At 43.2% G+C, this 243,793-nt stretch overlaps 4 protein-coding genes across 6 annotated transcripts; 2 read left to right on the forward strand and 2 right to left on the reverse strand.

Moving 5' to 3' along the window:
• Positions 1–17,238: 17,238 nt before the first annotated feature.
• Positions 17,239–24,912, forward strand: SFRP2 (secreted frizzled related protein 2). Its single transcript, XM_054595811.1, has 3 exons — positions 17,239–17,995; positions 20,390–20,470; positions 24,379–24,912. The coding sequence occupies exons 1-3, from the start codon at positions 17,497–17,499 to the stop codon at positions 24,681–24,683; spliced, it is 885 nt and encodes a 294-aa protein (XP_054451786.1). The 5' UTR covers positions 17,239–17,496; the 3' UTR covers positions 24,684–24,912.
• A 17,075-nt stretch (positions 24,913–41,987) lies between these two features.
• RNF175 (ring finger protein 175) lies at positions 41,988–71,099 on the forward strand. Its single transcript, XM_054595675.1, is given in 12 exon segments — positions 41,988–41,995; positions 42,369–42,449; positions 45,244–45,385; positions 51,444–51,452; positions 55,980–56,125; positions 59,463–59,570; positions 63,828–63,960; positions 65,942–65,990; positions 65,993–66,061; positions 67,549–67,558; positions 68,938–69,039; positions 70,979–71,099. Coding segments are annotated over 12 exon segments (978 nt in total).
• Positions 71,100–75,377: 4,278 nt separating this feature from the next.
• TLR2 (toll like receptor 2) lies at positions 75,378–85,574 on the reverse strand. Its single transcript, XM_054562330.1, has 2 exons — positions 85,517–85,574; positions 75,378–77,778 (listed from the first exon to the last, which is right to left on the reverse strand). Exon 2 carries the CDS (start codon positions 77,760–77,762, stop codon positions 75,405–75,407), a length of 2,358 nt encoding a protein of 785 aa, XP_054418305.1. The 5' UTR covers positions 77,763–77,778; positions 85,517–85,574; the 3' UTR covers positions 75,378–75,404.
• Positions 85,575–102,678: 17,104 nt separating this feature from the next.
• TMEM131L (transmembrane 131 like) lies at positions 102,679–240,394 on the reverse strand. Of its 3 annotated transcripts, none has more exons than XM_054562356.1 (35): positions 240,233–240,394; positions 239,442–239,512; positions 232,329–232,372; positions 173,211–173,279; positions 169,120–169,243; positions 167,769–167,885; positions 166,756–166,785; positions 148,598–148,675; positions 148,246–148,399; positions 146,936–146,994; positions 146,504–146,612; positions 144,801–144,894; positions 144,172–144,325; positions 143,450–143,620; positions 142,102–142,171; positions 140,915–141,032; positions 139,394–139,535; positions 138,048–138,157; positions 136,986–137,058; positions 134,341–134,468; positions 132,332–132,474; positions 130,651–130,837; positions 130,248–130,433; positions 129,495–129,644; positions 128,539–129,164; positions 122,205–122,353; positions 113,766–113,890; positions 111,789–111,955; positions 110,383–110,568; positions 108,917–108,995; positions 107,943–108,025; positions 106,763–106,883; positions 105,488–105,579; positions 103,742–103,881; positions 102,679–103,060 (listed from the first exon to the last, which is right to left on the reverse strand). In XM_054562356.1, exons 1-35 carry the CDS (start codon positions 240,354–240,356, stop codon positions 102,785–102,787), a joined length of 4,749 nt encoding a protein of 1,582 aa, XP_054418331.1. In that variant the 5' UTR covers positions 240,357–240,394; the 3' UTR covers positions 102,679–102,784. The 3 variants fall into 3 exon arrangements, with proteins under 3 accessions (XP_054418331.1, XP_054418324.1, XP_054418318.1); XM_054562349.1 differs by having other exon boundaries at positions 105,488–105,576; positions 166,756–166,866; XM_054562343.1 differs by having other exon boundaries at positions 166,756–166,866.
• Positions 240,395–243,793: the final 3,399 nt, after the last annotated feature.

Here is a 243,793-nt window from a genome sequence, read left to right on the forward strand (position 1 = left end):
ATCTGTAGCTAAAAGAACAGTTGTAGAAACTGGAACTACCAAGATAATAACCAGAGACCATCAGTGCAGTAGTTTCTTCTCTCTTCATTTGTGAGTAATTTATCACTCTGTGTGGACTTTGACATGTAACATCAGCCAATCCACATTTTAAAGAAGGGCTGGGCTCCCATAATGCTGATCGGACAGAACCTCTCCCTTTGGGGGTGAGTTAGGACGTCAGGTTAGAGTTGCTGAGAAGGTTAAGTCCAGAATACCACTGCCTCAGGATTTAATCCATACCAAGCCCAGCTGAATCAGTACCAGGTTTTATGGCTGTCATGGGGCAAAGAATAACCAGAAAAAAACAAGTTTGTCATATTTCCATTACTTTATTCCCTTAGGGGTGTACAGTATAAGAAGGTAAAAACATTATTCAGTTAAAAAGGAAAACCAAGCAAAATAATGATGGTTGCATTGCCCAAAAATATTATGCTTCCTCTGAATATTCTATCAGCTGATACACTCTATTTTCATAAATATACATGTATATAGAACTTGATCTATCCGTTATAAGTATTATAGATATGTTTCTGGTTTTTTTGTTCATTTGTTTTTTGTATTGTTTTTGTTGTTAGTGTCATGTAAAATAAATAAGACTTTGTACTGAATCTGTAGCTATCATGAGTAAATTCATTTCACAAAGTTAGAACAAAAAAAATCAGCCCAAACCAGACTTTGGTTTATATTAAAAAGTTCCCCAGGGAACTGGATTTTACATTTGAGCCCTGATTTAGCTAAAAGATTTATAAGGGCATATGTAGAAATACAGGTCCCTTTTGGGTGATGAACCAGAGCTGAGACATAATTATGATTCTCTCTGCTCTCCATTCCATTGGAAACGGCTCCCAGGAGCCCAGAGGTGAGTTGGTCGTCAAAGGAGAACATAAATGTTCTATGTACTGTGACAACCTGAGTCACCTTCCCAGTCCCCACCGCCAATCTAACAGGCATTAGAAGATTAAACACAAATGTCCTCGGATATTACATTAATGGGAATATTTGCTTCCCTTGGAAAGCTAGTGTCAACGATATGGTCCGCAGGCCCTGAAGCTAAACTCGCTGGAATCTATTTGTGCATTCGGCTCTGGGCTGTTGCTCAGCTCAGCCTGTCAGAGGCGCAGCGGCAGCCCTCGGGGGCCTAAGTGAAAAATGATGTCGCCAAGTACCATGTGTAAAACGGTCCAGGAATGGAAAATTGAAATTTTCCTTGTAAAAAAAATAAAATTGCTTAATAACTTGCTGGAATTTCTCAGGAGTGAGGTCATGCACTGGAAGACCTGATCTGGGCAGCCTATTCCCTTTGAAAATGTCCCCAAATCATCACCTTATGAGACAGAGTGGAGGAATCTATCCTCAGTTCACTGTGGGGGAGGGGAGCAGGCAACACAAGTTTCTTACAAGCCTCGTGGGGTTGCACTGTTGTTGCAGGTGTTTTGGTGGCCATTGTTGCTCTGTTATTTAACTATCACAGCAACAACCTGGCCCACCCAGAAACTGTCTCCCGGGAGCCTGGCAATCAACAGCCGTTCTCGAGAGCACAGGGGTTGAATGTTTGTATTCAGGTGTATAACAAAAACTAGATTTAACAAGGAGATTACAGGAAGAAGCGTCCATTCTGTCGTCTGATGATACCCACCATCACCCCACCAACCACATGTCCGCACCTCTGCTAACAGCTAAATGCAACAGGGTCCCCATCTTGCAAACTTTGATAACCACCCTTCTCCTATGAAAACTATCATCTTATCAATTCTAACTAACAAAAGTACACACATCTGTACACATATTTTTTGTACACTCAGAGTGGAGAAACGTATAAAAAGTCAGAAATGTACAAATCTGAAAAAAATTAGCAAGGTATTATTAAGAGTACTTTCTGGAAATCTGACAGTCCAGTAAGTTTCATATAGAGAAACAGTCTTAAATTATTTTAACCCTATTCAGTTCTGTTGAATAAAACATTGGTCATTAGTTGTTCATTTCCTAAACTAAGAGGACTTACATACTTTTCTAATATTTCTGTAGAGGATTTCCTATCCCTAGATTTCACTGTTGTAGGTTTACCAGCTTGCCACTATTTTTTCATAACTATTTTATTTTCAAATCCAGTGTGAGGCTTGTCTCATTTTTTTTTTCATCTCCTAAACTGTTTATGGAAATTAATGTCATTTTCTGGATAATCCCCAACATCAAGCTTTCTTGACATTAGAGTAAGTTTCACCTGCTTATTTGTGTAAGGACCTGCTCATCAACATTTGGTCTATGGGCCTTTAGTTTAGGAATTAACTTAGGTTATTCCTATGACTATAAGCAATATTGAAGTGTGTCAATTTGTTCATGCCTTATTTTTCAGTCCTGAAGAATTACTTTCCTAGTGTTGGATATGTGACATTCGAAGACCAAGGAGAATGGCCTTTATCCCCCATATTCACCTAACTAGGTCCAAATGAAAAAATTCGTAGTGAGCATGAAAATAATATATGCATTGGAATGTTTATTTTATGGACATTGAATGCATTTTTAACAATTGACCTTTCAAAATTAATAGCAACATCGAAAAGTAGGAAGAAAGATCAGAACAAAAAAAGAAGCAAATGAAGGAAATAGAAGTGCCCACCACATAAGGGCATTTGTGACATAGAAAGAAGGGCCCTAAGGAGAAAGAGGGAAGCCAGATGTAAGCTCCACCAGCTGAGAAATCCGTGGCAGATGAAACCGAATGACACATCATTAGCCAAGCAGGATGAACTGCCTGCTGCTAAATAAGGACCTATTACATCCAAGAGTTTGGAAATATCATTAAATGAAAAGGGCAAAGAGGTAATAATAAAAAAAAGTCTCCTTGAATATGTCATCATGAATATCCTGCCCAGAAATCATAAATAAACGATGGTAATATTTGTTGACACAGAAGAGAAAGAGCAATTCATTGAACCATTTAAACTTCGCTTTATCAAATACCTACAATTATCTGCCCCCAGCGGTTTGGAAATGAGAAATCGTCCCATTACTGTTGCCACCTGTTTCCAATATGAATGCTGCTCAATTAAAAAGAAAACACGTTACTGGTAAGTATGAAATCTCAAAAGACAGTCACACACTTAAGACCTACCTGATGTGCCAGGCATTCTCATGAGGTCATTCTCTCTCATTTCTCCAATGATTTTCATCCAGTCCTGCTTTGGTTTCCAACATGACAGCCCAAAGAATGAAGAGATGCATTTCGGTTCATTTCACTGGGGTCATTGGAGTCCTGGGTGCTTGCTACATGCTAAGTACAATGCTAGACTTTGGCAGCCAAAGGTGGAGAAGACAGGATTTCTATCTGTTCTTCAAGAGCTTCTAGTCAAATGTGGTCTTTAAAGAGGTGATTATTTACATGAAGATGTTAGGGCGGAGCCTTAATCCAATAAAACTGGTGTTATAAGGAAGAGGAACCAGGAGTGCTGGTGCTCACAAGAACAACTAGGGTGTCCACCTGCAAGCCAAGGGGAGAGAACTCAAGAAACCAACGCTGCACCACCTTGATCTTGGACTTCCAGCCTCCAGAACTGTGAGGAAATACATTTCTGTGGTTTAAGCCTCCCAGTGTGCGGTATTTTGTGTACGGCAGCCCCAGCAGACTACTACAGCATCCTTCCCTCTATGCAGGTCGCTTGATGAGTGCAGCAGACAGTGAGGGTAGTTGGATGACCTTACAAAGAGCTCCTGCGGGAGTTCCCCACCCCTGTGTGGGTTCAAGTAGGAATTGGATGAATCCTTGTCAGGGACATCGCACTGGGCGCAAGAATAGACCAGCTGGTCTCAAACATCTTTTCCAACACTTAGATTCTATAACTCTTCTCTTCAAACTTTAGTTTCTCTATGGAAGAGAATTATGACTTCCGTTATCAAATATACATCGTGGTCTCCTATCTAGAAATTAAAACCAAAACAATATCACCTTTAAATCACCTTGACTGTCTCTGGCCCCTCCTTCGTTTGGCTCCTCCATTTCTCAAACACGTGGTGGCTTAATGCTGCTGTCATTTTTCTGCGCTTTTTGAAGATGAGTATTTGAAATGGAATTTGAAGCACCAATGAAATCTTAACAAATAGGAGAAAAAGGTCTGGAAGTTGTCTTACCAAGTGAGGATAAAGAAGATGACGTTCCCTTGTGTCTACTGTCACAGTCACAAAGAGGTGAGATGATCTATGAACAGCTTCAGTTTCTACAAGGAAGCAATATTCTAGAATTTTCCACCAAGCTCAAGAGTCAGCAGATCTGCATCTATTCCTCTTGGTTGTAAAGAGTCAACTCAACTTAAGGAACTGTGATCTGCATTAAGTTATTAGCCAGTCTAACCAATTCTGTGGAGAAAAATGAAGAGCAAGAATAATGGCTATTGCTAATAGTACAATGTTTTCATTGTGGTCAATAAAATCTATTTGCTATGCCACCAAATCATTTTACAAAGCTGTTGCTTAGAGAACCCACTAAATAATAAGGGTGTCCCGGTTTTTCTGTCCCCCTTCAGTAAAAATGCTAATGAAAGTGCACTCTCCAATATGTGAATAGTACTTAGATTAAAAAGTTAACACACGTACTTAATGCCATTGAACTGTATGCTTCAAAATGGTAAAAATAGTAAAATTGATGTGAGAGATATATATGTATATATGTATATAGGTATATATATGTATGTATATATGTATATATATGTATGTGTGTATACATATATAACCACAATTTATGGAAAGTAACACAAAGTTTTAATCACATAATAACATAACACCTCTCAGCATGTTATCCTTCTAAGAAAGTAGGAAGGAAACCGATTATAGAACCATGTTGGTCAGCATGGTGGGATGGGGCTAGGAATGAAGAGTTGAGAATTATCTCATGTACACAAAGGTTTAAATGTGTTTATGCTGCGGAGAGCATCCAGTATGAACTTCTCTGCAAAACACAAGTCACGCTGCCCTCGTAGACTTTACAACATTGTTCTCCTATGTTGTTTGAATCCTTTTCCGACGAGCACTATCTGCCTACTGTTTTTGATGGAGAAGGTCAAGGCCCAGGGTGGAGGGCCAGACTCCAGATGTTGTGGCTCACTCCATCAGCACCGAATTCACTCTTTACTCTTGGATCGTCTCTCAACAACGGCATGTGACTGGAAAAGAGAATGGCTCTGTTCCAGGAGATCCTTCTGTTCTGTGTTTGCCTGAAGTGTACGATTTTATATTCAGTTCTCACTGCAGAGTAATAACAAACTACATCGATTATACACTTGCTGTATGCAAAACATACCGCTTAGTCTCGTGGCTGAGGCAGTGCAAAAAAAAAACATATACTCCTGCCATCACCAGACTTAGAATCTGGATGGGTTGACAGAGCATGTTTCCAATTAGTAATGGTTACCCCGAGGAGATTACCAGTGAAGATTAATTACAAGGGCTTTTCTTGGAGTGCCAAGGCTGTTTCCCTCAGTTAATATTTCAACTACTTGTCATCTATTTTGTAATACAATTTTTGACTTGAAATTCAAATTCCAACAACAGTAACAACATTTTTAAAATAATTAGATCTCTTTCCAATTTAGTGAGCCTGATTTTCATTTTAATGTGCATAAAGTGTAAGTCAAATTTATTTTCTCTTTCCTGGGATGATGGTGTGGAGTCCGCGCCAGGCTCAGACCTTCACAGCTGAGTGGCATTCCAACTCTCGTAGGGATTTGGGGCTTTATTTTTGACCTGGGTGAGTCGCTTAACACTTCATTACACCCACGTGATAAGTTCCCAGAGGAAGCCTCTGTGAGTAGAGTTGGCTGACATGATGCACTAATGACTACTTGGTGGAAAAAAATAAATAGTTGTTACATAAACTATTCACTCCATGTTTCTAAGTGCCGTATTCCTTCAGTGCTCGCTAGGTGCATTAGTATCCCATTTGACTGGTGAGGAAACTGAGGCATGCACAGTTTAGGTAACTTGTCCAGGATCTCAGAGCTAGAAAGCAGAGAGGTCAGATTTGAACCCAGTCTGAATGCTTACTGTCAGTCTGCCCCAGATATAGGCCTAGGAGAAGCTCATGTTTCCCAGTAACAAATACATTGCTCAAGTTAAACCACCAGATTTGCTTTCTTCGGTTGTAACTATGCTGAAGAAGAGAGTCTAAGAAAATGAAAACATCTGTAATCCCCATTTCTCCCGTTGTGACAGGAAGATTCTGACTCCCTTCCCTGAGGAATCTAGGCATGTCCTTCCTCTTGTTGGCATTCCCTGTTCCACGAAAAACAAGAGAATCCAAATAGTGTGGAGGGTTCCTTTCACCTGCCCTCGATCTGCTGCCTTTATCTAATTTCCTGGCAATTGACATTTTGTTGAACATATTTTCATAGCTGGATCACCTCAAAATGCCAAAAAAAAAAGAGAGAGAGAGAGAGAGAAAGAAAGAAAATCTAATCCATGAACACAAGTAATGTATATTTTGTTATACAAAATATATGATAAATATGTATTCCCAGCTATAGTCCCAACACACTTGAGCTTGCTCAAGGATTTTGTCATAAAAAATTAACTCAGAAAGTCATTTTCTTTCTTAAGGAGTTCTGCTCTCCCAGGTTACATTCTTGTAAGTATTCGCTTTCTCTACATAATGCAAACACATTTTAAAAGCCTATTTCCTTTGGTATGTTCTTTTAGTGACACTCATTTCCAGTAGGTGTTCCTCTGGAAAACACCTATGGAAGTTCATTGAAACTGCCCATTAGAAATGTAGAACTTTCATAGGACCCATCAGCTGGCCTCTCAGTCCCAGGGAGCAGCTTTATGTTTCTCTAGCCCTCCTAACAGTGGTCTGTTTTTCTTTCTTCCTATTAGTTGACAATGCCAGTTACAAATGTAATGGAATCAGATCATAACTTAGCTCGCCGTCATATAGATCCTTCTCAGATACCAATCAAAGCATAACCACAGACAAAGGTTCAGGTAATATTTTCCAGTTGTCAATTTTTTCACTAACCTCAACTTTTTATATCAACCTATAAATCTTACCATTATTTACTCATCACTTAACAACTTTTGATCAGCAATAGTAGCTTAAGCTCAATACAAAGTATGGAATTAGATAGGAAGTATGCACATAGATGTGGTAGTTCTCCTCAGGGCGGGACTGCGCGTTCTAAAATGAGGGATGGGCTGCTTACTGACTTTGGCCAATGGAATGTGAGTGAAAGTGACATGCATCCCTTCCCAGTGGACGTACTTAACTTGCGGTGTTGGGCTCACCAGCCCTCTCTTCGCCTGTTAAGCAATTATGGGAGCATTTCTTGATATGGAGGTGCCAAAAAATAAAGCAGCTGAGACTGCTGAGCTGTGAAAACAGCTGCCCTGGAAGCCTCCTCCCGCCAACCCACAGCAAACTTTGCATTAGTGATAGACAAACTTCTATCCTTTGGTGATGATTGTAACAGCAGTATAACCTAACCCATCCTGACTGGTACAGCACCATATCCATGACTTGCATATGTGTAATTTCTGAGTAAACTAGTTGCTCTTCAATGGCCAAACATCATTTTAACCCCTACCATCTTGAAAATGAGTACTACTGTGCATGAGAACTGGGAAAGATAATGTGCATAAATCAGTATGCATGGTTTTTACTTCTTTAAAAGTAAGTGATGGCACAAGTCTAAATGATCAATACTCAATAAGATCATCCTCATACATAAAGGGCACCCCATTGTATCTTATAAACCTAAAATCTGTTTTAGCCAAACTAATCCTGAAAGTAGAATACAGGGGTGGGCAAAAGTAATTTTATAGTTGTTAGAACAAGAAACACAGAGTTTAGTCTTGTATTATTATTTGTTAATTATTATATTATTTTCCATACAAACAACTGTCAACCTACTTTTGCCCCACCCTGTATAGATAGGCACGTTAAACAGTTTCCAGTTATCTCATGCCAGTGTGAAGATTCTTATTAGACATCCTGTGAGCGCAGATGATATACAAAGGAACACCACTCACACGAGTGTGTCAGATGTATTCCGACACGGTCCCCTTCCAAAACCACACCCACCTGAGAGTGAACACAGTTCCCTCCCAAACAACATAAACTCATGGAGCAATAACCCTCAACCTTCCCCCACCTTCTCTGTCAGTCACCCTTGTGGTAGGCAGAATTGAGCCTTCCAAGTGTGTTCTCCAAGAACCAGAAAGTTCTGTTTCCCAAAGTACATTGTTCTCTGCACAGAGGGATAAATGCATGAATGGGAAAAATGGCTCAGAAAAATGGCTCAGCTAACCCTTCTCAAATGCTAACCAATCCATTTTGGAGGCTACCAGAAAAGCTCAATTGGCTTTTTTTTTCCATTGAAAATCTAAAATTCCTCTTTTCAACCAAACTGATATGGGAAATATCATATTGAGAAATACAAAAAAAGCCATTTCTGAGTTGTGGCCAATCTCTCCAAGGGACAAAGATATTACGATCAAGCTTCTATACTGGGGGAAATCTGGACAAGGAGGTCCTTACACACACCCATCTTAATCATGACATACGTAATCCAGCTGCTGGAAAAGCAGTGCCACTTATGAGCTTATAAGAAACTGGAGAGGAAACACCAATACAAGGGAATCCACTCATGAAATTGAATATGGTTTGAATACTATATTCAGAGGTTATTTATCATGACATAGATGTCCATTTGTTGACTTAGGAAAAGTTGTTACAAATGTAAATGCATCATTCAATTGCATTTTTATAAAGCTTTTTGAATAGTAATTTTCTCATAAATTAGAAGATTATAACTATTTTTCACTTTTTTTTTTTTTTTTTTTTGTAGATCTGGGCAGTAAAATTAAAGAGATTTTCACTTTCCTCTTTATAACTTGTGTTGCCAAAAATTTTTACATGTATTGCTTTTATAAACAACAAAGCATTTGTGGGGGAAAGCAATTCTTGAGTGAAAATGAAAGTTTCATTTTAGCTTGATTTAATTTTCAGTCCATTTCTTTTAGTCTTCTATCTAATTGTGTGCTGTTGATTTGGGAAATGCAACTGTGCGGGACAAATCATTTAGCTGGTGGTTAATGAGAATTTCCCATGTACCTATTACATTTTAGGGTTATAAAAACATTGAATATTCTTCTCTAAAAGTAAATTTATAAACTGGACACAGTGTAATCTCCCTTTGTTAGTTTAAGTTGATCTTCCATGAGAGCAAGGAACAGATCTCTCAAGATTTTTTACAGAAGGTTTTTTTGATTGTGTGGTTTCTAATAAGGCTTATAAATATAAAAGACTATATTCTATCACAATTCAAAAAATATCTAAAATTCTCAGACGCGAGCTTCACATGGATCATTCACCTTGGCCTTGTTATTCCTTTCTCCTTTTATCCAAGGGCAATCGGAAAACATCTTTATCACCAGAAATATGTGCAATCTTCACCTTTCAGCTAAATGCAGAGAAGCAGAAATTCTACTTTTACCTACAAATACTAAACCATAAACACCTTAAACACCGGGACCTTTGATTACCCCCACAGTATATATAGAGGCCCAATAATTTTTTTTTTTTTAGATTTTATTTATTTATTTAGAGAGAAGGGAAGGGAGAGAGAAAGAGAGAAACATCAGCATGAGAGAGAACCATCAATCGGCTGCCTCTCGCACACGCTGCGGCTGGGGCCAGGCCTGCAAGCGAGGCATGAGCCCTGACCAGAATCGACCCAGGGACCTATTGCTTTGCCAGATGACTCCAAACCCACTGAGCCACGCCAGCCAGGGCGAGGCCCAATAATCTTTTGATTGGATGGATGGAATTAAACCCCAAGGAATGTAAGGAATTCATTTTAAGGCATTAGGCTGCTAATTACATCATCTGTGGTTAAGAGCAGGACAGAATTTTTGTCTAGGGTGACATGGTAACATTCCATAGAAATCATCCCAGTGGTTACCTGCCCAAGTCTTCCAAGTACCATGAGACTACCCTAGGGAATAACACACTTTCTCACACACACACACACACACACACACACACACACACAACACACACAAATCCACAATGAAAGAAAGTTGGTGTTGAAGCCGGATACAAGCCAGGCTGACACTTCTTTCCTTCTGCCCCCACACCCCACTCCACCCCGCCCCACCAAACCTCACCGCTCTGAATGGAGCTAGAACTAGCGTAACAAGTGAAAGGTTTCAGCTCGATGACAGCAAACAGAAGGGAGTTAAAGACACGTTTTCAATATTTACTCCAGGGAAGAAATTGATAATAGAAAACCTCAGATAACCTAATCTTGCTCATTTTAAAGCTCGAATCCAGACAAACTTGGACTTGGGAAAGGGTTTCTGAACCAGTACAAATAATAATAAATTAACTGTACTCATAAAAGCATTCTTTTCTTCCTTTTTTCTTCCCGGGCAGAACTTCTTATAAATTTCTTTCATTAAGTAAGGTTTCAAGGAAACGAAGGAAAAACAGCAAAGCTCTGGACAACATGGCCAAGATGATCACTAGACATTTCCCAGACTGGACATTACCAGAAGTCCAATTAAACATGTGGAAATGTTATTTCTATGTAATAATTGACTCCCCCTTGTACCACTGGAGATGTACAAACTAGTAAGAAATATTAGGCTTACTAATGAAATTTTGCTAATATTTAGTGCTAATAAATTCAATCAGAGTGTTGAGTCTGAGTATGCTGGATACTATAGTTTGAAATTACAGGTTACCCTATTAGTCCTAAATCAACCAAAAACAAGTGCTTTTTTCCAATTTACAGATTTATTTGTTGCTCTGAATAAATAGCAAATTTATTTATTTATTGAAGCCACAAAAGGAACTTAAATGAACATGACAAATTTCTTAGTTTGGGCAGCCTAAAACTCCACCATTATGGAGAAAGACCCAAACAGACAGGCACAGAGTAAGGAAAAGTGTCCCTAAAAATCAGTTCAGTAAGAATGATAAAAGGTTTTTTATTCTTGGATTTGTCTCTGAATAGATCATACATGTGTGAAGAAACTCAGATTCCATCTGGAGCTTTAGAGCCAACAGGCTTTATTGCATTGACTTTGTGCTCTTATCTGGTGGCCATAAATTCCCACCAGAGTGAAACACCAGCTTAGCCACTGACCCCTGCTGTTCAGATCAGACAATGGAGCAGGTCTTTCTTCCCAGAAACACTGCGGCTTCTGGACCGCCCTCTATGAATGGCCTTGGGATTTTGCTGTTTCCATTCAGGATTTCCTAATGTGAGCAATTAGGAGATGCTTCATTTCAAGAGTCTCATCAGCAGTTGCAACACATCAGTGAGCAATAAACTACTGGAACCGAAGAGATAGGAAATTGGAAAGAAAGGCACAGGGGAGAGAGAGAAAAAGGTATCCTGCAGATCCCCTTGTGTGTAAAAGGTGCTCCATAAATATAACTTTAATTGAGTGCAGAATAGATGAGGTGTACACGGGTGCCATGAATTTCAAAATTTTGGAACCCCAAAGACCAAGGAATGACTACTGGTCCAGCACATTTGAGGCCTTAGGCCATAAACAAAAGGCGGTTGGGGAGGGTACAGAGCACTCAGCAGAAACAGAGTCTCCTTTCCTGAGGTCCACGCCACTGAACTGCCCCTTGCCCCCGCCCCTCCGGTGTTTTTGATTGGTTGGGGGTTTTTTGGTTTTGGTTTTGTTTTTGGTGTGGAAGCAGAAGGAACTAGAGATGCAAGTCGGGCAATGCCAAGCCCTAACCCCATTCTCTCTCCCAAAATGTCTAGGGTCAACAGACATCTCTTCGAGGGAACAATAAAAGAAACGGGCCTGGGTCTCCCCCAAAGCACAAACGGCAGACAGCTTCTACGAGGTGTTCCTGGGAGAAGCGCAGTACTATAAAACAGCCTTCTCAGTCCATCTCACGTCAGCTGTGGACTAAAACACTCGTGTAGATGGGGAAGAATAAAAATAATAATGATGATATATTGCAGCGGATTATCATTGTAAGTGTAATTTTTTGTCGTTCTACTGAGCTCCAAAAGTATCTATCCATTCATTGCCTTCAGGCCTTTCTCATAGAGCAAGTTCTGTACTTGGTACAAAGCAGTCTGGGGAACTTAAAGTCTTCACGCTGACTTTGGACCCACCAACTAGGGAACCCACAGAGCTCCTCGCAGTTGGTTCTCTGCCCGCCAGGTGCCCAGGAACCGCTCCCGCTTCGCCCGCAGGGAACCATCGTCCCGGCCCTGCGCCGAGCGTCCGGCAGAATGCCGACCGCAGCCTCGCTCTCCGCCGCCCCTCCCGCGGATTTCCTCGGCTCTCTCTCCTACTCCGAAAAAGAGGGGGTGCTGAGGCTCGCGTCGGCCTCAGCCGGGGCTGGGACAGAGAGCACAGGGCCAGGCCTCCCTCACGCCTGTTGCCCCCGCGCAGTCTGAGCTTCCTCGGACCTTTCGTTTGCTTTTCCAACTTCGATCCCGGACGCAATGCCCCCGGAAATCTTCAAGGAGATAACGCGCTACGGCTCGGGTTAGCAGTTGGTAAACTGCTCGCTCTTAGACATAAAACTTCTTAAAATGCGGCGCCCAGGCTCTCCCGTAGCAGGCCCGGACCCCGGTATCGGAAATCAGCGTCTGACCCTTGGGGTCCGAGGGCCCGAGGGATCCCAGAGCTCACGGCCGGGGAGGTGCTGGCCCCAACCCCGCGTGCGTTTGCCGGTAAGCTTCCCGTCCAGAAGGATCGGCGTCCTCGCCGCGGGGCGCAGGTTCAGGGAGCGCCAAAGCCGAAAGAATGAGGTCACCCACCCACCCCGGAAAGAAGGTCCGCATCACGCCCAACGCGTAAAATGGATTATCTCAGAGCTTCACCTAGTTAAGGAACCCGATTTGCAACCCTAGCGGGACCATCAGTTTGGGAAATGGCGCCACCAGATGGCTGCAGCGAATCCCACAGAAATATGCTCGGGCTGGCTGGGCCCTGCTGCCCCAGAGAAGCAGGAACCGTCCGGAGACCACCGTCTCAGGAGGTGAAGGTGACATCACGCACTCGGCCAGCCTGCCTGTGGATGAAAGCCAAGCAAAACACCCAAGAGGTCAAAATGCATACCTAAAGCCAGAATGTGTAACACCAGCAGCTGGACCACTCACGGTGTGACCCGGATCCGGTTACTTAACCCCTCCGTGCCTCAGTTTCCTTACGACTGCTTCGAATTTGCAAAATGATAACAGTCACACCCATGTGCGGTAGCAGGAGGATTTCTGGGGACAAGGGGCCCGCAGCCAATCTTTCAGTACGGTCTCTTGGCTTGGCCTGGAGGGTTGCTCTTCACTAAGCTCCCGAGGCCGTGCACGGCCCGTCCTGGCTAACTGCATCCTTTCCCAGTCAGGAGCTGCTTGAAGCCTCCGAGGGGGAACCTGCCTTTTAATAAGGAGCAGGTGTTAGCCCACTCAAGGGGCTTGCTGCTTGGGGTGTTCTATTCCAGGAGAAGCGGTTGTCCATAAGTAGTTTATTTACTTGCAGCAAGTAAAGGAGGCAAGGGATTCACATCTAAAGCTGTCTCCCAGAAGGGACACTTAGTCATCGCTTATATATACTATTTGGTTAGTTACATGTCGATTTCTTCCCTGCAACTGGCTAAACTTATCCACTTGAGTGCCGGTCAAGCTCATCTACAAAATACTGTGCTACGTTTTAGCATGCAGCAAGAATAGCATTTAGTAACGGGCCAGACATTGGAACCCTTGTCCTGGCTACCACAGTGAAACCCAAGCTTTCCAACCAAAAGGGAGGGCAGACCAGGGATGCAGTTATTTGGGGGCTAAAAAACTTGTTTGCAATTCGAGGCTGCCTGTCGGAAGCCAGGGCTAGATTTTGAGAAGAAACCTCCGTATTACACCTGTTCTCCCTTTGCTTGCTTGCATTACCTCTCAGGAAGAGTCCATGTGCCTTAACTTTGCTATTCGCGAGTCGGAGCGGGAGACAGCGTGTCCCGGGCTCTCCACGGGTGCAGAGCAGACGCAGGGATCGGGAGACCCCTCTCCCAGAGCAGAATCTCTGAGAATGAGAGCCACCATCCTGCCGTCCCAGAAACTCTCACACCTACCACAGTCGAATTGTTCTGTCGAGATGAGCGGGAACTAACTTTGTACCTCGAGATTCTTCTGTGCCTGGACATCCGGAAACACTAAAGCAAAGCAGCGGGGCCGGATCCGCCCTTGTCAAGGCTCTTCTTCAGACCTGCAGCATTCGGGTGGGAGGTTGTTGTGTGGTGAGGACAGGGTGGGAAGAAGAGTTCCAATCCCAAAGGGGGCAGGCAGCCCCCTTTAAGTACGGTGTTCGGAGGAGAGGGCACCCACCAACACCTGCCCTGGGTTTGGGTGAAAAATTTCCGTTCCTAAAACGGGCAGGTACTAAATGGACCAGGAGTAGAGGTGGTAAGCATTGACTCTGTTTGTAAAAGCGAAAGCTTTCATCAGTTTTCGGTAAGTGTCAAGGATCTGCGAAGACGGGTAGGCCCGAGGGCCAACCTGGAGCACAGAGGAGTCAGCATGAATGAAGGCACCCGGGTGTGGCTGCACCACGTGCACGCGTCTCTCTGCAGTTGCACAGCGACCCCGGCTGGGGAGGCGCGCCGCGACAGCCACCAAGCATCCGCTTTCATGCGTTTTTCACAAGGTCCGCGCTCGTGTCGCTGTTTCTGCAGGAGGTTATTCTCCTGTCCCGCTCAATCAGCTCGTCCCTTGGGAGCTCCTGTCAAGTGGGCATGCGCTTGCCTGGGCGCGAACGAGGGGGGGAGGAAAGCGAGTGGGAGGCGACACAGAGTGAGTAAGATGACACTGCCTATGCAAGGTGAAGTCGAGACCGGGTGGCGCGGGTGCGAGGAGGCCAGGGGCCCGGGAGCCAGGCAGGTCACAGCCGGACTGTTGGCGCGGCGGCGATGGAGACTCCAGTGCGGCTCCCGGCTCCCTCTGGCGGCCAGCGGGGCTGCGCGGGCTCCCCAAACAATGCCTCGGGCCGCGCGGGCCCGCGCCGCTCCCCAGTGTGCGGTTGTGCCCCGCCTCCAGCAAGGCCAACCAGCTCTGAGCTCCTAGAGCTCTGCGCTGCCGGCATGAGGGACCGAAACGACCCCAGGGGAAGGCGTTGGGGCTAGACAGTGGAGGTGGGACGGCTCTCACCGCACCCCCGGGCCCACGTCCCAGCATCTCTCCCACTTCAGGCTCTGAACTGTTTGATTCGGAATGTTTTCATTTTATTTCGGGTTTATTCTCAAAATAGTGTGTCCTGGGGAGCGGGTCCTTTCCGTCTCTTGAGGCTTTAGTTAGAAACCAGAAGGCTCACGACCAATTTGGCGGAAGAGCGGTCTTAGGCTGCTGGCCCGCCCCCCCCCCCGGGCCCCCCCCCCACCCATCCCCCGGCTTTTACCCCGCAGAGCACCCGTATCAAAAGAGGAAAACAAATGGAAGCTCGACTTTCAGGGACTTAGATTCTTGTAGTCCAGAAGATGGTCTCCCTCCAGATGGCGACTTTCTCGAATAGATAACAGAATGGGCTTTCGCCACCCATGTATTAATCTGCTCCTCCAAGCGGCTGGACCACAAAGAGAGCCGGGCGCCCTGGACATTGGGTGGGGGAGAGGGGGTGCTGCGAATGTCAATACATCTTTCCTGAAGGAGGGAAAAAGAGAAGCTGGGGATGTAGCCTGTTAATGGCTCTGAGTGGCTGGGAATTAACAATGCGCCCACCTTACATACGAAAAAATTTTGGCGGCTCGCTCTTCGCTAATTATCTCTTTGGATCTGCGCTGCCACCCTGCTCGGAAGGTTTCCCGACGACCTGGCCCTGGGGGCGACATGGGGTGACTAGGGGAAACGAGCCCCCCACCACACACCTTCCCTCTGCTGGCACCCCAGTCCCAGTTTACAGCTGTGAACTCACCGTCTGCCCTAGAGCCCGGGCTCCACGAAGGGAGAGGCCGACCGGTTCACCTCTGCACACGAGGCGCGGAGCACGGTGCCCGTTGGCAATGTGGGATGGCGGAACCAGCTCTACCAAGGCCACGATTAGCACTTATGGGTCTCTAGACAGAGCTCCTTGCTCTGCCCCGCTTTCCTTCCCAGCCTGCCCACCTGGCTCATTTTCTGCCAGTCCCTCGTGCCAAAGCACTAGCCCTTCCGTGCCGTGGGGCCCATCCTCCGGCTCCCCCGAGGGCCCCGCTGCCGTGTGTGTGTGTGTGTGTGTGTGTGTGTGTGTTAGGGCACATGATGCCTTCGTGTGTGTGCGCGTGTGTGTGTGTGTTAGGGCACATGATGCCTTCGTGTGTGTGTGTGTGTGTGTGTGTGTGTGTGTGTGTGTGTTAGGGCGCATGATGCCTTCCAACTTGAGTCACCCCATTCATTGAAGGAAAGAGGGCAGGTCGTCTCCAAAACCGGGATGGTGGGCAGCCGCGTGTGATTCAGAGGAAACTGCAGAGGCGTTTCCACAACAGCAAAACCTAGACTCACCCAAACAAAATAACAAACCCAACGTTTTCTGTTTCACATCAAAGTTTTGCTCCTACGACTTTATTGATAATTTTGATTTTTTTTTTTTTAAAGGGCAGGGGTGGGAAGCACACCGTGTGGGGTGAGCCAGGTTGGTAACTGTGGCTGAAAATTCGAGAGGAGACCAAGTTCGCCGAGGCGGCCTGGCGCAGGCAGGTCCCAGGTGCAAGCCGAAAGCACAAAGACCCCGACGACTCCCGGCTGGCGCCCGGCGACGCAGTTCCAAGGCGCAGCCCGGGGCCGGGCTGTCCATACAAACTGCAGGATGGGGTCAAACAAACCCTGGCCCGGGCCTCGCTGGGGATAGAGTGCGTTCCCGCCGGGACGTGTCGACGAGGCCGCCCCTCACGTCCCCGGCGTCCCCCTATCTCTCAGAGCCCGCGGGCCCCCCCGAACCTCCCGCTCACTGTTAGGGCGCAGCTGCCAAGCTGGCCTGTTTGTTTGTTGTTTAGAGCAATTCTGGAGCGCGCGCTCGGCAGCATCTGAAAGGGGCTTTGGGGGGGCAGCCAGAAATTTCCTCTCAGGGAGCGCGTGAGGGGCATTCTCAAAGGAAAACCAGACCAAGTGAGTAGTGACCAACCCTCCTCAGATTACTCTCCACTGGCTCCTCCCTTGCTCCCCCCCACCTCCAGATTTGCATTAAAAAGGCCAAGAAAACTCTGGCTGGGCCCCAGCAGCCTCTCACACTGCTCCCCCGGGTCGGAGCCCCCCGGAGCTGCGCGCGGGCTTGCAGCAAGAAGCCGAACAGAGAGCTCCTTGCCCCTGCAGTGCTGCCCGCGCCCGGCCTCTTGGCGCTCCCGTCGCCCCGCCGCCCACTTTTCAGGCCCCCGAGCCGCGCCGAGCGAGCGAGCGGGCCCGGGACGTGCTCCGGCCCCGGCAGCCTCGCGCTTCCCCGGCTCTGCTCCTTCCGCCCCCCGAGGGTCGCACGCCCACCATGCCGCAGGGTCCCGGCTCGCTGCTGCTGCTGGTCCTGGCCTCGCACTGCTGCTTGGGCTCTGCGCGCGGGCTGTTCTTCGGCCAGCCCGATTTCTCCTACAAGCGCAGCAATTGCAAGCCCATCCCCGCCAACCTGCAGCTGTGCCACGGCATAGAGTATCAGAACATGCGGCTGCCCAACCTGCTGGGCCACGAGACCATGAAGGAGGTGCTGGAGCAGGCGGGCGCCTGGATCCCGCTGGTCATGAAGCAGTGCCACCCGGACACCAAGAAGTTCCTGTGCTCGCTCTTCGCCCCGGTGTGCCTCGATGATCTGGACGAAATCATCCAGCCGTGCCACTCACTTTGCGTACAGGTGAAGGACCGCTGCGCCCCGGTCATGTCAGCCTTCGGCTTCCCCTGGCCCGACATGCTCGAGTGCGACCGTTTCCCCCAGGACAACGACCTCTGCATACCCCTCGCTAGCAGCGACCACCTCCTGCCAGCCACCGAAGAAGGTAAGCCTTCCCCTTTATTTCCCCCCCTCCGAACTCTGCTAAGACTTTGCAGGCGAGATGCCGAGGCTCCCGCCCCACATCCCTAAGCGTCCCCACCTGAGATGCCATTCCCGGCGGGGCGGGCGCTCTCCTTGCCCTGGTGAGTCATCGTGACAAGTTTGAGATACCTCCCACATGCACACATACCCAAGCCTCCCATTCCCTTTCCGAGTTATACCAGTTATACCTTTCTTAGGGACAGTTAAAAAGAAAGAAAACGAATAACCGTAAGGCATCTTTTCCTAAAAGATACACAAGTATTTTTGCTACCACGGGGGGGCCGACATGTTGAGAGCGCTGGAAGTGGCCCGGTGTGGAGGGGTTGGGGAGCCTCTGGCCAGAGGCTTCTTGCTCAGCTCACACAGCACGTTCTCACCGCGAGGCAGGATCCTAGGCACGGGAACACTCCGGTACAGGCAGGATAGCCAAAGTCCACACCGCAGATAGTCTGTTAACCCGCTTGCTGTTCTTTGCCGATTCAAGTTTGGAAAATAAAAGCAGGGCTGGCTCAGGGCACGTTGAAAATTGAGAATGGGTTGTAACTGCTCAGGTGTCTAAGGGAGAGGACATAAAGGGAATCTCCAGGAATCATTTTCTATCACAAGTCAGCTTTTATCTTAGGAGTGGTTTTAATTAACTGGAGAAAACCATGCAAAAAAAAAAAAAAGAAAGAAAGAAAGAAAGAAGAGAAAAGAAAAAGAGTTTCCCAAGTTTTTAGAAAACAGAGGGGGAGTTCCTGTGCAAAAACCATCAAAGCAATGAAAACCTCATGGGCTCTTGATATTCTTCCTGAAAGCAAAACATATACAATGTGTCTGAGCTGATTTAGGTCCCCCCTGGGATGGAAAGGGGGCTTCTAATCCCTTTCAGGGCTCCAGCAGCATCTCCCTTTCAATCTCTAATTGTTTTCCTACAGCCATCATTAGTTAAAGAAAATGCAGAGTTGCTTAGCAATCTTTCCTGGCAGGCACCATGAGTATGCAATCATCTTATTGGTTAGATTTCTAATTTATTGCAAATGTTTGGCATATTTTAAACATTTGTCCAACATACACCACAGACCAACCAATACAGGTTAGTAACATTTTATATACATTCCTAGAGCTCCTAATTGGAAATGTTTCATTTTGTTTGAGTGAGGGGAGTTAAAGGCAGTTTTATGTGTGTTGCTTTTGTTTTTATTTCTTTCCACTATCAGCACCAACATTATACACTACCTTTCCCCCAAAAGCCACTTTCTCCCTTCAGAATAAAAGTTTATGGTCTTCAAAATATGCTCTGCCATTTTTCTAATTTGATAAATATCTCTTCTATCATGAGTCTCATAAAGTTTTTTTCTGTGAAAATTAAATTTCATGTTAATGAAAATCATTCACCTAAATTTTAAAGCCAGAACATTTACAAATGGGAGAAAGGGAACATGCTTTCTTTCTTTCTTTTCTTTTTTTTTTTTTTTTTTCCTTTTCCCAAGAAATCAGACTGTTTTAGAAAGTTGGGTCAGACTCCAAAGACAGTTGGCTTCAACTTTGCTAAGCTTCGGGAAAAGCTTTTTTTTTTTTTTCTTTTTTTGTTTGGTTGGCTGGGTTTTGTTACATTTTTGTTTTGTTTGCTTTTGAGAATTTGAAGCAAACAAAAAGGAGCGTGAAGAATTTTCACCAGGGACAAAGATAAAAATGAAATAAATGCTGCTTAACTCAAGCACAGACTTGACGGAAAGCACAAGGGAACACGGGCAGTCAGGGAGGGCTGCTGCGCTTACTAAGGTGTTTTCAAGGTTGGAGAGGAGCCCCCGCGTGACCCTGAACACCACTAGCCGCCTTTCCCTGTGCAGACTGGACAATATCTTAAATGACTCTTCTGAGACACAGAGCTCTGCTAAGGAGCCCAGCAGAAACCCAGCTGCACTGGTGTCCTGCAGTAGAGAAAGACAACCTTTAGGCCTTCCCCTCCCCCCCCCCAAAATCCCCCAAGAGTCTTCTGGTGCTTTCTCCTCAGAGAAGCTCTGGGAACAACTTTTTCAGAGGCTGAGTTTGTCCCAGAGGTAGGAAGGAGGGGCTAAAAAGCCAAAACCTGTCCCAGTTAACTGTAGGTACACCTGCATACAATGCCCAAATGCCCTTTTTCTTTGGGATTCATCATTTATTAAACACTTCATATGGGCATTTTTACTCATCAGAAAATGGGAAGCATGGAAGACTTCCTTAGGAATGACGGATCCTTCTTTTATAAAGGAGGTAGAAGCTGGGGTCTTCTAGGACAATTGCTACTCTCGCCTGGGGAAGCCCCTGTGAGTTGTTTACAAACGCCACCTGCTGTTCTCTTTTAAGCAAACTTACTAATTTTTCGCCTTTCTAGCTCCTAAGGTCTGTGAAGCCTGCAAAAATAAAAACGAGGATGACAACGACATTATGGAAACTCTTTGTAAAAATGATTTTGGTAAGTAATACACCACCACAGACAAAAGATTTCGCATTCAAAAGTGTTATGTACCAGTAAAACTTAAAGGTACAAATCATGAAGCTGTTACTAGATAAAGCTTGGGTAAAATACCACCACTGTTCACCTTTTCTAAAATTCTCTCAGGTGCTCTATCCTAGTCTCCTCCCTATGTAACCATCTTATGTTGACTTGTATCTTTTTTAGGTGAGATTCATTTGTTCTGTTAAGCAATAATCAAATAATGAGAATTATTTAAATTATTAATTTTCAATGGCATTTTTTCATTTTACTTTGGCTTTTTCTTGCCAACAAGCCTAATCCTGGGCCATGTTCTCTTTCTGACACTTGACATGTGCACCAGGGATGGAAACGTGTAAATATTAGCCCCAGCAAACACATTGAAGGCATTAAGTTAGCCACAAATAGAAATATAGTCCAGTGCCAAACTGAAATATTCTTACTTTATTCATAACCATTACTGACTATATCCAAGATACTGGTTAATAATTGGAGGAGGGATTCCTTAAATTTCAAAAGAAGAAATAAAGCTTAGGAATTTACTTTGGCAAGCCACATGAAAGATCCATGATGACATGGTGCGTGGGGACAATAAATAATGTGTGATATGTTACCCAAGTTCCATAGAGTGTAAGTCACTACCCTTACGAGAATATTATAACGGGAAAGAGGGTTGGAGACTATCCATACAGGACTCTATCAGCACCTTATCTGCTGTCCTCAGGCCTCCAAGCTGAGGGAGGAGCCCAGCTAGACACAGGGTCAATGCCAAATTCAAAGTTGGGACTGGCCAAGAACTTCATCCAGACTCCTGAGCTTCCTGGCCTTCATCCCATTCCAAAAGCAGGGATGTTTTGATGTGTTTAAGTGGCTGGTACCTCTTACAAGCTTTCCTTCAGGCAAGAGGCTGAATGTACTGGTAAACAGATACAATTCCTGTTCTATCAAACAATAGCAGACTCTCACAGACCTATATTACTATTTCTCCATCCTCCACAAAGTCCTTGAGACAAAGGGAGATCGCTCCAGCTCCCACTGCTGAGGGATGCCCTCCCAGACATCTCAGGTCTGGTCGGGTCCCTGAAATGCAGAGAATAACCCTGACGCTGCTCCTTATAACCTCAGGTCTCTCCCAGGAAGTCTCCTGGGTTTACCTGTAGCTGGGCCCAGACCAACCAGAACCACAGCTTTAGGAACAGCTTCACACTGCCAAGGATGGGAGGGGAAAAAGGAGGCAGCTCTGTACCAACCAGTCCTGCCCCTCAGCAACAGCCTCCAATGGGATTAGAGCATTATCGTACTTCTGTATAAAATATAGACAACTCTCAAGGCCAGGCATGTCGGTGACAGTGACCCCAGGGTCTTACCCAAACACGGTTCCTAGCTTCCATGCTACCAGATAGGGTGAAGGCCAAGAGAGAAAATACATAATTTTAATAAAATTTATATTAAAATTTACATAAAATATCATCTTCTGACAGCTTATATCCAATGCATTAGATTTCATCCAGATCTGTCCCCTGGCTTCCATGAAAAAGTTGGTTATATTATGGGGCTCCCGACAGTTGATGTAAGAGACAGGAGTGTGAGCGTGCACACATGTGAACTGCTTGCTTTGTGGCTCACCTTACAGAAGACCTTCCTAAGGATGCTCTGCCAAGACTGGACCAAAAAATGGGGTGGGGGGAGGGTGTGAATGCTAGTGTTCTCTCTCCTTGGAGAAGAAAGCCTTTCAAAACAACACGGAAGTCATTACATTTAAAGTATCGCACATGTAGATGCCTCGCAAGCTTTGTTTCCTCTTTCCCCATGTTCATTTCTGTCCCCAAAGGGCTAATGAATCTGGATTGTAGGTTTACAAGCAGTATTCCATATTGCCTCTGTCCTTTGGGGATTGATGGAAGGGTAGAAGGAACAAGGGTGGAAATTGGATATATATAACATCATATACATATATATATAACATCATGCTCTTTCGCCATTGCACACCGGAAGCGCAGGGAAAATGTAGAACACTTCTTCATTTCAGTGGTGAAAACACTGAAGAAAGAAAGGCCCAAACCACTTGCATGCATATTCAGGACAACCTGTCACTGGATCAGGCGGTGTCATCACCTCTGACCACCATATCCTGCAGCCCCGCTCACATCTTCCAGGACAGGAAAAGGTATTCAGGGGCCTTCATGCCCTGTATTTGGTCCCAGCTGAAACTCCAGGGAAGAAGTGCCTGATGTTTTCCCATGGTAATCTTTTGCAAAGTTGGTAATTTTAAAGCTAGAGAAGCAATAAATCTTCCCCCTGGTTAAAATGTAATGTTTAGAGCGCAAGAATGTTTAATTGGACCAGGTGAAATCTCACACATGCTCTGTCTGCACTAGAGATGAGGCTCTGAGGCAATAAATATATAGTCACTTCTTTCACTATATATTATCCTCACCACCATGCCTTACACCTTAAATTCCATGACTGAAGTCTCATAAACCCTGAGAACCCAGCAGCATAACTCAGATGTGTATCAGACACAATAATGACTGGCTAAGTCACAGCATCCTTAGCTTACCTGGTTGAGCTTTGGTCATTTCCCAGTTGACTACAAAAGCCATTCTTAGTCAAATTCTCTTTCTGAGATAGAAAGAAACCACCAAAGTAGTTATACTCACATGTATACAAAACCTTCTATTACTAATTTAGGCAATGAATTAAAAACTCGATCAAAATCAGGAAGTTAGACTTATACATATCCATACAGAACAACTGTCTATAGCACCAAGGGTCTTGGGACTCCTTACAGTCAGGTAAGTTAATGCTCCAACGAGGACAAAAAGTTGGAATTGCCTATGAGATAACATTGGCACTACAGGAGGTTTAGGAGCCAGTGTTCTGAGAACTAGACTCAACCAGGACACTATCTAACTGGGTGATCTTGCATAAGTCACTACAGTTCTCTGGGTTTCAGATTCTTCCTGTGTGTGCCAACAAGAGATGTTTAACTGGATGATTTCTTCCCACTTTAAAATTCTATGCTTTCTCTGCCTTCATGGATTCTTGAAATGTAATTCCAGCATGTATGTTTGCAGGGTTTTCTTTCCCAAAGCATAATGTTTATGACTATAAAATGTGTCTTTTATGTAAACCACTTACTTTTGTGTCTTAGCATTCTAATGAGTCTAATATCCATTTTGGAAACAGCACATATATGATCTGTAAACGCCCTGGCCTTGGACGGGCAAATGATAGCATATGAGGATGAGGTCTTCAGAAAAACACTTTTACAACTAAACATGTGCTCTTAAAAAAGAGTCTTGGATATTTTTCTCCTAGTTACTTTACCAAATCAAATGCAGCTGTAAGATCAATTCTCCTTCCCTATAGCCTGTTCTTTAGAAAACAATGATTGTGTGATATAATTTCCTTGCAGGTTTGTCCAAAAACCTATCCGACGTAATTAATTGAGTTTAAAGTTTACAGCCACAGAAGGATCACGTTTCACCTAAGAATCAGGCATTTCTTTTCATGCTGACGTTTTCAATAGGGGAAGTCATTTGTTGAGGAGAGCAGAGCACAAACCACATGCGACCTACACACAAACACTAGGGCGGAGAACAAAGTTAATTGAGTCCCACAAAAGGAGTTCTGAAAGGATGGCTGATTTGAAACAAAGTGCCTGGCAAACCCTTTGAGGCTTTAGAAATGGAGCCACCTGCTGCCCCCTGGTCCCAGCCCCCTTCCTGCAGCCCCTCACAGTCCCTTAGCTCTAGGAAGCTCTTCTTCCATACCACCCCCCAAGCCAGGTCACACCACTGTGCAGTAGAATGGGGTGAGGGGAGCTCCCAGTCTCTCCTGCATTCCTTCATTATAACTGGAGTGATTCCATCCCCTCTCGGTAGCGCTGAAAATAAAAGTGAAGGAGATAACCTACATCAACAGAGACACGAAAATCATCTTGGAGACCAAGAGCAAGACCATTTACAAGCTGAACGGGGTGTCCGAAAGGGACCTGAAGAAGTCAGTGCTGTGGCTCAAAGACAGCTTGCAGTGCACCTGCGAGGAGATGAATGACATCAACGCGCCCTACCTGGTCATGGGACAGAAACTGGGTGGGGAGCTGGTGATCACCTCGGTGAAGCGGTGGCAGAAGGGGCAGAGAGAGTTCAAGCGCATCTCCCGCAGCATCCGCAAGCTGCAGTGCTAGTTCTGGCGCCCAGGCAGCTCCGACAGGCCAGCCCCAGGGCTCGGCTGACCACACCCGCCCAAGGCCCAGGCCTCAGCTCTCGTGTCCCAAGCACAGTCCCTGCCGCTCCGGCCCCAGCCTGGAGCAGCATCCCCTGCCTTTTGCACATTTGCACCCCCAGCGTTTCCTGAACTATAAGGCCCTAGGAGGCCTCAGGAATGGATACCTGTTTTCACATTAAGGAAAAACCCAGCCAAGTCTTGTAGAAATATTCAAACTAATAAAATCATGCATATTTTTATAAAATTTTAAAATAGCTCACTTTAAAGTTAGTTTTGAATAGGTACAACTGTGACTTGGGTCTGATTTTTTTTTTTCCCTCTTTGGTTTGATCACCTGATTTTCACTTCTGCTAAGGATGTTATAACGCCTAAATGGCTTCATTTTTGTATGTGGCTGAAACTGCTGTGGGCCACAAACCCAGTTGAGATAAAGCTGGCTGTTATCTCAACATCTCTCAGCTCCAGCTGGAGACTCAGCACCTAAGTGTTGTAACAGTTGTCATTTTACACCCTGTCGGGACTTCACAACTGTAGCATGTATTGCATTTCCAGGTAGAGTACTTCCATTTATTAAAAAAAAAAAAAAAAAAGCACATTAACCATCATAGCGTGAGTTCATTGAATAAAGGGCACAACAGACAAATTTTGTAATTGACCTGAGTCCTTTAAGCTTTGTTTAAAACTTTTTCTTATTTTTGCAAATTACACCATTGTAGCTTACCTGTAATATACATAGTAGTTGACCTTAAAAAGTTGTAAAAATATTGCTTTAACCAACATTGTAAATACTTCAGATAAACGTTATATTCTTGTATATAAACTTTACATCCTGTTTTACCTACTCGTCTTCTGTCTTTGTTGTAGAAGGAATTTGGAAGGGAACTATGTAAGAGTGGTCACCTCCTTTTTCCTGAGGTCCAGCCTCCCAACAGTTTGAAATATCCATTACTTAAGTGACTCATCCCCGCTCCGCCTTATGCATCACATCTCAGATTTTGACCCTGGGGACCCTGCAGGGAGGCAGAGGTTGGCAGGCTTTGTAAAGGACCTTCCTTTGTCCCTTCTCTGCAATTCAGTTGCAGCCATATGGCAAATGCTCTAACCCTAAGGTTCATGGCCTCTACCATTGTTCTTTTCATTTCTAGAGATTTTCATAATGAGGAGGAATAACCATTGCAAAAATGTTCATTCCCTCCTCGCTGAGACCCCAGCCCTCAGATAAAGAGCCACGATTTGAAGAATGCCCATTGGAAGGCAGGGGGAATGGAGGCGATGGTGAAAAACCAAAATTTAGAGACAGACATCCATAAAATGTCTATCCAAATGCTTCATTACTTGGGAGCCTCCAGAGAAATTCTATTAAACACATAAAGGAGACTGGCTCAGAGGGATTAGATGGCACGGACGGCTCGGAAGGGGCAGAGCCAGAGCTGAATCTGGCCTTTCAAAGCACAAATTCTATCTTCAACCTAGAAGTGGACTTTAGAAACATGGTGTCACTCACCTGCTCAACAGCTTTATTAGGCATCCGCTATGTGCCTGGCCCTGCTCTAAGTGCTGGGGAGACATACATGAGTCCTTGTTCTTGTGGAGCTTACATGAAAAGGGAGCAAAAAAAAATAAACAACCACAATTACAGCTATATATTTATAATCTGTAAGTTTATGAAGTATAAGTACAGATAATGCATGAGATTGAGTATCTCTGTCAAATCTAAAATTTTTGGTGGTGGTCATGTGAAGCGTTTATCTGATGACATTTTATCTATGTCCCTTAAAATTTTCCTGAACGTACAACACTTCAAGTTCTTCTGGCCCTCAAAATCAATGCTATAGCCCGTAGCCTGGGCTCCACGATTTCATCAGTACCTCTCATTTTTCTCTGGGCTGCCCCTTGACTCTTCACTCTGCTTCTCATCTGAATCCACAGACTCAAGATACAACCCTCTTCCTACAAGGTACATAAGGACCAAACTAGAAAGGGAGCATGCATGGATCAAAGCCAACTCTTATTTTAAACATTTGGAATGGGAAACCCGGTATCCTGGAAAAGGTAGGGAAAAAAAGGAGAGAGAGAGAATAAACTACAAAAGAAACAGTAAACCAAAGATTTCAAGATTAGAAGGGGGAAAGACATACAATGCATCAAAAACTAATGGAAAGAGACAACTTGGAAGAAATGACCTAGCTGAATGTTTGCTTTCCAGCCAAGCCAAAGTGACTTTCCCATATACTGGGATGTAAAACTTGCAGCTCTGGAGGGCAGGTTAATGCCAGACACAGCCTCCTTCCATCATGTTTGGAGGAGTTGGCAGCTGAGGCATCACTCCAATGTCTGCCTCCTGCCATACGTGCCTCTCTCTGCACTTTCCAATCCATCTCTGAAAAGGCGATGAGACACTGAGACAAGCTTGGACAAAGCAGCTAGGTTTTTGTTCAATTTTTCATTTCGTTTTTTTTTTGTTTTGCATGATAATCCAAATATATAAGGCTCATTTATTTTTGAATCAATCATGATTTTATTCTTAAATGTGTTTGCAACCATCAGATTTCTTTTGTAGGCAGATGAAAACCTGAATGGCACTCATTACTGGAGGAAGGAAGCAAATAGTCGGGGGACATTGGGTTTCTGAGTTTCCTAACATGACTCATGGCCTGTTAATAACTGTTAAAATGCCCCACATAGGGGTTCAGCCTAAACAGAAAAGTTAAAAGATATGAAAACCACAATTGCCCAAAGGAAATAAATACTTTGGTATAAATGTAACAAAGCATGTATAGGGTCTATGTGCTGAAAATTACAAAATGCTGATGAAAGACATCAGAGAACCTAAATAATTGGAGAGATATACCATGTTCATAGATTAGAAGACTCAACATGGTAAAGATACTAACTTTTCTCAAATTAATCTTTAGGTTTAATACAATTCCTATCAAAACCTCAGCAAGCTTTTTTGTAGACATGGATAACCCTACTCTAAAATCTGTATTGAAAACGAAAGGCCTTAGAATAACCACAATAGTTTTTCTTTTTTTTAAATGGGAGAAATGGTTCTTCCCAATGTTAAGGCTTACTACTTGCTTGCCGTAATCAAGGCAGGGTGCAGGCACATAGATCAATGTCTACTTTAAATGCCTTACTATTTTATTTGATAATTATACCTCAATAAACCTCAAAAACAAAGACCATGTTAGCAGAATGGAAGGATGAATTACAGAGTAAAGACAATACTTGCAAAGCACATACTTGACAAAGGATTTGTATCGAGAATATACAAAGAATTTTCAAAACTCAACAGTAAAAAATCAAGCAATGCACTTAGACGTGGGTAAAAGACATGAACAGACACTAGGGAGAAAAGGACACACACTCTGCCTCGGGGGTGCCTGCCGTGGGGGCGGGAGGGTAAGTGGCAGCCAGGCATCAAATGCTTGGGCCTCAGGGCCTGAGACAAAGGAGACTTTATGTGCTTAATTCTATGATGAGCAAAAACTCGTGTTTAGGTTGTCAATAAAGCAGGAGTTTCAAAAACCAGGGAAAAAAAGAGGGGGAAGCATTTGATTTTTTTTAAACATCAAAATAGTCACATTAGGGGAAAACCAGGTCATTGTATACTGATATATACCTAATCTAAATAAGTTAGTGTTTTCTTGGTTTTCAGAATGAAAACTGGGGGGTGATGTAGGGAGACCATAGTAATCTCTTCAGTGTTTTGAACTTCTACCAACCATGCTGAAATCGAAAAGAGAGAGGGTTCTAAGTGTAGCATGGTCCTTCTCACACCCTGGCCTAGCTCCTGGCCTGGGATGCAAACCTAGAAAAGAAAAACTAAAAGCCACCCCAAACCAGTAAGATCACTCCCTGCCCCACAGAGCCAACCACCAGCATGAACGCCAAACTACTTCTTACAATACGATAAGGAATGACCTAGGCAAGGAAAGCTGGGAGGAACGTGCAGGCGGGGGGCTCTGTGGAGAAATGGACAATTCAGCAATAAGACTTCAATACCCCACTTTCAATAATGGATTGAACAAGTAGGCAGAAGACCAACAAGGAAACAGAAGACTTGAACAACACTTGAAGCCAACCAGACCTAACAAACATCTATTTATAGAACATTCCACCAAATTTTTGAGAGTACACATTTTTCTCAAAATGTTGTATAAATGGGCCAAAATTGGCCCTGGTGTATGGGCCCTTATGCTCTTTACTTCTTTACGGCAGATTGGCAGCCTTAGCTCAAAGCCAAATTCAAATTATTACATATCCAACTGCTTCAAATATACCCAAAATAAGCATATACTTAGCCATTTAGAGCCTGTCTGCTTTCCATACCCTGCGAAACTGCTCCCAGTATCTGCCAGCCATAGATAAGATAAGCCCTGTGGTTGTAAAGGGCCCCAGACTGCTGTGGCCCTTCAGCGCTCTCTGACTCGGAGCCCCACACCTGGCTGCTGAGCGACATCAGCCAGACATGTAAGGCCCCTCCCCGCCCATCCCCTTCTCTGGGAGTTCCCCTGCCCGCTTCCCCTTTTGGATAGTGGCCTCTATCGGGAAGGGCTCCCACTGTTAGGGACTTCCCCTTCCAGGCAACCTTGCCCAAATACTGCCCGATAAACTGTGGAAAACTGCCATCTCATGTCTTTCCTTGATCAGCCCCAAAATCTCTGCACTCATCACACAAGTGCACATGGAACATTCTCCAGGACAGACCACATGTTAAGCCATACAACAAACTTCAACACATTTAAAAAGACCAAAATCATGCAAAGGGCGTTCTCCAACCACAATGGAATGAACTTAGAAATAAATAACAGAAGGAAATTTGGGAAAGTCACAAATATGTGAAAATTAAACAACACAGTCCTAAATGTGTTTAAAATTTAGGTGAGTGAAACCAAAAACTCAATATACCAAAAAGTATGGGATGCGGCTACAGTAACTTCCAAGGGAAAGAGCTGTAAATGCCTATAAGAAAGAAAGAAAGAGAGAGAGAGAGAGAGAAAGAGAAAAAGAAAGAAAGAAAGAAAGAAAGAAAGAAAGAAAGAAAGAAAGAAAGAAAGAAAGAAAGAAAGAAAGAAAGAATCTCAAATCAGCAACCTGACCTTCCACCTTAACAAATAAAGAAGAGCAAAATAAGCCCAAAGCAAGCAGAAGAAAGGAAATTATATAGGTAACAGCAGCAATAGGTAACACTGAGAATAGAAAAACAACAGAGGAAATGAATGAAAATAGAAGTCAATTGTTTAAAAAGAAAATTGACACAACTGTAGCTAAACTGACCAAAATAAAAAGAAAGAAGTCCAAATTACTAAAATCAGAAATAAAAGCATATTATTACCAACCTTGAAAAAGTTAAAATGATTATAAGGGAATACTATGAACAATTTTATGCTAATAAATTCAATAACCTAGAAAAACAGGCAAATTCTTAGAAAGATACAAAATAACAAAAGCGCACATAGAAAATCTAGACAGACCTATAACAGGTAAAGAGATTGAATTATTAATAAAAAATTTTTCCCATAAAGAAAACCTCAGGCCCAGATGGTTTCTCTGGTGAATTCTAACACACATTTAAAGAAAAACTAGTATCAGCCATTTACAAACTCATCCGAAAAATAGAAGCGCGACGTAATACTTTCCCAACTCATATTATGAGGCTAATATTACTCTGATAGACCAACCAGACAAAGAAATCCCAAGAAAAGACTACAGTCCAAATTCCTTGTGGATAGAGACATAAAAATCCTCAATAAACCAGCAGCATATATGATAAAAGGAATATATACCATGACCAAGTGGGACTCATCCCAGAAATGCTAGCTTGGTTTAACATGAAAATTAATCAATGTAATACACTATACTAATAGAATAAAGAACAAAAACCACATGATCATATCAATAAATGCAGAAAAGCACTTGACAAAGCCCAATACCCTTTCAGGATAAAACCACTTCATGAACTAAGAATAAAAGGGAATTTCCTCAACCTGATAAAGCCATCTACATAAACCCCAGAGTTAACCTCATACTTAATAGTGAAAAACTGAATGACTTGTCCTTAAGATCAGGACAAAAATAAGTAATATTCACTCTCTCCCTTTACTTAACATATTACTGGAACTTGTAGCCAGCATGATAAGGCAAGGAAGAAAAGGAGGCGGGAGGGAGGAAGGGAGGAAAAGAAGGAAAGAGAAGATAGGTGAGGGAGAGAAGGAGGGGAGGGGAGAGACAGAGAGAGAAAGAGGGAGAGAAAGAATGAAGAAAGGAAGGAAGGAAGGAAGGAAGGAAGGAAGGAAGGAAGGAAGGAAGGAAGGAAGGAAGGAAGGAAGGAAGGAAAGAAGGAAGGAAAGAAGGAAGAAAAGAGAGACAGTGAGAGGGCACGAGAATACCAACTGGAAAGGAAGAACTAGAATAACTATCTCTATTCTCAGATGACACAGAAAATACTAAGGAATCAACTAAAAAACTATTAGAACTAATGAATGAGTTCAGCAAAGCTATAGGGATACACTATCAACATACAAAAATTGGTTATACTCTAGCATTGAACAATCCAAAAATGAAGTTAAAAGAATTCCATTTACTACAGAATTAAAAAGAATACAAAACTTAGGTATAGAATAAATTTAACAAATGTACAAGATTTATACATTGGAAATTACGAAACATCATTGAAAGAAATTAAAGAACTAAATAAATGAAGAGACATCCCATGTTCATGAATGAGAAGACTTAATATTGTTAATATAGCAATACTTTCCCAAATTGGGCTACAGATTCAATGCAATTCCTACCAATATTGCAGCTGCCTTTTTTGCAGAAACTAACAAATTGATTCTAAAGGTCCCATGAACATTCAAGGGACCAGGAATAGATAAGACAATCTTGAAAAAGAAGAACAGAATTGAATAACCCACGCTTCTCAATTTCAAAACTAAATACAAAACTATAGTAATCAAGACAATGTGGTACTGGCATAAGGATAGACCAAAAGAATAGAATTGAGAGTCAAGAAATAAACCATTACATTCATGATCAATAGAATTTTTTGACAAGAGTACCAAGGCAGAAATAGAAACACAAAGAAAAAGAGTAGGAGAGATTAGTCAACAGGGGAATAATAGTCTTTTCAACAAATGGTGCCAGGACAACTACATACCCTCATACAAAAGAATGAAGGTGGACCTCTACCTCACACTATATACAAAAATCAGATCAGAGTGGACCACAGATCTAAATGTAAGAACTAAAACTATGAAACACTTCTGGGAATATCCAAAGGAACCCAAAACACTAATTAGAAAGAACATAATCACCCCTATGTTCATTGCAGCATTATTTACAATAGCCAGGATATGGAAGCAACCCAAGTGTCCATCAATAGATCAGTGGATAAAACAACTATGAGACATTTACACAATGGAATTTGACTTGGCCATAAAAAAGAAAATTTTACCCTTTGCAACAGAATGGATGGACCTGGAGAACATTATGCTAAGTGAAATAAGCCAGACAGAGAAAGACAAATACCATATGATTTCACTCATATATGGAATCTAACAAACAAACTGAACAGGCAAAACAGAGACACACTCATAGATGGAGAACAGATGACAGCTACAGGGGCAGGGGGGATTGAGCAAAAAATGAAAAAGGACTCATAGATATGGATTTCAGTGTGGGGATTGCTGGGGGAAGGGTATTATGAGGGTACTAAACAGTAATGGGAAAATATATAATAAAGATGATATATTTTTTAAAAAGAAAAAAATTAAAGAAGAAAATAGGAGTAAATATCTACAACCTGAGATTAGGCAATGATTTCTTAGATATGACACCAAAAGCACTGTACAAAAGGGAAAAAAAAAATTACAGATCTGTCCAGAAAGTATCCAGCCATGTGCTATGCAAGGTAGAGGCATTTATTGAAGAAGATACAAGAAACATTGTACATGGGAAAATGACACCTCAGTCCCCTTCAAAGTAGGCACCTTGAGACCTCACAACAGATCGTTGTTGACTGCAGCCCATACTCATTCAACATTCTCAGGTGTTCCGCTTGTTGCAGGACTTCAAGAACGTGGATCACTTTCAACAGACTCTTGACCATCTCTGAAGCGTTTGTGCCATGCTTTTACTTGCACTGCACTCATTGCATCATCCCTTAAAGGCTTCTGAATCATGTGAATAGTTTCTGCAGAGGAATGTTCAAGCTTAATACAAAATTTGATGGAAATTTGTTGCTCTACTTGCTCAGTCATTTTGAATGTGATGGCCACACAGTACACATGCTCACTCAACAGCATCTACCAGCCCCCTAACTAGTACAGTGAAGTCATCATTGTTCACACATGAGCATTCCAGTCCACACTTCCTGGCTCCCAGGTTGCATCAATATCGTACAACCTGTTTTCATTATATTAACAATAGCTGGACTTTTTCCTGACAGACCTCATATATAAAGGTAAAACTTTTGTGCTTCAAGGCATAACATCAAAAAAGTTAAAAGACAACCCATTAATGGGAAAGAATATTTGCAAATCATGTATTTAACAAAGAACTGCTATCCAGAACATATTTAAGAAACTCTTAAAACTCAAAAGTAAAAAGACCAATGACCCAGTTAAAAAAAAAAAAATGGGCAAAGAATCTAGACATTTCTCCAAAGAATATACACAAATAGCCAATAACACATGAAAAGATGTTTGACATTACTGGTCATTAAGAAAATACAAATCAAAATCACAATGAGATACCACCTCACACTCACAAGAATGGCTAGAATCAAAAAATCCAATAATGATAACTGTTTGGTGAAGGCATGGAAATCCCATACCCTTCATGCACTGTGAGTGGGACTGCAAAATGGTGCGACTAAATTTGAAACAGTTTGGCAGTTCCTCAAAATCTTAAACATAGAGTTACCATGTGACCAATCAACATATACTGGATATATACTTAAGAGAATTGAGAACATATATCCACACGCACAAAAACACTCGTATATGAATTTTCATAGCAGCAGTATCCATACCAGCCAAAGAGTAGGAACAACCCAAAAGTCCATCAACTGATGAGTAGAGAGACAAAATGTGATATAACCATATAATGAAATTTTATTTGGCCATAAAAAGAAATGAAATACTGATAAATGCTACAACATGGACGGACCTTAGACACATTATGTTAAGTGAAAGAAGCCAGGCACAAAGGCCACATATCATATGATTTCATTTATGTCAAACATCCCAAAAATCTATATAGACAGAAAGTAGACTAGTGGTCGCTCAGGGATTGAGGAAGGAGGGAAGGGGGAGTGAGTGCTAATGAACTGGGGTTTGTTTCCTCGGGAGCGACTGAGATGTTCTGAAACTGAACAGTGGTGATGGTTGCATGGTTCTCTGGACATACTAAAAGCCGCTGAATCATACACTTTAAAAGGGTGAATTGTATGAAAAAAAAATGTCAGATGTCCCAAACTCAAGGTCACATAGTGAGTGAGTGTGTTATAACTGAGATTTGTAGCCAAATTTGTTTGATTCTAACGCCTATTGTCTGGACTATCAACCAAATGCTGGACCTCCTTCTTTTCTCACAGTACAGACTTTCCGGACAACGTTCTTCACTCCTAGAGTTCAGCACTGTCGAACACCTAATCTCTACCTCTATCCCTCATTTTTCTCCTGAGCATGTTAGTCTCTAACTGTGGACTTCTCTGCCTCAAAATTAATGTGTGTTAAAACACATTTAATCTCACCTTCCAAAGCCTTCTCTTTCATTCATGAATGGCTATTATACTGGTAGTTGTTGTTCCATTTCCCAGGCCATTTAGAAAGCAAAGATAATTAACCCACCCCAAGCGGAATAAGTTTTTCATGCTCAGGTTACCAGCTCTGACCATTTTCTTTGGTCATTCTTCCCCCAGATGACATATTACTAAGAGTTTTCATTCTCGTTGCACTATTAATAATGCCTTAAGTATATATAGAATATGAACACAACAGTAACTAAAGGTTAACAAATGGAGACCCTCTCAAAAAGCTCTAGAGGGTCAGTAGTAGAGGCTGGACCCAGTTCGAACTTCGCCACACACCGAGACCACACGTGCCCTTCTCCATGTTTATAACAGGATACAACTCCTTCTGAGTTCTTCACTTAAAGTTGACCCCAACTATGGCCACTTCGACAGGTATGCCTAAACTCTTTAGGAAAATCTTAAACTAGCAGTGTCTAACTATTCCCTAAATTAGCCACTATCTTATCCAGGATGGCTCCTAAAACTTCCTTTGCCTGGAGACACAACAAAATATGTTTACAATAAAAATTAAACACACGTAAGTAATTTTATGCCAAGATGATAAAGTTTTTTAAATAGCCATAATTTGACACACCCAGTACAAAATCTTTGTTTATAACCATTTAGTGACTTAGAATAATTAAAATCGTTTCTTAAGAAAAGGTGAAATCAATAACAAACAACCCAAAATGCTGATGTTCCATTTGTCTGACCATCTAAAATAATGTAAACCTGTGTTTTATTTCCATGTGTGCACAATCCAACTATTACATGATGTGCTAGGATCCCTACATTTATAGAGTAAATTAGAAAAGCAACTCTACCTCCAGCACTCACGCAAGCCACATATTTTTAGAATTATGTGGCTAAACACCAAAATTGATGTTCATTCGGTGCAAGGATTAAGAGAACAGGTAGAATGGAACAGACTCAGGCCTCACCCTTTACACCGATTTCTTCTCCCAGCTACATCTCAGCATCTCTAAGTGACGACAAAAATACATTCCTGTCCCGATTAACAACACCATGTTGTAAAACAACAAGTTGTACATGCACATTCTGAACTGCATGAAAAATATTAAGGGCACAATTTAGACCCTTATTTTAAGTCCTTGTGGATATGCAGAGTTCTCAATGGTCCTGTAATGGGGAGAATGGAAAAGCCTGTGGCAACAAAGACAAGAGCCCCCTCTCCTTCCTGGAGGAAACTCTGCAGGCGACGGGCTGAGTAATGGGAGGCAGCCGAGAGGCCTGGGCCAGAAGCACGATGACCTGGTAATGTGACCAGATCACCAACCCACTTTGGCTCCAGGCCAGCCGTCGTGCTGGAGGCAGTGGTTAGAATAGGGTCTCTGCTCTCCAAGCATTTGCAGCTGGTGGCTGACAGCGGTATATGCACCAGCACCTGGAACGGAATGATGCCTGCAATAGAGGAAAATGCAAAAGGCTGTGGGAGCAAAGGGCTGAGAGAGATGTATTCCCACTGGGGATCTGGGAAAGGCCGGTGAGGGAACAGGGACTTCTGCAGATTAAAACGAGGCAAGCAGAGGGTATCATAAACAGAGGGGAGGGCCCGGAGTCCTTATTTGTCCTTAATTGTAAATGAGGATAACAATAGTACACCTAATGCCTCAGGTGGTTTTGAGGATAAGTATATGTAAAATGCCTGACATTAGTAGGCACTATAACAAGTTTTTGCTATTATCATAAGTAGGGAGCACAGTAAGTAAGGCCAGAAGTATACACTAGAAGCCTTTGAAATCCAGGAAAAATTAACCATATCCTCTTGTTGTTGCTTGTGTAACTAATCTTGTTTCAAGCCCCCGAGTAGGACAAATATCTAAAGTCAAGAGAGAGTAGAAACCTTAGTATTTTTTTCTTTCATGAAATTGTGACTTTTGTGGAACAGAGGTGCAATGTGATCTTTGCAATGAACCTGAGGGGTAGCAATTACAGTGGCAAGTCCTTGGTCTTAACTGGAAATGGCAAATACAACTTCTACAGTAGGGTGGGGTTTCCTGGGGGTGCCCCGGTAAAGCAGTGGGCCTCCCACCCGACCCAGGGCTTAGGGAGCCGTAGAGCTGCTGTGCATTCTTAGGTTGAACCAGTTAACCTCTTCTAACTTACACATCTTCATCTCTAAAAGGCCGGAAGGCAATACCTGTCACGGGGGACCATTTTGAGGATTAAATGATATCGGACACATAAAGCGCTTAGCCTGGTGCCTGGCACTGTAGGTATTTAATAAATATTAACTCTTTTCATAGTTAGGACAGTAAAGACAGGCTTGCCTGGGACAGGCTGTCTAGCATAGTAAAGATGAGACTTCTTTGAGGAGGCACCAGGAAAGGAAAACAAGGAGAGGAGGGGCGGGGGAGGGGCCCCTTGGACTTAATTGTGGTTTTCTCCCCTGCTGAGAGGCTCCTGCACTCAGTCATCTAGAATGACCCTGGCTGAACTTCCAGGCTTGAAAGTATAGTTGATTTTTAAAAGCTGTTCTTCTTTTTAGAGATCCATTGTCCAACAGAACTGGAAAGCTTGCCCTCAGGTAAGGCTGAGTCCTAAACCCTGCAGGGTGACCCACGAAAAGCGGGACTGTGCCATCTCCCCGTGGGGAGCAGGGCGCCCATCCGCGCTGCTGCTGCCGTCTGACCGCCGCGACTCTGGCCTCCTCCACTCCAAATGCACCAGAAACCTGAGAACCTGAAAGCTGAGCTCCAGCTAACATATTTAAATGAACCGGTTGTTACAGGAACCTTAAACCACATCTCATTTGGTCGTGGGGCTGCCCTGGGCCAAGAGACATTAACAGAGAGTTCCCAACTCACAAATGGATTGTGTTCCAAAAGTGCATATGGAAGGCTGTGGTTTGAAAGGCAGAATTCACTTTCCCTATGAGGCGATGTTATAAATGGCCATTAGGGCCACACGCCAGCTCACAAAACTCCAAGGAACCATAAGAGAGCTAAACACTGCACATTTTAGCCAAAAAAAAAAAAAAAAAAAGAATAGAAGTCCATAACACAATGCTAATAATTAAAGAACAAGATAAATAATAAAGTTGAGCAGCTTTCATTTGTCTTGAGAGCTAGTACTTAAGGAAAGGCAGATTAATTAAAGGACAATGCACCCAGGGGAGCTGAGCGGCCAGGGAAAACTAGTCAAGAACACTGGCAGCTAGAAATCAGACCAGCTTGCACAAATTCTGTCCACCTAAGGGGGCTAGTGCCTGCACCTGAAATGCCAGCCTCACTACCAGAAAGGACTAGGCGGGGGCGGGGACGGGGGCAGGGAGGTTGGAGGATGTCTCAAGGGGAGTTAGCCTAATTATGCCTATGCAGCCATTTCATCAGCCAAGAGAGGAGGACAGGGCTTCGGTGTCGCTCTCCTGTTAGGAATGATTGCCCAGTCATCAGTCTGTCCCTGACCGCCAGAGTCACCGGTGTACAGAGCTTCTGGTCCCTCTCTCATGCTGATCTCCAAGATCAGACAAGCTCTTGGATGTGCACATGGCCTGGATGGTTTGAATTTGACAGCCCCCCTCACCCTCATTTAGACTGAATCTGCGACTGCCACCCCTTTGGCAGACAGAAGTCCCCACCAGTTGTCCAGACTCTCTCCCTTCACCACCCACCCTACTCCGCATGACCAGCCCTGCATCTGGTTGAAGACATTCTTAATCACCCGCTTTAACTGTAATGCTAAGGAGCAAATACACATTTTATCTGTAAATATTAAAAAGACATGAAAAAAGAGGAAGCGAGTAAATTGAAAAAGAAAAGTTCTTGAAAAAGATCATTTGTAAAGCAAGAAACAGGACCCCTGCAAGATCTAGCCATTAGGTGGCACCATCGGCCCAAGGCAGTTCAGTTGCCCTCAGCTGGGCAGTGAAGAAAGGGGAAAAATTAATAAGTGACAACTGGGGAGCGCACAGGAAGCCTACAGGGAGCCACTTTGCAATAAATCATTTAACATATACAAGGCATTCTTGTAACAGAATATAGAAGAATCCCAGGACACCCTGGGCAAGAGCGCCCCACGAAGACAGACCAGAAGCCAGGAGGGAGGCAGCCTATCCCAGTGAACTCAGTATCTTTGTTTCCCCCAATCAGCTGCTCTTCAATACTCCTATTTTCAGGGATGGCAGCACCACGTGCCCAAATGCCAGGCTGCTCAAGCCACGTGCCCGGGCACCACCCCTGAAGGTCCGTTAAGTCTTGTAGATTCTATCACCTACATCACTTGGCTCCATCCACACCTCTCCGTTTCCCCTGGCCCCATCCCTGCACACACTGACAGGCGCTATCCACCAAGGTCGCTGCCATCTTTCACTGGAACTACAGCGATAGCTTTCCAACTGGTCTCCCTGTCCTGGGTCGCAGTTGAGCATCCGTCCCCACCCTTGAAGTCAAAAGGCAAGTCTAGTAATGCCATTTCTTGCTTACCATTCTATAATGGCTTCCTATTTTCTTCAGGCCACAGTCCAGACTGATTAAAATTATTTGCATAGACCTCCTTGAACTGGCTGCTGCTGGGCTTTGCAGCCCCTTTCCTGAGTGGTTAAGAGCCCAGGCGATGGAATCAGCCTTGTCTGGGTTCAAATGGCCACTGCACCACCTACTAGCTTAGAAACACGGACAAACTTCCGCACTCTCTGTGCTCAGCCTTACCCTGTGTAAAATGGAGACAATAACACCATCTGCCTCAGGGGATTGTTATGAGGACTGAATGAGTTATCACAGGTAAGGTGCTTGGAGTAGGAAGCACCCAGCGCCATAAACTGTACTGATATTTCTCACTATGCCCTGCTAGACAGGAAGTTCCAAATGGCAGGTAAGTGTCCATCTAGTGGTCAATCTCTACTGGTAGCTCCTTGTAAAATGAGTCATCACAAACTGAAATGAAGTTGGCCGTATTTTGCTAAGTCAGACTACCTAATTGTGCATTCCCTCTTTGTCTATTGCCCTAAATTAAGGCCCACATATTCCTAAAGGCTTACCCAAGTGTTCCGGCTTGTTCCCAGCCATGAGTCCAGGCTCTGGCCGGAGGCCAAGGGCAAGCTGGTGGTTTCCCAGGGTAAAGTGCATGCGACACAGCTGCCAGGGGCCAAGAGGCTCTATGTCCTCCCGCCATAGCTGAGGTCCTCTCCTTTGTTATCTTTGCAAGGCCCAGTTTGCCTCTAGGGAGCTGTTCCATAGGATCGAACATGCAGACAACTAAGGGAAGAGGGGCAGTGGGCCCAGGTTGCAGAACACAGCTGTGGACACACAAAGGTGCAGTCTCCCCGCATTTGGAGAGCCCTCTGAACTCGCCTTCTGAAAAGTGCTTCTTGGGGAGAGAGCTGAGAAGAAAGTGATCTCTCCCTTCCTCGCTCCCTCTCTCATCTCCTTCTCTCTCTCTGAACTCCCCACATCTCCACCTACCGGCCTCTGAACCGTCCTTCAGTCCGCCAGGCTTGTCACCTGGTCACAACACCGCTGGGTCCTGCCCAGCGCCCCGGACGTTTCATGAGATGGTGGCTGACAACTGCTTCACTACAGAGAGGCCCTTGACCCAAAGGGTCTCATCGGTCATGCTGGAGGTGATGACCTTCAGCCCCCTTCCTCTGGAGGAGGCCAGAGCGCAGGCGGAGGGCGAAGGGGCTGGCGCGCCGGGAGACTCCCGGCCTGGTACCGCACAGCCTGAGGCGGGGACGCCGGCTCGGGTGCCGCAGGCTCAGCTCTCACCGTGGCTCCTACGTCCCACCGTGGACTCGCGGAGACCCCCGGGCCGGCGCTGCAGGCCGAGGCATGGCTGCAGGGGCGGGGGCGGTGCACAAGGCGGAGGCGGGGCTGGAGGCGCCCCTCCAGCACGAGCAGGTATCTGATGCGGGGCACAGGCCGAGAGGACACCTATTCAGGGACCTCAGGCTCACACTGGGGCTAAGCGACCACACTGTTCAAGCCCCGACCCCCATGCCGTGTGGTCGGTCGCATGCAGGGGAAGAGACCCACTGGAAGATGCTGGTGGCTTCGCCAGACCCCACCCCACTCCATTTCTCCGTCTTCCTCCCCTCTTCTTCTTTTTCCTTCCCTTCCCCACCTTTCTTCTTCCTTCCCTCCAACTCTCACCACCCGCTCATCCCTACCTATTCCCTGCACCCCATGCCTGTGCGCCTCTCTCCTCTTCTCTCCCAGGGCAGAAGCCCCCAGGGCCCGGGTGAAAGCCAAATGCATTGGAGGACAGTTTGAGGGATGATGGGCGTACATCAGGCTTGACCCTGTGGCTCTCAAACCGGAGCGTGCTTCAGAATCACCGGGAGGGCTGGCCCAAATGCAGGCGGCTGCCTCTGCGTTCTGGTATCTCACCTTGAGGATAGGGCCTGGTCCTTTGCAAGCCTAGTTCCTGGGAGGCGCTGCTGATGCCTGAGCTCTGAGGACCACCGGGCGCTGGTGGTGATTCAAGCCCAATGCTTCGGCCCTGACCAGGCGCCAGGAGCTGCGCTGCACAGGGGCTTGGAGGGGGTGCAACTAGAGGCGGGAGCTCCCAGCCTGAAAGAAAGTAAAACAAGGACAAAAATAACTCAGAGGGTAGGAAGAGATTACTGTTCCTAAAACAGGTTCAAAGAAGAGAGAGATGGGTCCTGGCAGGGGGATGGGCAAAGCGGATGAGGGCGTGGCATTTGAGCTGAGCCTTGGAGGTTGGATGAAATCAAGCCACCTGGTGGTGAGGGCGAATGGGAATTCTAGATGGAGGGGACAGCAGACCAAATTGCTTGGAAGTAAAAGAAAAAAGAAAAAGTGTTGGGGAGTGATTGTGGGGAAAGGCAGGGGCCGGTGACAGTCCCTCAGACTCTGGCAGAAATCCTGGGCTCATGAAGGTTTGTAGTGAAAGATCGGGGAAAGCTAGGTTGCAGTGGGCCTTGTGGACCACACTATGCATTTGGGACTTAGTCTCTACAATGGGGAAGCTATAAGGAAACTCCATGGCTTTCTTGCTGGTCCCAAACCCAGACCATCCAAAGGAGATTATAGATGGAAGAGTGCCCACCAGGAGGGACCGGAGACTGGTACAGTCATTTTTGCAGCTGACATTTGCCCTCCCTGGAGGATGCCGATATCAATGCCTTAACCTCTGCCCTCAGGAGGCATGGCCCCTCTGAGAGCTCAGCCCTAGGAGGGACTTGCAGCTTTTCCCTTAGTGCCCTGTAGCAAAGCTGCGTGATCCAGGGACCAACAGTTAATGTCTCACCTGGGAGCCAATTAGAAATGCAGAGTTCCCACCCCAGACCTACCTAATTAAAATTTGCATTTTAACCAGACTCCTGGGTGACTGCACAATGATGGGCTTTTAGCCTTCACATGGCCAAACACAGTGCATTGGCAGTGATCCAGGGCAGGCAGCACACGGGCGCAAGACAAGTGGTCATCCACAAGCCCTTCCTGGGCATGGCCTCTGCTCCCCAGCCCAGTCCGCAAGGGCATGGCCAGGTACTTGCTTCCCTGGGGCCAAGCTTTAAATTAAATTAGTGAGAGGACACAAAAATGCTCCAGACAAGTGCAGCCTCTGGTCAGATCTGTCTCGATAACCTTGAACTCAGAGATGATATTTACTCATTGGCATCACTGGAGACACCAGCAAAACATGTGGCTTGGGGCTTCTTGGATTTATACATCGTATCCCAGATTCCAGGGTGACACTGCCTATTGGTGGTCCACTTCCTACACCCTCAACTAAATGGCGCCTCATCTGGTTCTCAAATATTTATTAACAGCGAGTGACCTGATTACTGCTTCGTCTGGGGGTTTGTGCACAAGTGTGTGCGTGTGTGTGTTTTAATTCCATAAGCAAACATTTTATTAGGGCTTTCACTCTAAATTATTCCGGCTCTTTTTACGTTTTTCAGATCTCTCACACAAATTTTTCTGTGGATGATAAGTGGAAGTAAGTGATTAGTATATTTTTTTTTATCACCGTTATACTACACATTAGATTTCCATCTTAACCATTTGAGAAATTAAATGAAGCCTTCGTTTTATTTGTCAATTTCCCAGGATAGAGAAGGTGAGTTAGCACAGCCAGGCATGCACAAAGGCAGTGTAGACCAAAGCCACAGTGCGCTCTGTGCGGTCCTAAACGTGGGTTTCTATGTTCTTCAAAGTAAGGCAATGTCAGCTTAGTATTTATTTTAGGCACAAAATATGTCTGGCTTTCTTTACATGCTGTTTCCTCTGTGTTCTGGTACCTATCATGGGCAACATATGAAATGAAATAAAAATGAAATGTCCCTCCTTTTTTGCTTTGTGGTAAATAATCATGAATGTATTCCTAATCAAAATAGGAAATACTTACTACATTTTATATCACTTTATACTTTCCATAGTACTTCCACATAGCTTAACTATTTGAGATGCATTTTCATTATATATACACAAAATAGATTAATGTCATAAAGCATATTGTGTTTTATATCTATGCAAGTGCTATTTTAGCTTATGAGAGACTTACTCTTCTATTTATATGGCCTAAATTGAAACTATATTCATTACAAAGAATATTAAATAGTTATTTTGAATTTGAGGCTGTAAAAACTAATAACTAAATTCTTGTACCCTTTTATTTTTCTTCACCTATCATCTCTTCGGAGAAATGAGTATATTTTAATGAGCTTCTAGAAATTTTTCTTGTCTCCTAAGCTGAGCTTCTAACACATAGACTAATAATCATGCAACTTTCCTCAGGATGCTTAACTGTAATCGAGTTCAGCATCCATAAAGGGTTTCAGTACATCTTTCATACCTTCCTGCACTAACATTCTAAGATTCTATTCCAAAGAAGCTGAACAGTTAAGCAGGAATATTTACTAGGCTTTGAGGGTTCATTTCTCTGCATTCTCCAGCAGGGGGCACCCCTGGGATTTGGATGGGGTCCTTTTCTGAGACACTGCTCTTTTTAGTTAGTAGCTCTGTAGAAATGCTAGCAAAGGGAGAAAACCCAACCCACATATCCAACAAGTGCTTTTAAAAGGTCACTATTTTGTGGCACAGAATATTATCCTGCAGTGTTTTCTGACTGGTACTCTAGCTCAATGCAACCGTAACCAGCCGTAAGTGGAAACTTGAAGAGATCTTGTGACTGATGGTGCCTCGCTGGGGATGAAAGATAATGCTAACCAACATTTATAAAGTTATTGATTGGCAATGTTCATTTTTTCCCATTTCTTCCCTAATCTTGACCCTGGACTGCTCTTTCTTCCTCTAGGCTAGTGGTTCTCAATCCTGATATTGAGTGGTTCTCAACATCACATGGGGAACTTAAAAAATGACTGACACCTAGCTCCCCCCCTGGAAAGCTGTATCCATTTTCCAGGGTTACCATAACAAAATGCCACAGCCTGAGAGGCTTAAACAACAGGGATTCATTTTCTCATAGTTCTAGAGGCTAGAAGTCCAAGGTCAAGGTGTCAGTGGTTTTCAGTTTCTTCTGAGGCCTCTCCCTTGGCTTGTAGATGGCTGCCCCCTCACTAGGTCCTTCAATGGTCTTCCCTCTGTGCGCTCTTGTCCTCATCTCCTCCTCTGATAAGGACACCAGTCAGATTGGATCAGGGCCCACTCACATGACCTCATTTTACCTTATTTACCTCTTTAAAGTATCTCCAAATACAGTCTCATTCTGAGGCACTGAGGAATAGGACTTCAACATATGAATTTGGGGTTGGGGGTGAGAGAACACAATTCAGCCCATAATGCTCAGCAATGGTGTTTTTAATTGATATGGGCACTGAACTGATCATTTAATTCATTTCATTGATCTAGGGTACAGCTTGGGCACCGTGATTTTAAAAGCCCCCTGCTGATTTTACTTACAGCCAAGGTCAAGTGACTTTCTTCAAAGCCACTTCTGCTACAAGAAGTTAAGCAACATGACACCAACTTAGCGGTTTTCTCTACCATAGTGCAAAACGAAGAGTCCACCGAAAAACGAGAACATTCAGCCATCATCTGAATATGTACGCCCATCTAAGATAATACTTAGGCCTCTTCTTTCTCCTTATAATGAAAACAATTTATACAACTCACTGAGGAGCTCCATGGATAACAGTCTCTCCAGGCACCATCAGCAGGATACCCTTTTACGTGAGACTATTAGAAATTACTTGAAGTTACCAATATTTTTAAATGTTTGACTTTAAAAAATGATTTCATATGATTCAATCTATTATTCCTCTAATTATTATTATTACTATTAGGGATGAATAAAATAGCGTACGTGCTTCGGAGATGTACAGAGCGATCATTATTTTAAATTTGCAGATGAGGAAACAGGCTCAGAGACTATAAGTGACTTTCAAAGGGCCACATGGCAATAAACCGGCCAACCAAGGACTGGAACCCAGGTTTGTTCAGGACCCATCAGTGATTTTTTTTTTCCCCCTATAACTTAACTTGAAAGGACCAGGCTGAGGTCAAAGCCACATGGAAAAGCTAAGGGCTGAGAGGAATTGGTTTTGCTGATAAACTCAGTCTCCTCCTCTCTACTGCCTTCTCCCCAAGCTGGGGGAAAGGGAAGAACCAAGGAATACTTCGCAAACAAAGGTTAAAAACCCTCACATTTGAAATTCCCAATTGTTTCCTATGAGCTCAGCCTATATTTATTTATTTTATTTTATTTTTTCTTTTTTTTGCTGCATGTGCAAAGGCTGAGGCCTTTTGCAGGTGACCTCGTTAGCCGGTTCCAGCCTGCAGCCGGAGAGGGTGTACAGGATGCACCAGGGCCCCGAGTCCATGCACGTGGCGCTGATCTGGATCTTCCTCTCCGCCTCGGTCACTGCTCAGATTGTGCTGGTGCGGTGGGGACAGAGGCACGGCCGGTCCTACAACGTAAGTCGCCCTGGTGCGACAAACCTGCTCCTCTTGCTGCCACACCCCTCCTTTTTTTTTTTTTTTTTTTTACCACTTTGAAGAAAACGGTTTGTTGAAGTTAGTGATTCTCCACTGGGTGCAATTTTGGCCCCAGGAGACATATGGCCACATCCGGAGACTTTTTTTTTATCCTCCCGCCTCAGTGGGAAGAGAGGGGGGATGGGAGTTGCTACCGGCATCTAGTGGGTAGAGGCTGCTCACTGTGCACAGGACAGCTCCTCGTGACGTCCGTGGGGCCAAGACTGAGAAGCCCTGGTTTAAGGAAACCAATTTCCTTTCGTGCGTCAACAACTTCTGCCAATGGCTCAGAAAAGGAGAATAGGAATGCCGGAAACAAACAGTTGAGGCCGTCTAACTTTGTTCCATTAGCCATTCACTGGGTTGGCACTGACGGCGTGCATATCCACAGAGGCTGTTAATGCAAACACTGCACTGAACTCAGCCACTTTCCGCACCACCCATTTTCACAGACCAATCCCACCCAAGCACATCCACTAGAATTTTGCCATCTCACGGCCTCAGGGGCATTGGATGGGCATTGTTGGGCTTGAGCCCTTGCATTCGCAACGCTCAGAGCAGTGGTTCTCGCATCTCAGGGCGCATCCCCTGGAGGGCTTGTTAAATCAGATTCTCAGGGCCCATCCCCAGGGTTTCTGATTCAATAGGTGCCCAATAATTTGCATGCCTACCAAGTTCCCAGAGGGTCCTGGGCCACATTTTGGTGATTAATGGTTTAGACTTGAGTGTGGCCTATGTGGAGAAGCACTGCACAGGAAGAAGGTCCTCACTCACCACTCTGCGTGGGTCTGGGTCTTGGGCTGGTCATTTATAAAAAGGCTTGCCATGACATATGAAGTGCTGACTTAGATCAGTATTTTATTTTTCTTCTACCCATCATAAAAATTATTTTCTGTGGGCACAGGGTCTAAGGGAATTCTTTTGAGTTCTGTATAATAATTAAATTTAGGCAATTTTGTACATTTTACTTAGAAGAAGGAATCTTGGTTTGTTCTTTTTTAAGCAAATGCATCAACTTGCTGCCATGTCACTATTGTCTTGTTAATTAAAATAAACATCCTCTATATTGCAACTTTTTTTCAAATGAAGGAGACTGGAATGAAACCTCATTAGTTATACTCTCATATTTTTTAAAGAAGCTCCTTAAATATATTTTAACCATAGTTTCCTAGTAACAATGGTTATTAGGTATTTCTGCGAAATAGAAATACCTAACATAGAATTTCTGAAGAAGTGGTAAAAATACCGCTATGTTAAAAGTGAAGGTTTGGAGGAAGATACATCATAGTAACACTAATCAAAAGAAAGCTGGATTAAGCTATATTAATTTCAGGCAAAGCAGACTTCAGAGCAAGGATAATTATCAGGGAAAAGGAGGAGCATTACATAATGATAAAGGGGTCAGTTATTCAAAAAGACACAGCAGTTCTTAACATATATGTTCCTAACAACGGAACATCAAACTATATGAGGCAAAAACTGATGAAACTGCAAGGAGAAATGTACAAATCCACCATTGTATTTGGAGATTTCAACACCCTCTTTCAGTAGTTGATAGATCCAGCAGGCAGGAAATTGTAAGGATATAGGTGGTCTGAACAGCACTATTGATCAACTGACTTCCATTGTCTTTTATAGAATAATTCATCCAACAACAGCAGAGTACACGTGCTTCTCAAGCTCACATGAAACATTCACATTATAGGCCATAAAACACACCAAAACAAATTTGAAAGAGTAAAAAATCATACAAAGTGCAGTTGACCCTTGAACAAACAGGTTCGTACTGCACAAGTCCACTTACATGCACATTTTTTTCAATAAATATACAGTCAGTCCTCCATATCCCCAAGTTTCACATCTGTGGGTTCAAACAACTGTGGATTCAAAACAATGTCTTCAGTCTGAGGCTGGGGATGTGCTTATTTCAGAGGGCCAATTTAAGTTACGTGCAAATTTTTGGCTGGGCGGTGGGGGATGGTGCCCAACCCCTGTGCTGTTCCAGAGTCAGGTGTATACTCTCAGACCACAAAAATTAAACTAGAAATCAATAACTGAAAGCAGAAAACAATACCCAAATATTTGGACATTAAGTAACAATACTAAATAACACGTGAGGCAAAGAAGACTCAAGAGAAACTAAAAAATAATTTGAACAAAATTAAAATGAAAATAAAACATCAAAATTTGTGAAATGCAGCAAAAGCAGTGTTGGGGGGGAATTTTTAGCATGGAATGCACACATTAGAAAAGAAAAAAGATCTAAAATCAGTAAACTAAACACCTACCTTAGGAAACTGGAGGAAGAAGAAGAAGTTAAGCCCTGGCTGGTGTGGCTCAGTGCATTGAGTGCCCACCTGCAAACCAAAAGGTCGCTGGCTCAATTCCCAGTCAGGGCACATGCCTGGGTTGTGGTCCAGGTCCCCAGTGAGGGGCGTGGGAGAGGCAACCACATGCTGATGTTTCTCTTCCTCTCTTTCTCCCTCCCGTCCTCTCTCTCTAAAAAGAAATAAATAAAATATTTTTAAAAAGATGAAGAAGTTAAGCTACACATCAAAAAAATACTAATAAAAATTAGGGCAGAAATCAGTAAAATTAAAAACAAAATCAATAAGAAACTCAAGGAAACCAAAAGTTGGTTCTTTGAAAAGATCAATACATTTACTAAACCTCTAGCCAGCTAACCAAGAAAAACAAAGAAAAATAAGATTGAGAACACAAATAATTAATATTAGAAAAAGTAGGCTTCATTACTGACCTCATGGCCATAAAAAGAAAATAAAGGAATATTGTAAACAATTTTATGCCCACAAATTTGGATAACTTAGATAAAATAGGCAAATTCGTTGTAAGCCACAAACTATACCAAAATTCACACAGGAGAAATAGATAATTTGAATAGGCCTAGATCTATTTTTAAAAATTGAATCAATCATCGATAACCTTCCAAAAAAGAGCACCAAGCCCATACGGTTTCACTGTGAAATCTACATTTAAGGAAGAAATGATACCAATTCTCCACAATCTCTTTCAGAAAATAGAAGCAGTGGGAACAAGTAAGAAGTCATTCTTTGAGGCCAGCATTACAATAATACCACTAGTACCAAGGCCAGATGAAGACATGAGAAAGAGAGACTATAGCCCAGTATCTTTCATGAACATAAATGTGAAATGCTCAATGAAATTAGCAAATTGAATTAAACAACATATAAAAAGAATTATACACCAAGTAGGTTTTATTCTAGGTACATAAGATTGGTCCAACAGATAAAAATCAGATTATGTAATCAATCACATCAAGAGGTTAAAAAAAGAACCACATGGTCATATTAATAGATATAGAAAAGGCATTTGACAAGGTCCAACACCCATTCATATAAAAACTTCTAGCAGACTAGACACAGAGGGAAACTTCTTCAACTTGATAAGGAATATTTATTTTTTAAAAATCCTATAGCTAACATTTACTGGATACTTTCCTCCTAAGATAAGGGAGAAGATAAGAATATTCCTTTGCACCACTCTAATTCAACATTGTACTGAAAGTCCTCGCTAGTACAATAAGACCCAAAAAATGGAGAAGAGGAGGATAAAAAGACATACAGATTGGGAAGGAAGAAATAAAACCATCTTTGTTCATGGATGACATGATTGTCTATATTGAAAATTCAACAACAACAACAAAAAATCCTGGAGCTAAGAAGTAATTATAGCAAGGTTGTAGACAAAAGATCAATATACAAAAGTCAATTGCTTTCTTATATACTAGCAATGAACAATTGAAATTTGAAATTAAAATGCAATACTGTTTACCATAGTACCTCCAAAAAGGAAGTACTAAAGTATAAATCTAACAAAATACGTACAAGAGTTACATGAAAAAAAAAACCTGGTAAGATCTCAAATAAATAGTAAGATAATCTGTGTTCATGGCTTGGAAGATTCAATATAGTCAAGATGTCAGTTTTTCCCAACTTGACCTATAGGTTCAATACAATCCCAATCAAAATCCCAACAAGCAATTTTGTGGATATTGACAAACTCATTCTACAGTTAATATGGAAAAACACCCAGAATAGAAATCAAACACTGAAGAAGAACAATGTTGGAGAACCTCACACTATACAACTTAAATACTACTGTAAAGCTATAGTAATCAATACAATGTGATATTGATGAAAGAATAGATACATAGATCAATGGAAGAGAATAGAAAGCCCATAAATAGACGCACACAAATATAGCCAACTGACTCATGATGAAGGAGCAAAGGCAATTCAATGGAGAAAGGATAGTATTTTCAATACATGGTGCTAAAACATCCATATGCAAAAAAAAAAGAACCTAGACATAAAATCTACATATTTCACAAAAATTAACTTAAAATTAATCATGCACCTGTAAATGCACATATAAAATGCAAAACTCCAAAACTCCTAGAAGATAACATAGGAAAAATATCTAGGCGAACTTGAGTTTGATGATGAGTTTTCAGATACAACACCAAAAGCATGATCCACGAAAGAAAGCATAAATACTGATAAGCTGGATTTTATTGAAATTTAAACCTGTATTGTGAGATACTGTTAAAATAATGAAAATACAAGCTACAGACTGGGAGAAAGTAATTGTGAAATATATATCTAACAAAGAATTGTTATATAAAATATACTTAAAACTCAATCATAAGAAAATAGCTCAGTTAAATGGCAAAAAAATCTGAAAAGAGAGCTTATATGAAAAAAATATGATCATCATATGTCATTAGGAAGTGGCAAAGTAAAGCAATGAGATACCATGCATACCTGTTAGAATGGCTAACATCAAGAACACCAACAATTCCCAATGCCGATGAGGAACAGAGCAGCAGGAACTCTTGGTGCGAACGCAAAATGGTAGAGCCACTTTGGAGGCACTTTACCAGTCTCCCACAAAGCTAAACATAGTCTTATCACACGACCCAGCGATCATGCTACTAAGTGTTTACCCAATTGAATTGAAAGCCTACATCTATACAAAAACCTGCATCCAAATAGTTTTTTAAAGGTTTTATTTATTTTTAAAGAGAGGGGAAGGGAAGGAGAAAGAGAGGGAGAGAAACATCAATCGGTTGCCTCTTATATGCACCCCAATGAGAGACCAAACTACAACCCAGGCATGTGCCCTGAATGGGAACCTAACCAGCGACCTTTCACTTCGCGGGATGATGCCTGACCAACTGAGCCACACCAGTCAGGGCTGCACCCAAGTATTTATAGCACCCCAAACTGGAAGCAATAAAAGATGTCCTTTAAAATATGAATAAATATGCAAACTGCGCCACCTCCATACAATGGAATATTAGTAGGCAATAAAAAGGTAGGAGCTATCAAGCCGTGAGAAGACATAAAGGAACTTTGGTAAAACATGCCAATACAAAAAGGCCACATACCATATGAATCAATTATACAACATTCTGAAAAATGCAAAACTATAGGGAGAGTAAAATAGTGGGGTTTTTGAGGGGTTTTTTTGTTGTTGTTGTTTTTTTGGACACGGTTGCCAGTGGTTCAGGGAGGGAAAGAGGATAAACAAATGAAAAAGTTATTTCAGGGCAGTAAAATTGATCTGTATAATACTGTAATTTTGGATACAGACATTATGCATTTGTCATATCCTAATGAACTACGCAGTGCATAGAAATAGACCTTAAGGTAGGCAGTTTTTAAAAAATCATTTAGGAGATTGGGTTTCCCAGGGAGAAATGCAGATGTTGACGAGAGAATGTAACTGCATCACAAATGCAGGAAACAACCTGACTGAAGGGCACTGGGGGTTAAGGTGTTGCTCCAAGTACCTTTGGAAAGGAGACGAATCTGTGTAAGATTAAGGCACTGGAAACTGAACACAAGCACTGTACCCTTGTTGACAAAATTGTTTCCCACGAGGGTACAAGTTAACAATTCTGATACTGCTATATATGTATACTGGGATGAAAACATTCTGTAAATCGTGGCAGTTGGTGGGGGTGGGAATTTACAGATAAGCAAAAGGAGGAAGTTTAAAAAGAAGTAGGAAATGCACACAATAATATATGTGAACAGCTTTGTCCACCAATTATTATTTATACATTTATTTATACCCTGAAGGTATTTTTATTACACATAAAGTATTATTTTCACATTATTTCATGCATAATTTGGACCATGTACGTCAGAGATGAGGGACTAATCCAAATAGCTCAGAACATTTTCAGATACATCTTTTAACAAATATATTTATCCTCTGGAGTGATCATTTAAATTTTCTAGGCAGATGGTGCTCTGTGGTCTGTAGAGTCTGTGTATATCAGAGCAGCTTAGTGTAAATACATAAAGTGAAAGAACCAGGTTATTTAGAAAATAAAGTTTAAAAATATAATATTAACTGCTCTTAACAGACACCAAAAAGTGCAGAGAAAGTAGATAGAAAGTGAAAAGTTCTTGTTTGGTGTGGGATACTAAAGTAAAGACCTGGATGTTTCCAAATACTCATATTTTAGCATAGCATAACATAGAGCATCTGGATATTTGAATTTCTCTCCAGTTGAAATGGTGTAGACATAAGCAGAGCCTCAAAGTTAAATGATTTCTAAATGATTTTAACAGCATTTAATTAAAAATAAAATTCCATTCAACACCACTCTCTTCACCTTCTTTTATATATCCTACTTTTCATATCTGCAGGAAATAGTGGGGAGGGTGCCAAAAAAGAACCCTCCTCCTTCCCTTCAAATCATTAGAAGGCCTGATGACTACACACACAGAAGCTGGGTTTCAGACACACTGATAATTTGCCTCAATACACTGGCAGATCATTTGCCATAGACTGAAACACTGCTCTATTTAAATCAAACTTCCTGTCTATTAATAGCTGTGAAACACTAGACCATAGCACTACTATACCAATAAAGTATTAGGCCTGTTAAATCTTTTTAAAATGAGGCAAGGCACAAATACATACATACTTAATGTAATATTGCAGAATCTCCTTTAACAAGTTAAATAGTAAAGTCAGCAGTCTGAATTGATTTGAAGATAGAAATCTGGACCAAATGAATTTCTAAGATTCCTCCATATGCCACAATTCCATAATTTTACTTATTTGGTTTATGTCCACGCTTTCCTTCAATGCCTTTGTACCAATAGCACAATATTTGTTGGAGTCATTTATGTACATGATGATTTTCTGCTCACCTCTAGCATGCCCCTGCTCTCCCTCCAGCCCACCCACACAAACACACACAGACACGTGAACAAATGGCTGCAAACACAGTAGTATGGGATTTGCTGTGCAAAGGAAACGAACATCACCTTTTTTGTAACTTCCCTTCCTCCCTTCCCTCCCTCCCTCCCTCCCTCCTTCCCTTCCTTCCTTCCTGCCCGCCTGCCTTCCTCATTGTGTGACACATTCATCATCCTGTACAAATAGACAAATGAAAAGATATCTTTGTTTTGTCTTAACCTGCAATTCTTTTCCGATTCTTTATGTGCATGTAAAATAAAAAGCACGGTACCATCGGGCAGCATCTGATTCATCGGGACATTCCTCCTGCCATGACGTGTGGGTGGAGAATGTGGGTGATGGGATCCAGATGCAGGGCTGCCCTTGGCCAGTCACGCAGATGTGTTTTATATGCACATGCCCAGATGGTGACCCCTCTGGCATTATTAATGTGTCCCAGTTGCCAGGCTTCCTCCGTTGCATGCATGCCCCTCAATTTCACATATTTCATGTGTTTATTTATGAGGCACAACATTCCTACATTTCATATGTAGCAGTTACTTTTAAAAATGAGAAGTTTTAACTGCTCTGGAAATTGATAAAGAATCTTTTAAATTGCTATGAAATGTGGCCCTCATTTCAAAAGCACTTTTCCATACAATTATTGAATTCATAGTGCAAATTTCTGACCTTTTGCCTTGGATGTTGAGAAAATGTGTGCTGGGCTTACACTTTAAAGGTAGTTAAGAAATTAAATACTTGCATACAGAATACATTAAAATGACTTTTTTGCTTTCTTTTTATTTCTGATCTCCAAGGCCTATTTTTAAAAAGTAGCATAGCTATACATTTGAACATTGTTATTCTCTGTTCATTAAATCCAGGTATCAAGTAAGAGAAATTTGGGATCTTCTAGAAATGGGTTGTACTTATAAATCCACAGGAAAAAAACTAACTTTATAAATATATACTCCAATCGTCACTTCAAACTATCATAGATTGTAACTCCACTGATTTGAAGAAGTAGATTAGTCTCGTAAAGTTTGATTTATAACCTAAAGTATAAAATATAGGAGCACGGTAGTTGCATTGAATTAAAATGAACTGACTCAATTTTTTTATTTAAAAAAACTTTAGCATATTTATGGGGGAAATAAAAAGATGAATCAGTTTCTTAAAATAGAAAAATGAGAAATGCAAATGAAAGGTGGAGTTCATGTCCATTTCCTTCTTTGATATCAGAAGTAATGCACTAAAAATAATTCAAAACCTATAATATATCATAGGTAACTATCTCCCTTATAAGCAAAAAGGAAATGAAGGACTAAAATACTGATGAGATTTTTTTTAAGGAGCTGCACACTCTTGCCATCAACAGTAGACAGCCAAAGTTGTCAGTGCTAAATATTAAAGGGACCAAATCTTGTCTTGGTCTGCTCTCATGTGCTTTCTGGATCTCATGAAAACTACTCTACTTCCTTAAGGAAAGCCTGTTTTTCCTATTTGGATATCTATATCTATCTATTTGTACCTAGATCTATATATCTCTATTTCATAAACAAAGTTGCGAACCCATTCAGTAGCTTTGACCATACTCACAAAGTAGGGAGGAAAATTAAAGCAATTATCTGATTAATTCAGGCAAGAATAAAGAATATGTATCCTGAAAGTACTGCCTGGAATTTGAAAACAAACTGTAGCGTATAGCACATTATATCTTTAGATAGTTACCTCAGATTTGCTCCATGCATAGTTTTGTTTGAATGCATATGTATAATAACAACTGTGTACTGTTCTTGGAAAGATTTAGAGCAATTCTAAGATTTCAGATCCAGGTTATAGGGATGAAGCACTAAAAAGAGAATGAGAAGCCTGGGAAATGTCTTCTTATTTGACATAGATGGAAGAATAACTGTGACCTTGCCTTTTTCATTTACATCTTGAAGTCCTATCAAATAATTTTGGTTATTGACCTTTAAACTATTATAACCAAGATCTCATTAAAGAACCCAAAAAATACATCCACAGACTTTTTTAAAAAGCCACCTCTTTTTATCACAAATACGAAGAGAGTAAAGAAAACAAATACGTGATACCAGTCTTTTTTATACTCAGATGACAAGCATACCCCAACAAATATCGCTGTATCACTGGCAGACATAATCAATCAATTATTATACTGTTTCCCACAAAACCAGGGCCTGGGCCATTAAAATCCTCCTCAACAGACCATTGCCAGGTGCAACTATCAATCAAAGTCTATACCTGAGACAAAACCTCATTGCCATTCCCCTCTCACGCTGAGCAAATAATAGGTGGTTAGCCTAGATGTGATAAAGCATAAAAGACCAAAGATTATTGCTATTGTCTAAACCTGCCTGCTTTTCACAAGAGAGGCGGAAAGCTGGTATTAGGCCTGATCTAAAGGAGTGTCAGACACTGTGGTAGCCATATCAAGTCACTGGCCCACAGCCCATCAGTGCAGTCCTCCTTTCTGCCACATGGGCCTGAGGCCAGCCAACTTACAGGGCCATCTGAGGCTGCTTGGAGCCAGGTCATTGGTACAGGCCACAGAGGGTTATACACAGGGGACAGGACATGGTCTGACCCACACCTTGGGGTTGCCTGGAAAAGGCCCCAGAAACCGAAGAGGAGAGCCAAGAAGCACACGGTGGGTTGCAAATCTGCTAAGCAGGGCTGACGTAACCCCAGAGCTGGGATTCAAGGGTTAATCCTGCAGAGTGCCCTGGGACCACAGACAGAAGTGGTCCCAGAAGCTGCCCAGACACCACTTCCCGCTCTGAGATCACTGCATTTGCACACGTGCCCATGGCGGTGACAGCAGCCCCTGAGCCCCCGGCGGCCGTGACCTCCTTGGACCCCGACCTCAGCACAGGCAGGCAGGACAGGCATCGGTGTCTCCAATTCCGCGGCCAAAAGGAGGCTCGCTTGTCCAAAATCGTAATTGTTCATGCCTAAAGTGGCTTTCATCTGAAATATCCAAAAGAAAGGAGGTGTCAGAAGCTGGATAGTTTGGATTATTTCCCATTCGAATTTTCAGATAGTTGTGCTGATCCGCTGCGTAACTGTGCGTGTTCAGAACAGTCTGCAGATGGGCGGGGGGCCCGCGGAGTGTTACAGACCCGCGATTCCGCCCCCCCCCACCCCCCCCACCCCCCGCCGCCCCGAGCGGCTTCGGAGCCGTTTACTAACAGACATGCCATCCCGGGCCCTCAGTCACTGAAAGAGACTTTCTGTCCATTTTTCCAACAGCCGGTGACAACTGCAACAGCGGTTGCAGATGTGGGTTGTCCCTTTGTATTTCACAATAAAACTTTACTGGTGGCGGTTTCTGTCAATGTGGGACATGTTCTCGGTTATTACCAGTTACATCCTCTCCAGAGCTGCCCGAAAGCCCCTCTCCGGGAGAACACCGCGGTAGGTATTCCATTCCTTTCCTTCCGCCATCCCTTTGACTGTAAACACTAAGAAGAATAGTTAATGTCCACTTTCCCGGATGGGGGGAGGGGGAGGATGCCTTCAGTAACAAAACTATTAGAGTTGCTATGCTGCTGTTAGTTCACATTCATTATTTAATGGTGATTCAGACATGCCTGTAACATTTATTACTTTAGATAATAGCTAATGAAGACTAGGAGAAAGAGAAGTGAAACTATTAAGTTTTCTAGAGCACTATTTGCATATTTATTTTTAACACAGCATTTTGTTTTATTACAGAAGTCACGCACATTTAGTAGTAGAGCAAGAGTTAGAAGTCTGTATTTCTAACAACTATGCATGAGGTTTATATGTGATAAATCATAAGAAATGGACAATTTATTACTCTCATAAAAATGAGGCTTTAATATTCCATTGATACTTTTAATGGCGATGTCAGCCTCTTAATAGTTATATAATTCCATTCTATCATTCACAAATCTTTCCGGAGTGCTTGTAATGTGCCCACAATTGCTCTCGTTCTCCTTGTTCTTAGATAAGGATTGAATCCAAATCCGTATAAAACTGAAATGGGATCAAGAAAAAAATCTATAAAGTGTTTAATGGTAATAAGAAAATGTCAAATTTTGATCTTCATTGGAAAATAAATTGTAAACACCTGTGAAATATTTTATGATTATTTAGCCATTCAGATGTTTGTTTTTATCTAAAAAAAATTAAAAAAATTTTTAAAAAAGGGGTAGCAACGAAACCAACTTGTCCTTTTAATATGGAGAAGGAAAAATATACAATGAAAGAACTCAGGTTGATAAATGTAATGATAAAGATTGAAATTCAAACAAATGAATTCAGGCTTATAAGTATTGTAGCTGAATCCCACTTTGGGAAGCGTTTTAGGGTGGTGGTAGAAGGCCTTCTAAACTGGCCAGATTGAGGTCCCAGCCTTTGCAGGGCCTAGTTTCCCCATCAACAAAGAGGCAGCTGGCACCCTTCCTCCTTCTCACAAACTGTTATAAGTTATGTAAGACTTGTGAAGTGATCTCAGTTTTGGATGAATTGAAATGTACTTCTTCATCTCCTGGAGAGAATCTATTTTGTATTTCAGTGAAAACAGTTCACGCAGTCCTTCTGTGCATATCTGCTCATTCAATGCAGACAAACTTCACTACAGGAAATACCCGCCATGCTGCCTCATTAGACCTAGGGCTCATATATCTCAGATGGCCAGGTCCCAAGCCCTCTGCCTCTCATGCCCATAGTGTATCCACTTCAGCTTCTTCCTGCCTGCAAAGTTCTGAGCCCTGCAATAGTCTGACAACCAAGGGATTCCACTCACATATTAAGCAGCTCCAGCTGCCATTTGAAGAGAAACAATGGGAGAGGCTAATTAAGGTCTCTTTTCTTCTAGAAAAGCAGTAAGAATAAAGAAACTCTTATTGATGAGAGGCAGTCGCCCTAAGGATCTTCAAGGATCTTTGCTTAATCATCATTGTATAGTTAAGTCACACCTCAGCGATTTTCCATTTGGAAGAGGAGGATTCATTGCAGGCTAGGAAAGCTAGTCCAGCAAATGTGCATGGTGCAGAAGGCAAGTCCAAGGGGAGTGGTCTCCAGCACCAGCGTAGTATAAAACCCAGCTGTTCCTCCCCCAGACTACACCAAGCCCCACTGAGGGACTGAGTGGCAGGTAAGCAGAGGTGGGTTTCCTTTCCACTACAGTTGGGTTGTCCGTCAAGCAGTGCTCAGGTTCAAAAATAGGCCACACATGGCCACAAATAATGCTCCTATTCACATCAGTTCCAACCCAAGGCTACCTTTCCTTTGTGGACACTGCTCTGAAGCATGACCACAATTTCTTTTCTGGTTTAGCTGTAATCAGATTAGCAAAGGGCTTCTGGGCTCTAGGAACCTGTATTCCTCCTAAGATTTGGAGGCAATATTTGGAAAATCTAACACATCCATAACAATAATATGACATATCGAGCATGTAATGTGCCAAGTCTTTGAAACATCAATACATTATCTCAGACAATCTTGAGAACTATTTTAGGAGCTGGTGTTATCTCCCTCCCATTACAAATGAGCGATCACAGGAAGAAATGCTGCGTAGGTTGGCCAGGGTCCCACAGGTAGTAAGTGGCAGAGCCCAGAATTAAGCCAAGGACTACTGGAATGCCAAGCCTCTGCCCCCAACAGCATTATGTGACCTAGTTATATCAACAAACCATTTTGCACAGAGAAACACTGCATTTAAAAAAGCTGTTAGTCAGGAACACTGCTGATGCTGGCACCACCTGGAGAAGGGCCTTTTGGGTAGAGAGAGGGTAGGCGGAGTGTGCGTGGGGTTCAGGGAGCCCACTCTGGTGCCAGCTGGTGCTTCTGGGTGGAGAGGGAGGCCCTCTTGGAGTTGGCCATTTTTCCTGTCCTCACCCCTTTTAGCAGCATGAACTCCCACCTCAATCTGGCTGCACTGAGCAAAGATTCAACCAGTTGGCCCTGGCCAATCAAAAGGACCAATCCCCTGGCCCACTGAGTCCCTCTGACCCCAAAGCCCGCTCTGGCCCCTGTAGAGATGACACAGTCTCAAAGGGATCTGAGCCACCTCGCATGAGCTTCTGGCTCCGTGTAACTCACAGCTGACGCCTCCCCTGGGCAGGGTCACACCTGGAGGCAGAGGTGCCCCACCCCCACCCCGCCACCAGACAGCCCTTGCATGTGAGTTGCTTGAAGCAGGGAAAGCACTTCAGCATAAAAATGATGTAAATAACAACTCATTTCTCCGGCTAGCCCACAACCCCCATTTAAACCATCGTGTTTCAGAAACCCTTCTGACTGGAACTCACTGAAGCAGACATCTTTTAAGATCGCGTCAAAACTTTACATCAGAAATATCATCGAACTGAATTGTTGGATACAATCGCTTCAACAGGGAGGAAGCCAAGGCAGGTGAGAGGGCTGGGGACAGGGCTCTAGGGGTCATAGGTGAGAGGGTGGGCTCAGGTCTCTGCAGTGAGATTCTCAGTGAAGTTTGGTGTGGAAGGCAGGGGACGGGTTTCAGGAGGACAGAGCAGGGACTGAGGGGCAAACAGGGTCTCTTGCCACTGTTTGCCCTTGAGAGCAATGGTCTAGCCACCCCCAGTATATTAAAACTCTGGATTACTATTGAGTTTAGCTGATATAATATACTTATAGTCTTTATACTACATAATAAATAGAATTTTAGAAACTAAAAATTGACTTATGACAATGTTTGAAAAAGATAAAACACTTTATAATATATCATGCTCTGTGTTTCTCCCTATTTTCCACTCCACAGTTTGGTCTACAAATGGTTCCTTCTAATCTACAAACTCAGCTATGCATTTGGTGTTGAGGTTAATTTGGCTATCATATTTACAATGAGTGGACTCCATTTATTTTTCAAGGAAGTATTTCCAATGAAGACCTTAATATCACCCAGCATTTGCTTGTAACATTCACGTGGTCAAGTTTTCTGTAACTAGACCTGCATTTGGCCCTATAATTTCCTATGCACACATTGTTTCTAGTTGATTTCACTGGTATAGTAGATGTCTTTGGTGGAAACCAAAAGAAAAGTAAGAGAGAAGACTACAGAATAAAAATATTTTTAAAAAACAACTGAGCTTTAGTGCAACAATGAATTTCTGTCAATGTTTTTGAAAAATAGATTTTCCAATATAGTTTTAGATTTTCAGGGAAATGTTTCATTCTAGACTATATCTACTATGAATGAAAAACACATAGTACAGCATTTTTAATTTAGCTACAATGAATTCCAAAGTAAAGGTCCATTTTCATCAATTACTTCATCATTTGTTTATCATTTTCTCAAAAAACTAAGTTGGTAAATCCAGTTATTAAATATGCTTTGAAAATATAAACTAATTTCAAAGAACTAATACAAAGTTTTTTCTTTTCTCCTAATTAAATATCAAAGACCTTAATAAACTCAATTTCTTTCCTTTTGTTCAAAAAAATGATTACTATATATTAGTAAAATGATACTCAAGCAGAAGAATAATTTCAGGGTCATTTAGCAGTTTCCCACATTTAAGTTTACTGGAATAAGATACTTCTTATTTACTTGCTTTTTTAACACCCCTCTTTACTCCCCCTAGAAAAAGAATATTCCAAAGGAAGTTATATAGCCCAATAATCCACATGAATTATTAAGAAGATACAAATGCTTGCAACAACTTTTATGACAAAATAAGTATTTTTCATTTTCTGATTCTCTTATTACAAGTACATTAAAGCTAGCACATTCTCCATATGCATATATTCCTTTTTCCCAGTACAAGTATGATATGCATTTTGTTATTTAGTTTTTCTCCTTGGCTATATATGTTTACTTAAACATTTTTTAAAACTATATTTGTTCAGGGCACAAAGAAACACTATTATTTACTGCAAACTTGCCATTAAAGCTAAAGCATTTCAATAGCAGCCAAGAAAAAAAAAATGGATGTGACATTCCCAGATCACAGAGCATTAAATGAATTTAATAGCTATAGAAAATTTTTTCTTTTAAAATAGGAAAAAGATACTTCTATTAAACTTCATCATCATACTTACAGCATTATTATACTGAATATTAACTTTATATGTCATGCAAAACTGTGCTGTCGTTGAAGTGTGTTATTAAAAGTAGAAAGACAGGAGTGACAAAACCTGCTTGTGTGCCCTCAAAATGCATACACACATATATATGTGATTTAAAGAGAAACTATACTTGACCTGCAAGTTTAAAAGATCTCCATTAAAAGTAGGCCTACATTGCCCTACCATAAAAATCTGAAGTGTCATTTCCTTCTCTATACCTTCTTCCTTAAAACTTCCAGAATTATGCTATCCATAGAGTAGCTGCTAGCACATGTGACTACTGAGCACTTAAAATACGAGATAAGACATGCTGTAGGAAAAAATATACACTGGATTTCAAAGACAGTATGAAAAATAAGTTTTGTATTAACTACATGTTAAAATGATACCATTTTCATTGTACTGGTGAAATCATTTCATCCATTTCTTTTGACCTTTTTAATGTGGCTATTAGAAATGTTCCATGTCCTATGTATGTCCAGTCTATATTTTCGGTGGTCAGTACTGCTCTAGAATTTTGTTTCCAGTACCCATGAAATCCCCTTTGCTGGGGACAGTTGGAAAAGGAGGAAACTGAGTGCTTAGAAACTGAAAGAGAGGTAGAGATAACAGAGCAAGAAAATCTGGAGAGAAATAAAGCTTCCACTGGGAGTCCGGTGGCCAAGATGCCCTGTGGATGAGGTGCTCCCTGGCAGAGCTCAGGCTGGGTCATCAGCCTGTGTCCTCGAAAGGGGGTTCCAGACTCACCACAGCTACGGAAAGCAGCGCAAGTAAAACGTCCCCAGAATACCTGTCAGATTGATGTTATTCTGGGACGATGATAATAGAAAGGCTGAGATCAGCGACGCTTTAACTCATAAAACAGGGACGGCAATGGGAGAGACAGCCAGCCCTGGTGGGAAGGACTCTTCCTATGGCAAGAGCGCAATCCAATTTTTTACGCATTTCATGAAACTTTCGGGCCTATCATTTTCTAACAGGAAAGGAATAGAAAGTAAATGTACAGAGCTATTATTTGCTAGTTTAAGACATATAAAGACACTGGTTGTGTTTTTTTTTAGCATACTGTCTATATTACTTTTTCTTAGTGAACACAAGAATATGTGTAAGGACTTTTATTAAATCACTTGAAACTACAGTTGTCCCAACACTATTATCTCATAAGATTTTTAAGATCCTTAACCATGACTTTTCCTACAATGAAGCCTATGAAGAACTTAACCCTTTAGGCTGGGAAGGAATTATTTTTTTCCCTGCTAAGTGTTGTTGATCATCATTGCATGGAGAGTCTCTTCTGTGGAACCATGAAGTTTGTTAACTATGCTTTTTGTCAATACCTGCACCCCTGGACTTGGAGGGAAGATAACCCTCACTCCTCCCCACTACCCTAGTTCTCAGATATACCCGGCAAACCTTGAAAGGATGAAGCTGCCTCCTATGTTGGCAATTCCCAATTCATATCACCAAGAGACATGTACCCTCTAAATCTACAGAGCTCTCTGCCTTTATATTTCTTTCTCAAGTTAACAGAGCCCCAAAACACCTAGAAGAAGGTTCCAAAAACAGACTACCCAACTCCTGTCCACTCCCCACTCTCTTCCCGATTCAGTCACATCCACCCAGGCCCACTGCTAGTATTTGAGGCTACTGACAGATATAACAAACCAAATATGCAATGATTAAGATTTAGAAATTAAATTAGAAGCTAATGATTCACTTTTTTAAAAATATTTTTTAAATTTATTTTTAGAGAGAGAAGAGAGGGAGAAAGAGAAGGAAAGAAACATCAATGTGCGATTGCTTCTCACATGCCTCCAAACTGGGGACCTGGCCCACAGCCCAGGCATGTGCCCTGACTGGAATCAAACCGGCAACCCTTTGGTTCTCAGGCCGGCATCCAATCTACTGAGCCACACCAGCCATAGCTAATTGTTCACTTTTTAAAGAGATCTTTGGAGGTGCATCTGTAATAGTGTCAACAAGTTTTTCTAAAAAGAGAAAAAAGAGGAGATTATAATAAAGAATTCTATTATATTTGAACTATAATCCAACTTGCAAAAGAAATTTTTTTTTACTAACACATGACAACTATGGTATAGTAGCAAAAGGCCTCAAAATTTGAGGTTGATTCTTATATCTACCTCGAATATTCTTGGGTGAGATAAGGTATTTGAAATCATTCTATAAGATCTGAGGTTGGCAGCAGGGATTCTTGACCGTAGCTGTGTTATAGAGTCACCTAAGTAGCCCCTAAAAAGGACTGCTGTGCAACCCACCCCAGGCCACTTAAGTTAGAGCCCTCAAAGGTGGACTCTCATACCAGTACAGCTTTAAATCTCCTGGTTGATTATAACCTATACTTAGGGCTGAGAACCATCACTCTTTTAAAGAGGTCTGGAATGCCACCTGCCCATTGAGCTACCGGGGGCCTAGAGAGCTCCAAAAAGTATTGCTGCCCAGACCCCATCCCCAGAGAGACCAATGTACTCGGCCTTGGGAATAGCGGGAGGATGGAGGTTTTTACGAGCTGCCCAGGTCTTCCTGTGCTCAGCCCAGACTGACAGCCCTTGGTTAGAACCAGCTCGTCTAAGGACTGCAGTCCTAAGAAGTATTTGAAGGCTTGCTTAAGAATTACTTTGTCCAGCCATGGCTGGTGTGGCTTAGTGGATTGAGTGAGTCACTGGTTCAATTCCCAGTCAGGGCCCAGACCTGGGTTGCAGGCCAGGTCTCCAGTTGGGGGTGTGTGAGAGGCAACCACACACTGATGTTTCTCTCCCTCTCTTTCTCCCTCCCTTCCCATCTCTCTAAAGATAAACAAATAAAATCTTTTTTTAAAAAAAAAGAATTACTCTGTCTACTTAGCACTGAGTGGTAAAATTTGAGGGAAATTTAGAGAATTTAAAATGTTTTCATTAACAAAAAGGAAAACTACAGAATTCAATGGAAAAAAAATCCCCTCAAGTTTCTATTAAGTGGCAAGAAATATTCTCTTAGCTGCGACTCTCTCCTGTCCCCCAAATGCCACATTCTTATTTCCTTGTCCTGTTGTTTTAAACAGAATCAAGGCTAGGGATTCCGTGGATTTTGGCACTGTGTCTCTGTGTTATGGCTTCTACTATGGCATAATGGGGAGAGATTTTGCAGAGATCTGCTCAGAATACATGGCTTCTCCATAGGGGCTTTTATTCTTTGTAGCCCTTCATGGTACATGGAGAAATGGTCTCATCTTACACCATATTTACATCTATTTCCAGAAATCAATAAATCTTTTTTGGTTCTCTCAACCCAATTGTTCCTTGGATTCTCCTTATACCAAAAAATTGTCTTTGCTAATGAATTAGAAAATACATTTCTTACTGATATAAAGTGGTTAAGAAACAAGGCATCTTTTAAAATAAAATACACCAATTATTTGGAAGAAACCATATCTAGGATAACCCAGTTGCCAACATTTAAAGAATTAGTAAAATTTCAACAATAACAAAACCTTTTATCTCTGCCTAATGCAAATAAAAGCCATATTTGATGCACCTAAAACACTTTAGAATCAACCAGTGCTTCAGGGAACTACTCATCATAAAGATCAGTTATTGTTATATAGCATTTGAAGATGTAGAAGATATAAAAAGTGTGCTAAATAGATTCTGACTGTATATAGTTCCCTGAAATGAAAAAAAAACAAAACAAAACTAATAGTTTTTGTAACTCTCTTAAAAATAAAACTCAGAACAGGCATACTTTCCAGTTCAATGGATTTCAGACTCAGATACTAGGAGCATTTGTCCGTGTCTGACACATGCACCTCTCTTCATCCCAAACCAGAGCCTCCAGGGATGACTGGCGGTTCCAGGAATTCTGCAGCTATGTCCTCTGACGGTATGTTGGTACACAGCAGATCTGAAGAAGAGAACCTAGAGTGAGTGGCAAGAGTGAACTTCTGGGCTCTTCTTCTCTCTCTCCATTTATGGGGCAGGACTGAGGGAACATTTCCTTGATTTCACCCCACCCCATCCGCCCTTCCCCACCTCCACAGGCACTATCTTACCCTTTTCCTAGAGCCTGCAACACAACTTCTGTGGGAAAATGCCGGAACAAGACACCTCCTGGAATTCCTCTGCCATGTGCCATCTCTGGGCCAGCTGCCTTTCTTATAAGGCGGAAGGTCAACAAAGGAGGGAGCATTTTGACACCCAGTTCTTGCAACAAAAACCAGAAACCATACTCCTTAAAAAAAATTCCCAGGGCCTCTTACATTTGTTTATGGACAAGAGAGAAAGAGAAGGTTCTAAGTCCCCTCTTCTCCAGGGGGCCAGGAAGAAGAGATTTAAGCTGGTGAGACATTCAAGTCTTTAAGCACCAACTTTCTGGAGATGTCTCACCTGGTCCCAACCCATCCTCTGCTACCTTCACTTTAGCTACTAAGTACTGGGTCCAGCAGAAGCAAGGCCTGCTTGAGTGTGGTTGGTAGGATAATAATATGAGTGTAATCATTTACAGTTTTAATTTGAACATTTCAGCTAAAATGTCATATGGTGTGCTTGAATGTGATATTGTTAAGTTACAGAATTACATGCTTGTGATTTTGTGATAAAAAATTTTGTAATAAAAAAAGGGGGGGTTATTTGTGCCAGACCCTGTATATGAATGCACTGCCTCAAGCCATTGGTACAACCACTGGCAACTTGAATTGACAGCATGGTGTGTGTGTGTGTATGTGCGCGCGCGCACCCGCGTGCACACGTGCATTATAATCACATGGGAACTAAAAATACACAGATGCACGGGTGTACTCCAGAGCTGTGAAGCAGAACCTCCATGGGATTAAAGAGCATGGCCAGTCTCTGACTGGATAAGCTCGAAAAGCTTCCTGTGTGATTCTGAGCTACATCCCTGAATAAAAACTGTTCCTCTTGAAGGGTTGCTTAGTCGGGAGATTAGATTTGTGGTTATATTTAGCAATGTATTTTGGGCCCATCTGGGGTTCAGTGGGTTTTTGCCTGGAAACCTCACCCCACCATAGCATCTTTCCTATGGGAAAAAGTGTTCCAAGTTCTAAACCAACGAGGAAGCGATGAGGACTCCACGTCCTGCAGCCTGGCAGTGTCTTCCCTGTGTTCGGAGAAGGGCCTATGCTCTCCTTTCCAGTGCTGCTCTGTGCCTTTCCCCAAACAGTTCTACAGCATCAGCAGGATGCCCACACGGAGCTTGTCCGACAGCATCTGTGCTGTGGACAGAACATCCCCGTGGAGCTGGATGAAGAAAGGCTGAGTGAAGACATCCACCAGCTTTCCTGCAGTCAATGCATCCTCCTCATGGGAAACCATTTGGCCTTTAGGAAGCAATATCGGGAGGCAGGTTTCAAGTAACCTGTATTGGGTGTAGGCGATGGCACCTTAGGGAAGACCGTCTCGTCACCTTCCGCCTGCCCTCTTCTCTGCCTCCCCCATCTCCTCTGCCTGACTGAGTCCCAAGGCCTTCTTCCTGCTTCCTGTCTCTCTTTCTGAGACTTTCTGGTCATCCCTGCTGAAGACTGAACTGCTCATTTCAGGTGAACCTCCTCCTCCAGCAATTTCCTTTTTAAAAAGGAATCTTAATGCCACAAGGACCCAAAAGCTGCAGCATCTGTACAGGATGCTGGCTGGGAAAGCTGGCGAAGCCAGAAGTGAACAGGCAGCCAAGGTCCAGGGAGAGAAGGGGTTGGGGGTGAGAAAAAGGTAACGTTTCAGGTGCAGGGAGAAGCTAGAACTGTCTGGGTGGAGCCCCGTGTCTGAGTCTCCCAGGACCAAGGACAGCAAAGTGTGTTTTGCCTGCAGATAATCCTGGGAACCTGCTCCTGTCATTGGCAGTAATGGGGGCAGAGAGGATAACACCACAGGCAGCAGGACATCCTACATTACAAAAGGAAGGACCAAAATGTGAGCACCTAGTTCTTGGACCATTTAGCTATGAGCTCCCTGCCTATGAGCTGCTCTACTCCAAATAGCCATCTCCCGGCTGAAAGAGATTTAGGCGTTAAGGACCAGACAAGGCAGGCCTGGGAACCAGCACTCTCTGAGCACCCAGCAACCATGGAGGAGAAGCTCAGTATGTGGAAAGATGCTGGGATCAAGAGCCTCAAGCGAGACAGCATATAACTCTGGATGCCAAAGCTGGGTTTAGGCTAGCCAATGATTCTTTTCTAAATACATAATACTTTATTTTACAGTGTAATACCAATTTTACAGTATTACTATACACTCAGTTCAAAACTCTGGCATTCTGAGGTGCTTCAACCATCTGTCTCTTGCCTCGAAGCTCACCTATCTCAGTCAGTAATACCCTAGATGGGCACCGCTTATGATTCAGTTCTGTTTAATCCAGACAGATTCCACTTACTCAATCCTGAGGGTAAAAAACGGGATCAAATGCATTTGAAATGTGATAGGAACCTTTACTCCAACATTTTAGCCTTTACATGTGAAGGTAAGAAACAAAGATATCCCATAGGGAATTCTATGGTGGTTTTTCCATGTGATACCCTTCCCAAAAAACTATCATTCTTCGTAGAAATTTTCCAAGTCTGGCCCGAGTTTTAAATGTGATTTACTTTTCAAATGTTGGAACAGAGCCCCTGCTGCCTTTTGCAAGTGGAAATATTTCCTCTCTCCACCTTTAAAAGCCCTTAGGGATTGTTGTACATGTGTGCATATGTAATCCAAAATGTAGTTATCTTTAAATTTGCTTTGCAGGGAGTATTATTAATGGCCCATTTTAGCATGAGTCATATTAGCAAGGAGCAGGCAACCATGAGTCATATTAACAAGGCAAGGGCAGAGATCCGAGTATTGCTCTGTGGCAAATCAGCGTGGAGATTCTGAAGATGAAAGAGACTGTTAAAGAGGAGGTGGATGTTTCAGTGCTGGCTCCAGCCCTTTTTGAATGAAGGGCCAAATGAATTTTGGTTCAGAATCTTTGTTGTAATACAATACTTTATGTTAACCTAAGCATATTGCAAAAGCAACCCAATTCCAAGAACATAAAATAGTGGAAAGTCTTTGTTGCACACTTATCTGATATTGAGGAATTATTCACATAGCCTTGACTTGTCTACACCTTCACAATCCTCCATTTGTTAGGGAGGGACGGGCCTTCTGTATCATTGCTGTTCTCATGGGTTTATGAAGGCCAGCCAGAAAATCATGAGATCTTGGTCCAGAAAGCCATTGGGATCAATGACTGTAGAAATAGATAAATGAATAGGATCAATCTCAGTATAGTTAATCATTTTTCCCAAATCTACAATGTTGTGAAACCTGGGAAAATATGTTTGCAAAAGTAACTGGCGCTGAGTAATTTATTCAAATATTCCTTCAGTGGATAGGCACTTAGGCACTGCCTAAGGTACTGAGGACAGAGATGAATGAGACATAGCATGTGGTCCAGGAGAGACACATAATAGACAGAAAGGTATGATACAGAATGGTACATGCTCTCATAGGAGTAAGTCCCTGGTGCTGGGGAAACAAAGGGTTCACTCTCTACTTTGGAGGCAAAGGGTCAGACTTTCTACATAAGGAGATGTATACAGATGAATTTGTAAATGCCTAGGTTTATATTCTATTAAAAACAACTGGCTCCTCATCAGTAAATTTAAAAGGCTGAGAAAAAAACATAAGAAGCTAATAGATATATTTGTAAGTTCATGACCACAAATAATTTAAGTTCATCTAAGTGCCTAAGACAAGTCTGATTGCATGTCGATAATGAGTAACGCACAAAAGTAGAACAGTGAAATACTACGGGAAGTGCATGAGAAATGCACAAGAAGTAAGGCAGAGAAATAAGATGATGTATTACTGTAAAAAGGCACTTTCGCATTCTTTATCTAATATAATTCTTGTGAGACTTAAGTGAGGCACGAAGAATAAGTGAGGCCAAGAAGTTTGGTAAACTGCTCAGGATCATGAAGCTGTTGCAGCTCCAACACCAAGCTCACAGTCCCTGGTGGGGAGGGGTCCACCGGCCCCCGGAATCTCCCTAAAAAAGTCACGTGCACCATCTCGTCACGACTGACAGCTACCCTCTCACCCTCCACGACTCCCCGCTACAGACGGGATCATTTCCATCGTGTTCTCATGAAGCAAACCTTGCTTTTCATATACAGAAACTTCCCTAACAAGATGCTGAAGCTTTCATGAACTCTGCATCCAAGGTTAGTGCATTGTTGGTAAAAAGCAGACTTGCCCATACTGCAAAGAGAAGGTTGATTTGAAGAGGATGATCAGTAACCCGTATCCTTTAAAAACAAAAGTTATAAAATATTATCTTAAGTATTTCTGGTGAAGCATTCTTCAGTCTAAACTTTCATTGTCTTCATTGTAGTTACAGCAGGAAACTTGCTTCTTTCCCTAATCACCTATTTCATCAGAATGATTTATTGGCTTCTTTCTTTTCTCCTCTGTGCCTACTACTATTCTGGTTAGGAACTTAAGCGCCAAAAAAGATACATTGTACCCTTTATATTCCATATGTGCCACTATATGGGCTTTAGTCCAATGTGATGGTACATTGCAAAAGATAAGTAAATATATGGAAAGATTATGTAGATAGATGGTGGACAGATGGACAGATGAATGATAAGTAATGGGTGGATGGGTGGGTGGGCAGACAGATAACTTGGAATTTAAATTTTAAAAGCTCCGAATGTAAATTAAAGTATAAAAAGGTATTTTTAAGGTGTACCAAATTTTATTACTTCCATTAATGAGAGGGGCTTTCCCCCCTAGATTTTGGGTTTTTAAAATTCCTTGCCATGGCCTCATCTTTTCCCAGGCAAGAGCCTAGTGATAATAATATTGAAAGGAAATGAAAACCCAACAAGCCTGGTCAGCTTGTGGCAGCAACTAGGAGTTTTATAGACGCCAGGACCCCTATTTGAAAAAATCCAAATCTCATTAAGGCACAGGAAGGTCACAATCTCACTTAGAGCTGACTGAACAGACTTAGTCCTCAGCCCCACTGGCTCCTGACCATAATACACATATCTCTTCTGGGGGAGAGCGGTAAATGGAACTAAAATATATCTCCCTTTAAGCAGAAGGGCATTGAGAGGTTGGCATCAAGATGCCAAGTACCCTTTTTTCTCATAAGAGACAGCCTTTCTATACTTCCCGGTATCAGTCACCTAAATCGTTCAGTGCTAAAGGAGACCCCTCCCTTGTTCCCCGCTCCTCACCAACCCTAAACGCACAGTTATAACAGTGCCTGTGGGCAGCAACCTCCCTTGCCCTGTCTCCGAGGTTTGCAAATCAAGGAAAGACTTTCAAGCCAAGGAGCAGAGGAGGCGCGCTGATGGGTCTTCAGGTGTTAAAGCCACGCTGTAGCTGGAGAATACGGTCTGCAACCACCAGCTCCACATACAGGCCCAGCTTTTCTCAGGGAGTCCCCACAATTCAGCACAACCAAGGCTGCAGGTGTGCAGTGCTCCTTCCTCCTTCCTTGTCATCCGCCCCTCCGAATTTCCATTCTCTTATGGGGAGACAGAGCCCAAAACCATTCTTGGTGAAAACCTAATAAAACCACAGTACATAAATCTTTGTTATAAAATTGGTCATAATGTGATCATAAATGTCACCTTTAATGATCATTTAAATAACAAAGAACAATTGGTTTCTTTATATACTCTTGAGAGAATAAGCTTTTGGCTATTACATGTGCTCTTTCCGAGACTCAATAGAAGAAAAAGCTACATGTGAAAATCCCACCTTTATGCCTGTAACATCGCTACCAGAGACACTACGCATCAAATCCCCGTAGCACAACTCATCAAAGACACCAGGAAAATGTATAGCTTATCTGTGAACACGTTTTTCTTTTTAATACACAATGAGTTTCCTCTGCCAAGCTAACTACAGGAAAGCCCAGAGCTATTTTGTTCAGTTATAGCAACTCCTTTATCCTTGGTTTTCCAATGTAGTCATTCCCCTCTTCCTCTTTCTTTCAGTAAAGGACCCTTGCCTTTTATTCTTGTTTTATAGTTTGGGATTTTAGTAGAAATTTTTATTTTTAGAAATTAGGTGAAGTAGAAATAATAAGGGGCTTTTAAATGAGCACAGAGAACAAGAAAGGAAATGCCTACTCATGACATTCCTTATTATAGTTGCAAATGATATTTAGAAATATCTCTGCCACTTGGCCTTATGTAGGGGAACCTCCTTAACTGAGACTTAGCTGGGAGCGCATGCACATTTTTCACGGACAAATCCTGGATTGGCTTCGTTATTGGGTGGCCTGGCAACCCATGGTGATGGGAAGAGTTCAAGGCATTCACTACTCACTAGGGCTGGAATAATACAGCGGACTTACCACAGGAGTAAGGAATTGCATGTTGAAATATTTTCAAGTCCTTGATTCTACATTAACTATTGACGTTCTTTTGTTAATTTTAGAGATAATTCCAAGAATTCAGAGAATTGAGTAAAATCTGGTGGTGTACATAAGGCAATTTGTCTATGAGGAAAGAATTGAAAGAACTGAACAACAGAATAAACAAATGAAGTGTGTTGTGCACCTTTCCCATGACAAGTGTTTTCTAATCCATGCATGTGACACATTTATTACCAATCTCCATGGACACTTTGCCTCTAATTTGGCTGATATCGACGTCATCTGTACCATGTTTCAGAAGTTTGCAAAGTACTTCTCACACAGAACATTTAATGATAACTAATAACTTCCAATCAGTTCAACATCTTCAAGAAGTCGGTAGAGTTGTTATCTGTGGTTTAAGAATCTCGTCTCTTCTACTGTTTGTGCTTGTGACCACGTGACCACTTTGGCACCACAAGGCCCTTCCGCAGAGACAGGACTACTCCTGAAACCTCGAGCACGAGGTGCCACAGCCCACCCAGGGGGCCAGAGCGCTGCCAGGTTTCCTGGGCCGCCAAATGCTCCTGGCCCGCCCAGGGCTGCCCGAAGTGGAGAGAACCACTCCCTTCTCCTTTGCCACTCTGCACACACACACTCGCACACTATCACTCTATGGCTGTGCTCTGCTTTTATTTTCTTCTCAGCACTTATCGATACCTGCAGTCATACCATAGATTTGTGTATTATTTCTTGTCTTTCCCTCCATGAAGGCAGAGAATTTTAGCTGGTTTTTCCTCCCACTGTATCTCCAGCACTTGGAGCACTGCCCAATATATAGTAGGCACTCAATAAATATTTGTTGTAGGACTAAAAATAATCCTTTTGCAGGAAGGAACAAAATTAACAGAATAGGAAAGACCAGTCAGAAAGAATTAGCCCACGAATATTTCAGACTCCTCCACATCAATTTGGTTTAAAGTGCCCGTCTAAACAGCCAACACTGTTTAGATGTGTTAAACAGCCAACCCTGTATACATAACACCAGACATCTACACTGTAATATTTAAAGGTATTACATTCATATGAAGCAGAAAAAAACATACTGTCAAAAATATTGGCAACATACTTACTGCTATTCAAAGTTCCATCACAGTTTTAATGAAGAAAACTCACAGTAAGATGTCTACCTGTTGGTAGTTTTCCTTCTTGAAACTGCCCAGCACTTCAGTGTCATGATTGGTTCACCATCCAGATTAATAGGAGATTTAACTCATTTATTTCTCTACTCACAAACATTTCTTTTTTTAAAAAAGATTTTATTTATTTATTTTTAGAGAGAGGAGAAAGGAGAAAGAGAGGGACAGAAACTTCAATGTGTGATTGTTCCTTGCATGCCCTCAACTGGGGACCTGGTCCCCAACCCAGGCGTGTGCCCTGACTGGGAATCAAACTGGTGACCCTTTGCTTCGCAGGCTGGCACTCAATCCATTGAGCCACACCAGCCAGGGCTCTACTCAGCAAAAACTTCAACAATTCAATACTTACTATATAATAGGCATGTGCAGAGGTTAAGGAGGTAAAACAAGATTCTTGATCTGCTGGTCTATTGACAAATAAAAGAGCTCACAGCTGGATAAACACTAGGAATTCGTTTTCCTTCTGGAAAAGAAGGAGACCTTAAATTGATCTCTGATGTGTTTGCCACTTATCTTCAGTGGACAGCTGCATGAGGGTTGCTTTTACAACAGAACCTATTATTTATTTTATTTTTAAGAGCATAGGTATCTGATTTTTTTTTCTTTTCTTCTTAAAAAAAGTTCTAATTTATTGATTTGAGAGAGAGAGAGGGGGGAAGGAGGAGAGAGAGAGAGAGAGAAACATTGACCTGTTGATCCACCCATCCATGCACTCACTGGTTGATTCTTGTGTGTGCCCTGACCAGGGATTGAACCTGCAACCTTGGTGTATTGGGATGACGCTCTAACCAACTGACTTACCTGGCCAGGGTGCTTTACTGCTTTTAGAACCTTTTAGAACCCTGGGCAACAAGCCATCATGAATTTGCTGGAATTCTGAATGACCCTCAGAGTTCAGAAATATTAGATAATAATAGCTAAACAATCTCAGAATAAATAAAGATGCCATCTTCATGTAACTTAAGTATTTAAAATTGATTCCCAGTTTTGTGAAGTTGTGTGTGTGTGTGTGTAAAATATTGGAGATCTACACACTGTACAGTAGTCAGTGGTTATCCGAAGGTGAAAGGATAAGAGCTGATTCTTACTTTCTTTTATGTAATCTCATCTCTTTCATAAAATTTCTACAGTGAACGTGTTTAACATTTGCAGTGAGGACTGCGAAGATTATTTTTAAAATATTATTTTAAATATATCAATTAACTATGAGGTTATTTCTATTTGCTGTGTAAATTATTGCAATTCAATCTAACAGATCAATTCCATGTTCAATGTGTCTAGTTCTCATGATGATTAACATTGGGCTTAATGCAGGAAACAGAGAAGTAAAGCAAAAAGTCCATTATTGTGCTCAGTGTCCGTGGCATCCCTTCCAGTTTCCTGCTCCTGAACTTTGCCATTGTTTTTCTTAGGCCGGCTACTGTCTCCTCCCTAACACTCCCAGGAGTTTGTACGAGCGAGAAGAAACCTTATATGAGTGTCCCAAGAACTAAAGCCTCTTATGCACTTAATAGACTTATTTCTTTGGGATATTTTTCTGCAAACAGCAGGATCCCTTCTATCCCTGCTGGTACCCATAATGGAAAAATATCCATTTGCAAATGATAATACATAAAGAGACGAATTCCTTCCTGGAAAACAGCAACAGCCAACGCTACCACAGGGACCCCATTGCCCCATGCAGCAGCCCATGGTCCGTGTTCTCATAGGCTTCACCCTCTTGCCCCCTCCAAAGGGAATAGCGACCGAGGGGCATGTGCTCAGTGGTATGGTGACATTACCGTACATTAACATCTACATCGTACTCTATGATCTCGATATCATTATCCCTATTTTCGGGACAAGAAAATATTTTGGGTTAGGTTAAGCAACTTGCCCAAAGATACATATCTACTAACCCAGGACTTTTTGGACTCCAGAGCCCAATTAACCACATAAACCCAATTCTGGCCGAGAACTGAGCAGGGTCAGAAGTTCACTTCCTTTTCCATGTGGTCCCCAGCTCAACAAGAAAATTGCACCAAATCAGTATATAAAGTTAATTGCATTAAACTTAATGTATTATTAAATCCAGATTATAAAAATTAACATATAGAAGTACTGTCTTTTACATTCTTGTATATCAAGTATTTTTTTGTCATTGTGAAGAATCTCTAGGTTTATACTTGTTTAAAAATTTATTTGGTTCATGGGTACTATCTTTCAGAAGAAAAAAAAAAGAGGAAGCCATTTTTAGAATCAGAATCTAGACTTTTTGAAAAAAGAAGAAAAGCACCATGATGCAGGGGTGACAGACTAGGGACTAGAAGACAGGGACTGAGAGAGTCACCAGATGCAAATTAGGACTTCACATATAGTTAAGGGCTGGAGGAAGGTAAGGCAGGAGTATGGAAGGCTTCTTTCAAATTCTTCTAAACTGAGTATTTTATTTATTTTATTAGTTTGATTTTCATTGAAAAACATAATTTACTGTATGTTGTGTTAGGTACCCGCACTCAAGTAATTATGGCCAGAGAAATTTATCAAATACCCAGACAGACAGACCCAGTTTACTTGAAAACACACCCTTTTTCAGGCATTTTGTATCCTGTAAAGTTTGATGGGGACACACAACACTTTTTTTCGAGGAACAACAATATTGGGTCTGAGTGACCCATGTATTGGGCCAAGTATTTTGCCCTTTTGATCCCAAGAGCAGCCCCACACAGAGGGGACAGCTCGGTGGGATGGCAGATGTCCTCTACAGACACGGGTGGGTCTGCTAGAAGGGAGACGACTACACGTTAATTCGGAATCTTCTGTTCATCTGTGCGTTTTCTAGTGAACAAAACCACTTGCCACAGACAATTCAGGTATCAATAACAGACTTAGATCATCATTGTCTCCTAGAATAAAGAAAAAACAAAACCATTTTTTTTCAGTCTGGTAGCACTTTGTACAAAACAGCACTCTAGATAAAGCTTGAACAGTTTTAGTATCTTTAGTAAGCAAGTCCTTGCAAGGTTTACATATCCTTGTGTCACAATGGACTTAGTTATAACTAGTGACAGAAAGGCCTCCCCCAGACCCAGACTGGCCTTTCATGAAGGAACCTAAGACTTGATTGCAGCTCTCAAATTTAACCAAAACCCTTCCTGCTGAGTCTCATCCATGGGCCACTCCAGGTAGGTCTTGGTGTTCATGATCTTCCGCAGCTTACAGAAGCGCTGGGGAATGGCCTTCTTCTCGATGGGCTCCAGGAGAACGAGAATGGCAGCATCGTTGTTCTCATCAAAGAGACGGAAATGGGAGAAGTCCAGTTCATACTTGCACCACTCGCTCTTCACAAAGTTTTCGGAAAGCACGAAGATGGTTTTGTGGCTCTTTTCGATGGAGTCAATGATATTGTCAATAATCCATTTGCCAGGAATAAAGTCCCGCTTATGAAGACACAACTTAAAGGGAGGGTTGAAGTGCTCCAGCTCCTGGACCATCAGGTTCTCCACCCAGTGGGAATCCTGTTCGCTGTACGACACAAAGGCGTCATAGCAGACGTCCCTCTGCGGAGCCCTCCTGGGCTTCCTTTTGGCCTGGAGCCAGGCCCACATCATCTTCATGTACCACAGCCCATGGAAATGGTGGCACAGGGCCCCAGTGAGCAGGATCAACAGGAAAAGGACACAGCACACAGTAGACACTAGAGCCGCCCTGTGACACTCAGCAACCGAGAGACGGGTGTCCTGAACCCGCTGGCCCCGCACGTGGGACGGAGAATCGCACAGGTAATTTGCGGGCCAGTCAGTGAGGGTCTGGGCCAGGGACTGCTTCTCCTGCGTGAAAGACAAGAATTCACAGGAGCAAATGAAATTGTTGCCGCCAGCTTCCAAAGTCTTCAGGTTTTGAAAGGAATCCAGTTGTTCCTTGGAGAAAGTGTTTATCGTATTTCTGCTGATTCTCATGATTAGTAACATGGGTAAGAGGGAGGCATCTGGAAGAGTCTTCAACTTATTTCCAGAAACATAAAGTTCTTTGAGTTGTGGCATAGTCAAAGGAAATGAATTGAGGTTATTATTGCTAATATCTAAAATTTCCAGCGTTTGAGGAATGCAATCAGTTAAACGGTGTATTCTTGTGCCGGATAAGTTCAAATATTTCATCTTTTCTGGCCACTGACAAGTTTTAGATATAGGATGGAAATTATTCTTACTGATGTCAAGGTGAGTTAGATTTTTCAGAGTAAGCAAAATTTTTCCAGTTTCTTCTAACGATGTTAAATGATTTTGCCTTAAAATTAAGGTTTTCAGGGAGGGCCAGGCACCCTCGCAGGCTGAGTTTTTCAGTAAGTTTTCAACCATTAAATTCTCACTGAGGTCCAAATATTCTAATGATTTTAAATGTTGCGAAAGTTCACAGGGAACCAGAAAAACCTTACTATTTTCTATTGTGATTCTTTTAACTCTTCCTACAAATGCATATATATTTCTCAGATCATAAAATAAGTAAAAATATGGAATATATAACCTCCGTATTGTTAATGTCTCTATGTTACTTAGACTTTTAACTGTGCCCAAAATAGATATATCAAAATCACCAATTCCTTTGTAGGTACAGTTATCAAACTCCACATCTAACATTCCAGAAACATAACACAACAGTTTCACAACTTCACTAAAACTTTCATCACTGATTTCCACATTTCTAAATGTAAACTTTTTAATTAATGCTTTGGTTTCATTGATGGATACTTTTGAAAAATGGAAAGCATTCAAGTGAGTATCTACTAGTTCCAAATGTTCCAAGGAACTTAAAAGGTCTACAAAAATCTCCAGCAGGAAAACAGGCTGCTTGATACGAAGGGCCAGATGACTGACGTTCTGAATAGACTTCAGACTCTGTGGTCCATACCTCTGGAGGTTGGAAGCATCGATCTCAAGTTCCTCAAGAAAAGTTAGCCCAGCAAAATCCTTTTTCTGAATTTCAGTGAAGTTGTAAGTATTTCCTACTTTTAGGACTCGCAAATTGGTGAGATGAGAAAAGAGAGATGTTTTCCCAAGTGTTTTATAAGGATTTCCCAGTAAGTTTAAAAATTTCAAGGAAGCGAGAGGCCTGAACCAGGAGGATGATAAACTAGATAAGTGATTGCAGGATAAATCCAAATGTTCGAGACTCCCCAGGGAGAAAAAGGACTCTTCCTCTATTGTGTTAATCTCATTGAATCCCAGCCTCAAGGCCTTGAGGTTCACACACATCCGCAGGTCACTGTTGCTGATAGAGGCGATCTTGTTGTAGGACAGGTCAAGGCTTTTCACAGCTGCCGTGAGCCCTGAGGGGATGGAGTTTAACAATCTGGAGTGGCCGTCGCAAGCACCGGTGGGGTCACAAATCAGAGAAGGAGCCTGATCAGGGGCCCCTTCATTGAACAGGCTGATTATGGCCCCCAAGACCCACACTGTCCACAAAGCACGTGACATCGTCCCGTGATTCGACCTACAAATAAAAGAGGCTCAAGTGAGTGAGTGTGTTTGACAGCATATTGTGATTCCAGTTCTTGAGAAACGTTTTGTAAAGTGTGACGCACACATGCACACACACATGCACACGCAGAACAGAGCTCCCAGGAAATAACCAAGAGGCGAATGGAATGAATGAATAAAAATGAATTAATTTTAATATTAATTAATGTAAGGATGACAACATGACACATTCAGCAGCACTGACAGACATGCACTGTCACTATGCAATGACTCCAAAGCACAATACCACCTGGGAGTACAGAGCAGGACTCAATCTCCATGGGTTGAAAGACTGAGTAAATGAATGAATGGAAGAATGAACAAGCAAGAAACTTAAGAAAAGGGCTAAACTTGACCATACCAACTTGCAATCACCTGGTCCTGCACTTCAAACCTTCTTATATTTAAGCGTGCCTCTTTCCTGCCTGAGGTCCCCTACCGGCAAGCCCCTGCTACTATGGGACAACTATTCACTGAATGCAGCTCCAGGAACACATGCTGTTTGACCAAAAGAAAAACGGTCCCATTCTTTGTCAACCCTGCCTGGCAGCTACCCCTAGCAGGCAGGAAGGATGCTGAGGATGCCAGTCAGAACAGAGCGGTTTGCTGCACTGAGGGACAATCAGACCACGCGACCTTTCTCTTCCTGCAGAGAATTAAGACAGAAAGCAGTGCTTGCCTCTGGATGGCTGTCCGGACGAACACGGGGGAAAGACAGCTGACTGCCCACTGTCCACGCACGAGGCCCAGTCCTCCTCAGGCGCTGTTCAGCCTTCTCATTCTTGTGTCTGGGCTCCTTTGTGTTTGATCACGGAATTAACTGTACAAAATTTTTTTAAATGTAACTCCAAGAACAAAACTTTTTAGGGTTAAAATCAATTTCCCACCTTCCTAGGTTCCCATGGAATCTGAACAATTATAAAGGTCTAGGCTGTATCATTTACAGGCACAGAAAATTAAAACATGAATAACATTAATACATACTGGGTCTGGGAATGTAATTGCTGTTGCAGCCAGATTTTTTTTTTTATAGCCACACCAGTGTCTCTGTTTCGCATCCCCTCCTATCCTTTTTTAGATAACTGGGGTCATACTGTGCATATTTATTCTGGGTTTTCATTTCTCATCTCAAAAAATAGCTGGACATCTATGTCAGTATATAAATACATTTCTGATTTTTTCCATTGAATCACAGCATTTTATGGTATAGATAAACTATAACTTCATAACCATCACTAGGCAATTTTGTCATTGTGCAAACATCACAGAATGCACTTACACAAGCCTGCTACACCGCCAGGCCACATGGTCTAGCCCACTGCTCCTAGATTACGAGTCTGTACAGCACGTTCCTGCACAAAACAACACAAGACGAAATCAAGCACAGGCGAAAATGATGTAATCCAGAAAGGGGGTAAACACGAAATGTATGAGGCTGCTGCTGGGATAACACAGCATACTGTTTCACCGCAAACTTTTTAAATATAAATAGAAAGAGTATGTTCTAAAATGACAATAAAGAGTATAGTAAGAATCAATACGTAAACCAGGAACACAGTCGTTTATTATCATCACGAAGTACTATGCACTATAAAGAGTTGTATGTGCTGTGCTTTTACACAACTGGCAGCAGAGTAGGTGTGTTTACACCGGCATCTCCACAAACATGTGAGTAACGTGTTGCGTGACATTACAACAGCTACGCGTCACTAGGTGATAGGAATTTTTCAGCTCCATTATAATCCTGTGGGACCACCATCATATATGTGGTTCACTGTTGGCTGAAATGTTATATGGCACAGGATTGTTATTATTACAAGTATTAAGTTAAGGAGCTCTTTATATACTCTGGAAATGGAAGATAGATGTGTTAAAAAAAAAAAAAAAAGAAAATCTTCTTCCACTCTGGGGTTTGCCTTGTCACCTTCTTAGTGGAACCCTTTGATAAACACATGTTCCTAAATTTTCTATTCTGTTTTTAATAGTGATTTTTGTGGCCTGCTTAAAAAATCTTTCTTACATTATCACAAAGATACTCATTATCTTCTAAACCATTTATTGCTTCGTCTTTCACTTGAAGGCCTACAATCTACCTGGAATTCATATTTGAGGAAGAAGACAGGGTTAATTATTTTTCTAATTGAGCCAGCACCATTTTTAAAAAGATCATTTTGGGGGGAAAAATTAACAATATTACCTTCGCCAACAGCCACATATCCTCATAGGGTGGGTCTGCTTCACTGCTCTCTGTTCTGATCCAATGCCTATTTGTCTGTCCTTGCACCAGTAACACACTACATTAAATATATCTTAATATCCAGGAGAGTAAGTCCTTCCTCCTTAGCTTCTTCAAGTGAGTCTTGGTTAGTCTGGACCCTTTGCATATCCTTCTAAATTGCAGGATCAGATTATTAGGTTCAAGAGCAAAACCTATTTATTTTGATCGACAATGCTGTGGATCTGTAGATCAATTTAGGGATTGTTGACATCATTACAATATTAAATCTCCCAATCCTTGAACATGATCTATCTTTTTCACTTATTTAAGACTTCTTTAGTTTATCACAATAATATTTTATGGTTTTCTACATAGAGGTCTTGGGCACATTTCATGAGATATATCCCTAAGCTTTTGATACTTCTGAGCTTTGAAACAGTATTATGTATTTAAATGTAACATATACATCTATTGTATAAATTTAGTTAAATTTTATATATTTACCTTGTATTGAGCAACCTTGCTGAACTTAGTAATTCCACGGTCTGTAGATTTTTTAAAAATTTCTATGTATTATACCATGTCACCCAGATATAATGGTTCTATTTCTTTTTTCCAATCCTTATACTTTTACTTCATTTTCTTGATCACTGAATGTTGAATTTATCAAATCCTTTTTTCCTCCTGTATCTATTGAGATAATAACATGAGTTTCCTCCTTTACCCTGTTAATAAAGACTGGTGACGGCACTAGTCAATTTCAGGGTTAAGACAAGTTTGCATTTTTAGAATAAACCCCCATTAGTCTGGATATATCATCCTTTTTATATACTGCTGGATTTTATTTACTAATATTTTGTTTAGAATTTGTGCACCTACATTCAAAAGTTAATTTGCCCTATAAATTTCCTTCCCTTTGGTAGAAATCACTACCACTACACTCTGAGCCTGCAGTTTTTGTTGTTACTGTTTTTTTGTTTATCTTGTTTTTGTGAAATACATTAAATTTACCTATTTAACAGTTATGCAATTATTCCAATTTTCTTTTTCTTCTGTCAGATTTGGTAAATTGCATTTCTCAAGAAATTTATCCCTTTTTTAAATTTTCAAAGTCATTGACCCAGTTACTTATAACATCCTCTTATTTGAATGTCTGCAGGACCTATAGTAAATGGCTCTTTATTAGTCCTTAGATGAGTTATTTGTGCCTGCTTTTTTGAATTATCTTGCAACAGGTTTACCACTTTACTGGCATTTTTTAAAAAACAAAATTCTCATTTTATTGATCCTCTATTTTTCTATTTCATTAATTTCTGTTCACATAGTACTGTTTCCTTCCTTCTGCTTTTTCTAGGTTTTACTCATTCTAGTTTCCTGAGGTGCATATTTGTTCATTAATTTTCAGCCATTCTTTATTTCTAATATATCCATTTAAGGTAATACATTTTCATCTAGGCACTGGTTTATCTGTATCCTCCAGGTCTCTTTCTCTTCTGTTCCTTCCATATTTTAGTCTTTTTCAAGTTGCAATCTAGATATTTTCTTCTGAGATGTTTTCTAGGTTATTCCTTTTTCAGCTGTGTTTAGCTACTATTAAATCCACCCACTGCTTTTAATTTTTTGGTTATTGCAACTTTCATCTTTATAATTTGTATTTGGTTCTTTTTCACATCTGTTACATTATTTTTTATAGTTTCTGATTCTCTGCCAAAACTTTCAATCTTGTCTTTTAACACCCTGAACGCAGTAAGCATCCTCTGATAGGTTGCAGCACTTTTGACAGCCTTGAAGGACAGGAAGCTAAAGATTAAGGTCTGGGACAGTCATGGATGAGACAAGTAACTCTGAACTAGAGAAAAAAAAGGCTCACAGAGATTGCAGCACAGCTCTGATTTATCTGGATGACTTAGACAGTCTTAATCTCCAAGAATGGATTAACATGATTTCTGAGATGCTAGTGCTCATGGGTATCTGCAGAAGCAAAGGAAGTTTTCCTCTAGAAGATAACATCATCCTAGGCCTCAAATGTCTTTCTACAATTTCTCAAATAGAATGTTCAGTACATAACAAAAAAAAAACAAACCAACAATAGCCAGGTAATAAAGGAAGAAAGATATCAAGTATGAGGAGAGTAGAAACAGTAAACAATAGAAACTAAGCCATAAAGACTATTGGCCTAGTATTGTACCTCCCTCCAAAATCAACATAATTAAGATCATATGATCATTTCTGTTTGGTACTATATTTATTCTATTGTCATTCTGGTTAATCAGTTATTGAAAAAAAGTCCCCTTAGGATAACTGTATGGGACAATCAAAATTATTTGATTTTTTTTCCACTTTGTAACACATAGCACAGATCTCAAGAAATACATACTAGTTTTTGGCTAAGACTTAGGTCCAATACATCTATTTTTTCCTAGCCTTTTATCCTTTAAAATGTAAAACTTATAATAATATAAGTCCAAAGATTTTGGACTACTTCATACAAATACTATACAGTACCTATAGCACGATGAGTTTTCAACAATAATTACTGATGATGCTAAGACTACAGTAAACAACCTGGCACTTAAGATCAGAGCTGCTTTCTCACTACATTACAGCACTGGGCAGAAAACTCCACGGAAGGCACTGGGGGGTGGTGACAGCTCAGGTTAGACTGCATGGGGTTACATCTAAGGGAGGGATGGGCATCTGGACCAAGTATGAGAACCGTCTGCTTGAAGAATTCAGAAAGAAGACAGGGTGGCGAGAAATTATTCATCCAAGACTAAGGAGAGTATGGAAGTCTGAGAAATAAGCCTTCTACTAGAGGCGAACCATGCTGCAGACACCTACTGATCAAGGGGAGGGAGGAAACTGAAACCCTGCGACCCACAGTGAAACCATAACCAGATACCTACGGTAGACCTGGGGCTGCACTGTCTGGGTGAAGCAGGAGCGGAGAGGACACTCATGGCCCGGCGCACAGCAGAGAGCTGCAAGTGAGCTCTCCGTAAAGCCGTGTACAGAAAAAAGTGACACGCTACGTGAAGAGGGACCTAAAAAATCTCTGCCCTCTGACCCAGAGTCTCAACCTACTAGAAATCTCCTGTAGGAAATGAGAACCCCAGGCCTGCCATATATGCTGGTGTGGATCCAAATGTTAAAAGATACAGTAACTAAAATCCTTTCAGAATTGAAGAAAAATGTCAGATCACAAAATTATATGGAATCCCAAGCATAGAAAAAGAAAATAGAAATTTCTCACCTAGCCGAAAAATGATGAAATAATATCTTCAAAGGGCTGAGAAAATGTATCTGTCACTTTATACCAGCCATTTTCAACCTTTTGCTTTTCATGGTACACATAAACTAATTAATAAAATTCTGAAGCACACCAAAAAATATATTATTTTTTTGCCGATCGGACCAAAAATAGGTATAATTTTGATTCATTCACATCAGACAGCTATTGTTGTGTTGGCTGTTGTCTTTTTTTTTTTTTTAATTTGACAATCTAAGAGAAACAGGTTAATGCCCCTGACTAAATAGTCAGGTATTGCATGTTTGAAAAGTTCTTGTGGCACACCCGCTGAAATCACTGGACTAGACATCGATACCCATTTAAATGACCATTCAAGAGCAAAGGTAAAATATATATTTTCAGACATTCAAAAATTAAAGGAGAATTTTTATCTAGAGACTCTCATTGAAAGAAGTACCCCTAAACATATGCTCTTTAGCAATATGAAAAATAAACTTGGTAAGAACAGGCTACCAGAAGAAAACTTGAATGTTATTTTTTTGACAATGCACTCTTCATCTTCATCTCTTTGTAAAATATATCTTCTCGATTATACTATTATAGGTGTCCCAATTTTTGCACCTTTGCCCCTCTCCGCTTGGTACCCAACTTCCCTCCAGCACTCCCCGCCCCCCTTAGCTCATGTCCATGGGTCATGCACGTGAGTCCTTTGACTTCTCCATTCCCTATACTCTTCTTAACATCCCCCTGCCTATTTCGTACCTGCCAATTATGCACTCAGAAATTCAGATGTGGCTTTTCAATATGAGGAAAAAGTGAATTTTAAGTGATACTGTAGGGAAAAAATTTTTGACCAACAAGCCTACTATTTGGAAGGAGTAAATACAACTTATATTTATTAAAAGATCTTTATGAGGAGATCACACCCAAGATGCCATATACAATAAACCATGCTCACTCAACTTAATCAAAACAAGATATTTAACTAGCCAAGCCAAATTCTTTAAAAAAAAAAAAAAAGCAAAAAATTAACTGATAGCATAGAAACTTCCAAAACACACTGTCAAATTCAAATTCTGACATTACAACAAGTTTAAAGATGCAAATGTTCTGGGCTTAAAACAGGAAGAAACTTAAAATATTAGTGAGTAAAGTCTTTTTCAAATAGTCACCATGGTTGCCATTTCCTTTTTGTGTGTGTGTGTCTTTCAAGTCAGGGCACCCTACCTACCAGTTGCTTTCTGGTAAAGGTCTGAGTTAGTAAAGTGCAGATAAGACCTTTTGTAAGATTTGCATCATTTCAGATTTGAATCCCCTACCCCCTATACCCCCCCCCCCCAGGAAAAACAAAACAAAACACTATCCTGGTTTGCACCTAAGTTCCAAACACACGTTCTCATTTGCAGAAGTTGAAGAAGTTAAAAGGAGAACGTCAGAGCATTCTTATTTTAAAAACTCATCTCTACTTAATGCTCTATGTTATGTGCTAATCATAACTGATTAGATATCATCCTATCTGACATAACTCGGACATTGTAAGGATTAAAGGAATGGAGGGGGCGCTGGGGAAGGAGAGCTTGAAGACCACCCCGAAGCAGAGGCCAGGCTCGAGTTAGGGAGTGAGAATCCTGAACCTTCCCTACTTTTGAGTCCCCGTAAATCCACCCCCGAGAAGTCTGGCCCCAGCGGTAACCAGCACGCGCAGACACAGCCCCAGCAGGATGCACAGGTGCAACCTCCAAAGTTTTTCCCTGCCTCGCATCACCCACCCGCTCAGAGTAAACGCGCCGAGGCAGCGGCGAGGGCACACAGAAGCCGCTGACGGGAGAGCGCCTTTGGGGTACCGGGAAGTCCCAGCAGTGGTCGGGGTGACCGCCCACCTGAGCCTCCCGGGGGACGCGACAGCCCGCGGCCGCCCCCAGGGACCTCCATGACTGGAAGGGCGCTCGGCCCGAACCTCTTCTGTGCCTCGGTCCCTTTGGAGTGGCCCCTGCTTCTCCCGAGGGCCGACCTCCGCCGGGTCTTCGCGTGTTCACTTTCCCGCGCGGGACGGCGCGGACTGGGGCCGAGGACCGTCGAGGTCCTCGGGGGCTCTGTGCGCCCCGCCCCCCGCGCCCGCCTCGCCCTGGACCCGGGTGCCGCCGAGGGAGAAGCAGGGGACCCGCTTCCCCAGGGCCCGTCTAGGGGCCGCGTCTGCCCTCCGCCCCTGCCCGGCGCCCGCGAGAAAGGCCAGGCCAGACGTACCAGGGGGACGCGGAGCCGCCTCCAGCTGCCTCCGGACCGTCCCCGCCGGCCCCAGGAAGAGAGTGAGGGCAGGGTGCGCGCGATGGGGCGTCCCCTGCTCCCGGGGACACGGAGCCGCCAGTCCCGCCCCGCGCGGGAGGAGTGCCAGCCTCGGCACCAGTGCCCGGAGGCTGCGCCCGGGGCCGCCGCGGCCGTACTTCCCGGCAGGCTCCGTCAGGTGACCGTGACCGCGGCCCTAGCCAGCAGGGGCGGGTCCTGCTCCGACCCCCAGCTGGTGCGGGCTCGGGCCGGAGGAGGGCGCTGAGGGCTGGCTGGGGGTCCGCGCGCAGGAAAAGGAACCGAGATGCTAGAAGCTCCCTCGTGGGATTTCCCGAAGCACAGGGGCAGATTTCGCAACCCAAGAGAAGGCTGATTACTCAACCAGTTATTTTTTCTGAAGCTTTGGGCATCCAAGCCTCACATACCCCGAAACACAACGTCTTTAAACTCCACTTCATTCTTTTCCACCCTTGAAAGCCGGAATTCAAGCACGTGTATCGTATTTCTCATTCTCCCCCGCCTTTTCAACACTTCCATGGTCTCCGGGGTCAACGTGCACCCCCAAGCCTATGCTTTCCAGATCAATACAGCAAGATTTTGCCTAAGGAGCAGGAAAGGACAGTTCCAGATTTGGTTGGTTGGGGGCGGGGCGGGGGGAGGTTTGTTTTGTTTTGTTTTTTGTTTGTTTTTGTTTTTGTTTTATCCTGTCCTGTGGAAGGCCCTGGAGGTGCCCTTTCTCCAGCCCCTGCATCCCACCCTGCCCTCACCATAAAGAGATGGGGGAGTCACAGACAGCTGAGATTTTGAACCTGAGCCCTTCTATCCTTCCCTCGCTCCACTCCATCCCTATTTGTCAAGGTGATTTCAAAAACAGTCCTAGATTGGCTTTCTTCATTGCCACAGAAACTAGTTTGTCTCAAGCAGTGAGGAATGCTTTAGAAGAGAAGCAAATTTTTTAATTTTTAAAAAAAATTAAACTTCCTTAATATGAATAAAGTACATTTGATCTTCATAATTACATTTGATCTTCACAAATTGGGATTGGAGGCTGAAGAAGCATTCTCGCTCCTCTTTTACTCACGGGGAACTGAGGTGTGAAACCAGAATTTTACCCTAAATCCAGGTTCTTTCTTTCTCTATTCCACATCCCTAATTCCCTAAAGTGTGCGGCCTCAGGCAAACTTAATCAATAGTCATAAATGTGAACTTGAGACGGAGGAGTCTTATTTTCCATATAATTTCCTGATTATGTGTATATTTCTCTTTATTCTTTACCCTCCACGCTCTCAGCTGCCTGAACACACTTTCTTATTAGTTCAAAATCTCCACCTCTTTTCCTCACGTACACTTGAGGAAACTTCCTCCCAGCTTTCTCCCTGAAACTAAAAACCTCTGTTCTTTCTCTAGTTGGACTGTGTCGACTGACTTTGGTGTTATTGTAGTTGGTATTGTTATTGTTTTGTAATCCCAAAGTCAATTAGAATATTCTGGCAAAGCCAGGTTGACATCATTTATCTACCCACAGGTGTCATCCAAATACAGTGAATGTTATTCTACACTCTCAGCAAAATTATAAACATGTTCTCCTGCTCTGCTTGGGGACAGTTCATTTCTTAATGTATCTAAAGCACACTCACATATATTTTTAAACACATGAAGTAAATAGTTATGATATAATAACACCTTCAAGTTCAGTTCATATGAAGAGCAGTATTTCTCACTTATAAACATTTTAGAAACTTGAAAGATCAACCAAAACCTCTCAGACCCAAACTGACTGCTTCATATGTGGTCAAAAGGTACAAACTTCCAATTATAAGATAAACAATTCTGGGAATATAACAGAAAGCATGGTGACATGGTTAACAACACTCTACTGGATATTTGAAAGTTGCTAAGGGAATAGATCTTAAAAGTTCTCATCACAAAAAAATATTGTAACTATGTGAGGTGATAGGTGTTAAATCGTTGGGGTATTATTTCATAACACATATATATATTAAATGATTACACCTTAAATTAATATAATGTTATATGTCAATTACATTTTAACAAACCTGGGAAAACCCCACACTGAGATGCCCCTACCCTAGAATGGTTCACTTGAATGGCTAAAATTAAAGACTGATGGTACCAAGTGTTGGCGAGGATACAGAACAACTGGATCTCTCCTGCACTGCTGGTGTGAATGCAAAATGCTGCAGCCCCGTTGGGAAAGTTTGAAAGTTTCATATACAATTAAACATGCACATACCCAGCAATCCCACTCCTAGATATTTGCTCTCAAGGTATGAAAATGTAAGACCACACCAAGGAAGGTGCTTTAGTCAGAGCTAGAAAAAAACCCAGATATCTATCAGCTGGTGAAGAGATCATTTTACATCTACATAATTGACTACTACCCAGCAATAGAAATGAGACACTACCAATATATACAGGAGAATGGAGGGATCTCAAAAGCATAATGCTACGTGAAAGAAGCCAGACACAAACACGTACATATTGTAGAATCCATTTATATGAAATTCTACACAAGGCAAAACTATGACGGAAAGCGGAGATTCCAGGGAGCCAAGTCGGGGGAGGAGACTGACCTCAAAGGAGCAGTGACTGTGGGGGGGATGGGAATGTTCTGTAACGTGATTGTGGTGCTGGTTAATTACATGACTGTCTTTGTCAAAGCTCATCAAACTATTTTTTTACATTGATAAATTGTATTGTATAGAAGTTCTCGCTACAAAATTGACCTTTAAAAAAATCCTCTTCTCTCTAGGAGCAAAGGATAGATACATCTGGCCTCCAAAATAGAAGGGCTAGCCTTTTGCCAGCCCTTTGTGAAAAGGAAGGAGAAAACATCTATTTCTCTAGCAGGTCATCCCGCTTCACTATAAAACCTCCTCCTTTACCTTAATACATTTACATTGATTTCTCTCCCTTACAACCAAAAGAGCTCTGATGAAGATATTTCTTGATGGCAAGAAAATTCAGTTTCTTCATTCAGGAAGTCCAAACTACCTGACTTTGAACCATAATGTCATAAAATCTTCAAATATTGTATGCAGATGGTTTTATCACTTCTGGAGTAGCCATTTGCAACTCGCCGTCTTCCGAAGATCACTCCATGGCACTTTGAAGCAATTCACCACCCAATTTCCACAAAGTTCATTTGAGGGCTAAACTCTAAATTCATCATACTATCATGATTTCAGATATTAAGATGTACTAGCAGAGTGATCTTAATATTTATTCTGAGAAAGAGAGAAAGATCAACCAAAACCTCTCAGAGTAAAAGTGAGTGTTTTTTGTGTCAGCCCAAGTGATTGACCTTCTACATGGATTTCAGGCTTCTTGGGGATTTGAAGCATCAATCTTAAATTAATTCAGAAGAGAAATCCATAAAGTCTGTTTTTTAAAAAAAAAAAATTATAGAACTTGTAAATACTTCAGGAACCTAAAATTTGGGAAAGTGGGAAAAGAAGGAGAGAAAGAGTATTTTCCACAAGTGCTTTGCTGGACTGCCCCAGAAGCCAAAGGGCAAACCATGAGAATGATGTGCGAAGCGAGTTTTATGGGACAGGTCTGACGGCACAAGTCTCCATGGACAAGGCAAATATTTTCCATCTGTTGCAAGGACTCTACTAGAAAACAGAAAGGGAGCTTCCAAATATACACACATCTGCTGCATGTAGCTGGATGTGGCCTTGTTCCCCTTTTTGCAGAGATGCATCTCTGTTCCCTGAAACAGCACCAACCGACGAATGCTTGCAGAGGGGCAAATTGACACATCTTTTCAGAATATCAGTTAGGTCTGGAGGAATAGAGTATAAACATCTGATGTGGCCATTGCAGACACACAGTGGGGCAGCAAGGGAGAGGAGTCTGGCCAGGGGCTCCTTGCCCTGACTTTCTGTCCTTGCCACATAATAGCTGACCTTAGTTATAGGAATGAAGAAATAATTGGGCATGACTTCCAATCATGTAGTCAGACAAAACCATGGGTGAGCAACTGGTATCATTTTAATATCTGTAAGGATTACGTGGCCTCATCAGGCAGACAGAATACAAAAAGAAGGCAGAACTTTATCAAGCTCAGTGTTCTTTGGAGGTCCTGGGAAAGTATATTGAAATATCTTAAGGATCAAATAGCTGTTAAATCTAATTATGTGGAACAGCAGTGTGGCTAGGGGTTGCCAACTTCTACGTGGATGGAAAAGCTGAGGTCATAATATGACTCAAACCCAGGGACATGAGCTATGTGACCAATGCCTTCATCGGGTTCAGTCTCTGTTGTAAAGTATAACTCGGGTTCAGTGTGTACCAGTTGGGGTCACAGACAAGGATACTGCCACCTCCCTGGCCAGTGTCACTGGTCAACTAAGAAGGAATTCCCCTGATTTATATAATGATGTAATGGTTTCCTATGTGTGAGTATCTTTTAAAGACTGGAGGTGTTGTTTTCTTGGCAATCATATGGACAAAAAGTTTCTGGATGCAATCTCTGGAAGACTTACAATTTAGTATATACGTTAATAGTTTGTATTAAGGAATCTGTAAATACTCGGGTTTTAAAGACATCGCCTTTGAAAGAATTTGGCCTACTAGAGTTAAGGCCAGGTTTGTAATTCCAATTTAAAATGTATACGTTATACTTTTCCTTTTAAATTGGAATTTTTCTACATTTGTAGAAATGTGTACTGAAACACTTGTTATATATTGAAACATTAAAGACTAATACACATGCAAATATGATGAGCTTAAAGTTCATATTTGCATGTTTATTAGTTATAAAAGCTATATAAGAACTCAGGAAAGTTTTGTTATGGCGAACAACTCAGTCACTTTAAGAGGATATCAAATACATCACATTTGTAAATGCAGCTTAAACTATTTTAAATTTTTATTAGTTTGTAAACAGGATCAAACAGAAGCCAAATTTCCCTTTAAAGCAATGTTTAAATTTGATAGATTTATAAATTGCTAGTAGACCCTAAAAGCTTAAGGAAAGACAAGGTTTTTAACTTTGCAAATTTAGTAGTTTAGATATTAAGTCATAAAGCCAAAAGAAATCCTGCAGACAAACGTTTTCAAGAACGTTAGAAAAAAAGCCACCTCAACAAAATTAAATTTGAGTTACTTAAGAAAAAAAATCCCAACTCCTCCCTTCCTCCCTGTGTTAACCACTGCTCTTCCCCTTCAGCTGCCGCCGCCAGTGCTTCCTCCAGTCTCAGTCAGTCATGGCACGTCTTCCGGTCTGCTCCCGTCTGTCCTGCCAGTGTCCCCACTTCCTTCAACTATGGCTCCTTTGAGCTTTCAGTCACTCGTAGAGATCTGACTCAGTATTCGTTGTTTACCTTGCAACAGTCCCCGCCCACTTCAATTACGAAGAGAAGAGCTGACTGGTGCTAAATCCCTGTTGCTTTGATAGGATGAAATGTCTTGTTCCACGGTGTTCCACAAAGGGCACCATTAGACCCAGGAACCCCAATCCTTGGTCAAGTGGGAGAATCACTGCCTGGTGCCCTTTTGTAGCAAACCAGGTGCTCTGAGGCTCTGGGCCCACATCGCACACTCAACCTCATACCCTCCTGTGTCTGTCATCATCCACTGACCTCCTAGTCCCTTCCCCACTTACTTGCTTTTCCTTTCCAACTCCCCTTTTTGAATTTATCCTTCCCTACCCTCTTGCTCCAGCTCCTAAGCCACTCTTCACTGTCTACTTATTTCTTACAGAATTTTGTTTACAACCATGTATACGCCAATCGATACCTTTCATACTTAAGTCTCCTGCCCAGACATCTCTTTCGAGCTCCAGATCTAGATTGAACTACTTCCTACTTGAGACATATTCCCACTCGGATGTCTCAGAGCCCGTTGGGTGTCACTCAACATGTCCAAATCTTAGGTCATGGCATTCCTTGCCGATGTTGGCCCACTCCTAGTGATTTCATTTCAACCCATGGTACCATCGCCCACCACCTGCTGCAGCACTTAGTCCTGCCAATGTTACCTCAGATCCATCCAGGTCTTCCTCCTCTTACTGTCATCATCGTGGTTCAGGCTATCTTCACCTCTCGCCTGGACTACAAAAACAACCTCCTAATAGTTTCATCTACTTTGCTGTCCCTGCTGCTCCTTCTTCTTACGTCATCGAGAACAGTCATGTCTAATAAAAAAAAAGAAAAGAAAAAAAGGAAACCACAGATGCAAGCTACTTGCATCATTTTAAATTTCCTAGTAGCTACATGTAAAAAGGTTAACAAGAAATGGGTAAAATGGATTTTATTACATTTTATCGAAACTAAAATGTTATCATTTCTATATGTAATCAATATTTTAAAAACTATATATTGTATATTCTTTTTTTCTTATTAAGTATTCGAAATCTAGTGAGTATTTCAGCTTTACGGCACATCTCATCTAAGACCAGCAACATTGCAAGTATTCACTAGCCATTTATAGCTAGCAGCTACCATTATTGGACAGTAGAGATCTAGAAAGATCTTCTCATAATGCAAATCAGATTGTTCAACCCCACCCCAAGTTTAAAATTCTTTTGTGGCTTCCAAATTGTTAGTAGGATTAGGATCCAAATACTTAACAGCCTACAAGACCCTGCAGGGTCTGCGGTGTGCGCTTGCTTAACTTCCGGCCCCTCCTCTTTGCGTCTCCACCATCTGTGTGCCAGCCACATCAGACTTTCAGGTTTTCAGACACGGAGCCTCCACCTACCCCCGGTCTTTTTGCACATGCTGGTCCCTCTGGTGCCCATGCCATCCTCTACCACCATCCCCTGCATCATCACCAGCATCTTCACCACCAACCTCACATCCAGTATTATTAGCGGCACCCCCCACTTCACCATCAGCACCGCCTCCATCAGCACCGCCTCCACCACTGGTATCCCCTGTTGTAGGCGCTCTCATTTCTCCTTTGAGTCTCTACTCACCTTCACTCCCCTTACTCTTTAGCTTATATATGTGTTCTTTTCCTTCAAAGCATTCAGCTTAGCCTGTAACCACATCACCCCACTTGTTTGATTCATGAGTGTGTCTCTCACTAGGCCATAAAAAATTGTTTGGTTTAGCTCACTATATTACATTCTCAGTGACACCCAGAAGCTTGCACGTAGTAGATTTCAATAAAGGCTTTTGAATAGTAAATTAATATATTAAGATATCAGGAAATAAAGAACTAGGGAATCGGCACGGAATAGAGCCTGAAGAAGGAAGTGAATGAACCCTGTCAAGTTCAGCAGGTAGAATCCAAAGTGAGGAATGAGGTGTGGAAGGTGATTATTTCTGTTGAGACACTATCTTGTGCCAAGGTCTCTGTTCGTTGTCTTATGTATGTCTGTTTAATCCTGTAGCAAGTGTATGAGTCAGGTTTTATCTGAGTTTTATATTCAAAGAGGCTCAGAAAGTTTCAAGAACTTGCCAACTGACATAGTTGGGATTGGAACCGCAGTTTGTCTCATTTCAGAGCCTATGCGCCATGCATTTCACTAGATCCTTGTAGGCAACTCCCCAAGCTTCAGAATCTTGCTAGACTTGTTATTCAATGAGAACATGACTGAACATTCAAATAACAGAAAAGCTGAATTTTTAAAAGTATGTGTGTATGTGTACACATTTTGTTGCTAGGTTTTTTCCAACACAAATGTTGCCCAAAATGCATTGCACAATTCCCATATGATTGCCTCATATGAAAGTCTTAAGCAAAAACAATCTTGTCTGAAATAATGTCATTTATTATTTTAAGCCCAAGAAGGAAGTAGGTGATGATTGAAAAAAAGGGTCAAGTACAGGGAAACTCTCAAATACCAGTTAATTTTCCTCCCTGTTTACATGAGGTTATGTGCATCCTGTGCCTAATAGAATGCTTGGCATACAGAAAGAGTTCAATAATTGTAAGCTATTATTATCATTATCATTTTCATCCCTGGCTCATTGTAGCCTTTCATTCATTTCTTGCAGACACACTAAAATATTTCTTAAACATATACTATGCTGCCTCTACAGGCCACACTGAATCCCCACCATAAACCAGCTTCTGGAGGGACACGGGGCAGCCATCAAGCATGGCCTGTGTACCATGGATTCAAAGCTGAGACTACTGATTTCCAGGGCTCAGCACAATCCAGCTGTGTCCATCCGCCACATCATTATGGGATCAACAGAGCATGGCTCATAAGAACAAGTGCTTCACCGTCAGAGCGATTCGGTTCAATTCTTGCATCTTCCAGATGCTATTAGCTTTATGTCTGAGCAGACCACGAGACTCAGTTTTGATATCTCTTTCATGGGGATGAGAAGCCTTATCCAGAGTATAGTGTCCACAACTGGGTAACTGCTCCGTATTAGCTATTATTCCTAAGAGAGGCCTGGGGATTTAAACTAGGGGAACTTAGTTCCATCTCTAGTTTGCTGTGGGACAAGCCAAGCTAATCAAATTGTTGATCGATCAGCATGAAAATAATGAGAACATTTGCCTTGGGGAGAAGGAATATCACACAGTCACTTGCTCTGTTCACAGTCACCCTTCTATTTCCTGATACAGGCAGCCATGAACCCCAAGCCCCAAGATCTGTGAAGATCAGCAATGGCATCCTCAGTAACCAGGGAACACCAGAAATATCACCTTGGTAACTAGGGAACAGCAGAAATGTCACCTTGCCAAATGTGAGCATGCTATGGGTATGTCAAGGTCTAGCCCTACCTTAATTGTTCATTTGTCAGATGTCCAGACTGGCTTTTAGAAAGTTAGAATGCTATAACTCTTCTTTATTGTGAGAAGTGATATTTCATAAAGTGACTCAAAAGCATTTCTGACAGCATGAAGTTAAACAGACAGGCAATGTGGTATGGGGGTTATGAAAGGAGATTCTGGGCCCTCTTGCTAACTGGATGATCCTGACCAGGTTGTCCTCTTTGTAAAATGAACTTGATAGAGTAGCTGTAAAACTTAGGCAAGGTACCAAGTACAAAGCGCAAAGACTGGCTGGCATTTGGGAGTGCTAGGTATGAGTTAGTTTGTAAGTAGAGTCAAATGAGTAAATGTGTTTATTTTAGAAACCAAGTGGCGAAACAAAGCAACTTGTCAATACATGTGCAAAAACATAAGCACATAAATAAAAATGGTAGGTTGACAAAAGAGTGTAACGATGGGGTGAATGAGGAAAGGGGAATTGTAGGTCAGCCGGCTGAGGAACTTTTAGACACATTAAATTGCAGAGCTTCTTGGTTTTTACCCTGACTTTTTCCTAAAAAGCATTTGTTTCTCATCTTAAATCATTTGCCAGGAAAATGACCAGATTGCACTGGGCAGTTAAATGATCAGATCCCAGACCTGTCCTGTCTCTGGCCCACTAACAGCATAACACCCAATGGGTGAAGAGGTGTAAACGGAATATAAAATCCTCCACCCTTCTCCATCGTTTTACTCTGGAAGAGCCATAATGAAGAAAGAATTATGCCCTGAGGGACCTGGAAAGAACTAAATGGTGAAAAATTCTCTACGGAAATTGTGCCACAGAAAATGTTCACCTGGATTAATAAACCCCTTTGATAAGACACAAGTGCAGTAAGTCCTCACTTACCGGCTTCAATAAGTTCTTCAAAACTGCAACTTTAAGCAAAATGACATGTAATGAAACCAATTTTACCGCAGGCTGATTTATATAACCAAAAGTTAATCTCCCATGGCATTTTTCTGGTCAATGAAACATCCTCAAATTTCTAAATAAAGACCCAAAATACTTCTATTATTAAACATTGAAGTAAATGTGAACTAGACATTTAAGAAAGATGAATAAAAACAAGTAGAGAGCCCTGGCTGGGTAGCTCGGGTGGTTGGAGCATCGTCCCAGTACACCAAGGTTGTGGGTTTGATCCCCGATCAGGGCACATAACAGAAGCAATCAATGAATGCATAAATAAGTGGAATAATGAATCAATGATTCTCTCTCTCTAAAATTAATCAATAAATAAAATTTTTTTAAAAAACAAGTAAGAGAATTCTTTTCCAACCACTCCCAGACTGGGAAAGAGCAGACAGGCAATTCATCCCAGGCGCACATCTTCAGCATGTGGGGAAAAAAACAGAATCCCCAGGAAGAACCCACACAGACATGGGAAGAACGTGCATTCCACACAGGCAAGGGTCCCGGCTGGGAATCCACTCTTCTTTCCTCATCACCATCCTAATAAAATGATGTTGAATGAGACAACGTTATCAGAGCACCTGCTGCACACTAAGGAATGTAAATGTTATTGGGCTTTCTACATTCATATGAGTATTGTTTCTTTCTTACCAGCTAGATGAGCTCGGTTTCTCTCAGAAAATGAGGGTGTGGGTGGCACAGGTGCAAGGGCAGTTCTGGAGCAGAGGTCATTGCCTCGTGCAGGGTCAGCTGGGGCAGTGAAGGAAAAGGATTGGAAGGAGGGGGTCCCCTCTGAGGTAGAGAACAGATTCCAGGCAAGGGGAGGGCGCAGACAAAGGAGGTGGGGAGGGGCCCTCTTAATGAACATTTTATCTGTGGAAACGTTTTGCCTCTTTGTCAAGGGAGGGCCCCAGGCCTAATCTGCAGGCCCAACAATAATTTATTCATTCCTCTCTGGGAGGGCGTGGAACTTGGCCTGGGGAAGGAAAGGGACATTGTTGTCTTTTACGAGAATGAGGGACAATGCTACTGAGAAAGTTTTCCCCAGCTTTCACAGAAACACAAGAAGAGCTGTTTTGTTTCTCAACCTCAGGAACTTGCCTGCCAGGAACTGCAGCTACAGGACAACTGTCACAGCCCATGCTGTCCAGTGAGAGGCCACCCTGAAATTCCGCTATTGCATGCTGTTTCAAGGAAATGACGATTTTAGGAAATGAAAGTTCAGGCCGTGGAGAACCTGCGCTCCCTGCAGTATTGAAACTGCCCCATGCCATCTGCCCAGAAAGCCAGTTGTTAGCAAGAAAGAGGTTGACAAAGGAGGATGGGAAAAGAACAATAACTATCAAGCACCTGCTAGGTGCTAGACATACGTTTTCAGTAAATAAATGTTTATTCAGCAGTTCCCTTTGTCAGGCATGATGCTAGTCAATGGGGTGAACAGCATACAAGTTGTCGTCCTTGCCCTCAAGAAGCTCGCAGTCTCTTAGGGAAGAGATGGGCTGAGCAAATAATTCCAAGGGGGACAACATCAACAACGTTACACATGAGGCAGAAGTCTCTTAGCATCCTGATGGAAAAAAATTATGACCCCATTTTGCAGATAGGCAACCTGAGGCTCAGGGAAAACTCCAGACATCTAAATCCCTAGCCCATGTTCTTCTTTTTCTAAAATCAATTTATTTTATTTTTTACATTCAATATTAGTCTATATTAGTTTCAGGTGTATAGCATACCGGTTAGACAGTCACATACTTTACAAAGTGTCCTCCCACCACAGTGTCCACAGTGTCCCCGTACGTGGTTTTCACATTAGTGACTGTATTCCCTATGCTGTGCTTTACATCCCCGTGTCTGTTCTGCAACGACCGGTCTGTATTCAGTCCTCCACCGTGTTCTCTCCGTCAGCTGAATATTGCATCAACCATTTGCATGTCACCGGGGTGAGAGCTTCAATATCAAATTTACTTTTTTCAAAGAGTTTCATACTTTCAAAGGGTGAAGAGCTGCACAAAGACATTTTTACCAAGAGTAGGAGAATGAAAAGGCACAGGAAATCATGGGCCCCCACCCCTTACTGGGTGGGGTGATCTTGAGTATGTCATTCAATGTTTGTGGGCCTCAGTTTCTTGGGCATGTTACTTTTTTAAGGGACTATTGAAAAGATTAAATTAGATGGTAGAGGTGAAAGGTAGTCTGCAAACTGAAACCACTCACTATTCTTATGCTTGCTATTATTACTGCTTTTCAGCACTGTAAGACAGTATCTCAATAGCCAGTCTTCGCCCAGCTGTGTCATGGCTGTTGGCTCAGCCTGGATTTAGTATCACATCAAAGAGCGCAGTGGTCCTGTTTTCACTTGAGAGCGACGAACGATCCCGGTTTTCCAGGACTATCCTGGTTTTAGCTCTGCAGGTCTCGTGGTCAAGGCAACTCCTCAATCTGGGCCACTGGGGTGTCTGAGGACCCAATATCACTCCCTTCTAGTGGATTCTGCAATGAACCACAAGGTACTGGTGTGGCAAAAACATGGGTTTTAACATCCCATAGGCTCAAGTTCAAGTTCAATTACTAGGTCACATCTAAGCTGTGTAATCTTAGGAAAGTTACTCATATTTCAAAACATAGATAATATTTACACATAGGATTTGCTCTAAGGTTCTCACCTCAACAGGCACCCACTCCCCTCTTGTTTGTTGTGTTCCATGTTATGGGCCTCCATTCTCCTCCTCAAACAGGCAGAGCTCACTCTCCTGCTTGGCACATTCTGTTCCCTCTGTCTGGATATTCCCAGAGGGGCTCTTGCTTGTCATTTAAGTCTCTGCTTACCTGTCACCTCCTCAGGAGGTCTCCCCGGGCTACTCACTCAGGAGCACCACCTCCAATACTCCCAGGTGCTCTTTGTTTTGTCCCTGTTTTATTTCCTTCCTAAAGCTAAATATAATCCAGAACTGTCTTGTTTTTCTATGACTGGAGTAGACAGTCTCCTCAACTGGCCCCCAAAGGTCCCCGCTTGCTGATAATCATGCCCTTGTGTGAACCTCTTCTACTGAGTGGGGGCAGGACTTGGGGACTTGCTTTTAACAAATAGAATATGGCAAAGCAATGCAATGTCACTCCTGAGATCATACTCTAAAACACTGTGACTTCATCTCTCTCTCTCTCTGTCTCTCTTCCCCTCCATCTCTTTCTCCTTGCCTCCTCTGGTGAAGTGAGCACTCAGCCTGTGAGATGCCCTAATGGAGAGTTGCATGTGGCCAGGAAACGAGGGCAGCCATCGAGAAGCTGGACGCTGCTAATACATGAACAAACTTGGAAGCAGATTCTGCCTCCGTCCAGCCTTGAGATGACTTCAGTCCCAGCCAACATCTTGATTGCAACCATGTGTAAGAAATACAGAAGCAGAAGACCCATGTTAGGCCATGCCCTGATTCCTGACCCACAGACACTGTGATGTAAGAAATGTCATAGTTTGTTATGTAGCAATCAATACATAACAATTTTGTTTATTTCCTTCCCCTAGAATCTGAGCATTAAGGCAGAAGGGACCATACTTACCTTGTTCACTTCCATATGCCCAAGAGCAAAACTTAAAGGCTGGCACATAACAGATGCTCAGTTTTATCGAATGAGCAAACAATGAGAGTACAGGCTACATTCAGAGCATGTAAGGGCAGACAAAATAAATATTTGTTGAATGGATGAGTGATTCAGTGACCAGTTAAATGTGAGGAGGATTAGAGAAAGAGAGAGCATGCTGACCTATTAATTACCAAGTGTGGAGGCCCCTACTGTGGGCTCTGAAGATGTTGAATGAATAAGTAAGTGATCAATGAACAAACACAGGCATAGGTTTGAGTTTGGGTTAGATTTGGTACAGTGGGTGTTGACACACTGAGTGTGAAATGCCAGTAAAATGTCTAATAGGCACTCAGAAATAAGAGTTTAGCTTTCCACAGAATGTTAAGTGAGAAAAGCAATTCCAGAATAGCGTGTATATCCCATTTTTGTGACTCACACACAGACACACAAGTCTGGAAGGAAACATACCAAAATGGTAAGTGCTTCTTGTGGGTGGTAGGGTTACAACGATTTCCTTTTTTTCGTGTGGTTATCTATACTTACTACAACAGATGGAACCAACAATAAATGTGTCTTCACTTAAAAAGCAAAGAAAGAGCCTGCAATAGATATGTCAGTCTCGTATTACACATTGAAGATACAAGGGTGGAGGAAGGAAGTAACCCAGAGAGAGGGAGAAGAGAGGACATGCTTGCTGTGGGCACAGCCCGGTGTCTTTTTTAAGCAACATTTCTGGTCGGATAAGAGAAAAAGCCTCTGGCGTTGACTGTCAGGGCCACGGCCAGCTCGTCCTGCCTCGTCCTGATAGCTCCCTTTCCCCGACACATCTCTCAACTGCCTCTCAAATCCACATCCTGCCAGCGCGCTGGCCTGGCCTTGGTTCTTCTCACACTTGCATGTCTACTAGGGTCCGGCTTTCCCGGCCCCTGGAGGCCGTCTCAGTTAGAGGAATATTCCACAGTTGTTTTGAACATCTTTCTCATCTCAGCCAGTGTGTGAAATCATGAGTTTCAAAACTGCTTTAGCTTTTACTTCAACCTTGAACAGAACTTGATTAGTCTTTCACTTCCCATCAGCAAGCCATTTTACCTCCAGGATAACCACTGCCTATTTTTCAAAGTTCTGTTTCAGAGTTAATCTAGCAATGACCCCTTCACAGCCAGGTCAGGCACACTAGTTACTCCACCTAACTGTTTCGGTTTTTTGTTGTTTTTTTTTTTGGAATATTTGTTCAGCAGTTGACATGGATTTGTGCCTACAATCTTAGATTTTATTTTTCTGAAATAAAAGCCACATGGGGAACGCATGCCATATTTGCTGAGCCACGGTGGGCTCCCAGCGGGGACATAAAACCCTGTAGCTACTGTGTTCATCTAAGTTCCCCCAGTAGACAGAAGCCAGAGGAGGGCTGGGTACCACAGGGAATCAGCCCTTGACTTTGAGGAACTCCCAGGGCACAGTCCAAACTGCGGGTTTTCATGACAGCCTTTCACCGGCAGGTTAGGGCCTTTTTCCCCGATGGAGGCCCAAGTCCTGTTGGCTGTCCTGGGAGTTTGGCACCAGCATCTCTCCAACTGGAGGAGAAATACTCTCTCCAAGGCTATACACGTGTGGTTAAACATGAGTTGGACTCAGCAAAATCCTGCTCTCTTGTCAGACAGGGAGGCCTCTGTTTCCCTTTGAGTGGGACCACGTGGCTAGTTCCTGCCAACAGGCTGTGAGCAGAGGCGAGGTACATACCACACTGCTCGTGTGAAGCGTGGAACAGAGGGCTGAGTCCTCCAAGCACCTTCTTCTGTCGTGGCAAACAGGAGGCCTCATATGGAGATGGCAAAGTCACAAGAGCAAAGTCGCCTGGATTGCCGTGTCCCATCACAGGACAGCTAGGGTGGCACCTGGGCCTGTTTGGGAATCAATTTGTTACTGCAGCATAACCTAAGCTATCCCAACTAATCCAAAATCAATTCTGGATTTTGACATATCATTCTGATTTAATGAATCTTTTTTTCTTTTAAAGAAGGAAAGCAAACAAGCGGTTGGTTTCTCTTTGGCCGCACTGTGGATCTAGCATACACGATGGATTTAGGAACCTGGACTACCTCAGCACTGCTTGCTCCTTTTGTTGTAGGAATTGCTTTTAATATGGAATTTGAACTAAGTGGTCATTTCCCACTCTGGCCTGGTGGCCTATCCGGTCCCAACGTCACTGTGTTTGGTCTGTCCCTTCAATTTTTAAAGGATTTTAAATCATTTCTACAGCCACTGCGAATGAATAAACATTCAGCCCGACAAAATGATACTGAAATAATACTTGGTAAAGTTTTCTTTTTTAGTTTCTAAAGTAAGAGTTTTATAAACACCGCATACATTCTCCATACACAAATACTAAGTACATTCTGGTTTACTGACATCTTATCTGGATTCCAGTAGGAGCACTAAATTGTTCAAATGTCTGGGTCACACCGAAATAATTATTTTTAAATGTTCGTTTAAGTTTGCATAAATATTATAGTATATGTATTTTAACAAAGTTGTAGTTTAAAGGTGACTTTTATACTACTTGTCCAGTATTTTGATTAATTGTAATTAGACTGCCTTGCATTTTGTACGTTGGTTATGTATTTAAAGGCATTCTTACGTGTGTTTAATCCTAACCCAAGTAATTACTACATACCTCATTTTAGAGGGTTTTTATTAGGGAATGCTTAGTGAAAGTTTCACTTGGCCTTTGCCTTTAAATTATGTCCTTTTATAGCATGATGAAAATTTTATTAGGACTTTAGCATTTGTTTTTAACATACTTACCTTTCCCCATTGTTAAATAAAATATACTTTCCCTTAAGATTTAATTAAAAGTCTTTGGGGGGAGGCGGGGTGATAGTAACACATGTTTATAATAGACAATACAAAAATATAGATACAGCAAAGAAAATGAAAATCGCTCTCAGTCCCACCCACCAGATGGTGCATCAACCCCTGCCCCACATAGTCAGGATGGGATCATACTGTATATAACTCTGTGTCCTACTGTATATAACTCTATGTCTTACTGTCTCATTGCCTCTGTCACTCTTACAATGGTTTTCAGAGGCTGCCTAGTATTCCAGCATCTGCATGTACTATAATAGGAACATATTCCTACTGCAAAACAAGCATTTCCAATTCATTACCATTCTAAACATTGCAATGAAGATGCTCGCACATCATCTGTGCTGGGCAGAATAACGACCCTTGCCATTTCACCTCCTGGGCGTGCACCAGCTCACTCCAGCTGGAATGGCTTCAGGACCCCAGTGACAGTCCCTTGGCAGGTCCAGTGTCCACACTCACTCCTTGTTGGGCTGGTCCCACACCATCTCATGTATCGACCACTCCACTTCTTGGCTTCCTCCTGCCTCATTAGCGCCCAGCTAATGCTGCTGCCCAGCATTTGGCAAGGGAACATTCTTGCCAAAAACTGGGCGGGCAGGCAGAACAGGGAGGGCCGCCCTGTGCCCTGCGCAGGGTCTGTGCAGGCCCGTGACTAGCTGCTCAGCTGGGCTTTCCCAGCCAGCGGTTCTCAAAGCCTGGCTGCACAGTACAGTCAACGGGGAACTTGGAAAGAAAGGTTCTGATCGCCCAAGTCACTGGTCAGTGAAATCAGAATCTCTGCGAATGTCGCCTGATGACTTAATTTAGTGCAAGCTCCGTGGCGGATTTTGATGAGCCACTTCCTACCTTTCCAGAAGGCTCCCTTGTTCTGATTTAAAACATTTGGCATGTCTGACACACTTCTTGAGTTATAACTAATGATGTATGAATGCTTAGTTTCTACCACCAGTTTGTGAAGGGTTCAAAAGAAATTATACACCTAGGTTTCATTTAAAAAGTTTATTTTCATATAAAAGTGCCAAAATATTCATCAATGTTCATAATCTATCTCAAGAACTAGTTTACACTAGTCATGAAAATGCAAGCTTCTTTATTCACATTTTTCAAAAATCAAATTCTTCTCACACATTCCCACAGTAACTGGAGTCCCTAGACAGTGGGAAATTTGCATTCCTATTGGCTGTCGTAGTCCATATGTCCAGGTTCATATAGGCACGAAACGGGTTGAACCCCGGGTAGTATTCCTTGCACATGACCGCTGGGTTTTCCATGTGAGTCGGATGTTCCGTGGTGGAGTTGATGGGGCAGCAATTTTCGTACACATCACTTTGCGGGGCCCAGATAGAACCAAAAAGTCCAGACATTGGAGATAAGCTTCGGGTGCTTGTGAGGTAGGACTGAAGCATAAATGAGAAGAGGGGAGAAAAAAAGTTTTGTTTTTTTTTAAAAAAAAGATGTCTCAGAAAGTCAATGTCAAGGTTAAAGCAGAGACCACACGGGTATCCATCCAAGTTTCTTGGACATTATTAAACTACTCTCAACCCTCTGGGTTGCTTTAACTCCCTTTTCTGCAACAGAGGGTCAGGGACCCTCATCTAACTGGATAAACTTATTTTCAACCCAGGGAAGGACCCGCAGTTCAAATGTAAACTGTAAAAAACTCCTGAGTGGATCGGGAAGGAGAGGCGCTGTTGAGCTTTTAAGCAACGAACAGCGCAGAACACCTCAGGGCCCGGCGGTCAGTCCCCAGCCGCTGAGCGGCCTTTCTGCAACTTCCATTTCATCTCTTATCACTGATGAAAAGGTCGGCAGGGCCACATAAACTCAGCTGTACAGAGGGCTTCCTGGCCCCAGTTCAATTTCACCCACAAACCATCACTGCGTGCTACAGCTGGGAAGCGGCTAGAATGTGAAGGCCAGCAAGCCCCCGCCTGTCTGATTACGTGGCAGGCTCCTTCAGAGGGTGGGCTTCAGCTGATCTGAACCCAACTCTATAGCTAAGTGAGGCCAGGACCTAAAAACCACCAGAGAGAAATCGGAGCTGCCCCAGGTCCCAGCACAGGCTGGCCAGCACTGACCGGATTGCTGAGGAGACCGGCGTGTCCCCAGGCGGTCGGCACGTTGGGGGGCGTGTTCCAGGTAGACTGCGAGTTGTGATCAGTAAAGTCTGTCTGAATTTCAGCAGGACAGGGGAAGCCATTGGGGTAATTCATGTTTTCTAAAAGAATGGGAGACATCAACACAGGTAAGCATTTTTATGGCATGAACTGAATTCTCACTCTCAGCAAAAATAGCTTTCCCTGCTTCACTATGATATTAACAGGCTAACGAGAAGCATAAAATACTTACTCGCTGTAAACAGGAGTTTCACTGTTACTCTCAGGTTAAAAACTGTTTATGAGACACATCACCTGGGAAGTCCCCAGTGAGGAAGGTCTTCCTCTGGGCTTGATGTTCTGTATTTGATAATTTGATGGGTACCTTTCTAATACACAGAATACACTAAAATGCAACTACAGATTTGAATAGTGTCAAGAGTCTTCCCAGTCCTTAACATTTTTTTCATCACCTGTCATGCCAACATCAGCCACCTGCATATATACTGTATGGACTGATAAAAGCAACATCAAACCAAGCACTTAGCTAAGAAGACAGTACACACAAGCCTCATAAGTGTAAGAAGAAAGTTACCACAGCACCCCCCTGTGGTTAGCATGGGGCATTGCATGTATCCAAATCTACACGAGTGCAGTAATTAATATATTGCTTACTCTGTCTCTGGAAAGGTAGCTCTAGTATGAGAAATCATGATCATACTGTAATATACAATAAAAGCATTTTCCAGTTCACCAGGGAAATCTGACATCTCTTATTGTTTATTATGACAGGTGTTTGAACCCAAGCACTGGCAATTTTCCACATTTCCTCCGCAACTGCCTTTCCTTCCTCTGCGGCACCACCCGGGGCAGAAGAGTCGGGACCGGGGCAGAAGAGTCGGGACCGGCTGGGGAACAAGCAGGTGGACGCTTCTAGTTTACACAGACTTGCCTGCCTAGAAAGAATAGCCAGTAACAGAAGCCCCAGCCTCCCTATGGATAATCCACAATTTGGATAAGTCATAAATCCAAATGACTGAGTTCTCTTTGAAGGACTAAACAGATTAGGGTTATTTGTAGAAGCCCCCAGACACCCAGGTTTACAGGGCTTTTTGTGGCCACATAAAATTATATATGGCAGATACACAGAATTAGACCCATACAAAGGCACTGGGCAGCCTCCTTCCTGTGAGGTCATTCTCAAAGGTCACTCGGTGTTAAAGGCACATTCTTAACGACGACAACATGAACAGCAAGCCCACCCCCACGCACACACAAGCTCATGGATACAGTAACAGACTGGTGGTTGCCAGAGGTGGGGGCGTTGGGGAGAATAAATGGGTGAAGGGGGTTAAAAAGTACAACCTTCCAGTAATAAATAAGTCCTGGGGATGTAAGGTACACCATGGCGATGATAGTTAATACTATTGTATTATATATCAAAAGTTGCCAAGAGTAAATCTTAAAAGTTCTTATGACAAGAACAAAAACTGTTAACTATGTGCAGTGACGGACGGTAAGCAGACTTCCTGTGTGGTGATCACTTCTCAGAATACACAATATCGAATCATTACGCTGTGCACCTGAAACTAACATGATGTTATGTCCACTGTATCTAATTTCTCTTAAGGCACAACCTTCTGCAGGTAGAGCCTTAAGGCCACGCACTCCAGCTGTGGCTTTCTGAGAATTAAAGAATAGCACTGGGAGCGTTCGAGCAGCTTTTACCTTCTGGAAAGGCGTTGTAATCGTTCAGTTCCAGTGGACAATACACACTGGGGAACTGGCCTTCGCAAGTGGCACTCCAATCAATGAAACTGCTGCAAAACACAAGGGGTCTCGTCTCAGAAACAGGGTGTCAACAGAGCAAGCAAAGAAAGAGGAACACTGTTTCATTGCCCAGCATCCTAATCACTGCTAAATCCTCACTTTTGGAAAATAAAAGATATACCGTATTTTGCGGTGTATAATGTGCACTTTTCGCTCAAACATCTGAGGGAAAAATAAGGATGTGCATCACACATGGGAATTAGTGCTAAAATGTGGGCGCGCATTATACATGGCAAAAAGACGGTGCTCTCTCCAGTCATGGAATCCGAGATTTACTTAACGCCCATCACCAGCGGCATCCCATGGCAGCGTGGACGGCTCGGAAGGGGGGCATGCTTCCTCTGCAACCAGGTGGAAGTCTAACCAGAGGCAGAAGCCAAGGCTGCCGTTAACCAGAGCTGCAGAAGCAGCGCTGGACCACCTCAAAGTGTCCTAGCTCGCGCCTGAAGGACTTACACACGTTCCGCTATGACGATCTCCACCTTCCACTCGGAGCAGGGCCAGCACTCATGTTAGGTGAATGACAACTATAAAGACCCTGATTCATGACGCTCGGACCACAATTATAAACTGGATTCTCGTTACAGACACAAGAAAGTAATTATCACTGTAATAAGCTGACCCCCCCCACCAAGAATTCAAACAGATTCTGTGGGTAAGCACAGATATTAACATTTTCTCAAGTGTTCACAATTCAATGACATATTAACAGTCAGAAACACATGTAAGGAATGGCCATTCTGTAACTATTTTTCAATGCTCAAATTATTTGATCTAAAGGTTTAAATGTGTTCGCGATTAGTATCATGGAAAAATGGAAAGGAACCCTCTGCCCCTGTTGGCAGGTGGGAATTAGGAGTGATTGCTTCTTCAGTTTTGCCTCTAATATATTAATAGTTCATCTTTTCACTTTAAAAAAGGAAAGTAATGTTGTGGTCACCAGCTATGTTACATATTACTTTTATTCCCTTTCATGTTTCTCTCAGTGTCCAATTTGCTACTTTCTCAGACATCGCAATGAAACTCCGGCAGGCAGCCGGTAACTCCCGGCTAAGGCAGCTGGGGAGGGAAGCCCGGCCCTCGAACCTGTGAGGACAACCTAACCAGTCGGACCCAAACTCCCACCGCAAGCCCCAGGCTCAGGAGGGAGGCCCTCAGCCAAGAGACCTGTACCTATTATGGACCGGGGCTGGCCCCTGCATCACACCGGGCACGGTGCTCTCCAGAGCGCAGTTGAAGCCGCTTGTCACACACATGGGCTGCGTGGGCCACAGGTCTCCAGGCGGGTAAAGACCTAAGGAAGAGAGAAAGGCCTCTCAGTCCCCCAAATTCCCTCCAGAGAACACCCCTCAAGACAACCCCCACCCACTGACCACATCTGCTTTCCCGACTCCTTTCAGGATATTCTTTCAGAATGTAAGTGAATATGGAGCATACTGCTCTGACCTTCCCTTCAGACAGTGGACAGCTGTCTCCTGACCTAGAGTACACGACACTGGCAATGATTCAACAAGGATCTGAGGGTCTACTTTGCAAGGCCCTGTCACAGACACCAACAAGGCAGTAGGTGGGTTTGCATTCCAGCGGCAGAGACAGAAGACTGTGACAGAGTAGAGCGTGGCCGAGGGTTTGAGTGCTGTGAAGACAGACACAGGGACTTTCAACAGAGCAGTCGAAGGCCTCACGGAGGGAATGTCTGAGCCATCCAAGATGTGAATGAGGTTCTAGAAAGTGAGTGCAGTAAATGAAGGGACAGGAAGCAAGGAGGTGCCTGTAACCGTGGCTCGGGGACCCACGCTTTGTGGACAGTGACTGTGAGCAGGGTCATTGCTCCAGTGACGTTACCTGACCAAGGGCTGCAACAGGGGTTAAAAAGTGACCGCAGGTTGTTCACAGGAACAAGTTAAAAGGCACTTGAAACACACAGGCACAAACACAGGGATTAAGGCACTACATGACATGTCTCCATCGACACCAAACACAGAATAACATGTTCAGGGGTATCTGTTTTGACACAGTTTTTATTTTGCCCCATTAACTAAATCCTCTCTCTTCCCTATTACCTGAAAGATAAAGGCAGTGCCATCTACACCTCACCCAAACCTTGCCTGAGCAAATCACTGACTTTTCTAAAAAATTGAAAACACTTATTTTCCTGGCCTAGTCATTAGATCCAGCTCACAAATAATTTACTTCCATCGACGATTTGACAGCAAGTCCAAAACGTATTCAAAGAACAGCATAAAAGCCTTAATTAGACTTTCAAAGTAAACCTGCTCATCTTCTCAAGCCCCTGCCCCAGCCACGAGGCCGAGAGCCTGGCTGGTGTCCGGAGCAAGACACAGAGCCTCACCTTTATCTTCTTCCACGCCTGCGGGCCCGGCAGGAAGGCTGGGGCGGGGAGGTTCCGCGTACTGCGGGGGGTTGCTCACGCCTCTGTGGGGAAAGCGGGAAAATAAAGGCCGCTGACTGCGTCTGTGCAAGGGAACACTGAGTTTGTATAACTAAGTCTGAGTTTTTACATGAATTCTTCCCCCAAGAAAAATAGATACTAGAGACATAATGGTACACAGCCCGAAAAGGCTGAGGAATATTAAAATCCCAAGATCCAGCCAAGCCTTCCTTTAATAAACAATGAAGCCATTTGACCTCAGGTCACTGTGGTGGTCTACAGTGTCTTTGCTGCCTGCCACTGGCTGGCAGGAAGCCTGGGACCCTGGCTCACTCTCCACCCGCAACAAAAACAGCTCTTACACAGCCTTTCTTGTACCATAGCTGAGCTTTTCCCCCCACCAACCCACCAATCTAATTTTAACGCCCTCCTATCCTCTCACAATGTGGCCGATGCCTTAAAAAAATCAATTCCGCTTCTCGCTCTAGAATCCGCCCCCCACGCCCTCCTCTCCCACTCAGTGAAAGGTGCTGGTTTATTTTGCCCAATGCTCCCGTGAGCATCATCCGGAGGGACGGTGCACCTGTCGTATCTACCAGGTTGGCAACGCTCGGCTTTATTTCAAGTTCCAGCAAAGGGGAGATGATGCCCATCCTTCCAATAAGTAGTTTTGTGTTTGTAGTTTCAGGACGGGAGACTTTCTAATGTGGTCGCATCACAGAAAGGACCAGCGATACTAGAGACTCCCTGACGCAAGCCGTGTTCACACAGAAGGACCCTGCTTTTTTCTGAATTACTTGGAAGATTGGATTTTACTTCCTCACATCCTTAAAAAGCTTTCACACTTCAATCCGCAGAGCGCAGTACAAGGAAGAAACCGGCTGATACAAAAAGCAGTGCACGGGACACACCGTGAAAGCCCAAGTCGGACTTACGTGGGGCCGCAGATGCCATGGCAAAGATTCAAGGAGGTGGGCGTTTCTGGGGGGAAGTCGTTCTGTGAAACACGGCCTCCTGCACAAAACAAAAGCATCATCACGAGTTTTTACAAACGCAACTCGAAGGCATGCGATGTACTATAATGCAAATGGTTAATATCATTAACCCCAACAGTGATTTATTTTTCACTTTAAACCGGTATTCACACATTTAGTAATGCAATTTTTTAAATGTTTTTTAATTTCTCTCTCCATTGAAAATATAATAAAGCCTAACATTTAAATTTATGTATTTGGCTTAATAATGGTGTAATTATGGTGGAAAAGCTGGAATCATTAACATTATAGAACTCTTCAATGGTGATTTTTCCGAAAAGAAATTTTGTTACATCAATAGACCCCTTCAGTTTATAAAAGCAACGTGTTCATTATAGGAAATCGATAAAAATAAACAAAACTGTAAAAAAGAAAACTAAGCCCTGGCTGGTGTGGCTCAGTGGACTGAGTGCTGGCCTGCAAACCAGAGGGTCACCAGTTCAATTCCCAGGCAGGGCACGTGCCTGGGTTGCTGGACAGGTCCCCAGTAGGGGGTGCACAAGAGGCGACCACTCATTGATGTTTCTCTCCCTCTCCTTCTCCCTCCCTTCCACTCTCTCTGAGAATAAATAAAAAGAAAAAAGAAAAACATAAGACACCTATAATTACATATCATAATCAGTGTTTAGGGACAGGTCTTATGAACTCTTTTATATGTACATGTATGTATAAAATTGAGGTCATATCTCATAAATACTTTCTGCTTTGTTGGTCTTTTACATCATTAATTAGATTGGGAACGTTTTCCTGATATTACATAACCCTCAAATTTTTTAACATCCTTCTGTCAGCCTTGCCCCCCTAACAAAAGCTACACTTCTGTTTTCTGTTAATGCTAAGCACTGAAATTTTAAAATCCTTGCCTTAGCATCATTAGGCAAACTTTGTCTTCAGCAGTGGATGGAGCTGTGTTGGGTGCCAGCTGTGAAAACCAAGCTTCCTCTGGCTCGGAAAAAACAGCCCTGCTGTCACCAGAAGGCAGAGGGCCTCCGTTCCCTCACGCCCCTGTGCGCGCACCGCGGGCCCCTGGGCGGGGGTGGGGGTGGGGGGCAGGGCTGGTGTGTTTCTTGGGGGTTGAGAAGATCTCATCTTTTTGTGCACACAGTTCACAGTAATAAACAGATTACAGTGAATCTCAGTGGTATAAAAACTTTATGGAGGTTATGAGGACAACGATGACTAATAAGGCTCCTGGGAAAAGTAGGAACTCGATAATTTTTTTCAAAGGCTGAGAAAAATGAACTGAAATCACCTGGGATGCTTTGTCTAGGTTTTGTATGGCTGGTGCCCTGGTCTCTCAGACAAAACCTTTTATAGGGCTGACTGCTGGTAGGAGAGGCCACCGCGGGTCTCCTGTGAGGACTCACCAGCCGGAAGGAAGTGCTGAGGGCCCACCGTGGGCTTCTTGTCCCCATCAGAGCTGCTGCTGCTGCTCCAGCTGCCCCAGCTGCCCCGGCTGGCGCGCACGCTGCCCGAGGAGCTGCCACAGTCCGAGCTGGAATCGGAGCACGACTTCTCCGCACGCTTCTTCCCCGGCTTCTGGAAGTAACCCTCTGCGGGAAGGAAGGGAGGAGAGCTGACCCCAGGTGTCACTGAATTTTCAACGTGATGTCATTTCTGATCAAAGGACAGAGGTGAAATTATGAAGATGGCAGCGTTTGACCTCAGGCTCGGCTAACTCTGCTCCTTTAGCGAGAAGAAAAAAGTGAACTGAATCTAATGATGGGACCTGGAGAAACAGTGGGATGAGCTATGTCTCCTCTGCCTATGGGACAGGCAACTAAACTCGGTGGGGGCTTGTTTGGTCCATGCCAATGATAGTCTTGACCTAAAAAACGGTTCTGGGAGTAACAAACACTTCTGTCAGCACAGCTGAGGCTGGCTCTGACTGTGCAGCTCAGCTGGATAGAGCATCGTCCCAATATGCCAAGGATGCAGGTTTGATCCCCGGTCAGGACACACAAAGAAACAACCAATGAATACATAAATAAGGGAAACAACAAAGTGATGTTCCCCTCCTTTCTCTCATCAGTCAAATAAAAAAGTAAAATAATAAAACCAAGGCTAGGCTATTGGACTGGAGATTTGCAGGTCATTTCCCCCCTCTTTTTTATTAAGATATGCACTACGAGCCTCAAAGTGTTATTTATGTGCGGGTGGGAAGACCCTTCAATAAGACCAAAAAGCAACACACATGCCGAGGGAATGAACAAAAGACAAAGATAGAAATCCAGTACCTCTGCCGGCCTGCGTGCACTAACCTGGGCATGTGTCTGGGACAGTGGGCATTGGCTGGCAGGATTACAGCCTCCCACCCTGTACCCCACCTGTGCTCCCAACTCCAGTGGCCCTTTAGCCTCCGCTCTGCCTCACCCTGGACCTAGCACTGGGCGCCCTCGCCCCCACTCCCAGGGACGTGCCCAGCAGCCCGTGCGGGGCCCAGCAGTCTGCCTCTACAGGGACCCCTGGCTCAGGTTTGTGAGCACAGCTACTATTCTAACCTTTAGCAGGCTGCTTGAGGACAGCTGAGAAGGCCAGATTTCAGGCAGGGGGGAGGGCAGAGGGGGCAACACTAGACGCCTGTGACACTACAAAGCTAAGATTCTTTAGTTTTCTGGTCTCATCCTAAGAGGTTTCCTTGCGGGCCTTAGTGAGCTAAGCTGCCTGTAAAGTGATAATCTCATCAAGGTGCCATTTCTCCCACACTGGATACTTCCTAGAGGAGACAAAAGTTCCACCCAAAGCACCACGGCAGCTCAGGAGGGCTCCATACCTGCGTCTCTCTGTGCAGCAGGTGAGCTTCTTCCAACGCTGGCGTCTGTTTTACACACGTCCCCCGGACTTTCCTGGGGACACCAGCTTCTTACATCGATGGCACGGCTCAGCTCAGACCTTTCAAATTCACCGCACACAAGTTTTAATTCACTCTGTTCAGAGGGCCTGGAAGAGGCACAGAAAATCACATTCACGTGTTATCATGCACACACACACAATGCTTGCCAGGGGACTTACACAGGTGAAAATATGAAAAGCATTGTAGCTTTCAATTAATTTAGCCTAAATATTTTCGGCCTGTATCAGGATAATTAGCCATCAACAATTAATATTCAGTATTAACAACAAATTGACCAAGAACTTCTTTCTTTTTTTTTAATTTGCGTTTTGCTGATTGTTTGACGTGCGCTGGCAGTACCAGGGCCTGGAGGCCCCATGGAGCTGCGTAGCGCCTCTTAGCAGAGCGCCCCAAAGCCTTGCTGGGGGGCGTCACAAGGCTGAGCTCCAGGTGCAGCCTCCTGGGGACCTGGCGCAGACACTGTACCCAGCACCACACACTCCTCGTCACGGTCCCTGCCACAATGCGGGCTGTCTGACCCCCACTGTTCCCTTCCAATTACAAGTGGAAATGCAGCAAGATGGAGCCCTGGCCCCAGGCGATTCTAGAGCCACTAGAGAACAACTGGACAAAAACACATTTCAGTCCCTAGCTGTGCTCCCAAGAGAGAGAAATCCCCAGATGCCAGGGCTCAGAAGGAGGAAAGGCCAGGGGGTGAGGATGGAGGGATTACTCGGGAGGAAGCAGACTTCATGCCCAGGGCTTGGGTTTTAACACCCAGACAGTAGCATCCAGGAGTCAGGGCGCTGGGGCTAAGTCTCCTAACCTGGGGCCCTGGAAGGGGACCCTATCAGTGCAAGGGACACCTGAAAAATGAAAAGCTCCTGCATGACCCAGGGAAGAAGAGGCAGGGCAATGTCTCCGCTGGAGCCTCTCGACTTGGGCACGTGCTGAGTGTGAGAAACCACAATGCGGAGACGAGGCCCTGGAGTCAGAGCGTACACACTACTGATCTGGCTGGGGTGGGCCTGAAGCTGAGAAATGTACATAAAATTGGATTTAAAGAGGTATTTCCAGAAACACGGAAATACAGGATTCCCAGATAAACAATGGCAGCTCCTAGCTTTTACTGATAAATAAAGCTCAGGGAGATTAAGTGCCCCGAGGTAGCAGGGCTGCCACAGGAGAGGGCCAAACGGCCTGGGTCCGCCGCTGGCTCTGCCCCGCACCAGCTCCGGGGGCCTTCGGCAACCACGCCCGGTCTGGGCACCTCGCCCCCCGCGGCTTCCGCAGGACGGGCCGCGGCTGCCCCGAGTGGCGCCCACCCCCTCCTGCAGAAGGTCCTGGCATGAGCACGTCTCATGTTTTTTCTCTAAAACCTCCCATGACTTTTAACATTTTGCAAAGTAAAAAATCTGAAAAATCTGTTCACTTGAAGGTATTTTTAACAAAATACATGAAAAACACAACCAGAAAATATTAATACCTTAGGTTTAAGAACATTTATCTCAAAAACACATAAATGTTCTTAAAATTAATATGGATGAAAGAAGGTAAAACACATAGACACAGGCAAGAGTGTGGTGACAGCCCCAGGGAACGGGGTGGGGGAGGTGGGAGAGGGGGAAGCGGCGAAAACGAGGAGGGAAAGGGACTTTGCCTGGGGAGACGGCGCACAGTGCGGCGCCAACCACGTTCTGCTGAGTTTGTTCACCGGAAACCGGCGTGGCTGTGTGATGCCACGTCAGCCCACTAAGCTTCATGAAGAAAAGAACATTTCTCTCACAATATAAACATCTACACTCTCACATTATCTGTAGTTAACATAACAACAATAAGCTTAAAAGATAATAGATAAATGTAAAACTAGAATAAAAAACAGATCAAAATCTTCAAGGAATTATAAAAATTACAAACCTCAAGACCTGAGCAGCACCTCTTTTCTTGTTTTTTCTACATGTTCGATTTTTATTCCAATTTAAATTTTGTAGATTTCCTTCTTTTTTCTCCTGAAGCTTCTTCTTCCTATAAGGATCTTCTTGCTAAAAAGAGAACAAAAAAACCCATGTAGCTAAGGCTCATACTGACTAAATGTATCAATACATTTTTAAAAACTCTCAATTTTTTAAGAGCATTTTGCATAGAGAAATTTGGTCAAGTTAATCTGGAAAAGTTAGGAGGGCTATGATATTTTAAAGTAAACTTTTGAAGATTCTGTATGCATTTCAATTCTATATGAATTTCAGAATGACCAAACACTGGCGAAAACTGAGACATACATTCCCCAAACTCTAGTTTGTTTTCGTTTTCCTTCTTCCTCTACCTCCCTCAACCTCCGCAAAAACAAGGGAAAAAAAAAAGTTGCCCATAAAATTCGTAAGGAGTGAAAGGAAAAACATCTGTTAGCAATTTATGGTCAGCTTGCCATTAACCTCGGCAGCAATAAACCCTCCAACCTTCACCTGTTAATTTGGTATGTGCAATCCACATGAGTCACCACTGAAGAGAAGCCATGGAAAACCCAACTTAGTAGTAATTTGTGTATTCACATTTTTAGGTGTTTATAGATGCACTTTAGGAGAACAGCCAAATCTCCATAGAACACTCCAATCTGGTTTAGGCTTTTTAAGTCAATAAGGCAAGAAGATGATTGATGTTTCTTAAATGTAGTTCTAAAAAACTTAATTTAGCATGGGACACGTATACAGTTGACCAATGAACAATACAGGAGCTAGGGTTGCCAACCCCCCAACCCTGCCGTGTAGTGGAAAATCCACAGATAACTTTTTCTTAAGTATTCAAAAAATAAGTTCATGTTATCTCTGTTACAAAATCTGTCAGCACTAAAACAACTTGGGATAGTGATTGACTTCGATGTCTCATGCATATTTCATGGGTAATCTAAACAAAACTGTTAGAACTTTTAAATTCCCAAAACTTAACTACTAATAGCCCACTGTTGACTGGAGGGAAGCCTTACCAATAACACAAACAATTGATTAACACATTATCTTGTGTGTTGTATGCATTCTTACAAAAATAATGAGCTGCAGAAGAGAAAATGTTATGAAGAAAGATCATAAGAGAAAATAACATTTACAGTACTCATTGAAAAAAATCCATATATAAATGGATCCATGCAGTTCAAACCTGAGTTTTTCAAGAATCGTGTGTGTGTGTGTGTGTATGTGTGTAAATGATACATTTTGAATATAGAAAATTTTTTCATTTGGGCATTTTCTAATATTAGGCATAGTCTATTAACAGGCCCAGAGAAAGGAGGATTGCCTTGTCCTTTAAAATTTAAAGTTACTCAGGTCTTTCCTGTCATCTAACACTCAAGTCTTTCTCTTCCTTCCATCATGCTGCCCCCTGAAGCAAAGGCACTGCGGGAAGTGGGGAGAGGAGGGGTGAGGGGGTGGCTGGACCCCAGGGCTGGCTCTTAAAGATGAAAACGCCTTCCCAGGGACCTCAGAGAGGCCAGTCCCCTGGCTCGAGACCCCTCTTCCTGCTGACCCTCAGGATTCACATTTCACAAAGAGTAACAATGGCCTCATTTTACCCTCTTTCTTCAGGAGGTGGGTCCAGAAATCAGAGTGGGAATCCAGGAGGTTCTAACATACCTGGCTAACACACATAGGACTTGGAAGAAAAGCCAAAGGTCACCAATGTTATGTCTGGGGTGTCGAAAGCCTCATGTATCTATGAAAGCAATGTGCTTACAACAATAAACTCTACAAATAAATGAAATTGTAACTGTGTTATGTGGTGGGATTATGGGATTTTTCTTCTTTATACTCCTTTCTTTTTCCCTCAATAAATATGTATTAACTTTTTTTGTGATTCTCAAGGTATTTTTAAAACAGGACAAGTTACACACACACAGCTCTATTTTATAGGACCTTGTGCTGATCGCTTAAGTCTGATGCTAAACAGACACATTAAAGACATCTGATCAGAAACAATTCAGAGTTAAACATACTGGATTTGTGCATGTATTTGTTCCCTGTGTATTTCTAACTTTGGGGGGGTGGGTGAGGCTCTCCTCCCCCGCTCTACCTTGTCTACTTAAGGACCAAGAAAGGCTTTTGAAGCAAGGACTTAAGCCAGCCTTCCTGTCCCTCCAGGATCATGGACAATAAAGGGTCAGCCTCTAAGTGGAGTTAGAGATAGTCACTCCTGCACGTGGCTGCCTTTCTCAAATCAATCTGGTTAGACCTGTTGCCGTGTGCAAACAAGAGGGTACATATTTTAGGACTATGGAGAGGAGGGGCTTGGTGGTTATAAGCATCTCTGCCTTCTCTGAATGTTATGAAGCATCAATGTTGGGACAGAGTCGCTCACTCTGCACTCAGAGAAATGAATGGGCCGACCAAGATGCAGCATCCACAAGCAAACACAGGACGGGACAGGAAAAGGGTATGGATGAGAGAAGATGACAGAAGGACAGAAGGTGTGTAGAGGAATTAACAATGAATGGCCTTTTTCTTTGGTTGTGTGTGTGTGTGCATGCGTGAGAGAGAGAGAGAGAGAGAGAGAGAGAGAGAGAGAGAGAGAGAGAGAGGAGGAAACAGGACTACCATGGAAGCAGCAAATGGAACAGTTTGAGGAAAGCAAACCAGAGAATCAAAGCAACACACATGTCAAGAAGTGAGAGGAAAAAGAAAGAGACAATCTGGCTCTGCTCTCTGGTAGAGAGGGTTGGCTACAGGGGGGCAGGACTAACCAGGAAACTGCAGGGGGCTGCGTAGTGTAGCAACTGGAGAGATCACAGGCTCCAAGCCCTCACTGCTGGGTTTGAATCTCACGGGCGCCTTCCGGCTGTGTGACCACCGTGAGCGGCTACTCGGCCGCTCTCTGCCTCGGTCTCACGGACCGAAACTGAGTCTCCCTCAAAGGGCTGCTGTGAGGATTAGATTACCTGACACAGAGTTAGCAGTTCATATAAGATTTAACTGTGATTGTCATTATTATCGAGTTATTGGGTCTAGCTATGTTCTCTGACCTCTCCAATAGAAGGGAAAATTTAACTGATTGCTGGGTAAGGAAGTAAGATTTCTTAAGTTTTAATAAAAGCAAAGGAAGAAACCAAAAAAGAGAAATCACATATTGACTGCGCAAAGGTATTCTTAAAGCTACTGTATATAAATAAAAGCAAATAAAAAAAAAAAGAGTAAAAGGGTAAACAAAGAAAACATGGAACACTATTAGATAAAGAATTAACAGTTTTACATATGTTCTTGCAGAAAATAAGAAAAAATACTAGCATTCAATGGAAAAGTGGGCAAAGAACATGAAATGCAAATTCACAGAATAGAAAAAGGCAAACAAATGAAGCGTTCACCAAAATATTTAATAATAAAGCGTGTTTTTAGGAAAGGCAAACTTAGATCAGCGTACATCTCATTTTTCCATGTTCATTTTTAAAAACTCAAGTGTGTTTACACTACATGTTTACACCCACAAACACCAGGCAAAGGCTGGGGGCCGGGCGGGGAGCTGGGCAGGGCGGTGGTAACAGCGTTTGTCTCTGAGCAGTGAACGTGCAACCAGGTCACATTTACTTCTTAGTTTATAAAAAAAATTATTAAAAAATTTCACTGCTGGATTTTGGATGATTCTTTACTTGTGTTTTCAGAATTCTACTAAAAATGAAACGAAGGAAAATGCTTACTTTTCCCTATGAAGAAATGCACATTTAAATGAAAAACAAAAACAGTCATTCACCTATCAGACTAACCAAGATTTTGCCAAAAATAAAAACAAACAAACAAACAAACAAAAATGGTGCTGCTGAGAACAAAGTAAAACCAGCGCTCAGCATTCCCATGTACCAGGTGTGGGAATGTAAATTGCTACCATGTTCCTGGACAGCCACTGTCTGCACGCATGAGGAACCTTAGTTGGTTTCTTTCATTCTAATTCTAGAGACACAACAAGGAGGTATCAGGTATATAGGCAAGACTGTGGAACAAAATAGTTCCTCATAGTGCTATCTATGAAAATAAAAAATTGTAAACAACTTCAGTGTCCAGCCGTAGGGAATGGTTTAGATTATGGCATAGTTAAATGATGGAATGTTATGTAACCACTGCAAACAAAGCTCCCCATTCATTTCTAACATGAGAATATTTAGAATTACAACATTATAACAAAGCTACATAAACACAATAATGATCTGAGTTTTTATAAATTTGCAAAGAAAAGCAGAATACAGAAAAATGTGAAAAGTGGTTCATTTTGGACAAATCTTTGCCTCCTGTCTTTATGTTTCTATAATAATCATGAATTCCTTTATTAAGGAAAAAAAAAATCTGCTTAATAGAAAATAAACAGCCAAACCTAGGGTCAAAATTTAGTTTGTGGCTCCTAAATCTGGGCTTCAATTTTCTTTGCCAATAAATCTAGAGGAATGTTCCCCATGTACTACACAGGTTTACATAACTTTCTAAGCTGCAAAATTAGGCTCCAAGAATGTTCTAGAAAAACAAACACTGAGTAATGCATTCAGGAATGTGCTTATTGATAATGGTTTTCTCCAAACCAACAATGAAACGGAAAGTACACTCACACACAGGATTTTAAAGGTGAGTTCTACAAAACCAGGAGTGAGTCACGGAGCCGGCAAAGAAATGACAGGAGACAGCCCCCACGCTGCACCAGAAAATCCACCATGGGGAACTCCGCGGCAGCCTTGACCCACAAAGCACAGCTGAGCACCCCAAATCCCTGGACTCACTGCATCCGGTCAAGCTGGCTGCTACCCCTCATTTGGTGCAGACGTCTATCCACACAGACGTGGACCAGAAAGGGCAGGGGGAACACAATGACCGGGACCCCGTGCAAGAAATGTTCCTCTCCAGGAAGAGGGACAAAAGACAAAAGATAATGAACTTGAACAAATTAGGAAAACTAACACAACCGAGAACACAAGGTAGAGAGCTAGCCTGGCCCTAGAGCTGAGAGCTGAGTTTGGGGTGGGGGGATGGTGCCCCCACAGGTGGCAGATGGGTGCCAGCAACAGCACCCCATGGCACTGGTCCTCTGGACCACCTCCTCCTTATGGCCCTCGAACTGCAGGGACCTGGAATGACTAGTTCCAACTGCTCCTCCCAGCACATAGGACTGCGGGCCTGTGAAGTCAGCACATCTCACCACTGGTTTCTACCTCACTGCAGGGCAGCGTCCAGGTCTCCCACCTCTAACCCCATCTGGCCCCCTATCCCCAAGTCCACGGCAGGTTCTGCTCCTGCAGGCATGGCCCAGCCTTACCCGCACCACCTGCGACACCCGCACCCTTAACACTGGCCGCGGCTCAGACTTGGGCCCTGGGTCTTCTCTCTGCCCGCACCACAGAGAACTCAGGGTCATCCTTCGATTCTAACCTCCGCAGGGACAACTCCCAAAACGTAAGCTCCAGGCCCGGCTTGACATGGAACCTCTAGTTCTATGCCTCCCTCTGACTACTACACTTTCTCATATCCAAGCCCAGCCACCCATTACGTCAGTCACCTGTCATTTCGTTACTCGTTGTCCGGTACTTAGTAACTGCTGCTATGCTGAGCACGTAACATATTAACTGATTTAATCCTCACAACCCTATGAAGGAAATATACTATTTAATATTATTAGTATATTATTTTTCAGAGAAGGGAAATGGGATGTTTAACTTGTCCAATGTTATTGAGCAAGTAAGTCACAAACTGGATTCAAAGCCAGGAAGTCTGGCAGCAAAGGCAACCAAGGCAGCTTTACCACTAGGCAGCATTGCTTTGATCAACATAAAAATTTAACTCATTACAAGAGAATTCCTCATCTTCTAGTCACCCAGGCTTACAAACCTTGGAGTTATTTTTGCAAATGACTAGGAAAGAGAAGATGGCCCTGCTCCTAGATGCAATCAGGTGCTAAGAAGTCCTGCTGGCTCTTGTTCTCCCTACGCTTCCTATCCTTTACCCCTGCTCCTGCCCTAACACAGGTCTTGGTTACATCATACCTCCTAGTGAGTAACAGCCTCTATTTGATTAAAATGAATGTGATACAAAAACTCATGTTTGTTATAAAGTTTAAGCAAAAATAGAGGAGTATAAAGAAGGAAAAAAATCACCCGAAATTCCATCACTCAGAAATAATCAGGGTCTTGCACTGACTATTTCGCAAATTTATTTTTTACTATCGCTCTACAAACCCACACACTTAAGGATGGCAGGACAGTCCATGGGAATCATTACTGGAAACCTGCATTAGTTTTAAACAAAAATTTAAAGCTCAATTTTATTTGAATTTTACATAACAAAGTGAATAGAACCAAAGGAACTGCCAACTTTGAAATAAATCGTTTCTCCTCCACATGATCTGTTGTTTCCTTAAGGATCTAAGGTTAAGAAAAAGTTTACAAAAGATAGTTTCATCAGTTTTCACCCTTTTAAACTACACGTTTCAGTTTTATACAGTTTTGACTCCATACCAAGAAAGATAAAATTAACACTTATTTTCACCTACCTTCCTATCCCACCTCCCATTATACTACTATTTTTTGCTTGTTAACATTTTAATATTTGCAATCTGTTCTGCAATTATAGTAGCCAACTGTTTAGTCTTAGTTTTGGATATGAAATGGACAGACACCTCAACAACACACTTTCAACATGGCCCCTTCAATCCTGGGTCTTTATTTTTTACTTCTATCTTGGTTGGCTAAATTTCACTAACTTCATTTTTGAAGAAAGGCTCAGGCGTTCATTTGTGCTGAAGGATGTATACCTGTTGCCCTTGGACTTGAGTGTCAGCTTGGCTGCACATAATACTTTTGTTCACATGTTCATTCTCTCAATGATTTTGTTGCACTATTTTGGGGCATTAGATGTTTCTAGGAAGTCTGAGACAAGACTGACTTCTTGTTTCTGGATTTTCCTGCCACTGTCTGCATAATTCTTTATGCTCTAACTTCAACAATGTAACCAGGACGTACCTATGCCCATTGTTACGTATCAGTTTTCCCTGGAGTGCACAGCTTGCCCTTCTGATTTATAAACCCAGCTCTTCCCTCACAGCAGGAAAACGTCGTTCTGTGACATCTCCAAATACTTTTCTGATCCATTTGGTGGGTCATTCACTTAGACAATTACTATTCTTTTGTTGGAGTGTTTTTATCTTTCTTTGTCTCCATATCTATCGTCACCTTTCCTCTAGATGTTTCAGTGTCAAGTCTTTCCCTTCACATTCACGCTGGTTAACTCAAATCCTCTCCTTCAGGTCAATAATTCAATTTTCAGCCATTGCATATGTAATGTAATGTCTTTATTTACTTAGTTTTATAATATGCCTTTTTAACCCCAACCTAGTATATTACTTTGCCTTGAGAAGCTCTCACTTTATTGAATCCAGCCTATAGTGTGAAGTACTCTCGGAGTTCCCTTTGGTCCCTGGGTGTGTTTTCTCCCGCTAGGCTCTTCATCTGGCTTCTGTTTGTTCCACTCCTTTCACTCATTTTTACTTCAGTATATTTGCATAGTTAAAACACTATTTCCTTCACTGTGCTTGTGCTAATATACAGAAAGCTCTATTCTGATGTAAAAATAGGAAAACTCTCCTAAGTACCCTCCCCACGTTTATCTGGACCTTTTTGTTTTCCCCTGTGAGACACAGGGCTGGGTTCTGCTTTCTAGACGCCTTTCAGTAGCCCGTGCTGGTCAGAAGGTAAAGAGCTAGCTAGACACTGCGCAAGCTTCGCTTTCTCTTCTGGCACCTGAACTACAGGGTCTGGCACAAATAACGCCCTTTTTTTTTTTAATTACAAAACCATAAGCATGTAATTCTCTAACATAACAAGATCACACTCAAGCACACGATAGGACATTTTAGGTGAAATGTTCAAATTAAAACTATAAATTACTATACCCATATTATTACCCTACCAACCACATTCAAGCAGGCCTTGATTCTGCCAGACCCTGTAGAAAGGCATCCCTCCGCTGTGGATTCTGGCTCATGCTTCTAACTAAGTAAGATTATGCCCTAAAAAAGGTTGTTGAGTAACAGGTGGAGAGAAGGGGTATGTGCTCCTGCTCTACTCTTCCATCTTTACCCAGGAGTTAACCCATTTGCTTCAGCACAGTTTCTCTTGAGAGTAAAAGCTACCTGATGTACCTAAAAATTACTTGAGTGTCTCCTGTATGATTAGACGATAAATAAAACTTTCTGAGTATGTCCAACTCACCAATTATCAAAGTTAACTATCTTTTTTCAAAAGTATGACACAGTAATTACACAAATATTTGCACTCCAGGTCCCCAAAATGGGTATTGTGCTACTAGGCAAAAACAAACAAACAAACAAAAAAAGAAGAGTACAGACCTCAACAGAAGGTATGTCCTGTTTCTCAGAACATATGTCTTCTTTAGCTGTTTTGTGAATCTTCTTTTCTGAAGAAGACTTTGTGTCAAGCTTTTTCAAAGTTTCACAATTGTCTACTTCATTCTTGACAGGCACTTGCTGGTTATTTCCTTGAATAAATAAAAATGATTCAATCTCTAGCTGATTATTTCCATTCATATTCCCCATAGTTAAGTCTCTTTCCTACACCAAACAGTCCCATTTAATGACATTTAGACTTAAGGATTGGCTTTGACATCCACAATGCTTTAGAAATGTATTTTGTTTACCGGTGAAAATGCACTTAAAGTTCTACAAACAGTCTTTCAAAGAGGTCAAGGGGAAGAAAAGGGAGAGGCACACCATTATTCACAGTGGCAACATTCATAAAAGTCAAGAGGTACAAACAACCCAAATGTCAATGGACCGATAAATGGATAAACAAAATGTAGTGTATGCACAATGGAACACGATTCAGCCTTAAAAAGAAATGAATCCTTGCACAACAATGTGAACGTACTGAACACTACTGAACTGTACACTCACAAATGGTTACGGGGGGGGGGGGGGGGAAGGAATGAAATTCTGATACTTGCTACACCATGGATGAACCTCGCAGACATGATAAGTCAGATAAGCCAGACACAAAAGGACAAATACGGTATGATTCTACTTGTTGGTGGGACCTCGCTTCATCAAGTTCATAGAGATGAAAAGCAGGATGTTGGTTACCAGGGGCTGAGGGCGGGAGGCAGTGTGGGGGATCATGCCCCATGGGTACAGAGCTCCCGTTTGGGACGCTAAACGGGTTCCGGAAAAGGACGGCAATGGGGAGGCTGTAAAACAAGGTGAACGCTCTTAATGCCACTGAGCTTTATCCTTTAGAAGAATAAATTCTGTGTTATGCTTATTTTACCACAATTTTTTAAAAAGGTGGGGGGACGGTGAGAGGGGGATAAAGACTTGAGCTCTTGGTCATGATTCAGCCACGAAGTAGTTTTCCGATCAAGTCAGTCTTTTAAAACTGCCTGAGCTTTTAGTTTCCTTACTTACAAAATGAAAGTACCAGCTCACCTGCCTACCCTAACTGACTGTGAAAAAGACACAACAGAGCAGATATAAATGGGCCGCTATTAAAAGACACGCGAACTGTTCCAGGGCAGGACCTTCTACAGCGAATGCCCACCTGCCCCGTGAGCAGCAGCCAGAAGCCGAGAAGAGAGCAGTAGGTGAACCCTAAGGCCAAGGGCTGGCGGTAGAAACCTCATCTGAAAACACGATTTTTCTGTTTTTCTTTCAAGTGACTTCCTTAAGGGCATTTCTTCTATTGCTTATTTAAAAAAAGAAAAAAATGTCGTATCAACTTCAACGCTACGCTCACTGGCCTCAATGTCGTAACAGGAAACAAAAGTCTTTCAATACCTTCTCCTTTTTTCTTTATCTGAGGTTCTCTGATACCTTTGCCACCTGAGGCCCATTTCGAAGGCCGCAGCGCAGGTGTCTCACCGCAAAGCAGGCTGAGCTCCGGGGAGACAAACAGCCGCCTGCCCGGACCTCAGCAGGGGCTGCAGTCCGGCCCCCCGCGGGGCCTGGGGCACGGCCCCGCCTCGCCCCCAAAACGAAAGGAGCGGTCAGTCCCTTGGATTCTGAAATCCTTTTATTTTTTACTTTTTTAGATTGATTGTGAAACTCTGAAGCTAGGAAACTCTCCGGAAGCAAGAAACATACATTTTAAAAATAACACATACAAGGTGAGCATACTTTTATTTTGTTAACAAAAACAATGTATCAGTGTTACATAGCTATAAAAATGCTGGGGGAGCATAAATTCCTCTACAACACAAACTGCCTGTCAGACACCCACAGGGGAAAAGAACGTATCCAGCCCAATGGAGGAGTCAAAGAAATTGTAGAGAGCAAGGGGGGCAAGGCCTTGAAGAGAAAAGAAAACCATAAAGGCATCATCTTAGGTTCTAAGAGCCATAAGTATGGAACAGAATACAGATACTCTTCAAAAAAAAAAAAAATGTGCCATTACTTTCCTCAAGTTTTAATTATGAGGAAATGGATTTCCTTACATTTTCTTCAGGCCAAGAACAACACTAAAATATTAGTCATTACAGTTTCTTAGGAAAACTCCAAGTTCAGCCCTAACCTAACCCCCCAAAAGTGGAAAAGCAGAGACTCAAGAAATTAATAATGCCTTCTGTGGAGCCAAGAATCAGGACAATCAGGTGAATTCTAAAAGCGAGTTGTTCATTAATTCTTTGTGAAATTCTAACATGACAATAGGCAATAGTTTAGAAATACCACGAGTGCACATCTCACTTAAAAGAAGGAGCCAATCCATGTCATCATCTCGAGCATGCTCCCTCAGGGTATTACTCAACTCTCTTACATTTATCTCACACAGTAAGAGTGAGCCACAAAGCTATACAAACAAATAGAACAAGGAGCAAGTAAACTCAACAAAATAACTGCTTAAAGCTTTACTGCATCAAATCTAACCACATAGTTTATTTGGAGTAAACTGCTAGATTTTCATTTCAAGTTATTAGTATCTTTAAGTAAGTGAGACTATTTTTTGCATTACCGGTATTTCAGAAATTCTGAAGGCATTATCTAATTCAGTGAAAATGTACATGTTCATTTCAAGGATTAGGGTGTTATTAAATTTAAAAGTTTAGTATCCTTTACATTATAAGCAGAAAGCAATAAAACATTTTGCTAACTAGTCCTCTTTCATAGTGCTGGGGCCAGCAGCAGTTTATCCTTAATTCTAAATCTGCGCTATTTTGATCACACAATTAAAAAATAAAAGTTATAAGCATTTGAAAAGAGACACATTTCAAAGATTATTTACATTACACATAAAGCCCTTCTCTTATCAGATGGTCAAAAGACACTGGAACTTAGAAGAAAGGTTTGAGAAGCCATAGCTGTTTCCCCGTTGTTTGAGAAGTTGATGCCAAAGGGAAAAAGAAAGAAAGAAAAGAAAAAAAAACAACTGTGTGGAAACAGAGCCCTGGAGAATCTGTCAACAGACTTCATTTCTATGGGGAATTTTATTTTCTGATTTACTACAGACCTCTCAGAAGGAGGCCAAGGAAAAAGAGCAGGAAAGGGATGATATACATTTTCTGTTATTCAGAAAATATTGTGTCTCAACATTAACAACAATGAAACATGTAGCCAAAGTCACTTATATACACCTTGGAACACTTTGTTTTCACACAGTAAGTTACTCAGGGGAAACAAACAAAAAGCCCCGTTAGGGGAAGTCACAATTCTTCAGATGCCTCCAGGAGCTCTGATTAGTTAAGAAGAGCACTTTAGGCCCTCTTAGGAGACAGACCGACAGCACGTCCCGTTTCCAAAGACTTGTTTCTAAGTACATGGATGCACTTTGGGAGAAATGGCTAGAACAAGACAAACACTACTGGTTTCAAGTGAGTGAATGTCAGTTCCCAAGACGATCCTGGATCATCAGGAAGGCTAATCTCAGTGAGCAAGACTGAAGCCGTTTTCTCCAGATTCTAGAAAGATCTGAATATGAAGACAGCAGCTCTGGCTGGGTAGCTCAGTTGGTTAGAGCACTGTCCCTGCACCCCAAGGTTGTGGGATCGATCTGGTCAGGGCACATACAACAATCACCAGTGAATGCATGAATAAGTAGAACAACAAATGGGGGGGGGGTCCTCACTAAAATCAATAAATAAAAACAAATTTTTTTATATATGGAGAGAGCAGCATGCTTTTTACAAAGTAAAATACTTTTCCAAAAAAAAAGCCCGAAAAACCCAATACTCAATGTAAGAAACTCGGAAGGTTCTTAAGTACATGGTTTTCCCATTTTGGAGCATTCTTTGCACGCCACAGATGGATTCCTCCCAATTACATGCCTGTTCACCATCTGCCAGTTTATTGCGATGTTTTCCTTTAAAAGTTGACAGAAGAACCCTAAACCTTTAATATCACTAAAAAGCTCCAAATCCTACTGTCAAATGACAAGTTTCTTCCCCTAGATTTCTCAGTCCTTTCTTATTTTTAAAATTTTCAATTGTTTAAAATATTTAAACTGTAAAATGATGGCAGATGATTTGTTTGCTTTTAACCTGTCTGACATTTCCCTAGAATCGTGTGGGGAACAGAAACAGAACAAAGTTGCGTCAATGAATGGACTTCCCTGAGAGGCATCTCCTGCTCACACAACTCTGGAGAGAAACAGTGGGTGAAGCAGCACCTTGAGTTTGCTGGTATGAACGTGGTGAGGAGCCAAAGCTCCTTCATCAACTCTCATGTGACCTGGTGAACATATCACTCTGATACCAGTGCTTCTGACCCAACACAAAAAAGGTTTAAAAAAAACTTCTTGTAGTGAAAAATGTGTTTCCATTTAAAGCCATCGAAACATACCAGTTATCTGCACAGGGAGCAAAGAGTCTGGGCAGATCTGCCATCTGGAATGATATGAGCAAACCCTACATTGATGGACGCCGACATTAAATATTAAATTTACTCACACCGGCTGAAGTGCTATTACGTTGCATGGTCGTATAGGCTCAACTCTCAGCCTTAACTATCAGGTTTCGGACAAGGGATCCTGAAGCACAAACCCAAATCTCCGGACCCACTCTGGCACCAGGCTGCTGGTCCACGCCTGCGCACTGCACACAGCTCGCAGCGCTGCGGTGCGGCAGGGCTCCCTCCCCGTCTGTGTACCCACAGTGCGACAGCCCCTGCATCGCACAGGCACCCGAAGGGCGCGGCGGACCACAGAAGCAGCACAATCCCTTCGAACTTGGGTTTTGTAAAGTCGGCCCGCGTCAGATATACTCAGGCCTAAATGACAGACAGAAACAAGGGAAAGGCCCAGCTGGACTCACCCCATACTTTTCCCTTTCCCAGGAGTTTGGTAACCTGGGCCCCAGAGAGTGACTGGGACAGAAGTGGAACCCTAGGCATCCCACCCATCCCACCGAAAAACTGTCCGACAAGTGACACTATGACTTTGTTGAAAGGTCTGGTGGAGAACATTGTCCAGGCGGTGTACTCACACGCCAGGTGGCGAGAACACAGGGGACAGTGCTGACCCTGCAACCAGGCGTCCACTTCAAGCATGAGCGCTGTTGCCAGGGAAACGGCACAAACAGGATGGAACAAGGTGTACCCGGAACACAGGTGCCCAAACCACGTCTCACTCAGAGGACTTCAGTTTTCTTTTAAACTCGAGATGTCCATTTATGGAACATTTAAAATTCGCTGGGGCTTTTTACTAAACGCATAAAGCTCACTAGAATTAGCCAATCCATAATATTCCTGCACCTTCTCCACAGTACCAAGGAGTAAAAAATATAAAGTTATATATATGTGAATGTTTCAAATAAGAGCAAAGGTAACTGATATTTCCAGATTAAAGAGAGTAAAAAATCGGACTTTCAAAAGCTACAATAATATGTGTATTAAGATGGTCACACTGGCCCTGGCTGCTGTGGCTCAGTGGATCGAGTGCCTGTCTGTGAACCAAAGGGTTGCTGGTTCGATTCCCAGTCCAGGCACATGCCTGAGTTGCAGATCAGGTCCCCAGTTCGGGGCCTACGAAAAGCAACCACACATTGATATTTCTCTCCCTCTCTTTCTCCCCTTTTTCCCCCTCTCTCTAAAAATAAGTAAATAAAATCTTTTTTAAAAAATGGTCAGAATGGGCAAGAAAAATAAGCACAGGCTTTTGTGCCAGAGGCTAAAGGGATCAGTTAAAGCTTAGTGACAATTTTGTACGTAGCCCGTCTTCCTAGTCTAGTTTTGCTCACATTTTCATTGACTATTTTGCTACACAAGACATTTGTCTTCTTTTAACTAAGGGACACAATTAGAGAAGAACCAGGGCCAAGAACCATTAAATGAAATGGCAGCAGCTGTTAAACACTGAAAGTTTGTAAGTTTTGTTCACTCAGAAACATTTTATGGGCTGAGTAACTATTGCAAATAATCTGAAAAGCCAAGATAAAAATTAATTAGGAAAAGGTGTCCCTTTCCTCCCAACAATAAAGCATGATATTCACATCCCTCTCTCTCAACATATGTACTAAGAAGTAAACTTCTTAGGCATGACATTCTAAAAACGTGGTATCTTCTCCTAAGCTTTTCATCTAAGAAATCTTATCTTAACATTTACACCTTTGCTAAAAGTTTGCGTGTGAACTAAAAATTCAGCATCCACAAGTAAAACTCAAGTCACAGGTGAGAACAAATTCCACTTAACCCAGACTGGAGACAAAGAGGAGAGAAAAATCATCAAAGAGGATGTAAAGATTACCATGATTTTTCCTGGAAACTTCTGGCAAGTCTGACTGGTACTGAGGTGAGTTTCTTGGCAAATGATTTTCAGGTAGTTTCTTAGAGGTCTTCAGAGGACCAAGCTCTCGCTCCTTGAGCTCAGCTATGTTTTCTGAAATTTTAATGTCCGTTTCCTTAGGAAACATACATGTTTGTATTCCCTCCTTCATATGACATTCGGAAGAAGTGTTATTGACTACAACTGTGTTTTTCAGTGTGTTTTCTTCTTTATTCAATAAGTTTTTGGGAAAGGTTAAATTCTTTTGCAGGTTGACATTTATGCCACTTGTGTATTTGAGGTTTGTCCAGTTCTCAGCCATTATATCGGCGCACACGTCCTCTTTCGGAGCAGACAGGGAGCCGGCCAGGGCCGAGGTCTGTTTGTCCTCTGTGGTCACAGTGGCACTGCTGGCGATCGATGGGCTGGGTTTGTGTTTGCTGTAATAGACTGAGCACTTATGCTTCTTCTGAGAATGACCATAGGTAGCTGGGCTCCTCTTTGCAGCATTCTGGATCCTGCTCGGTGGACTGTTTACTGGAAGGCAGCTTTTCCCTCGGCCTTTATCAGAGGGGCCATAGGTATCAAGAAAGCTCTTGCAATTGCTTCTGAATTGAAGAGAAAAAGCAGTTAACATAAAGTTACACCAAATAAAACTCTACCCCTCTGTTTGGAAACCCACGAGAAAGAGGTAGCAATCGGTGTTGTGGGTATCGAGTTCTACCTTGCTTCTTCTAAAGCTCCATGAGCTCAGTACATTAAGTCCTTATATGAAGTCCATCTTATAATAAAAGAAATGTTACAGCTGTCACACAATGGCAAAGAGAATGTTATGAAACGAAGTTGGAACGAAATTTTCTATTACCTTAAAATAAAATCAGAAATGAGTGAAAACAAAGGCGAGAAACACCCCACCACACACAAACAAGAATTCTTACTTGTGCGGATGAGAGCTGATAACATCCATCGGACTGTTGTTTTGCTGTGAAGAGGAGCTAGCATTTTGCCTTTGTCTTGTTTTCATGAACTCCATGAGAATGTACTGTGCTTGTTGGAAGGCTATTAAAACCACACCCAACAGGGACAAACTGAGAAAAAAGGTAAGGAGGTCCATCACTGCATGGTTCTGACAGGCATTAATAACATTATAGTTATTATAGAAAATCAGTGATTGGTTGATAGGTAATGTCTAAAAAGATACAGCATTAAAATTCCATAAGACATATGACATCATAATCTCTGACATTTCTTAAAGACTTTTTTAAAAACCTGTTCTAAAAAAATGTGCATATTTATAAGTCTGACATTTCCATTCAATTTTTAAAGATGCTTCCAGGATAAAATCACCCTAAAAGACTCATTCTAGCCTCCTAATCTCAAATTTCTATAGCCACTGAGCTAACAAGAACATTTATATCTTCCACCATGACTACCAATGAACATATATGGCATACAACTGTCTTCTGGGTCCTATGAAACTCTTCTAACTCATTTCCTATTATCTTAAAGCTTATCAGTTACTACTTCCTCTACTTTTAAGTCAGGGTTCTCAATGTAATATAAATTGCACTGAATCCATATTGTGTGGAGGCAATCCTTTGATCGCCTCCACAGAATATCCACATTCATGCAATGTCTGGATGGCTTCTCCACTCCGTGAGAAAAGGGCAGCGAAGGAGGTGGTCGTTTACCTGACAAAGAAGACAGTAAGCCTCCAAAAGGACTCCTCCCAGCTGGGTCCTGGAACGACATCTGCACACAGAGGCAACAGGTGATGCGGGAGGGTCACATTGAGAGTGAAGCGGAACTCCAGGTCGGCTGCCGTGACGAGCGTCAGCTCACGGATGACCCAGGAGGAGGTAAAATCTGGAGTAAACCTGGCAACAAAAGATTCATCTTCGTAAATTTTAATTTTAGGCACAAGACATAATAATCATAATACCAAAATTTCTTACTTATACAAGATGAATAGTTATATAGAAACAACTTAAGATGTTTTACCAATAATGAAAAAAAGCCCCCCGCCCCGGCCCCGCTGCCATTTGACATTAGAAACATCATAAAACTTAAATGAGGTTAAACCTCTATGCTTACACAATGCTGATATCTCGCGATGTGTTTGGGTGCAGGGAAAACGGGTGGCAATCTAGCACTTCGAATCCATAACCTTGGCAGTTATACCCATTAATCTTCAGAGATGTGACTGTTACAGGAAGTGGTCCAATATTCTCAACTTTAAAGTTCTTTGTAATAGATAAAATTTGCTTGCTGTCTTTCAGTTCTAGTGAGAATGAAAAAGGAAATTCAGTATACATGAAATGCAAAATTGACTTAAAATAATTTATTGAATCAACAACCACGTGCACATTATTAAAATGTCAAAAAAATTCAATATAAATGACTCAAAGCATGATATCTATCTCATTTCTAGAACAGTTATAGATTTGGTTATACTACCAGAATACAATAAAAATACTTAATAAGATTTTTTCTTAAGTTAAACAATCTACCTAGGTACCAAAAGTAATGAGAATCTCTTCTTTGTTCCTTTAGTTATTAAAGGTTAAAGTTAAAAGTTTGTGCTTCTCAGCAGCCAAATCATTTGGATTTACCACCAGGCCCCCACGCCCCTCGCGTGGGGATCCTCCCTCCCATGTGACGGGGGCCGCTAAGGGGCCGATGTGCTGCTGCATGGGGCCACCACAGCCACCAGCAACACGGCTCAAAGACCCCACCACACCGAGAGGACGTCAGTAATCACACATCCTTGCAAATACACGAGCATACATTTTATGTTTAAAAAAGGAAGAGTTAGCTCGTTTGAAAATACAGTCCTATAAACTTATAACACACAATCTAATATCTTATTTGTCCTATTAGAACTAATATTTTGTTTGGTTCTATAGTTTTAATATTACTCTTTAATTCTTTCTAGGTCCACTCTAAAGAAATCAATGAATGAATGAATGAATGAATGAATGAATAGAAAAATGGGGAAGAATTTTTAATGCAAAAAGGCTAATAAATTTTTTCAAAGTCAGTGTTCATTTGGCATAGTTTCCTAAATTAAAAAAAAAAAATTCCAATCAGGCATTAAAACAGTGCTACAAGTTATACAATAGTTTCACCAACCAGCTTGCTCCATAGAAAACATATTTTTACACTAAAATGCTTTCAGTGTGTTCCTAAAATTAAAAATAATAATAGGGAAACAAGAATTTACCAGAAGTACTTTATATATTTTTTATATTTATTTTAGTTTCTGAGAAAGGTCTTGAACTACTATAAGTAGTTTAAAAACATTTACCTGAAATACAAGCATAATTCAGAAATTTCTATTGGAACATTTACGTAAATTTGTAAATCACACTGTCTGGTACAGTAGCCAGTAAACACATATCGCTACTTAAATTTAAAGAACATTTCCATTATCGCAAAAAGTTCCACTGGGTAGCATACCTTTTAGTCTTCTCTCCAGCATTTGTAATTTTCTCGATTAGGTAACTGATAGCCAAATTAACAGATTCACACTTGTTATCTTATATATCTGACACTACGCCAGGAATTTCACAATTACACTTTTTCTCTCTGTATCTATTACATATATTTACGTTGGCTATTGTTCTAATTGAGTGACAGCAGCCCATTTAGGCTCAGATGTTTGCCTGATTTAATTATTTGCATCAATACAATAAATTTATGATAAAAATTTTAAAAGACTCTTCTGATAGACCCCTTTGCTCCCGGCTTTAGAGCGCCACGCATGGGAACTCACGTCGACGGCAGTCCATCAGCGTGGACTCGGGCACCTTGAATCGGAGCGAACCTCCCGCGCCGGGAAGCCTTCCGCCCACTTTCAGTAACTCGCGCGCTCCAAATCCCTCCACGCCGATCATGTCCACAACAGTCAAGTTATTCCTTGAGTGAAAGGAGAGACCAACAAAAAGGCATTACAATACGGTCCCAAGATACCATGCACTTGAACCCAAATATTCCTAGTTACCAAAACATTTTTAATGTTTTGGGAAAAAAAGTCAGTTTAAATAATGTCGCACCTCCGGCCATCTCGGAGGCAATGGAAGCGGCCAAGCCGAGGTGAGTGAAAGCAAGCCGTATGCGCAAGGAGGAGTGACCGATTATGATCACTCTTCAGTCTCGGCCTTAGAATGTAAGCCCATGTATTTCTAATAACCTACCACCAGGGTGGTGATCAGACTTCCAAGATGAAAAAACTAAAGACATATATTGGGGAATGAGGGGAGGGTGGGACAGAGAAACACTAACAAATACAAACTGATAAAAATTGTTTGCATGGTGAATTAAGGAGTTTTTGCAGTAATTGTGACTATAAGAAGTTCTGCCTTAGGAATAATTCTAGAAGTAAAATCCTACTGTTTGCTGAACCAAAGATTTAAAATATCATCCCACAAATAACTTCTACCTACTCAAGTTCTTATTAGTCAAACAGTAATTCAGACTATCTTTTGCCTTTTCATTAACTGAAGTCTTGATTCCTAGGTTGAAAAGGTTAAGTGGAAATGATGTTTAAATGATGCAGATTGGACTGAAAGCAGGTCATCATTAATCTACACACTACAGAAGCAGAGAAAGAATTAATTTAAAGGTATGCAAAATACACAGATATGTTCACATCTTTACTAAATGATTAAAAGCCTTTATTTGCCACTTAAAAGCCTTTAAGTGATGTTACATGATTGATATTATTTACAGAAAAATATTATGTATCAAAACAGGAACCACCAAAATAAATGAACTACTGTAAAAACTTTAGGCTTTCTTTTTGCGTATGGGATAGTTTAACCTGGGATGAAGTTAAGTACATTTCCTACAACCTTATTTCTTCAACAGAAAGTGGGTTTAAAATGAAACACTTCGTCATCAGAGTATTAGGTGTCTTAGTTAAAACATTTCATAGAACTTTTAGCCCATTTTCTTTTTAGCGGCATTCACTTGCAGAAAAACAAACTCATACAATGTACTAAAGGAAGTCCAGAAGAGGAAAGTCATTGCAGCTGATCTAATACTAGGAAAAGCCTAAAAAATAACTAAAATGTCGCTTATTAAAAATTAAATGTGTTAGACTTCTCACCAGTGCAGAGACCTTCAACAAAGATTTGTGTTTACTGTAAATTTTGAAAGGAGACTTTCAACAAAGACTAAAGATTAAAAAAAGAAATTTAAGAATAAAAAAAATTAGCTGCTTAAATCAGTAAGCAATATAATGCTCATTTAAAAGAAAGGAAAAGAAGCAAAAAGAGCCAATGGGCTCAAGTAGGCACTTTTTCCATTGTCTTCTGGGGCTACAGAGAATTCCAGAAGCAAGACAGACAGATACGGGAGTGGTGTCCATCCAAACATTGTGGAATGAAATTTATACAGCCATGTTTTAATTATTTTTCTGAGCTAAGGCAGAGAAGTAAATGCATGTATGCGTGTGTATTTGGGTATATTTGTGTATGTGCTCTGCCCTCTGTAACTACAGCAGATGAGATGCTGAGTGAAATGTGCTTTGGCTCTTGGATATGGGGCACACACTCCCTATTGTACAAAGGAGGAAACTGAGGCAGAGATTAAGTATGGAGCCTCACACTGCCTCTCTTATCAACCGCTACCTCTTGTTACCATGCAACACAGCTTCCTCACTGAAGGCCTAAGGTGCAAGTGTCAATTCTTGACTAAAGAGGCAATGGATTCTTGAGAGAAAAAATTTAGACAGATGAGTCAGTGAGAAAGAAACAGACTCCAGGACAAGGCCACACCTACCGGATTAGTATGAGTGAGGTAACTTTTCCGTAGTCAGCTGGCGTGAAAACTACACCGACCCTTTTCATTTCCAAAGGCTGCAAACGGAAGTGGAGGCTGCCAAACCTGGATTCCTCCGCATGCACACCCTGCAAATTTAGTAAGTGCAATTCAACAATTCCTGTAGAGCAAGCTTCTGTCTTTATTACGTGCATTTTAGAGTACGAATATGATTGCTTTTATTTTAATTTCCAGATGGGACCACCCTAATCAACCTGTTGAACTTGTTTATTCTGAGAGTTCGCACCGATCAACAGTTCCCAAGCTGCAGCTGAGAGGTACAGGCGGAGGCTGCGGGACAACCTACATGGGCACTGGAAAGGGGATTTGCTCCCTGGCTTGGATGGCAGTTGGGGCCAGAAGCCTTCCACGCCAAGACGCCTGGAGTGGAAAACAGCGCTTAGACCCAAACTTCAACACTACAGGGACCCTAACAACCACCCATCTGCTGCGCAATCCCAAACTCTCCTTAATATTTAATTTAAGCTTATGGAGAAACCATCTTTATTATACAATGTATAGACTCTCCATTCAAGAGAAAGATCTTCATGTATTTATAACCTCTTTCTGATTTCTATCTTTCTCTAAATAAATCTTGTAGCCAAAATTTAATATTCAAGATTTCACTCTTTATCATTTTCCCTCTTTCCATGGGGTTTTTCTTTAGGCTCTTTCTCACTAAAAACAGTTTACTGATTTTTTTTTTTAGAGCTATAATTACATGGTAATTATATGATAATCTGTATGGTAGTATTTCTTTTGTTTATCTCTTTCGTTTTTTAATTAGTCTTATCCTTCAATTGTTGCTAGCATTTCCCATGCTATCTAAAAGAAAAAATAGTGAAGATATTGGATTCAGTTTCATTATAGAATTATAAACATCATGAAGGGAAATACCCTGCTATATATGTACAATATGAATATCAGCTAAAAATCTGATTTTTAGTATTAAAACTATAATAATAACAGCACCACTTATTAAATGGTACTTAAATGCCAGGCACTGAAATGTAGTAAGCTATATAAAATGCTGAGTACTCCATAAGTCTTACTGGCTCATTAAACATTATTATGAGTGCGACAGATGAGGCTCAGAGAGGTTAAATAATTGTCCCAGGGTCACAGAGCAAGAACACGGTAGAGCCTGGACTCAAAACCCTGAATGTCCAATTCCATGTGCTCGTAACCAAAGCTCCTACATTTCCAAGAGCAAAGCAACACAATGAAAATATAGGACCATTTCTTTACATGACAAAGTGTTCTAATAAGAATTTTAAGTTAAATTTTGAAGTGTCTCCAAGGCATAGACACAGACTCTTCTTTTTATCAATGTAATAAATTCACAATGGCAATAATTTCCTTTATCACAAAAGGTGTCTATTTTGGGGGGAAATCTTCCCTGAGAGATTTAAAAACTTCTCTCCAATGAGTTATACCATTTGTTCAAATCTGAATAGAACACTCCTATGTAAAAGAAATAGGCATTATTTTTGGAATTTCAAATTACCTCTCATTCAATTCTGGTGGGACAAGTTATGTCTTAGTGTTTGGACTAACGTACCTCAAAGAGCTCTGGGAGCCTGCCTGGGATGGAGCAGGACAGGCGCACTAACAAAAGCAAGACCACGCAGCCTGGGCCGCTTGCAAAGAGAAAGGAAGGTCTACTGTTGGTGTGTGTCCTATTGTAAGTCAGTCTCTATTAAAAATCCACTTAAAAGCTTGCTTCGATTGGTTTCTTTTCAACTTAGTTGGAGGTTATCTGTGGTCTCCCTCTTTCTGTTATTCAAGTTAATCTAGAGCTAACAGTATATCTTTGGGGGATTAAGTGAGGAGAAAGAAAGAAACACCCGAGGCAGTTAAACGTGTGTGTGAGAAACATAGTTATACACATGCATGTGTTTATATGTTCATGTGTGTGTGTTTTTAACAGAGGCTCCGCTTTTGAATGGACGCACACACACACAGAGTGTCTGTGAGGAAAAAACTCAGCTATATACAAAGAGCCACAGAACTACAAAATAAAAACTAAAGAACGAGGCTGCCAAGCCCCCAGTCAAACCACATCCTCGCCGCATGACATGTTTATTCCAACTCCTAAGTATTTACACACGACCTCATGAGTGCCCAGAGGCTTGAGGATTTCAGAGAAATCCTTTTTCATAGATGAGGTGACTATCACAGAAATTGGGTGACTTGCTAAGAACATGAAGCCAGTTCTGTAAGAGAAGATTTTTTTTAATGTATTTTTTAATATCTTATCTGGCCCTAAAAAGCATTTGATGGGGGCCAAGGAATCTTAAGAGAATTAGAAATTCCAGAGTCTCATATTTTGTGGTTTTCTACACAGCCCTGATTCAATTGTTATTTCTTCACTTACATGAATCTAAATCATCAAATTAAAATGATTTGCAGGGGAACATGAACCGTGAGCTCCTGCTGTATTGGTTAATTGGAAAAATCTGCTATGTATATGTAATGCCTGGAATATAAAAATAAGAAAGCCACATATATTACATAAAATTCTTGAAACATAAGTCAGTGAGGCCCCTATGCTATGTGTCTAGTTTGTAAGCCATTCTTTTTTCTGTTTAAACACGACATCCTACCCGGTAAGGGCAAACTTTGGTGAGCTGGAATTCTCCAGTTGTGAAATTAATCATCTGCATATCGGTGCCAAACCTATAAAGAAGAAAAAAAAAAGGTTCAAAATAGCATTCAGATCACCAATCAAGAATAAAACATGTCTGCACATATATATTTTTATATACATGAGCAAATGTATTTGCGCATAAACAACTCTGTCCCAGCCCCTGCACTATACCTGGCATATTGGAAGTGCTCACAAAATGACTTTGGCAGCACGAGCTGGGAATGTAAAGCAGCATATGGTGACAGAAGCTCAAAATGTGAAGTACTTTGTTTTTTCCAAATGGTTCATAGCTACAGAGCCCAATAGGAAGTGACTCTCAACCAAGGGTCATTTCATCGCCCAGTTTAATGTCCAGTGAACATTTGGCAATATCTAGAAAAATTTTTGGTTGTCACAGCTGACGAGGTTCTACTGGCATCTACTGGGTAAAAGTCAAAGATGCTGCTGAACAGCCTTGGAAGCACAGAACCACCCCTTCCCCCAAGAGAGAATCGTCTGGTCAGAAACGTCAGCAGTGCTGAAGCTGAACAGCCCTAGGATAAGGGGAGACCCTACTGAGTCAAAAGGAGGAACCATTCTATGCAAAACTGTGATGGTGCGAAAATAAGATAAAACAGACATGAATAGTATCACCATCTTTGCTTGTTCAACAGCCCTAGATTAAAATATACGAAAACACTGAACTCGTTTCTTATGTGTGTGTAGCAATCATTGTGATTCAGATTCTAAATGTTAAGATCGTGTGAAAAATCATGACTGTAAAGGTTCCCTGATCAAGAAATGAATATTCTGTTGGGAACTGGACTTGACTTAGTCACCCTGAAGATGCCATATAACAGGACTGGTAATTTCCAACACGTTACACGTGTGAAGAGGCTGGGTACCCAAGGTGCATGGGTAAATACTGCACACATCCACAGAGGGTCCAGGCGAAACACAGAAGGACTTTAAATAGTTTGAGTCTGAATGGTGTTTCCCAGACAGCCCATCAGAAAGTCTTCACTGACTGGTGCTTTACCATTTGTTGAGCAGATGCACGGCAGCCTCAGGTTTCGGATACAAGGAGATAGGAAGCAGCTGCACAGAGACTGGCAAAGAGGAAGGATTCTTCACCACAAAGTACTGCACCTGGAAACAGGAAAGGAAAATCAACGCCTTGGGAAGGACACAGCATCACTCCTGCAGCATTCCTGTAAAAAACCTGCCTCCCCTGAACCTAAGCATGAGGAGCTGTCGCACAGATCAAATTGAGGGACATTCCGGAAGGTAAGTGGCCTGCGTGCTTCAAAAATGCCTACGTTGTGAAAGACAGAGAAAGGCTGAAGATTAAAGGACAAAAAAGACTTGACCACACAATGCAAGATCCCGAATCGGATCCTGTACCCAGGGAGGGTGTATCAGTGGGATAACTGGAAAAATTTGCATACAGACAGCAGATTAGAGAACATTATTACAATTAATGTTGCATGTTCTAATTTTGATAAGTATACTCGGGTATATAAGATGATCCTGTTCTTAGGACATTTATAGGAAGTAACCAGAGGTAAGGAGTCATAATGTCTGACATTCACTCAATGGCTCATAAAAATATGTGCGTGTGTGGACAGAGAGAGGGAATGATAAAGCAAGTGTGGCAAACGTTAAAAATTGAGTCTTTGTGAAGGACAACTGGATGTTTTCGGTATTATTCTTGAAACTTTTCTCTACATTAAAATTACTTCAAAACTCGAAAAAAAATTTTAGAGTACTCTTAGAATGTCATCCCTAAGCAATCCAATGAGTGCCTGCTGACGTGCAAAGTATTCCTCAGATCCTCTGCGAGATACGTCTTCGGCGATGAGGCTTCTGAGACATACATGGGAGTCTGCCGGTGTCACCGCTTTTCCTTGGCCCTTCTTGCTGCCACCCCCGTCAGGGACAGAAATCAACACACTGAGGCCATGAGCGTGAACAGACAGGAAAGGCCTGGGTTTCTGACAGCATCAGAGAGCCGTTTCACCAGCCCTAGACTCCTCTCCTGTGAGCTTCTCGTTAGGAAACAAGCCAACTCCTCTTCGCGCCAGTGTTTGTCAAAATGTTCTGTTGTTTGCAGCTGACTACTTTCTTAACTGAAAAGATTTTAAACTGGACACAAACTTCATAAAATGTATGTGTTCTGTGTGCTTTCAGTCTGTTTAGAGTTTTATTCCTTATTTTGTTCTTCTGATACCTCCCTACTAAGCACTAAATGGCATATGTGTATCATTTAAAGTGAATTTAAATTAATTGTGGTTCTGAAACAGTATTCTCAAGGTGTAAAGATTCTGGTAACTTAAAACCCAAGAGATGGGGTGTCATTGACAAAAAAAGACACAGGATCCTCACCACGCTGTTCCTAAGGGCAGTTGCGCTGAAGTTTAACACAAGGCGCGGCTCTGCAAGCAAACGAGGCAGAAAGGAAACAAAGGCTTCTGACTCCTTGGATTTCTTCAAGGGGGCAAACCGAGTCATTCCTAAAAGATTCCTCCTGTGCAATTCATGAAGAAAAAAATTATTATGAAAACCAATTTTGACACACATGAAAAAAGAGGAAATCAATGATTTTCATCATTGATCTATCATTCCCACTCAAAGGACCAATGGCTCTTGGAAAAGAAGGCTTATTCTGGGTATGGGAAAGAGAAAGTACAAGATGATTTTGGAATATCCTATGTTACTAGAAAGCAAAAATGTGCTCAAGAAATGATGGGAACATGTCAAAGGGACCCACAAGTTAGTGTGAAGGGGCTCCCATCAGCCAAATCTGGGTCAAATTAGCGTAAAAAATGATGGTAATGGTGGTAATGACCAAAGAATCCATAGTGATGCTCAATAAAAATGTGAAAATAAAGAAAACAATTAGAAACATCACCATATTGTAGCCGTCTATCTAACAGGGATTATCAATGGATGCTAAAATTAGGACAAGGATTATCAATGGATGCTAAAATTATGGGTGAAACATTCTTACAGAATAGGAAATTTATGTGATCTCAAGTTATCATACCCATACCTATTAACTACAAAAGGAAAAATATATCTACAATGGAGAAAGAGCTATCACACAGACAATGGAGAGTCAAATGACTCAGTAATGTCAATATGGGAAAAATTGACATTTATGTTCCTCCGGAGGTGATGCAATGATAAGGACGCAGGACCAATCAAGTACTAAGTACTCTTCCCTAAAATGTCTAATGAACATAAACTCAAATCAATCTTTAAAAAAATCCAAATGTTGAACATTCAGTAAAACAACTAGCTAGGACTCTTTAAAATGAGACCATAATGCAAGATGAAGAAAGGTGGAGGCACTGTTTGAAAGAAAATTAAGGAAACAAGACAACAAAATGCAATGCACAATCCCTGAATAGGTCCTAAATTGTAAAAAAGGAAAAAAGACAGCTATAATGAAGATTTTTTTGGTGAACTAGGGAAACCAGAGTATAGACTGAATATTAGATAGTATAACTGGATCAATGTTGAATTTGTTGGGTACATAATGGTACTGTAGTTATATGTACCAGAATATTCACCTTAGGAAATAAAGTGTTTCCTAGTAAAGAGTTGAAGATTGAAGTATTGAGAGTGAAGTACACACACACACACACACACACACACACACACACACAGATACAGACATACAGAGAGAAATAAAGCAAATAAAGGTATGAAGAACTGGCGAATCCAAATGCAATATTTGAGTATTCACTGCACTATCCTTTCAACTTTTCTGAGATTTGAGGTTTATATAAATAAACAGCTAGAGAGAAATATCAATTACTCAAAATTCAGTACTGCAATTTCAACAAAGTTGTATGTAACTGTGTCTCCTTAATGCTGAATGGAAGGAAAGGAGAGACCTACTTGCAACCATCGCCATTTTTAAGTTTCTTCCATCTTTCATGCAATTTATTTGCAAGTTCGAAATCCACATCCCAAGTAGACCGATCCAGAGGAAGGCTGCCTTCCCAATGAGGATTTTCTAAAAGGCAGATCAGATTTAACATTTACATTTACAGAAAGCACAGTTCCATCAGTAAACACTGCCAAGGCTGACTGCTACATTTCTCAACCTGTGAGGACTACAGAGTGCATGTACGCCCTCTTCCCTTCCGGCTGCTTTACTAAAAGCCCCCTTACCTCCATGGCAAATGATATATCAACTCAAACAAACATGTGTAAAACAAAACTAAATTGAATTATGTAAAGGCAGTAACAGAAAAGACACATGGCTCATGATGCAGCCTGCAAGAAGTTAAAATTACACTTGGGACATTTTTAAAAGCTTTAAATCTCAAAGGCTAAACTGCTTCCCCATAAATGCTGCTCATCTTCGAAGTCCTTTGAGCTACTATGCAGAGTGCTGATGGCTAAACCCTCAAAAGAGGGTCAAGGCCCAGGGCGCAGCCTAGAGAAGGTGACATTTACATTTATAAACGGGTCTCCTGTTCCGCTGGCCCTCTCCATCTGCTGTGCTGTCTTGTCTTTGCTAAAGAGCACACCAGGGTGTGGAAGGTGGAATCTCCCCAAAGAAACCTCTGTACTATGATACTCTCCTTAGATTTAATATTTTAATAAATCAAAAGGCAGGAACAAAACAGGAAACAGCTTCTACGTCAACATTGTGGCCTCCGTCTCACACGACAACCAGCACCCCTGTAAGATGTTTACGCTCCTATAACTGAAGTCTTCAAATGCCAAGTCCAAGTTATTTTTAATAACTTTTTGTCAACCCTTTTTTAATCTTCCAGTTTTTCCTGGTGGCAAGGCTGATCAGCCAAGGATGATCAAATAATGTGTCTGGGAAAAAACCCTTCCAAAGTACAAGATACTTAAGGGGGCATTGTTTACACAAGGACTTAAGCATGTTTTTGGAGGATTCTTAACAATTTCGTGTCAGTCTGTTAAGGGCCATGCTCTTTAAGAACAGAATATTATGGAATTATGTTCACAGGACTAATTATCCCATCTACAGATGCTAATTTTCCTCACTACTTCCCATCCAACCCCCAACTAGAGTTCTACAGAAAGCCTCAGGGCAAAATACTTACCTGCTTTTGATTTTCCCATGAAATAATGCATGCCACAATGTGCTATCACTTCAAAACCCAGACTCCCTTCCTAGATTGAAAAGTAATATATGAATAACTTAAAACACAGCACTAAACATAAAAATCCTAATGCACTCAAATGCAAAGCAGACGTTGGCCTCCACCTCTGTGAACTTCCATTTCAACACAAGCTAAACAACTAGAAAGTGATGTCTTGGCTCCCTTTATCCTTGAATGAGAGCTCTGAACTGTCTCTCACAGGGAGGATCCCTACAGTGGATTCTGTTCAATAATCAATATCCACAGTGACAACCTTTGGGCCCCAAAGACACCAAGCTGCCTTCTGAATTAAAGATGAAATTAGTGTCAGGATATTCTTAGGTTTTTCTAAAAAACTGTACTCAAATCCTCTGAGAAACAGTAGGCTGACCTATGGTAACTCTTAAGCTACTCAGGACATTCAAATTAATGTCCTTTTTCCTCCAGGTGAGGAAAGCACTCACTTGCTACAACACACACCTGACACCTGCCTGCTCCCTCCCACAGTCACTCTCCTTATAAAGATCTCTTGATTAAAAAAAGAAAATTTCTATGACCTTTCCTGATCTAAATATGCACATACAAAAATTAACCTAACACTTTGTTTCATTTTCAGAGGTTTTATCTTGAGGATACTAACTAAACATGAGGCATTTCTAGCTATGAAACACCAATGCTAATAAGTGAGAAAAATCATAAAGATGGTTGCATGAATGTCTCATAGTGAAAAATTAGAACCCAGTGTTATACAGAACAGCTTGGATCAAAAAGAAGCAATAACAGCAACTAAATGAAAAGAAAGAAACATTAAGAAAAAAATGAGACATGTTTAAGATAGATCTAAATTAAATATCATTTACCCAAATTTTAGAAAGCATTTTCTTAATTGTGAACCCTTTCAGACTTTAGACTTGGTCCACTAAAGAATATCAAGGATTATGAGCAACTGAGAGTCACTTACCAGAAGTCTACATAAGCATTTAACCATCTCATTTATTTCACGTCATTTTAAGTGTGTGCTAAGAGCTGCGTTTTCTATAGCAAGCACACTTTCCGGAAATAAATGAAAATGAAATTGATCTATTTGTGATGCTTTATTCCATTCAAGAACCTCAAATTACTTTATGAAACATAGAGATTTCTACATTTAACAATTCACCATCTATGACTGGCTTGGTAACATCCTTAAAGAGAGCCTTAAAGAACATGAGCCTAACTTAGTCAATAAAACCCAAGCACTGTAAGTTAATAACATGAAACAGTAATTACAATAAAAATTATAATACATATATAGTTTTGTAAACAATACCTTGGTTGGTGCAGAGTAAATCTGTAGAGGTATTGCAAAAATGGCACCTATGTTTGTAGTCAAAAATACATTGGTGAATAGATTTATGGAAATGTCTTTAACAGCAAGTTTCAAAGAAAATATATTCCAACAGCCTGGAGGTAGAAATAAAGGGCCAGTGAAATTCAGAATCTAAAAAATAAAAATAAAAAAAAGCAAGAGAAATTACTTTCCTAATATTAACTATGATTAAAATCATTATAAAGTATGATACTTAAGTTCTTCTATACTTTGAGAACATAATTTTACTCAATTATTTCCAGGTCAAAAATTGAAATATGTGTATGTAAGTGATAGGCTTCAAATAATATTTAATATGCAACTACTTATAAATTTCACAAAAGTAATCATGTCATTTTCGTAGGTGGTAATTTTATAAAAACCAACTCTTTTATCATGAACCAGGCTTACGTTTACTAAATATAACTCTTTCAGTATAAATTATATATTATAAAATTTTTTAATAATGGTAACAGCAAGTATCTCTAAAAGATATATCTTGGATCCTTTTGAGTTCCTTGAATAAGAGTTTAATAAAGACAGGGATATCCTAAAAATAATTCTGAAAACATTAAAACTACTTGCTTTAAAATTGGTGAGTAAATATTAACTTTTGTAAATTAATTTCATAGTATCTTACCATAAACAAAGCTTAAAACAGGCTAAAACTTGGATAAAAATACCTTCAAAAGGTGCTTGGCCTCCTTGGGAACAAAGACATCATTTAATACAACACTACGGTCAAAATGGTTGAGGCACCACACTGTCCACACTCCTGATGTGTTCTCATGGGTCTCGAGGTGGAACTGGGCTGCAGACGAGTCCATTCTAAAATACCTGTGAACACAGCATGTGCGGCATCAGCCCTGAGCATAAGAACCATCGGCACTTGAATGAGCATCTAATTGGAAGAAGGGTAGCATCGTGACATGTCAGAGCCGTACAGATCACCTTCCCAACCTTCCTTCCCACAAGCACATCGCTGAAGGCCAGGGTGGAAACGACAGGGCCAGAACCCGGACAGGTCACAGAGATGGAACCAAGACCCAAGTATAACCGAGAAACACGCCATGAGTGTCAGTTCTCCCACACCTGGATGCCTGGCCCAAAACCTATTTCATGAACCAAATCATTCCGCTTCCCCTTTCCCATTCTGCAAACAACCCTTTCCCTGAATGGCAGCAGCGTTAATGCATGGAAGGCAGGCCCAGAGAATCAGACAGGTCTTAGTTATACTTTCCAATCATTTCTAAACACACACACACACACCCCCCGCCCCAATACAATTTCAGGGAAAGTGGAATTAACCTACCCTGGAACCACCAGAGAGGAGAGGCAGGCTTTTAGTGTTGGAGTATTTTTTGTTTTCTTCACGACTTCTTTCATTCCACCGTCACACAATGTAGCTGTTTTGAGGTGTAAAGAAATAAATGTCAATATCAGTATCTTTTCCTTTGCTATGCCTAAACAAGAACAAGATATGTTATTTATAACTTATTATTTCACTCTCTGTCTCCATTAAAATCATGCATCAGATATAAATGGTAAAATCCTTTCTCAAACACTATATTTACTGGCTTGCTGCCAACGATCTAAGCCAGGGTGTCTGCCACCCCGCCCCATTTTTATAAACCAACCTCTCACTTCTTCTTTGAGGGAAAAAGGGTCAATGCTTTGTGGCTTTTATTTTCCAAAGCTCCGCATTCACCATAAGTAAGAGGAAAGCCCTTAGGTCTGCCAGAGATGACAGAAGTGATGAATGGAGCTCAGCTGGGTGGGAGAGGGGAGCATGTGGAGGCAGGAGCAGGACAGAAATACCACCTCAATGACAAGAAGGAGCTCCTTAGTCAAGGTGGGGGTCCGCTGCAAACACCACTGCTTTGTCAAAACAACAAGCTGTCCTTGAGCTAGGTCACCAGCTCAAGGTACTGAATCACTGTACTGAACTGGTTTCATCGCAACTCTCTGATCACTGGTACTGAATTCTTAATACTAACACCCAACTTTTTTTTAAGCTATTATGTATGATTAAAAAAAAAATTCTAACATGAACAGGAAGTGTGAAAATCTACCTTTCCCTCCTGCCTTCCCAATTATCTCAGAGGAACAGATGCTAATGGATTCTTGAACACTTTTCCAGTTTCTCTATTTCATAAGCAAGTACATGGATACCCTTAAAAAGACCCAAATGCACACACACTGCCTGCGTGACACGTCGGCGTATGCTTTGTAATAGCTGTGGGGCATGCCCTGTAGATGAGCTACAACAGAATCAGTCTCCTCTCAATGGACGTACATGTTGTTGTTGCACACAGTGCGCATTTCTGTAGGTAAAGTTTTGAATAAATGTGTATCTGTAGATAAGTTCCTAGAAGTAGAATTCGGAATAGAAAAGCACATATGGGCATTTTAAATTTTCACAGATTGCCAATTGTCCTCCAAAAAAAACCTGTATCAATTTATATTCCTGTCAAAAACATGAATAGTTCTTTCTCTTAATCATTATCAACAGAGGATACTGACAATCTTTTTCATTTTTATCAATCTAAGTAATAAATTACATCTCCCTTGTGGCTTTCATTGAAATTTTCTTTCAATAGAAGTGACATGTTTTCATGTTTAAAATCCATTTGCATTTCTTTACAGGAATCTTAACTGCAAGAAAAGAACCAAAAGGCAGGAGTGGGTTTACACTCAGTGGATCTTCGGCACCACATTCTCCATGAAGAATCAAAACTGGGGTCACACAACCTCTCTGCCCGTGAAGGGAGTACCTCCAAACACATTTACATTCTGGTCTTTCATATCACCCACTGAGTTATGCTTCCCACTCAAAATCCAGAATACAAGTGGCACCAACAACCACTTCCTCCATCCTACCTGCCCTTACAATGGCGAAGCCCAGTCCCTTCCTTGGAGCCCTGCCTAACCTGTGATTGCAAGCCATTTCACAGAAAGAACTGCCAGCAGTTACAGAAATAAATAGACAACCTCCAATATTTTAACACTCTGTACCTTTGCAAGTAAAAGAGGCGATTTTCGTAAAGTTTGTTGTAGAAGATGGTAGGAGGACTGGTTCGAACTGCAGAGACAGCGCACCTCTCTGTGAGAAATGACGGACATCCTGTAACAACAAAACAATCCACATCACCACTCTCGTCTGGGCACCTATTTGTCTCATTTGACTCAACGCTGTTAAAGTGACGAAGACGCTCAGACTGGCGCTCATAGAGCAACTGCTCAGCAGATGTGGCTACAACACTGGGAACGGGGCGCTGACAACCTTTACCCCGACGCGGGAGCCAGCAGGGGAAATGGGTTTACACGAAAGCTAAAGGGCATCGAGACAAAGTGCTTCCGTGTCTGTCCCTGAAAAACCCTCATGTTCTGCAACGAAACACACACTTGTCAGTTTAACGTTTACTTGATGTAGGCATTTACCATTACCTGTATCCATATAAGGCTGTTTCCTGAATGTAATATATACATATTTACGGCCGAATCATCTGTCCAAAAGAATCAGAGGGATGCGATTAAAACAAAAGCCATCTCATTCTCACACATTACACATTTTTCTCTAAAAAATGTAACTCGTTTTTCAACACGGCAGTTGAAACTGGGAGCTATTTTCCGCAGGGTATTCTTTTAAATCACAAGAAAAAGGATCCTCACAGAAAAGACTGACCTACCAGCAGGGGCTCTCTAATGATAAAGAACTACCAGCAGAGGAGTCCCAAGGTTAGGGTCAGACCACTGCAACTCTGAGTGTCACCTGGACAGCTTCCCATAAGGCTATGCTCTCCCGCTGAGTAGACAGCCCCTGGTTTCATTATTTGGACAACCACACTTGGGGAAGGTAAAACCCTGGGATCTCCAAACACAGCCTTTCTTCTAACCCTCACCAACAGAAGCGCTCCCTGGGGAACAGGTGTCTTCTCTACAGTGGTGCCCATCTGGCCGCTCTGAGAAGCACCAAAAGGTAGGGGCCTGGGGACAGGAAAGCTCTCCTGCTGAACTATTATTACTATACTCAATTCTGAGGACCGGAATGTAAATGATGTTTGGTCAACAATTAACACTGCCAATATAAAACTAGATTCTGGTGCCATTTCTTTCTCTGAATAGGTACGTGTGTGCGTGCACACACCGGAACAGTCTCGACAACCAATGGATAACAGCAAATCCTACATTATAAATGTCATGATCACACAATATGTGTCTCCAACAAAAGTGCTTAGACACTTAAATTGATGAACTAGGTTATTTCTGGTAAGTAGGACAGACATTTTCAAAAATAAAATTCACAGAATGAACACGGAAATTTATACGACTCTAACTTGTCAGGCATCCAGGAACAACCAGTATCCCATCAACTATCTAAAAAAAACACAAAACAGGAGGATTTGGTCAGCTGAGCTTCCGCAAACCAGTAAAACTGGGACAAGATGTAAGACTTCAAATACTTTGTGAATATTTACATTAGATCGTCGTGCCCAATCAATTTGTTTACTATCTCCAGAATGCCAAGGAATTCCCAAGGGAACTCAGAGTAGTTTGCATTTGCCTCTTAATTTACTCCAAAAATTTACAAGCACTACAGATTGAGAATGAGTTGCTGTTACAATCTCTTAACAATGAAAGTGGAGGCTCTTTTGGGTTGGACTGCAATGATACAATCCACGAGTAAGTGCTACAGAGTGATGATGCATTATGATGATAATACATTACCATCAAAACTTTCAAATATTCCATCTTACCTGAGGTCTCAGATTTATCCATAGCTACGTATATAATAGAAAGATGATCTAGCAAATCTTGTGTGTTTTGTTCAAATTCTTTCGAGGAGTTTTCCATTGTTACAATTATGCTCATTTGTAGCCGTAAAACATCATCTGATTCCAGATAACAACTCTGAGGTGGGAGGGATGGAGGAAAAGAAAAAGAAAAACTCAAAAAATTATCTGAACTTTGTGATCTTAAATTTTAGGGATAAAGAGCACTTCAGGTACATGTATACTTCTGAGAATAGAATGCGCTGCTTTCTTTTTAATGTCTAAGCAAAGTGACAGGAAGAAAGGCAGAAAGAAAACACTAAACTTTCCCTTTTACCTTTAATCGCTGACACACTTTATTATGTAAACTGCATTCCAGTTGCACCTGTAAGAGGCTAGTATTAGTGGTTTCTGCCTAAAACAAGAAAAAAAGGAGAAAAATGACTTAAAAGAAAGCAAAAGGCACAATATAGCATTAAGAGAAGACAAGCTATCATTTATTCAGAAACTACTTTACTCATTCAACAAATATTTCAGTATCTGCTAAATGTTGGGTGTTATCCTACCTACTGGAAATACAACGGTGAATAAAACAGAAAAATCTGTTCAGTCACTAAGTTCACATTCTAATGGAAATCATAAGCTCTCCCCTTGAGCAACCTGAAAATTCTGACTATGGCAATAACCAAATAAATATGTTCTAAATATACACAGGAACACTGTAGCTTGGCATCTCATACTTCTTGATCACTTTGTTTCAACACAGGAGCCTACTTCTGTTTTACAGTAGGTGCACCCAGTAGAAGCCGATGAACTGTTCTGACGTCTGCCTTCCATCACAGAATGACTTGAAAAGCTAGGACAAAACCTAAGAGATGTCCAAAATTCAAGTGGCTATCATTTTCCTTTTCAGTTACAGTTTCCATTCAGTATTATTTTGTCTAGTTTCAGGTGTGCAGCAGAGTGGTTGGACAACCATATACTTTACACAGTGTTCCCCTCGATCTTTCCAGCACCCACCTGGCACCATGCAGAGTTGTTACAATATTATTGACTCTCTTCCCTATGCTGTGCTTTACACCCCCGTGACCAATTTGTACTTCTCAATCTCCTTACCTTTTGCATACAGCCCCCCCACCTACCCTTCCCATCTGGCAACCATCTGTTCTGTTCTGTAAGACTGTTCTGTTTTATCTATTGATTTTATTGTACCCTTTAGAGTCCACATATAAGTGAAATCATATGGCTTTTGTTGTTGTCTATCTGACTCATTTCATGCAGGGTAATCCCCTGTAGGTCCATCCATGCTATTGCAAATGGTAAGATTTCATTCTTTTTTTATGGCCGAGTAATATTCCGTCATATATATGTACCCGGACTTCTTTATCCACTTGTCTATTGATGGACACTTAGGACACTTGCGTGTCTTGGCTATTAACGTTGGCTTAAGTAACACTGATCCCATGTGCACTTGAAAAGAATACATACCCTGTTGCTTTGGGTGCAATGCTATAAAAATATCAATAAAATCCATCTCATCTAATGTGTCCCTTAAGGCCACTGTTGGATGCCAATAGAATGTGCAAGTCCCCTACTATGATTGTAATACGGTTGTGTGTCATATTTTTAATATGTGGAAGAGTTATGAATGGAAGGAACAAAAGTATACAAAAGAATACAGAATTTCATCAAGTTCAAAGATCTTAACAGCCACATGAGAAGATACTGACTTATCTTGAAGCAGGAAATGCAAAGTCCCATCTAGGCTTTGAGCCATTTGGGTAGGAGGGCAGGGTCCGCAGGCTCTGAGTGCACAGAGCAGTCAGGTGCTGCAGCTTGTGATTCCAAAGGGCCTGGCTGTGAGCCTGCCTCCTCTGCTGAGTTTGATGTGCCTGGTGTTGTTATTACCAAAAGGCACTCAGCTTGGCAGCCACCACCAGAATACCAGAAAATGTCCGCAAGGTAAGACAGGATTCCTCAGATCCTCGGCTGACTTCATTTGGGGCAAGTGTCTATTTACTCCAGGAAGATTTAGTAAGAAGTAGAATAACCCTAATTATATTTAATTTGTTAGGTTTATAAGAATTACCAAAGTACATGATACAAAACCCCATTTTAACTACTGTAATCGTCATTCACACAATTAGAGAAAAAAATAAAATAGATTATATTTTAAAATGCAGTAAAAATATTTAAGAAGTTTAACCAAGCTTGTAAATGGGACCAAACATTCACCAACAGCTCTTTTTAAAAAGTACAGTAATTGCTAGTATTAGCTAGACTTAAACCGAAAACCAGCACTTATGAACAAAACAGAACACCTTAAAGAAGAAAGAGATTTTTGAATTTGTCTTTCTGGGAACAAATCCCACTATCAAAGACAAACATTTTTTAAAAGCCCACCACTTCTCTGAACTGCTTTCACCAAAGTTACAAACGACCTCCATATCCCAATCCAAGAGAAATTTCCCTTTTCGCCCAACCCTTCTCCCCCAGTAACACCATTAACCATTTGTCCTTCTGGCTTTTCTCTTTCGTCTTTGGCTCTTCGTCCTGGGGGCATCAGATGCTGACATTATTCTGCATTCTGTCTTCTGCCCTCTTCACTCTCTCCCGGGGTGAGCGGTGGCGGGCAGGGAGGCTCTAGGACAAGCTGAGCTTTGTTTCTCCAGCTCAGGCCTCTCTGCACACCCGTACATCCAACCAAGCACAGGGCATCCTCCTGAACCCTCCCTCATACAAGCCGAGGCCGCGAGCCTTGCTCTGCGCCTCCTCTGAGCACCATTATTCATGTCCTTACTGAAGCCAGAAACCTGAAAACCAGCTTCACCTTCTCAGTTACCCTCCTGAAACAAACCCCAAACCAACTCCTACTGATTGTACCTTCACAGCAGCCCCTGAATCCATGTGCTGATCTTCATGCCTGTGGGCCACGTCCAGCCCACTGCCTGCTCTTGCTAATAAAGTTTCCTTGGAACACAGCCGTGCCCATTCTTTGTGCACTGTCTATGGCTGCTTTCATGCTACGATGGCAGAGTTGAGACTTGCAACAGAGGTCTATGGTCTGCCAAGGAGGGAGAAATAACTACTCTCTGGGCCTTTACAGGAAAGCTGGTGGGCCCCTTGCCCTAGTGGGAAGGAAAGACAGAGGCAGGCGGGCTGCTGCGCCAACCTTCCCCTAGCGTCGCTGTGTCCGCCTCTGCCTTCTCCACGCCACTGCCCACGTCGCATCAAGAGTGAGTTTATAGAAGAGGGGAGAGGGGGACAAATGGTGATAGAAGGAGACTTGACTTGGTGTGGTGAACGCACAATACAAACTGATGATGATTATAGAATTGCACCGTTGAAAAACCTATGTAATTTTATTAACTAATGTCAACCCAATAAATGCAATAAATAAGGGGGGGGAAAAAGATGAGTTTACAAATATGTAAATCAGGTCAAGCCACTATCTGCTTAAAACCCTTCAAAGACTCCCTTCTTGGCCCAAGTCCCATACCCTTCAGTGTAGCTACAAAACTCAGACACCTGCCTAGTCCCTACCTCCTTGTTTATGCTCCTGCCTCACCGGTCGACTTTCTGCTGTGTTTTGCCTTCAACCTCTAAATTAGCCTTTGCTTTGAGCCCACATTTCCGACCCACCGTCCCCTCCACCTAACTAAACCCAATTCAGCCGCCCTGTCCCAGCTTGCACACCACTCAGGGAGACTTCTCCTGACACCGCAGTGGGGTACATGCCATTACCCACACCCACAGCACCTTTCACCGGACCTTCCTTAACACTCCTCATCATAATGCCATGCCTTGTTCAAGGCCTGTCTTCCCCAGCAGACTGTAAGCACCTTGTCTGATGGTTTATCACGGTGCCTACCACTTAACTGGTACTCCATATACAGCTGGTGAATAAAGAAAAGTGGGCACATGGCTACCTGCTTGCTTGACAAGGGAAAGAAACTAAAAATAGTAAGCACTGGCTATAAAAGTAAAAGTGTATCAAAATCTGATATTTGGCATGAGCTTCTGATCTAAATTTTTCAGTGAAAGTTTAAAGAAAAACTCCTATCAATACACTTTCAACAAATACATTTATAATTAAGTTGGGCTTTTATAATCTACAACAATTTAACTATAGATCTTAACCTGGCAAGGCAATTCTCTTCCCTAAAATAGTTTTTCAAGTACTGAAATAATGTTAGAAGTTCGAAGTTATGATTTGGAACATCATTAAAAATCCTATTTGCAGGCCTGGTTGGTGTGGCTCAGTAGATTGAGGGCTGGCCTGTGAACCAAAGGGTCGCCAGTTTGATTCCCAGTCAAGGCGTATGCTTGGGTTACTGGCCAGGTCCCCAGTAGGGGGCACGCGAGAGGCAACCACACACTGATGTTTCTCTTCCTGTCTCCCTCCTTTCTCCTCTCTCTAAAAATAAATAATGAATGAGTTTTTTAAAAAACAGAAAAATCCTATTCGCATAGTATCTGATGTGATGTAAATCCTAATACTTTGTCATACTTGAAAAATTTCTGGATGGATGAATTTATAATGTACCATTTTAAGTAAGATTCTTTTATTAGCTAGAAACAAAACAAAAATAAGCCACTACATTGTTTCATTTGCTGTAGAACATACTTTGGACTCCCACAAGGGGGAGTTCCAGTGCCTCCAAACTGCCCTGGAAGCAGCTCATTTTTCTCAAGAAGAGAAGTTTAAATGTTCATGTCTTCCTTTTTCCAAAAAAAAACCACAACATATTGCAATCTTAATTTTAAAAAGAAAACTATAACCAAAACATGAGCCAGTTGGGGCAACCACAACACTGGGATCACCAACTCCCCCTGAAAGGACCCCAGCCGAGCCCATTTGCTAGGACTGCAGGGCACCTCCTTATCCAGGAGTGTGTGCGTGAACAGATCATAGAAGAAAAACAAACAAAACCCAGTTCTCTACCTCCCACACTACTTGAAAAAATGAGTTCATAAATTTCATAGCGAAAAGAAATAAGTAACTCCTTAGTAGTTTTTACATTAAGTGTAGGGTACCCTTTTAGAAGGCGGGGGCGGGGGATAAGGTGAAGGGGGTAAATGACTTATTAATGGGTCCTAAAGTTAGTGGAAAAATGCAAAACAATAGCAGGTCTTTTAATACAAGTCAGTATTTTTTCCAAGTCAATCAGAATAGACTGAGTCTCTTCCTGCAAGGGGCTTACAAGCCTAAAAGTTCTTCAACATGGAAACACATTAGAAAACATACCAAGACACAATTCAAAGGACAAGAAAACAGCAATGTAGCAACTCCTTTTGTGTGGCCTGCATTCCCTCGGTATTGTGGTGAAGGGGTATGAATCTAGGTAACTGGATCTAAGAGAGGAAAAATCTCCTTTATTTGCTCAGAAATTGGTCTTTGTGGACTGGGCCAGGGGCGGGGTGTGATTTGGGGGACTGTGTGCAATTAAACAGGATGGAAAATGATAGATGGTTTATATGACTTTTATTAACAAGACAAAAGTGCACGAGAACCCGTAACGTATCGATCCACAGCGAATGAACAACTCACAACAGGCCCCGCGATGACCATTCATGAAATCCTTTCACTGAAGGACTGAAACTCATGAAATGCCCAAGAATTATGTACATAAGTCCCAACCGTAGAGTCTGTTTTCCTCAGTTTCCCCACTTTCACAATTTTGAATGCTAAATTTTAGAGATCTTCATAAAGGTACATCTCTCACGCCATTGTGTGTACCAACAGGAACATGGTTTCCACGTAAGCCACGTGCCCATCTCGGCCAGTGGCCCACACACAGCGCTGGGTACAATACATGCTATACAGCAAATGATTTTGTGTGAAACGAGCACTTTCTGGGGTCCCTTCCACACAACACTCATGCTCTATAACCAAACTCCTCATTCAGCGTTTCCTGAATAACAGACAGACTCGGCGGAGTCCGCCGTCAGCGCTGTCTGGTTGCTTGAGCCTTGTGTTAAACAGCAGTTGTGTTTCACCCCTTTGCCACTACTGCCACTAACCCTTCCGGCCCTCAGATCGTAACCGCGGAAACAAAAGCTGCCGTTGTTGCCAGACTCACTCCCCGAAATATTTGTAAAAACCCAGGAATTGGCTGAAATGAGTTTTTTGTTTTGTTTTGTTACAAGGGAAAAGGGACTAGAGTATATGCGTAGCATTTTTCCTTCTCCACGTCTTTTGAGAAAAGACAGCGTGGCCACATGCCTGCATTCACCACGGACTCAAGATGAAGCCCAGCCCTAAGACCCTGGGGACATTCCTATGATTTCCAAGACTCAGTTCCTCCTTCAATAAAACAGAATTAATGAAGTCACAGCCACGTGAAAAACATTAAATGAGATATGCATGCCAGGCACGGGGCACGCACTAGGCCCTCCTGAGGGAGCATTATTATTTTTACTTGTGCATTCACAGTGAAGGCACTAAATTAGTAAAAGTCCATAACAAACAATGTAAATACATCAGGGAAGCATTTTTCTCACATCAAATTTGTTAGAGGGGAAAACTCCTTTTCCCCACACCTTTGGTCTCTAAGAGAAGGGATTTTTTTTTTCCCCCAAAAACACTTCTAATCCTTTTTGTCTTATTTCGCCATTGGTTGATTACCCAAGAAAAGAGAGAAGTGTTATTTATTGCACATCACTTCCCAGCCCCCCCGAATGTGTCACTAACCCTGAAAGAGAGAACAAGGTTAACACTCAGGTACTGAGACGTTTCGTCAGACCAAGTGGCAGGGGCCTGAATTTTTACACTAGGTGGCCCTGGCTTGTACACTTGGGTGGCTGGCTTTTAACTACTACCACCTGGGCTGGCACTTGCAAGAGAGCCATGTGGGATTTTCACCTTGGTGGGTCATGCAGCGTACAGGGGTTCTGTCCAAAGGCTAGCAGCTATTTTTATACAATTGGATGCTGCTGGGCCTTAAGCAAGTGGCAGGTGGGTCCTGAGGGCCTGGCTCAGCCCTTGAACCTGGGCCCAGGCTCGGCAAAAGTGCAGGCGTTAAGATGCAGGCTGCTGTAGACCGACCTTGAGGAGCAGAAGCACAGCTTTTACCTAAACAGGCATGGCTGTGGCCAGCATGGGGCTATGAAGAAAGGGTATGGCGGCAGAAATCAGTGAGGTGGTTCCTCAAAAAATTAAACACAGAACAACACAAAAGTGGCAGGAGGGACTCAAACAGATGCTCGTACACTCATATTCACAGCGTTAGACACGGCAGTCAAAAGGTGGAAACAACCCAAAATCCATCGATGGATGAACGAACAAACAACACGCAGTATATACACACAATGGACTATTATTCAGTCTTAAGAGGGAAAGAAGCTCTGACACGTGCTACAAGCTGGGTGAACCTTGGAGTCACTATGCCAAGTGCGATAAGCCAGTCACAAAAGGACAAACAGTGCGTGATTCCACTTCCATGAGGAGACCTAGAACAGTCAAATTCCTGGAGACAGGAGAGAGAATAATGGTCACGAGGGGCTGAGAGGAGGTGGGAATGGGGAGCTGGTGTTTAATGGGCCAGAGTTTCAGTTTGAGATGAGGAAAAAGTTCTAGAGATGACGTGGTGACAGCTGCGCAACAGTGTGGATGCCCTTAATGTCACGGACTGAACTGGACACCTAAAATGGTTAAAATACGAAATTTGTGCTGTGCATATTTTAACCACAAGGAAAGAAAAGAAAAAGGAAGAAATGAGAAAGAAAAGGAAAAAGGCAAAGAAAAAGAGAAAAAGATATTCCCCAGTCAGGACGCTTCTCAAAACAGAGCTTCCAGAATACTCTCTGCTGCTTTGGAGGAACCACTGGGCCCACCTCCCGGCAGGCTGTACAGACAGGCTGCTCAGGATTCTGTTCCTCTTTACTGCGCTGCCTTCTTGATGCAGCTTCAATTCAAGAGGCCAGCCCACTGACTCAAGAGCTCCTCCCCGGGTCGTTAGATTTATTAACCATGTAAATGCTAACCACCATGTTAGAATTTCAAGATGCTAAGGGACAGAGCCGTAGAAGGGTGACAGATTTTATACATAAAAAATAATACGGGTATTCTTAAGGAGCCATGCTGTCGCAGTGGGCTGAGTCACAGAAGTCATTTGACAACACGATCGCAGGCACAAAGGAGACAACCACCAAGGTCTGTCCTTGGAACCGTCAGGTTCACTCCGGAAACCAAAGAGGTGCTAGAAGGTTAGAGAAACACACTTCAGTCTTCCTACTGGGACAAGGGGAACCAAAACAAAAAACAAAAAAAGGAAGGCAGACTGATGACGCAGAAGGAAGAGAGAAAAGCTGACATCTTAGGGGACAATGAGACAGAGCTGACACAGAACAGGAGACCTTGTAGGCCTAGTTCCACAGACATAAAAAGACGTAACCTGAGATCTAACTGAAATGAAGAACATATATCTGTGTGTTCACTGGAGCTTTAAAAAAGCTAAGGGAGACAGGCCAGACCTCAGCAGAATGCACTTGCTCTCTCAAGAGGAACTGGGATTCAGTTCTAGGTTCTGTGGAGGGACACACTTCTAAAGCCAGCTACAGAGCCCACGGGAAGAGCAAGCAAGGACCTGTAGCTTCAAAGGCTGAGACCAAGGGTCACAGAAGATCCACACAGGCTGTGAAGGGGAGACCAGGGAGATCAGAGCAGAGAGTTCAGAGCATTTTAGAGGAATACACAGTTAGTGCCTGTGCCCTGAGGGAAAATGTTTGATGTTCAGGGAATTAGACTCCATCTAAGAGAGAGCACAGCACAGAGGAAACCCATTAAAGGGGAACCAGGCAGGGAGGGCTAGATAGACAGGCCCCAGGCCTGATTCAGGTGTTGGTCTAATGGGAGAAGTCGCCTATGTATGAGGATGCAATGCAGGGAAGAGAAGATTTGTTTAAACAGTAGGTGCTTTCACCAAACTCAGAACACATTTATTTTATCTCTCTTGCTTTGGGAGGACTCACAAGAAAACATCTAAGGAAATATCTAGAGAAAAAAGCTATATAAATCTAGACTGAAAGATAAAGGAAAAAGTAAAAAATAAAAAAGAGGAATGCACCAATTCCAGCAACCAGTAGGAGCTTACAAGTGTTATAGGAAAAAAAGAGACCAGCCAAAGAAGCTGGTTAAAGAGCTAGATCCTCAACTGAGCATCTGTCAAAGGAAGAGGAACACCGGGGATAACAAGCACTTCCTGGAGCCATGGGCCAGGCTGCAGGGAGAGAAGCGCTCACTCACAACCTGGAGGAGCGACACGCGGCCAAGGGCTATCCCCACGGGCCCTGAGCTTCCAATGTATCTACAGCAGCTCCCCTCCAGGAACCTGCTGAGAGCAGCAATCCCCTTGAAATAAGCAGAGTGAAAAAGGAAAAGCCTTCCCTAAAGAGTGGATTCCAGAAGCCTCAGTGAGTCCCCAGTAAGAGACAAAGGAAAGTACAATGTGCTCAGATCTCGCCGTCCATGCCCGCAGCCACGGCAGATGCTCCATCCCTAAACAGAGGTCAACGGCACTCAGCACACCAGTCAGCATGGGACACCAGAAACAAGGGCTCTGCGCTGTGGCCAGCCTGCCGCCACTGCAAAGCTCTAGCGCAGGGAAGACCAGAGCAGCTCAGGGGCTGCTTCCTGAGATGGGAGGTGATGTGACAGGCGCTCCTCCCTAAGCCCCAAATGTCCCAAATTAGCTTCTTGACATGCAGTTCCTCCCCATCGAGTTCAAACGCCCAGATCGCAGACTCAGAACAACTGGCATGAACTGAAGCTAAAACCAAGGTGAAGCTCTCTGTCTGTTCTCCATCCCTCTCTCTGGCAAACAGAAATCCTGGGGATAATTTCTGCTTAGTACCTTGAGGAAGGGGATGGGGGAGGACATGTTTCCCAAAGCTGGTGGATGTTAGGTTGATAATCCGATATTCTTGCATGTCTTATTAAGATTCTAGACTCAAGTGAGGCTCAAGAGAGACTTAGTAGTGAACTACTGTAACTCTAAGCCTCTGAGGAAGCCATGCACCAAGTCTGGTCTGTAGCTGCTACACACAGGCATGGAGAAGCTCTCTGGCTAAGATTTAAAAAATATTTAAATTAAAATTAAAAAATAAGGGATTGGGGAGGACTTCAAATTCTTTGAATGTTAACTCACAGGCCAAGCTAATTTGATATTGGGACTATGGCCTTGAACTTTCATGCCTTGCCAAAGGACTGAATCTCTGAGTTTTAAAATTCCCCAAGAGTTTCGTAATAGGAGAGGGTTTGTATTCAAACTTTTTGAAAAGTCAAATGAGGAATGCGTTTTAGCTGTGTGCCAGGTACTAATTCTAAGTGCTTTACATGTACCAATTTATTCAATAGCTACAGCAATCCTATGAATTAGTGCTAATATAACCTATTTTATAGGTACACTAAGAAATAAGATGGTAGGGTAATTTGGCCACGGTCACGAAGAACCGAGATGGCCTATGGCCTGGTTTTAGAATCCACCTTCTCGCTCGCTGTGCTGTACACGTCTCTGATGGGCCATCCTCATATGGCTGGTGCGTTTTATTGGAGCATTTTAACTGTGATTTGATACCACTGCAAAAACTCCATTAAGCTGTACTGGATATCATGCTTGAAAAGAAGATGGGAGGGGAAACAGACGAGACCATGAGCTTTCAACCTTGGGTATAATGTGGCTTTGGAGCAGCTTATTAATGAATTATTATAATCCATCTCAGAGCTTTCTAGGGGCAAACTCATCAATGTGCCCCAGTAGTCTGAGGGGGATCAGCAAATAAAGAAGGGGATTTGGTGCTCCTGGGAAAAGGGACAGGCTCAGGAAGGTGGACACAGGGCCACCGGATATCTGATGATCTCCTTGTTAGAGAAGGGAGGGTTACAGGCTTAGAAACAGGTGAGCCCATTGGGTCAGGAGTATAAAACCAAGGACATTATAAGGAAAAGATTCTCTTCCCCTAGATACTCCAGTAACATAGAGGTGGCACTTTCATTCTCTAACACCTGATTCTTATAGATCTTCTAGTTCAGAACTTGGTCAGGAAGACAGGTGTTAATTATTGGACACCTTCAAGTCTTCTAATAAAAGTTTCTAGAGTATTCTAATACAATGTTTGAAAGACATCAGAAAAGACTCATATCTTATAAGCTCATAAATAGCTAAGATGATAATTTCTCCCTTTTAAAGATCATTTATTCAATTATCAAACACTTCTTTATCCACTACATGGCCATATGGCCGGGCTCTGTACTAGGTAATAGGGAAACAAATATTGATTAGAACATGATTCCTGCTCTTACGGAGCTTATAATCATAGTACAGGGAAACAAATGCATAAAAACAAAAGCTTTTCAGTATTACTCTTGCTAAGGGAGGTATCACTCAGTTTTTAGTAAGGAACGAGTCAATTCTCCTAGGAGGCAAAAAGAGAGAGACAGAGAGACAGAAAGAGAAAGCCAACACTGAGTTTAAAGAGAGACCAGGAAGCTGCATTCTAGCAGCCAAGAGACTCCCCCGCCTGTAACACACAGAAGAGGGAAGAGAAACACCCACACCCACGCCTCCTGGTATTTCTCTCTAGGCTTCCCTGTGCTTTCTCCTGCCTCTACCACCCAGCGCTCTGCCTCTCCTCTTCCCAGTCTCTCATTCCATTGCCTCATTCTCACTTGTGGCTCCGATGAAGAGAAGACATTTTTTTAGATTCAGACAATTTCCTTGCCCTTAAAAACTATATTCAGAGGTAGGTAGTAGGCAGAAATTAGGTAATGGCATATATTTACCTAACATACAGTCATAACTTATGAGAGTCTGACAGCCTACCATCTTTAGGTAAGCAAGATCACAAACTTTTATCATGCCAAGAAATGGGATTAAATATGTTACGATGACACACAGACTTTCAGGAATTCTCAGCTGGTCCACCCAAAAGTTCTGTTTTATGTCATTTAACGAACTGTGTAAGACGGTCAGGAAAACACAGCAGCTACACAGGCCTTCAGTCCTTCCCTTTCTCTATTTTCCACCTCCAAATCATACATCAGACTTTTGTAACTTATTTGTTTGTGAGAAATCCCAGTCTTTCCATTCCTCCTCTGTGAAACTGTGATGGAAAAAAGCGTTCCGTGTTGTCCTCCGTCCCCTGATCTTACGGCTTCCCTTCCAGGCCGCCAGACTTCACTGACGGAGGCCAGCGCCTCCGGAAACAAGGAGCAGGGGAGCAACTTGGGCCCCTCCCGGGCCTCAGGCTCCCCGCAGGCTGCGGCCCAGGGCTGCGGCCTTTGCCCAACACGTGTCCCGGGCAGGCAGGCACAGCGCCTGGAGTCACCACTCCAAAGGCAAACGCCGTGCCAGTCTTAAAAGGTTAGGAACTCCTGGTCCGAAATGTCTTAGATATCACACAGAATACCCAGAAATAATCTCCCCTTTACACAATCCAATGACATGACACTATGGTGGGGGAGGGGACCTCTTATCTCACACACACACTCTTAGAAAAAAATACTGAAAAAGAGATGATGAAAAAAATATTCCCCCCTGGTTACCTTTGCTGAGTGTGACTGTGGGCTTGGGGCATATTCCTAATTTTTCAGTTCTCTGATTTCCCCTGTTTTCCTATAACTACATTATAATTTCTCACATTCATAGTCTTCTAGACAAGTCAATATGATACCACGCTGGAACACCCACACACACATCTTTATTATGTTGCCTTATAATTCTATTTTTCAGTATAAATGTAATTTTACAGTGATCCCAATAATAAGTTCTTTGAACTCTCTGAGATCAGCTTATTGCCATAGCGACCCTGTATACCAGATTCTGAGACAGTGCCAATTATTAAGTATTCTGTCTTTCCTGACTAAATTACTGAAACAGTCCCCAAATCTCAGTGGCTTGGATCCAAAACAGTACTGAAGAAAACATGAGCCTAATACAGCCGTATTTACATATTATATCCCATCATATGTTTTATAGTTACAATCATATAGTCAAGCTTGTAGTCTACTAATAACTTGTCAGAGATTTCTACATAAGCATCATAATTATAACTTGGAAGAACTGCTTAATATTCTACTCTAATGATATACTCAAATGTATCAAATCCTTCTTTCCACTGTTAGGCCTTTAAGCTGTTTCTACTATTGTTTGCCATTATAAAATACTGCAAAAAAAGTAAACATCTTTTTTTTTTTTTTTTTTCACTTACCTTTCCTAAGTCAAAAGAAATAAAAGCCATCATGACACTTATTATACATGAGTAAAAACGGAAAGCAAACTGAGCTGGAACTGCCCATCCTGGCTCTCCCCCCTCCACCCCCCACCTCCACCAAGTAACTTAAACTCTAAGTCCATTCTACAATTTCTAAAATAAGAATGATACCACCTGCCCTAGCAGTAAATCTGCTGAAGGTCAAACCCGTTGGTGTGGCAAAAAGGTGAAGTGATGCAAACCTCAGATGGTACGAGGGGTACAAGTGCTATTTGAGGATGTCAACTCAGATGCCCACTGACTCATCTATCTATTAAAAACTCTGGGGGCTCTCAGTGTACTAAGCACAAAGGTGATGCTGAGATTGTAAAAATGAAGAAGAAACAGGCCCTGTCCTAAGAGCCTTGTGGAAGAGCAGGGGAGGGGGACAGCAAGGGACAGTACCTGTGAAAGCAGGGATTCCCACCAAGTGCCATGGGGACTAGAGCACAGACTTGCCAGGGAACCTGGAGAGGTTTCCGAGGAGGTGGTCCGAGAACTGGGTCTCGGAGGATGGACGTCGAAGGACAACTGGAGTTCAAACGGGTAAGAGCTTACGGAGGTGAGGTGGTTTGTAAGAAGGGATACCAGGTTCTGGCAATGATGAGAGGAAGGCCCTTGTACGCCAAGCGAAGGCGCTTAGACTTTATCCTGTAGACAACAGGGGGCCCAGCCAGCACAGTGACCAGGGAAATACAGAACAGTTTTATTTAAGAAGCCACTGCCAGCAGCAGTGTGGCCTGGGACTAGAACAGAGAAAGCCTGGCTGGGAGGAGAGTCCAGGGGCCACCTGGTGACAAGGCTGCAACCAAAGCAGAGGCACCTCAGTTTCTCACTGTGATGTCTCGTCTGCTAGGAATCTCACTTCCTAAAGGTCAAGACCAATGAAAGAAGGAACACGTGAAAAAGTTTACAAAGAAAAAGGCAATCTTAATTCTTCATGTTTCCCTACTTTCTTCCCAAGAGTAGACATACACGTGCAGCAGAGAGACCAAAATGTACACCCTCCTCTCCCTTGACTTAGTGATTGCTATGAAACGCCCGGCCAGCAAGAGTTTAGATAGAAGGCCAATTACACAAACACTCTTGTTTTCAGCAGAAGAAAGTGAGTCATTTAATCCAACTCAATGGAGCAGGAAAAATGCAAAACTCAGATATGAATGGGCAATGGACACAAACAAAAAGGACTGAAAAGAGCCCATATTACAAAAAATAAGATAATTATTTGCTCGCTCCCTCATTTATTTCCCAAGATGCATACATTTTTTTGTTATTCCAAAAAACAAACTGGGATCTTAACCTTAAGATTCATTTAAGAGGGACAGAACCAATCACAGTCTACATGACATTACAGAAACTACTTCTGTTTTCCCCTACTCAGAGACATAAGATCAAATACAATGGACTTACTTTGCTTGACCATTTTTCCTAAATAATACTTTTGTAAAAGAAAGCCAAAATATCCAATACTGCCCTTTTCAGAGGTCTTTCATAAAGCTAGACTCTGACTACTTACTGGAAACAGACTCACAGACAGAGAACAGACTGACAGTTGCCAGAGGGGAGGGCGGTCAGGGGACTGGATGAAACAGGCAAAAGGACTGAGAGGCAGAGATCGGTGGTTACAGAACAGTCGTGGGGACGCAACGTAGAGGGAACAGGCACCCACGGCTCTCACTCTGAACCCTTAGGTCCTAGACTGTTCCACAGCTCCCGCCTCTAACCATCCCTGTTCGCGGCCTGACCCGAGTTCAGCCTCTTTACACCTGAGTGACAGTGGGGGAACGTGCAGTCCATGGGCCGAATCACACACATCGCAGCACCGCGCAGAGGTCCACGTCGGCCTTCTGACGGCTTTCGATTTCCTTTCTCAGGATGGAATTTTGTTGGGCTTGCAGCGGCAAAATATGCGATGTTGTTTGGGGTCATTCTCACGTATCTCTCAGGTTTTGAGACAGAGACCTCACGGCCACCTTAAAAATGTCATATGACCTGTGTCCGTAGGGCGGCACGTCAGGCCCACCTGCCATTGTTCTGTTCTGATCCAGGTTCACAGTTTTATGAAATATTTCTGCTGCTTTTCCTTCTCTGATCAGCATGTCGCAGCTGGGAGGCGCTGGGCAGCATCTGCGTGTTTGCAGCCTTCATCTTCAGACGGTTCACATTCAGGGATCTTTGGGCGCATGTCTCTCTTTTTTTTTTTAATCCTTTCGCCCATGTTTAAGCCAGATCATTTAAAATCCAATTCCATTTAGATCCCTAGGTATAAAAGCTTTGAGTGCCAAAAAGTGGAAACAACTCAAATGTCCATCAATTGATACATGGCTAAATAGACTATGGTATGTCCACAGAATGGTCTATTATTTGGAAATGAAAAGGAACAAAAGACTGATACATGCTATGACATGGGTAAAACTTGAAAACATTAATCACAAAAGACCACACGTTTCATTTACATGGAATGTCCAAACAGACAAAACTATAAAAACTGAAAATAGAGTAGTGGTCACCAGGAACGAGGGTGATGAGATGTTCTAAAATTTGATAGTGGCGATGGTTGTGTTACTTTGTGATGATACTAACCACCACTGAATTGTGGTAAGTGGGTGAATTTTGCATTATGTGACTCATGTCTCAAAGAAAGCTGTTAAAAAATAAATTAAAATGCAAAAAAAGAAGAAAGACGCCAAATGGAGAGAGTTTGGTATTAGCTAACACAAACAAAGACCAAGGCAAGCCAAGTCCCCACCACAGTGCCATGGGGCGGGGAGCAACAGTAAGTGCTCCTGACGGGAGAGCTGCAGACCCGCCAAGGCCAGCCCTTCCCTCAGCCATGCTCCCTGGGCACCTCCGACTGCGGCCCCGGGCCAGGCCAGGACTACAGCGGAGACCCAAGTCAGGTCGTCCCTGCTCTCGTGGGGCGTAAACTCCACAGTCAAGGAAAGAGTGGCTAAGTAACCACTTATTGGGTGTGTGATTACTTAATGGGGAGAAATGGCAAGATTTCTGGAAAAAGTTGAGCTGATAAAGGTAGAATAAAATCAGGGTTAATTTGGAGAAAAGTGTGGGGAGGGGGGAGAATCTGAGGTGGGAAAATGGCCCGTGTAAGCAAGCAGAGAAAGGCCGGTGTGCCTGGAACGCAGAGAGCAAGCGTGGCGAGCGTGAGACTGCAGGGACACCGCCGCCACCCCTCCCGTGCGGACTGGCTGTGATCCTAAGACCTAGAGGAATGCGCCAGAAGGTGTGAAGCAGGTGACTAATGAGGTCCAGTGTGTATTTCTGGGAAAAGGACTAAAAGGGTCAGAGTGAGGGCTGGCAGACCAGTGAAGGGGCGCTACAGTGCCCAGGAAGGAGACAGTGACGGCGTGGATACAGAAGGGGACAGTGAGCATCACAGCCAATGGACAGGATCTACCAGGAAGAGTGAATAACGTGCATGCTCTCATCAATCAAGGTCTCACTACGGGACCCTCAATTCCACGCATCCTTAAATCAGCCCCACTAACTTAGAGCAAGCTGAACACCCGTCTCTACTGCAATACTTGCGTTACTACTAACACGGCACCTGGCTCTCAAAACCCCCAATCTCGGTTACCAGAGAAGCCTGGCCATTTCTCTGCTGCCCCCTTTGCTGAAGGACAGCCCTGAGATACGGCGAAAAATGTTCACAGGAGAAAAAACGATGCTGTCAGCCCAGGCAAGTTAAACCTACACCAGCTCTTTCAAGCACTTACAGAAATGCAGGTCCAGTCACATCAGTCTCCTGCTTAAAACCTTCCAATATGGCCCTACTGGTCTTTGGATTTCAACCAAATCCAAATTTGCGAAATAAAAGAACTCTTCCTTAAAAATCCTTGCAGGAGGGGCCATTCAACTTTATAAAAATAAAGACAATATTACAAATGCTTAAGAGTTTTTATGTGGTGACAAGGCTCCCAGACATGACATTACAGGTGAATTCATTTTGTTTGTCTCGTCCATTGGAATGTAAGCTCCACGAGGACAGAAACACAGAGGTGAAAGGACACTGCTGAATGGAGGACATCCACGAAATGCTGTGACTGACAAAACTCCTAAATAATGTTCCCTAGTCACTGAACAGGAAGGAAGCATAGTCAATAATATCGTAACAACTTTGTATGGGGACAGCCAGGTACGAGACTTATCATGATGATCCCATCGCAGGTATACAACCACTGAATCACTATGTTGTACACCTGAAACTAAAATATAATACTGTGTATGTCAACTACACTTTAACTTTTTAGAAAAGGGTAGGTAAGGTTCATAATATGTTGACTCAAGAGTTTTTGTAATTTTGAAAGGTATTCAGTTACAAGGAAATCTGGATAATCGAAGGGAAAAAAATGGCTGAACGTACATGCTATTAATGAAATGTGTATTAAGAGACTGTGAGGGTATCGTTAGATGTCTCCTAAAACATCAAAAATGTTTCTTGCCAATAAACCACGGATGGGCAGGCCTGGAAGCAGGGAGAGGGGAAGATAGTAAGACATCCTGGGAGGAATGTCATTGCCGGTGACCACAGAGGATCTACCTCCCTAAAATGCAACCAGGCAAGATTTAACAGACTCTATAAGGAAGGCCATAGTCTCTAACTACAGATCTCTGTTTATGAAACATACCCCAAGGAAACAGGTAATTTAAAGAGAACTAAGAAACTTACAGAATATGTGTATGGCCTAATGGCAACAAAAATAATGTCCTGGCTCACGTGGCTTGAGAGCTGGCCTGCGAACCAAAGCGTTGCTGGTTCAAATCCCAGTCAGAGCACATGCCTAGGTTGCAGACCAGGTCCCCAGTTGAGGGTTGGGGACGTGCAGGAGGCAGCTAATTGATATTTCCCTTGTACAATATTTTTCCCCTTTCTTCCTCCCTTCCCCTCTCTCTAAAAATAAATAAATTTTTAAAACAAAACGAAACAAAATAATGAAAAACTGGGAACATTTCTAATTACCAATAATAGGTTTAAGCAAACTATGAAATGTGAACACCATGGACTATACAGCCGTTAAAAAGAAGTAGACGGACTCTACTGACACTTTATAGACATACGCAATTTCTACAGATACCACGATTTTTCTAAAAAGCAGGAAAAAAGTAAAATCCTCATTCTGACTATGTAAAAAGGCTATATGTATTCTGCAAAAAAACACATAAATTTAGAGGGCTCCAAAGTTTGGTCTTGACTCGCATTCAAAATAAATCTAGTATTAAAATTACCTGTGTTTGTGAAAGCTGAATGCTCTGGACCTGTGGAAGCAGAAAAGAAGCATTTGGGTGCTGCTTTGCAGACCCTTCTGTAGAGATTCTGCGAGTACCAATTCCAGATACCTGCAGGAAAGGGGCGGGGGGGGGGGGGAGGAGGGCAAGAGAAAATCATTCCTTTGTTAGTTTTGAAGTGCATTTGCCATAATGCTAAAATACCTTTCCAAAGGACATTTGTATTCATCACCTTGGCATTCAAGACTCTATCCTGTCATTGTGTTTAACTTCGTCTTTAAAAAAACAAAAAACAAAAAAACAAAAAAAACAAAAGTTGCTGTATTTAAGCAGAATGTTCCTCATTATAGCAAAGCTTTTCACAAATAGTCAACTTTTCTGATGAGGGACCATGCATTTAATGAAACCCAGTAAGAATTAACCACAAAAATGGTTAGGGAGATCTTGGCACTTAAATTACTTCTTGCCATGTCTTCTCGAAGATGTCACAGGTACAATTAAAGATAAAGATTCCTAACTGTTCTGGGGAACAACAACAACAAAAAGCCTCACTCTCCCCTCCTGGTGCCTTCCTGTGAACAGTGAGCTCCCTGAGAACTGGCGAACTGGCCCCCAAGCTCGCAATCCGTGTTCCCTGATGAAAAGTATCCCTGAGCCCCGGTCGGGAGGAGGCCAAGTCTCTCGAAATTCCCCCGAGAGATCCCTCCCCTGGACTGTTGGTGAGGTGAGGGCTGTGGGCTTTGAAAGCCTGCTATATTTTACACTAGAAAACTATGTGGTAGATGTCACTATTTGGTTCCAATGCCCTTCAAGGATCTTTAGTGAGCGTTTAGGCCCCGCACAGCCCACATGTGTATCAAAAGATGGGGAAGGCAGGGCGCTGGCACCACGGACAGCCTTATAATATTAACGGCATACACCAGGTGTCAATACATCCAGCATCTTTTTTTTTAATTACCCAAACCCCTTTGTTAATTCAGCAACCAAATTATGTGACAGAAGAAGTTACTTACGTGATAGGAAAGGACTCCGTATGAGGAGGTATTAATAAATAAAGAACTCTCGATGCTCCCTTCTTCAGTAGGTAAGAAAATAATTCTGAAGGAAGTTTTCCCCATTGCTGGAATTACCTGAAAAAGCGGAATCAAATGAGTCATTTAGAATGGCCCCCTTTGAAAAATCATCTTTCACAGGCTTTCTTCTTGACAATTTCTGTGAATACATGTTTGCATACTCTGCGTCCTTTGTTTATAAGTAGCAGGAATCTCTGCGAATCCTCTAAGCAGATCAACAATGACAACCTAAGAGAATACAACAAAGAACATAGCATGGGCCCTGACCGGTGTGGCTCAGTGGGTTGGGCGTCAACCCACAAACCAAAAGTCGCTGGTTTGATTCCCAGTCAGGGCATATGCCTGGGTGGCAGGCTAGGTCCCTGGTTGGGGCAGACAAGAAGCAACCCATCAATGTTTCTCTCCCTCCCTCCCACCCCTTCTTTCTAAAAATAGATAACGTATTTTAAAAGGAAGCAAAACATAGTTTTGGACATATGGCAAGATAGTTGCCAAGTCCTTTCACTTGGGGCTGGAGTCACAGCTTTCCTTTTCCCTCCTCTTCCACACCCAAGAGTTCCACGCCTTTATCTAACACAGTTCCAGCTCCACTTAAAGAGAACCGCCAATGTACAAGCACGCTGGCACTAAATAAAAGCCAGGAATAGCATTAATCTGGAGCGACTATTGTAAACAAAATACTGGGCTCCCTCTTATGCCTTAGTCATAGTATTTTTTTAATATAATAAAAAGTGCACCAGGTAGACATAACGAAGCAAAATAAGTAAATAAAACCCACTTGTAATTGGGACCTTCATTAAAAGTGAAAGACCACTAGAAGACTAGGGTCTCGATCGCTGTGTAATGGTACAAACTAGCTTATTAAGGAGCTATCACAACCTCTCAGTTTTACATTTGAAAGAAGTCCTACCTACCTTAGTAGGTTCACCAGGGGAAGAGATCCCAAATACAAACTTGTATTAATTACTAGATTCTTCCACACTGGTCATCATTTCAAAACAAATAATATTAAGTTTCTTTAATGATAAAAACATCATATTAAATATACATCTATTACTATCTAATTTAGACTCTTACACCTTTTTTCCCCATAGAGATATCAAGAACCACCAAAATCATGAATATGAACAACAAAAAAAAATAAATGCTAACACAAACACACAGAAGGAAAGAGTTTGGGTAGCAGGAAAAAGGGAGACAGGGAGCAGAAAGTCAAAACTTCAGGCCAAAGAAAGCAAGAAAAGCTGGCAGCCCGCCACGGCATAGTTTCCAAGAGTACATCAACACTTACCCTGCAATGAACGGGAGGCACATGAAAATGTCTAGCAGCTGTAAACACGGAATTCACCACGACTTCGCTATCTCGACTAGGGTTATAAGCATAGAGCATCTTCGCTGCAGGGTGTCCCAGGAACCTAGGAGAGGGAGTAGGGGAGAAATAATGTATTGTGTGCTTATAAATATAACCATCCAACCATCCCTCTATACACTTTAAACCCAAAAGCTGTTGATGTTCACTACACAGTTAAAAGCAACAATTATCAAATCCTGTTATTAATAAAACACTTCATCCACAACAGAAAAAAAAAAAAAATCCTTTCTTTCACAAGACTCATTATACCAACCCACAGCAGCACCCCACTGGTTTTTGAGTTAGAAGCAGTCAACCCATCTAGGCCTTTACATGCTTGAAAATACTTGTCTGACTTGGGACTCTAAAGTCAAATGAAAATATATTTACTTACGAAACTGTACTCATAGGAAAACCCAAGTGTCTTAGGGTTTGTTTCCTGAGTAATAAATTTAAAGAGGCTTTTAGGGGGGTGTAGGGGAACGGATTTCAACCAGCAAGCCTTAGAAAAGGAAAACTTAACTGTTGCTAAAGACCATTCTCCTAAGAAAAATGAAAACCCTGCATCTCTTTCCAGAAGTGATTCTTATCCATTTAAAGGTCAGGAGTCTTCCAGTTCGCCCCCACGAAGGTTTGGCTTCTCTCTCCACAAGCAGGCACACGCAAAAGCCCAGAAAGCCCATATGTAATTCAAAAACTTTCTACGAATCTCAGAGGAAGAATCGCTGCTCTACAGCAAATACCCTAGGTGATAAAGACCTTGCTGTTGGCTTTCCCAGCAACAAGGGCTCTGACAAAAGCAACTGCAAGAGGAAAGAAGCTGGTGCCTGGCCCACCTTCCTGGAGCTCCCCGCAATGTTCCCTCTCATCATTTACCTCTGCCTCCTGCTGCCCAAAGCCATGTCTACTCGAGTTAAATTAGCTGCGGTACATAGAGAGCCCGCACAGATTACACTCAAGTCACTTCTCCAGTTTGAATACCCTGTGCATTTAGTGGCAGAGGCCTAAATACACAGTTTTCACTGGAAAGGCCCACAAAGAAAACTGTATTCTAAATTCAGCAAACGACTCATCTACATTGTGCCTGTATTTCTCTGATTTTATTCTGATTTTTCTGCCATCTTTTCAAAAAATGAAGCAAAACTTGTCCTGCTTACACACAATGGGATTTAAAACATACTGTTTTAATCATATCCTTGGAATTTTTCTTCTGCCTTTTTTTCCTATTTTTAATCACGGGTCTTAATTGAGGGTTTCATACATCCAATGTATATTTTAAAAAAATAAGTCCTTTACACCCAGTTACAAGTCAAGTACACATCAATGTGATTAAAACCTTAATTTTTCAGTGTTCTTAAATGATACAACTAAAATTTCTTTATACTACCATAAGCATAAAGAGTCACCTCAGAAAGCCCTACCTCAAAAGTACTGGGTTCACATTTGCCTCTTCTCTCAATTAAATAAATAAGGACTTCCATGGTTTTAGGTAAACAGTAAGAATAAATAGCAAAGTTACTACTAGATATCCTCAAAGCTCTATATCCCATTCACACAATTGGAACACAAGATGTTTTGCTTCAAAGGACACAAATGTCTCCCAGGGGACAACATTAGAAAACATGCCTGCAAAACTGCAATGCCAGTGACTGAGTCCTCCAGACCTGGCAGAGAATGCTGGCTGAAACCTAGTTACCACTGGGCTATTTTTATTCTATTTTTTAAACCTATTTTTAAAAGTGTTATGAGGATAAGCATTTCCTTCACTAGTGACAACTGGAAGATGCTCTATTAATTCAATACTACAAAAGAATGATTAAAATCTCTAGTGAGTGATTAGCACTTTAAATCTCAGGACCAGTAAAATATTAACCCTTAAAATAAACCCTAAGGAGTAGGCAGAGGGCAACTGAATAACATGATCCTGATTAGGCATCCTAGAGGGAAGTCAAAGCTGCAAAAAATGATGAGGCTTGCCCAAGGTCAATGTCAAAATAAACAATAGCAAAAGCTGAACTAGGGCAGGGAGGATATCAGAACAACAACTCTGGCTAAAGTTTTACTCTAATGCCTATAAGTTATGCCATTTGCCAGAAGTAAGTCAAATGGCTAATTTTTTAAGTGTTCTAATTTAAACTCTAGTTTGTTCTTACTGAGATTTTTAAAACCTCAGTGAAAACAATTTATTCCCACAATCGTATCTTTTTTGATAGATCTTGCTTACAAGAACAACAGCATGGTGTGTGCTGGCTTTGAGACCAGATTTATTCTGCCATTTCTAGTGAAATGTGACCTTGGGCACAAACTGCGTTACCCCTCTGCAATAAATGTACGACCACATTTTAGTTCATGGTCAAAGATAGAGACATTGGAAAATAATACACACACACACACACACACACACACACACACACACACACACAATATACCTATCCTTTCAGGATTGATATAAAATTTAAATGACAAGAGACGAGAGGTTGTACTTGGAAAACTATAAAAGTACTACATAAATGTAACTAAATCATCCAAAGGTGACACAAGTCTAAAAATTAACAACCTTTTCAAATGAGATAATTTAAACTTTTTTTTCCACCCATCAGGACCTGTAAGTGATATACAGTATATAGGTAATTAACATACGTAGCTAATATATAGATGCATCCACGGGCACTGATGACAGGATTTTTATATTACTGAAGAGTAAATACATTACACATAGCCGGCATCCTATGGCGTGGAACTGTCATCCTAATCTAACTGTACCTTCTACTCTCCATCTTATTGTACCTACCAAACTGTACTGGACACTCTTTAAAGCAGGTTCTGCATTAAAATTTCTTTTTACAATAAAGACTTTCCATAAACGCAAAGTGCTCTCTCAGATTTTGAAATCAGTGATGTTTTATTATAAATTTAGCACCTAATAAAATTTCTTGACTTACAAGTAACAAACATACAAATTGATAAACAAAGAAGCAGGCACCCAGAGTCTTATAAAGTTAACAGTCTCCCTTCGTGCTTTTACCTCTTCTTCCTTGTATGGAATCTCCCTAGAAAGCTCAACCAGGTACTTGAAGTTGAAAATTAACTCTGCCTCACTGCAGCTCTGACCTTTCGATGATCAGAGGAAAACGGAAAGAAAGACACCCAGGTAAACAGCGGAGGGCACATCAGGAGACCACTTCTAACTCACCCCACGCTCTCCTAAATTCCGCGGTTATTTCATTCATGTAACTTTCCTTGTAACTCAAAACAGCTCTTTGTAAAATGGAAGTGACGTTCCAGGCTGCTAATAAGGCAAGAAGAACTTTTACACCTGAAACCCTCTTTCACTTCCAGCCTTGAAACTCTATGAATTTGCAAGTCTACTTATTTAATGCAGCAATATTCTGCATCCTGGGAGCTTAGCTCTTTGTTTCAAACTTTGTCACAGTCAGCAAGCGTCATTAAATTCCTTCCTCTTCTGCAGGGCTTCACCCTTCTCTTCCTTAATTTCTGTGTTCCCAGATTAGTCCCTCAACTGCCACTCATCACATTCCCTTTACCTCCATGGCTCCTAACACAATGCACTGTAAGTAATTACAGCTTAGATGCTGTCTATCCCACTTAACTCATTTCCAAAGTCTTAATCGTAATACTAATGTCTGTACAGTGCTATTTTGAATCCTGAAGCATTGTGAGCAGTAAAAATGATTCAGAAAGTGAAGCTAACTAAAAGAATTCAGAAACTATTAATATTTAAAGTTTTTCCATTATAAAATAATCTGATTTGTTTTGGAAGAAGAAATTAATATTCCTATTAAATTCCAATTGCTATAAATTATTATAAGGTGCATTTGTTAAAAAAAACTAAAGAAAGGGCTAAAACAATTCTTATACTCTCCTTTGCACAAAAAATATTCCCTTTAACATCCCAGGATTAATTTCCCTTGATATTCTGAATACATTTTAAAAAGTATTTAACATTATATATGTATAAAATATCCTGAAAGCAAATAAGTTCTTAAAAATTATGAAGAAAAGATACTTACTGAATTCCAAAATCTAGGACTGATGGCTGAAAATGTAAACCCTTTCCACTAAATAGTTTGTCTGAGAAGCTAAAAAAAAGAAAGAAAAGAGAGGTTAACTTTTGTTGTAGTTTTAAAATTTGAATGCTGAGTTAATAGGGTATGCTTAGGCCAACAGCTCTCATGAGATACAATTTTACTCCCTTACAGATGAGTCTTAACTAGATTTTAAATGCTAAAATTGAATTATGAGAAGTCTAATATAATTCTATAGTTGCAAAAAAATCTAAGATACTTTTAGATATCTAATACAAAGTTCTGTAAGCATTCAGACAAAAATGAGGGTGGATTTAATTTTTTAATAGGCTTCATTTCTGGGTGAATTCAGATAACATGACTACTTCCATAAATCCAAATTCAAGAAATGACATTCAACTAAGGCAGGTGGGTGGGTGGGGATTGGGATGGGATGGGGGAGAGGGGAGGGGGGAGGCACGGTGTAGAGAAAGGAAGCACGGCACCAAATCTGTTAGGCTACTTGTAACAAGGCAAGGATGGGGCTCATAGCCAGAGTTGCTCCTATGGCTGAAGCTGGCAGCAGATCTGTATTTTTAAGGAAAACAACCACATAAAATCTCATGTGGCAGATCACATTTTCAGTAGTTATTAAATATTATTATGATTTCATTTTCCTTCAGAGTCAAAAGCCACAAATTAACATACCAAAAAGAAAACACATAAAAGACAAAAATATAAGCTATAACAATCTATAGGAATACTTAAAGACATAAAATACAAAATATATATAAAATACAAAATACAGGGTCTGGCAGAAGTAATGCCTACTTGAGTGTGGTTGGTAGGGTAATAATACGGGTGTAATAATTGATAGTTTTAATTTGGACATTTCACCCAAAATGTCATAAGGTATGTTTGAGTGTGATTTTGGTATGTTACAGAGTTCCATGATTATGATTTTTGTAATAAAAGGTTTTGTAATTAAAAAGGGGCGTTATTTGTGCCAGCCTCTGTACATATGTCTATGTGTAAACATTATGTGTGTGTATGAATATGTGTGTGTACATATGACATTTTAAAAGCCATGTAATCCAAAAATATTTAACTGAAGAATCTCCGAAAAGTAGCCTGTATGACTGTTTCCAAAGACTCAAGCAAGCTTTCCAAAACACAATCTTTCCATTTTCTCCTCCCACCAAGGAGCCCTCCCCCAAGCACGGTTCAGACTAACCCAGGAGGGGATATCCGAGTCGCCAACAGAAGCTTCGTGAGCTTTGGTAAAGCCCCTCTCCCATTTTCCTTGAAAGTGCAAACAATATGGAGACCAGAGGAGCCCTTCCAAGTTCCTCATCTCACTAGAAGAATCCTGGCCGCTGTCTTTTCTTCCTCCCTCCATTTCCTTGCCTCTGTCTAAGCTTCCCTTCCTCCATCCTCTCCCCTAAGACTCCTTTTTCCTTTCTCTATTATCTGTCTTCTATCGGTATCCTCTTTATTCTGCCTCTTACATCAACCATATTAATTTCAAAGGTGACACTTCAAGGCTCTTCCTGCTTAACTCCTGCTCACCTCTCCTCTCGAGCTGAGCTCGCACAGGAGAAGGCGTACGTTATTTACGGGTCCCTTCAAACCCCAAAAGGCCAGGACTAACTTCGTGACTTGCTTTCAAAAAAGGGCCCATGAACACAACCAGCAGCCCCTAGAATGTTTTCAAGAGTCACAAGAGGCGATGAACATGAAGATGTTCCAACAGCAGATACACCACAGCCACCCCATTCCAGACCGAGCTGACCAGGGTTCAGCCTTCCAGAAGAAAAAGAAACCAGGCAATTTCACATGCCAAGCGTTATCTTAGAGTCAAGCTGCTGTATATAAGCAGTAAGTAAAATCAGTCATGACAGTCTCCTTCCTGCCTTCTGTTCCAAAAGTGGATTTTTCTTCAGATTTCACACCCAACCTCTGAATCAGAAAGGTCTGAAGGATTAAATTAATTTACCCAAGATCATACAGCTGCTCAAAGGCAGAGCCAAAACCGCAATGCAGATCTGCCCAGGTCACAAACATGAGTGCAGTAAGGCGTTCAGGTCTGTCCAAGGTCGCAGGACCTACAAGGAACCAGGACAGTCTCACCTGCTGGGTGAGGGCTTGGGCTTCAGAGTCCAGACACAACTGGATTCCAGGTCCAAGGCCCTTGCCTTCTGGTCCTGAGAGGGCCAGCCGTTAACTACTCTCCCCTCCCATTTATGTGTAAGTGGAAATGACAACAGCGCCTACACCTTGCAGTCCTCCTGTGTTTAATTTTAAAATGTGATAATAATGCCTTTGCTTCATGACTGGCACATAATTAAATGCAATAAATACTAGGTTATGTTACTAAGAGGATGATTCTCATCTAACAAGAAAAGCAATGAGAACAGATGGAGAAGCCAGTTGAGCTTGGAGTCAGAGTGGACTCTGGATGTGAAAAGTCCCATATGGGGTAGGAGTAATTATCCCTGAATAGAACAAATGAATATAAACCTGAGCCACCTCATATCATAACAGATTTTTAAATCCCACAATCAGGAAGTTTACATACCTAATGAAAATCAGACATTTAAGGTCCTAATCAAAGCAATATGGTAGAAAGAGCCAGAATGTCTCCAATTGAAACACACACACACACACAATTTTGACCTCACACTGGAGAAATAAAATTATGTTGATTTTTTTTTCCTAAAAGAAACTAATCATCTTTCTCACTGGTTAATTTCAGCTTTGTACAGTTCAGAAACCAGGTCAAGTGACAAGGAGCTTTAACATCACTCGATATATATAAAGCTATGTCTCATAGGTAAAACTGTTTCAGATGTAGGTATTGACCTGATGAGCACTCACGCACAGACACATGCCTCACATGTTTGATAAAGACTGAAGGGGGGGGGGAAAGCTGTAAACGGCCAAATTTCCATCAACAGCGGACATCAGCCATTATCCTTGAGTAGTGATGCCAGCTATGAAATTATACTGTTAGAAGATGCCAAAGTTTTCATTTCTAAATTGACAGCTTCAAAGAAATAAATTAAGCTTCAAGAGCAAAATAAAAGATAATTTCCTCCCTTTTTCCCCTTTCGCTCAAAAGTTGGCATGAACCATTTCACACTTGTACCCTTAATAACATGGATGATTCTTTTATGTTAAAGGTCACCTGACCTCTCTCACTCTTAGGAATCCCCTCATCTGGCATAAAATAAAAGCATGACTCTTATAAAACTAAATTATAAATTTATGCTACACATTTCTAATGTGCCCCCTTTCCCTGTCCACAAGATAACTATAAGGGAAAGTCCTTTATTAAAAGAGAAAAGAGGGGTCATTTTGCTTCTAGAACAGGAACTAGGCATAGGGATAAGGACTAAGTGGCAGTAACCTGAGGTAGGTGGGCTCTTATTTACATGAACACCCCCGTGCACGATCTCTTAGCCCTTATTCCAAAGTCAGCCACCTTCTGCAAAGAGCCCCCCCTCCCCTCAGCAGCAGGGCATGTGGGCAAGGACGCCCACGATGTTACTGTGAAAGAGTATCTTGGCCTTAAATTACCTAACATTTTTTCTTTAATATTGTTCTCTCCTTTTATTGTTTTTAACTTTGACCACCTTTTTTCCCTGCCTATAAAACAAACAGTTCAAAAAGTGGCTGGTACAAGAGAAAAGAAATTTCAGAGGACCGAGCAGCCTTTGGGTCAGGTCCCAGCTATGTTATGAGCTCGCATGTGACACAGGCTTCAGTTTCCTCTTTGGCAAACTGAGGGAGCTGGACCAGGTGACTCCGAGATCCTTGAAGGTGGTGGGGTGCCCAGGCTCCTCATCCCCAGGAAAACTGCATCTATCTGCTGATAGCAGGCACGCCATTTAGAAACATTCAGTCCAATAAGGGAGATCTGGAAATGAATTAACGATTACCAACTGTTCCAGCCATTCACAAATGTTATTTGACTAAAGCACGTCATTTCAAATGCCATGCGCCACCACTCCAGAGGGCGCACCTGAAGGGCCCAGGGACTCCAGACCCAGCCTCACAGCCGCCGCAAATTTAGTAAGTTCGGCCTGGGTGCCCCGGGGCCGGGGGCCAGCTCAAGGAAGTTTCTCCCCTCACGGTGATAATCCCGGAAGCCAGAAAAGGCTCGTCCAAGCTGGATGAGCAAAACTCAAAAGAGCAAGAGTGTTCAAAGAAAGAAAAGAAGAACCCTCAGAAGGCGTCAAAGTGGGAATGGTCGTCAGTGAACATCTACAATAAATGGAAACAGAAGAGTGCACTTTCAGTACGGCTAACGGCAAGAGGGAAGACGCCCAGACCACACGTGGAGCACCGTCTGACAAGGAAACCACACTGGAGAATTTGCCTGTTGTTGCCTCTGAGCTGTAGAGTGCAGAGCGAAAATCAAGGAGGCGAGGGTGGGCGGCGATGACAGGAGAGAGCAGGTATGGGGATGGCGCGGAGACAGCAGTGCAGCCGACAAACAAGGCTTCACTGGGTTAGAACTGTGGACAGTGGGGAAGGACAACGGGGAAACCAGGCGCCTGCTGACACACGCCGTGAGACAAGTCTTGTGTGCCCCAACTCTGTGCTGGACCTTCCTGCTCAGTGACACTGCAGTAGTTCAGAAGAGGCCCTGCAGAAGCTGCTCTGAGCAGGTGGGAAATAACTCCGCCTTCCAACAGGGACTTGAGACACAACACTGACTGCCTACAGGGAGGGTGGAACTGTCTGGTTTTCCCTATTCCTAAGCAGGACTGTCTTTCATCTTCTCTAGAAGGCTAGCTGCCTTTTGAATGTAAACTCTTTCAATACTTACAGAAAGCAGTACATGTTTAAAAAAAAAAAAAATTTAAGGCTCTGGCGAGGGCTTCAGCCACAGGATGAGGGTAACAAGACTGTTTGGACCACAGAAAAGGTCTGACAGCCATTTCACAAACACTCAGGAAGGTAACAATTTAGACCACGTAATAGCGCTATTGTCTAGATTCTAAAGTTTTCAAGGCAAGGCCTGTTTTGCTCGTGAACTGGGCTGTGGAGTCAGGAGACTCCACCTTCCCATTCAGGTCCCACTGCTGGGAGTCCCCTAAGGTAGGGAAGTCCTGCACTGCTAATCTCCTTGGACCCTGACCAGGGCACAGATATTTCTAGGACCCTGCTGCTATTCCCAGGGATCTGAGAAGAATTTGGTGCTTTTCTGCTATGCAGTAAACCTGGAATTGCCCCCTGCAGAGATAAGAAGCCCTAGCCTGGGGCTGCTGTTCCTGAAGCTCGCCCACCCCCGGGGCAAAGCCTCCAGGTTCCCGTAACAGTTGGCACAGACACGGCCTGAGGCACTTCCGTGACCTACCGGGGAGTCCTCCGTTTTAGGGCCTTTGGGAACAACAAATTGCCCTACAGCTGAACCACTTGATTTATAAAATGAGTTCCATAACTACATGAGTTATAAAATTCGACATCATAATCGTACAAGTTGTTTTCTGCTTTTACTTTTCATTTTAAAAAAGTTCTTCTCCCCAGAAGTTTGAAAGGGAAAATATGAAATCCTCAGGCACATCTTCTCAAATTAGAACTGCCATTCTTCCTGGTAAATTAACAACTTGTAAAGAACCACTTAACAGTGGAGGCAGACCCCAGTATTTTTCCCCATTAAATGCCTACAGGGACAGTAGGGGGCGGGGGGGATGCACTTGGTAGAACATGATTTTCCTAGTTTCTTCTCAGAAAGCCTTGGGCTTCAAGGTCAAAGCAAAAAGGAAAGTCCTTGGAGCAAAACCAGCAGTGAACTGTCAGAGGCGCTCTTGCAGACAACAGGATCTCTGGGGTTTTACGCCACCCTAGCTTGTTGATGGCCAAGCCTTCCCAAAGCCAGGACAAAAGTCCTCCATGCTAGTGTGTCCCTGCAGTTGCTGATGACCTTCTCCAAATTCATACCACCCAGGGACGAGGCCTCCCTTCTCTGGAAGACTAACCCCTCCCACCTCTTTCTGGGTGGGTCCTGGGCTGATTCCAGGGCCTCATCTTCATCCTGCCCTTTCCCAAATCTGCACCATCTCCTTCCCTGCTCTGCCTGTGTCCTGTATTCCATGAGAGACTCACGCCCCTCCTGGCGTCCCCACCTGCGGCAAGCCCTTTACTTTCCTTCAGAGCCAGACTGTTGGCAAAAGCCACAATGACAGCAAGTACATTTATTGAGCACTTGCAGTGTACCAGATGCTGTATCCAGCCCTTTAGTATCCCACGTAATCCTAAAGTACGGACAGTAATATTATGTCATTTCCTCATACAAGGAAACAGACGCTGTGGGTATTGAACAGCTCACCCAATGCCCACTCCCCCACGGGGCGGTGGGTGGGAACCCGAGCCCCTGCGCTGCGCTGCACTGCGCACCCCGTTTCGCCCCGGCACCCAGCACCCTCACCCGACCAAGACTGCTCTTGCCGAGGTCACCAGCGATCACAAACCATGAGCTCCAAACCTGAGCTCCTTAATCTCTCCCCTGGCTCCTCTCTCCTGAAGTGCCCTCCCTGGGTTTCCAGGAAATCCTGCCCAGTCTTCCGCTCTCCCTCTAGGGCGGCTGCTTCTCATCCCCTGGTCAGTCTCCTCTCCCTCTGCTTCTCTCTTTCTCTCTCTCCCCCTCCCCACTTATCACCACTGGGTGATGCTTCCTATACAAACATTTGGCACTTTTTTGGCTGGCCAGTAGCTAAGCTTCCTTACTACATTCATGGACTCCCCACTGTCACTGCTTCTGGACTGTGAAAGGGCCACTTACTGGTTCACTAGCCCTGTTGCAACTAGGTGCTGGCATCTGACCTCGGCTTGGCCAGTCACCTGCCTGCAGCGGGCACCAGGAGCTGATGCCGCCATGCAGGAAGGCGGAGAATGGTTCTGGGGGTGACCCCAGCAGGCGGGCAGCGGGGTGACCGGCTGAGGAGCAGTGTCCTTAGAAGTCTACTTCCGTGACACATCTTGGCTGTGGTTCTAGCTGCTAAGTCCCCTTTTGGCTTGTTTGTTTTCTGAGCCTGGTTCTTAAGTCTTCCTAGAGATTCTGTAAGCTGCCCAACAGCTTTTCAATAAATTCCTTTTCTGCTTATATCAGCCAGAGCTGGTTTCTGTGGTTTGACTGATTCATTTCCCAAGCCTGTGCGTCTGCGGCCTGGACTCCTCAGCTGAGCCCCTGACTCACGTTTCCATCGGAGCAGACGCCCCCCTGCCGCTGGCCGACAGGCACGGCCAGGTGGAATCTAAGATGGAGCTCATCCCCCATCAGCGTACAGCGCTGCGTTACGTCTCGGTGAGGGGCGGCTACCCGCCGGGCCGGGCGGCCTGGACGAGGCCTGCCCGCTGTGCCTTTCTTACCTCCACGTGCCTGCTGACGGCAGTCCGGGAATTTGACACTCTTGCTCCACTCAGCCCTCTCTCTCCCCTCCTTGTAGGCCCACTAGCGCGACCTTACATTCAAAAGGCACTACATTTGCATCTTATTTAAAGAATTTTACAACATATTAGTACATTTATGCATTTAAGCATATCATAGTTCGAGTGCTATAAAGGACTCCTAAAGCTAAGTGGTTCAATAACTCTACAAAAATGGATCAAAGGCCAGCAATGAAGCTCCTGTTTCCCAGGTTCTGTCCCGACTTTCTCCTTACCGCACCGTAGCTGGCTTCTCGTCTATGGCTTAAAGATTTAACATCTTTCCCTAGACTCTACTCTGTATGTTAAAGTAATTAAATGTGCTTTTTAAATCTGCAAAAGACAAAATACGTTTGTGCTTCCTTTCAGCTCAAGGACAACAAGTTAGCATGAAAAACTAGTTCAGTATTAGATGTCTTCAGCGTAACAGAGTTGGGCAGGAATCCAAAGCAGAAATTCCCACAGATGATAAGGGAGTGGGGAGAAAGGGATGGCGGACTTTTCCTCCTCAGTCACAGGTAGACAGTGTAAGTTTGGGCAATCCTGTAGCTCTTTTTAGGAAACCAGCTTTTTAAGTTCCCAAAGTTGGTTGAGTCTCAAAGAACCGATAGCTTTAGAGATCAGTTCTCCGAACGTGAACCAGATCTTTTTTAAAGCTCATCTCTCACCCTTTAAGCAAATCAGTGGCCAAGCTTACCTTGTAAAAGCACCAAGGCCCGATCCCACAGACATTCATTCCTCACTCTGCCTGCATTAAGAGAATTCCACAGCCAAGGCCATCTGACCCAAATCCAAAGAGCGATCAGAGGCCGCCTCACTTTCGCAGTTTACAGTCTCACAGCACCAGGTGGAGCAAGGTCCAGAGGAGAAGACAGTGTAGAGCGGATTAGGAAGAGCCTGGGGGGCAGGGGGCGGGGCGCGGCAGGTGCATCTAAGTAGGGCCTAGATGGCTGGATGGACTGTCTCCCACTGAAAATGGAGGAAGCGCTCCAGAGGAGGGGAAAGACACGAGAAGGCACAGAGTGCAAAAAGGTTGGTAAGATAAAAACTGAAGTACATGAAGCAACTTCTAAGTTTCTTGGTATGATAAAAAAAATTCCTATGTAACTTCATATCGCAGAACATTGTTTTAATGCAAACACAATGAACTGATATTTTTTTAATCTCAATGTGAGCAAATATATCAAAACAATCCTCAGGCAATTGCACAGAGTATTGGCAATACTGTTGGAAAAAATCTAATGAAAATATTCTAAGGTTTGTAACCATCTCTTGAAGAGCAGCCTCATGACCACCTCGGCCCCCGCGAGGGAAGGAGCCCAACAGCCTCAGCTCACTGGGAAGAGCAGAGCGAGTGTTAGTTTGGCTAACTCGTGTGTCAGGGAGTTCCTGTGTCTCAGAACCTGACCACACTATTCCACAAGCTCAAGTCTTCTCCCTTTAAAACAAGAAAAAAAAAATGACCCTGAATGTAATTTTTTAAAAAACAGGTAGGTAGAAGTTCTTTTAATTGGACTGTTCAGTTGCCCACTAAACGCACTAGCAGGCACCACACACTTGCCCACAGAGCGAACCTTCCTACCGCCAAGCTCACCTGTGCGGTACGAGCCCGCTGTCAGATGGCTTGAAAGTTGATTTTTCTCATGTGAAACCTGAGGAATACAAACTCTGGAGAAACCAGTGTAGAATGTGCCCAGGAAAACAAATACTCCTTAACACAAGTCACAGGGGCTGGGGTTTTTCCTAGGGATGGGGGACAGGGGAGATGGTAACTTAAAAATGTGTTGTGTCAAAAGCAACTTTCCCTTGAGAAACAATGCTCATGGTTTCATGGTTTGTTTCCAGAGTTCCATGACTGAGGTTGTTCTTTGCCCCTTAATTTCCCTCCCTCCTTCTGTAATTTTTAGCTGGCTCCATTTCCCAGGCTCCCTTGCAGCTAGGTGCCATGTGACCAAGTTCCAGCAAATGGGATGTAAGTTGAAGTATCATATGGCAGCTACCAGAAACCCTTTGGCCCTTTGCTCCCACCTGCTGCCTTGACCACAAATGCCTCCCACTTGCACCCCAAGTCCCTAGTACTCCGGGAATGCGGTGCTCCGGAGGGAGCGGGGTTCCTGAAGGCTTCCTGGAGCCGGAGGTTGCCCGGCTCTAAGCTCGTAGAGGAGACAGAAGACGCTAACTTGTTCTTTGTTTTGTTTTTTTTTATGAAGGTGACATAATTTATTTAACCAATCCCCTATTTTTGAAGTCGCCCTCTAATATATTTAGATTTTTAAACTACATATGGGTACTGGAAACATGCAGGGGGAGGGGGTTAGGGGGCACTTTTTAAAGTATATGATTGTCTAACCACTGTGCTGTACACCTGACACCAATACATGACAATACTGGGGGAGGGGAATGCTATCTTGTTTTAAAGCACTTGTCTTTTGGAACTCTGTTACCTCGCAATTTAATTCTAACTGAAACAGCTTTTCAGCCTTTTCAGACACCAGAGCCTGCCAGTGGCCACTGCTCAGCAGAACGACATGGGCCACTGGCCGGTGGCTACAGGCCCCGCTCGCCCCAGGGGAGGGAGGCCCCAGCAGCCGGCCTTTCAAGTTGTTCAGAACCAGAGCCTCCCAATAAATCAGAAGCTAAATGGCTAAAGCAATAAAAGTAACCCAAACATAACCCAAACCAACAGTGAAACAAAGGAAATTCTAAGTAAAGAAAGGATGGTTCCTGCTGCCTTTCACTGGCAACAGCCATTGACTGTGGTGGTGGCCTGTGGCGGCTTTGGTCACAGGCGGTGTCAACTAAGAAGTGCCATACATGAACTGCCTTTAAGACCGGACAAACAGAAATGACCTCCTAATTCAGGCCCTTTCATTCTGCCTTACATATCACACACGGGACAAGTCCCCATGCAGGCACATGCATGGAAGGACCGCTGTGAAGCACTGCAGGGAACCCAGAATGAGGTCGCCACACAAGACATAAAAGAGGTGCTAGAAGGAACACACAGGAGACGTGCCCACCTGGCCTTCTAGGAAGAGACGGGACCTTGCCGATAAGAACCCAACACACTGTACACGGTAGGCAAGGCCAGGAGTAAAACTTACGCTACTTTACTTTTTAAAAAAGACTGCTGGAAACTTTCTCCATTATTGGGATGCATTGCCTGCTTCCCCTGGGTGGCTGGTAGGGACCCTACCATGGAATCTAGCTGCTTCCCTATTCTACCTCATCCTTTGACATGGTGTCAGGTGGCAGAGCTCTCACAAAACCAGAAGAGGAAATCTGGGGGAAGACAGTGTCCTGTTTCTTAGTCAGTGTTGGGAGAAAGGGATAAGAAGGTTAAAACGGTGGGAACGTGTGCTGAAGCCCCAGGTCCTACTCACCAAGGCAAATGAGCAAGAGATCACCAATTGTTCTTGAGATCAGGATTTCAGCCCCCACTACTATCACATTAAAGTAACACCCCTGGGTCCACTGCGGGGACTCGATGAAATCTGTATGTAAAGAGCTTTGCAAATTGCCCAGCAGTGTGCCTGCCCCCACCGCCCAAACCAGGGGAAAGCGTCAGTTCCAAAGGCAGCAGAAAAGCAAAATAGTTTCCTGCTGAGTTCCATGGACTCTACGGAAGCAATCAGTCTAAACCAAGGCTGAAAGGTGTGCGTTTCAGAAGTTCATGGGGGGGCGGGGGGGGGGGAGAGGCAGTAGCGGGGGTGGGTAGCAGCCTCCAGACCTAACTCCGGGTGCTGACAGCTCCAGGCTGCACTCCCTGGGCCCAGCAGCCAAGGAGCAGGAGCCTCCCTCTCGATTCAGCCCAGGGAATTTAATTGTTCCTAATTATATAGACGCCACTCACATGCAAATAGTGCATGAAGGGTTTTCCTTTTAAATTGTAATTTTTCTTTCAGACTCTTGAAGCACTGGAGTGTTGTTATTGCTGAAGATGTCACTGAGGAAAGAATGGCCCTGCGGTCACTCACTCGGGGTAGGAGAGAGGCCCCTCTTCACGGGCCGCCAGGCCTTTGTCCAGCCCGGCAGGCCGTTCCCCTCCCAGTGCCAGGCCGGCCCCAGGTCTCCTTTGCTCTCCTCTAACACCTCCGTCTCCAGACAAAGCACAGTCCTGACGGGCAGCGCAGAAGACAAGAAAAGCAGAGCAGAAGACAAGAAAAGCAGAGATCGGCTGACCGAAATGTTCCCTCCATTCATTCCCCACATCAATGAACACCAACTCCAAAAGCAGTACAGCTTGCTGATCAAAATTGTTTTGAAGATAATAATGGCAAAGTGAAAAGAAAAAGCTGTCATGTTCAACATGATTACAACCCAAAAAATATAAAGAGGAAGATGAGAAGGCAATTAGCAGAACAATAAGCATAGCAATATGCGCGGATGAGTGGGATATGGTAACATTTCCCTCTCCCCCAATATTCCAGAATTGTTAGGTGGTTTGATACCTTTGAGAATATTACAAATTTGGGGAGTTATGTTGCTGTCAGAAAACTCAAGAGCAATAGGAAGATACATTCTTCTTAAAGACAAGTTGTAGTTATTTGTTTGTATCATTGAAATAACACATTTTCCACCTTTCTAGGTTAATTAAGAGCTAGCACAAGTTTCAGTTCTGAAACCCTTGTTACTTTGCCCCACACATCCCTGCCTTGCTAGTTACTTTTCAGTCTCTGCAGGCTCTCCCCGCCCAACCTCCTCCTCAAGCCCCCAGGAGTTTGCATCTGGCGCAGGCCTTCCTCCAATCCCAGCAGGCTGGGTGCCCACCCACGGGTCCACTGGGAGGTCTAAAAAATCATTTTCGAAAAAGGTCTAAACCAGCACTTGTAACTTTCCCCTACCCACTCCATCCAGAGCCATCTTATCTCAGTTGTTCAAGGCAGTAATTTTGGAATCATCCTTGACTGTTTTCTGCCTCACACCCGACATGGACTGGAAATCCTGTGAGCTCTGCTTTCAAAACCGACCCAGGACCGCACTGCCTTTTACCACATCCCCCCTGGTCCACGCACCATCATGTCTCCTGGGCTCTTGCTTACTGACTGACTGACTGCCATGGCCTCAGCCGGTCTCCCTGCAGCCTGGGCTCAACACCAACCAGGCAGCCTTTCAAGCCTAATTCAGACCATGTCACTGCTCTGCTCCAGACCTCGCGATGACTCCCCATGTCCCAGGTCTCCCAGGAACTGAGCACCACACTCTCCCCGGTGACCTCACCACCGTCAAGCCCTCCTTGGTGCGTGTGCTGCTCTAGCCACAGGTCCTCCGGCTGCTCTGTGAACACCCCAGGCATATGTTCCCACCGTGAAGGCCTTTGCACTGCCCATTCCGTCTGCGATATTCACCTCCCAGTCAGCTTCACGGCAAAGTCGCCCAGCCCCTCCCAGGCTCTGTGAAATCTCACCGCTTTAGGAAGCCCCAACACTCTATTCGTAACAACAGCCCGACCCCACAATCCTCATCTTTTTTTCCTGGCTCCATCTTTTTTTCAACTTCCTCCATACCATACATCAACTTCAAACATCCATTCCTTTAGTTGTTTATTACGCTTAGATTTGCTTCTCTCTCCCATACCCTAGTGGATTGCAAGTTCTACTAGGGTAGGGATTTTGGTCTGTTTTATGTGCCAGTGTGTCCCCAGGACTTAGAGAACAGCCACTCGATGAAATTTAAGGTAAAAAAAACCTAACAAAAAAAACTTTTCAACTAGAGTCATGAATGTATAAAATCACAATTCAGGCCAAAAGTATCTTCTTAATGATCCAGTATAAAGTTAGCCTCATTTCAATTTAAACCTTCACCAAATCTAACAGGAGGGAGGGAAGGAGGGAGCGAGGGAGCGAGGGAGGGAGGGAGGAAGGAAGGAAGGAAGGAAGGAAGGAAGGAAGGAAGGGAGGGAGTCTTACAAATCAATGTCAGATAAGTTATTTTTTATTCACCCTAAAAAAACATCAGGTCTAGTCATGTCAAGGGTATAAATTAGAGTGACCTACTAAATTACAAACGCTATAATTGTTAATAAAATTCAGAGACAACTAAGAAATTAAAAAACAGAGGATACTGGACCTGTTGAGAAAAATACGGCACTGAAACATTGTGGAACGGGTGAAGCTAGGACCATATGAAGAGACCCCGTTTGCTAGCCCTTGGCGAGAGAGAATCCTGGAAGGCAGCAGCCAGGGCCTGGGTCTGGTTCCAATCCTTGGAGCCACCCCCTGAATCAGCAACACCGGTCACTGCAACATGCCTGAGAGGGATGTGCTGGTCCCACTGCTCAGATGAGTGGATCCACAATCCCAGGACGAAGACCAAAAGGTACCGTATTTGTATACACCAGTTACACAAAAAGAGAGGCCAGCCGGGCTGAGGCCTGGCACCTGCCCCTCAGCCTCACCTCTGCAGGTGCATCCCCGGTACAGGCACCAGTGGGGAACCGATGCGTCCCTCTCATCTAGTCCGCCAGCTGGAAAGGGGCAACTGTGGGCAACCGGGGGGGTGAAAGCCCTGAGAGACGGGGGGAGGGTCCCTGAACTCACCTACTCCTAAAGCCCACAACCTTCCTTCTTCCAGGTTATAAGGGCTAACAAACTCCTTTTAATGTTCAAGCTAAATGACTGAAATCTATCTCTCGAAGATGAAAAGGTCCCAACTAATAGGCAGATGGACCCAGTAACTCAAATATAATCCATAAGGTTGCATGAAGAGAGCAGGTACCCTTTGGAACATTAAAATACATTTTATGACTACTTATGAAAGCAAATCCTTTCTGAGAAAATAGGAGGATTCTGCAAAAGGCCAATGCCAATCTGTATTCCCACCAAAAAGGCAGGGGTGGATGTGGGGGAGGGATAGTGTCTCTTAAAAATGTAAACTACCCACCTCTTCTTTATAAAAGGACCAATAGCTTGTTTTAGGAGAGACAGAAATGTTCTCACATTAGATTTTGGGAATGGCCGCGCAACATTGCAGATACACTAAAAGAACACACCAGCCTCCAACTTCAAGCTTTCTGTCAGGATTCGATGCAGGAAAGGGGAGAGGAGGCCCCTTCTGCCTCTTCTCAAACGTGCGCCCCGGCAATCCCTACCAGCTCATTTCCTTTCTGTGCACACAGACGCCTCTTCTGCACAGTGAAAATGCCATATGCAGATGCCTTTGATTAGGGCCAGCCACATTTCCCATCATTATGCAGCACTTTGTAAGCTGCAGTTAATTCCTGCCTATTATCCATGTGCAAGATCAATCTGCCTCATTTCAGGCAGCCTGGCAGCTGCAGAGGAAGAACAGCGTTGCCCTTCCGAGGAGGTTCATTTGACATATAACCCCTGCTGCTACAAGGATTCCGCTCCTCAAGGGCTAATCAATTTCAATCAAGTAGGCCCGAGGAGACCTGAGAGCAAAGCGACTTCCTTCTTCCTCTGTCAGCCTGTACCTTCAAAAGTCAGCAGGAGAGGATGAAGAGAAGGGCAGACACCAGGACTAGTCTGTTTGGTTTTTTTTTTTTTTTTTTTTTTTGGTGGGGAGGGCCGGGCGGCGGGGGATGAAGAAATCAAGTTAAGAGCAGACCAAGTGCTTACACCAAGACATGCTCTCCCTCTGCTACCAGCAGCACCCTGTTAATCGTCACAGACCTGGGAGCCCTGGTCCTCAAACCACCTGGCCGCCAGAGCTCCAAGAATGCCAAATACACTGAATTATTCCGAGTTCACGGGTTCTCCAAATAGTCCCTTGACCTCTCTTGGAAGAGGCATTTCCCTATTTTAAATAGCTTCCATTGTGGTTTTCCTTTAACTATAAACAGAGATAAGCAAATATACTAACAGTACTCACTACAGCGAAACAGGGTGTTATACTGCAAAGTGCCATATTTATTCAACAAACTACTGTAATAAAGTATTTAGTTAAATTTTTAACTCTCAATAAAAATGAGTTGTTTGTAACGACTATTCAGTGATACTTTGGAAATATGTTTCTTTCTGCTAGTAATAACAAAAGAGGGAAATCCTGCATGCCCTACGCTAGAAAGACTGCCACGTTCTGGCAGCAGTTTCAGAATGAATCCTTTTAAACTCAAGAAAAGGTAAGTACCCTGCAGGGGAATCTTTAAAAATGTGTAGCTCCTAAAGATTTCCTCCCTTTAAAAAAAAACAAAAAAAGCCATGAGCACCAGCTCAGAGAGTCAAGAAATCTGGACCACTGGTACCCAATTTGGCATCTCTCAGAGATCACTAGGCATAGCTTTCAAAAGAAAATATGGACCGCAGAACTCCACTAGTTCTCTGGAGATAGAGCCTGGGAGTCTGGATTTGGGGAACAGCTCCCCCGAGGAATTCCACTGCCCCTGCTCCCACTGAGACGCATGGGAGTGTGCATATTCGGGAACTACAGGCCCCTTTATCCATCTGTCTGCTGCTCATTTCCAGATCCTTCCAGTGACGCCTCTGTTTCTAATGTAGCTCATTTCCACTATAAAATTCTTCAGCTTGAGGGAGAGCCAGGTTGCAGGAAACCAGCTAGCTATTTTAAGCAGAAAGAGATGTTCATACAGGGAATGTGGTACTTATGTGATTGTTGAAAGGTTCAAGGAAACAGGCTCTATGCTGGGTTCCCAGGAAGGACTCCCAAAAAACAGGGAACTAGCCCCCAAAGGTGCTGGTGGGCTCTGGCACCTGGGGAAAGCGAGGCACCTCAGGGAGCTACCCTGGAGCCACTGAGTCTGAATATCCTGCCAGCTGTGATCCCAGGACCTGGGAGCAGCCTCTGCCACCATCCTTGGTCCTACACCAATGTGCTCTACGTCCAATCATGGGAAGAGTCGTTCAATTTCTGCTACACTCCAGAGGTTGAGCTCACATTAATTACACGTGTTTCTGGCGCTGCTGCACTGGCGAGTAGTCACCGGAGCTGCGTCCAGCATGCCAGCCTACCCTGCACAGAGGACCCCAACTCTAACACAGGCTAATACATCACTCACTTCCAAGCAGTTTCTAACACCCCCAGGTCTCTCTCCCCTGCAGTACTTTTTCTCTCCCTTTCCCCTTCCCATGGGGACAACTGCTAAGCCAAATCCCAGTCCTGTGACTTAACGACACCTTTTGAATTTCTTCTTTAATTCAGCTTGCAATGCAGCCTGCATCGTTGTTTGTTTTTTAAGGCTCCTGATTTGTATCATCCAGTCAACTGGGTGTGGCCCCCAAATCTTGTTGTTCACCAAATTAACAACACTTGAACTAAACAGATAGGATTAATACAAAGTATACTAACACCATCTTTGCTGGAAAATTCTAATAATCACAGGAGCAAGATTTGCCCAAAAGCAACCAGCCTTCCTGACATGGCATTTTCTGGACCATAGGCCCAACACAGCATTAGATGCTATGAATGCACCATGCACCAAAGCCCTTGGCCACAGGGACTCGCTATTCCTAGATAAGCAGCAGAGACCTAAGAAAAAAGAACAGTAGAGACGGCAAGAATTTTAGAGGCTGCAAATAGAATATTTGACACCAACAGGAACTATAGGCTGCTCCAGTTTGAAAGGATAGCTGTCCTTCTTTTAAAGCATGTGTGAGTATCGTAAATGAACATATGGTGATATCTTGTATAACAGCCCACGGTGCCCATTTCTGCAATCAGATCTTACTCAATACAATACACAGTGTGACTTCAAAACATGGGCATATGTCAAGTATGGAAAAACTCCCACAGTTACCTGGACAGGGCGGGGGGGTGAAGGGAGATCTTTGAAGCAAACAAAGTCATTCCCAGCACAGAAGTCAGGCTAGAGAACACACCACAGGTGTGTGATCAAAAAAGGTGCGCAGGCTGTTGATTTCTGAATTTATTTTGTCTGGTGAGTAAACTATTTTTACTTCAAGATTTCACTTGGTATCACACTTGCGCTTGCCTTAAGATCCCCACCCCCACCCCAAGGATTCAGCTTTCTCTTCTCACTGATTTTTCACCTTTTTCAAACCCACTCCCTCCCAAAGCAGCACCATCTGTTTCTAAAAAAGGCGTCCACACAGACTTTTTACTTTACATATTCACTTTGAAATGGAAGGGGCACCCACAAAGCTTGCAAATTTGTTTTAAGTGGAAAATTTTTACTTTCATTTCTTTTGTAAAAGGAGTCTACCTCACCTACCACACTTCAGAAGCATGCTGTGTGTAATTACCTAAAATAGAAAATTCAAAATAATCATTTCTTTTACTACAGCAATGACAACCAACTCTATGTGGAACAGAACATTTCCATCTTCTAGAGATGAAAGTCAGACGTTCGCAGACAGCCGACGGTCATTTCCCATAAGCATGGAGATAAAATTAATCACAAAATATCCTGGCAATCACCAATGATCATGGAACAGAGAAGACGGATGAGGGGCTCAGGGGCCCTCTGAAGGGTGATAGAAGGATCTTCTTCAGCTCACTGGACCTTCCCTCCTTACCCAGAGGACATGACCCTCCCCAGCCAGACTAAATTCAAACCCAGTGCCCCTACCGAAAGGGAGCAAAAATGCGAGACTGGGGTGGCCTACAACATATCAGGAAAGGCACTGGCTGATGCTTCTTTTGAGTTTCAAAGGCTGCCCTGTCTCTTGCCCACGCTCTCCGAGGGAGGGCTGGCTCCCCAAGCCCAGCCAAATCCCTCGCTCCCCATCCTATTTCTTAGTCTAGGAAACTCTACAACTAAGGTGCACACTGGAAGTGTGCTTTGCTCGATACAGCAACTTTGATGAAAACACATTATAAGAGACAAGACCAGGATTTTAAGGGAAGTAAGAAGAACACAGGAGAAAATGGAAGTGAGAAAGTTATTTCCTCCATAAGTTCTAAAGTAAGCCTTTTTCTCCTCTACTTGCTCTTAAACTGACACTTGTTCACACCTTGTTTTTAATAATTTTGCTGTTTTTAAACCTAGAGGTTTTCCCCAAAATTTCCACAGGTGAATGAGTTTATCTGCATTTCTGCAACCAGACTGTACTCTCTGTTTTAAGACCAGTCATCTTCTTTCAGTATTTTAAAACATACCACAATTTTCCTCAGTCACTGGAAAAGAATACAGTAAATATAAAACTTATGTTTTTCGACCCACACAAATCTATCAACACCAACTGCTAGGAGCTCAAACACAGCCTCCCTCTGTTCTGTTTTCATATACTAGGTTCTCCCTATCAATAAATTTCCATTTTTACAACTCAATAACCCACTCTTTGAAGAAGCAAGCTGTAACCTGTTTTATATTATCTAACGCTAAAATCTGGAAGTAAGTTGAGGCTACGCTATTTCACCGTCCATATCCACCCTGCTCTCCGTTTCCGAGACGGGAGAATGCACGAGTGACGGCTCGTGCAGGGCCTAGCCGGCAATGCCTTTCAGCACGCCAAGGAAACGCAGCCCAGACCACGGGGAAAAGCAGCTGCTTATGTTAATGGTATGGCTCGCTAGCACTCTAAAAAAACACAGGACAAAAAAAAAAAAAAAAAAAATCAAAGGAGCCTTTAAAAATATGGTACCACAAAGATGAAACTGAAGAAAAATGAATTCAAGGTGGTCCACTAGGGCAGGAAAATCTAACATGTGGACAGCGAATGGACGCCTGTCAAATACATGGACAGTGCCCCGTTGAGCACACTTAGCATCACTAAGCACGCACTGCTACCCAAAGAGTGTGGTCTTCCAAAAGGAACCATCCAATGAGGGCTCGTGCACAGAGGCAGTCTCCCCTTTACCTCCCCAGCACATTCCTAGAAACCATAACACAAATAAAGCCAATCCTATTTTCCCATGGGAACTACTTTAAAATTGAAGGGTTTTATCCTGGCCAAAAGCATCAAATAAATCACAGCAATGACAATGTTGTACAAAATCTACGACACAGCTACAAACCATCTACATAATTTAGAGTGATAAAATCAAGCCATAACATTGGAATTTGATAGGAGATGTGACCTTATAGACCATAGGATCTAAATCTCACCTCCTGGCCAGGGAACCCAGGGGACAACACGCCCAAGGTCAGGGACCGAGTTAGAAGCCAACTGAGAAAGAGATCCAGGCCTCCTACCAGACAGCCCATGAGCTACTAGACAAATGTCCCTTAAAACACACACACACACACACACACACACACACACACACACACAAAAGCATACCATTATTATAGAAGCTGCTTCTAAAATAAGACACACAGGAAGCAAATTAAAAACGCCCATACGACGCATTTTACCTGCAAACAGGGTGAGCCATTAAAAATTCTGTATGTGTGCTTGTTATCAGCAACCATTTTTCTTTTGGACCTTTTAAAAAATTGACAAAGCACTGTGGGAGAAGACTTGGGAGAGCCAATCGGGAGAAGCTGTGGCTTTTGGGTGGGGACTTGGCCTCCCTGGCCACTAGGGCCTGTGTGTGAGCCAAGACAGGTGCATCCAAGCCCCCTGCCCCGACCACATGCACTGGAAGGGAACCCTTGGGCTGTGAAGCTTTGAGAAGGGCCACCTAGTGCAGCCGGTGACCAAACTCACTGCCAACTTTCTGCAGGAGAGACAGCAAAAGTCAAACAGAAGTGACATGTGGGAGACACCAAAAGACAGCCTGGAATACCCACAGTGAGAGGGGCCGGTAGGGTAATGATTTCCATCCTCTCTGCTATTTTATGAGTAACCTAATCTAGCTGCAACAAACATGAAGTTTGCAATGAGGACCGTAATGAGAAAACTGTGTCATGAGGAAGGGCAGGGCTGATACTCAGCAAGGAGGGACTCCCTCCACTGACTGTCTAAGGCCTCTTCTGAGTGGGTGGGTCCTTGGGTGTCACACTGAGCTTGGCCTAGAAAACAATAAAACTTCCATGGAATCCGTAAGGCTGACTGCAGGTGATAGCTTCTTTTCTGGGTGTGGCCCTGATTTGGGCATACATTTTAATTTTCTTTTAATACTAGCTCACTGCAGACCTTTTCCCACAATCCTAACAGTAAGGACGTATTTGCTGTCAGTCACTAGGAACCGTGAGGCTGACTTACAGAAGCACCCAGCCCTCCGTGACTGTTCTCCTCCACACCCTCCTAAACCGTTAGCCAACCGCCTCCGCAGATTTCGGTCTTTGCCTCTCTAAAGCCTTAATTCCTCTTCCTCAAAGACTTCCTCTTCTTTTTACCTCAGGTCTTACCTTCACACTTGCATCAGATTTGGTTTCTTGCTTCACAAGGCCCGGCTGTTTCCCTTCAAATTTTTAGTTTTTTGTTTATTCTGTTTCTCTCCCCTCTCCATTTCATTTCTGAGACAACCGTCCCCTTCTCTAGCTTTAGGCAAATTGCCTAACTAACCTCATGTCTTCTAGAAGGAATTTCATTCAACAGACAGCATGGAGACCAACAGAGGAAATTCCTCAATTTCACAAACATTTCTAGTTAAAAAGCAACATAATTCTGGCAGTTTTAATGAACATGGTTTGCCCGTGCCTGACATAATATTTGGGATTTATATTCACAGGAAACCCTATTTCGGGTCTTATTTTGACATCAAATGCTAAAGGCACAACAAATGCTAAAGGCAGAAAAATACATACAGGTAATCCTACAGTCACATGATTTTTAGGGTTTTTTTCTTTCTTTTTGACCAAAGAAAACACAACACCACAGACATATTACATGACAGTTAAGTGAACAGACGAAGTGCGAAAACCAACTCAATCCTGAAGCCTGGCAGAGGCCAAGCGCGGAGCACCAGAGCGGCTCCGGGAAAGCCCAGGAGCTCCACAGCCCTGGCCGAGGCTGGGGGACTTCCTGCGCCCTAAGGCACCGAGGGTAGCTTGAGGCAGGGCCCCAGGCAAACCCAGCGTGGAAAGTAGTCTGTGGAGTGGGAGGATGGGGAGGCCGGCGGGGGAGGGGCAGGTAGGAGCAGAGGGCAAGAGGCGGGCAGGAGAGTCGGGGTCAGAGTCAACGTGCGCATGGCCCAGAATGAGACACGGGAACAGCTACCTTCTGGGCAGGCTCTCCATTCCCTTGAGGAGACATTTATTAAAGAACATTTACAGCTAAAGCACCCAGCTAAGTACTGGGGATGCAACACGTCAAAATAACATGAAGATCTTTCTCTAAAAGAACTCCCTCTCACTGGGTGGAGACAAACAAGAGACTGGAGAATTAGGCAGAGAGAGCCCCTAATGTCCTGGCAGGAGGAACGGGATGGCCGGGGGAGGGGGGAGGGGTAGGCTTCCGGGAAGCTTCTCCCCACCTGGCTGAGTCTCCGGGACGGGAGCCACCTTCACTTCCCTCCTGGTCCCCTCATCCCCCAGGTGCTCAACCTGAAGCTCCCCTCCCAACCCACCCACCTTGGAAAGAGAGGGACTATCCTTGTGAGGTCTCCTAGTACAAGCACATCATGAAAGCCAGGACACCTATTTATGACAAACTTATGAACTTAGAAAGTTGAAATTAAAGGGCACAAAACAGGAACTCAAAACCCACAAGCTCAAGCTTCAAAGGTGAGAATGTCCCATTTCATAAAAGGCGGTTGAGGGTTCCCACTTCGCTGTTCCAATTCTCCCTGCCGCTCCTCCACCACAGCCCCACACACAGAATCACACTCGCGTTCTCACCGTCTACAAAACTTACGCCCGATGGCTTCCGCCGTGTTCCGCCGTGCTCAGGCAAAGTCCCCAGGACATGCGGGACTGTACTCCACGCCAGTCTGCTTTCAGACGCAGCCGCGGTAGAGGCAGAGACACCAGAACAGCAAGAATTTTATTGGGTCAGAGAATTATGGGATGTTTTCATTCTTCTCTATATGGTTGAAAGACTTAAACAAACATGCATTTCTTCTGTAATAAGACCAAGAAATAGAAAACAAAGAACAATAACAAAACAAGGAACACGTGCTACCACATGGATAAAACTTGAAGACACAACGCTAAGTGTCATAAGCCAGTCCCCAAAGGACACAGACTGTGTGATTCCATTTATATGAGTGACGTAAAGTAGTCAAACTCGTAGAGACAGGAAGTAGGATGGCGGCTGTCAGGGGCCCAGGGAGTGGGGAGTGCTTGTTTAAAAAGCACAGTTGCAGTTCTGCAAGATGAAGGGTCCCGTGGATGGACGGTGACAATGGCTGTCCAGCAATGTGAATATACTCAATGTCTCTGTACTGTACACTTAAAATTAATTAAAACGGTAAATTTTATATTACACATATTTTATCACAATTAAAATGAATAAAGCTTTTGTCCTGCCCGGGTAGCTCAGTTGGTTAGAGCATCATCCCAATACCTCAAGGCTGCCATTTCTATCCCCAGTCAGGGAACATACAACCATCAACCAATAATCCATGAATAAAAAGAACAATAAATAAACCTCTCTCTCTCTCCTATCAATGAATAAATTTTTTAAAACAACAGTCTTTAGGAATTTATTGTGTCTTAGCTGGGGTCCACCTGTATTTAACACACATTTTCCTCGAATAATTTACCACGGTTCCGGCGATTATACTGGAGACCATCTAATTCTGACCTAAACATCAAGGGTGGATACACGTCCAGAGAGTCCTGCCTGGGAGGCCAGGGCCCAGAGTTTTCCCTTCAGAAATAGCCACCGTCTTCCCTCCCAAGGACATTAGAACCATTGTCCTCATCACAGCCATCACCACCCTTAACTGACCCCTAGCACATTCAGCCGAGACTCACTATCTCCATCCTCACGACCGCCTTGAAGAGTGGGTATTATCCCCATTCTAGACGTGAAAGACGGCCCAAGGTCACACAGAGGACAGTGGCTCAAGACTGTGCATCACCGCCCTGTGGGCAGCGCTGCTCTTCAGTGTGGAGGACTCTCTCCCCTCTAAAGTCACACCCACCAAGAACTGGCTTCCCAGGGCGAATTAAATTGCAAGTCACTTTAGCCACTGGTTCTTTCAGCACATATACACCTAGGACACCTGCTCTGTGACTTCAGAGTACTGTTCTTTTTTAAAATTAATTTATTTACTGATTTGAGAGAAAGAGGGGGGAGGGAAGCGGGGGAGAGAGATCAGTATATTGTTCCCCTTATGCATTCATTGGTTGATTCTTGTACAGGCTCTGCCTGGGGATCGAACTCAGCCTTGGTGTATTGAGACAACACTCTAACCAACTGAGCTACCTGGCTAGGACTCAGGACACTGCAGAAGCCATCCCCACCCCCCACGAAAGGTCCCACAGTGCTTCTCATTAGCTAACTCCAAAGAAAGGATACTTTAAGTAGCATTCTCATTGTTTACACTGAATGGTTAATCCAGCTCAGACGTGAAGCCCTGGTACCTCACCTGCCTCCACCACGCAAGAAAGGCGGCTTTCCCACTAAAGCTGCTCAGTCATGAGGGAAAGGAGAGGGGACTGACCGCACAGGGCTGGCCTTTCCTACTCTCTCCTCAGGACTTCTTCAACTTCCCCTCAAAACTCCCCTGACAAGAGAATTCACTTCTCCAGGGATCCAGGGCCTTCTCACTTTCCTACCTAAAGTGCAAAAGGTATTTAAAGGCTAATTGTGTGTTTTTAAGATGGATGCAAACTGAGCATTTTACTTTTGGGTTTATTGTAATATAAAAATCTTCCTTCCAAAGTCTTAAGTAAAACTGGAACCAAGAAAGATGGGTCATGTACATTCAAAGCCTCCAGAAACCTCCTACGCCCCAAGTGAGCTCAAATGAGGAAGCAGGGCTGGTTGTCCCAAAAGGCAGAGGTTCTCATGGCCAGCCCCCAGATGAATTCCTGGCAAGGTCTTCCGGGAGCAAATGACTGTTTGGCATTTATGCACTGGGCTTTACCCTGGTGGTTTTGTTTTCAAGTGAATAAATGTGTAAACTCCCTGTGCTCGCGGATGGTCACACTTCCCTATTCGTCGAAAACATTGATTCCTGTTTCTTATACGTAACATATGCTTGGTAGGGCAGGTTCTTCAAAAAGTCCTCGTGCGAAAGAGTAAGTGTGGAAGGAGCCACCCGGCCATCTTTCAGACTCCTCTTCAATTTCTGTCTCTAAGCCTGACGGGAACAACAGCAATTCATCCCCCTGCCCGTACAGTCCGTTTTTCCTTTGTCCCTGCCACTGAAATAGGCCAAATTATATATTCACTAAAGGTATGTATCTGCTTTAAAATTACATTTGCCTGTTGTTTCCTTCCTAGGTAAACCGAAGCATTACAGTTTAAAACTGCTCATTCTGCCCTGGCCTGGTGGCCAGGTTGATTGGCGCCTCATCCCGCACAACAAAAGGCTGTCAGTTCTATCTGCATACAGGAGGCAACTGATTAACATTTCTAACATTGATGTTTCTCTCCCTCTCTCTCTTTCTCTAAAAAAAAAAAAAAAAACACACACACACAAAAAAAATCTGTAAACATATCCTCAGGTGAGGATTTTTTAAAAATAAAATAGCTCCTTCTCCATATTCTCGATGTGTCAACTAATAGAGTCAGACAGGTAAGTATGTTCAAAGGCCTTCTAGAGCAATTTCTAATCTCTCCATACTTTTATCCCAGTTTTTCCTCTTTCTATGGTGTTAATGTCACCGGATGTCAGAGGAAAACTTCACCATCTCCTTAAGAAGAATAAAAAGTGGAAGCCCCAGTCACTGACTGCGGTCAATGGTTTCTGTGACTTAAGCAAAATGAGGTGTAACAAAACCAGCTTCACCCTAGGCCAACGATATAAACAAGAGTTAAGTTCCCAAGCCACATCATCAGCATTACAACGAAAGGACACTGAATGAAATGGCGTTACTGAAGGACCTGCCGCAGGATGTCTTCGGCCTCAAAACTACTTATGCTAGGCCACTAAATAATTTTCTATCACAACTTTTGTCACTTCAGCAACTTTCACTGAAAGCTTGGCCCCAAGCAAGCAACTGCAAAAGACAATATTTACACATGACATCAGGCAGCTGCTGTTGAAATCCCAGAGGACTTTTTCTACCAAATCTCTGGGCCAAGAACAAAAGGTACCCCACACAGCTGCCTCGTCTCTCCAGCTCCCGTTCTGCCCGCTTATTGCTGCTTCTCTTTTTTCCTAAGGCGGCTTGATCACATCACCAATTTAACAAGTCCTTGACACGCAGCATTTTCCCCCCAGGAGGGCAGGGAGGAAAGTATTCCAAACACAGACGACAATGGATGGCAGGAAATGTATGAAAGGTGTTCAGAAGTTTAAAATACAGCAAGGAGACCGCAAGTTAAAGTCTCTCAACGTCTGCATGGCCACAACCAGGACTTCTAGGTGGCTGCCCGTATAGGGAGCAACCCAGAACGGGTGGGGGAGGGGAGCATCAGTAAACATGAAGTGTGTACCCTGCAGTCACAGATTCCCTAGGACTGCTGCAAATAGTGTCTGAGCACCAAGGGATGCTACTCATTTTTACAGGAAACCTGTACCAACATGTGCCAAAGACTACCTTTACGTTTTCAGACTATCGCTCATGGTTTTCATCAGTGGGAAATTTCTCAATTACTTATCCAATTTTCCCTTTCCGTGGGGCAGACTAGATAGAGTTTCGCTAGCCTTCCTGCCCTGCAAGCTCACACACCTTGTGTTTGTTACACATCTTTCCTCTCATGGAGAAGCTAAGGCTAAGACAAGAATGAATTTCTTCACTATGTTTTCAAGCTTTTCTATCCCATTAACAAGAGTTTCTGAGCTACTGACGTCTGCTTCCTCCTTTCATAGGCCTTGCTTGACAGTGGGCTCAGCCTCTTCTGATTCTATTTTCTCTCTGCACTGACTCTGGGAAGTCTGGACTCACCCCTGGCTTCCACAGCTTTTTATTACACTCAAAACACTGTCCTTTGAAACACTCAGCAGCATCCCACAGTACACCTGAAGTCTATAATTGTATTAACCAATGTCACCCCAATAAAGTCAATAAATAAATAATTTAATTAATTAATTCTATTAAAGCCCCCCCAAAATCAAGTCACACTAACTAAAAAACGCTGTTCATGGCAGAATTATTTGCACGGTGCTCAGGAAATGAGACATTTTTACATTCAAGAGCTCAGTCCTATAGCAACAGGGCACCACGCGCTCTGGGGAACCTGTGAGACCGCAACCCCTGCTGTCTGACCTCGGTTCCCAGGACGAGCCTAGCTGTCCGATTAAAGTCCCACGTGTTCACCCCGATTGTCCAGGTCTCACTCGGCTCCCGCTAAAACCAAGTCAGAAACATTCTGTTCAATGAAAAGTGTATTGGATTTTTTTTCACCCTGTTATTAAACACACACTTAAAGTAACTTAGGAAATAGGGAAAACTGGTAAAGTGAACAAATCACCTTGAAATCCCATTCCTCAAGTTGGGCAAATTTTCAAGACATAAAAAACAGGATTCCAGAAGACTCCTGCTCTGTGTAGAGGCTGGAAAAGACGTGAGCCACAGAGTGAGTTAGGACAGAGGCTCTCTGGGCGCTGAGCAATCGGACCGGGATATCACAGAAAATCAGGAAGGCACCAGAATGGCTTTTCGATGCCTGGTTAAAAGGTCTGGGAACACATGATTGCAGAAACACACATACTGCACACAAGATTTCTCTTAAGTGTTAAAAACCTTCTGAGAGCATTTCTTTCACTGCTACCACATTTTTCATGAGCCTACCAGGAACCAAGCCTCAGAGGAACAAAAAAGGCTCCTTGCCTAAATGCTAAAAAGGCATTAAACTTCATGGGTTCCATTCCATCCAACTTTGTACTGAACACCTCACATATTCCAGGCAGGGGCAGATCCAGCTGTTGTGGGGCTTGAAACCTACTGTGAGGGTAGGGGGCTGTTTAAGAAGGGAAAAGACTTAATATATCTTGCTTTCAAAGATTTAATAGAAAACATAACCATGTGAACACATCTCTAGAATCCCTCCCAGGGCCTCAGCAAGGGTCTGCGCGAGTGAGAATGAGACCGCGTTTGCCTCCGTGCAGGTGGGGGTGGGGCAAGAAAGGCTTCCCAGATCAAGGTGTCCACGCAGGTAGAGGTGGAACTAGAGGAGGCGTAGGAGGAAGTCTCCAGGCTCAGGAAGCTAGCCCAATGGCGGGGAAACAAAGAAGAGACTTCCCCCAACTCCATTAGTAAATGAATGCACAGGGAAAGAAGTATACTCAGATTAACAATGGCTGGACCATTTCCAGACGGACCTTGTATTAAGTTTAAAAACCAAGTTAACGCTCACTTCAGCGTTAATTACAATAGCCAAGCTAGGGAAGCAGCCCAAGTGCCCCCTTCAGTAGATGAGTGGACTAAAAAGCTGTGGTACAGTTCCACAACGGAATACTACTCTCAGCTGTAAAGAAGACTATCTTACCCTTTGTGACAGCATGGATGAACCTGGAGAGCATTATGCTAAGTGAAATAAGCCAGTCAGAGAAAGACAAATGCCGTGTGATTTCACTCATATGTGGAATCTCACAAACAAGATCATCTAACAAACAAAACAGAAACAGACTCAAGGACAGAGAACAGACTGACACCTGTCAGAGGGGCGGCAGAGCTAGGTGAAAAAAATGAAGGGATAAAGGGGAAAAAAAAACCTCACAGACACAGACAACAGCATGGCGATTAGCTGAGGGCAAGGGGGTGGGGGGAGGTAGAAGAGGGTGAAAGGGGGATAAATGGGGATAGGAGGGGACCTGACTTGGGGTAGTGAACACACAGTGTAATAGACAGGTGATACAGGTGTAATATACAGAACTATACACCTGAAACCTGTCATTGTATTAACCAATGTCACCCCAATAAATTCAATAAATAAAAGTATATAATTAATTGTACTAAAGCCAAAGAAAATCAAGTTACACTAACTCAAAAAGATATCTGCTACCCCATGTTCATGGCAGAATTATTTGCAACAGCCAAAATATGGAAACAACCTAAGTGTTCCTCAACAGATCAACAGAGAAAGAAGTTGTTATACACATACACAATGGATTATTAATCAACCATTAAAAATGAGGAAACCCTGCCATTTGCAACAACCTCTATTCAAATGTATGTCCACACGAAAACCTCTACACCAATGTTCATAGCAGCAAATAGCCAAAAACAGGAAACATCCCAAACGTACACCAGTTGACAGACGGAGAGCCAAAATGGGGTGCGGCCATACAATGGCACATTTTTGGTGACAAAGAGGAATGGAGTACTGATATATGCTCCAATGTGGGTAAACCTTAAAAACATTACGTTAAACAAAGGATACCAGTCACAAAAGACTGCATGTTGTATGATTCCATTTACACACATTATTGAAAACAGGCAAATGGAGAGAGAGAGAAAGCAGATTAGTGGTTGCCAGGCACTGAGGAGGAGGGCTGGGAGGTACCGGCTCATGGGTGTGAGGTTTCCTTTCGGGGTGATGAAAATGTGCTAAAATTAGATAGTGGTGGCGAAGGTTGTACAACTGCTAGCATATTAAAAAACCAACAAGTTATACATTTTCACAGGGTGCATTTATGTGGGTTTGTGTGAATTTTATCTCAATAAAGCAGCTATTTTAAAAAATAATAGCAGTTATGTCACCAGATGGGATCAATGGGAAGAATACTGTGTCACTCCTGGGGTGTTCCTGCCACCTATGCATCACCTGAATCTCGCAAAGCATCACAGACCCAAACTCAGGGACATTCTACAGAATAACTGCCCCCACCTTTTCAAAATGTCAAAGCTGAGGACAAAGAAGAACTAAGGCTGAGACAGATGGAAGGAGGCTACAGAGACATGACTACACTGAAATGCAACAGGTGATCGTGGACTGGACCCTGGACATGAAAAATTCTTACTACGGAGGACAAGTAGGACAGGGAGTGACATCTGAATGAAGTCTGTGGATCGGATAACAACACATTAATTAACTAACTAATTAACTAATTAAAAATACAGCAGTTATCTCTGTACCTATAACAGCTTTAATTTTCTCCTTTGTATTTTATAGTATTTTCTAAGAAAAAAATTTTAACAGGCATTAACTACCTTTAGCAACTGAGCAAGCTTTATCAAATGGGGATAGTAATGGTACCCATCCTAACAGTACCTAGTTCAGTTTCATTCGAAGGATTAAATGAGATTCCATTTGCACAGGGCTTTAAAGGGCATCTAGCATAAAGCAAGCACTTGAAAATTAGCTATTATGCTTATAAACTTTAAAATAAACAAAACTATTTCCATTTTCAAACGGAAACATGACCTCCTGCTTACATCACTACACATTCTTGACTCGTTTGTCATCATTTAAGAAGCAATTCTCATCTCAGCTGAGATGAATGCCAAGTGCAAAGCAACCGAGATGCAAGCGTAACAAACAATGAGTGCCAGCCCCTGGTCCAGCTGCGGGGCGCTGGCTGCTGTTGCCGGCCCCCCACCACGGGCTTTATGTGCCCTCTGCCATTAAACCTTTTCAACAGCACTCTGGGAGGGGGACTACTAGTCTCCCTTTACAGAGGGGGAAATCAAAGTTCACACAGATTTATTTGGCCCAGGTTGCCCAGGGCAACGGGCTGAGCCAGGACTCAAACCCGGGCTTGTGTTTCCCAAGCTTGTGCTGCGCCACATCCGAGGGAAAACTGGTACCTGGAAAAAATTAAAAAGCTGCTCAAAGGAATCCGTTTAAAATCCACAATAGTGGGAGCGAGAAAAGAGAGAGTTATCTGAGACTTGACATCTTAAAAAAAAATAAAACTGAGTTATAAAAATAAGTGTTTCACATTTAATAAAGTTTGGTATAATCCCCACCGTGCCCTAAGTCTCTGTGGGAACAAAGAATGAGTCAGGACTTTAGAGTTTTTAACATAACTCTCGACAAACCCTAGCCCGACAGGACATAGAGGGGGATCGTAGAAAGGTAATTTTTGCTACAGTATAGATGGGCTCGATTCATTTTCACAAGGGCATCTCTTGATATTTTGACAGTCAAACCACCCTATTTTGAAGCATCGAATACATCATCTTGATCATCTTTCTCTTTTTCCACTGCCAACACAAAGACACAGACCAGATGGGAAATGGGCAGCCTAGAAGCCAGCACGTAGTGGAAGACATGTTAGAATGAAGGCCAATTTTACAAGTGCTACATTTATTATTACATGTTTTTATGTTATGCCAGCTTCTGCATTCCTGCGAAGCCCTAGTCCTGGAACTCTGAGAACAAATAAGAAATCAAGAATACATACACTGTTTCCCTCCTGCCCAAACTGCTCATGAAATGTGAAAAGCGACCTGAATGCCTTCTGCCCTCTTCCAATCTTCAGCTTACTTACTTGATGATAATCTCTTGGTTACAATTCTTCAAAATTGTCTGTTCAAAAATGACAGAGTAGCACCCCTGTCCTACCCAGTAGGGACCTGGAACCAACTGAAATAAGCCGTTCCCAGGCAAGTGTCATAGTTTTTTCTAATAAGTACAAAACGTGCTCTGGGAAAGGCAATGAGAAAGGCACAAACACCAATCCCCCTCCCCCGCTTAGGCTAACATGACAGTCTGCGAAGCGTCTGTAAATTCAAACAGCTCGCTGGCAACAGAGCCTGAGTGAGACCACAGAATATCCGGGCTCTGTCTACTTTTTCACGCATTCCCCTCCTCACTAAGCACCTTCATAACCAAAACCAGCAGATGAAAAAAAGATGAAGGCATACCTGACTGTGACAAACTGTCTCCTACTGCCGTCCCCTGAGAGCACAGGCATCCTAACTAAGTGACTAGGGCGAAAGGGAGAGATTCCTGTGCAGGAGGACAGCAGAGGGCACAAAGCTGTCAGGAATGCCACTGACCGCGGCTCAGAGAAGGATGGGCGCGGAAAAGGCAAGTGACCTTGAAAGCAAGAGTGTGAGCTTTCGGCTGCCGTATTAAAGGTTGGCAACTATCCCTTTTGCTGTTGTTAAAATATTGCTGAGAGGCTTCAAAATATCCAATCATAGCATCTTTCCAAGTATTTGAACTGATAAAAATAAGTACACGCCCCTGCCTTCTTCAGTGTCCTTGCCCCCAGCCCAGGTCTGACCGCCCAGGGCTCTCGCCACCTGCATCCGCATAATCCCAAAACAGATTTGGGAGAAGGAAAAAGAAAAATGTACTCCACACGTGTTTAGGTCAACATTCAAATTTTCACATTGTAATTTTAAATGGTTGCAAAAAAATATAATTTCTGGCATATTGCAACATTAAGTTTTAAATAAAACTATTACATCACTTTTAAGTGTAGCTATTCTGGTTTAAATTCCATCACCATTTCCCACATACCAACATCCATTAAAAAAAAAAAAATGAATAAACTCTTTAAAAGCTGGAAATGGTACATCATTTTCCCTTTCTCCTTGATCTCATCCTTCCATTCCACTTCCCCTGAAGTACGGCATCCTAATCTACTTAAAAACTGAGAGGTCTGTCATACCTCTGCAACAAAACTGTGTATGCAAATTGAGGTTTATGTGTTTAGCCACAGAAATCGGTGTTGAGCGTCTCCTAAATCGAGTTAAATGCAATTATTATTGTAAAGACAAAGCTGACCAAAAGAGGTATTATAAATTATTCACTGTAAGTAAAATTGCATTGGCAGGGAGTATGTTAATGGCATGGACGGGACTTTCCCTCCCATGAGTTCATTCTTCGTAGAAGATTACTACTGAAATAAGACAAGATTTCCCACGAAATCTAGTATAGGTTTAGTTCTTACAGCTGTAAACACTAAGAAAACGTGTTCACAGAAATAGGCAGATAAAAATGGAAAAGGATTTTTCTAGCAAAGAATAATATGCATCCATAGATGTAACAGTCAATAATCTATCAGCTGGCCACTCAATTCTGTGTTCTCTGGATTTTACTGAAAGTAAAGAATGGAAAATTTATTTGCAAAAGACTCCTCTACCCAGTGTTGAGAGTCATTCATTTTCTCAGAAGCCAGAGCAGTATCTTTATTGTCCCTCTGCTTGGCACCCTGATGATCAGGGGTAGGCGAGAGGTGGGCCCCCCTTTAAAGGACTGTAATTCTGGATGGGGAAGTGGGAAGGGAGAACCAGCAGGGCCTCCCAGGCCACCGGCCTTTTCTCAGGCAGGTCAATTTTAGGACTAATTACACTGAAGATCTAAGAATCTGAACTCAATTCCTTAAAATGATGGGTGTCTGCGTACCCCCAGGTGTGCCGCCTCCTGGAACTAAAGGTCCTTGCTCTTAAGACCCAGGCAAACAGAGACCTCAAGTTCAAAGGCAGATGGGGATGAAAGGGAAGCCCAGTGTAAAGATTAAGAAAAAAACGATCCAGAGTCTGATTCTCATTCGGGCTGTTTCATAGCCGTCTTCTTTGACAAATGAGAGGCAAGTGTCAAAATCTTCCCATAAAGATGAGTATCTTCATCCCTCTCTCAGGTCCTCAGGTGAACTTCCATTTTCAAACGAACAGAGCCTTCCTCCAAACGCACACTGTCATCCCGTCCCTGGCAGATCGCATCCCAGTGAGCAAGATCAAAACAGGGGCACCAGAAAAGCAGCTGCTGGCCTATTACAAGAGCGACCTCCATGCCGCAGTTTCGACTTGGGCTGCCCATGTTCTCATCCGTTACCATAGGGTGAGGCCAGCAGCGGCAGTGTTTTCGTTTTGCAGAAACTTGTGGAGGAAATCAGTTCAAAGAATGGACTTCCTTTAACCAAGAAATGACCGGGGAAACTTCTGCAAAGTGACTGAGCCTGAGCATTTCACATTTTCATTTTGTTTGCAGATCTGAGACGAAAACGCAGGAAAGGTCAAACATGGGAGGAAGAAAACTTTCCCTGTAACTGTACCTGGAAGCTCTTGGAGGTGGTTTTCTGTGGGTTCTTAGAAGTGGACGCTGAGGCAGAGTTTGGTGTACAAGATATTTATGGAGGATTTACACCTGTGGAAGGGAGGGGGTGGGGTAGGGACAGGGCAGGGCAGAAAGAGACCTCAAGCTGCAATGCAGGTCTGCAAAGCCCTGGCCAGCAGCACACAGAGCTTTGGGGTGTTTATGGCATCAAAGTTGTCCAGTCTTGGGCAGAAATGACTAGGTTTTCTACCCCTGTCTGTCTGTCTCAGTCACTGGTGTGGGCTGCCCTTCAAAGGGCAAGTTTTGGGACGGACAGCTGGCTGTCCACAGCCGTCCGCATGGCACATCTCCACGTCCACCCCGCTCTCTTTTCCTTCAGCAGGAGACAATGGTCAAAGCGATAGCTTAGAGACGGATTTCTTCTCCTTGCTGTAGACCTCTGTTATTTAGTTATTTCCCAGAATCTTTTGAACATCCTCTCCACATTTGGATAATTCTCTGTATTGTGAATCCTCACTTTCCAACAGAGAACACACAACAAAAAAACAAAAACCTAAGAACCCATCAACTGGGATTACCCAGCCTCTCTTGGTCTGGTACAGACATATGACTGAAGTTCTGCCTGCCTGAAATCTCCCAGCAAGACTTGGGCTGGGAAGTAAAATGCGACAAAGCAGGCAAGGCTTGTAGGGTGGATTCTGATGGCTTTGGTGGCCTCAGAGGCAGCCTCGTGATCCTAGCCGAGCTGGGGTGGCTCTAACAGTGCTAGCTGCTCCCTTACCAGCCTAGTTCTACAATGTGACTCAGTCTAAACCCTGGGACAGGGAATGACCCAGTCCCCTGCTGCAACAAGTGCCTTTCAAACACACGGTTGTGATTGGCAACTGAGCACACGGCACATGCAGAGAATGGATTGTGGGGAAAAGAGCTCGGAGGCGGGGAATGAGTTCAAGGGCCACATGGTGCAGGTGGGAACTGGGGAAGTCTGAACGAGGAGAGATGTAGCAGGCCATATGAATGGATGAAGGGGGAGTGTCAAACAGGGAATGAATCACGTTTAGTGAGGGTTAGAATAAGGAAATGACGGGGGGAATCGACACTCAGCATCACCTCGAGGCCGTGGATTTGGGTGTGACACCGGGATGTTTGCATGTATGTGACTCATAGGGAGGCAGACGTACTTTTCGATTTATACCCTCTTGTATATTGTCTACTTTATGCTTGCAGTGTTTTCATAATTTTTAAAAAGATAGCCAAGGCTTGAGCCAGGATGATTAGAGAACTTGCAGTGTCCAAATATCAAATTTTGGTATGTGTCTTACACCTGTGTTTGAACATTTGTTTGTTTTTGTTTGGTTGGTTGGTTAGGTTTTTTGGGGTTTTTTTTGATCTGAGACGTCACAGTAAGTAGAAGGAAGAAAGGCTCTGAAGGCTGGCATTGTAAAGTTAGAAACTTACGTAGAGGTTCGTCTGCATCCTAAGTTCAGAACTTACAAAGTGTAATTACTGCATTTCTGATGGGCACCAAGCAGTGTGCCAGAGTCCTTGAATGTTTTCTCATTTAATGCTTTCTTCTCACCTCTGTGCTAGAGATAATGTCACCCTCTAAATAGACTCCCAATACCAACTGATTAAACGACGTATATCTCATAGGTTTCCTCCAACTGAGGGATGCAAGTTTTCTGCTTTTTCTTTCCATATTAAAGATTTGCTTCTAGTCTCAGCTGTGACTCTACCATAACACAACCTTACATTTCATGACCCTTGATCACTTTCAAAGCACTTTCATAACCAGTATCTTATTACGTTCTTGCAATGGAGCTGGCAAGGCAGACATTGGCCTTATTTTGCTTGTGGTAAAATAAACCCAGAAGTCAAATGATTTGCCCCCAATCCCGCCACTAGGAAGCCGTTAAGTCCCCAGGTTCTCCGACGCCTCGCCCTGGCTCTGGTCACGAAACTGAAAGAAGCATTAATTTAATATGTACACCATGTTTTTCTTAACTATTGGTATTTCAGTTTATCCAACAGTATTTCCAACAGATTTGTCAAAGCTATATCCTAGTAGTTGCTGTAAATGGAACTGAATATAATGTTTTAATTCTAAAATGACAGTAAGTCACAGATACAATGTATTCATTTTGTTATATTTAAACAGCTTTCCATTTGTGCCACTTAACTTTATCCCATTCTATCTTACTTAATATGGTTAATACTGTCCTAGTTTATGTTTAAAGCTATGTTATGCTCCAAAGGGAAATGAGGAACAATAACCAAATCCTTGAAATGTGGAAATCCCTTTGCATCTTAAAAATGGATAAGGACATTCTAAAAGCGAATTAAACAAGAAAGTTATAGCAATGGAAAACATCACATGAACACTTGCTAAGTATCAAGGTTCTTGAGAAATTTCCTAAGTGAGAAAGCACTCTCCAAGTTGAGTGTGAGAAACTGGAATTATGTCTTTGTTTGTTTTAATGTACAATTTATAGAGTTTAACATTAACCTTTCTTTAGGCATCTCTGAACTTTTCCAACTAAAAATAAATCTCAAGTATTTGGGTCAATAGAAATAAACATGGTCAGGAAGACTAGGGGAAAAAGGGGGTCATCCAGCAAGAGGAGGCTTTGCAGTAACTGGCTTTCTAGAAATTTCATATCTAGGAACGGGGTCATGGGTCCCCCAGTTATGCTCCTAACGGAAGTGAATAATGTGAAAAATCAAAGATATAGATTTCCCAGGAGTGATAATGGAGCGTTTGAGCGTTCCCAGGGCAGAAGGATCAAATAACAAGAACTTACGAACACCAAACGCTGTAAGCGTCCTCTAACGGTCCAAGCAATCTGCACAAATTGTCTCCAAACCAAAGAGTAACGTATGATTAATATCAGCCTCACAAGATGGTCTCAGTCCTTTCCAGTTTTCTCCTTATCTGACCATGTTTTCAAAAGTGCTGAACCTTCCCAGCAGAAGCCACTTGAATGCATTTCAACCATATTAAAAGCTTCTGTGGTTTTAATGCCTCGTTTAACGCAATAATTCATGTCAACCAAAGTATAAGTAACTATGTGATACACGTTTGTGTTAATTCTCAAAAAGCAAACAAATCCTATATTCCAGAAGGTTAGGGTCTAAACAGATTGGTAAGTAAAGGCTGACTGTGGCAAAGAGAATGCTAGCTGCCCGCCCCAGTAGCCCTTGCCCCTTCCTCCTCAAAAGCGATTCTTAACTAGGCACAGGGCCGCAGAATGGTTTTCTTTTCCCAGTCGACCTTGCAACTGAGATGCAATCACGTGACTAAGTCCTAGAGAGGAGATGTATATAGAAATTCAGGGCCTACTTCCAGTAAGTGAGCTGAACGGGTAAGCAGGTACGCAGTCATTTTAAATGAGGAGCCACAACTTGGATGGTCCTGGAACTGCCGCATCGGCTCTGGCCTTCCCCTTGCTCTATCAGGTAAGCAGTCTAGAGGCGAACTTCTATCTTGTTCACTCCACTTACACCTTGTCGATGCCACTAGATTTTCTGTCTCCTGAGGGTGATCCTAAATCCTAACTGATACATGTCTTCACCATCCCATTAGTAGCAGTGGTGGTAAGAAGAGCAGTAACACCTGCAAACACACACTGAGAGTTCTTTCCATGTGTCAGAAAACGCATTACGAGCTTTACATACATTATTTAATACTTGCACCAACCTTGTGAGATGGGCTTTCTAAGTCCCATATCCTTGGTTAGGCATCCAGTGTGGCCAGTCAGAAGTCCCGGAACTATGATGTCTTCCTTAGTGGCCTGTTCCCTGCCAATGCTGCCCACACCCATCACCCCCAAACACCTTTGAGGCTCTTTCCTTTATCCTTGTCATGGAGAAATTTCAAAGTCTGCTTAGTAGGCCCTCTTAATCTCTCCTGGTGTAGGCTTTTCTGTCTCCTTCGGTTTACCATCTCATTCATTTTCAGTCTTCCAGAATTTCTTTTTTGAAATTTCTTATCAACTGATAGTTCCTTTCCCAAACATTTCTTCATAATAAGCCTTTTCTACCTTTTAAATTCCTGTCCTATCCTAAAAAATGAGGTCTTGGGAGAAAAAGGAGACGAAGTCGTGCGGTCATTCTGGGATCAATCTTCACAATTAGGAAAACAGTGCTCGTGCCTGTGCGTGTATGTGTGTATTTCTTCGATCTCAACAGGCTAAAAGTAGGCCCACATCAACAAGATGAAGCCTTAGTAAGACCAAATGTAAATACTTACACTTAAAGTTCTTTTTCTGAAAAAAGAAGGCAATTAACTACCTAAGTGTATATTAAGGAAAAGACATTAACAATTCCTAGTAAAAAGAAGATGAGGAAAAGAGAAAAAGAGAGTAAGGGTTTTTTGTTTTTGTTCTTGTTTTTGTTTGGTCATCCAACCAGCATGGTCTGAGCAGGAAGTGACTGATACAATTGCTAATGAAATCTTAGGCTTCATTAAAATAAGCAGAGTCCAGACAAAGGAAAAGAGAGAGAGAAAGAGAGAGAGAGAGAGAGAGAGGAAGGAAGGGAGGGAGGGAGGGAGGGAGGGAGGGAGGGAGGAAGGAAGGAAGGAAGGAAGGAAGGAAGGAAGGAAGGAAGGAAGGAAGGAAGGAAGGAAGGAAGGAAGGAAAGAAGAGAAGAAAAATTCATCACATATGGCACCATTCAGATCTCAACGGAATCATTTTATCGAGTTTTGGCCAAACTTAAGCTTAAAAAAAAAAAAAAAAAAAGACTTCTAACCAAGATAACATTAGAACTGAAAGAAAAAAAAAGAAGAACAGTTTAGCCTGGAAAAAGTTTTAAAAATTTTATGAGGTATAATCAACCTAGAGATAGGGCATCATAAGTGTCTCCAAATCGGTGACGGTCTGTCCTCTGGCAGACAGTGGCCTTGTGCCATATGCCTTCAGCAGGCAGACTGGAATCAGCTTGTAGAAGGGCCCAAGACAGCAAACGCAAACTCACAATCCGAGAGTATCTTTACAACGGCAGAGGCTCACCACAGGAAGTCAGTTTCAGAGGTGATGAACTCCCCACAGCCTTCAGTGTTCACGCTGAAGCTGAATAATCAATCAAGATGCCAGGATTTATTTCTTCATTGGCACAGACTTAGACAATGCCTGTCGAGACTGGTACTCCAGTGGTGGATGTACCCCGGCCTCGCCTAGCCATGGGCAGGACAGAGTGCGGCAACTTCCAAACATCCCAAGGACAATTCCGAGCTCTAGCACCTGAGCTCTGAGCATCACTCACTGTGGGAAAGGGACTGCCCGGGACCAGGAAGGTGCGGTCCTGGAGCCCTGAAACGGTGAGGTCAGGTCTGACTCACCCCCACGTACTAAGAGAAGAAAAAAAAGAAAAAAATGAGTTGTGCCTAGAATAAGTCAGATGAAGGTTTTTGGAAAATGAGAGACAGTCCCGGATCCTGATGTCAGACTGCATTCAGAAAACAGGCAACAAAACCAACCCCAGCTTACACACCACATGCTTACGCACCACATGCTTATGCACCACAAATGCAGAATCGGCTGTGCTGTGCCACCCTGTCAGGTTTCTCTCAATTCTGGCAGGTTGTTTTTCCAAGAAAGGTTGGCCAAAGCTGGAAGCCAATATAACTGCAAAGTCTGAAACAGACTCTGTCCTGCATTATGTCCCATAAACTTCTAAATGTTTCCAGCATCCAGCAACTGGTTTCCAAAGTGACGGAAACAGAAAAAGATGAGGGCCATTGGGAAGCCCAGACTTGCCTGGGAGGGCCGAGTGAGAAGCTCAAGTCCTCCTTGTTTCCACTCGGCAAAGATACTGAGGGAGAAACACTGTAGTGTGTGAAGAGAGTTTAAAAAGAACTGTATTCACCCTCCACCTCCCTACCCACCTCCAAAAACACACACTACGCTACACACTCTCTCCCTCTCACACTCACGTAGTGCAGTGATCCATGTAGGCTGTACCAAAGAATGTGCAGCCTCTATTCCAGAATCCTGCAAAAAACATTTTTATGAACCAATTCACTAAAACACATGTTCCAGGATTTCAAATTAAACAGCGAACCGGAAATGAGTGGGAGAGCAGGCAAAGCTGGCCTCGGCCCTTCTTGGCTCTGCTGCTCTCTCCAGGCTTCTCGGCCCAAAGTGGACTTTTAGGAAAAGTTCCCAGCGCCGGGAAGGCCCCTCCCAGTCTCTTCATCCTCTTAGAGGGCAAAAGCATGTAAAGAAAGGCCTGCAGGGACAGGACTGCCTGCCTGCCTGCACGGGGTGCCTCAGAACCCCCAGCTCTGGCCAGGACCCACGGGGCAGTGTCTGTGAATGAGTGAGATGCTCGTTTTCCACGCTCCGTTCTTCTCCCACCCGCCTCCGGCAACTGACCTGAGCCCAGAGAACGGCAGGCGGACAGAAACGGAGCTGCGCCTTGAGCCTGACAGAACACAGAGACCCAGAAGGCAGCGCCACATTTTTCTTTATTTAGCCAAAAGCTTCCAAATGTTGCAACCTTGGCCTCTGCCATCGAAAGCCTCGAGGATGTCAAAAGCAGCCGAATCCAGGAGATGTCTGGCTGGGTGTTCACTGTCGAGCTCTTTCAAGTTGTCTTTAGTTTTGAAATTTCCATGAGAAAAAAGTAAGCTATTCGGGATTTTGTGTTATGTCTTTGTGAACACAGATGAAAGAGTACAGAGTGGAGAAGAGTAGAGTCTGTGGTAAAAGAGCCAGGCGCTGATGTTTGTCATCATTTCCTAATTTCAAGTCGGTGAGTTCAGCACACAAACAACTTTCCTTTGCAGAACAGGGCAGCACAGTCCCAAAGTGCCCAGGGACATGGGCCATGCTGCACCTGAGGTGCAAGCTTCAACAATATGCCTTTGAAAATATAAATAACACAAACTATAAGGCCCAATTTAATCAAATTAACTCTCTGGGTAGAGGGGTCAATGGAGCAAAAAGTGTCAAGCCGGGTTAGAGCGCCGCGGGCTTCTGACAGGCTTATCTCAGGGGCCATTGGACAGGCGCCTCCCGCAGAAGTGTAACAGGATGTTGGCAGCCTCGCGCAGGACACGGCCCGACTCAGATCAGGGTCGCGGGGCATCTCTCTCACGTGACTCGCACGACCTGCAGTCCTGGAGCCGGTAGTCCCTGAGCACGTGGATTGCAGCCGCTCAATGAGTTAGGGCAGCGGTCCCCAACCTTTTTGGCTCCAGGGACCAGTTTTGTGGAAGACAATTTTTCCTCGGACCAGGGGGCTGGGGAATGGTTTCAGGATGATTCAGATGCATTACATTCAAGCTCCCCTCCTGCTGTGGGGCCCGGTTCCTAACAGGCCTGGACCAGTGCTGGTCGGCCCTGAGTTAGGGAATCTTCCCACCTTGCCAGCGCCTCAGCAGCAGGTCCTCACTGGTGACTCCCTTCCAAACTGTCTTCATAAACATCCGATTCTAACTCATTTGCCGGCAAAATGGCGGGGACCCCATGACACAGTCGTGGCCACGCCACACACACATCTGTGCAATGAGCCCTGACTTAGACTCCTTGAGATCTGCTTCTGAGGGCTGGGAGAAGGGGGCTGGCCTTCTCTGCCACGCATGGCCACCTCAGCTGGGCCACAGGATGGGGGTGGGGGGCATAAATGTCCCTTTGCCTCAGTGGGCTTCCCCACGCCCGCGTAATCAAGCTGCCTGCATTTATCTTTTGTTACCAGGCTTCTACAGAAAACGCTGTGTAAATACAGAGCCCAGGGACTGAAAGTGTTTTGTTTTGTTTTCTGAAGCTGCAGTTTAGGCCAGGCTTCTGGAGTAATGCCCAGGCAAGACTATTTGACACCTTTCTAAAGAATTCCTATCCATTAAGTCCGCAGCCTAATCTGTTTTGATGCTCTGACTCTGAATGGGATTCTCTTCCACCAACCACCTTTGTGACTTTCGGCTGCACCAGCCTGGAGGGAGGCTGCCTGGGCATTCAGAGGCCTTGCTGGCGCTCTAAGAATTCATCTGGAGACTCCTTTTCTGGCCAGGGCTGAAGCCCGCTCTCTAAGCCCAGGAACAGCCTCTCTAAGCCCAGGAACAGCCTCTCTAAGCCCAGGAACAGCCGCATGCATCCTTGTCAATGTGCTGAAACCGTTTCTGGTAAATAGCTACTACACCACCCCCAGGAGCCCCTCATAGCTCCCCAGGACTGAGTGACTAAAAGGGGAAACGCCTGGCAGAGCCGGGTCCCACCACGCCCACGGCACCCCCGTCTCAGGGCCAGTGTTGAGAGGATCACCCTAATCAGCCCGCTGGGGTCAGCTCCACGAGAACTCCTCTGACAGCTCGACAATCCCAAAGTCCAATGAACTAAACAGCTCTTCTCACTTTCCCATTCCCACGGCCTCATAGTCCTCATTTGCAAGAAGACACCTTTCCATTCTTCCTGTGAGGCAGCCGGAAGCAAGGTACGCAAGTGGATGAGAGGCACCGTAGCAGAAGGGACTCTCCCTGGCTCCCAGCACTCAGACTGCATCAGGTATGAGCGTTAGCTCTTTCCCGGTTTCCCTAAGTCGAAAGTCTTATTTTTTAATGTACCTTATGGCATAATAAGCAAGAAAGAAAGAACATAATGCTACTAAATGAAAACACTTGACATTTTTAAGTGTCTTCTTCCAGACGGCACAATTGTGCGCATTTGTGCATTCCACACAGGCAGTTTGTGTTTTCAACACCAGCCCCAGGAGCCGGTGTAAGGACAGAGCAAAGCAATATATGGAGACCTGGCACAGAGCCCTGCCTCAGTCAACGTTCATATTGTCCTTCAAGATAAAGGATTTCTTAAGGTGGTATAATTGACTTAAGACATTATACTAGTTTCAGGTGTACAACAACATGATTTGAGATTTGTGCAATCTGTGAAATGATCACCACAGTAAATCTCGTTAACATCTGTCCACAATTTTTTTCCATAAAAAAATCAGTATCACGGACATCTTTCTCTTTCAAGTATTTGTCTGCAACATTACCTATATGGATGTAGTCTTGTAGACATTCGAATTATTTCTCATTTTTCCCAATATAAATAGACATTGTAAACTCATCCACTGTTTCCTTAAGAAACTCTTAAAAGAATAATTTCTTTAAAGCATTCACACACTTTAGTATGTGCTGCCAACTGCATGTTCCACTCTGAAGAATTTCTTTCACATGAACTCCTTTAATCCTCACAGTCTTGGGAGGGAGGGACAATTATTTGTCCCAGTTTTACAGATGAGAAAAACTGCAGCTCAAAAGCACACAGCTAGTAAAGCACAGAGATGGGATTCAAACCCTGAGCCCGGGACCTTCAGGGCACTAGTTCTGGTCTCTCAAAGGCAAGAAAAGGAAGGAAGGGAGGGAGGGAGGCAGGGAGAAAAAGAGAACGGATTCCTCACTGCAAGCCAGAAAAAGGCATAGGCCAGACCAGACCAGGGCCAGGGCACCTTGATGTCCCCAGCAGCCACAGCTAAAACTAGAACAACTTTCTCACTCTCACAGCAGGTAAGGTTGGGGCACTTACATGCACGTTCTAAATGCCTTGCCTGTATTTATTTAATTCTTACAACCAACCCGGCGGGTGGTACTACTCATAATGCCCATATTTTAAAGATGGGGGAACTCAAGCACAGAAAGATTTGGAGACTTGCCAACAGTCACCACTAGTAAGTAGGAAGTCATATTCAAACCCAGATGGTGGGTTTGTAAGCATATCCCTTAGCCACTGAGCTACTAACCTGAGATTGGAAAAAAATCCCCTGCCTCATGTAACCATTATCACATCCGCCTGTGTCTCACCGTCTTCCTCACAGCCTGCTCCCGGCCACCTCGGGTTCCAGGCAAACAGCCCTGACCCTGGCTCACGAACGTCTTGCCCTTCCTCCTCTCCTTACCAGCTGTTCCCTCCCTGATCGGCCGGCTACTCTCCTTCCCACCACTGTTCCTCAACCCCCCCATCTTTGTCCCACTTTCTACTGTTCTTCCCACCCTACCCCTAGCCCTAACCCAACAAGATATGAAGCCAGAAAAATAGTAAAAACTAAATGAAAAACTAAGCTCATAAACACACAATACTTCATGGGTTGCCAAAGTCATGTATTCCTTCTCTTAAAACTATATACATTCCGTGAGAGCAGAGCCTGTGTTTATAACCTACTGGTTTAACCAATATGCTTTGGGCTTTCTAAAAACCATGCAATGTCAGTCTTCTGGTACCAGAATACTGTCTTTTAATCATTGATCTCAGCACAATATTTGTTTTCCCCAGGTCGAATTTCGTACAGTTGAGATATAATGACATGCATAATTTCGAGACTCAGTCAATGATTTAAGCGAAGTTTTGTGCCTATTTATTAATGTAATACAGATTCAAAAGAGTCCCTGAAATCTCTCCAACTGAAGCATCATTAATCTGGAAAGTGTAATGATTTGGAGAAGGGTGAGCAAAAATTCAAAATTTCAACTAGCTCCCTCTATTTTTAATCCAGAGTGAACTCAAGAGGAAAGTATTTTAATACTAAGCATTTACTCAAAAAAATAAACTACACTTAAACCAATATGTTAATTGCAAGTCACCATCATCATGGATGTTTTGATCAAACCCCTTAAGCTAAATATGTATCTTTTGAACTATTTATTTATTTATTTTCCCCTGACCAGTGTTGGCTGGTCGGTTGGTTGGGCGCTGTCCTGCAATGCAAAGGCTCACTGGTTTAATCCCCGGTCAGGGCACATGCCTGGGTTGCAGACCAGGGCTCCGGGCAGGGTGCGTGCGAGAAGCAACAGATCAATGGTTCTCTCTCCCATCGCTGTTTCTCTCCCTCTCTTTCCCTCTCCCTTCCCCGCTCTCTAAAAATAAATAAATGTTTTTTAAACTTTTTTTTTAAATAATCTTTAGGTCATAGTTTACATAACTCAAAATTGCATTTTCCCATATATGTAGATAAACAATACTATGCCATCACCTTGTTTTCTTGGTCATCTTAGAATCTTAAAATAGAGGGATACTAAAGACAGGAGAACAAGTGAGAAGTTTCTAATCATTTCAATTGGCATCGCGTCTGTAAATGTGAGAGATTCGAAGTCTGGAGGCTTGATTTCTGGACTCCAGTCTCAGCCCTAACACTTCTCTGCTGTAACAAGAACTAAAATGTGACAGGCGTGAGTTTCAACAGTCACAGTAAAATGAAGCTAAGCCGATTTTCTCTTGGGAGGTTCTATGAATTAAATCAGCTAATACTTACTATTTTTAAAAGCATGGTAATGTTGAATGTTTGATAAATGTTAGTTTTCTACACCCAGAATCTTGATTTCACGAGCGCTGTGAGCCAGATAAGATCTGCTTTACAAGGCAGATCAAATGAGAATCCACAGTCCTGTGCTTGAACTAAAATAAGTGGGGTATGTCAGCAACTGTGCCGCAAAGCCAGTACACTTAAACATTCCTAGTTTTAAAAATTAACATTTTAATTTAATCTCTTAATAAATTCTTGAGGCTACAAAAGGAATACATACTCATAGAGTAATAAAAACTGCAGCAAGCAGAGTTAAGTTCAGGACTTGCCCACACGGTGCTTTTGTCCAAGCCTGAGGAAGAGGCCGCTCGCGGAGGACACAGCGCCGCAGGCGGCGGGGCGGCCAGGAGCCTGTGCGCAGGGCCGTAAAGCAAGAAGCTCCAGCCAGCCTGGCCCCTGTCCCTGAAGGCAGAACACACTCCACTTCTCAGGGCTTCAATCCCCATGAAAGTGCTAGGGCTTCAATTTTTATAATAAGATGTATGCAAAAGCCTCAGAATCAGGTTTCTATTTTATAGTAGAAATAACATATGCTGAGTGCTGCCAAGTGTATCCAAAACTAGACATTACAAGAAAAATACTCCAAAAGCTATGTATGTTTAGAAAACTAACATAGTAAAATAGCCTAAATAACTTTTGGATACTAAAAGCCTTTGTTTGGGGAACCAAAAGAAATCTTAAAAAAAAAAAGAAAGAAAGAAAGAAAGAAAAAGTACTCTACAAAAAAAAAAAAAAAGGAGCACTCAAAAGTACTACTAAAAAGTAACCTGGAGATTTAACTATACAGGGTGGAACAAAAGTAGGTTTACAGTTTTTCACGTGGACAAATAATACAATAATTAATAAATAATAATACAAGAATAAACTGTTTCATGTAAACTGTAATAAACTGTTTCACACTGTAAACCACTTTTTCCCCACCCTGTATCGATTGTGCATGGCGGGCTGTTACTATAATGTTACAAAATAAACACACACACTGTACAAAATATTTAAAGTCCCTAAACAGACTTACAAGAATAAAAATGATTTTCACTAACCAACTGGATGATTACAGAGGAACAGAAAACTGACATGGCTCACTTAGAAAACAATAATACAAAAGACTGGTGATTTAATTTCATATGGTTAAAACCCATAATCACCATCTACCTGATTAAAATCCCTAAAGGGGCATGTGGACAAGAAAAAAAAAAAAAGCCTGCAATCTAGATTGTCTAGATGTTTTTTCCTCCTCTTCCTTTCTTTACCAGTTTCCCACTCAATTTACTTCCTGCCTATTCCCCCTTCTCTCCTTTTATTAGTCAACGTTACAGGTGGCACGTCTCCGGGAACCTCTCCCCTTCTCCAGTTTCCCCTTTTAGCCCCAATTCTAAAGCAGAAATAAAATAGAAAGCATGTGTGTTTAAATGACACAGGCCCTGAACTCAGCAAGGGACCAGGTTACTTGATATCTGTATGTCCATAAGCCCTATTCCATCGGCCAAATATATTTCTAAACTCCCAAGGCCAATACCCACGACACACCTCTGAAGGGGTTTTGTTTTTGTCATTCTTGTTTTATTTTAGGCTCATTTTTTTAATCGAGAATTTCAGTTTCCAATGAGGAACAACACAACTTGAACGAACCCTTACTGCACCCCGTGAAAACTTCAACAGGTTTAGGGGATTCATGATAACTCTCCTCCCTTAATTAGGGTGAATGTGGGGAATTAAGCAACCCCCATCCCAACTACCTACCTACACTTCCAAATTAAATCGAAGCCTGAATTTACAACCCAGGCTAAATGGATTAAAAGATTAAGGAATAGAGCGAGAGTGTTTTCCCCACCTCACTCTCACATTTCAACCTCAAATTACCTTAGCCCTCTAATGAGTAGAATAGTCACTGTGAAGGCGCCTAATTACCATGAATTACACCAACCGTAACCAATTTCAAGATCACAGATCAGATTTTCCCAAAACATGAATCTGCTAATTAAGTTACATGAAAGTCAAAGTAAGAGGCAATTTGGACGTGACATTTATCTACCTGAAAGTAGACTTATAGGTGAAGTATTAAAATTCACAGCAGCTATTCCTATGGTTAACACTATTATACACCTGGATAATTGCAGTTAAAATACTGTATGTGGAAGCAAAAAGAGACTAATTTTGACTCAAGCACTTCCAGGAAACACCAAAGGATTCTCCCGCCAAACCAATAAATGGCTCACAGGATTTGCTTTAGCATGTGAGTCAACCCACAAGTCTTTATTTTCTCAGCTTAAAGTGAGAATGAAACAAGTTTAAGATACTCAGGTGGATGCAACACAGCACAGGGAGCCTGGCACCTGTTTCAGTAGTTGTAGTTCTCTGAATTTTAATCAAAAGAATGTGGTTTGATTTCAAGGCTTTGCCTATTTGCTAGGCTTCAGTATACACTGAAATATTCCTCCATCTCCCCACTTATTTCCCAAAAGGAAAAAAAAAAATCACAAAAGAAAAAATAATGGTCCCCAGAGCTAATGAAGAACCACGCTGGATATGCTCTTACAGACATGCAAAGAAATAACCCAGAAACAAAGGCCATTCGACCAAAACCCGCAGGGCTTGTAGCTGCCCTTGACCTCTGGCAATCCAAAGCAGCAGCCTCTCAGTGCCGCTCTCAGTGAAAATTTACAGCCAGGCACTTGGCGCACAGGCCCCCCACACCAAGGTTCTTTCCTGGGGGCCCCAGAGTTGGGGGAGGGCAGGGAAAGGTGGTGCAGGGACCTTCATGAGGGCTTACAAATGAATCCCCATATGTTATGGGCTGCGTGGTACCCCCTTAAAATGATATATTGAAGCTATAACCCCCACTATCTCAGAACGTGGCCTTATTTGGAAATAGGGTCATTGCAGACATAATTAGTTAAGATCAAGCCATGTGAGTGTGGGGTGGGCCCTTAACATGACTGGTGGCCTTCTGAGAAGACAGCCATGTGCAGACATGGGACACACAGGGATGTGAGGACAAGGACAGACGCCGGAATGTGAGCAGAAGGAGGAGGCCGGGAAGGGTTCCCCCACAGGATTCAGGGGGCACGCGGCCCTGCCCACATGCCGTTTTCAGACTTCTAGCCTCCAGACCAGAGATAGGGTAATCTTCTGTTGTGTTAAGCCACCCAGTTTGTGGTACTTCGCTCCAGCAGCCCTAGGCAACTAACACCTCACACTTGAACTTGGGTTTCTGCCTCTTGCCCTCCTCCATCCTGCACCCTCTACGGGCAAGCGCTGCCACCGCAACAAGAACGAGTCGCAGGGTATCCCCAGTCTGTGGTTTAGTCGCAGAGGCCTTGCCTCCCCAGAGTCACAGGACAGGCTCCACTCTCCTAGGCCCCGGTTCCAATTTTGTCCCTTCCCTCCCACCCATGCCCAGCCTGGGCAGCGCTGCTGCTACCCCTGGGGGCGGGGCAGCCGGGGGGCCAGGCAGGATGCGGAAGTTCCCTTCAGTGTGGGCAGTGCCCACCCCAGTTTCTCACAGAACACTTCTTTCAGTTTTACTTAAGTAACACCCTCCTTCATGCCCCAACAACCCCACGACAGTCTCTCTCTCCCTCCCTCCCTCCCTCTCTCTCTCCCCTACCCCCCACACACACAGCCACGTGCCCACAGGGAGCTGGGCCAGGAGACAGATCTGAGCACACACACCTCCCTGTACTGTGAGTGGCCACTCCCATCCAGTAACTGAGACTTTTTGTTATTGGGCCAAGGTTTTCAACCAGACTCCCTTCCCTCATAATGAATGAATGATCCCTGAGAAAGTTCCTCAGTTCTCCTGGGGAAGCGGACCTCCGACGGCCTACGGCACCTGTCCCCCAGGCGTGCCAGGGCATGGTGGACCCCGACGGGTAGACACTTAAGTTCGACCTGGAACCCTACCCCCACCCCCATAACCATGCCAGAACTCGCTTTAGAAAAATGGGATCAGCCGGCTGCAACGTGATAACATGAAAAGGATACCTACGTATTCTAGGTTTGCTAAAATCCTGGGCCAGTGAGAGTGCTCAAAACCAACCTCTGCCTGCCAGCTCCACTCCACTGTTTTACCTGAGACACCATTTCTGCCTCTCATTACTGAATCTTCCAACCAAGTATGTTTTGGAACATGCTTCCTTAGATGCCTTTCCCTGGGACCAAGGGTTCTCAAACCTGAGCAGGCATCAGGATCACCTGGAGGGCTTGTTAAAACAGATCGCAGGCCCCTCCCCTACAGCTTCTGATTCAGTGGCCCGTGGGTGCGGCCTAAGAACTGGCCTAACAGGTTCCCAGGGAGAGCCGATTCTGCTGATTCTGGGACTTGGAGAAACGCTGCCCTAGCCTTCTCGGTCCTCACTCAGCACAACTGACAGGCTCCTGGGCTGCACCCCGGCCCACCCCCTCTCCCACACGGGCACAGTCCTGGTGTGTTCAGTGAGCCCCACTCCCCACAAAGCAAATCCCAGGAGTCCCACCGCTCCCTAGGCCAGGGAGCGGTGCAAGGTGCGTATGGACCCACTTTCTGGCCTGTGACAAAGGTTCTCGTATGTGCCTGTGCAGGCGGTGAGGCCCGCAGTCCGCCCGCAGCCCTGAGGGGAGCTGGGTAGCGCACGGAGCCAGAGGAACAGACAGATGGGAAGGACCTGGCTGCCTGGTGCTGACGCTCACCTGCTGAGTGAACCAATCCAGAGCCACCCTGCCTCCTGGCTTTTTGTTAGGTGACATAATGCATTCTTTATTGTTTGAGCTGGTTGAGTCAGGGCTTTCTATTACTTGACGTTGACAATATCTAATCGCAAAGCAAAGCAAGCTAACAGGATCACACATCCGCCTGAGGACTAAAGGCCGCCTCTCAGCACTCATTGCAGTGGCCTGTAGTCCACAAAGGAATCCTAACACGAAACCCAAATTTAAAATTTCCAGATCCTCTCAAAAACTGTGCAACTGCATGTCAGTGGGCGAGCAACACCTAGAAACAACATACAAGGAACTATTGAAGACCCAACTCTGGGTCTGTCTTATGAGAGCCATGTTCATGTTCTTCAGGGTTTTGCTAGGAACCATATGATACTAGGGCTTATGAAAGGATTCATTTGCTTCCACACATCAATCCTAGACTGAATCTCCTGCAGAGAGCAGACGATCAGCGTATGTGATAGGGAAGATGGTCTTCCAGCCCACCTCAGTTTAGGCACAAGGTAGATAAGCGTCTCAGAGAGAAGACACCTCGGATTACGTTCTGCCACTTCACGGCTCTGTCATCTTAAATTGTTTCACTTTAAGAATTTGTTTCCACGTCTATAAAAAGGACAAGGCATGGGAAAGTACTTTGAAAACCATAAAGTATAATACAAGGGCAATTCCTTAAATCCAATTTTAATGGATTAACCTGATTAGCATGGCTTGAGTTTAACCAATAAAGATTAATCGTGATCCCAGAAGAGTGACTTCGCCAAAATATTACATACACCTGCCATCACTATTACCTGGAGTGTTGTCTGTGTGGTCACTCAGAGTGGACTCTACCTTTCAGCAGTCGTTTAGTGGCCGCTCGAGGAACCAACACCCACAAGGTGGCACAGCCCCAAAGTCAACACTGGACAAGGCATGCCATCCATAGGAATTGTCGACTAGGCACATTTGCACAATGGTCAACTTCAGAGGTCACGTGCAATGTCTGTGCTTTTTCTGAAGCTACTCTCTGGGAACTACCTCCAAATGCACCTGTGGGTTTGTTTGGAAATTTCACAGGTGGCAAATCATCCATCTATAGAAGTGTAGTTTTAGGCCAACAGCCACGTGCCTTTCAGAGCCATGTTTTCTAAAAGAAATACTTGAATAAGCTGGGTAAAAGCAATAGGAATGGCACTAAACTCACGTTTCTCAAACTAGTATGTGTATCTGTATAGTACAGAAAATAATGCCGTGAGGTAACTATGACAACTTCCTGAAACATGATTTTTACTTAAAGGTTTTTGAAGGAGAAAAAAAAGAAAGAAAGAAACAACCAGTGAGTAATTATTAAATGGTGGAAATTTCTCAATAAACTTTGAATTTTTTTAATTTCAAAGAATTTGCATGTTACCCTGACTTGTGTGGCGCAGCTGGTAGAGCGTTAGCCTACAAAGCGAAAGGCAGCAAGTTTGATTCCCAGTCAGAGCACATGCCTGGGTTGTGGATTCAGTCAGGTACTACGAGAGGCAACCGGTTAATGTTTTTCCCTCATGTTGATGTTTCTCTCCCTTCCTTCCCCTCTCTCTAAAGATAAATAAATGAAATCTAAAAAAAGAATTTTCATGTTCATAGCAGACTTTTAAATACTACATTCCTACTACTTTTGGGGGAAAACAATGGGAAGTAGTACAATAAATAAACAGTTACAAAGGCAATCCTAAAACAAATGTTTCAAAAACCCCTTTATTGAACACCTGTGAAATACTGTCTAGACTACCCCAGTAATTATTTGGGAAGTGGCAACCTTCTGTTTTACATTTACTGGGGGAGGGGACTGCTCTGCTACTCTCAAGTCATATTTCATGTGTGGAAGACTGTAACAACAAACTGATAATCTGATGACAATTCATTTTAAACTAAAGTAACAAGCTCCGAGGGGACCCCGTTATCTTAACCCTCATGTTCCTAGACAGAGGATACTGCTTTGGGGAATTATATTTCTCCTCCGAGCCTTGAAATCCCAAGCCCTGCCACTTTCTTAAGCAACACGAAGCTGGTGTCACAACATGTCCAGACCCCCTTTACAGAGCTAGTCAGTGTTGCTGCCAATATATTGGGATCCATCTAAAAAGTACTTTGATTTCCCATCGCCCCATCATGATGAGTAAAGAGCAAACCAAAGCACAATGCTCAATGTCTCAAAGAAGCTTTGATAACTGAAATGTCAGCTCATCTCTGACTATAGAGCTCCAAGCTTTCCTGAAGATAGAGTTGTTCCCAATGGCAAAACACCCACTCTCTCTTGCTCACAGTGGGACCTTCACCCATCTGACAGAAGCTTCTCACAAGTCTTTTATGTACTTTTTAATAACCATGTTGTCATTTCCATGGGCAGGTCTCTTGGGCTGCTGAATCTGCCTAGCTCTTTCTTCAGGATGCGCACGTGACTGAATGGGACTCCACAGAGTTACTTTACTGTTACATAAACTGTGACAAGTTAACAATAATCAGTCAAGCCACCCAGCAGCAGAAGGAATGAGGAATGAAGTCCGCTGTAAGTCTGACATTTAGGGACCAGTAAAGCCCCTCCTCCTAAAGGCATGCCCTAGCCCAACGAGGGTGGTTTCTGCCACTGGACATACCACAGCTCTCCAGACTTCGATTCCACTTTTTTGGTTCAGGATTGTCAATACGAATGAAGTGTTTTGCCTATTTTTATTCTAGATTAACCCTTCAAAATGCCCCTGAAATTACTAAAGTTGGTTCCAATATCTTGTCCAATATGAAGATACAAATCAGCACAAGCCTAATCACTCTGGAGTCTATAAAAAAGATATATCTAAGAAAAGTTAAAATTTCAATGAAAATCAGGATTCTGATCCTATTACACAATTTTTCTAATCAGTTCCAACGGAGGGCTGAACGATTACATAAACGTCAAAAGCTTTGCTAAAACCCTGACCAGGGAGGCTCAGTGGGTTGGGCATCATCCCATAGGCCGAAGGGTCGCCGGTTTGACTCCGGTCAGGGCACAGGCCTGGGCTATGGGTTCTGGCCCCAGTCAAGGTGTGCACGAGAGAGAGCTGATGAATGTTTCTCTCCCTCTGTGTCTCCCTCCCTCCCTTCTCTCTAAAAATGAGTAAATAAAATCTAAAAAGAAGAAAAAAAGAAAAAGCTTTGCTAAAAATTTCACGACCTAAAAAACCCAACAAGGTTTTTGTGGTTTGCAAAGAATTTTTAATATAGACCAAGAACCTCGTTTCAAAGCTTGCATCCTAAGGAGCACAGCTAAATTATGAGATCTATTACAGTTGAAGAAGACTCCCGTTACCCCATTATGGCTGTGAAGCCCACGACTGAACACATTCAATGGGCAAACTCCTGGGGCGATGACTGGCAGAAGGCAGGGGGCGGGGTGGGCACATGTAGACAAGGTTACAACCCATTCTCTTTCAAAACACACCAAATGCAAAACCCTATTTAAAAACCACAGACCTTCATACTAATATCAGTACTGTGGTTTCAATGGCAAATATGGTTTGCGAGCCTGGATATGAAGACCATGTGAAACATGACAAGGAATGGACTTAGAAGACTTAAATTTAAAAAGAGAAGCTTGCATTCCTTCCATTAGCAGCTTTTCATCTAGATGGTAGGTACTAGGTTAGGTGCTGGTGAAATCAGTTGATTGAGACTCAAGACAGGAACTTGGGTATCCTGACCAAGGCGATTTCAGAAGAGAGGGTAAGCGCCCCGTGCAGGGGCCGTGCGTGCGGGCGTGGTGGGGTGTGGAGCAGGCCTGAGGAGGGAGTCAGGTGGGGGAGTGTTTGGAGGGGAGGGGACCCTGTGAATCGGGGGCTGTGAGAAGCAGGACAAGGCAGGCTGGAAGAGGTGAGCAGGGCCCACATCACAAAAGGCCTTCTGTGCCACACTCAAGCCTCTGCACTTTATCCCACAGGTAAGGAACTCCACAAAAGGCTGCTTGTAGAAGGACCAGCAGGACAGGATGTATGGATTACATACATTACTCCAGGAGGAATGTGGAGAGCAGGCTGCGGGAGCTACATAACATGGAGTCAGGGGAAGAAGGCTCAGCTATACCTGATGCTCCACTGCGCAAGAGGCGGATGAGAAGAGTGGGGGGGCGTCCAGATTTCTGGCTAATGCAAATAAATGCTGGATGCTGCTATTCATTCACTAAGAGGGCTCAGACTGAGGAGGAGCAGGGGACAGGCTGAAAGGCAGACGGGCTGAGAGGGGGAAGGGCTGAGCTGAGGGGAGGAGGGGTGTTGTGGGGGAGGGCGGAGAGGCCTGGAGCCCAGCAGTTCAGGATACACTAATTTAGCAGCACCCGAAGGCTAAAGGGAGGCCTCTCGGGGCATCTGAACAGGTGGGACCCCTGGTAGAAGGTACAATCCTAGTTCAAGTTCCTCCTGTATAGAGAATATAAAAACCCAAGAAAGCGGGTGAGATCAGCTGGGGAAATGGCAGATGGGAAGGGAAAGCTGTCCACAGTGGAATCCTGGACAGGCCTGTTCAGGTTCAACGTGTAAGAGCCTATCAACAGGTCAAGAACTTGGGGTTGTGCTGAAAACAGCTTTATTTTCTGAAGGAGAACAAAAAAATTCAAAAGTAGTGCCCGTCCCTGTGGAGACTCTGAGATACCCTCCACTGCCAAAAGAAGGTTTCCCTACAGGGTAAGTCATTTTTGTCTACAATTATATCTTTCAGTATGTTGCTGAAAGGTTAACAAGACTTTCTTCATGTTCTGACTCTCAAGATCTGCCTTTAACGGATATAAACGGTTTTAGAAAAGCACATTTTGCTGCTGTGAGTAATCAGATAAAGGCACAGTTAAAAAAAACAAAACAAAACACTAAAACCTAAACCCAAAAAAGAAACAAAACCAAAAATCTTCCACAGACACTGTACCTAGCCAATCAGTATTTATTATATAGCCATTTTTAAAAGCTGAAATAATATATTATTCATACATTGCCAATGCTTAAACTTTGCACATTCTAACAAACAGACCCCAAAAAGGCTTATCGGAGATATGCCCAGAGAGCCAGCCAAGCTTCCCAGAGAGGGTTCAATTCTAGTAAGAGCTGAAGTCAGCTTTCATTTGCTCTCATCGCCAAACCCCAACAGCCGTCTTTCTTTCTCAGCAAAGCAGTAGATCACTGCTGATATCTGAGAACACCCAGGAGGAAAATGGGGATGGAGAGGAAACAGGGAAGAAAAGTTTTTCAAATATTGCTCTTCTGGCTTTCGACCAAATACAATTACACAGCATTAGCAGAAGATGAAATCAAGATACTATAAACAAAATCTTCAATGAGGCCAATTACCCTGAAAGCTTTCCCAAACTCGTGTCTGCGTTCTTAGGCAGGCCGGTCTAGAACCCCGACCCCAGACTGCACAGCAGTCTGCTCCCGGCCAGTCTGCGGGGTGAGACACAGAGCTTCTTCACTACCTAGATTCTCTCCAATGACAGACATGGGTGCCACCTACACTCTTCTTGGGACCCTCGAGACTCTGTTCTGTGGTCAAATCTGTTTCCCGAGCTCCTGGAGGTGGCTGCTCCTCTGTGTGGGCGCTCCCAGAGACAGCACATGCGTTTTGCGGAGTTCGTAAGTGTTGGCCCTACTGCCTTCACGTCCATCTTAATACCACTAAGAGTTGGCATTATAGGGTAGTAATTAAAATGAAATCAGAAGAGTGTTGGAAAAATGTATAAGGAGATACTAATAATTCCATAAATGTAGGATCAAGGATAAAGGTCACTAAAATAACAGGGCAAACCCAGTGCTGGATTATAACCCAGAGTATAAAATAAATATCCACGCATCTATAGCGATAAAAGTAAATGATCGAATAAATAAATAAGTGAAAGAGAACAGAAAAATCTCCCATTCAAAAGGAATCTAAATACTTTATGCAGGTGGATCTTAGTTCCACTTAATGACTTGCCTTCAAAGAGTGCGGCATGGGAAGAGGTGGAGAAACAGTAACTTCACAGAAGATAAACCTGGCGAACAGTATCAGCCAGGTGACCAAGGTCAACATCAAAGTGATACGTCGCATTGACAGTAGGTATGTGATGTGTGATGAGAATGGCAATTTACATCTGTGGCCTTCTTTGCCCTAGTCTAGGACCCCAAGTGACCACAAAGGAAAATGTGAGACAACCCCAAACTGAGGGGCGTTTTACAAAACACCCAACCAGTCCTCCTCAGAACCGTCCGGCTTTCAAATACAAGTCTGACAAACTGTGACAAGCAAGAGGTTCCTCAGGGGGAATGACAACTAAAAGTAAGGTGGCATCCAAGAAAGGCTTCTTGGACAGAAAGGGGACGTTAGGGAAAAACCATGGAAACCCAGTAAAGCATAGGGTTTGGTTCAGAGCCCTGTATCAATGCTGGTATCTTAGCCATGACAAAAGTACCGCAGTCATGTAAGACGTTCACATCAGGGTAAACTGTGTGTGGGGTACGGGGCACTCTCTTACCACCTCTACAGTTTTCTGTAAATCTTCATCTATTCTAAAACAAAAGGTTTATTTTAAAAGTAGCAAGACATTACATGAGCCTTGGGGGTGTTAAACTTTTCCTTAAAATAAAATTCCCATCCGCACAGTAAAGATAAACAAACAGGAAGTACTCAGGTGACGAATTTACCCATCACAGGACATCCTTTGGAGAGAACTCCAGACTCTACATTTTCAGAGAACGGACACGAAGAGGGTTTTCTAATAGCAGCATCGAGCCTGTGCCATGAGCTTGTCCTTTTGCATGAGGAACAAATCTCAACCCCCAAAAAAGCCAAAAGAAAACAAAGAGGCTTGGAAATTAAGTTGAAAGGAAGGCAACTAGGGATAAAATAATAGCAAAATACTTTAATTTTTATATCAGGAAGATTAAAATACTGTATAAATCAGGACTGATCAAATTGTGAATCATGATTACGAGTTTTAATATTAATCCAGTAGTGGCAACCAGCATTTTTTTCTTAAATGAAATAGAAAACATCTGGGGATAGTGTAGTAATATTTGCATAACACTATAAATGCGCTCAATGCCACAGAACTGTACATTTAAAAATGATTAAAATGGTAAATGTTATAGACTTTACCACCAAAAAAAAAAAGGAACAGAAAATAGGCTATATCACAGTTAGTTAGGGTAAGCACTATTGTATGAAATAAGTCAGCATGCACATACATATTCATACATTCACATACAGGCCTGCAGGTCAGTAAGCAATCATGATGTAAAATGTCTCTCTCACCATGAGCCACTGCCAAGAAGTGTGGCGGCCACACTGCTAATTCCCCGACACAATTCCCCCCAAACCCCACTCCCTGACACCTCCACTCTGATAATCTCACACTATGTCAAAAGACCAATGAGGATAAAGTCTACTAATACGTTTAAGTAGGACAGAAAATTTTTGAAAAGAAAAGGAACAAGTTCTAATTAATGAGAAAGGAGAACTGCCAACAAACTCCAAAGCAAGTGCCACAGGGCTCCCCACAGGCTGGGCACACCCACCCCGGAGATGCGGCCCAGCCTTCCTGGCTCCACACGCACATCATCACCTGCCTCCCAGCCAGCTCCGCTTGGACGTGTCTTATCAAGCCTGAGATTCCTGGGAGACAACCACCCCAGACTTCCTGATCTCCCTCCCACAAATCCTTCCCCATCCCAGTCACCGTCTCCCCAGGAGCTCAAGCCAAATGCCAGAAGCCCTCCGTGACTTCTCCTTCCTCTCCACCGTGGATTCAAGAGTGGATCTGCTCCACGCCCCCAAATTCCCCTCCGGACCTGGCACATCCCTCCACCCCCAGTGTTGGCAGCCCAGCCTGACACCGCATCCTCACTGCTCCTCGCCTTCCCTTGCTCCCATTTACCCCAACAGGATCGTCACAAACCCTGAACTGCCCCAAACCCTGAACTGCCCCGTGTACGAAAGGTATCTCCCATTTAAAATTTCATGCTGAGTTTAAATGGTCGCTAGGGAGTTAATATTGTAAATATTGGCATTCTTAATAAAACTCACAATCACTTTTTAAAATATTTTCAATGGAATCTAAATACCACTGCTATAATATCCATCATCGTTCGCTTTTTTCAAATACACAAATATAGGCTTTCCTATGTTGCGAGATATTCCTTCAAAGAATTTTAATCTATTGTACCTTCATGTTCAAAGACTTCTGCAACAAAAACTATGGGTATAAATTGAAATTTTGCGGGCTTTAAAATTTTTTCTCTGACCATAAGATCCAAGTGTTAAAATTTTTTGTTCTGAAGTGAGTGATGATTTTTATTAGCATGCAATTGATCAAACCAGCATTTTACCAACTTTTTATTTTCTTTTTTTACAAAATACTTTATTATTTTGTTATTTATCTTACAAAATATTTATTATTTTGTTTTTGAGAGGTAATTAAACGTAAGTCAAATTTTATTGAAAATGCACCCTTTACTGAGATGGATGGAACGGTCTTCTCCTCCAACCCCGATTAATTTATGTGACTATTAACTTACTGCAAGAATGATATGCATTAGTTAGTTAGCATCAATTTAATCTTATTTTCCTTGTCTTTTTTGTTTAATATAAGCACTGAAAAAGCTTGTTTACATAAACAGATGTGAATGGAAGGAGCTTTGTGACAGCACCATCTCTATGTACTCTAAACTCCCTCAATGTTTTATCCAAAAATCATAGAGATCTATCATTAAAAATTACTTTTGATGACCGTGCAACTGCCAGTTTGACTGGGTCCTCCTTTAATTTTGTTGAAAGTCATTATGTGTAAACCACCAAAGCGTTACAAACAAATTTGTCATCCAACCAGAGTGAATCCCCCTCGCCTAACGAATCCTGCATTTCAGATCACCTCTCTGCCCAAGATGAAGCACGGAGGATTGGGGCTGGGTAAGAGCTCTGCCTTTCTTTTGTAAAGTGGAGAAGGATAACTTGCAACCTCAGACAAATGAACTTTGAGACTATGCAGATGCAGAGGATCCAGAGTCCAATTTCCTGGAAGTTATCCCTGTGCCCCGGTACCACTGAGTCTTCACGTACCTCCCAGGGATCAACTACCCGAGTCTGACAACTGACCGAGACTGCCCCATGATGAAAACATTCTCTTAAAAACGTAGTTGACATCTTTCAGCGTGCTGGCCCTTGCTTAAAATCCTTTAACAGCTCATACCACAAAACTACATTTTAATAAAAAAAAATAACATAAAATTCAAGCTCCTCACTGTGACTCTGAGAAGGTCCTACCACCGCTCACTATCACACGACCGCACCGGCCTCCTCCGCGTCCCCGGACCGCTGCCAGGGCTCCCCGCGCCAGGGCCTGCGCACCAGCCGTCCCCTCAGCACAGAGCACGCCCCCTGTGCCTGCTGCGTGGCCGCTCCAGCACGCCCTCCCCGCTCCCGTCCCCAGCTCCAATGTCCCCTCCCACGAGCGGCCTCTCCTGACCGCCCTCCCACCCCATTATTCTCCACTACAGCAATCTCATTCTTGACGGTTCTTTTAAAAGCATCGTTATTTTGTTTTGTTTACAGTAATGACTCCCCCACTACATGCAACACAGGTCTTGTTTCGTCCTTTATGTCCAGCACCCAGGACAGTGCTCGATGCTGGGCGGGTGTTTGTGAACGAGGTGGAGGCAGTGAGCATGCCTTGGGAAAAGGGAAGTTCGCGGCGGGGGGGTGGGTGCATTTTAACAGCTTTCTGGACAACCTTATTTTCAAACAAAGTCATATTATTAGAGAGTACAGATACCCAAAATGCCAACGAGGAAGGCACTTTACAGATAATATTAAATATATAAGTATAGACTTATACGAGACTTCAGGTAGCATCCAAAGTGGGCAGGGATATTTAGCAGGTATTTGCTGCCATTTCTTTCCTTACCTCTGTTCTTGAGAATGCTCCTCCATATCCTCTTCAGAATCACCCTATTGAGAAAGAACATGCGTTAACAGTTGTTTCAAAGGAACACAAAATCTCCACAAGATACAGTCCTTCAAACCTCACGGGGTGATGCACATGTAATGAATGTCTAAAATCGTGCCTGACGCACAGCAGGCATTCAAAAAATATATACTGAGAAAGAATGACACTCGTAACGACACCACCAAACTGGTTCCTTGGATACTCATCATAAGTATTCTGCCTGTTTAAAATCACGACCTAAACATAATCTCAAAATTAGCATCACTTCTCTCCAAGAGCATTTTTTAATGTCTAAGTTCAATCACACAGGATCAAGTCTAATAATAATTAAAATTACCAAATGTAGAAAACAGACTGTTTCAGAATCCTCCAAATGAACACCTGATATATCTTGACATCAAGCTAAAAAGGCTGATAAATGTTATAAAGGGCATAAAAATCACACTCAAAAGGGATTCCAAGATTTCCTCCCAGATTTACCATCCAAAAATACGACCACACGCATCATGCGCCAGGAGGGTAAAAAGGAAAGCCTCCTGAAACAGAAACAAAAGGGCAGATCTCATTAAATACCATACTGCAATCTGCCTTACGGACGTGACCTTGACTACCCGCTCTTGAAGTCCGTCACTGTTCCTCAGGCCCACCGGCCCTTCCTGTCCTCCAGCCACGCCTGGACCCTGCTCTCCACAACGCTGCCTCCCCGTCCCTGCCAGTCCCCCTGGGCCCGGGCCCCTCTCCACAGATTCCCTCCGAATGTCAGCCCAGGCCTGCAACCCAGTGGGGCCCAATCCCTGTCTCCAGCCCCAGCTTCTCAATCACACACGGAGACACTCGGTAAATGCCTACCTTTCCACGGGAGCCAAGACTCATGTGGTTTTGGACAACACAGCACATGGCAGCGACGCCACCACGCGTGGGATGAGCTAATTTATGGCTCCAGCCCTCCCCCAACGCCTCCAGGATATGTGCACTTTGTCTCCCCAGAAACAACTAAGACCGACATCAGACTTACCAACATCAGGGGTCCCTGCCAGGTGGCTTCCGTTCTAACTTCCCTCTTTCTGTCAAAGACACCATGACACTCCTTGACCCATGGGCAAACCCTAGGGTCATCTTGCACTGCTCTCCTCCCCTTACCGCAAACCATACTGACCCACCCACTCACTCGAAATACAGCTCAGGCCTGTCCTGTCTTCCCCATCCCTTCTGTCAGCGAACCGGCCACACCATTGACTGCCAGGCCACCATTACCACTGCAGATGGGGCTTTCTGCTCTGTTTAAGACGTGAGCCTTCAGCCCATTCCCAGGTGTCACTGCGAGACCAATCTTCCTCAACATCAATCACTTCACCACCCACATGGTAAAGACCCAGCATTCCACGTCACTGTGTTACTTCTCTGCTCAAGCACCTGCCATGGCTCCCCAACTGTCGGGCAGATAGACGCCAAGCTCCTTAACCTGGAATCCAGTGACTGTCAATTGACCTGGACATACCCAACACAATCTCTACCGCCAGACCTCAGCAGGGGCTCTGGGCTCCAGGTTGAAGCATCAGCATGAAAACACTGAACCTTCAGCCGTGGGAGTGAGGCTCTGGGCCAGGCCCCGTCACATGCGCGCTAAAGCGGATCTCTCCAATACACTCTGCTCCTCAACTCTCCTCTCAGTCCCCACATTTCAGCGCTTGATTGTTATCTTGGGGTATTACCAGCCTTATCTCCCCAACCCCACCAAGCTCTGAAAAGGCAGGGACCAAATCCTGTAATCCGCTCCCTCCACCAGCACCAGGCGGGGGTGGGAGGGGGGCGGGCGGCTGTTTCATGGGTGAAGGTGGTCAAAAGGTACCAACTTTTAGTGATAAAAGAAGTTAATCAGGAGGATATAACGTACAGCACAGTGACTATATTTAATAGTACTGTACTGCACATTGGAAAGTTGCTAAATCTTAAAAGTTCTTATCACAAGAACAATTTTTTTGTAAGTATATACCATGACAGATGTTAACTAGACTTAGTATGGTGATCATTTTGCAGTAGACACAAATATCAAATCATTATGTTTTACACCTAAAATATAACATTAAATGTAAATTATACCTCAATAAAAACATCTTAATAAAGATAATTTTAAAATACTGTAGGTACAACTGTTTTTGAGAACTTCATTAAGCAAGTTTTTCTAAATCAAAACAGAACCTGAAAATCACTTCCCTCAGACCCAGGAATCGTATCCCCACAACACTATTTTTCCAGCCAGACAATGATAAAATTCATACGACAGTGTAGTGGCCAAAAGCAACACCTCCTGAGTTCAAATCCCACCATGGCCACTTTCTTAAGGCCTTGGGCAAATTATATGACAACTCGGAGCCTCAGTTTCCTCATCTGTAAAATCACGTCTTCCTGCTTCATGTGTTAGCATATTAACATGAGAGGATACTCATAAAGTACTTAAACAATGCCGGTTATTATTCAACCCATGTTAATTATTATTTTTTATGTTGATAGCAGAAGTAGACTAAACCAAAAATAACTCTCTATGACAAAAAGATTTCCAAATACTTGTTAATGATTTGCTGGCTGGAGCAAGATGCCATTACATAACCCAGTACCTGAGATAATAAAGAATTCTCATAGTCAGTGTACCATTTCCTGTTTCACTTTCTATCAATTTCCGTTACTACCCTCAGGCGTAAGGGGGTAAATTAGACAAGATGTGAGGTTTTTAAAGGCAGAGACTTTCTGATTCATCGCTATTTCCCAGGGGTCTCAGTGGGCCAGACCTCCCTGCGAGGTGTCTGCTAGAGGAACAGACGAGACCAGCAGAGCAGGGGAGCCTGCCATCCCAGGCTGGAGCATGGGGCGTCTGCATCAGCTACCAGCTGCTCCTTCCCGGCACCCACGTCCCCAGCCTAACCAGGGGCATCAGGAGTGAGGCTTCTCCTCTCGGCAAAGTCCAAAGGGATTGAAAGAACAAATTCTATATTGCCCTTCCAGCTGCTAGAACTGATACAAAAATGTGATTACTCAACAATAATAGGAAACCGATGCTGAAGGCATTGGGCCTGCCATCTTCAGAACTGAATAACCTATTAAGAGGGGAACTGGACAATACACAGCCATCTGCCTCTCCTCCCCTAGGAAGAACTCAGGGACTATTACCGATGCCTACTTCTTACAGAACATGGTGGCCACAAGAGGGGCCACAAAGCTTAGAAGCCCAAATCCTCTTACAGGAAACCAAGTTAGGGCAACAACAAGACGAAGCAAAAAACTCAGATACTCAAGGAACTCACAGATGGGAAAAGACAGTACCACTGCCAAGTTAGGAAGGACCATCCCTGTACAAAGAGCCAGGCAATAGAATCCATTCTTTCACTCAACAGATCCATACTGGGCCTGCTCAGCCAAGAATCAGGCTGGGGTGAGCTTCCCAGACACTGACCAGAGCAGCAGTCAAGGTTGGAACACAGAAGGCCCTCAGGCCCAGAGCAGGTTGAGTAGATGGCAAGGAATCCTACAAGGTTCTTGACCTTGAAGGCAAAGAAGACACACAAGACAGGGTCTTGCACACGCGCAATTACTTCTTGTAAGCTCATGAAAACGGTTGTTTCATTTCTACACCCATCACCGCTCTGGAGACAGTGAGATGAAGTATGGTCACATGAAGCAAAGTCAAAAGAAAGGAAAAATTCTGTAAATCTAAAAATAAAACCACATGTTTTTTCCTCCCTTCTCATCATCACCACGGATAGTTTTTACGTTCCTACACCAAGTTATTAAACAATATAAAAGAGCATATGGCAAAAAGATATGAATAATACTATTTATCTGTACAATCTCAGGGTACATAATAATCCTGAGTTATCTGCACTGGGTCAGCCCCTTCAAAGCAGGAAAGCTCTTCCATGCTATCCAGTGACCAAATCATCGGGGAAGAGTTCGATACTGCCCAAATAGCAGGCATCATATGGGGTCCGGCAGCAGGAACGCCTGCCAGCGTGTGGTTGCTAGGGTACGTGAATGTCTCCCACGAGATGGACAGCAATTTGAACATTTCACCTAAAATGTCCTAGGGTGTGCTTGAGTGTGATATTGTTAAGTTATAGGATTATATGCTTATGATTTTGTAATAAAACACAGATGGACCCTGTATGTTAAGTGCTTACTCATTTCAAGGCACTTATTTCTTCTGAGATCAGCACCATTATTACCCCCATTTTGCAGATGATGAAACTTTGAGGTCAGAGGTGAAAAGGGATGAAGCAGGGAGTCAAATCCTGGAAGGCTGGCCAGAAGGTCTGGCTGTTTAAAACAATTCAATTGTCATAATTTGTTTTACTAATGATGCATTCCTCAAGTTCTTGATCACTTAGAGAACCATGGGGAGGGGGGAGGGTCCAATCAACAGAAAACATTTCCAAAATAAATAATTGCTGTTGGCAAATGTTAGTATTCAATTTTTTAATGCCACATTTTCTGATGCTTCTATTTCAACTCTAATTGAAAAATCTTAGCTTCTGAAGCCACCTTGAAGTCGTCCCAAATGAAAGGAACCCAACCTACAAGTTAATTAAACAGAAAACCCTCAAACTTAAATAACACCTATAAATATTCTCCTTCCAACAGACTCCATGACACACATGAGGAAAACTTTTCTGAAAGAAATTCAAAGTACGTTGAAAAAAATTCCCTAAAAAGAACTCTTCAGAACTCTCTGCAGTTTTTATATATATATGTAATATATATGTGTGTATTGTATGCAGTTTAGATAGACAGCTATAGATAGATCTATATTTATCCTCGCCCCCACCCCAGATATATGCAGAATAAAGGTCTCTAAAAGATACTCATATAGGTAGAAATGAAGTATTTAGGAAATTACTTTGAATATAGTTTCACTTTTATTACAGCTTTGATTAAAATAGCTTAGCTGTAAGTGCTTCTATGATGAACATTCCTGAAAGACAACTTTAAAGTCTAACATTCTTACCAAAACAAACCGTATCATACATATAAAAAAAAAAACAAACTAGAAATTAAGAATTTCATAAAAATAGCCCTGGCTGGTGTGGCTCAGTGGATTAAGTGCTGGTCTGTGAACCGAAAGGTTGTCGGTTCAATTCCCAGTCATGGCACATGTCTCGTTTGTGGGACTGTTCCCTGGTTGGGGTCATGCAAGAGGCAACCAATCGACATTTCTCACACTGTTGTTTCTCTTCCTTTCTCCTTCCCTTCCCCTCTCTAAAAATAAATAAAACCTTTAAAAAAAAGTTTCATACAATAATGTCTAAGCTTATAATAAAATTATATCATAGGCCTGACATTTCCATCTCTGAGCAGAGTGAATACATCTTCAACTAATGCTGTAATAAATCAGAGTCTATAATTTACTTTCTTCAGCTTGGGTTGGTTGGCTTCTAACACCAGCCAGTAAGAGACAGAGGCTACAATTGAGTACAAAAGCAAATACGTATAGATATACACCAGCGCTTCTCAACCGGGTGATTTTGCTCCCCAGGGACATTTGACACTGCCTGCAGACATTCTTTAGCTGTCACAACTGAGGGGAAGAGAGGGAGAAGTGAGCGCCACTGGCATCTAGTGGGTAGAGGCAGAGATGCTCTGGCTGACTGACATCCTGCAGGGCCCAGGACAGCACCCCCCAACAAAGAATTCTCCAGCCCAAAATGTCACGAATGCTGCTCCTGAACAGCTCTGATAGAGACAAATACAACTAACAGTACATACTTCAAATGTTAGGTGTGGTTCTCTCAGTAGGATTGTGAACAATTTCCATTTTGTCCATTTTATCTTTATGTATGTTCTAAACCTTCAACAACAAACATCTGTTATTTATAATCAGGGAACAACTCCATTTGGGAATAAACTTTTAAGAGAAGGGCAGACTATTTGCTTCCCATCCTGCTGGGGCTTTTTCTCAAAGGACTGGTCTTATTCAGCCTGCTGGCCTTAGGGAAGGTCCAGGAAAATTTTCCTCTAAAAAATCACCTCTCCGCCTTGAAGCTGTTATTCATTAGCCTTGGTTAAAATGAATATTCCAAATATTTCAAAACCAGCACTGTAAATGCTTCACATAGGAAGGAGAAAATTGAAATGTAAAACTGCACAGCCTCTCCAGTGAAGTTATAGCTAGACATCCTGTTTTTCTAAACAGCCACAAGAGACAGCATAGAATTAAGTGCTGCCACCGATGTGGCAGTAATGAACATCTCAAAAATTACGGCCCACAAGCTGAATATTCCCTTAGAATTCAAATTACTTCTCCCCCAGGGGAAAAAAAATGCATTTGGGGTCACTATTGTCAACGCTGAAAAACAGTCAACAATATTATGTTTAAATGTGTTCAACTGCAGTCCATGAGAATTTCTCCTAGAAGTTAAACCTTAAACACAAAAGCTTTCCAGTACTGTGTCTATAGTGGCAGTAAACCCTGTATGATGCCACAGATTCCAATAAAATTCTAGTAATTATTTTTCCAAATGCAATCATTATATCATGGGGGGGGGGCGCCGCAAACAGGAAATTGAAGTTCTTTACAGGGTGTATTCTAATGCAAATTTAAGGCACTTGGGAAAAATCCAAGATTACAATTCTTTAAAGTCACATCTTCAACCCAAAGCAACTTATCGCTAATGGCAAGTACTACTCACTAACATTTCTGAACTCAATATTCCTGCCGTCTTCAGGCACACAGCGCCAGCTCATTTACAGAACAGGGCACATGTCCCTCGCCCACCCAAGACCACAGCTGGCCTACGGGCCCGCCCTTCCCCCCGACACAGCAGTCGCTGGCCAAGGCCCTGCTGAGGTGGCCTCACGTCCCACCTCTTGAACTTGGGGCAGGCGTCACTCACGCCCTGTCACATGGCCCGGGAGGAGGCTGAGAAGGCCACCGTTGCCAGGTGTTCAGGCTTGGCCCGACCGTTTATTTGCCTTGCAAAGTGGCCCGAGTGCCTGTGCCACCGGGGGGCCGGCGGCCTCGTGGCCTCCCTGCCTCTCCACGTTCGCACACCCACCCCCGCCCTGTCACCTGGCCGTCCTCACCTGAGTGGGCAAGAGGAGTTCCCCTTCTTCTGCCTGCCACAGCTCCACCACGTTGGGCAAGGGCTCAATCGCTGCACGAACACCAAAAAATACACCGCGTTTTTAATGCACGGAAAAGAAACGCTTCCTGTTTCCCTATCGTCCCCTCTGCACCCGCCTCACCAAAACAAGTCCCCCTTTCCCTCTAGAAGCGAAGCCACCCGAAGAGCCAGCAGAGGATACGAACACAATGGACGGGGTGTATGTCGGCGGCCCCTGTGACAGAGAGGCGAAAGCATGCAGGGTCGAGGGCGGGGGGGGCGGGGGTCTCGTGCTCGGGGACTGATCGTAAGAGGCCACCCCGTGGGCCGCTCAGCGCTCGCATCCCGCAGCATCTGGGTCGGGCATCTGCTGGATGGGTCCTGGGCGGCCAGGCTCGGGGAACAAAGCTGCAGGAAGCCGGGCCGCGGCGGGGCCCTAGCGCGCGCCACACAAAGCGGGGGCTGCGCCGGGGGTGCTGGGGGGCCGCTCACAAAGGCTCCGGAGCGCGGGCAGCTAGCGGTCCCCGCCGCGGTCCCCGAGCCCGCGACTTCCCAGTTTTCTGTTTGCATGGGGGCGGGGGGGCGCGGGAGGGGACGCTGTGGTTAGAAAATGTTATCAGCCGAGACTTGCAATCGCTTTCCTTCCTCCTCCTGCCCCTTTCCCTTTCCTCCCCTTGCCCTGTAATAGATTTCAGCAGTTCCCTAAAAGAAAGAGAAGGGGGGGGGGGGCAGGGTGGAGAGGGAAAGCCAGCAGAGCGGCGCAAGGCTGACCTTGTCCCTGAGCCCCTCCCGGGCGACAGCAGGGCAGGAGGACCTGGAAGACGCCTAGCAGGAGGTTCACGGCCGCGGCGGTGCGGCTGTAGCAGCCCGGCTGCGGGCGTCGGAGCCCCGCCATGCTGCTGCTCGCGCTCTTCTCGCTGCTCGCCGCGCTCGCCGCTCGCTCGCTGGCGCCGGGGCTGCCTCGCCCCGGGCCCGCCCCCGCCGCCCGCCGGGCCCGCCCCGCTTGCCCCCGCCCCGCCCCCGCCACAGCAGCTGCTGCTGCTGCTTGCTGCTCCAGCCCCGGGCGCGCCGCTCGCCCTGCGCGCGTGTGTGCCACAGATAGAGGTGGGGGGCGGGGGGGGACGGAACGCCGCGGGGTGCGGGGAACGTGGACAATGAGAACGTCTCGGCTGCGGGCGCCCCACCCCTGCACGGAGCACAGGGTTGCGAGTCTGCCCAAATCTACCGACTGCGAGCAATTTCTGCGGCTGTGACTTAGAGCTGTCGAGAGGGAGTATCAAGCCACTGTCGCCAAGTGCGATTTCAACAACTTTCGGAGGGGGGTGGCGGTCCGCTTTGTTTGGGCGCAGGGGCCAGAGTCGGGTTGTTACCCATTCGCAGGGGAGCGGCGGTGGGTGGTGGGAGTGAGGAGTCGCCCAGCGAGAGGCCTGAGACAGGATATTAGTGGAAATAATGCAGTGGTTGTCAGGAAACGCGAGTGCAGCCACATGGCTACTGCCAGTTCTGCAGCGAGGATATCCGGTGGCTGCAAAGTCTGTAATTTAGAATAAAAAGAGCTCTCACAAGACCGGAGAGGCTGACCTCAGCGCCGCGTGGCGGTGGTGCGCCCGACGCCCTCCATGGAGACGGTCCAGGTTGTGACAGGTGGGGAAGCCTCTTCCTAGGGGATTTTTCTAGCTTTAAAGATCTTGCCAATACTCCCCTTCGGATTCATGTTGCAAAATTCAGCCAGCCTCTTCTGAAACGTGGTGGGGGTCGAGGACGTGGTAAGTTCCCTGTTTCTAACATTAACAGGATAATAGAAGCAATACTTGGAAATGTATTTCCTAGCCCCATTTTTGATGCTTAGAACCGAAAACTACGTTTAAGATCTGAGATCTCTTTAAAGTTAATATCATGCAAGGGTTTATTCAGGAATCGACTTACATCACCTGAAAGAACTGGCAATCTTCAGTTTTGTTTTGTTTTTTATTAAGTTGCTGTTTCCAGAGCAGCTTGTATGAAATTCAGAGAATATGAGCAGTGTAGAATAAAGAGGGGAAGTAACTGGGGCACACCTGTCTGCTTACATTGATCCTCTACTTAATTGCTTCTGGTGCCTTACAGTCTAGACAATGGAAAAGCGGTGGTCGAATAGCAGGACAGATGCCGCAGGACTAAATCAATTACGAATCCTCTCTCTCCTAAGGACATAACACAGCACTACAAGCCCAGTCTCAAGCTGCGTCTAAACAAAACTCTAAACAAGGTTAAATAGCCTAATTGTGTGGCCAGAATTTAACATTTAAGATTTGCAGAAATATAAGTCCTCAGTGTGGGGAAAAAAAAGTAGCACTGCATTAGCCAACTTGCACACTTTCAGTATTCTCTCTGTTCCTTGCCTTTTTCCTATGTTCCCTGCCAGCCTGTTTATTTTCTCAGCAAGGATCTCCAATCCCATCCCACTATGTCCGTTTTTTCTCTTCGTGTCTCTTCTCTAGGTTTGTATTTGTAGTTGGGCTCTGAAGCTTCTCCACGGTGTTAAGGGGGCCTCTTATGACAAGAATACTCAACTTGCACAGCCCAACAAGCAATACCTGCACCTTCAAAGTTTGTTTTTAAGTGAAAGTTCTCTCATTGACCTAATTATTTACAATACATATTTTAAGCCTTCTTATGACTATACTACTTAGAAAGGAGAGCAAGCAAAAAAATTGAAAGCCTAATAGGTACAAAAAGTCATGGCACAAAACTTTCGTTACTACCTTTCAAACAATTTTAATTTTTTACTACAAGTCTTTCCCACACCAACCAGGATCACAGAATCAATGGAAATGACATAAAGACAGAGAAAAATAGCTGTGGACCATCTATAAACACAGCTCTATTTTGTTCTACTGAAGCCTTTAAGAGGCCAGCTTGATTTTCGAGTTGTGGTCTTATGGACTTTACAAAGTGGGTAATGCTACTTGACTGTTATTCAAAAAGCCAGAAACATGTATCTGCAGTGCCAAGGGGTTGGAGAGGGATACAGGGTTACACAGCTGTCTTCTTAGATAAATCTGATCTACTGAGCCTTCTCTGGAGGTATTATTCATGCTGACTCATAAACAACAGGAAAGTTATGGCCCATTAAGTAGCATCCACGTTTTAAAGTAAACTCGTTCCCCAAAGAAGACTCCTGTGTCATTTGTTCCATATTTCTATTATTCCCCTGTAGATAGTCAACATTTTGTCGTCATGAGATACTAGAGCTGGAAAAATTTTGGCTATTAAATAGTAGCCCGAATGCTTCACTTTACAGAAGAAAATAAAGCCCAAAAAAGATGAGAACTACCAAGTTATAGTGGCAGAGTTATGGAAAAGTATATATGAAATAATGTTAACAAAAAATTAATGTAAATATGAATGAACTTTATATGTAAATTATATACACAAAAGTAAAGCGAGGAAGAAGTACTGGAGTATGTCAATTTTAAAGAAGGTCCATGTAAGTTTAAATGTTTTTTTAAAAAATGCACCTAAAATTGACTGCCTATAATTATTTTGAAATATAAAGAATGTTGAGCATGCTTTTGACTTACTTTACTCTTGTTTTTTTCTTAATGAGTACAGATGAAAACCAAGCAAGTCTATAAATGTGAGCTACATCTCAACACATCCTGCATAAAATTGACAATGAAGTGTCAAGCCCAAATCATCTATCTCTAATCCAGAGAAGATACCAGGTTACCGAGTGGTTGATTAAATGACATAATGTTGGGTAAACATCTGGTGTAAGTGCTTAATGAATGCTAGAAATGAAATTGCCATATTTTACATTGTGGGGCCATGCCAGACCTTGCATTAATATGGTAGATTTGATGCTGATAATTATTACTTGAATTCCCATAGTATCATTATCATTATCATTCCTCACTCAGACAGGCTGGAAATAGAAATGGTTAATGAAAACGTACATGTCCCAACTGTTTGCTGGCTTATCTATCGCTCCATTTTGAGCCTCACCCCAGTTGTGACAACAAAACCGTGTATTTCGTCAAACCACCCCCACCATCGTGCTGGGATCCAAGTCTTCTTTGGCAGGAAGGAAACACCCAGAGGGGATGGTTTTTGCAAGAAGCCTCATGGTTGTGGTCAGGTACCCTTGAGATGCAAACTGCCCTCTTGACTCAGGGGACCCTCCTTTCTCTCACTTTATTTCATTTCATCTCATCTCAGGAATCCTGGATAAGGTGCACTGGATAAGGATTCTCTTCTCTCTCAAACTAGTCTATTGTGTTAAACAATTGTCCTTCTCCACTATGGAAACATTGAGCAATTTGGGGAGCATCAGTATTCACAGTTAAAAAG

Source organism: Pteronotus mesoamericanus, unplaced genomic scaffold (genome assembly GCF_021234165.1).
Source record: "Pteronotus mesoamericanus isolate MK-2021 breed Mesoamerican mustached bat unplaced genomic scaffold, CSHL_Meso_final contig_163, whole genome shotgun sequence".
Lineage (NCBI taxonomy): Eukaryota > Metazoa > Chordata > Mammalia > Chiroptera > Mormoopidae > Pteronotus > Pteronotus mesoamericanus.

What these genes read in the sequence shown, in the direction of transcription:
- SFRP2 (XM_054595811.1), top strand. Translation starts at nt 17,497, where the DNA reads ATGCCGCAGGGTCCCGGCTCGCTGCTGCTGCTGGTCCTGGCCTCGCAC. An exon ending in CCTGCCAGCCACCGAAGAAG is followed by an intron (nt 17,996 to 20,389) that starts GTAAGCCTTCCC and finishes TCGCCTTTCTAG; the next exon opens with CTCCTAAGGTCTGTGAAGCC. An exon ending in TCTTTGTAAAAATGATTTTG is followed by an intron (nt 20,471 to 24,378) that starts GTAAGTAATACA and finishes CCCTCTCGGTAG; the next exon opens with CGCTGAAAATAAAAGTGAAG.
- TMEM131L (XM_054562343.1), bottom strand. Translation starts at nt 240,356, where the DNA reads ATGGCGGGGCTCCGACGCCCGCAGCCGGGCTGCTACAGCCGCACCGCC. An exon ending in AAGTGTGTCAGCGATTAAAG is followed by an intron (nt 148,400 to 148,597) that starts GTAAAAGGGAAA and finishes CTCCCACCTCAG; the next exon opens with AGTTGTTATCTGGAATCAGA. An exon ending in AAAAATGGCGATGGTTGCAA is followed by an intron (nt 139,536 to 140,914) that starts GTAGGTCTCTCC and finishes TGAATTGCACAG; the next exon opens with GAGGAATCTTTTAGGAATGA.
- TLR2 (XM_054562330.1), bottom strand. Translation starts at nt 77,762, where the DNA reads ATGTCACGTGCTTTGTGGACAGTGTGGGTCTTGGGGGCCATAATCAGC.